The 229803-nt window shown below is 35.7% G+C and overlaps 5 protein-coding genes and 1 long non-coding RNA gene across 17 annotated transcripts; 3 read left to right on the top strand and 3 right to left on the bottom strand.

Annotated features, from left to right (window-relative positions):
- Nucleotides 1-4229: 4229 nt before the first annotated feature.
- Nucleotides 4230-5929, bottom strand: LOC127964837 (uncharacterized). The gene is made up of 3 exons (XR_008155143.1): nucleotides 5630-5929; nucleotides 4719-4863; nucleotides 4230-4560 (listed from the first exon to the last, which is right to left on the bottom strand). It is a non-coding gene; the product is annotated as an uncharacterized LOC127964837 (long non-coding RNA).
- Nucleotides 5930-7393: 1464 nt separating this feature from the next.
- On the top strand, nucleotides 7394-35661 carry LOC127964826 (collagen alpha-2(V) chain). The gene is made up of 54 exons (XM_052565211.1): nucleotides 7394-7614; nucleotides 21857-22078; nucleotides 22188-22204; nucleotides 22326-22358; nucleotides 22458-22490; nucleotides 22878-22931; nucleotides 23037-23123; nucleotides 23290-23367; nucleotides 23623-23667; nucleotides 23760-23813; nucleotides 24687-24740; nucleotides 24831-24884; nucleotides 24975-25028; nucleotides 25763-25816; nucleotides 26002-26046; nucleotides 26200-26253; nucleotides 26358-26402; nucleotides 26497-26550; nucleotides 26712-26810; nucleotides 26930-26974; nucleotides 27066-27164; nucleotides 27330-27383; nucleotides 27593-27700; nucleotides 27804-27857; nucleotides 27955-28053; nucleotides 28164-28217; nucleotides 28311-28409; nucleotides 28490-28543; nucleotides 28795-28848; nucleotides 28943-28996; nucleotides 29094-29147; nucleotides 29251-29295; nucleotides 29387-29485; nucleotides 29706-29813; nucleotides 29900-29953; nucleotides 30249-30302; nucleotides 30387-30440; nucleotides 30535-30588; nucleotides 30722-30829; nucleotides 30922-30975; nucleotides 31052-31105; nucleotides 31190-31351; nucleotides 31424-31531; nucleotides 31633-31740; nucleotides 31838-31891; nucleotides 31981-32088; nucleotides 32179-32232; nucleotides 32310-32417; nucleotides 32581-32634; nucleotides 32719-32826; nucleotides 32904-33210; nucleotides 33894-34075; nucleotides 34329-34571; nucleotides 34900-35661. The coding sequence occupies exons 1-54, from the start codon at nucleotides 7521-7523 to the stop codon at nucleotides 35044-35046; spliced, it is 4485 nt and encodes a 1494-aa protein (XP_052421171.1). The 5' UTR covers nucleotides 7394-7520; the 3' UTR covers nucleotides 35047-35661.
- A 1539-nt stretch (nucleotides 35662-37200) lies between these two features.
- gulp1a (GULP PTB domain containing engulfment adaptor 1a) lies at nucleotides 37201-198716 on the bottom strand. 11 transcript variants are annotated; one of them, XM_052565218.1, is made up of 14 exons: nucleotides 198627-198716; nucleotides 160196-160283; nucleotides 123404-123516; nucleotides 49243-49322; nucleotides 44247-44308; nucleotides 42394-42465; nucleotides 41861-41959; nucleotides 41406-41543; nucleotides 41124-41240; nucleotides 40951-41037; nucleotides 40541-40765; nucleotides 39497-39629; nucleotides 39252-39346; nucleotides 37201-38092 (listed from the first exon to the last, which is right to left on the bottom strand). In XM_052565218.1, exons 4-14 carry the CDS (start codon nucleotides 49268-49270, stop codon nucleotides 38021-38023), a joined length of 1128 nt encoding a protein of 375 aa, XP_052421178.1. In that variant the 5' UTR covers nucleotides 49271-49322; nucleotides 123404-123516; nucleotides 160196-160283; nucleotides 198627-198716; the 3' UTR covers nucleotides 37201-38020. The 11 variants fall into 11 exon arrangements, with proteins under 11 accessions (XP_052421178.1, XP_052421177.1, XP_052421173.1 ...); XM_052565217.1 differs by lacking the exon at nucleotides 123404-123516; XM_052565213.1 differs by lacking the exons at nucleotides 123404-123516; nucleotides 160196-160283; nucleotides 198627-198716 and adding an exon at nucleotides 81351-81504.
- On the top strand, nucleotides 114402-138778 carry tfpia (tissue factor pathway inhibitor a). Its single transcript, XM_052565234.1, has 8 exons — nucleotides 114402-114580; nucleotides 127789-127992; nucleotides 132739-132909; nucleotides 134232-134318; nucleotides 134502-134570; nucleotides 137185-137268; nucleotides 137562-137741; nucleotides 137917-138778. The coding sequence occupies exons 1-8, from the start codon at nucleotides 114499-114501 to the stop codon at nucleotides 137982-137984; spliced, it is 945 nt and encodes a 314-aa protein (XP_052421194.1). The 5' UTR covers nucleotides 114402-114498; the 3' UTR covers nucleotides 137985-138778.
- Nucleotides 139368-161273, top strand: calcrla (calcitonin receptor-like a). Its single transcript, XM_052565212.1, has 13 exons — nucleotides 139368-139594; nucleotides 151031-151117; nucleotides 152337-152490; nucleotides 153154-153267; nucleotides 153869-153981; nucleotides 154080-154171; nucleotides 154255-154381; nucleotides 154951-155104; nucleotides 155188-155248; nucleotides 155470-155536; nucleotides 155835-156053; nucleotides 157792-157833; nucleotides 158854-161273. The coding sequence occupies exons 2-13, from the start codon at nucleotides 151052-151054 to the stop codon at nucleotides 159070-159072; spliced, it is 1428 nt and encodes a 475-aa protein (XP_052421172.1). The 5' UTR covers nucleotides 139368-139594; nucleotides 151031-151051; the 3' UTR covers nucleotides 159073-161273.
- A 450-nt stretch (nucleotides 198717-199166) lies between the features above and the next one.
- Nucleotides 199167-202862, bottom strand: si:dkey-10c21.1 (uncharacterized). 2 transcript variants are annotated; one of them, XM_052565236.1, is made up of 6 exons: nucleotides 202516-202862; nucleotides 202083-202142; nucleotides 199939-199980; nucleotides 199725-199838; nucleotides 199579-199620; nucleotides 199167-199485 (listed from the first exon to the last, which is right to left on the bottom strand). In XM_052565236.1, exons 1-6 carry the CDS (start codon nucleotides 202799-202801, stop codon nucleotides 199238-199240), a joined length of 792 nt encoding a protein of 263 aa, XP_052421196.1. In that variant the 5' UTR covers nucleotides 202802-202862; the 3' UTR covers nucleotides 199167-199237. The 2 variants fall into 2 exon arrangements, with proteins under 2 accessions (XP_052421196.1, XP_052421197.1); XM_052565237.1 differs by lacking the exon at nucleotides 202083-202142.
- Nucleotides 202863-229803: the final 26941 nt, after the last annotated feature.

The following is a 229803-nucleotide window of genomic DNA, read 5'->3' as shown; positions in this document are numbered from 1 at the left end:
TCAAGACATCTTGCATTGTTTCATTTTATTGTAAATCTCTTTATGGTGTAATTGTTTATTGTATTTATGTCTGTAAATGTTGTTTGGATCACCAAAGATGCATCTAATACCAGGTTAGAGGATATAGTAAGTCTTTATATACTCACAGTTGCTGTATTTTCTATAAATGCTAGACATAAAACTTCTGGTTCAAAGGAATAAACTGAAGAATACATTATGTGAAGAATTGACATTAAAGACCACTCTATGTGGAAACTCTCTCAGATGCCATGCGGAAAGTTCATGCATGGAAAATACAGACAACCATAAATAACAGGAACATCCTCCGGTACATGTGGTGGCAATATGTTTCTAGAAACAAACTGTCCCAGGAGACCTGGCAGACTGCAGATCATAGGATCAAAGTCATCCGTCTTTTAGTAATCAGCTAATCAGTAATGAGACCTATGTCATGAAATTTGCCTTCTCGTTGCCTATTCCAAAATGTCTACAAATTCATGATTTGTTTTCTCCATAAAAACATGTTTGGTAAACATTTGTACCTTTAATGGACAATCTGCATGTTTTGTGTTTCCGTTGCTTATTTGTGCTTTGGTTGGATTCAGACTTATCTAGTGAAGATGATTTTAGCAGGAAAACATGGCTCAAAGTTTTACATTGTAAGGATCCATCACAGCTTTGCCTGGGGATCTCCAGCATGTGCAGAAATAGTTAGTGCTGGCTAGCAGAGCATAGTGTGTGGGAGGTTTTAAGCAGGAAGAAGTCTTTGTTCAACTTATGTTTCAGTTGCTGAGATCCTCTGACAATAGTACATTCCCCCTGATGGGATAAAAACGATTATTACAAATCAGAAAAACATATCCGAGCTAAGAAAGGGGAAATCAGAAATGGCCCAAATGGGCATTAAGGTTAGGGCTTTTATGTCAGAAAGTACAAATAAAGTAAAACATTTATATTACAGTACACATGGCAAAATGATACAGAGCGTGTTTTCCTTTGAATGATTTATCTTTATTTACAAATGCTAACATGAGAAAACAGTTTGAAAGGAGAGGGTTGAAAATACAAAGACAATGGAGGTTTTGGGAAATGTTAATTTTTGAGTTGGGGGCAGCAGTCTAAGAAGACAACTTCATTTTACACTGGAGTATATGCACTGGCTGGAAAAATTGTTTATAGCTGTGTTTGGCAGAAGTTTCCTTGGAGATCTAAACCGTACTAATTATTTCCATTCTTTGTGAGCCTTTGCAGTGGGTCAAAAGCTACCTTGAATAAAGTTGATCAAAGAGCATTTCTCTGCATTTCATTTCATGTGCATTTACATTTTGAACACAATTAACATACTATACAAAAGTGCACTAAACATGATTTAGAAGATACTGCAAGAGATCTGAAATACAGGACAAGACAATGAGCAGACTGTAGATGTGTGGGAGTTTTAAAAAAAGCCATTCATGTGAGGTCACTGTGAGGTTAGGTGAATTTTGAAGAGGCTTGTCTTTATGTCTTTATATCTATATATATAATACAGACAGTTTATTCCACATGTAAAAATCATGAAACCTGGATATTTCAACTGTCATGGGTAATATAATATTCCTGATATCTTTCGTTTTCATTCTTTAAATTCCATTAAACTTTTCAGAGTAAATTTTATGGAAAATGTTAATTTTGTATTTGGAGTACAACAACAAACATTTGTGTATTGTGATTTTTATACTTCTATCATTACTTTGAACTACCATGCCAAGGCCTTGAGTTTTGCTTCAATGAACAAAATATATACCAATATAACATGCAGTGTTTCTATGTTTCATCTATTTACTTGGGGAAAGTGAACACACACACACAAAAAAAAAAAAAATATATATATATATATAACAAGCCGGTACAAGTCAGTATCTGGCCATTCTCCAGACGAGACATTCCTTTCAATAAATCAGTCATTGTATTTGAGTGAGTGGTGCAATAAAGAGTTCAGCATTTGTCACCATTTTCATTGCCTTTCATCACAGTCACTAAAGCATATCCCCTGCTAAGGAATGAGAGAGCAATCTGTAGTTTTAATAGATATTAATGCATTTGAGTTTTCACTTTTTCATTATTTCGCATATCAATAGAAATATAGTTAAAATATTTGAAAACACCAAGTCTGTTGCCAAAAGTGCTTATCATATTGCATGTATTACTATGCATTTAATTCAGTTTTCAAAAGCAGTTAGCACAATTTTTTTTTTTTTTTTTTTGTATATACTACAATTCAGAGGTTTGGGGATTCTTATTGAAAAGTCTCTATTGCTCACCAAAGCTGCATATATTCGAACAAAAATATGGCAAAAACAGTAAAACTTTGAAATATTATCACAAATTAAAATAAGTGTTTTCCATTTTAATGTATTTTAATAATTAATCTATTCCTGTGTTGGGAGCTATATTTTCAGAAGTCATTACTCCAGTCTTCAGTGTCACATGATCCTTCAGAAATCATTCTAATATAGTGATTTGGTGCTTAAGAAAAATTATTCATATTCTAAAATATGAAAACCAGTTGTGCAGCTTAATGTAATTTATAGTTTTTTTCAGCATTTTTTGATGAATAGAAAGCTCAAACAACATTTGTTTTAATTTTTCTTTTTCTTTGTTTTTTGTAGCAATGTAAACATGATCACTGCTACTTTTGATCATTTGAGTGCACCATTTCTGAATTAAAATATTAGTTTTTAATAAAAAAAATAATCATGCTGACCCAAAACATTTGAACAGTAGTGTATATACATATATATACATATATATATATACATATATATATATATATATATATATATATATATATATATATATATACATACATACATACATATATACACATATATATATACACACATATACATACACATATACATATATATATATATATATATATATATATATATATATATATATATATATATATATATATACACACATACACATATACACATATATATACATACATATATATACATACATATATATATATATATATATATATACATGTGTGTGTGTGTGTGATGACTTGTTGACACCGCGTTTAAAGAAATCACAGACCCAACAGAAGATAACCACACTTGCTGTACATTTTACAGACACACATCCCAAAGCAGCAGACGTCTGGCATGGTTAAATATACTGAACAGATTTCTTCCATGCCAGTGGATCCAAAGAAGCCAGATATGAGCACAAGCAAGCAAGGAAAGCACTATAACTCATAGACTGCAATGTCCTACAGCTTTTACCTTCCTCTGGGTTACGTTCTCTTATGACCCAATACTTGGCAGCCTATTGTAACAGTGTGGAAATAAAGCCTCCCATTCCAGTTTTTGGCTTGAGAGAACTGTTTCTTGCAAACGATGTTACAGTGGTTTGGAACGGCTATTGGCCACTCCACTGGGCTGGGCTACATGAGAAGAGCTGCCTTGTGACTCAACCCACCCCCTCCTCACCTCTGCTCCTCTGTGCCGTGCAAGCCTTGGAGATGGAGAGTAAATCAAGTGCATGAAGAACATGGCTCACAGCTGTTTCCTCTCCTTTCCCTCAGAAGTTTTTAAAAGACTGAAGAGGATTCAAGTACAACATTAGTCAAGCATTATTTTGAATAGCTTAAGTCCTCTGGTTCACCTTGTGCAAAATATTCTCATATTTAGATAATCATAGCTGGTTTTACTCCCAAAAGGTGGAACATATTTCCAGTACACATGAACAGCATTTGTTTTAAATGTAGAAAACCTTTTGAGTTGGATTTTCATTACATACCACTTGGGATTTAGAATCAGTTTCCTCATGAATGCTAGTTAACTAGAAGCATAGTTTGGCAAAGAGTTCAAATTAGTCATAACATGACTAATTCAAATACAACTTCAGTGTCTGCCAAACTGGCTCAGATGAGATGAGGGAGTGAAAATAAGAAGCTAATCAGTAGTTAAAACAGTTAGTTTTCTATAAAATGTACTCAGCAAATTACTACCTGCTTTTCTGACAACTTGAAATAATAGTTAATACTAGCATATTCATCTCTAGGCATCATCCATATATACCAGGTATCAGTGGCGGTTCTACATTGAAATACACCCTGGGCGAGACCTCTTTCGAGCGCCCCCGACCCCCCCCCCCCCCCACAAACACACACACAAAAAACTTAGCAAACAAAGTTCTGCACAAACAGCAATATTTTATTATAACAACTGTTTTCATATGATGTCAGATTATTGCATGCACGTTTCCAATTTGCCATTCCTGCACTTGTTAAATTGATGTTCCTCTTGGAAAACAAATTTGCAGCAGAAGCAAAAGAGGCTGTTGTTCTTAATTAAATAAATCAGCCAACTTCTTGCCATCTTTTCACCACTTACTAATGTCTTCTTAAAATATTAGTGGTGGCAACTTCTCCCATTACTCTCATTCCTACGGTAAACAAAGCCAGGTGGCACTTTACTTGGTCCTCTGTGAACCAGCTCAGTCCGAATCCTGTCAGTCAGATGTGAGGGCCAGTGGGGCTCAGTGGGAGTTCAGCTCCAGGCATTTCTATCAGACAGCATATTGGCATATTACTCAAAACACATCGCAGTGAAAAAACACAGTCCTACTCATAAATTATCAGAAATATTAAAATTACATTAAATTGCAGTTGTCTTGTAGCCCACACACACACACACACATACACACACACACAATATGCACACCTGAAAGCTCATGCTGGGTAGAAGTAGAGGCAAAGAGGTCTTCATCCACAATATCAGATATTTGTGGAGACATGTGTAGCGGAGGAGGTGGTTGGCTCATCCTGACCAGTGGCAGAGGATGCTCCAAAATATTTTAGAAGTGCCCCTGAAATTGCAATTTAACTGCATTTGAAATCAAAAGACCATAGGATAATGTTTTATAAAGCTAAAACAGCCTAGGGTCAAATTGACTCAAAACATAATAGAAGGGTTACATAAACATGCTCTTACACACTAAATGTCTGTCATTACACGCTATATCCTCCTAGACCCGGAAAAAAACAAAAACATTTATTTATTTCATTTTTTCCCCCATGTCATCACATTGTTTAGAGTATAGAAACAAATAGTAAAAAAAAAATACGTTGAAAAATTATATTTTATTCACGTTATGCTATGGTCACTGGGACTCAGTTGTTTAAAAAAATAAAATGACTTTAAATTATATGTATAGGCAAAAAAAAAAACTTTTTGGGTTTCAGGATATTTTTCAACCAAAATTTGTATATCAATCTAACTTTCATGGAGGTGCCATTAGGTTACTGACTACTGATTTAGTTATGACTTGTAAAACTATACTTAGGAAACTATACTTAGCATACTGTGTAGCAAATAAAATGCCGTTAGTTATTTACAGGGCCTAATGTTAAACCAACTGATGGAAATGATAACTGAACTTTTAACAGTTTAATTGCAAAGCACAATATTATAAATTAGATCTCGTGATTGAGTTGAAACCAAATTATTGTTGTATAAGCATAGCAAGCATCATAGCAGAAAGGCTAACAAAGAGTTATACCCACCACCAATTAACATTAGCCCTTCATTCATGAAATGGATACTGTAATCATACAGAGACAATAGTTGCATACCTTTATCTTTTGCTCGTTTCTCCTCTTCTTCTTTTCTTTTTTTTCGAAATTGGGCACCTGGCTTTGACCTTTTCTTCTCCATCTCTGTTTATTTGGCACTCGACAATCAACAGATTTCCCATCCCCCCACCTGTCACTCACGACCAGAAGTCAAGACTAAACCAATTCACCTTGATGACCGCATAATCGTTTTGTATTGCCTAGTATCATTTGCAGGAACTATAGGCCTGTATTATAACATTATGAATGAAATGTGCGTTATTTGGAAGAAAGTCGAGGTGTGTGACTGACTTTAGCCTATTATTAATTATATTACTAGTGGATCCCCCGTCCCCGTCCACCCCCGCCCTGTCCGTTCCATTTGAGAGAGACCCAGAGGTGAAATGTCGCACGCGCCTCTCGCCCCACCCCCTTACACTTCTCACAACACAAAGCTTCAGTGGATATTTTCAGCAAGCAGGGGCGCCGGCAGCTGCAGGGAGCGCCAATTTGCCAATTCCACACACAGTGAAATGATATAAATGACGAAAAACCGCTTCGCGACACAGAGGATTTTTTGTTTATCTGCTCGTGCTGCCGCCCCCAATGTGTCACGAAAAAATGACGCCCCGGGCGGCTGCCCGGTTCGCCCGTGCCTAAAACCGCTACTGCCAGGTATAACTGAATATTTGTATATATTGGGAACTTGCTATCATTATAGTTGTAAGCAATTTCAGCTATTTTGCTAACTTCCTCTAGAATTAGACCACCCTACACCAATCCAACACGCCCCCTTTACTAAAACCCTGCCCTCTGAAGATATGTCAGCCAACATGAAATCAGACCAGTAAAAAGCAGGGTGAATTTTCTGATTGGCTAAAATGCATGGGCCACTTACCTGACCCCTATTTATGTCTAAAGGATCACTGCTACAGGTGAGATTCTTCAGAACATCTAAATCAGTGATATCTTTCAGGTAGTAGAGAACTTAAAACATGTTCAGAACATAAAGTAGAATACATTATACTAAAAATGGCAGTTTGCTTCTACTTTATAGCACTATATACAATTTTATTGAATTGAAAAGAAAATAATATTTTTTTTTTCTTGCAATAATTACAGAACAGAGCAAAGCCTGACACTATACAGACAAGTAAAGGATTCAGCCAAACCAAAAGCAAAATCTCGGTCATCTTTTACATAAATGTTCATGATGTTCATGATGACCCATGTGTGGAGCTTAATAAAATGTGAAACTGGACAAGTCATTAGAACTGTAGGAGATTCTGACCAGCAAATGGAATGTTTAGCTTGTCCCATCGTCTAGTATTTACCACTGAGACAATAAAGATCCCTTTCTTCTTGTTCTCATAGTAGGGGTTTCAATCTGTCAACTGCAACCTAAGAAAAATGGCATATAAACTATTTTCTTGTTCCCTTGTAAAACAAAAACAAAAACAAAAAACGCCTATGAGCAACAGCAGTAAAGTCTGTGCTGTTCAGATGGTCACAACGCCAATTTTTACTGTCCCTCTTAGCAATTACACCAAGCCAAACAGACTTCATCATTATGAGTGAATGATAACCAAAAACAAATAATTACTGTGACAATATGCAATAATGGCAAAGAACAAACTATCATTAAAAATAGTAATGAAGAACATGCAGTGTAATTCAACAGAGCCAGAATGGATGCTTATGAGAGAGCACTGACAAAAGGGGGAGGAAAATTAGGGTTGGCAGCATTTTTCTTACTTAAGGCTGTTAAAAAAAAGAGGCAGCAGAGAATGGGGCTGGGTCTGATTGCTGCTCTGAGCAGGAAAAGCCTCAGTCTGTCTTCATGGTGAAGCGATAACCTGGACTCTTTTCCCTTCTCTTCCCTTTGCACACAAGAACAGCTCATGTCTTTGATATGGGCATGATGATCTTTCAGCCTTATAGGACTGTCCTTTTTCTGGCTTTATCTGTGGCTTTTTTACAATTTGTGAAATGCCAAGACGAAGGTGGTAAGTTGCTGTTTATTCATGAAGCTAATTGTGCTGATGCTAAAACTGATGCTTTTGATTTTGATGTAAAGACTTTTTATTTATTAATTTTTTAAGAGGTTTACTTAGGTTTACTAAAGATCACTTGAAAGGCTTGAATATAAAGCTGCTTAAATGTAAAGTTAACTGTTGGAACTTAATTTTGAAGGATGTTGCATGATTCTGTATGAGAATTGATTGTACTTTCAACCATGAAGTACATCTAATTATGCCATATGTTTTGGACTTTGCCTGTACTTTTGACCAGCAAGTTTTACTAGTTATGCCATGTGGTCACCACACTGTAACGTGATTTACAGGGATGTCACTTGGAGGTTTGTGGCATATGAGTATGGTCAAAGGGCACAGTTTACTCTTAATTCTTCAACATGCACCATTAGATTTGTTGTCTACCCACATCAGTATCCTCCTCTCACATCTGTTGAATTGTTTTCAACTCTAACACTGCACTCACATTTCTCTAAAGAGAGAACACATCTTGCATCTTAATGCATAGCAGATGTGTGAGGATATTATGAGGAAGGAACTGACTCTGAACATGCAGGGAAAGGGGGAAAAAACAACAACCAGAAAACACCTGAGTGCTATTACCTCAGTCATGCCCAGGTTTAGATCATTTCAAACATGTGACGTCAATTTTTCCCTAAGTGATGTCACCAGACAAAACAATCCTGGGGAGTGTTCTCTCAGTTCTGTTGATCTTAATGTTTAGCAGATTTTTATAATGCGTATGTGAACAACATGTTTTATGTGTGCCATTTGGATTCAAAGCCTTTTGTTGAGGTTTTACAGACAGTGCGCCACCTTGCGGTAAATGATCATTACAACTGAAAAAAAAAAAAATGGTAGTATCTTCCTTCATAATAGAGCAAAAATATGCTATTATAATTTTTTTCCATTGTAAAGATAGATTTCTTTCTTATTGTTCACATCAGTCTGTGCACTGTTGGGCTAAGGAGTAATAATGTTATTTAGGTGAAAATTACTTTACCACTTTATTCTGAATTGGTAGTATTTCTCTTAAATTATGTATTTTGGGAGGCATTTACCACATTACCATTAAATTGCCTTCTAAACTGCATGTTCGCATTTGAATAGGTCCTATAAACAAGCCATAACTTATCTCATTAATATGATAATCAGTACATTGAAAGTATGATTAATACATGTTTTGCAGAAGAAAATCAGAAGCGTGATTGTGTGCTATTTCTCACTTAAGCATGGCTGATGTTAAATTGGTTTGATTGAAGTCGATAATTGAATGCAGCTGCTTTTTTCTAAATAGTTTAGTTACAATGGTAATATTTGTGCAACGTAAAGAGAAGAAAATTACTCTAGAAAAACAAAACAACAAAAATAGTTAAATGTGCTTTTGGGCAAAAGTGGTTAGGTTGGTAGTATTTAATACATAATGCAAAAAAAGTAATAAAAAAAAAATTTCCCTGTCCTTTTACACAAAAATATGCCAGTAATGACCACATAAAGTCCAAATTAAGTTGTTCTGTTCTTTGTCCGCTCCATGTGACGCATCCTTTCGTCTGAGCATTGTCACATGGAACAGTTCAAATACCCTTAAATATTTTGGATGATGTGTAATTTTACGTAAACTTGATTAAACAAGTAATCGCAAATTACTTCTCACAGTAACGTGAGATACACTGTAATTTTCGTCTCTCTAACATTAAACTGTTAGTTGTATTTTTGTATTATTGTGTTGACTTAACTTTATTTTTTTGTCCCAAACCTGGTTCCAGTCTTGTTGCCACAAAAATTATATTGCAACAAATAGGGTGTGCATTCGACAAAGTCCACAGCTTATGTGCTGATGGAAAACATGTGCTGCATTTTTAAGTTATGACTTGATTACATGCCTCTTTGGTCCTGAAAGAGGGAAGGAAAGAGAGCAAGAAAGGGGGACAAGAAGAAAGAGAGAATCCTACTCTCTCTTTGACACCGATCTGTGACTCTGTAACCCTTACTGTACAATCCATAGCATCTGGGGGTCTCTAAGGAATAAACAATTTAGAGGATGTATTTTTAACGATGAGCGCACTCTCGAGCCTGCACCATGGGAACTACTTACTTATAAAGTAAATTATGGCAGTCAGCAAATGCAGGCCCATGGGATGACTTCCAGATGTTTAACTGGTTGCTTTGGCAGTATTTGTAAAATATTAAAACAAATGCTGGCTAAAGCGTTGTTGTGGAGGAAGTCATGTAACTGATGTAAAGAACACTATGTTTTCGAACAGCAAATGCTGGAGGACAATTGGGGGTTGGAAAATGAGAGCAAATGCATAGTAGGCATTTTACCACTCTATAGCTAAGAGAAGTCATTTTGTCATGTGCAAACTAAAAAAAAAAAAAAAAAAAAAAACTCCTTCATGTACAGCAGATGTAGTGAAAAACATTAAAATATTTGTTTGGCAGGCTTACAGGATCAGGAAGCAAGGAGGATGAGACATATGCCAAACATGACTGTGTAGAGAATGCAGAGGTTGGCAGTAGAGAAAATGATGAGAACTCCCCTTGAGATAGTTTATTAGCTTTAGAAGTTTACACAGATGTTCAATTTGGTCTGGAGATAATCTGGATTTGGCCTGTATAAAATTTTTGTCCTATCTCTGTCTGTGCTACACTGGTCCCCAAAGCCTCATCTTGAAGAAGCTTAATTTTGCATCGATTAACCCATTTAGAGCAGTGTCAATAGGGCTAATGGATTATTCACCCAAAAATGAAAATTGTGTCATAATTTACTCACACTCTTGTCATTCCAAACCTGTCCGACATTCTTGTTTCTGTGGAACACAAATGAAGAAATGTTTCACATTTGTGAAAATTCACAAGTGGTCAACAAATCATTCAGACAGGTTTTGAGAACAGAATCAAATCATCAAAGATTTATTGAAAACAGCTCAAAAGAATAATTTATCACAAATTAGACTTTCAACTTCTCTCATAAACACTTAGGGAAACAAAAAATGTAATCATTTAAATTTCTTTAGAAATCATATCGTCATACTGACTATTTTTATTGCTCCTGTAAATGCCAGTAAGAAGGCTGATAGACAAAAAATTACATTGGAGAAAGTCAACGGCAGTTCAGAGTATGAAAATACAATGCAGAAAAGCTGATCAGATGTGGTGGAAGATGAACCTTAAAATTTAGTTTAGCATCTATAAAGACAGCCTCTATGCTTTCAATGTGAAACTAGCCACTGATAGACAGACCTTCTTAAACCTTGTAAACAGTAACTTAAACAATATTCACACTCTTTTTGCTACTGTTTAATCTTGATAACACCACATTGAGCAACTATAGACCAAAATTAAATATTCCTTTTAAAGGTAAGATTATTGAAAAGGTAAGTTTTAATCAGATGAACTACTTAAACTCAAATGGATACCTGGATAATTTTCAATTTGGTTTCTGACCGCTTCACAGCACAGAGACAGCACTTATTAAGATAATCAATAATACTCTCTTTAATTCTGATTCTGGCAAAATATCAGTGCTGGTACTACTAGATCTTAGTGCTGCGTTTGACACTTTCAATCATAACATATTCTAGAGAGACTGAAAAACTGGGTCAGGCTTTGTACTCAAATGGTTCAGGTCATACTTAGGAGGGAATGGTTATGACGTCAGTCTAGGAGAGCATAAGTCTAAGTGGATGTCTATGACATGCAGAGTCCCCACAAGGCTCAATTCTTGCACCACTCTTGTTTAGCCTGTAGTTGCTCCCACAAAATCAAATAATGAGAAGGATCATAATTTCCTATCACAGCTATACTGATGATACCCAGATTTCCCTAGCCTTATCGCACAATGAATACAGCCCCATTGATTCCCTCTGCCAATGCATTGATGAAATTAACAGTTGGATGTGCCAAAACTTTCTTCAGTTAAACAAGGAGAACTTGTAAAGAACTGAAGTCATTGCATTTGGAAACAAAAGTTTAAGGTCTTAAGGTGAATGCTTACATTGACTCTAGTAGTCAAACAACTAAAAATTTAAATAAAGAACCTTGGTGTGATTCTAGAGAATGTCAAAGCAGTAAATACATCTGCATACCATCTTCTCAAAAACATTGCAAGAATTAGATGTTTTGTTTCCAGCCAAGTTCATGCCTTTATCACAAGCAGAATGGAGTACTGTAATGGTCCCCTCACCGGCCTTCCCAAGAAGACCATTAGACAGCTGCAGCTCATCCAGAACACTGCTGCCAGGATTCTGACTAGAACCAGAAAATCTGAGCATATCACACCAGTCCTCAGGTCCTTACACTGGCTTCCAGTTACATTTAGGATTGATTTTTAAAGTACTTTTACTCCTTTATAAATCACTCAATTGTCAAGGACCTAAATACATTGCAGATATGCTCACTGAATATAAACCTAACAGATCTCCAGATCATTAGGATCGAGTCAGTTAGAAATACCAAGGGTTCCCACAAAACAAGGGGAGCCCTCTTTTAGCTATTATGCCACCCGCAGCTGGAATCAGCTTCCAGAAGAGATCAGATGTGCTAAAACATTAGCCACTTTTACATCGAGACTCAAAACAGTTGACTCTTTTCAGCTGTGCATTTAGCACTGAACTACATCCAAACTGATAACACTGTATTTTATATATAATATTTACATTTTAAATTCCATTTAAATCAATTATTCAATCATTTAAAAGGTTTTTAAATACCTGTTTTTATTTTTTTATGATAATTTTAAATCCTTTGAATTACCATTGTGTATGAAATGTTTTATATAAAAAAACTTGCCTTGCTAGGCTTTATAATGTTGTTAATTTTTTCCATACTAAAAAATTTGGAGCTTGTCATTTCCACTTCTCATTCACTTTCCTTAATCTATATTGTTAGAATAAACTTTAAACTTAAACTTTGTGCGAGTAAATGGGGCGTCTAACCGGTCTCCTTTTTATTAGCTCACCTATCAGGTAAAACCCTGTCAAATGCCTCTTAAAACAAAATCAGAGACAGGTATCTGGAAAAAGGCAACCTAATTTTCCACCACTGTAGTAGGTCTCTGAAATACTAAAACAGTGACTAAATATTAACAAAACTTGATTTCTCGACTAGTTAACTATAACATATAGGTATACCATTGACAAGCTTCTCATGTTCTACATCAAATATAACAGTATCATCATGGTGCTGTTAATACCGATACTTTTACTGATACATTTGTACATAAAGTCCTCTGTGGCTACCCAGCTTGAAAAATATTTTGAGCAATTTTGGATTTCATGAAGAAAATGTGGTTTTCTGGTCTATTAGAGCTCTTTGTGTCCAGCATTCAGACAGGATAGTTACTGTTTTCAAGAAACTATACCCTATAAGGAGAATGTGATGACATGTAGACTTCAATATAATGAAAAGATACAGTTTTTGGATTCAGTCCATAAGATCAATGCAAAGTAGAACAAACTATTCAGTATAAATATTGCACATTACTTTTGACTTCTGCCAGTGACTAATAGAAAACAGTCCTATAATCATAACTACAGTGCATTGAAAATGAAACAGATGTCACAAAGTCTAGAAAAGGGATTGAGGGCAAAGCAGAGAAGTCCGTTTCCAGTTTGAATTTAAACCAACATATTTGTGGGATATGAGAATCTTTTTTTTTTTCTCTCTGAATAGTTTTTTTGTTTGAGAGATCCCTAACGAATCCACATTTACTGATATTTTTATTACAGTATTTGTTATTCAGCCTCAGTTGTGTAAAACTGTAACTTGATATAAATGATCCCACTCAAATGAGAACTCACTGTGCTTTTTAACAAAAAGCACTATCCTGCACTTCATACACTCATAACTAGGACATCTGGGTCAACCCGGTTTATATGGAAACATCTGGAGAGTTTATTGAGTCATGGACACAGCAAGATTAGATTCTAACAGCATGTGAGAAAGACACTGGGATCCTGGGATGCCATGTGGCAGTCACATTTCAGTTCATAAATGCCAAGGATCTATTAGAAAATTGTGTTTCTTTATTTGTTTGGAATATCCGTTGGTTACCATAGAATAAGTGGAGTTTGAAGTAGGCTAGTTCTAAAAAATGAGAATCCAGGGCTGCTGTACCAAATTACCATTCTGGAGTTTCGACTGTACTTGTTGCTTTACTTGCTTAATTAATTCATTTGTATAACCGTTGTACAATAAATTATTATAAATAATTGGCCATTTAATCCTTCATGCTCTCTTTAAATTCAAGATTTAAACTTTTTACATTAAAAAGACGTCAAACATTAACATGCTGTAGTAACCTTTGAATAAACTATAGCAATCATTTTTATTGAACCAACAGATCAATACTGCTGAAACATTTCAAATATCAAACTAATGAAAATGTGATCCAGGCACAAAATTCACTCTGGCAGTGAAGAGCTTTCAAAATAAATTCACGAGAGAGACATGTTTCCACCTTGTAAGTAAGTTCATTTTCATATCTTCACAGCAAGAAGTCTCTAACACTGACATTTTTTGCTCTGGAGAGAATGCTGAGTAATGTCTAGGTTTGAGTAATGATATCATTCCCTGCTGTCTCACAATGATTAGAGGTAATTACTTCTCCTTATTGACATTTTAGTAAGGAGACTGTTATTGTTATTACAAATATAGTGGATGCTAATTAAGAATTAAAGGTGACTTATGAAAATCAGAAATTTTCCATATTTAATTGCTATAATTTGGTCCCTGGTGCATCTACCAAGCCAGAAAACATGAAAGAAGAACGACCCAGTATTTGTTTTTATTTTTAAAATTTGGTTAGTCTTTCGCAAGCTTGTGAAAAACGAGCGTCTAAGATTGTACTCCCACGTGATGTAGAAGGGGATCTTATTACTGCTCCCGAATCATCAAGTTTCAACCCACGGCTCCGCCAGTTGTGTTTTCACAAGTGACAACGGTGTACCAGTTCTTACGCCATGCCAAAAGTTCAAGCAAAGCATGCTAACTGTTATGTCTTTGGCTGCACTGTTGAGCAAAGAACACTATTTAGAGTACCAGCCTCAGTGGAGACAAGAAAGCAGTATTGAATTATTTACTGTATATTACACTACTGCCACACATATCTAATATAAATATGAAACCTTTTTCCCAGATGCTTACATTCACAAACAACTTTGTACCTCTGTTACAACTGTTTTTGTAAAACGTGTGTTTTTAACATAAACTTGTGTGTATTTGACAGTTAAAGTGTAATAAGACATGCATGCCATGAGACATCCGTTTTCTGTACATGTGCATCTGACGTGTGCACTCAGAAAATGGATATCATAAGTTTAAACTAATATGGTTTAAAACACATGATTTTAGTGTGATAGATAGGATAATCAAAACCAAACAGATGTTTTTGGCAGAATATCTGAGGTACAAGCAGAGGCGTCATGCACATTCAAAGGCACTGGTAATATTAATTTAATAATTTATTATGTCCAGGAATCTAATTAATTTCTAATTAATATTTACGGATAATATATATAAATATATTTAATATTTGATTAAATCACAATGTTGGGATTAGATTATTTAGTGCGGCACATCATCAGCTGCTAAATTCAAATCTGCGTTCGCTGGCTCCACTGTTTGTACAGCACTGCATTAGAACCAATCACACACGATTTTGTTGAGCTTATGAATCCAATGGCCAATCAGAGACATTCAGATGAGTCATAGCAGCAGCTAATTTGCATTTAAAGAAACATGCATTTCAAAATGGGCATTTTCAAAATGAAATAATAGACAATCTGTGGGGTATTTTGAGCTAAAACTTCACAGACACATTCTGGATATACCTGAGACTTATTACATTTTGTAAAAATGGCATAATAGGTCCCTTTTAAATATAATTATTTATTTATTTTTTACAGTGCGTTTCATTTCTAGGTACAATAAATTACCAGTCAAATGATTAGGAGCACTGAATAATAATAACTTAGATTTAGACCAGTGTTCTCACAAAACACTGCAGTCAAACCAGCTGCTGATGACTAATTAGACATATTCGAAACCTCAAAAGGAGAAGAACCGTATAAACCTGGAACTCAGCCAAATCATGCAAAAGAGATACAGTATTGACTCACTCATCTATTTCTTATCTAATCAACGATGAGTCTGTTGTTTGCCATTTGATAATTTGAATTTGGAAACAGTTTTGTTTCTCTGTTTGTTTTCTTTAATTTATAAAACCAGACAAGCAAAATCTATTTTCATAATGGAGTATGTTACAGAACACTAGTCGGGAACTCTGTATCACTATTATTTGTTTGATATTATTGCACATGCTGGATGAGTTTGCAATACATTATCAAGTACATAAGTTCTATAATACACAACCGAGAGTCAGTAAGATCCATCACCTTTGGAAGAAGTGACCTTTATGCTGGCCTTTTGACCATTCTAGATGTCATGCATCAAGAAGATATAAGGCTCTATAAACTTAAAAGGTTTTCTCAGTTTTCTCAGGATTTCTAGGGAAGCAGGCTGATGTCATCTCAATTACAAAACAGACATATGTGGATTTATTCATCACATCTGGTTCTTAATTTTATACCCCAAAATAGTTAAAATAATTATTTCCAGTCTATTTAAAGTTGCTTCAATGACAAAACGTGCAGAGGATGGTTGACAGTGTAAGTTAATGAAGGATAGAAAAAGAGAAAACGGTTACAGGATGATCTGAAATGTATAACATGAAATAAGTGTTCAGATAAATCCTCTCCACTGATGCCTCAAGGTTCTCCATCCAAAACAGTTTTATATAAGCTAGAATCATGACAGACCAGCTGTGGAAGTTCTGCAAGCTCTCACAATATCCAAACAAAGCAAAGAGGAAGAAACACGCAACAAAGAGAAACATCAGGGAGGGGTGTTTCCAATCTCTGGAAAGAGTTAGTGGGGTTGTTCCTCACAGGATGCAGAGAGAGGGAAAAAAAGAAAAGAAAAAAGGAGAATATATATATATATATATATATATATATATATATATATATATATATATATATATATATATATATATATATATATATATATGTTATCTCTTAGGAACGCTGAATCATTAATGTCTTCCATTTACTTTTTGTTACAAGTTAACATTTCATTTAAGTTTTAGCTGAAGATGTTTCCCTCCTGATTATCCATGAAAGGAGGTCAGGAATGCAAAGAGTAGACCTATGTCAGGTCATGAGATTCTGTTGATCTTAACCAAGAATGTAACTGTAATGATCTGCATCTCTTGCCTTACACTCACAGAGATAAACATTTACACTTCAACATCTAAACGTGTACTACGCTTGTATACAAGTGCAGGATTTCAAGTTGTGTAAATATTAACAAGCAAGCTAATGAATTGTGGAACATCACTTTGTTATGGATAGACAGCTGTCTAGGCCGCTGGCATGATAAACAGAATTATAAAAATAACATTTAGAGTTGAAAAAAATCAAATTAAAAAAGTATTAAGAATGCCTTTGAAGTTCTTGTTTTAATTCTACACAACCACTTATAAAGACATAGATGTGGTAGACACCAGTTGTGCCTTATAACATCTGTCTGAACTTATATCTAAATGCAAACACAGAACTGTTACAGATAGCTTTTTCTTCCTTTTTTATTTTTATCTAAACAAAATATGGCATTTTGATATTACGGCCCGCCATACGAACAAGTGTATTATAAAACTGATAATTGAATGCTTTCTCAGATGTGGTGAAAGATTTCAAAAAAAATGTATAAGATTTGTAGATAATGTGCACATTCAAGATGATAGTGGAAGTATTTCTTTTTGTAATTTATATGGGAAAACTTTTTTTAAGATGGCTACCAATTGTCTAATGTCTAATTTGAAATGGTGTTAATCAAACCTGATCAAGCATTCAACTATAGATTAATCAGGTTAAGTATTAAAATAAGTTTATTAAGAACTGATGGAAAGAGATTTAGAGCAGTGTGATGTGGCAATAAAATTATGCAGTCTAAAAAAAATAAAAATAAAAATAAAAAAACTTCTGGTCCAAGTCCTCACCACACATCATCGAAAGCAGAAAAGAAAAAAAAAGGATTGAAAAAAGGGACATAACCAAACCAGAAGAAAACATGTTTCCTTGTTCTCCCTAAACCAAAATCGGTTTGAAGATCCTCATTTGTGTCTCAGCAAAGGTTACCCACAAGGACATCGAAGAGAGTCAAGGTTTGAATAATCATAGGTTTTAGAGTCACTTTGAGGTCTATCTGTCTGGAGTGACAGTCTGAATTACAGTGTGGACATCCCATCTTCACACAGATTCTTCTTCAAAAAGAGGGAGCTGTGTGTGAACTGTGGAGAACGCTATCAGTTAATTACAAGAGAGGTCAGAGGTCTGTGAGACACATGATTTATTTGTGTCCTTGGCTTTTAAAAAGCAAGACTGGAGCCCCTTTGAAAGTTTCCCTGCAGTGTGAAACTCATCTTGTTTAACTGTAAAACCAGATGCTTCATTTATGGACCCCCCCCCCCCCCCATACAGTGTATACTGTATACAATCTAGTGTGTTTCCTGGACATCAACATTCAGCAGTGAAGTTCTCAAAATGAGTATTTCACATTTTTCGGTGTTCAGATGAAAAGACTACTCTCTCTCACACACAAACACATGTACTTGGTGTTGAAAAGACAGACACAGATGAGTCACTGTTTCCATAAGGTCATTTTCTAACCCATACAGCCTTGCTCCAACAACAAAGTCCGTGAACACAGCAAGTTCTGAGTATTTCCACATAAACCAAAGGAAAATACATGTGATTTATATTAGAGTTAATCTCCCACAATGCAGCATCTTAGTGGAGATGTGAATTGTAAAAAAGAAGCTGCCTATTGTTATCCTACGGTTTCTGCGGAAGAGCATTTGGGAGGGAACCACAGAGTTTAGCTGACATGGAGTAATGCTGAGCATGTTCAGTGCGGTCTGGTCAAGCCAGACTGTAAGACTGGTGGAAAATGTACGTCAGAAGTCCACAAAGGACCATGCTTTTGCTATCATCATAACTAGAGGATTTTAACCGTTGCTGTAGAAAGTGCAGAGTCTGCAATGAATTAGCAAACTGAAGGAAAGAGTGAGCTTTCTCTTCACCTTTAATGGAAAGGTTTCATGGGTGGCTTGTGAACGATAGTCCCCCTCCCATAAATTTATAGCGGCTCATACATTCTCTAATCACAAGCGAACAGACAGTTCCAGCTGTATTGCCTAAAACTCTGAACACTATTTGTTTTCTGTAAATTGCACTGAATCCTATGGACTGTGGAAAATGAAAGTGTCTTTTTTTATTTTTTTTATTGTTAGCAAATGCTACTGTAACTATTCACACCAACATCAGAAATGCCAGTATAGCATTGCTTTTAAGCAACAAATCAATGAATAAGATATGCACGTTGACATGCATTTCAAATAAAAATTGGCCAGCTGGGGGGAAAAAAAAGCAAAAGCAGGAAAGCTTGCATCATGCATGATTTAAATTGGAACATAACTGCAAAATCAATTCCCTTTCCACGTTCAATGCATTCAATGGAAAATGATTTCACTTCAGCTCCACTCTGGATTTCCATGGATCTCATTTGTTCATCATTAGCTAGTAAAATAAACCCCATTCAGAAGAAACCTAAAGAAAAAAAAACATTTGTCCAACTTTCAGAAATCCTGAAAAATAAATAAAGAGTGAAATGTAGGCTACTAAATATCAACAATCCTGAAAAACGGTATAAAGCTATTAGACTTGCATGTTTGCTGGTGTTCTCTGAGGCCATCAGCAGCCAGCCATGTGTTCATTAAAAGATCTCTCTTTTCTTTGGAATCCTTTCCTGACACATTCAATCCCTCAGGTCAAAAAGCTAAACAACTCCCAAATCAACACCCTCCTAATGCATCCGTTTCATTCATTTATTCTGAACTTATTCATTAGCTTGAATGCTCAGAATTTTATGGTTGTATCTCCCTGTCAGCTATAAAGTGCAGCCACATTTGATCTGCATCCCAGAATCAATACGTGATGAACATTCCTTATGAGCACAGTGCAAAAAAAAAAAAAAACTGTTATGAGGGGCCAAAGTTTAGACTTCCTACTGTGTTTGCTTTTTACCTGCTTTGTTGCTAGTGCTGCCTAATGTTAAACCTTCTCAAATATACGGGTACAAAAACATCCTTTTCAGTGTGAAAATTTCAGGTGACCACAAAACCCAAAAAGTTTCATTGAAGGCAGCTCAAGGGTGCCATCTGGTGTACTGGTAATACAGGAGCAAACCGCTTTGTTGAACGTGAACATTTGAATGTTTGCCACAGCTGTTCATTACTCTACAAGTTCTTGTACTTCATAGCTTGAAAATATTATTAGGAAATAGTTTATTTTAAATAATTTAACTTTATTTTAAAGAGGCACTGAATAGCACATTGCATTAGAGGTCTGTTGGAAACAATGACTCAGACTTCCTGGAGAGCATTAGCTCATGTCTTCCCACCAGAGCCTTTCCAAAAGGCAAGGGATCACCTTTTCCAGTAATTCTCAGCCACTTTCTCAGGGTATACCAGCGCTTTTACACATCTGTCTTGCCTTCTGGTTTAGTTTCAAAGCATGAAAAGGCATGGCATCGGGTGATTCCATGAGTGCTTTTTCCATTTTTAAAAGTAAATATTCTTTTTAAAAAGTAAGATTTAAAAAATTTATCAAATAAAGAAAATGGGTAAACAATAGTTACTGGCTCCTATTAACTTTTGTGGTATGGAAAAAACCATTGTTAACACTTTAGAATAATGGTCCATTAGTTAATGTTAGTTAATTTATTAATTAACATGAACAAACAATGAACAATACATTTATTACTGCATGTATTCATCTTTGTTAATGTTAGTTAATGAAAATACAGTTATTTGTTGTTAGTTCATGCTAATTCACAGTGTATTAACTAATGCTAACATGCACAATTTTTGCTTTGAATAATGCATTTGAAATAGGTGAAATTAACATCAACTAAGATTAATAATTGCTATAGAAGTATTGTTTTTGCTTGGATCAAATGTACCATTATTCTAAAGTGTTACCAAAAATGTATTATGGAAGTCAATGGGGACCAGAAACTTAATACAATTTGAAATACAGTTACTGTGTTTTGTTTCAGTACACAAAGTTTCAGTATTTTAATATTTTGTTAATGCGTTTAGAAAAATACATATAATGACATGTTACATTTAATCTTAATTTGAATTAAAGGGTAACTTCTCCGCAAAATGTTAATTTTAATGTGGTTATTAAAATCTTATTTTAACATTAACATTAATCACTTACTTCTATGTCGTTCCAAACCCATAGAAGCTTTGTTCGTCTTCGAAACACAAATTAAGATAATTTTGATGCATTTAGACAGCTCTCTGACCCTTCAATAATGACAGTTAACCAATTAACACATTCATAGTCCAGAAACGTAGTAAGGATATCAGTAAAATAATCCATGGGACATCAGGTGTTCAACTGTAAAAAGCTATGCCAATATTTTTTGTACACAAAGAAAAAAAAAAAACGACTTTATTCAACAATTTGTCTCCGTGTTAGCTAAGCGCCGTTTTGGAGAGTATCCACTGAACGCAAACAGCATATGATGTTCTGAGAGCTAGTCAGAATGCATCAAAAACATTCTGTTCTGAAGACGAATAAAGCTTTTATGGGTTTGGAACGAAATGGAGATTAGTGATTACTGACAAAATGTACATTTTAGGGTGGAGTAACCCTTTAATTGTTTACCCATATGTGACCCTGTCTGTGAAGTCTCAAAATCTAATTATAAGATAACAAGCATCAAAGTTTGATTTTAACAGTTAATCTCGCCATGATCTCAATCTTTAACATGGCCTCACTCAGTCAATTTAAAGATATAAAGGTATTTTCACAGAATGTTCTTTAAATCTTTATGAAGGACGATTTTAAGTAGAAAACAGTAAATCACAAAAAAGAAAGAAAAAGAAAAAAAAAAGACTTTAGCTGGGTTTTCACAGGGATATGAGTACCTTTTTCATGCAGTGGTCTAATCATGACAAACACACCCAAACCCACAGTACAACTATATAGGAAAGGATTTGATTAACAAAAAAAAAAAAAAAAAAAAAGTGTATGTGTGCATAAACACTATTTATATAGCATTTACCTTTTTTTGTCTACAGAGGATGAGTTGAGCTGTACAGAGAATGGACAGGTGTACACAAACAGAGACATCTGGAAACCGGAACCATGCAGGATCTGTGTTTGTGACAGCGGGGCAATCCTGTGCGACGAGGTGCAATGTGATGAAGTGTCTAACTGTGCAAAGGTAGTGATCCCAGAAGGAGAGTGCTGTCCTGTTTGCCAGAGTGACACAACACACAGCAGTGGCAATGGCAGACCAGGTGACCTTCAAAATCAATTCATATTCATTTAGCATCTTCATGCAAATCTGTAGGTTTTTTTTAATTCTAGATGCAGCTAATATTTTGTCTATTTCTTTTTTCTTCTCAGCAGAGAGGATTGCCAAGGTAAGTTATATTAATACACTCAGCACTCTCAACATGTAGTTACTTAATAAAAATGTGAATAAATAAATACATTTGTCAGTTCAGTGACTTCTGCTCTGAGTTTTACTATTCTTGCTTCCAGGGTCAGAAAGGAGAACCTGGAGATGTCCCAACTGTATGTTTGAATGAACATTTATCTTAGTTAGATAAGGATGGATACATAATAATATTTGTACAGTTTGAAAATGATTCAAAAGTTCCATCTTAATTTTAGGTTATTGGAATAAGAGGTCGTCCTGGACCAATGGTGAGATTGCTTTCATTTACTTTCATATAGGAACCAGTCCAATATAAATAAATAGATTTATCCTGTGATTCGATTTATACAACGGAACATATACTAAAATAAGTTGTTTTCCATGTTATGCTCTCTGCTGTTTATCATTTCTATCACATATACAGTATGTAGTAGATTCTGATGTCCGGACACTAGATGGGGACAGAGCAAAAATTCAAATTCAAATAACAATATTTTGAAACTTTCTACACTGGCAATAAATCATAAATCATTCAGTCTTCTTGGAATCAGCCCTTTGTGTGAAAACTATGGCAATAACTTGAACAGACTAATGCCATATTGCTAATGCTTTCAAGTTTTTGTTTACCTTAATCATGTTTTATGTGTATTATACAGGGGCCTCCAGGAGCTCCGGGGTACAGAGGAGACAGTGGAGCCAAAGGTCGACCTGTAAGATACAGCAAATTCATTTCAAAATGTGATTAAAGATGTGAATAATGGTGTAATATTATTGTTGTTGTATTATATTTCTGCCGATTTGAATGTCTCTTGTAGGGTCTCAGGGGTCCCCCAGGATATGATGGAGAGCCCGGTATTCCTGGACAGCCAGGAGAGCCAGGGCCCCCCGGACATACCCCTGGAGTGAGTTTAGAGTTTATAGTTTTTTTTTTAAACATAACAGGCCCTTTGGAAGTACTGTAGGACTACAAGACAGAATATAAAAAACAGAGGGTCGAAGAAAAAACACCACAACAGTTATAATAAATATAGTTCCAATTAATAAGGCCCTATGTCCTCTCTTACTTAGGGTGAGTTGTCTTCACATATGGCTGGAGGATTTGCTGACAAAACAGGAGCCCAGCATGCCATGATGCCTGGAGTTCGGGTGAGTGGAGATCCTGTCATTTAAACAAAACTATACATTATATAAGCCACACATTTATGAGGAACATTACAAAAATGTATCATACTCACATCACTGCAATGCTGTGTTAAAAGAATGAGTTGGAGTAGTACAAAATGAGACAATTTCATAATTTAATTTAGTTGCTGTGTATGCCAGTGTTTTTTTTTTTTTAAAGAAAGTGTTGTTTCATAAGCCCTCTGTGATTATTCCAGTAACAAAGCTATTTTTCAATAGGGAGAGGCAGGAACAAGAGGACCGCCTGGGCCAAATGGAGCACCAGTGAGTATTTATTTGATATGAAATCTTTGTTACACATATCAGGTCAAAAGAATATTGTTTCTAGCAGAAGCATGTTTTTCAATTTCCTTTAGGGGGCGCCAGGACCACAAGGACCTCCTGGTGATGTCGGAGATCCAGGGCCAATGGTGAGGGAACATGATTCATTTTCTACTGTCTCTGAAGACTTTATAATTTACTGGGGAAGTCTGCACCCAGCTCTTTATTTCAAAGCAAACATCAGCCAGGATGAACTCAAAAATTGCTTGCTGTTTGCATATCGCAGGCTATTTTCATGGCTCATTTATTAAAGGCAACCACAACTTTGGCTATTCACATTCTCAAAGAAAAGCAATTGTCGCAGTGGCTTTATACATGTACTTAACATTCTTTTCCCACCATTCACTGGTGAAATATAGTTGGTTATCATATACAACTTGAAACTGTAACCTTTAGGAATACTGGCACATTTTACGATGAGGTTTTTGACTCTTTACTCTTTTAACTTTACTGTTTTTAACTACAGTAATTAACATGAAAACAATTTACAACACTACTACAGCATTTATTAATCTAAGGTATTGTTGATCTCAACATTCTTAACATTAGTTAATGCACTGTGAAATAGCATGTTAACAAATTACACTTTATTGTAAAGTGTTGCCAGAAAACATTTATTTTGATCACAAAACCAGTTTTTTGCGAATGATCTGATGCTACATATGCTCGTGAGGCACAGAATATGGCAGGATCTTTTAACTCAAGTGACTTATTAGACAGGTTTTATAGTTTAAGAATTAAATATACAACTTACTTTAAGAGTGTGAGACCGACTAATAGCTGAATTGCCCCTTTCAATGCTGCAGAATCAGCCTGTCTAATAAATTCCATGATCATGCTACTTAAGTCACAGAAGTTATTCTGGTTGTAACGCATTGCTTTTTTTTTTTTTTTTACAAAATGAGCACTCCATGTGTACATTGTAAAAAATGTTGTTTAATCAACTGTTCTGCATATCATAGGGTGGTGCTGGCCAGAGAGGACCAGAGGGTCCTGCGGGGAAGCCTGGTGAAGATGTGAGTACTCTATGCTGTTATCATGGGCATCCTCACAGCAATGTAGTAAAATTAAACAGGATCTGAAATGGAATTCTTTTGCTGTCATAGGGAGAATCAGGGACTTCAGGAAGTGCAGGAGAAATGGGATTTCCAGGATCTCCGGTAATAATTGCCTTTTATTATTTGTAGCGTTTATCATTGGATGGTGTTTGCTTGCAATTCGATTTATGTTTGAATAACTTTTATTCTTAGGGAGCGAGAGGATTTCCAGGGACACCAGGGCCACCAGGCTTAAAGGGCCACAGAGTGAGTAAACTCTAAATCTCTAGGCCTCATTTAAGATTTATGCATACGACATGCATACAGTGCTTTCTAAAAGTCTGAGACTATAATGAAAAACCTTCAAATACCGTAAGACTAAGAAATATTGAATAAGATATATTTATGATTCGGCAGGTCACTGATCAAATAAGTTTTGTGACACTGACCATGTGAACTAATTTTGCAATTATACAAGGTAGAAGCATTGTCAGTAGACTTGGATTTTTTAACCTCACTGTTTTATATACTCTCTCAGTGTTACCTTCCACATTTGTCAAGTGTGAGAATTTCATTCTCTTGGTCTGGGAATCTTTCAAATGTGCTATTTTCCTAGTATTGAGTGCTCTTCAATTTTCAAAAGCATCATTGTTTTGGAATTACTTACAGATCATCCAGCAGGCCACCAGTTTCGTCTTGAATGCATCACAATGCATCAAATAAAATACCTGTAAGCCAGACAAGAAGCCAAGTCAGACTTCACACAAAGAAAGAAAGAACAGAATACACAATCATCATGTTTGACAATAAGTAATTGCAGCCTATTGCACCAACCGGCTATTCAGCAAGAAGTTGGTTGAAAATACAATTTATATGAATACTAGAATAGAATGTATAATGTACACAAATTATTTTCAAGTTACCAGTGTAAAACTGTATGTTTAGGTTTCTAGATGGAGTCTAACAAAATAATAATCCTGTTATGTCTTGTCATAATTCAGGGTCACGAAGGTCCAGCTGGTCTTAAAGGAGAACGTGGAGCTTTGGGATCAAAGGTTCGGCTTTTGCTAATTTACTTCATTATTAAACCCTACTCACTATAAACCCTGATTATTAATATTGACAAAGCTTTAAAAGAGTAGAGCTGTAAGATTTCATTTTTGTCCGTTTTATATACACACACAGATGTATTAATAATTTTATTTGTCTAAGTATATTTTCATCATATTTATTATTTTAGGGTGAATCTGGTGGACCTGGTGCAATGGGTGCCCCTGGTCCAATGGTAAGAAGACCACATCCTAAGTCACTGCAAACCTCAGCAGTATTAATGCTGTGAATCTAGTAAATAAAAGCAAATGTTTGTCATGCTTACAATGCCACAAATGCTTCTAGACTTATTTCCAATGAAATTAAATTGGCCTGTTGCTAAATGTAGGGTCCCAGGGGAATGCCAGGAGAAAGAGGACGTCCAGGCCCAAGTGGCACAACGGTAAGATCAAAAATAAATAAGAGTGATAGTATTGTCCTGATAACTTTAATATTTTTTGAAATATAATAAGATGCATTTATTTATTTATTTATTTTCTATTTCAGGGCATGCGTGGTGCTCAAGGAAATGTTGGAAAACCAGGTCCAGTGGTAAGGAATCTTAATAAATCAAAGGATAATAAGTAACATACGAAGCAACTACAAATGTCATGATACCAATCTCTAATGGATTCATTGCTTTAAGGGTCCTTTGGGAATTAATGGTGCTCCAGGGTATCCAGGAGCCCCAGGCATGAAGGTGGGTAATGATATGAATTTATACATACTTTTTTTTTTTTTTTTGCTTTATATATATATATATATATATATATATATATATATATATATATATATCTTAATAGTTCAGCTGAACCTACACTACCTTAAATCATTATAATAAAAATGAATTTTACTTTACAGGGTCAACCAGGACCTACAGGTGTGAGGGGTCCAGAGGGACCACAGGGACAAAGAGGTGAGACAGGACATCAAGGCAGACCTGGACCACAAGGACAACAAGTATGTTTGTGATTGTCATTTTGAAGATTAGAACACGATTGCAAATATTAAGTCAATTTATTAATTAATTTGCAATGCAAACTGATTGTGATTTTTTTTTTTTTTTTTTTTTTTTTTAGGGGCCTATGGGCACTGACGGTGGTCCAGGTTCCAAAGGCCCAGTGGTATGTTAAAGAACAAAATAATTACATAATTCAGATTTTGCTGTTTTCATAATGCAGATATTGGCAACTTACACAACATAACGTCCTCTAGGGAGCTGCTGGTCCTCAGGGTCCTGTTGGTCTGCTTGGCCCAAATGGCCCACCAGGACCTCAGGGAAGCACTGGACCACCTGGGATCAAAGGTCAAGGGGTAAGGCATTCGTTGCTCACGCTGTGGTGTATGCATTTATGGACTGAAGATTTGTTGTGTTCATATAATGTTAAATATCCTACAAAATCTGTACTATTTGTGTCTGAAAATGTGTATAATGAAGAACAGTTAAAAACACTGAATCTTGTGTTTTGTGTTGTTTAGGGAGATTTAGGTGTTCCTGGATTTAAAGGAGAGGCTGGACCTAAAGGAGAACCTGTAAGTTTTGTCTAAGTCTGTAGACCTATATATATATATATATATATATATATATATATATATATTTGTCAAAGATGGAGCATGCAGATTCTGTGCTGCATCATCAGATAAATTTACATAATTAGTAACTGTTTTCTAACAGGTACAAACTAGAAGACGACAAAGAACATACAAATTACCTTTAGGTGTAATGTATTTCTTTGTCACAGGGTCCACCCGGATCACAGGGAGTAATTGGACCTCAGGGAGAAGAGGGAAAACGTGGTCCCAGAGGAGATCCAGGCTCTGTTGGCCCACCCGGACCTGTTGGTGAGAGGGTGAGTCTAGTTTTCCTTTTATTGCCTTTACAAAAGCAGACTTGCATGAATGTAATCACATAAACCAACTAAATTTTCACTGTTTTTTTATTGTCTGATATAGGGGGCACCTGGAAACCGAGGCTTCCCTGGTCAAGATGGCTTACCGGGTCCAAAGGTAATTAAAGAGTTCTGTTAAATCCAAAGTATTAACAAGCTGAATATAATTACACTAGCTGAATACTGAAATAATACTTTGTTCATAATTATCTAAGGGTGCACAAGGTGACCGTGGAATTACAGGAACTTCTGGTCCTAAAGGCTCAACTGGAGATCCAGGGAGAACAGGGGAACCTGGTCTACCAGGAGCAAGGGTAAGTGAAAATTTTCATGTGATGTGTCTTAACAACAGAAAAGTCAGAAGACAATGCACCAACTCCTTCAGATACATCACTTATTCTTTTTTGCATCCTCTTTTCCTCAGGGTTTGACAGGTACACCTGGAGTTCAGGGTGCTGAAGGAAAGCCAGGACCACTGGTATATCCATCTGACATTTCCATTCATGACTGGAATAAAATATCCACATTTTTCAACAAAAAATAAAGAAATGTTACTATTCACATTCTACAGGGTGCTCCAGGTGAGGATGGGCGCCCAGGGCCTGCAGGGTCACCTGGAACAAAAGGACCTCCTGGAACTATGGGATCAATAGGCCCAAAGGGTTTTAGTGTGAGTCTAATTGTTTTTTTCTTTTTTTTTTTAATTCTTTTTCTGTAAATACATGACTTATCATTTAAATTATAATTTAGGGGGATCCAGGAAAGGCAGGTGAGCAGGGATCTGCAGGAGTTTCTGGGCAAAGGGTGAGTAACAGCAGTTAAATTTATTAACTACTTTTGACCCCACAACACCTGAGCATACATAACTGCACAGCGACACGCAAAAATAAATAAATAAAAATGTGAACATACGACCAACCACATTATGATGCCCTGATTGCAACATTGTGGCACTTCGTTTTTATGTTCAAGCTCAATTAACGTTTTCTTCTGAGAAGATATATCTTGTTCTAAATGAAAATGAGCTGTACCCTTCAATTTTGACTTCCTCATAGGGCCCACCAGGAAAAGATGGAGAAGTAGGCCCAGCTGGTCCACCAGGTCCACATGTAAGCGTACACAACCATTTGATTTTGCTATTGTTGTTTAGCTATTAAAAGTGTAATCTGAGTACAATCTATTATTTGATTTCTTGATTTTTAGGGTACAGCAGGTGAGAGAGGTGAACAGGGACCTCCTGGAATGCATGGCTTCCAGGTACTTGATTTATGACTTTTTAATCAGTCAGAATGATTTCTTTTCTCTGTTGTCATCTGACTCTTTAATAAGATCAATCTTCTTACCCATTTCTCAGGGTTTGCCAGGACCAGCAGGTGCTCCTGGAGAGGGAGGAAAACCTGGTGATCAGGTACAGTTAGTTAACTTCAACATACAGTAAATCACTAATTCCTGAAACAAAATGTATGAAAAAGAAGGGACAAATGCTAAACAGGCATCGTCTTTCTCTCAAGGGTATTCATGGTGAAGGCGGTCCAATAGGCCAAACTGGACCAAGGGTGAGTTCTAGTTTTACCTTAAAATGCTTCTGTAAACACACGTCATTGAGGTCAAGACATGTCCTGATTGGTCAGATATTTCATTGAACAGGGTGAACGTGGAATCCCAGGAGAAAGAGGAGAGCTGGGATCTCCTGGTTTGCCTGGAGCCAAAGGTATCCCAGGGGCACCTGGTCCTGATGGCCCAAAGGTAAAATTAAGTATCTATTATTAGTACTGAGACACAGGAATAACGTTTTAAATGATATTGGATTAAGATATTATTGTACTGTAGATTGACCACAGAATACACCAGAATACACTGCCACAATTTCATTATGCAGCTACTTCATAATCCTGACATATTTAGTAAAATGTTGTAATTAATTCATTTAAAATGTTAATTTATCATTCTACTGAATTATTTGTAGGGAAGCCCTGGGCCTTCTGGTACGGTAGGTGATTTAGGCCCTCCCGGTCTGCAGGGAATGCCAGGGGAAAGAGGGATCTCTGGCCCACCTGGTCCAAAAGGAGAGAGAGTAAGTAGTAATGCAATTAGATTTACAGTGAGCACAAAGATATTTGTATATTTGTAGTTCTCTAATCAACCTTTTTCCACATTTAGGGAGCTATTGGAGAGAAGGGGTCAGAGGGCACTCCTGGAAGTGACGGTGCAAGGGTAGTTATTTGTATTTTTTTAAACTAAGTGGTTATCAGCTGGTATGAACACTAACACTATTTTCCTGTTTTGAATTGAACTTAGATTTGAAAGAAACATTTCAAACTGGTAAAAGTTGAAAGAAAGCAATCTCAATATCAAGCATGAACAAATGTAACAGACATGTTAGTAATCGAACAGAAGGTGAACTATACAAGACTTGTTCAAGCATGCCCGATCATGGCTGTGCACAAATTTCTCTGTAGATGATGCTTAAAGAATAAACTAATGCTGACATGTTGTCTTTCACATGCAGGGTTTGACAGGTCCAATTGGCCCTGCAGGACCTGGTGGTCCAAGTGGTGAAAAAGTACACCCACATAACATATTATTATCTATTTTACTTTAATATTGTTTTCTTTTACAACATACTTCTAACATAGTGTTTTAACAGGGAGAGCCGGGCCCTAAAGGACCACCTGGGCCCCCAGGATCAAGAGCGATGCCAGTGAGTTGATATTTCACACTCAATTACAAAAGGCAACAGTTTCAAATTAGTTAAACATTTTGAATTAATATCAAATATTTGTGCTAAAACCAAGGGATCCCGTGGTGAACCTGGGCCAATAGGTGCTGTAGGCTTTGTTGGACCGGCTGTAAGTATACATTTTGAAATCTGACAGAAAACTCATGGTTGTTTGATATTATGTACATTAAATATGCAAAAATTATTTTTGTCAGATCATTGAGTAAACCGGTTCTGAATCTGGTACACTTTCAAAATCACAGGGTGTTGATGGTCAGCCTGGTGTGAAAGGACCACCAGGGGAGCCTGGACAAAAGGGTGATGCTGGATCTCCTGGCCCTCAAGGGTTGGCTGGTCCTCCAGGGCCACAGGTGATAAAACATTTGCATAAAAATGGTTTTCAGAAGGTTCTGTGAACATACTAGTTAATTAGTTATCCCCTTCTTAATATGTGTGATTACAGGGTAATATTGGTGTGGCTGGACCAAAGGGTGGTAGAGGAACACAGGGGGCACCTGTAAGTATAGATGTGATAGCAAATACTGTATAATGCCATTTGAATGGCTTGTCACTTAACATACCTCAATGTTTAGGGCCCAACAGGTTTCCCTGGATCTGCTGGAAGAGTTGGTCCACCTGGTCCAACGGTATGTTGCATGGAGAAACAGAGGTTCAAAATTATGACAACTCAAAACATTTTTTTTCAAACCTGTAGGAATTTATGTTCTTAGGGTCCTATTGGTGAGTCAGGTCCAATTGGTCTTCCTGGGAAAGAGGGTCCTCCTGGTCTCCGAGGAGATCATGGACAGCCAGGGCGCCAGGGAGAGAGAGGTCCCCCTGGGCCAGCTGGAAGTCCTGGAGACAAAGGAGATTCTGGAGAAGATGGACCACCAGTAAGTGCAACAGATGTCTCTCAGGTCAAACACTAAGTGTAAAAACAGAATCTTAATGGTTATTTCCATTAGGGACCAGATGGTCCACCAGGTCCTGCTGGAACCACAGGGCAAAGAGGAATTGTAGGCCTTCCTGGTCAAAGAGGAGAACGTGGAATGCCGGGACTCCCTGGGCCAGCTGTTAGTATTGTTATATGCTGAAATATTAAATATAAAGTCTAAGACCAATTCTTTTTTAGAAGACCTCCACTAATCTACTTCTTCATGATTGTCTCATTTAGGGTCCTCCAGGAAAACAGGGTACATCAGGAGCCCCAGGAGACAAAGGACCGCCTGGCCCAGTTGGGATGCCTGGTGCTAATGGACCTCGGGGGGATCCTGGACCTGATGTACAATATATTTCATATAATTGTTACCTTAAATTTGTAATGACTAGAGTTACTTGAAACAATAAATAAATATATAATTGTTGGTTTTGATTATTAGGGACCTGCTGGATCTGATGGTCCACCAGGAAAGGAAGGTGTCATAGGAGCCCAGGTGAGACCCAAAAACATTAAATGACCCATGTCCAAATCATAATTTCAAGCTGTTGGTGCCAATCTTACAAAGCGGTTTAATTTTTAAAGGGTGATCGAGGAGATCCAGGCCCAGAGGGTGCGACTGGATCTACAGGACCACCTGGTTCCCCCGGTCCTGTCGGTGCAACTGGAGGAATTGGAAAGAGAGGAGAGCCTGTAAGTCTCACATTTTCTTATAATTAATATATACTAGAATGCCACCTCTAAAGCATTTTAACTGACTTTTCCCTCACACTGTCTTGGCAGGGTTCAAAAGGACCCTCTGGCCCTCCAGGTCCTGCTGGAAAACGAGGACTCATAGTAGGAAACTTTTAACACATTATGGCATTATTGGAATTACTCTACAAAACCGCTCCATTTCTAACTATCTATTTAAGGGACCACAAGGACCAAGAGGAGATAAGGGAGATGTGGGTGACCATGGAGAGAGAGGACAGAAGGGTCATAGAGGATTTGCAGGCTTACAAGGTCTTCCAGGACCTCCTGTAAGTTATAACAAAGATCCTCTCTTGATTCAAAGAGAAAGGTTACTCCAAAGCCTAGATAATTCACGCGAGTCGCATAATGAATTAAATACAGAAAACAAAACAATATATTATCAGTGAAGCATTTTTCCATCATAATATTTTACATTCACTTCATTTTTAGGGCACAACTGGAGAACAGGGAGCTCCAGGCATCTTTGGTCCAAGTGGACAAAGGGTATGCATTTACGACTTGTTTAATGTGAATGATTTACAACTAGTCAAATGGTGACTGACATGAAATAAATAATTTGTTTCACAGGGTCCTCCTGGGCCCATTGGACCACCAGGAAAGGAAGGGTACATTGGACAGCCTGGACCTATGGGTCCTCCTGGTTCAAGAGGAGTTAGTGGTGATATTGGACCAGAGGCAAGTTAAACTCTCCTGCCTCTTCACATAGCATTATAACTTAAGACACCCAATAATTTTTGTCTCATAATGATTAGGGACCTCCTGGAGAACCTGGCCCACCTGGCCCTCCCGGATCTCCTGGACCTCCCACTGCAGCTATGGAAGATCTGTTTGGTGGGCCACAAGATTATGATGCTGGTCCTCCTCCCCCAGAGTTCAGTGAGGATGAGGCTCTTCCCAAGAGTAACTCAACAAGCGTGTTCCAAGCTGATCCTGGAGTTCAGGCAACACTGAAAGCTCTGAGCAGCCAGATTGATAGCATGCGTAGTCCTGATGGTAGTAGAAAGCATCCTGCCAGAACTTGTGAGGACTTGAAACAATGCTACCCTCTGAAAAAGAGTGGTAAGTTAATTTTGGAGTATTCCACAAGCAGGTAAATCATTATAACCAACTGTAGTAAGTAGGCCACAGACTTGCTATATTAGTATCCTACATATACCAACTCAGGCTCATTGGAGAAATGTGCCTGTGGCGACATTTATGAAAAATTGTTACATTAATATGTTTTGTCACAATTTTAAAGTGAAATGTCCAGTGAGTGACACTAAAAGCACTTTTAAGTTTTATCCAAATCAAATGAACAGAGACTTCTGAAATGAAATCTCTATTCTAGGGAGTGGCACTAAAAGAGAAATGAAACAATATTCCACTTCTATAATCCTTACCCTAAACCTAACAAATTGTGGTGCAACGGCTTTGCAAATGCAGTGTACCTGGTGAGCTACAAAGCAAGAAAACAACTGCTGGAAACTGAAATGCATTATATGTATAGGTACTTTTTTGGAGTTTTAAAAAAAATCTAAGTAGAAGCATGTCTTTTCAGTGAGCTTAGGTTGACCGTACAATCAGACATTCTGAATTACACACACACACAATATGCTTATACAGTCATACTAATCTAACATTGTCATTGAGGCTTTGTAACTCTACAACTACTATTTTTAAACTAAACTATTTTCCATAATTACCAGAATATTAACAGCTGAAACTAATAAATAAATAAATGTTTCATCCCTACATTGTAGGCGAATACTGGGTGGATCCAAATCAGGGCAGTGCAGAGGATGCCATTAAAGTTAATTGCAATATGGACACCGGAGAGACATGTATCTCTGCAATACCCGCCAGCATCCCCAAGAAGTCATGGTGGAGTTCCCCAGGAACTAAACCTGTGTGGTTTGGAGCCAACATGAATGGAGGAACATATGTAAGCATGTTGAGCCACTCTTATGAACATGATTTGCGAGCTCAGTTAGCACTACTGCTCTTTTTGTTGTTTTTAATTGCTTCCACTGTCCTCATCTGTAAGTCGCTTTGGATAAAAGAGTCTTCTAAATGAATAAATGTAAATGTACTACTGTAGAATACAAAAATACTTAGTATGGCATTGAATAATTGACTTATCTATCATATAAAACAGCATTTGCCTATTGTTTATCTCTTTTTATGTCTTTATGAAGTTCACTTATGGGAATAAAGACCAGCCAGCAAACACTGTCACAGTTCAGATGACATTCATCCGTCTGCTCTCCAAAGAGGCATCACAAACCATCACTTACCACTGCAGGAACACTGTGGGCTACAAGGACGAATCAACTGGAAACCTCAAGAAAGCAGTCATCCTCAAAGCTTCAAATGATCTAGAGCTCAAAGCTGAGGGAAATAACCGCTTTAGATACACTGTCCTTGAGGACAGCTGCTCAGTAAGTACCCTGCAGAACATTATTTATGTAAAGGCACAAGCCTTGTTTCAGAGGCTAGTGATCCGTCTTGCTCTCTACTAAGGCCTACTTTTTATAAGGCAGCCTAACTCAGATTGGAACCTTTCAAGCGAAGATAGGATTTTGAACACTCTGCATGGAAAGCAACCTTGTGCATCAACACAAATAGCACTAGTTTATTTTAGCATGTTGCTAAGCTAACAAAACATTACTATGGATAAAAATATAGAGTTATATTACAGTATCAGTAGTACATAAGACATCACAAGTGCCCCCATACAAACCTAAAGTAATGTCTTTTTCTTTACAGCAAGCAAATGGTAAGTGGGGCAAGACGGTGTTTGAATACAGGACCCAAAAAACAGCAAGACTACCCATTGTGGATATTGCACCTGTGGACATTGGAGGTTCAGATCAGGAGTTTGGCATTGACATTGGGCCTGTGTGCTTCTTGTGAATCAAAGCATAGAGATGCCTTGAAGAGATTCCTGAGACTCTTAAAAAGTTACTGCTGACAAGATCAGCCTTGTACATACAGAGCATTGGACTTTTCTGGCCCTGTAGTGAGATATTTATTGTGCCTTCCAAGCGTTTCAAGAAAACAACCGCTTCATAAGGTTTTTAAGAGATTGTTCCCTTGAAATTAGAAATTCAAATTAACTGAATTTTTATACTACAAGACTATTCATCAACTGCTGTTTTTTTAAGATTGCCATTGAAAATAACAGTAATGATGCACCACACTGTACCAACACTAGTTGCAATTAAAATGATTTGGATTTGCCTGTTTTCATTACAGTATGTTTTTTTTTTTAATCATTTTTACAAAATAATGGTGCTATAGAGGAAGTTTGCATTCAGTTGAGTGTTTTTGACTCCTAAAACTATACTCTTGTACATTCAGCTTGTAATTACTTTCAAAACAAACTTACAATTAAAGATGAAAACGGTAATTCATTAGCGCAAGCTATCTCGTTTCTATAAACCTACAAAAGCTGAACACAGACTTACTGTACATGAATTCTGTACAACTGGTTGTATTTCTCTTATTAAAAAGGTACAATGCAGGGTACACTGTTTTTTTTTTTTTTTTTTCAATTCCAGACAAAAGATATACAACATTTTAAAACCAAGAAGGATTTTCTAGACAAGTAAAAAACAATTGTCTTACTTTCAGAAAAAAAATAAAAAAAATAAATATATATAATCAATAACATAAACAATCTGCCAGTGGGGTAAGCAAAATAATCTTGTTTTTTGTTAGATAAGATTATTTTTAGATATTTTATCTGAAAAACAAAGCTAAATTAGGAAAGCATTTTTTTTTTTTTTTTTTTTTTTTTTGGAGTTTAAGGAAATGCAAATAAAATGAAATGCATCTCTCCATCGCTAAAAGGAGCATTATTATTTCTCTTTCCCATAGCCTACTGAAAACGAAGTACTTCTATCACAAGTGCAATGCAACAGAAATTTTAACCCATTAGTTTTAGACTTTAAATGCTTTTGTAAAGGTAAAAGGCACAATGTAGTAAAATGCTAAAATTAGATACAGTATTGAAAAATGTCATTTTCTAAAGCATGCAGTTATACCTATAATTCTTCCACTTTTTCTTCTATTATTTTACTCATTTTTAGAACTTTTTAAAGCCATGTGGTATATGGATTTGAAGCTAATCTCATGTATTTGCTTTGCAAATTAAACATTTAAACATTTTATTGAATCAATCAACAATATTTTCTCCCTCTTTTTTCTTTACTTTTTAAGATGCTTGTTTCTTTTAAGCATGAAAATAAATTTTTAATTAATAAAGTTGTAAGATATTGCTTTGCTTCATTATATCCTCTGTAAGTTGCTGGAGTGATTTCTGCAATTTTGTCGCAACCTGTTAGAATGTTGTTGCTGTTGTAATTTTTTCATAAGTAATATTTTTGCTTTGAGCAAATAGTAAAGAATGGCAGAAAATACTAGTTTAACATTTTTATATAAAAAAGTTAAAATATTGTAATTTTTCTGTATTTTAAAAATATTTGACAAAAATATGTAAAATATGATCAGAACTGTAAATGCCTAGCGAGGACTACTCGTTATATTAGCAGTATTTGGGATTAACATAAATTACTGAATAGAAAATTATTGAATGTTATATTATTATGCCTTGTATACAAGTTCCTCAGACAGGCTTTCTGCAATAATTGCACTTATTGAAATATGATGCATCTTTGTGTAGCACTACTATGAACGTAAAAAACACTTTTGTCGAACATACAAATGATGGGAAAGAGCAGCTTACCAGAGCAACGATGTGAGAAGAATGAAGTAACACACCAATATGTGGTGCTCTTCAGAAAGAAAACTTATGAACAGTACACAGATTACATGATTGAGCCAAATGACATTCTGAACAATCATCATGACAAATTATAGCGTGAAAAACTAACATTTTCAGCTTTTATACTAATATTAAGAGAGTAAATTTAAGACACTTTAAATTTAAAGGTAAATGAATGGGACTCAAATACATAATGATAATTTTACTGTAATCTTACCATTTCTTTACAGTGTAAAGCATGTGGGTGAAGATTTGTTAAGCAAAAAAAAAAAAAAAAACTATTTCATACAATGTCTCTTATTTAATGCAAATAAAGATCTAAGAAAAACATGTTACATAACATAACTTACACAGAGAACAGAGAATATGTGCCATTTTCTTTTAATGACTACAACAGCAAAGGCTGAATTAACAATAATACATGAACAGAGCTCTTTCAAAGTGCTTCCTTGTGCAAGAGTATACTAAAATATATAATATAAAATTAAACTGCAATACGAGTATATGTTAATGTGGAAACAGTCCAGTCCTGCCATTCATGGCGCTGCTGCTCAGTTATAAAATATGTATTTTAATAGAGCCATTGCTATTAACAAAAACAATATTATAATTTTACATGTGATTGGATACAAAAGGAATGTGATTATTATGTATGGTAATGTACGTAAGTGTTAAAAATAAAGTAAAAAAAAATATATGTCAAGGGAACTCTACATAATTAAAACATTGTATGCGTTTATGAATTGTAATATGCCACAGATTAAAAACAGCAGCTTGTTAGCATAACACAAGCTCAAAGAATTAGGAATAGATAATAGAAATGAAACGTTGCCACAGACTGTGCAATTGGACATCTACATCCTTCATAACCAGTACAAGCAAGGGGTGTTAAAACTACATTTCTAGTTTTTTTTTCTTAGTTCTTACAAAAATAGTGATTCTACTGCTTCTGATTTCTCAATATACTTTTAGTAAACCAAATTCAAAATGCAAATACATAAAAAACGTAAGGTAAGACTTTGACATCTTGACTGTAAACCCGAGTTTGGCACTTTAATACAAATGGTTTAACATGAAAGTGACAAAACTTTCTTCTTGGCATCAGCAGCGACCTTCTAGCGGATCAAGGGAAAAGACAGTGCCCTCCACTGTTAGTCCCATTTTGAACCCCTCCTGGAGAGGGAAAAAAATAAAAAATAAAATACAAACACTATTAGAATTAACCATTTAAACAGTGAAATACATATAGGTTTATTTAAAATATGCAACTGCATTATACATTTATACAAATCTGTTAAATAAATAAAAATGCTTTTTAAAGCAGGGCATGAGCTAGAATCATATGACACATGGTTTAAAGTCTGAGCGTAAATAATTGATCTTAGAGACATTTATAGGGATAGGTTCATCTAAAAATTTAAATTTTATCATCATGTTATCCCGTATAACACAAATGGAGACATTTAACATAATGCTGACACTGCTTGTTTTTTTTTTGTTTTTTTTTTTGACCATACAATGAGTGAAAAAAAGTTAATGGTGAATGGTGAAAAGGGTCCACAAAGCTCCAGAAATTACAAAAGGTATGACAAAAGGTTTGCACATAATATTCCAAGTTTTATGAGATAACAGAAGGAAACTAAACCCATTTTGATAGTTCTAAAATCTCACTTAGGCAATTTCAACATATGCATATTTACATATAACAACTGATTCAACAATGTGGTTTGCACCTCAAATTTACAATGGTATGGCTTTAAATTACTTGAAATATTAGACATATATGTCTATGCACAGTTTAACAAAAAACAGTCACCATTTATTTTCAATGCATCGAAGTGAAAACATGAAGAAAAGGCAAAAATGAGAGACAGAATTTTCATTTTTGGATGAATTATCCCTATAAAACAGTTAAACATTACAAATAAGACCTAAGCAATATGTCAAAATTCAAACAGTCTTAAAATACAAACCATCTTTGCCGCTGCAAGCATAAAGAGAGCAAAAAGATGGAAAATTGTGGTTGTTAGTTGAGCAAATGACATAAATGTTTCATGTAACTGCTTTGTATGCAAGATGTACTCTATGTTAGTCTATTTTCTTTGGGTTCAAAGCATACTTAAAAAGCAAACTTCTCTTGAAAGTTTTCCATCTGCAAACAGAATAGCACTCCCAAGACAAATCCGAAATGAAGATAAAATCCAATATAATCATCATATTATTCCCTTCTGCACTGAGAGAGTCTTCACAGCTGCAGCAGTGCCTACCATCAGCTCCATTAGCTGCTCATTTACACAGTCCATTTGCTAATAATTCACACACATGCAGTCACCTGCATCTCATCCAGCTTGGACTGGATGTCGGGAGGAAAGTCAGCTGCCCCGCAGGTAAAAGGGTCAAATGGTTCTGCACCAAACAGGTCTCTCCCTGAAGAAGAAAGTGACTATATTTTTTCCCCTTCATTTTACAGGCCACTGAAGCTGACATCCATAATATATGAACCTATGAAACCTTATCTTTTGGCCAAATTAGTCAACATTTCTTTTGGTAAAGAAAATGGGGAAAAAGACAACTTACTAATCTCTGTAGGCCTTGCAGGGGGTGCAGGGGCCGAGCCATTGCTTGCTGGTAATGGAACCAATGGGGTCATTGGAGAAAATGGAACCATGTCAAATATGTCAGTGGGCGTCTTCGAGGACATGCTGTTTCCCTGCAAATGTTAACAATGTGTGAAGCACATAAGCAATCTGAGAAATCACTCATTTGAAAACCATTTTCATCTGTTAAAACCTAAGAATAAAGTGCATATTATTTATATTTATAACTATGAAGTCAAAATAGACCCAGTCCACAAATAGTTTTATGTGATTGTTTGATTGCGTGCTTTAAACAAATAGATAAATGTTAACCCAATTCACATTAAAAGTGTTTTGTGCATATTTTATTGTGTGCATTCCATTATATAAATTAATAATTAAATCTGTATTTCTTAATCAGTGAGTCACAAAAAAAAACAATGATATATATATATATATATATATATATATATATATATATATATAGTGTTCCTGTAGCTCAATTGGTAGAGCATTGCGCAAGATTGGAAGTTCGATTCCCCGGGAACACATGATAGGTAAAAAATGTATAGCCGGAATGCACTGTAAGTCACTTTGGGTAACAGCATCTGCTAAATGCATAAATGTGCGCATATATATATATATATATATATATATATATATATATATATATATATATATATATATATATATATATATATATATATATATATATATATATCTAAGATATATAAGAATATAAGAATCCCTGTCACTTTCTCACTCTTTTCATGATCCAATCAATTTCCAAATGATAAAAAACCCAACATTTTTCAATTTAATTTGTAAATATTTCAAAATGACAATATGGATCTTAGTAAAAAAAAATAAAACACACACACACAAAACCTGGTTCACACCTCCCCCAACAGTCGCTGGAATCTATTGGTGGCATTTGTTGGCCCGTGTGAACCAGCCTTTAAAATCTGAGAGTAAAACTTAGCAAAATAACAAACCAGCAACCAAGACCACAAAGATAGAAAGAGTAAACAGAAAGGTGCTTAACAGGAGGGCGAGGAACACTGGCTCCACTGGGAGGCTTTGCCAAAGCCGGTTTAGCAGGTGGAGGAGTCAGAAGACCAGCAGAAAGGTTAGAGTCAGGTGAGCTCATTGGCGTTAGTGTAACAGAAGAGATTTCGAGGCAAGAGAACGAGGTCACGTTGTGACACCAGAAGAGAGATGAGGGTCTCTGAAGCATATAGTCCTCATTAGAAGAGTTAATGTGAAGAAGCTGCGGAAAGATCAGATCTAGTCAGCACTAGTTTTACTGCAGTTTTTTTCTCAAAAAAGGAAAACTCATCGGTTTAGTACAGGTTTTTAGACATAGACATAGAGGTCTGTTTTGTAAGGAGCTTTAAGAGATGGCGCATGGCAATTATGTGCAATCCAATGACGCGAAGTCCTCGCAGTGCTTACAGGAGGAACTTGAGCAATCATCAGCTGTTCCTCCAAGACTTGCAACTGCTTCTTCAACTCAGAATTCTCAGCTTCAAGATCTTGAATCTATAAAGACAGAAATCGATTTGTCACAAACAAATTTTCCTATTTGAGACATTGCATTGTGGTTTCTAACTGTAAATGATGCTCACTCTTTTCTGTAAGCCACCTATCTGTTTCCTCGTCTCTACGTCTTTTCCCCCGGACTCCAAAAACTTCTTGTAAGCCAAATCAAACGCTTGGCCGATGGTCAAAGTTATCTCTTCTGCCTGGAATCGACAGATACATGACAAATCATCTTCCTAGTAACATCATCAGCAGTGTTTTGTTTGGCCATTTTTCCTCCGAACCACATTTAATTTACGTTTAAGTTCTAAGCGTGACAAATCATTTCTTTAAAAAAAACGTATGTGTCATATTATCTGTTGTCTTACACATTTTTCACTGTCAAACACATAGCAGAGATGCTTGTTGGATTCTGAATCTTTACAAATGAATGTGAATATCCTTTTGTCTGTCTTATCATCTGCACAGAAGGATATCCGGTGCAACTGACAGTTGTGCTGTACTTCCTGTGAAGAAGAAAATAAGATAAGAGACAGTACAGACAAAATATTTTAGCCTTTAGATATATATATGGGCATACAGTAGCACCAAAAAGTACTCGGACAAACTTAGACTAAACAAAATTTCCTTTGGTCATTTTTGGCAAATGGCTCACACAGGTGTAATAAATCATTAACGATGAACAGGTTCAACAACCAGAAACGATCCAAATACTTTTTATTGAGCCATTATAGTGCCTCAACTGGCTTTCACTCAAAACAACATGGCTCATGCGAGACACGGTTGGTTTCATAAACCTGTTTGTTAGGCTATATACACATACTTTTGATTTAGGATCTAATATTTTCACGCCGTAGATGGAGATCTGTAATTCCACTTTTGGGATCTTCTGTCCCTCTGACTTCTTAATGTGTTTCTGAAACTTTATAGAGAGAAAGAAAGAAAGAGTGAAAGACAACAATCAGGTTAAAAGAGATTAGATATGTTGAAGATCAGTTTAAAAAAAAAAAATCCTGTTAATTTACTCACATATTGTGTTGTTTTATCTTGAGTTGATAAAGCAGGATTCATGCAATACATCCATATGATAATAACAAAAACTATTTATTGTTGTTATTATTATTATTATTGAAATATGACCTTCTTCAAATAATCTAGCATGTCCTATTTTATCCAAACCCCTTATAAGTGATAATGTAATACTAAGAGTGGAGGGTTGATCAAATTAAATTATCTATGCATCATTAAACTTTGATCCACCACTGAAGGTCTGAAACAGCTGGAGGGTTCAGATATTACATCCTCTCAAGAGAAATACCACTTCCAGTTTCCAGATGTGTGCAGCCAGTGACTTACCTTGAGCTTTCTGACGGCATCTCTCACCACCTCTGTACCTTTGGGCTGATCGACTTCTGTGTGCCCCAGAAACTGTGGGAGAAACATGAAAATCATATGTTATGGAACAATTGAAATCTTTTGAATAATTAAACGTCTGTCAATTAATGCTATCAAAGTTTAATTTATTTAAACTGACCACAAAGCAAGCCACATCTCAGCTTCCGTTTCATGTTCAAACACTCTCAGCTACTGTAGGCTCAACCATAATGTTAATTTTATTAAAAGTCTTTGCTGATTGCTAAGAACATTCCCCACATGTAATCTGAAACGCATTAAAAGCTAGTTTGTTATGTTATGCTAGTTTGTTTCTTTTCCTAAAAAGAAAACCATAAGGAGCATGAACACTACATTTAGCATCCAACAGATGGAGCTATTAACCTTTACCCAGTCCTTGTGGTCAAGCATCTGTCTAGACGCTGTTCTGGCAGATTTAACAACGGTTCTTAAAACACCTAGCGATCACTTCTCGAGTGGAATAGCTACTCTACTGAAAATGAATAAACAAACAATAATTTGACAGTAACCACAAAGATTTCCAGACTATACTTGTGTGATTTTTTTTTGTCTGACCCATTTTCACTTGTCAAATATACATTTCTTATATTCATGTTTCTCTCTGATGAGGCTATAAACAATCTTAAAAAGGTCCTTCTACCTTACAAAACATTCATTTTTCAAACTCACTGCTGGTCTGCCTCTTTCCAAGAATGCATTGAATGAAATGGATTCATGATTAGACTTAATCATTATACAGGCAGCTTACATCATACTTTTTTAATCAGACAAACTCTTCTGGGGGATAAGAACCGCATTATCCTCCAAACTGGAGTTAAACAAATAAGACTCCATAAACGTGTCTGCAGCACGTACTGTAGTTATGATGGATGCCATCCACACTCAAGGGCAAGTGAGCACTGTAGGACAGAAAGTGAGGCAGGAGTGATAGATACACTACATTACACTGGGTGGAGAGTCTCTTGTTCCTGTCGACTGTTCCCTGCCGGTCTGTTCGAAGGTGTTTTTTTTTTATCCAGTCTTTGCTCATCTATCACCTGCTACACTGGCAGAATACATTTTTTTCCCCTCTTTAATTCACTCTCTTTGTCTATTCTCTTCTCATCTGCAAAGACAGACAACACAGCTGAAACCTCGGCAGCTCTGAGAATCCAAACGGTTTTGTTTTTGTGAAGAATTCAGTAAGACATCTTAAGAAGCACTGCTCGGCAGCAGACAGCTTCTCAGCCCTGAACAGAAGACGAGTCTCTGGTGAAACAGAGCGTAAAACAGCACTGACAGGGTATACGAGATGTTCTTGCCCACAAGATGTTTGATGAACAGCAAAAGAGACACAAACAAATTCATTGTTTTATGAAAAGACAGTGTAAAAGAAGACTGTGTAACTTGATATAGCATTTGCATTGATCCATCTATTTAAGCTGTGTCTGTTTAGACCTCTGGATATTTGCTGATGTATTTTTTTTTATTAGAAGTACAGTTGATGTATTTTTTCCAACAAGCATTAAAATCAGCATGAAATCAAAACTGGCCCAATTTTACTTCTTTATACACATTCTTGTTTTTCCCCCCTGCAAGATACACTGTTATTTTCAATAAAGTCAAGCTATTTATCATCTCATACTACAATAGTTTATTGTACTCCATTAGGCTAGTTCATTAAATAAATATAATTAAATTATGTTACAAATGACCTATAATGTCACACACACATACATACATACACAAACTCAAAATATTGGCAAAACAGTAAACTTTATGAAAAATCTGTAAAAAATTAGGTTAATAACACATACCTTGGCATTGTATGCTATAAAATGCTTGGCCAGTGCTTCTGGAGTGTGCATCCATGATTTATCTAGAAAGAGACAGAACACTATTAACCTAATAATATTCTTTATGAACTTATGAAGTTTGCAATATCTTAAAGAGATAGTTCACCCAAAAATGAAAATTTGATGTTTATCTGCTTGCGTATGTTTTTTTTTTTAACTCTCAAAGCCTTGATTTCCATCCACTTCCATTATATGACTGACAGACTGCAACAGTTTGAGTTAAAAATCTTTGCTTGTGTTCTACTGAAGAAAGAAAGTCTCCTACATCGTGGAAAGTCGATAAACATCAAATTTTCATTTTTGGGTGAACTATTCCTTTTAATGATATCTTTAACATTTAAGACAATCAGTATATAAATAAGTAGGTCTTTAAATCAGCAAAACTCAAAGTTCAATTGGGCAAAAACAACAAACCAATTATCAGAAATGAATATCCACTAATCAACTGCTGTTCAAATCTCATAGCAGTGCAACTTATGTAAATGTGTTTAAACAACAAACCATAAGATTAGAAATAATACCTGTCTTCCTCTTAAGTCCTTGTGTTAAATAAAGTATTTTTCAAAGATTATCAAAGACGTAAAGCCAAATGCCATTTCAGCTAAAGCTGCATAGATCAAACTGGCAAGTCAGAAGGTGAATTACTGAGACTGGCCTCAAAGGAGTGCAAACAGCGGGTGAGATGTAATGGACAGGAGACACTGCCGTGCCTGTGCTTGTGTGACAGCTTAGAGAAAACTGCAAGGCCTAACTGTGACAAACAAGCCGCAGGAGTCACAATATTCAGCTCACCTGCCGCTCTGCTCAGCAACAACACCCTGAGTTCATTAACAGGGTTAGTCACATCATTGCATGTCCAAAATCACTTCCTATTCCTTATATATAAAACATATGGGGGGTGTCAGGCATTTGACAATGCACAATTTCACCATTTGTAACTCTTAACACTCTTAATCCCCGACCTACCCATCAATTCTTTCTTTAAACCTTGTTTTAATGTACTACAATTGAGAGGACGTTATGCAATGGTATTCTGGACAATTGCCATGCAGCCATTTACAGGGAAACAATGACCAATTAATCTACCATTTAGCTAAGTATAACTCCGGCAGATCGAAACAAAAGATCCCTGAGGACTCAGAACCTCTCCTGGTATTTCATGAAAGCAATGATCGATTTTAGTTAGCAATTATATGTCAATATTCAGAAATTAAGGATGAAATAAGGATGACTCTTGGATAAACAGTCATTTTAGAAGTTGGCAACAAGTTTTGGGCTTTCAGAACAATAAGTGTTTAAATCTGATTAGTTTTGTTTGCCCGCTGAGATTCTTCATAGAATGGGTGTGATTCATAGGTCAAATGAAGAGCGAACACCTCAAAATGTCAGTGTTCTTCTGTAAATGTGTGTGTGAGAACGGTAGGTCTTTCACAGACATCACTGTGATGCTGAAGCTGATGACAAAGTGTCTAGAGAAATGCATTGCTTATTATAATAATAATAAAAAAAGAAACCAATATAATTGGAGAATGGGTGAAAATCTGTCAAAAGGTCAAATAATAAAGCATTGAAATGGGTCACTTTTGTGTCTGTGGTGTCTTCAAAGCATTTCTCTGCATATTTGAGCATCTCGACTACCTATTTGTCTGGCTATTAGTATTTCACATTTAATTTAATGAATTGAATAATTGGGAAAGTGGCAACATATTGATGTTTCCCAAACTAATATCTAATGATCATTGACTGAATATCAAGTCTTGTCAAATAAGAACATCTTAGCATATTCTTAGCAAGATTTCTCTGCAAGGGCTTTAGAGCATTGTAAGAGCCTTGGTAGTCTCCGCATCTAATTTTACAGTTCACTGCTTTGATTCATGGAGCCCTGAATGGCAATAAGACGAAATTATAGCAGAAGTAAGACAGGAATGATCTAATAAAGTGTTTCTCAAACCTCTCCATTAAGTACCCCGGCACTGCACATTTTGTATGTCTCCTTATATCTGACAAACCCACTTCAGGTCTTGCAGTCACCTCTAATGAGCTGATGAATTGATAGATGAGAGGGACATACATACACAATGTGCAGAGCTGGGGGTAGTCCAGGACACGTCTGAGAAACACTGGTATAATACAATAGTAATGTTTCTATATGCCACTCCAACAAATACTAAAGAAATGCCCTGGGCACTAAGCCTTTGTATTGTATTTCAACTGAAACAGATTAAGTGTTGAATATGCATTTTAATCCATGGTCTGGGCCACAAGTTCCTGTAAGCACATGGGAAATTTTTAATTAAAGAAAGATTATGTTTTATCCATAATCGCAGGGTATTTCTGTCATCTCCCACTATGCTCTATGAAAGCCTGGAGGTGTTAGCAATGCGATGATGACATATTCAGAAATCTTTTAAAGCATTTAAGTAAGGGGAAAAATTAAGAAAAAGAAAAGATGGCAGAACAACTACTGTAATGCAAGTAATTAGGAAGTAGAACCGTGCATAATTTATCTAAGGTTATTTATGGGATACTGGGAATACTAGATTGTCATTAATTAACCAACCGCACTCACCAAACGCAATCATTTCTGAGCTTAAAAGCATGAAAAGAAAAAAAATACATGCACAAATCACATTAGTGTTATATCATGATCTAAAGTTTCACGACTGAGAAATCTTTTGTGCTGTTGAGGCTATTCAAGCTGATCATGTGTGGGTTCAGACTTGATTTTATTATGCTCTAAATAACAGACACTATTGCTATTTCATGTTCTGTGTCTGGTAATTGGATGCATAAGTCTGGAAAGAATCTGGGCCCAATTATTTCTTTGTCATCACGCAAACAGTGTTTCTGCCTTTGGCTTTGTGGATTACCAACCATTTAATTTAGAAACTAACAGTCTATACCTGTTGAGTATGTGAACAGTAATTTAACTTGTCGTTTTACATTGAATTCCTCTATATTTCAGCAGTTAATCCTTAAGAATCATACAATTATTTGGACAGATTGACATAGCCAACATATATTATTTTATAAACTTACAGTTTATATAACAGCCTAGATGCATTGTGGTTTTTGTCCTATAGATGACCATCCATCAATCCAGTCTTAAAACTATACAGATAAGGCCTATTACATCTTGATAAACTTTCTGTTCATACTTCGTAGTTCAATTTAATAGGCACAGTCTTCTGAGATAAATGATCACCCATTAACTCTGAAAAAGAATAATAATTTATGTCCATATATAAAACAAAGAGAACATATTTATGCTACCTTACTCACCAATGACGAATCACCCATTTAATTTCAACGCAAGACCGCATTAGTCAGACTTCATTAGACAGAAACCTCTCAGTGAATCTTCTGTAACGTCACATCATCCCTGACCGACACTGCTGCTAATGAATGCATGGCCATAAAATGATTACTGTCTCTCTCTGGTAAATGTCACTATTGTTCATAAGTGGCTTGGATAGACCTTTTTGTGTTAGTTGGAGAATTTAAAGCTGTCCTTCAGACAGATGGGCTATTGGTGTTCTCCACGGTCCAATAGCACTGTCCTATGCGCCAAAAAGGAGGCAATTGTGACAGCGGGAACATCCGTGCAAGGCAGTGGAGGGAAATGTGTTGTGGCTGCAAGAGCTTTGCTCTTTTCAGTGCCAAAATAATTGTTATGCCTAACCTCTTTATGAAATCAGATTACAACTTTTTCTGGGTAAATGAGCAAATTGTAAGTGAATTTGCAATGCAGTACACCAGAGATGCTGCCATATGCAATGATGCAATACAAAGATAAACTGTTTTGTTTGCATATTGAAATAACAAATTGAAATTCAATGGCCTTGGTTATCAGCTATTGTGTTCTGGTACTTTATGCTTTTGATATTAAAGATGACAGTTCATGAAAACATTAGACAAGCTACCCTTGAATCATAATGTACTTATAAAAATGCAGTTAAAGGTAAATGGCACAGACTACTTGTATTTGAAAAATGGAATTATAATCTCTCATTCATACAATAAACATATGTGTTACTTTTACCAGAGAACATATTTCTAAACATCATCACATTATTTGCCATCCTGAGGGATTCAGCACTGGTCACTACTTGCGATTATAATCTATATCTTCAAAGCAAGCCAGACAGGCCAACAGGAGCTCCTAACACAGAAATATTAATATTGCATTCGCTGCCATCTGGGATCTAAGACTGGCCAGTAGGGTTTATCACATCAAAGATCCATTAATTCATTTTGGAAAGATGGGTGGGACAGGTGGTTGTAAATACATAGAGGAAAAAAAACAGACCTCTGGAGGCAGACAGGTTGTCTGCTCCAAGCCACTGAGAAATGACAGAAAGGGAGGAGAGACTAGGTGAGGAACAAAAAGAGCTAGAGATCCACACAGATAACAGGCAGACAGATAGGAGTACGGAAAGGGATAGTGTTTTATAAGGGTTTCTGTTAGGACTGTCAATTTCAACATGGTAATTAAATGTGAATAACTATAACAAAAATAATGCAAGTAAAATGTAATGTACAAAATAATGTAAAATAAAGTATATAAAGTAACTAATCTCTGATCTAAACTCAATTCTGCAGTAAGACATTTCTAACCATCAGAGCAATACAAGCTTATAGTAGCACCTTCACATTTTTATTTTCAATGATATGAAAATAAAATCAACAATACATAATATTTGACTCTTAAAGACACATTTTGTCTGTTCTATGTTTTCATACACACAAAAAAGTCTTTGAATGGCTATAATTCTTTTATTGTTTTCAGAAAATATTGATGTTTGCAAAAAAGAATGGCTATTAATTAAACAATGCAATGCTATTCATATGCTTACATGATATTCAAATAGTTTGACAGCCCTCTAGGTTCTGAGGTGAATGTATAGACAGAGAAAAGATAGGAAAGCAAGACAAAAACTGGTAGAAAAACACATACCTTTTTTTCTGTTAAATGCCCGGTTCATGCTTGAAAACGCTGCGTCTCAGCTGCGATTTCCTGGAATGTGCCACCTCTACCTGGCGGGATGAGAGCACATATGGAGATTTACTTCACGGAGTCCAAGAAATAGGACTACATGTTTCAAAAACAAAATCCTGTGAATTTGCCTCTAAGGTTAAGTCTCCTACGGTGAGTTATTGCACAAAATGTTACTGGGTTAAAAGTTATTGGGTTCACAAGAAATAACCCCTTTTAAAAGCAAATATCTCTGCACAATTTGTTGTTGTTTTTTTGGCGGGGTTGGGTGTTGGGGGGGGGGGGTAAACCAAAAGTATTACAGCAGGAGGAAGTTAATAGTCAAAACATTAAACATTATACAGGTAAATTATGGCATTCATGCATGGTTAAAATATTTGAATGTGTATTTGTGGAGAATGGTAGATGCGGTGTGTTTTCTAAAACTCAGATAGTGACAGATAAATTAAAGGTGCTGCAATACTTTACTTTTTTTTTTAAAACATGCTAAACACAACTGAAATTGTTTAAGATTGAATGAAAATAAAACTGGGCATATGTGGCTTTTAGTCCCTGTCATTGTGGTCATCTATATCATGCATTCCTAAACATTAAAATAAACTTGGAAAAAGTGAAATTTTCTCTCGAACAAAAAGCTCCCTTCCTCCAATGCCATCAGGTGAAAATGAAGCATACCGGCTATTGCACAAATGGGGACAGAGCTGTAAATAGTATTCAAAACACAATGTTTTAATGGGAAAAACAATGTGACAAGACAGAAAACCGCACTCATTTCAATGCGTCTTTAAGCCTGGCACTACAGAGAAAAAATGAAAATAAAAAGAGAAAGATGTCCTGTAGAATTTTGTTTCGCTGCATGATAGTCCCCAAGCTTCTCCCTCTCAGCCATAGTCAAACATCAGGAGATAAGCTTACCCAATGACTTATAGAGGCTATGAAACAAAATAATCAAATGTTCCGCCCAATGGGCAGACATGTTACAATAGTACTGTCAGATCGCAAGAACTCCCCAAGGGGTCCATGCGCACATTACTGAGTTCCCTGATGCAGGGAAGACAGAAGCTTTTCATAGAGGCTCTTCAGAAAAATATGTCTTTTACTTCACAGTGACTTAAATATAAGTTAATCACTAGTGCTGCCTGTTTGTGAATTATCAGTCTTGTTAACATTAACCAGATACAGAACAACTTTACTGGGCAAGTGGGCGTATTTATAATTGCATGTTTTCTCTGAATTTATTATGTAAACTTAATCAAGTTCACGGTAAAATGCAATGAGATCATGGGAACACTGGAGTTTTAATGCTGTACATGACAAATTTTATATTCTTGTTATGAATAACTCAGCAAAGTTGATCTGCAAGATTGTTGTTAAACAGTCAAGGTGAATACTGTATAAGTTGCACTCCCTTCTTTTTTGCTATACTGCAAAATTGTAGTGTAGCAAAAATGTTCTCAATTCTTAAAGGGGGGGGGGGGTACAATGGTGTTTCATGTATTCAGAGTTGTTCACAGTGTTAAAGGGACAATAAGTAACTTTTTAGGTATTTTATTATCTAAAATCAATATTTTTATTCATAAATATGCCCTCAATGGTGTACAAATACCTATGCCAATGTTTAAACTAATCCTTGTAAATGAAGAATTTATTATCTTTATATACATGGGACGGGTAGGTTGACGGAGGCTTCCATGTAGTTCCGCCATCTTGCAAAACTATAATAGCAGAGAGGGACAAAAAGTACTAAGCCAACGCGTTTACACAGCGCGTTTTCGGTCAGAGCCAGAAACGCAGGTGCAGAGCAGTGAGAGGCGCTTGAAACTGCACCGGCAAGTTTAAAAGTCTGGATTGCATTCTTATTATGGACCATACATATGCCGCGCCACAGGAGAAGAAAACATAGTCGCCAAAACAGTCAAAAATAGAACGTAAAAGGAAACGTGACCGTAGATTACAGAAAACAAGAGTTAATGTCGGGGAAGCTTTTTCTAGGTGGAAAGAGCTAATGCTGGATAAAGATTTCAAAAGAGACGCTGAAGTGGCCAGTTTTCTTCTCGACAGGTAAGTCAGTGTTACAATCTATATTATAATATTTTTTTTATATCTAACAATGCATATAATTCAGAAAATATAACGAATAAATTAGACATAACTACTAATTACAATATTTCATGTTTTCCACAGTCAGTAATTCATACTGTAACATTCGTTTGTTAGTTGTCATGTTGCAGTTTGTTTGAAATAACACACCTGTTCACCTGAAGGAAAACTCGACGAAGTGCTATTAGAAGACATCCCGTCAAAGCTTTTTGGTACATATCGCCTACCGTAGATGCAACGCGCATTTGAAAAAGCGAGGCGCTGGAGAGCAAAATTAGTTTGAATGCAAAATACAATTTCACCACTAGATGGGAGTAATTCCTACTTAGTGTCCCTTTAAAGAGATGGATTATCATGCTAAACATGGCCAAAGTTGTAAAAAATATGTTAGAATGACTGAGAATTTCTGTGCCAAACATCTTACAAGCTGATTGAAAATCTTGTGCCGTACAAGTTTCGGCTGTTTTTTTTCCGATCATGGATCTAATAACGTAGACGAGAACGGAAGTCCTTATATGAGCATTTCTTACAGAAAAGCGCGCCCGTACACACACATTGACCAGAGGAGAGCAAGACCACGCACATCAACGCGCTTCAAAATCGTCGGCAGCGCTGCATAGGATTTGTTTGAGAATGCCTCCAAATAAGTGCATTTTTGGATGCGAGGGAAAGTTTACTGTGTTCAGCTTCCCCAAGAACCCAGCGTTACACGAACATTGGATGCAGTTTGCTTATCCGCGGCAGCCACAGAGTGTATCAAGTGCATTTGAGTTTTCTGTTCATTTGAGTGACGAATGTTTTATAAACAAGGCCCTGTTTTATAATGTTTTATAAACAAGTCGATGCTGGATTTGCACATCGTTTGCTATTATAACATCCCTGTGATAAAAGACCCCATTTGTGTAAGTACAATTGCATCAGATTTGTGTATTTTGTTGGAAATCAGCACATAAGTGAATATATGTTAATGGAAACAACACGAAACATCAGTATTATAGCTCCGCTCACAGCACGCCTCCAGGAGCTCGGCTTTTTCCAGAATTGGAAAGCTGTATTTTTCTTTTATAAATATGATAAAAACTAAAGACTTTTTGGATATATGAAGGATGCAGAACTCCTCTATAGGTACTCAAGAATAACATGAGATTAGGTGAAACTGTGTATGTTGTGTACCCTTTAAATATCATGGTCAAGATAGCAATGAAAGGTTGAAAAACTGATTATGTGCTATTCCAAGAGGAAATGCTGAGCTTCGTTTAGACCCTGTTGTATGAAATGCTATGTCAATATAACAATTAATACTTTGAACAAGTCCTTTCACGCAACGTCTTGCAAAACAAGCAATGCAAGCAGTGATGCCTATGATTTTTACAGTGTGTTTTCAGGTGAAGGGTGTGGTGCTTCACAGGAGGGAAGCAGTAAATTATACTATTTTAGGATGACATCTTGGCAAAGAAGATTGTTTCAAGGTTTCATGACATTTATGTTTTCTTTAAATCTAAACATATCATTCATGCTACTTTGTACAATGTACATGATGACGACAATATACAAGCTGCTTACGGAGGCATAAATCCGCAATAGCGTGTTTTTGTCTTAAGAATTGTTTTGTCTATGACAGATGGGCCATAACACTTCTGTATTCTTGCAAGAACCCTTTAAAAAGCACTCAAATTTTAGTCAGAAAATATGAATATACATACACATCAATATTTATATGCATACATGCTTTTTAATATATTTTTTTTTTCTAGTATATAATACAAAAGAATTGATTTACAAATTAAGAGTTTATTTAGAAAATATGATTGATAGATTAATTCATTAAATATGTATATGTTTTTTTATTATTATATTTGTATTTATTATTCAAAATGAAATATAAAAATAGATTAAAAAAAAAATCCTCCACAGCACAGTGTAGTCACAGCATCTTAATTAGTTCACATCTCATAATAAAAGCATCAAATAAATGTTAGAAGTACTGCATACAGGCACATTTAGGTTTTTTGGCTCCCATGAAAGCAACGCAAACAGGTTTCAGCATGACAGACTGCCAACTTTTAAAGCAAAGGGGCTGAACAGGAAGGTAGACATTTGTATTTTTTTATTCACGGGTAATTGAGCCGTCATAAAGAGCCATGAAGAGTCAAATGTACAAGGACAACAGACATCACTGGCTGAGCAGGTGAAGTCACCAGTTTTTGAGAACCCTTAGCAGTCTAAAGTGACGAATTGGAACATCTTTGAAAGAATTCGTGAATCATTAGGAGTTCTGTCACAGTTCAGAAAACTTGCGAAAAAGGGCTGACATATGTAAACTGAGTCATATTTACGGTCAACATTGCACAGGTTTCCTAACCTATTAACATATTTGCTCCACAGCTTCATAGGAAAACCGCCATGGCCATTCCAGTACAACATTCCACAGAGAGTGACGAAAACCTCTCTGGGTACAATGCCCACTCTTTCCCAGTTATTCCTCTAAGCAATATTATCTGCTGCCCAGCTTCACCTGGGCAAACACCTGGCTGTGCCGTCCACTTGCCTGACTGACAGCAGCTGTGTTTGTTCTCCGTTTATCACTTCCTGGCTGGTCACTCTGTCCCACAGGGGAGACCCAGAGACCTTCCTTTATGCTGAGCTGCAAAGTTCTGCTGATGATATTTAGTATCTTCAAAGTGAACTCCAGCTGAGGCATGTCTGAGAAAACCCAAAAGCAATTTATATCTTTTGGGTGGAGAAGCTATACGGTCTCTCAGATTTGAGATCTGAGACTGCCTGGGTCCTTTTTTGCTGGATTTAATTAAAAATATAGTTGCAAATAGCAGTTATTGGGATCCGATTGTTCGTATTCCAAAACAATAGCTTCTGTCAATTTAACTACACATTCCATTCAAGAATTAAGGCACTTTTAGTGAAACAGGCCATTTTGGCCCAGACCCAGTATGGACTACAGTGTTCTGAAATCTGTCCAATGCAGACTCAACTTTATTTGCAAATTGTTTTTAAAAAATGCAATATGCTAGAAAACTTGTACATTCAGAAACAAATGTGGGTATAAGAGACATCTAAAACATGAATAGATAAATCCCTGAAAATAAAACGTGTCTCCATGATGTTTCATGAAATATAAAAAAAACTTTTAGATTTATAATAGCACCAATACTCCAACTCAAACCTGAGATCTGGCAGATATTTAGGCATTCAGAGCTAATGTCACATTTCTACCATAGTTTGTTCTGCACATTCCATTTTAGGGGAGAAAACAAAGTGTGATAATTCTGACAATAACAATATCAGCACTTTCACACTTGCAGCATTAAAAATGGTTTCAGAGAACACTGAAAAACATGTTTTACTCCATGCATACTTTAACATGCACTTTACATAAAGCATGCAATTTAAGAATACAAACTAAATATTTCTCACAATCCCTGAATGCAGAAGCTACATCAGGATCATTTCTTGAAGAAGAAAAAACAGGTTTAAAAAGAAAAACACTCAAATGATTGGAAGTGGTGTTTCTTTGAATATTGTAATCTACTATCAAAACACTTTATTAAATGATTTTTAAAAGATTATAGTTATATCTAAAATGTATATTTTCAGAAATGCTTTATCAAATATTCTGAAACAAACATTCAAATGATCAGACTATTGTTCTCATTAGAATTTCTGTTATGTAAAAAAAAAAACCACAAAAAAACACCCTTTTCAAATGCTCAGAAAGCATGCAGCAGCTTAATACAAAAAGAAAAAATGTAAACACTTGCAGTAAAACAAGAAGAAAAAAAAAGTTAAGGCCGTTCGAAGCTGATGAGCATTCCACTGATATGACCCATATCGGAGTCAACACTGCCAGCATTTACAACAAAACTATGCTTCTCCACCACAACTACACAAAAAAAAAAGAAACCAGAATGAAATAAAACTGTCCCTTGTTTCCAACAGAACCCTATTCACTAAGCTCAAATAGCAACCATTCTAAAACAATGTTTATTAATTCAACCCTCGGCATTCCTTACATGGATCAGTTGTTATTCTCCGCTGAGCTCGGAGCCATACTCCAAACACTCCTGTCCTTTCAGTCAGACCTCGCACATAAAAAAGACCAACATTCTTACCAATAATGAGAGGAGATTTCCGAAGCACCAGCCAGTGCCTTTTGCCAAAGACTACCAAATAAAAAAAAAACAGTGGAGAGAGCTGAAAGCTAAAAGATGGGTGAAATGTAGAGCCGGGCGACTTATTTGCCTTCACACAAGCTGGGATACTAAGGAGGAAGTTCCAGCAGTGCTTAATAGTTTTCAGCTGTGGGCCAGATGGGGTTATGTGAAGTACTAAAGTAAGAGAGGCGGTAGGTTTGCAGGCAAAACGAGGTGTCTCATGAGTGTGAGAGAACCTCAGAAAGTACAAGAGAAAAGGAGACAGGAAAAGAGAATGACAGAAACAAGCAGTGCTGTGTAGGGGAACAATATTTAGATTTATTTCGCTGGAAAACTTGGTTCCGACTGGCCAATCACAAAGATGAACAGTCAAATATCTGTATGATAACCACTAAACTGTACATTTGACCACTGTTCATGGCAACATTTCATTTTCTTTTCATTTTTTTTATTTTTTATTTATTTACCTTTTCAATAGAAGAATACACAACTGACTTCATCTTAAATCCATACTTCATAAACAAGTATCAGTGTTAGCAAGGCTTATGTGTTAGTAACTCACGTAAGAAAATTAACTCACTGCAAACTTGCTGAACACATGAAAACAAAAGTTTCCACCGCAGAGAGAGAGAGAGAGAGAGAGAGAGAGAAAACATCAACCACAAAAATTCTGGTTTATACTTCAGCCACAGAGCAACTTGAGTGCAAGACAGTGGACTTTGGCAGCTAACGGTGTCAGGCTCACTGAAATCTGACACCTATGCCTTATTCAATGTCACAAAGGTTACAGATGACCAAGACACTAGACAGACAGCAGACATGGAAATGTACAGCTCATATAGATGGTGAAAAGTACAGCCATTCTCTCTTCTCATCTCAAAGAAGAAATAGAGTGGGGTGGGGCTCTGTTACTCTTGGCATCAGCAGGTCTGCGAATATTTGTAAGGAATCTTTTCCTTTATTATCCGAAAATTTGTTTTCCTTTCCATCATCTCGCCCCCTCCTCCTTGTGTGGACAGATGTGGGGAGGGGAAAGTTATGCGTTTAGGACTTTGGCATTTTCCATTTCGTGAGGTAAAAGTACTTATTCTGTGGTTTGGAGCATATGTTTTAAGAAGTGCAGTAGTAGTCATAATCTTACAAGCACCTGGTCGACATTAGCAAGAAATGTTGATTATTAAATGCATGTCTTTAGGAAATCTGATGACACTTTCAGATGGGCAAAGGAAAAACAACAAACATAAGCAACATCAACAAAGTGACCTGAAACTACTAATAATGAATGTAAAAACACACAAATGGTATACAAAATGGTCCACTGTTAATTTGGTGAATCAATTCCAAACTCTTACTCAACTATTAATATTCGCTACTATTATCATATATTCAAAAGATTCATTCAAAGTCACAGAGGGACAAAACAAGTGGCTGTCTTTATGAGTGAGTCAGTGAATCATTCACTCAACCAATTCTTTAAAAAAAAAACTGAATCAATAGTGTTACTTGGACATCTGAAATGCTATGCCATTGTTTGAAATGGTTTTCATGGGTAAACTGTGTCATTTGGTCTAAAATGTAATTTTAGTATAAAATATAAAAACGATACATTTTTAAATAGCCTGCCCAAACACGCTAACTCAGATGTGAAACAGTGACTGAAAGAGTTTATGTATGTAGATACATTGACTCCGTGACTTGCAGAAGATGAAAAGAAACAGAGTGGGTGAGGAGATCTTGGCTGGGAGAAAGAGGAGCACAATCTTGTTAAGGTCGGAAGTTAGGTGAAGTAAAAGTCTTTGCATTTCTATTTTTGCTTTACCCCAGTCTTCTCTTGCCAAGAATGCACTTGCATCTGTATCTGATCATGGCACAAAAAAAAGTTTTCAAAAAGCGCAACGATTCCAAAATTCCTAGTGAGCTGCCTACGTAGGGAGCATTTTAAGGCACTGACAGGTTCTCAATTTGTTTTTGAGGGGGCACCAGTGGGAATTCTGGCTCAGTTGGTTCGCACTTGTCTGCTCATATTTAATGGCAAAATAATTTGAGCAATATTTGCCTAAAGCATTTCAAATCAGCCACTTGTGACATTCAAGTGGTTTTCTTCATTAATTGGGATAAAAACATCTTGATGAGCTATAATTAGAAGAACACTTCAAGACAAACTATACCATCAACTAATAGCACAAAACCAAGGTCGAGCAACAGAACATTTTTCAATAGTTCAGCTGTTGACATCTCTCTCTGATTCAAGAAGCTGAAGCAAAAAACGCAGAGACAATTACAATAAATAGATCAGCGCTTGTTGTCATACAATATTTTAGGTGAAATGAGCTAAGTAAAGATGGTCTACACTTTTCAAAAATTTAAGGTTTAAGTTAGTTCACCAGAATATATTCAGAACAGCTTCTACTTGATTCCAGAGTCTACTTGATGTCCCTTGATATGTTTCTATAATGACTAGTGCTACCTCACATAAAAAGGAAACTAAAAATGACAAAGGAACAATGAATAAATCATTTAAGAAATTCAGAGCCATTTTGCTACAGAAACGTTTGAACGTTTGCTTCATGATTAGAGGATATCTATAGATGAATATCAAACTGCACGTGAGTAATCCCAATCTCACAAATGCAAGTTCTAAAAGTTAACATTTTGCCACAGCTAATAATGAAAAAAGAAAAAAAGAACATTTACTGTATATATATTTCTTATCTGCTATTTGGTTTTGTTTTTTGAAAAACAGTGAAGGTGTTTTGTTTTCTCTTGCAGCACTTCTTTCTCTCTGTGAAACTGCATCTCTCAAAAAAAAGTACATGTGTGGAGTTCTTACAATTCAATTTAAAAACGGTTTATTAAATTGCAGTTCCAATTTTTACTTTTATTTGGCACTTAAATGTTTTACTTTTGTATCCTGCTTCAAAAGTTTTGGCAGTGACATAAATTTTGTTTTGCTAAATTTCTGCTAGTTTTGCTGCTAGAAGTTATTATCCAGCATGCCTGAGCAAACTGCAGAGGTTATGAAGAAAAAGGGTCAACATTGTAAATATTGACTCATTTTATAAAAAAAATTGCCAGTAAAAGCCTTCAAAACTTATGATATGGTTATCATTGTTTTTCAGTATACCACAGAATCGTGGAAAAAAGAATCTACAAATACTGAAGCAGCAATGTGCAAAAGCTATGCTCAGTGCTAGATGAGCAAGAGTGTTTATGTTTACACAGAAGTATTACTGTAGGGGTCATTTGGACTATTTTTTCCCCACATCCCCAAGTCACTCACCTAAACCAACAAACCATGGCTTTCTAGAGTAACCACATGATGATCTTTTAGCAAAAGCCTCATGTAAAGCAAAAGGAAATGTAGGATTCGGTCTCAATGATACACATACAAATTGTCGCAGCTGAGAGCTGAGAAAATTGAGCTGACCTAGCTGCACATTTTGACTATAGCTATTGGAAATGAAGTCCTTATCCATTCAATTCAGATAGCACACACTCAATACACTATGTATATGTTTGCTGTAAATGGCTGACACTCATGTAGACTTTTAAAGTCGCCTGTGTGTATATGCAACATGCAGACAGGAGATAGAAGGAAGAGAAAAAGTACTAAAGTTAGGGCTGTGCAAAAAAATCAAATGCGATTTTCATGCACATCTCATCAGTAAAGACGCTCCTTTAATTAGAATTATTATCTCCAGCACGTGTGTTCAGATCAGGGTTGCCAGGTTTTCACAACAAATCCTGCCCTGTTGCTTCTCAAAACTAGTCCGAAACTAATCGCGATTCCAGGAGGTTCCCAGATTAAAAAAATTGCTTCCCGGGATTAAAATATAAGTTTTTTTTTTTTGGCATGGTTGTCTTAGTAAAATTAGCATTTTAGGGAATAAATATCACGTTATTGGTATTGGGGTTGCTTCGAACGGCGGACATGAAAAACAACCGCAGACTTGGCAACACTGGTTCAGGTGGAGCGGAAGTTACTACACAGAGCCGTAGTCTACCGACAACTAACACAAAATCGCTTTCAAAATCGACAAAGAATCGCCACCGATTTTAAAATCGATTTTGTGTAGATTGTCAGTGAATTACCGCTCTGTGTAGTAAATGCCAAGCAATGTTGCCAAGTCTGTGGTTGTTTGTCATGTCCGCGGGTCGAAGCGACAATACCAATAACGTGATATTTAGCCCCTAAAATGCGAATTTTACCAAGCCAACCATGCCATAAAACTTACATTTTAACCTCCTTGTAATGCGATTGGGCTAGTTTTGGACTAGTTTTGAGAAGCAACTGAAGCAGGATTTGTTGTGAAAACCTGGCAACCATGATCTGAACACACATGCTGGAGATAAACTTCTAATTATAGGAGCGTCTTTACTGATGAGATGTGCATGAAAATCGCATTCGATTTTTTGCACAGCCCTAACTATATTTAATTGATTATACTTGAGAAATTATACAGTACTTAGATAAACTGATTAGCCTATAGTTTATAGAATACAGTTTTGAATGTTAACTTGAATTTTATTTCAAATAATCCTGAAAAATCATGGTTTTGTTTGAACCATTTCTTGAGCAGCAAATCAATGATTTCTGACACTGAAGACTTCAGCTTGGCAACCATGGGAATAAAATACTTTTTTTAAATCATATATTTAGTCATATAGTTCACAAAAAAATACTTTACTGTATTTTTAATCACAAAAATGTAGCCTTAGTAAGCATTTGAGACCTCTTTAAAATTCTTATACACATTTATATTGCACAGTTAATTATATATTAAATTTCATAAAAATATATAATTTATACATTTTTTTGGATCAGAAAAAAAAACAAAACTGAATGTTTCCTCTATCCAACATACAGCCTGACAGTCATGGTTACCTCTCTCTGCCCTGCAAGGTCACATAACCTGGTCCATCAGTGAGAGAATCAGAGGCTCCTGCTCTATATCTTTAAAAACTGAATTACAGCCAGCTCACTCTTTCATAGCCAATGTACCCATGGCTACAGAGCCGATGGATCATGATCAAGTGAACCTAGAGCACTGAAAAACCCACCAATGTCTAACCCTCTTTCTCCCTTACACACACCTCTGTCTAGACCACAGATGGGAATATGCAGCATTTCACTTTCAAACGTTTAACACTAATGAGAGGAATATAGATCTGTAAACACTGCACTGAGGACACCTAATTGCCAATTAGAGTTAGTTTGCAGTGGAACTAACTGATGTTACTCTGCAAACATGAGAAGGACCTTTGAACAAATGAAATGCCATTTTTGATTTTCTCTGTGGGCATCTGATTTATTATAGACCATTGCCTTTCTTAAATCGGTGTTACTTTTATGCATATTTATAGGTGAAACTGACATGTGTAATGACAATACCAGTGTCAAAATTGGAATTCTTCAGTGTCACTGACAGTGGAGTTGGCAGATATAGGTCAAAACTTTTGTTATTTTGAAGAAGAGAAGAATGACTCACATTGCCTATGGGACAAATATGTAGAACATGATGAACTTCAGATTCCATGTCTCTGAAACAACCCAAAAAACATAAAATCAAACAATTCTACAACAAGTTCTACTGCTACTGTCCTAACCACCACGGACAAGACCTAGTAAAATTGTGAAACTTTGCATCACTTCAGCAAAGTAATGAAAAATAACTTAATGCAACAAAGTAGCTCTAAAACAACACCACTTGAGACACATGTAAAAGAAAAACAAATTTTGCGGCCGTTGTGCAGACAAACACTCCCAACTACAAACTAGCTCAGAGTTCATCCCAAAGGGACCCGAAAAAGAAAAAGAAAAAAAATCACAGGCAAAGAGGATCAGAAGAATCTGGTTCCAAGTGGTCATAAGAAACACAGAATAAGATGGACTCTACACTTTTTCAGTTCCGTAAAGAAAATTTACAATTGTAGTGCTTGACTAAGACAATAAAACAATATTCTAAAGAAATCCAACCAGATCGAACTGAAAATGTTCAATCCTTCACCAAGCAATGTGAAGCCAAATAGTTCTGGGCCTAAACGGGTCTCATCTAAGCAAGATCATAATCATCTGTAAGTCAACAAATAATTTCTTTGATAGAAAGCAGCATGATTGGAAACCATAGGAGGTAAAGATGCTGTGTGTGATGCAGTCAAAAAATACATTACCGCAAAGAACTCAAAAGATTTCATCAACTAATAAAGCGTGAGATGGGATTTTGTGGCCTTGAGAGCAAAGCAGGCTTCTTGCACCCCTTCAGAGAAAAACATTTCCATAGATTTTTCCCATTAATGATTCACAACTCTCCGTAGAACTTAGTCAGCAACAAATGCCACAGTACTGAAAAGCACCACATTGCTTTATGCAAACAGGAAATTAGATCTGGTGCTGATGATTCTGTTAAAACACTTGAAGGTAGTCAACATTCCGATTTAGAATGCATTTGAATAGAAGAAGCTAGAACCCTTTTTTTGCTTCCACACATTTAAATACTCGGAACATTCTCCTCAGGAATTGCACCAATACAAAATTATTTTTTTTGTAAACATTTTCCCTAGACAGACTGTACTGCCAATTACAGCAAACCTAGTCTTAAATTTAGCATTCACCCTAAATATTAAGGAAAAAACACTGTGTACCTGCTGTGAGAACCCAGAGGAATATGAAAAGGCCATTTTGACTTCCTACCCACAGAAACCCAACATTCTCCCCACATCTGGTGAAACCATACACATTCACCTCAAATGCAGAAAAACCTCCAGGCAGGGGGCAGAAAGTTTTATAGACAGAAAACCGGATGGCCTTGAGCATTGGTCAACATCAGATACAGCCATTAATAGAAGTTAGCTGAGATGTGATCTTAAAGGAACAGTCCACTATTTTATTTATTTATTTATTTTTAATAGGCTCAATTTCCAACTCTATAAAGTTAAACAGTTGAGTTTTACAGTTTTCTAATCCATTCAGCAGATCTCCGGGTCTGGCGGTAGGACTTTTAGCTGCAGCTTAGCATAGATAATTGAATCAGATTATAACATTAGCATCTCGCTCAAAAATGACCAAAAAGTTTTGATATTTTTCCTATTTAAAACTTAACTCTTCTGTAGTTACATTGTGAAAGTTACTTGATTATTATGCCAGAATAAGAGTATCGTTCATTGCCTTATCAGCCTAGAAAATTGCAACTTCTCATTTTCCGTCAGTCTTAGCACACAATGTAACTACAGAAAAGTCAATTTTAAATAGGAAAAATGGAAACTCTTTGGCCATTTTTGAGTGAGATGCTAATGGTCTAATCAGATTCAATGATCTATGCTAAGCTAAGCTAAAAGTGCTACCGGCAGACCGGATATCAGCTGAATGGGTTCGAAAACGGTTAGAGACGGCAGAAGATAATCATTGTTTTGATTTGTGAAGATTACTGTTAAGGTCAACCAAAGTTCTAAATATAAAATATGTGCATGTAATTTATTTAAAAGATGATTAGGTCAGGTCAGTATAAATGCAAGGCCACTGGGATAAAAACGAGTAAGTAAATTGTCAGCAAAATGAAAAGGAGTTTCTGTGTAAATCATTTACAAGTCCTTCTTAAATGGACACTGTTTTGCACAAAAACAATTGTTTTGCTAAGGCCTGTATGAAAAATGTATGAAAAAGCTTGTTCAGATAAGCCCAAAAGGTGCAAAAACCACCGAAAGGAGTGAAGGCTGAGAGTATTAATCAGACACAAGCCCTCACTATGACACAGGTGCCATCCTGAGGACTGTTTCTGATAGATTGATCTTTCTGCTGTCATCAGCAAAAAAGGCCCACAGGATATGACAGACATTTTGTCTTCATTTGCTTCCCATGAAGTAGTTTGAGGACTTCACAAACACACCAGTAGAATTTTCAAGAGCTTTTAATACTACTTTAAGATGTCAGCACATCAAATTTCTATACTTAAGGAGGAGAGGGAAATGTGAATGACATTTAGGACAGAGGGAAATTGTCCCACAGTCCTTTTCAATGGACAAGGCTTCTTGCAAACACTGAAAGGAAACTAATGTATTCAGTGAATGATGGACTAGCAACATGCTTCTTTTAAAACCAGTGATGTGAAGAGGTTCCAAACTTGCACCATGCTTGGAAAACGAGTTAAAAAAAAAATGGGCAAAGGGCTGTCAGCATCCTCCATAATTTTACAAGGTTTTAAATGGAGAACATGTCCTTATTCTAACAGCGTTCTGAGTCTAAAGGGATGCTGGATGAAGTAAAGCCCTTTAACCCTACTAAGTGCTCCAAGCCACATTTCCGCCCAGCCTCAATGCCAATGTTCTGCCATGGGCAGATAAGAGCCTCAAAACCAACCACAGAAACTGCAACAGAATGAATTTTGGGAGCTGTTGGAGACAAGCTTCCAAGAACCAGACACAACCTTTCCATCTATTAAACCAGTTACAAATGCTCATTAAAACTGAGCTCAGCAAAGCCAAACAATCATCCCCCACTGGGCTACCTTAAGGAGCACAATAGGGATGATTCTGACTGTAGAAGGAAACAAATCAGCCTGAACCTTAATATTCCAAGAGGCCCTACTCCATTATTGTTCTTTTTAGGCCAAAGCTAATAAGTCTAGAGTGCTGAGAAACAGGGAGGATAGAAACAGAGGTAGGGGCTACATTACTGCCTGACCCAGTTAGAATAATTGATTTCATGTGTCAACTGAGTCAAGTTAAGTTGAGCAGTATTTCCAAGGAAGCAGAATGGAATTATTCAGGTTACAACACTGAACTGCAGACAGGGAGTCCTCTGGATGAAAATTCCACAGGCACACAGACAGAGGGCATTCACGTTATCGATTATACCTTAAGTAAATTTCAGTATTTCAACTACATGACTTTACCACAACCAAGATAAAAAGGGAATTATTTCAGTAAATACATTGCATTACATAATGAACACCAAAACTGAATTTAAAATTAATGGCCACATAAATAAATAAATAATAGTAATTTTAGTTGATTTATCCATTTTAAAGCAAAGTATCTACAAGACAAGTTGTATCCCTAAAGGTACCATTTTAGTATTTTTTTTTTTTCCAGACATTTTATTTTTAATCTAGAATTTATATGGTTGTTTTGCTGCACCCTTGATGAAAGTGGCATTCATAAATTACCTGGCTTAGAGAGAAAAGAAAAAAAAAACAGTTTGAATGCCCATGATGCTCCTGTAAAACAAATTCCACAGTGTACAAAACAGGAAATAACTCAATATGAGGTCTATATTGGTTCCAGAGTATATTTGAATAGCACAAAAAAAGGAAATAATTTAGTATGAGGTCTCTACTGATGAGCCTAAATGGACTCCAGCAGTATGTCTGTCTGCTTGTTCACAGTAGGGCATTCAGTGAAAAACAAGAAAGAAATATTCAGCTTCATTTTGCAATGATTTCAAAACTACACCCACCTCTATAAATAGAAAGCATGCTAAGTTAACAGCAAACACTAAGCAAGAACAGGCTATATTCTCAAAAACTATTGGTGATTGAGCCATTCAAACTGAGAAGCCATTTAAATGCATCGATCAATCACTGTCTGCAGTCCTGCCTCCATTCCTTTTGATGTGAGCAGAACATTATCCAACTAGAAAATAGGTCTATTAATAATCATAGGCTTATAAAGTTTAAATTAAAGTGATTTCTCACATATAGTGGACTGGCGACCCAATATATTAACTGGTGTAAATTGATCACACAGACGTGTACCGCTATAATATTTATTTTTTCTATTTTGCATGCTCACCAGCCACGTATACATTTTCTTAGCTTAGATGTTTGTGTTTTCAATGGGAGCTGGTGATAAGAATCAGACAAAAGGTGCTACCCTTCAAGACTGTAGCCATGGGTCCTTTATCCTGTGTGTACAGCGTGTAACAAAATATATATGGAGAAAAACAATCACTGCAATTTTCGGTGGCAGTAACACTAACCCTTAATATCAGTCTTGTGATTGGTGGATTAAAATGACCATATTAAGAAAGACAGTCTTGACACAAACTCATAACTATATCCATAGATGAAAGTAATCCTATTGTCAAAGAAAAAACCTGGAATATATTGCATTATAAAAGCCCTTTGATGTATTTTCTGCTAGGGGCTCTTTTATAAAACCGATTTTCTAAGGTGATGAATTGCACAAATAGCATGTGATATCTCACAAATTGAAAACCAATTTAGTTAGAAAAGCTTTATTTCCTTGAGGAAATTAATTGGTCTGATTAAATTTAGATTAATTAGAGTAGTAATTAGATTAATTATTGACTATGCCTAGTGGAAAATAATTACATACTTGATAAACTTCTGTAGGAGGCTTTATGCATGTATATACTGTGCACATACAATGGACGTCCAAGCTGGTAACTGAAAGACTGCAGATTCAAACCCCAAAAGGGATGATCAATAAACTATCTCCACTGTGCCCTTGAGAAAGACACTTAACCCAAGGCTGCTGTCTATGTACTGCAAGACACTTTGGATAAAAGTGCCAACTAAATGACAAAGTAGTAAACAACAGTAACAGCAGTCAGAAAGAGCAGAACTGACAACACATCCCATATATCTCTGATTTGTATAGATACAATTACTGCTTACAAGCAAACACTTGACAGTGATGCTTCAATACCCCAGAGAAAAAACGGTTTTAGATTAGCACTTCATTTAAATTGAGCTGAAAATGAACAAAACGTGGTGGTGGGGCGCTGAAACACCATTTCCAAAAGATTACTGGGGATTTGAGCTTCTTTAGATTACGATCACAATCGATGGCTTAGAATCCAAGACTGGTGTGAAACATTTTCAGACCTGAACTGAAAATGACTTTTTAATAATCCAATTGATATAATATGACATTACGATAATTTCATCTATGCGGAGCCTCTCACTTTTTCTCCAAACGGTCTACATTTGGGCTGAGAAACAGGATTAAGGCTTAACAACAAAACATAGAAGACAGGCACTTTCATTATAATGTATTCTTCAAAATGTTCAGGCATAAACTACAAAGACAAGCAAGGACAGGCTAAAATCAATACATAAAATGAGACTGAGGTATGAAAGACAAAGAGACTGAGACAGACAGAAATAATGGAAACCCTCTGAGCGTTGAAGATTTGATTGCACAATACCTGCTTGTGTATACTGAATTAGCCCTTAAGTAGATTTCCACGCATGTAATAAAGTGGTGTAGTAAATGCTTTGAGCCTTTCTAAGCAATTATTAAAAAAGATCTAAAACAAATATTTCTGATTCTAAAGTCTGATGGAATATAATTCCAAGCTGGATCGTTTGACTTGACTTTGAAAATAACACTGAAGTCACACAGACTACTCTTATGGTGCTTTTATATACTTACTTTGTAACTCCATAGATTATTTTTATATTATATTTTTATATATATATATATATATATATATATATATATATATATATATATATATATATATATATATATATATATATATATATATATATATATATATATATATATATATATATATATATATATAGTCTTATATATTAGTCTTATATAGTCTTATTAAAAAAAAAAAAAAAACTAGTTTCATTTAAAAAACATGACTCTCCAACATATCTATCCAGAAATGTACCTGTACCTTACATACAATTTACTGCAGTTTCCAGATGAAATGATCATTAGCTGCAGTAAAACACAACTTTTATTGCTTTTCACACAAATTATGATTACAAGACAGATTATTGTTTTATAAACTCTTACATTAATGTGATTTCATGCACTATACCATGTTCTGACCTCAAAATTCTGACATTTTAAATTAATACATTTTGACATTTGCATTACATGACCAGCACCAACTATGTCTTTGCGTGGTTGCTTCAGCAGCTGCATTTTTATCTCAGGTTTGTTTTAGTGCAGTTCACTGGACATTTCACTTTGAAAGAGTTGCGAAGCAATAAGCAATGTAATATCATTTTGCAGAAATGTCATTGCAGGCAGATTTTTACAATGAGTCTGGATTGCAATACACCAAAACAAAACAAAACAAAAACAAAAACGTGGAATGAACACATGCCATGTTGCTAGACTAGCAAGGTCACATGAACAGAATGATTATCATCAATCATAGTCTTTTATCCCAAACAGCGGTAGAGCTCTGACAGATGAAGAGGATAGTAATGAGGCACATAGCCCTGGCTGGCAATAAGGGAAGAGAAGACCACAGCTTATAAAGTACAGGATAAAACCTGACTGCCAAGATGTCTTACAGCTGCTCACAGCTCATAGTCTCCACAGGAGCTGTAGAAAACAACCAAGGTCAATACATTACCGTGCAAAAAGACCAACAACTGAGGAGTCATGAGAGATTTGATGCATTAGACACATTACATGCATTAGACATGGTTTAAACATAAGCACACACAACATGCAAAAACATAGAATGTATGCCTGTGATTTCAAATGATTTGTTTTTTGCTGCCCAAATCAAGGGAGAACAACAACTTCCTAAATGAAAGCTGTTCAAAAAGGTAGGCAGAATACTCTATAATGCTTTCCAAGATTATTTATTTTAGGCCAATAGCTCATATCCTTGGTAGATAAGGCAATCTCATAATGCACTGCAACTAGCCAAGATAGTTATAACTTATATATATATATAAATTATGATGATTGTAAATATAATTCAGATTCCATATGATACAATAAACTTAAATTCCATATGAAAAAAGTATCAAAAAAAAAAAAAGTTCCTACTAATTAAAATAGTTTATTCAATATTTGTGCGTGCCAGTTTTGCTTTATTAGTTTAGCAACATGGTAGAAATGTGAAATCAATTGTGAGTGCTATTACTAGATAAACGATTCTGAGCTTTCAAAAGCAATCACTAATAAGGTTCACTTTCTGTTAGTATTCTGTCAGTTGCCCAAGTAGCAAGCCAACTCACTAGGTTTTGGAATGGAGTCAAAGTGTACACAATAAATAACAGAAAATAGTGCTCAGCGAGAGTGAAAAACATATTGGATATCTTTTACTTCCTTTAATTTGCTGTAAGTCAGACATTCATTAATGTTAGGCAGCTAACAAGAAGCAGTTTCTCTCTGAAACCGTTTTAAAAGCACATAATACGTACCCACAAATGCGCACATTGATATGCTTACCTTGTGCATACATTTTTCATGCAAATGTAAACAGGTTATTACACAAACTAGAGAAACTAAATTTTGGAAAAACGAAATCCACAAGAAAAAAAAATCTATCACAGTATTAGGTTGAATAACAGGGTTTATCTGAGAATGGCATTGACTGAACTGCATTTGGATTTATTGCGCACCTCTGAGAATACAGAGGCATTTATCACATAATCATATCATGGCATAACTCAGATCTATTGACTGAAACATGATGAATCTCTCAAGATTCAAGCTTTGACTTTATCAGAACATGACTGTAAGATAAAGGAAAAACTGAACTGTACTAAATAAGAAATAACTAAAATATCATTCTTGAAATTACATCAAACCTTTACAGGATCACATGAGGAAAATTAATGCTGAGAAAATTCTGTTTCTGTGATTGTGGATGTTTCTACATGAAAAAATAACATTAACATGCAGCACCTTTTTTCAGTTTCCTGAGACCACACTAATATCTTTCCCCACTTCCTGTGGCTAGTGTCATATGCTAACACTAATTAAACACTCCTTATCCAGCATAAAATTACAGTCCCTAAACGCAAACTGCCTCCTAGAAACCTAGCTGATTCTGCCAGCAACATATGCTTGTTCAAACTTAAATCACAAAGGTTCACATGGTCAATCCAGTACAACTGCTAATTGTGACTTCATTTTTAAATCTATTCACAGTCCCAATAAAATATGTGATGCATATAAATTTAAACAGCCTTTCAGAGTTCATCTTCATATGATATTATACCTAGAAAAACAAGATAGATTTATATAAAAAATATTATGCTATTCATCTCCACCCAAATATATATTTTATTTTTGATAACTGATAGTTTTAGATAATTGAGGTAAACTGAATAACTAGGGGCAAAAGGCTTCATTGTTGTAAAATGGTATCGAGAATGTTGGAAAGAGACAGAAAAACAGGACGTAAAAAAAGATTACAACCATAAAGTACATTTTCAAGCACCCTCAACACAATCCTAAAATGGAATAGAAAAGAAATCCCTTTCTGTGGTTATAAAATTAATCATGTATGATCCAAGAGTACATGCAGTATACATGTGTCAAATCAAATTACCGGATTTTAAATCCAAACGCACAGCAATGTATGTACACCCTGCCCGGCTGTCTTCACAAAGGGCAAAAAAAGGTAAAACAAAATGTTCTGGCTCACAGAACAAAAGAAGAAAGAGCAAGCCACGCCAGCTAGAGGGAGAATGGGGCCAGAAGTGAGATGAAAGGCAGCAGTGGGTGGTGATGGCTTTCTTTATCTTGACTCTGCCATAAAGAAACAGCAATGCCATAAGTGATCTACTTTTCTGACAGAATACTTGTGGTGTCAATGGCGGTAAAAGGCCACGCTGTACTAAACACCTTAGCTTTGAGAAAACGGCCCAGTAACAGGGCTGATTACTGTGGGATGGCAGGTGTCAAATGCACAGGTCTCTTGTGGTTCAACTCTATTCTGCTGGAGGACAAGTGCATAGAACATTCCAGCAGACAAATCGTGTTTGTAAGGTCTTTCTGAACGGCTTCTCTTTCTCTGTATGTGTTGTACTTTCATGAAAAGGTGAAGTCTGTAATTTCTGTGTCACCTATGTCATCAAACTAAACTGAAAATGTCTAAATTGCTATTGGTCTGACAAACAGATTCCACCCTAAACCAAACCATTGCTGTCAGGCTAGTCAGAATGTAAAAAAAAATGGACAAGAAAAAAGCCAAGGTTAGCTTAATTATAATTTTTTGTTTTTGTACAAACATGTCTGCACAGACGAGTAAGGAGAAAGCACTGTAACATCAAGTATTGTAAATTACACCCATCACCTTGACAGATTAAGGACCCCCTGAAGGTGAAATATGGCACATCTGATAAAACTCTTTATGGTAGCTACAGGATTCTTGTCCAATTTCTCAAAGGCCAAAGCCTTAGTGAAACAGAAGGTAGTCACACAGTGCATAAACATTGTGATTATGCATTACGCAGCTTTTTCCTCACTGTGCGTATCCTTAATTATACCATAGTTCAGAAAAGCAAACGCAAAAAGCCATCAAACTGAGATACTAGGTTAACAAAACAAGGATTGTCTTGATCACTCTTAAATTAACTTGACAGAAATTCCATGAATGCCATGCCATTGAAAACGTCTAAAAAGATTTATTTAAAAATAATATTCACACTACCCTTTAGTATCTGTTTAGTATCTGTAAGATCTTTAAACCTCACCAAGACTAGATTTTTTTTTTCAAAAATACTGCAGATACAAAACTGTTGAGTGTAATGTAATTTTTAAAAATGTAATTTTTATTCCTTTTATCCTATTAGTTGTGCATCAAATTAGGCAACATTTAGTTCTTGTACCATTTTGTAATTCACATAAAAGCACCTCTTCAAAGCAATAGCTCAGCCACACACAAAAAAAAAAAAAAAGTCCTTGGGCTGAAATCTCATTTAAGTTTATATACAATTAATCTATCAATACAGTCAGTGCCTCAGGTAAGCATCATGGATATCCTAAAACGATTACATTTCAGAAACAGCACCATGGTCCAACTCACTCCACATCAACTGAATCATGTGGCAGGCATGACTTAAAGCCTCTTGGGAGAGACTTTGAAGGTAAATACAGCTCAAGTTCATGGCTGAATGATTCTAATAACTTTCTGAGTGTCTAGTGCTGTGAGACTCTCTTGCCTTGAGTAAAGATATGAACCTGAAAAGACATTACAGCTGCAGTTTAGACTGCTAATCCTCGGTACACACAAAGTACATTAGTGGCTTGTCAGCTAAGTTTGGGCCTGACAGACTTAAAAGTTTTCGGCTACTTAATAAGGGTAAAATGTGAGCTCATCAAAAATTCCCATAAACTTTGCAAAATGCAAAGACATGGTTTGTGATGTAAAGCTTTAATCTTTAGATTTTTGCACAATTTAGCATAAGAAAAGCATTTTAGTTGAAAAACTTGAGTGTTTTAGATCAGCCAACATCATATTTGTTATGCTAGATATTTTAGATTAGATATTGATTTTTTCCCCCTCATTTCTTGGGGAACAATGCACAAACACACACAACAACATTTATTTTGATGACATTCGCCTGTAGCCATTATTATGATTTCATTTTTTGGTATACTTCAGGTGTTTTCTGTTTTGGTAGACTCCTTTTCAACCTCCATGGGTCTGGTTTAAAGGAATACTTCACACAGAAAATTTAAAATTTGTTATTCCTTACTCACTTTCATGTTATTCCAGACTTGTATATGCTATTATTCTTTCTGTGGAACACAAAAGGGGAACTTGCATGCTTCCATTTCCCATACAACAACAGTTCTTATTGACAGTGTCTGTCGATATATATCAAAATCTAAAAATTAGATGTAGTCCTTTCCATTTTAACTAAAGTATGTGTGGAAAAACTGAAATTCTGTCATGATTTTGCTGATAATCTTGCCTCCAGTGTCAAAAGATAGAATCAATGAGTCGAACTCACAAACTGGATCATCTCGATTTGTGATGGACCAATTAATTTATCCAGTCTCAGCAGTTCTTAAAGTTAACAGCTCATGGGAGTGGAAAGTTATCAGTGAATAATGGCTTAAATTGCAGTCTGTTCCTCACACAAAGCCAACCAAAACTCATTGGAAAATTGTGCCTGTGGCGACAATTACACTGTTTCTTGCACATTTCACAACACTTTCAATTGAAATGTCCAGTGAATTGTGCTAAATTTGTTTCATCCGAAAAATATGATTTGTGAATCTGCCAATGTTTTATTATGGTGGATATTAACAGTAGTTTGGAAATTAAATGTCTGGTAAGTGGTGCTAAAAGGTTAATGCTCTATTGCAAAAACAACGCACCGCCTACACTAAATGGATAGTGTTTATAAAAGCAAACAGGGGAAAAAAAATATTCGATGAAGCAACAATGCTGTTTTAGTCTGCTTTGATCTGTTATTGAGATTTATTTCACAGGATTCATACTGTATCGCAAATGCAATGTTGTACCAGGTGAGCTACAAAGCAAGTTTACCATGTCTGAAAAGTCATATGGAACTGGTTTTGTGATGCAAACATATTAGTTTACAGTGCATGTTACAAGTTCATGACAAAAATGTTGAGCAAGGAACTGAGCATCTTCATTAACCAATAATTTGACCTGTCATTATTCACCTTTTTTTTTCACGTAAAAATAGGCGTGGCCATTTGAATATTCTATGGGTCTTACTTCTGGGCTTATCCGTGTCCAGCTATTTTTAGTTGTACAGAACAGTTTGTTTTACTGCTTGATAAAAAAAAAACATATTATTTTAATGTATTATCTTAATTATGAACACACTGGTATGTAGTTCAAACAGTTTTACTGTTTACTGCACATTGTTATTCTTCTCGCTATTTCCCTAGCAGCTAATTAACCAGAAGTCTTGCCCATAGGCTTACTTGCGCGTTAAAGAAAACCATGGTTAACTTGTGTGAAAATACTTTAAAATGTTTTTTTTATATATATATGCCTCCATTACCATTTCAGCTGAAAAGTGCAGCGAATTGTAAAATGTTGGAGTTTCACAGAAATGCAGAGGTATGTTTTTTCCAATGCTGCAAAAAGCTATTGTAATGCAGTATAGCACACAAGTTGTATGAACTACTTTTCATGCTTTTTTTTCTGTAAGGTAGCTATGACTATCATTGTATGGAAAAGAGCAATGTGAAGACACATCAAAAACTTTCCTTTCATGTTCAACAGAAAATACCAAAAGCTTTGAACAACACGAGGGTGAGTAAACAATGGCAGATGTTTTATTTGTAGGGTCCTTTAAGGTGTTCATTCTATTATATATATATATATATATATATATATATATATATATATATATATATATATATATATATATATATATATATATATATATATATATATACTGTTTTTGTTCATTCCTTCATTCTAACTTGCCATTCCAGGCTTAAGTAAAGAATACCTTAATCACTGGATGAAACACACTTGCTGACTGGCATACACTAAGTCTAAGCTATACTTGTCACTGAATAATAGTGTCCTGCGGGAGAGGAAAGATTTTCAATAATCCATCACCTGAGGTCACACATTCTCCTCACACACCAGCCCTCCCTTTTTCTTTTCTCATGAGTCAATCTTACCTGCATACACTTCCCATGTTGCAGAACCTTGCAAAATTCATACATCCTTTGCAGATTTTATTTCGCAGATTTCATTTGTTCTCTCTTCAACTTAACCTAAATCAACTCTGCACTAAAACAGTGTGCCTGCTCATGCGAAAGACTGGATTTAAAAGGGCATTTTAGAAAAAATGTAAATTAGAAACTACGTGGCAACAAGTGTGCATATCATCAGTGTGAGCCATTTGAAAACAACAGAACTGTAAGTGCAATTTAGTTTGCAAATAACTCAGCAATGCTTTTATGGAACCTGGGCTTTTATTGCAAAAGCGTGACATTAGACATGATAATGGCTTCAGTGGTTGGGAAATTATGTGGCACCGAACAGGCACTCAGATGAAATCACAGGGGCATGTGAATTATCTACAGTCAGGTTAAGAGTGGTGAAAAATGACTGGAAATCGCATGTTCATCACAGGTGCTAAGATTGCAATTTGTGACATTTTAAGAAGCTTTGACAAACACTTGCCTTGTGAAGAATATGACTGGACACACTAAAAGATGCTGTAAAATTAAATCGTCCAGACTTCGGCTAATGCCTTGAAGCAATCACAATCAATAAAGAACATAAAAATTGGATGGACTAAGCTGTCCAGCAGCACAACAACTGTTTCTGTAGGTGTGCCTATCATCTCTTTAACGTATAAGGATAGGGAAGGTAAATTGCTTTGTGTTGACATCTTAAGACTGGGCATCAACAGCTGCATAAAATCAGGGCACATCGCCTTCCAGCACAATGGTCAATGGAGACAAGCCTTGTAATGAAGAAAAATAAATCTCATTGGGTTTCATGAGAATGATTTTTATGGGTCTAGCTGGGGAAGAACTTGGCACATACTGATTAGGGCACACACATAAATAACTTCCAATCAAGTTATGTAGGCCTAGCAGAATATCTAAGACACAAACTGTTTGTTCTTTTTAAACAACTTCGCTTCAGCTGGCTGATGGATTTAAACTCTAATGGAAGCTCAAGTAATGAGATGGTATGAGATGGCAAAAACCATGATGCAAAAGTATTTCTTAAAACATGCTTCAAGATACTTTTTAATTCAACACGAAGACTGGAATTAATGAACATGATTTTAAACAACTAAAACAGACAGAGCAGGGACATTATACAGTGCTTAAAAACACATCTTAACATCTTTAAAACAAGAAGCAAATTGCATAACAGTATTCAAGAGGATATAGTTTGTTTTAAAGTTGCATAAAATTTCAAGCATAAATCTGTGAACCTAACCCAATTTAGAGAGGCAAGCAATTTGCTAAAATCTGAAAAAAAAAAAAAAAGCTAATTGAGAAAATTATGTTTTAGGTACAAGAACCTGTCTTTTTAATCACTGCTATAAGGACACTGACAAATTGTTGATGAATGCTTTGGAAAATGTCAGCAAACATGTCACTTGCCATTTCAAGTGGAAAATGCAAATGAGAAAGGTTTCCAAACTAATTGATAAACTAATAGAAAATAACATTATTTTTTTAAAACTTAAGCTTTTGTTCACACAAACTGCACATGAATTTGTATCATCAAACTAATTTAAGAGTCAGTGTAGACACAGTAAAGGCCTATTTCGAGGGACAATAATGGGCTACAGAATAAACTTCCCCATGTAGTCAGCAATCTCAAAGATGTATAAATCCTGAAATTCCAAATAGTGGCTGTGCCTAGGAGCAACCAATGTAATAAGATTTATCTCCCAAGAGCTATGTCTTATGCCCTCTCAAAGTTGGGCTTGAGAGTCAGAAGTACAACCAAGTACTGGGGGGCATAAACTTCAAACCTCCACAGTCATTTGGTAAAAGCCATAACTATAAGAATAGATTAGAACACTTCAGTGACCATAACGTGCGCCAGAGTATAAATATATCCTATTATTCCCCAGGGGACCGCTTCCTCTGGGGTCAACAACAGTAACAACCCAATTAAGATATGACAGATATATAGGAAAAATATTATGTAAACAAATGTTTGTCACTGGACATGAGAAATGCCATAAAAGACTACAGGGTCTGTGAAAAAAAGAAAGAAAGATCAAATGCAGGTAAAATCCTTTTCATGGTATTTAGTGGGAAATCATAAATGAATAATTAATTTAAAAATAATATGTTATCATAAAATCTTTTTTTTTTTCCATAGACCACAAAAAGTTAATTTCTGAAGAACATCCTGGTTTTCCATTTTGGAAGTTGACAGTAGAAAACATCTTTTGTCCACTTCCAAAATGAGACTCATCGCACCTTCAAAACAATCCAATCAAGGTGCTTAGATCAAAAATGTCACCCAAATAGTAAAATAGTTGAAAAAAGTATGAACAAAAAAAAACGTCGTCATGTGATTTCTTAAATCAAGATGGCTCTTAGTTCCAACATTGTTAGCTTGGCATTGAAAACGGTGAACATGTGACCAAAACGTTTGCCTTGTCTTTTTTTCTGTAAATTGCTTACAACTGCTTACATCTTGCTTGTGACTTTTTCAACTTCCAAAATGACAATGAAAAGCACCATAATGATAATGATTGTTGTCAAACAGGTAAAAAAAAAAAAAAAAAACAGATAGGCCCACTATGCATGCTTCAGATTGAGCCAATGCTACAGTAAAATAAAAGAGGGAAAAAAATCTTTGAAAAATTATAAATCAAAAAAGTTAATTAGAATTATTTCGATCAATCCTTCTAAATTGCACTTCTAAATTCTAATGGTTTTCCTCTAATCTGGACTTTAACTACAGAAGAAGCAATTTTAGCCATAATAAAAAAACAAAAAAAAACAATGATGAAGTAATGAAGTAAAAAATTCATGCTGTTCAAGACAGAGCCATTATATTCAGACAATTCACTGTCTGTACCAGTAATGAGGTCACTGGATGTTTGCCTCATCCTTTTCTATGTATGCCCTCATTTGCAATTTGGTGCTTTCAAAAATACATCTGGCAGATGAAAGATGCTGATCGTTTTTTTTCTTCACATTTAGTAATCCCCAAAACTGGAGCTGATTGTACTGTTACTGCTCTCTGACAAGAAGTTCACTGTACATGAGTACAAAGAGAAAAAAAGTTTAAATTGAGAAATCAAGAATAGAGTCGTGTCATGAATACCACAGTGCATAAAATGCAAAATACTTTATTCTTTATTCAAGTATGATATTTATGCTAAAAGGACAGCAGAATAGGAGAGCTGAACACCACTGAAATAATCAATGTGTAATGCAATTACGGTTAAGCATTGTAAGATGTGCTAGGCCTATTAACAGATTGCAAATTAGATTTTTCCTTTCTTCAAGGTGTCCAAAGGACTAATGTACACCAAAGAATGCACATCTACTATATGTTTATGTGGATTTACTTAGCTACACTTTGGGGATGCATTTGTCCTCAGAAGTGAGCTCAATCTGACAAAACCTTCCTTTGGGATATGCAGGGATGCCCTCAATTTTAAATATTAGTCATGCATAAATAATATATATATTTCATTTTAAAACTGCAAACGTTTCCATTTAGGTGTTAAGGTTAGTCATAGTATTTATAATTAGCTTTATGTAAAAACAGTACAGTCTCTGGCTTGTCCTCATTTAAATAAGTTAACGTCTACATAGTACCACTGAACCTTCACTTCTTTGAAAACTGCAAATCAGCATATCACCGAAAATGAACATCTTGCACATTTATTAACTTCCCAGTTCGGAAGGCAATTTAAAAACAGTGTTTTCAAACATTTAAAAAACTCCCCACTTCTTTCATAAATTGTATATCAAAAGGAAATTTGCTCTTGAATAAGAGTTTCGGGTTTGATAAAAATAGAAAAATATGCTTTTAGATCAGTAATGCACCTATGCAATCTATGAAAACATTTTATATACTTTAGACATAAAGGAATCTTGGGATTAAGCGGGGACAGCTGACCTTGAAAAGTTTTTGGATACAGTCAAAATGTTCTCCATCAGACAAACAAAGGCCTACATACAGTAGTAGACTTACACACAAAAACCTAGAAAGCCAGCGAGAACTGAGAAAATCAAAATGTTCATATGGTGTGATATTTTTCTTTAAGGTTCTTTAAAGAACCTCTTACTGAATGGTTATATTTGTGTAACCAAAAATGGTTCCTCTATGGCAGTGGTTCTGGTGGTCCTGGAGAACCCCCAACACTGCACACTTTTGGTGTCTCTCTTATCAGACACGCACATTTGAGGTCTTGGAGTCTTCACTAATGAGCTGATGAGTTGAATCAGGTGTGTTTGAATAGGGAGACATCTAAAATGTGCAGTGTTAGGGGTTCTCCAGGACCAGGATTGGGAACCACTGCTCTATGGCATCGATGTGAAGAAGCTTTTGAAGCAGCTTCATTTTTAAGATTGTCTCGACTGCAAATCTTCCCCTCGGCTCTTAACATCATGCCATTCCACATATTTGAACTTTGTTTAAAACATGCAAAAACTAAGAGTTAATTTATTCTAAATTTCAAATGGGCATTTTTGAAAAGTCATGACTTGTGTTTTGTGTTTTTGTAACTTTATTAACACAATTGTAATCTTGTTTAAAAGTTACATAAGTTATACAAGTTATATATATATATCACTCATCCAGTGTATATTTTGTCATTTATTTTACTAACAAAAGGTATGCATTAAGTTTTTATTAGCCATTTTCATAATAAATAGTCCCATTTTCTGCACTGTAAAACAAATATGGAATTTCCAGTAAAAAAAAAAAATCAAAATAAAAAAATCAAAAAAAAAAAAAACAGCTGTGGTTGCCAGAAAAATTTGGTAGCAAGTAACATTTTAGGTTTTACGAATTTAACTTAAATTTACATTTAAATACCGTTATTTCATTAACTGATATAATGCTAAAATACCAACCTATTGAAATTTGTTTTGCACCTTTGTACTACACTGATAACCACCAAAAGCAGGTGATGATGAGAAAGTCAAATGATGAAACAAAGCCCATCCCAAGCAGCTTTTAAATATTAACATATATTAGAAGATGCACAGTGTCATTCACACAAACAAACACCGTCACGATAACACACATGGAACTGAAATAATGCAATAAACAACAATTTAACAACATTAGATGCAACATGCAACTCTAATGTACACAACTGACAAGAAAATGAAGAAGAATCAGTTATTTCAACAGCAAAAAAACAACAATTTTGAAAATGTAAAAAGGGATGTCAATAATGGATATTCACTGTAAATTATACGTTATTTTTCGACTTCTAAAAATGCCATACTACCGTAAAATTAAATGTAATGTCTAATACAGTTTTCCACTGTATATAGTAAGTACAGGAACTTACCATTAACCATTTAACAGGTGTAAAATTTTTACAGCCATTTACCGCTAAATTCACTGCCATTTTTTACAGTGTAAAAAGAAACTGAATAAGCCTAATTTGCATTTATTGCTCACAAAAATATACATCATATGGATTTTAAAACTATTGGAGAAAAAAAAAAAACTAGTAGTTCCAAAGCCTTGCAGACTTTTTTTTTTTTTTCAATAAACACATTGACCGAAAACATATATTACAAAGTCATGCACTATTATGTGCAAATGACTAAATGGCCAGAGAATGCATGGCAAGAACAATTCATTCATGTCTCATTACTGCCAGAATATTTGCTATAGCAGAATGGTGGACTTGAGATTCAGCAATCAGTTTGCCTTTCTCAAGCCCCTTTCACACTGCCATTCCGGCAAATACAGGGGTAAAGTGTTCCTGTAATTGTTCCCTGGTCGCTAGATTTGGCACTTTCACACTGCCAGTGATGACCCGGTATATGTGCGCGCTTTCACACACAGCCCTTGAAGATCCCGTAACGACACGTGACATCAGCGCGTGACGTGTAATGTACGAGTCGACAACGCTTGGCACGTTATACTTTCACTGAAGCAAGCAAACGATCTCGGCGTCAGCGCGGAAAGTGAGGAACTAACTGATCTCTGCTTCATTACAGTTTGCACATATGTTTTCGTCGCGAATGTTGATCTTCCTTCAAAACAGCCAGTAAAAGAGTCGCGCGATAACGCACGTCATCACTTCGATACGGAATTAGATCTGGCTTTTGTTCACACAGCGCTCGTTCCGGATCGATTACCGCAATGTTACTAGGTCCCCGACCCGGGTTCGATTCGGTAATCAATTCCGGGACGTGGTTGCTTTCACACAGAAGGCGACCAGGCAATGTTACGGGAATATTGCGGGTCCGACGTGCAGTGTGAAAGGGGCTTCAGAGAGGGACTGTAAATTCAGTAAATCTGACTGGCACGCACTGAAGGAAAAGGTATTGTCATGCAGATTACAGCCTGGAAATGGCCTCTAGAGGTATCCATGGACAGACCTCGCCAGTCTTTTCCAGGGGCAATACACTGCCAAAAAGGAGTTTTAACAACTGAGAGAAAAAAAAAAAAAAAACTGTGCAAGCTATAGAAAATGCAACTTAATATGATCATATGTCTATTCATAAAATATAGAACATGATATACAAATAGACAGCCAAAGAAAAAAAAATATTATTTTGAAGATGACAGATAAGCAAATAAACAGATAGAAAGACTGAAAGGCAGCTACACAAAATGCAGATTGACAGACAGCTACAGTAGAAAGACAAATAAACAGAAAGACAAGTAGACAGTATTTACAGTATCAGATGATAAACAAACAGCTAGACAGCAAGACAGACAAATTAGCAGATATATAGACAGATAGACAAATAAAAAGACAAACAGCCAGACTAATAAACATACAGACTTTGACAAGTACAGTGTATACAGGTGAAGTGGAAAATAGTATGATAGACTGTCTGCTAAATATATTTTCCATCGCACAATAGCCTACAGAGAGAAACTCATTCTTACGTGCAACATATTAAATGGCAAACCGATTTTAATTTAGGCTACTATAAATATATAGCATAAATCTGAAAACAAACAGTGAACAGCTTTCAGGCGCATCAATAACCTGCACTTTTCTGCTCATTAAAAACCAAAGCAAAGCTCAAGGAGATGCAACATCTATGCCCAGCAACAAACACCCAACTCCATAAAATCCACTTGTCAATTTGAAGATCACAGTTAAGAGCCGAAAGATCCCGCCTGCTGGCACTCGTGCATCCGTTTTAGAAGGAACCTGCTCGAGCGCATTCCATCCTTACAAATTCCGTCAGTAACATTACCCTGAGATACAGATTTAAACAAACCAATGTTTACATCATGGCTGAAATTACTTCATCTGACGAACAGAATGTAAAAGAAAGTTTTACACACGTTCTCTACAAGCGCTGACTTACTTTCCAGGACTTCAAGTTTCTTTTGTTATTAGATGCAACGTACAAACACAATCCACGTTCTCGAAACGCTTACTTTCCAAAGGAAAAGTAAGATCCACTCACCGAAATACACGAATCCTTCGCGCGTCCTGAGCAGAGCTGTGCACGCACACGCTGCCTACACACACACACTCCCTCATCTTCCCATACCACAAACACACACACACACACACACACACACACACACACACACACACACACACACACACAGAGCGCTGGAAAGTTTAGTGACGTCACCCACTCAGTTAAATGCCACCGCAGGAGTCTCGCCAACCAGCCAGTATCCAGCTGGAGGTTTAAAGGGCCAGAAGAGAGAGACGAGTGCTGCTTGGATGCAAACAAACACTCCATGTCTTATTACCGTTTTACATTTTAAATATAGTAACTTACTTTATAAATAAATGTCGAAACATCTTTTAAGCTCAAAATTCTCATTTTTTCTATGTTTTGTAGGAAGAGCATATATTTTGAGAGAAGAAACTGTAGTGCTACAATTTATTTACTGTACATAGAGTAAGTTGATTACTGTATGTAGATTTTTAAAACAATTCGTTGCACTCTTATAATGCAAGTGGATTGGAATTGTGGCTAAAACATACAATAAAACTAAAAAACACACACAAACAAAACCAAATTTAACCATGTGGCTCGTGACGATACATTGATGTGTAAAGACACAAAACGATCATTCTGTGCAACAAACTGAAAATTATTTTTTTGTTTTGTTTTTTCCTCTGATGCACTGCAATGCCTGAACTGTCTGAACTGTATGAGTGCCTTCTCAAAACACAGGCTGCATCCGAAGACTTAGGCAGCTGACTTATTGCTTCGCTGCTGAATGAGGCAAAGATTTTGCTGGCACGTTTTTTTTTTATTCTTATTATTTATTTATTTATTTATTTTGCACAAAGGCACCTCATGAAACTGATTTTGGAAAGACTTCTGAGGCAGTGTAACAGTTTAATGATCTACAACTTAATAGAATGAGTTTTTGTGATAACTAAAGGAATATTTAATTACTGATTTCTCGCTAGAACTAACCTCTAAAATGCAAATAGTTAGTCAGAAATATACATTTACACACAAACTGGCCACCAAAAGTAACTTTCAGATGCCATCTTTATTTTTTAGTTCAACAGTCATGGAATGGTACGCACAGGATTGTGGGATATCAAAGGCAGCTAAGGATACATCTATGCTGCCTTCAAAATGAAGAAGGTACTTCTGGAGATGGGAAGTAAAGCAGAATTTGGATTCAAACGTGCCTTGATGTCTTCCTGCCTTGGAATGCTGCCTCCGAAGATCGCAGACTTATAAGTGCATTCCTGGCATCTATTGCTCAAATTGACCATCTCAATTAGGTGCTTCAATGGTCCACTTGAGAGATAGGTGGCTCTAATGCACTTATAAGTCTGTGGTCCACTATAAAGCAAGAAGAAGAAGATGCCACCTCCCACCAGGGGGGCAGGGTTTCATATTATATTGAAGCACCCTTGGGCGCCGCCATTGGCTAGCTGACCCCCACCTGCTGTTAGCATTCCATTGACTCCCATTCATTTTGGCGTCACTTTGACAGTAAATAACTTTACATCTGAGGCATTTAAAGACTCCATTTGTCCATTCATTATTTCTAAAGAAACACGAAAATGTATAAAAGGCTCCATTACCTTGCATCTTACGTTGTGGCCCCGTAGAAGCAGTTTTTGTAAAAATAGGCTAACGATTGCATCATAACCTGCGACTCTCTGTCGCACAGGAGGAAAAGCTCGCAGGCAATCTTCTACTGTCTATGAGGCAATTGGGGGGACGTGGAGGCATGAAGTCAAGGGAGAATCCCATAGAGAGTCCATAAAAGCAACTGGAAAAAATTATTCAACAACGTCTGCAAGATTCTGTGGGTGATTTAGATTTCTATTGGCACAGCGATAAGAAGACTTACAATTGTCAGACAGGTTGCTCACATGACATCTACGTCATCAAGCTCAGTTTGAGTCTGCGCAGTACGCTTGACCCCCCAGGAAGTGCGTGCTTCTAAATGGCTTCACTTGTCTCCATTGAATCCAGTGGGGTCGCTGTGTCCATTTCTTTTACTGTTTATGCCTCACACGTAGGCTGTGTTTTGAAGAGGTGATCATACAGTGCAGACATTGCAGTGCATCAAAAAAAAAAAACATATAAATACGGTTCAGTTTCTTGCACAGATTGATCGTTTTGTGTCTTTACACATCAGTGTATCGTCACGAGCCGCAGGGTTTAATTCGGTTTTGTTTGTGTATATTTTTTTTTTTGTATGTTTTAGCCATGATTCCCATCCACTGGCATTATATGACTAAGAGTGCTTTCACATCTCTAGTTCGATTCATTTGGTCCGAACCAAGGGCAAACAATTATACATTGTAGCATTTTTCAGCTTTTTTGGTTCCTTTTCACACCACACTGATTGCTTTGGTCCGTACCAGTTGAAACGAAACAAAATGCAGTCACGTGACAACATCTACATCACTCATTGGCCATGACGTATTACCTAAACTGCTTTTAGATTTTTTTGAATTTACATCCAACATAAGAGGAAAAGCCAGAAAACAACACGGAGACAACACAACTATGGAGAGACGTCTGCGTGGGCTGGTTTTGTCCCTGGCCATAATCTATTACAATGTTCTAATGCACTGCAAACGGCGAGCGGGCATCGCTCATAACTTCAAGCGGAGGCGGGCATTAATTCTTCTGAACTCTGACATGCTCATGGTCATCTGACCAAATTTCTATGAGGCTCCGCACCTCCTCACTACTCCAAGTTTGTTCTCGAGCTGCCATGCTAAAGTGCAAACTGTCAACAAACACTTCCTCATCCCATAATGCACAGCGCAGCTGACTACAGCAGCTGGTTTAGTCCAAAAATGATCAGTACTTTTTGCAGTTGGGTCTGTTCGAGGTCGGATCACATTCTCACCACAAACGAACCGCTCCAAAGTTCGTTTGAAAGCGTACCGAGACCACCTCTTCAAGCAGGTCTCGGTACGCTTGTTTGGTCCACTTTTTGTGCGCACCTGAGTGCGATTTATGCTTTCTCACCTGCCCAAACGAACCGCACCGAAGGGGAAAACGAACTCTGGTACCATTCAAACGAACTAAATGAGGCAGGTGTGAAAGCACCCTAAAAGACTGCAGCGGTTTGAGTTAAAAAAAAGCTTTTTTTGTGTGTGTCTTACCTAAGAAACAAAGCCACCTACATCTTGGATGCCCTGGGGGTAAGCAGATGAACATAAACTATCCCTTTAAAGACAACATTAAGGGGAATGTTCTGTTTTATTATTTTGCAAATATTATGGGAAAGCTAATGCTCTCTAACCCCTCTTTAGATTAATTTTATATTTGTGCTAACGTTTTAAGAACATTATTAAACACCTGATGTTAATGGAACATCTGTTAATGGACATTCTATCAACATTACTGAAAATTATTTGTTCATAAGTTTGAGAGAACCTTTCCAGAATTTTCTGAGAATGTTGACCACTGAACTTTGAACATTGAAAGTTCTGATCCACCATGACTTAGCAAAATGACGTGTTTTATATACTGTATTGTGGTTGTTTAAACTCTGATTAACAGTATCATAAGGAAGGGCATTAAGAACCTAAATAGCCTCAGTTTTTGTTGACAAAGTGTTTTGATCAATGTGCCTTACATTTTAAAATTCGACTGTTCATTTTTTTCATTCTATCAGTGTATGCAATGATTTGGATTATTACTATAGAAAGACCATCAGTGCTATAAAAAGGCCTGTCATCAACTGTCAATGAAAACCCAATGTGTGGCATGCTCAGGTTTGTGATGAGGAATCCAGGGAAAATGAGAATGGCAGCCTGAGCCTTAGTATAACGAAAGGAGTTCTCACAAAGAGATCACACTGATTTTTTTGAGCACAGTGCCAGCCAAGTGGTGCAGGGACAAAGTGCAAGGGAGGTTTTAGACATTAGCTTTGGCTAGCTATGACTGAACAAAAAATGCTGGAACTGTAGATTTATTACTATCATTGTTAAATTTTCAAGAGAAACACTCTGCTTTAATCGCACTGATTACAACATTCAGTGACCGACCATGGAAATATGAAGTAAAGAGACCGAGATGACTTTCATGTAATCACTGGCTTTTCAAGTACAATTTACAATATTGTTCATGAAAACACGAAAATTACTGGATTCATGAAATGGAAAAGCTACAGAATTAATAAATAAATTCCAAAGGATTTACTTACTTAATTTGAAACTCTTTCAGTGTGTGTATTTTATTTTATTTTTTACTGAGATCCCAGAGGACAATCAAGATGAAGGATAATTGGGATGAAAATGCAGCATTTCTTAATCGAAAGAAAGACCTCACTTGCATGTATTATCATTACATAAATAGCAAAACCATTCTAAGTAATGAAAAAAATGTTGGCCCGACTGACAGTGAGGTGTTACAAAATTTAAACCTGAAAAGTACATTTAAAAAAAAATGACTACATTTGGCCTTTAGAAGTATAGCCTGGGTGCCTTATGTCACACAATTATAAAAAAAAAATATTTATAAATAAATTAAATTCCATTTGTTGATGTGGCAATAAACAAAAACACTGAATTTGAGGACGTCAGTAGACACTTTAATGATGAGTATTTATAGTGCATTAAAGTATTTATCAAAGCCATGAATTTGGTATTGCACTGCCATGCTGTTTTATATTTTTTTCATTTGTGAGCATGTCTGTATTTCCTTGTTCAGTATCTCTCTCTAATATAGGAGGTATTTCATATAAGGAATGAATTTGAATGAATTGTATCCAGTTGATGATGATGACTTCTCCCTCAAGAATGCTTATGTACAAAGAGCACAGCTAAGAATCTGAATCAGACAAGAGGCTGTGGTTCCATCTCAATTTACACAACAAGCGTTTTAAAGGTAATTGACTGTCTCTAATGAAAAAGCTCATACATAGCCTGTTTATCAGATAGCTTTAAGCCATGGAATCCTTTACTACAGAGCAGAGACTCATATGACATTAGATAATCCAAGGAACAAAGGCTTTACTGAGGAAAAAAATGAAAATGGGCTAAAATTATAGCATTGTGTTCATGTGACTATGAGGATTTTAATGTAAAGAATGTGTCGGCTAAGAGGTCAGTCATACAGAATGTGTTTTTGCTCTGAAGATGCAGCAGTGAAATGGGAGAAAAAGTAAGGTCTTGAGACATGTTTTTTAAAGGCTGAACGTCTTTTAACTTGAGCACCACAGACTGGCCCTAAAAATTGTGTTTTGTTGAATTTGGTGTAAAAAAAAAATAATGGATAGAATTGCTAAAACAAAAGGATGAGAAAAAATGTGTTATTATTGCATTGGATATTATTTCTCAGGATTCATAAAGGCATTAATATTTTCATAATACACTATATTACTTCCACTTATTATGGGCTGGTCATGGCATTTGAAATGACAGTGTATTTTATAAGGCTCATTGAACAGTATGATTTACATTTATATCGCACTGCAACTCAAACCACAGTATATAAAAAACTTGTATGTTTAGATTTACTAGGAAATCTAAATCTAAATACAGGCCAGTGGTCCTAACTGCACATGCAGTGCAAGAATAATAATAATTTTCAGTCTCACTGTATTTTTTCATGAACTCATGAGATCTGATGAACACAAATTCAGAAGGACAGGTACTCATGGCAATACAAGCTAAAAATGCACATCAAACAACCCCGTTTTAAATAAGTGAAGCTCTTTTGATGTATTGTTGGGGGGGGGGTGTTGTTTGATCAGTCTTTAAACATATATTCTGAATATAAGCACACAAAGCAACTAAATGAGTTATCTTTGAACTAACCGTTTCCAATTCTGTGAGTAAAACAGATGCAAAAAAGAAATGACATTGATACTGATTATTTGAGCAGAACCTGGTGAACTGCATTTCAGATACGAGTTCAACATATGAATTTTGAAGTTATATCAGATAAATTATACAGAATAAAGTGAGAATAAAATAACAACATGATAATCTCCATGATGGTGAGCTAAAAAACCCACAATTTTACATTGTTCTAAACGGAACTTTAATCTTTATTTATTTATTTATCTATTTAACTTAAATTAATTTAAATATAAATGATGAATGACAATTTGTAAATAACTGAAAAGATAAGCATACTTTTTTAAGGCAGTCTAATCCATACAATATGATATACATATATATATGTCACATTTGGTTGCCGCACATGTGTGATGCTGTGTTTCACTTTGAATGCGAAGCACTTTCGGTTTCTTGATGAAACCAGGGTTCCCTGAGATAAGGGAACGAGCGTTATGTGTATGGGAAAAACTATTTTTTCCATTCTGCTGAAGCCTGATTTGTTCACATTTGTGTAGCTGCCCAAACCAATGGCGCTTCGACCCGCCAGAAGGGGCAGGGCTGGTCGCTGTATAAGTCAGCCCGTAGTGCCATTCATCTGATCATTTGACTGAAGCAGTCATCGATTCATGCAGCTTTTAGTGCAGCTAGTGACATAAAAGTCATTCTCTTATCTCAGGGAACCCCGATTACGTCAAGTAACCAAAAGCATACCCTTTCAAACGTTCATTCTTGTTATGTGGGAACAAATCCAATCATGCCGCACTATGAGAAACAATCACATGCTGCTCTGCAAGCCCAGTGTTAGAGCACTAATAAGGGCCCTAACACGGACATTATCTTGCCCCAAATCTTAGCTAAGGGCTTGAGAAACTAGCAAAAGTGGACTGTGCCCATGAGGAGTCCATTCCCCTTGTGGAGGGGGCTCTCACACCAAAAGGGCATTCGAATCCTTCAGATGCGTAACACAAAGCTATAGCATAAACAATCCAGTGAGACAGTCTTTGCTTTGTAACCAGTAGACCCTTCTGGTGGCCTACAAAGCAAACAAACAATTGTTCAGACTGCCTGAACATTTTAGAACGTTCTACATAGACCCTCAAAACCCTAACAGGGTAGAGCATGTTCAATCCCTGCTCGCCGTCTGCAGCAGGGAGCGCCAATAAGGATATTACTTATACTCTAAAAGCACTTGGGTAGCGAGCACTTAGGAACATAGCCATGTCTCGGTTTCAAAATGACCTTACAGTCATTAAGCCTAAAATCAAGCCACAAAGCACTGACTGACAGCGCTTGCAAGTCACCCACTCGCTTAACCAACGCCAAAGTAAGGAGAAGGGCCTTTTAAGCGATAAGGGCTGCCAGGTAACCGAATAGAGCGGCTCAAACAGGGGCCTTTTCGGGGCCCTCAGGACCATGGATAAGTCCCAATATGGCACTGTCTGGGGGTGAGGAGGATTCAGTCTCCTCTTGCCTTTCAGAAATTAAATGACAAAGTTGTTCTTGCCCATTGAGTGGCCGACCTCAAGAGAATGATTCACCATGATGGCTGCCACATATACTTTGAGCGCGGATGGGGCGCGCCCCTTATTCAGCAGCTCTTGCAGAAAAGTCAGCATGTTGTAACGGATATGCAGATCATCGATTCATGTGTTTAATTCAGATTTTCCAAATGAAACCCATTTTGCACTAATTGCCTGGCTTGGCGCCAGCCTGGCTGGACTTAAATTAATTTACGATACCCGTGCAAATCTCAAAGGAGAAATGAAAACCCCCAACCAAATTTCTGAAGACGAAGGAAACCTTTCTTAGAAGTTCCTTACTTTCATAATTTTATTAATAATATGTATTTTAAATATGTTTATGGATTGCATAAAATGGTTAATCCTTGTTATGTGAAGAGTATAAGTTGCTAGCTTATACTTTAGGAAATGTCTCTCCTCACTTTAACTTTCTCAAAGAGAGCCATGTTTCTGCAACCCCCACCCCTGCAGGTCGTAAAACTTTACGACCTCCCTGGACAACAGGAGAGGAGAGAAGCCAAATCTTCTCCCCAATGCATTCTATGGAATGAATTCATTACCTTTTTGTTTTTATGTTTTATAAATGTATTACGTATTCCCTTTTGGTACATTTAGATGTTTCCCATATAAATTGGGACTATCTGCAGTGTTATCATGTGTTAAGCAAATCTTTAAATATGTGTTATTCTGCATTTGAATGTAACTTCATGTTTTGATCACATATATATATTATGTTTAGTATTGTTCTAATCGTCATGCTCTGACAGACCCATTTATCTAGAGCAAAGTAATGAAAAATGTATGTAATCTGAATTACAAACTTGCTAGAAATATCCCTGATGGAATCAGACAGGCCCTAGATCATCGGGGGGTTGTCTCCACAGAGACAAAGGAACTTTTCCCTCCGCTTCAGATCGCGGACTTTCATTGGCTGTTAACGCGAAAAGAGGCGGGGACCATCTCAAGCCATAAGAACGACCGAACAAGGTCCGCCTTCTCTCTTCTTCTCCTTCTCCGTTCTCGGACACGCTGCTCTCCTGTGCGACCAACGTTGCTTCCGCGCGTCCTTAGGCCGCGCTCATAGCGCAAGCCCCCTCAGCACAGGGGCTGAGAGAAAAAGCCATTTTAATGGCTCCTTTGGAAGCTTTCGTTTTTGTTGTTTCTTTTCTTTTCTTTACAAAGTTTATTCAACTATTCGCCTCTCCACGCAAGGAAAACGAATTATGGAACATTGTTTGTTGAACCTTTCAAATACCGCACGAGGACAGAACAAAAGACCACGTGCTCCAGCGTGCGCCGGTCTCCAGCACGCGCACGCCGGTTTCAAAAGATCCAGCGCGCCCCGATGTCCAGCTCATGCACATTGGACACTTTGCAAGTATCACTTTCTCTATGGAGATTTAAATGCTGCTTTAAAGTGTTGTTATGATCTGATCGTTGTTGGCTTCCAAAAGTTACTGACTATGATTTCCATACCTGAGCTCCTTATGTGATCTCATTCTATTTTCTCTCTCTCTCTCTCTCTCTCTTTCTCTCTCTCTCTCTCTCTTTTATTTGGATTCCGTTATGTCTTGTATAAAGCTTATTGTTTGTATTGTCGTACGCATATTTACTCTGTGTGATTTGTAGTTTAATGTATTACTAGTTGATGTTATTAAAAACCCATATACTAACGATTGGCTTGGACTCCACCCCACTTACATTACGAGTCACTGAGATGTCTGATCTATAGCTACAAGCTCTAAATTTAGAAACTAAATTTATCATAAGGATAGGATAATGTTTTCATGGCCAGAGAATATTTTTCCTTGAATTATAAGGCGTGATAACTTTATTGAAAATTGATAGGTCAACAGTGGTTTGCTGGACAGTAATTTACAGTAAGAGCTATCACAACAATTGATATGAAGAATGGAATATTGACATATTAATGAGTAAATTACAATGCCCTGTGATTATTTATTGGTATAGGCAATTGAGCTATTTTTCATAATCAATCAAATTTAATGTAACTGTCATCTGAGATATAAATTAATCATATTTCTGATTAATTATTCAAATTCCCTATATATCATTTGAGTTAATTATTCTTTAAAACTAAATGTTGTTACAATGTAGAACACATAATATGAAAACGGGTCCGATTTCCTTGCAGAGCACCAATTGAAGAATACTGACCATTTCTGGCCATAGTGCCATCTCGTAGATGGCGCTCTTGCCTCAAGAATGGTGTTACTTACTCTTGCTGGGAGCCTATCAGACTCCCGTTGAGGCACCAGACATGAAGGCTCCACAGCTCTGGACAGGGATGCCAAATCATGTCTTTCGTCTGTGAGAAAAGGTCCCTCCTCAACGGGATGGGCCACTGGGCCATCGTTATGAGCTGTGTCAGCTCTGGAAACCAAGCCTGGTTCCTCCAGAGCTGAGCTACTAAGAGGAGGGAGCATTTGGTTTCCCTGACTCGCCTGATGACTTGTTGAATCGGGGTGATAAGAGGAAACACACACAGGCAACATACAACACCAAAAATGTTGAGCAATGAAAGTTGTCTTCTGAGGCGAAGAGGTCAACCTCGTGCCTTCCCAAAGACTGCCCAAATTCACAGTACTGTCTGAGGATGTAGCGCCCAATCATCCGGGGCTACTTTGCCTCTGGACAGCATGTCCGCTCCCAGGTTCAGCTTGCTTGGCATATGAACCGCCCTTAGTGAGAGGAGTTCCTTCTGTGCCCAAAGCAGGAGGTGACAAACCAACCTGTATAAGGCATGAGACCTGAGGCTACCTCTGTGGTTGATATAATACACCACTGTCATGCTGTCCGAACGTAACAGAACATGGTGACCCTTGATGGCCAGAAGGAAGTTCTTCAGGGCTAAGGAGACCACCACCATTTCCAGGCATTTGATATGCAGGCATCGCTACTGCGCTGCCCATGAGCCAAATGCTGGATTGCCCTCCAACAGTGTCCCCCACCCGGAGTTGGACGTGTCTATTGTGATCACCTTCCTTTTGGAGGCCACGCCCATCCTCAATCCTGTTTGGAACAGGTGAGTGGTCTTCTGGGGGCCACAGCTTCGATACAGCGGTGAGATCCATGCCCGCATTAGGGCGGAGTCTAGAACCATTCCCAGAAAGACAGTTCATTGCCTGGGCAACAACTTGCTCTTGCGTGGGTAGACGTCCAACCACATTTTTCATTCCACTGCTGTACTTTCCCATTGTATTTTAATGTAAATGCGCTACCCGATGTCTTGAATGCTGCGCTTTTGTCTCAGGTCTTTAGCAGCTTCTCGGGCAAAATTCTCGTGCATAATAGCCTACATCATTCTAAAATATGGTGCTCAAGTTCAAAGAAATTCAGCTTTTAAAAAGCGACCTTGCACTTAAAAAAAAACAACAACAAAAAAAAAACACTTCCACTGACCTGCCTCACAACCAAATCTCTATCTGTGGGAACCCTGTATTCTAATAGCTGTAGTAATATTGGTCCGACAAATATGTGATTTTTTATTTATTTTTTTACTTTTACTCTGTGCTATGTCATTTCCCCCTTTTGTCACCTCAGCTGCCCCCTCATCAGTGCTGTGCTGGCGCCGGCTCTGGTCCACTCGCAGCTGAAGGGGGCGCTGGTCTTCACTTGTGAACCACACCGGCAAGAAAAGACGCGGTGAGGGCAGGGCACGCTGAGCTCTAATACAGCTTGGTGTACAAAGGAAAACTTTAACCTAATTCATTAATTACTTGGGACCATATGCGGCCAGTTGGATGGCAACAGTATAAATTCATTATGCAACACATGATTCAGTTCAGAAACAATATTATTGTCCTACGTTCCAATATTTTTATGATAGGATAATTTGTATACTTTTTTGTATAAAAAAGGGGTTGACCCACTATTTTGGAACACATTTCAATTTCAACTTCATTTTATTTGTATAGCACTTTTACATCAGCCGCTAGGCTGACCAAAGTGCTTTACAGAAGAAAAAATGATAAATAAATAAAAAATGCACACAAAGTAAACCAGATAAACAAAAGAACAACCTGTTTAAAAATCACTGTATAATAGTAATCACTAAACTAATGAAAACAATGTTTTTAGTAGGGACTTAAGACAGAAGGGGCCATTCTAATTTCTAAAGGCTGAAATCGGTTAAGAACGGTAGCTTTTAGACCCAACCAGGACTGGATAATAGTGTGTAGTGGTCTACAGTATCAAAAGCGGCTGTTAAAAACAAAATAATAATAATAACCACTGAGTCTCCAGTCTCCAGAGATAAATATTGTTTAACACTCTCAAGAGGGCAGACAAAGTACTGCGAGCAAAATTAAAACCAGATTGAAAAACATCATAAGTACAATTACTTGTCAGAAAATGTTGAAGCTGATCCAGCACAATTTTTCTCCAACACCTTAGAAATTAATGGTAAGACAGAGATTGGCTTAAAATGTTTTAGAGTAGGAGAATCCAGTGAAGGATTCTTGAGCAGGGAGTGAGAGTGACTGTAGCCACTTTAAAATTGGCATGGACATAGCCAGTCTGGAGACACTTACTGAGATGAGACACCAAACCAGGTCCTATTGAATTGATGATTCATTTTAAGAATCTCGGGTGAATAATATCGTTAGAACAAAATAAGGTTTTAAGCTTGTCAATCACCTTGTTCGATGCCTGGAAATGAACAGATTCGAAACCATCCCAAGAGACAGAGGCAAATGACAGGGTTGTTGAAGAGACAGTTAAAGTGGGGCAGACACTAGTTAGTAATTTTGCTACTGAAATTTTACACACTTTATCACATGGAAAACATTTATCAAATATTGCATTATTACATTGCATATCTAATTTTAGAAATGTATTTTAATTCAAACAGGAAAAAGTTTTTAGACTAACTATTTAGTCAGTAATTAATTGAAATGAGCTTACTGTCATGAGACGTTAACAATGCTCTACATTATCTTGTGGCAAGCGCTCTGTGTGCTCATTAAACCTCCTCTTTTTTTATAACAATAAATTAAATTGCACACTCACAAAAACCTGTAAATGAAGAATAATTAAACTTCGAGTATTATTTCTTTATCAGCTGCAACATAATTAATGGAACCACTTCATATGCTGATATAGAGAATGGGAGATTTCTAAACATATTGCTGGCCACCTTATATCGCCTTTAACATATTGTGTGTCTGTTTATGCTCAGAGATAAGGAGATGACCAAGACCCCATCTGAACTATGTGCTGTTTGCTTGAATCTTCTCTCTCTCAAGGAACAAACTTTGCATGTTAGCAGGAGTTGAGACACCCAGACAACAAGCAGCAAAACAGCACTGGCGGGCAGAGCAGAAAATCCCATTAAAAAGAGTCCACTGATAAGGCGATCACAGTTTGCTCAAAGTGGCTCAGAGTTTCACACCTCACTATTACTTCTACTCACAGCAAACCATAGCAAGACCACTGCAGCATGGACAAATGTGAGGCTAGTTAGAAGGAAGGAATGGTACTGTCATACTCCTAACGATCAACATAAGGGGTCTGAGATGTAGGAGTCCACATGGATCTGTACTTTGTTGGACTGTTGCCTGTGTTTGAAGTTTTGCAGGTGGGGTTCCTTTCCTTATTAAGACTGAAATAAAAAACACCCTTTTAAATGAGGCAATGTTGTACTGAGGGTGCTAGTATAAGTAAAATATCCCTATAGCTATAATAAAAGTTAAAAGGGTTTCAAAACATGCAGTGTAATATAATTCAGTTGGTACTTTGTGATATAATATCTGACCCAAAACAACCCCTGTTATAAATGAACATACTGGGACTTTGAGTAAAGATATATCACTCATTCTGCAGTGGGAAGTAGTAAAAGAGCTCAAGCTAGGTGGAGCAAAACTGAAATATGAATATCAAAACAACTAGGTCAGATTTTTTACATAAAGAAATACAGGAAACTATTTTAATGAACAGCCAAGATATAAAACTAATGAGTAAATATTTCTTATTATTGTACTGCTTTCTGGGACAATTGATTCTGATTGGACACTAAACTGAGAGCTTCAAATGGAAAAAGGCTGTAGGGCACCAAAAAAATAAATAAAATAAAAATAAAATAACGTTCCTTGCACTATAAAGGTGCAAAGGTTCTATGTTGGCAGCAATTGTTCTATAAAACCATTCCACTGCACAAAAAGTTATTTATAGCGGTACAAGATTCTTTAAAGAACCTTAAAAATGTTCTTCACACTGGAAGTGTTTATAGCGGTTTACTGACAGATTCTTTGGTGAGTGACGTGATATATTCAAAATTCATACTCTGCATTTAAACCATCCAAAGTGCACACATACAGCAGTGAACACACACACACACACACACACACACACACACACACAGCAGTTTTGGTATTGAAGTTGGAGAGAGCACTGTACATTCACATTCACATTCACATTCAACCCCACCTACAATTCCCGAGACTCGAACTCACAACCTTTGGATTACAAGTCTGAATCTCTAACCACTGGGCCACAACGTCCCCACAGCATTTACCAACCTGGACTCGAACCCACAACCTTAGAGCTAGTGGCTTAGTAGAGTGCACCACTCAGTTGACCCCAAATAGGTTCTCGAATAGGTGCAGTTTGTCATCTTCAGTTAAGGAGGTATTGTTTGCAGCATCAATTACAGGAGCGAAGTCTCCATCAGTTCATTCCAAAGTGCCCTTAAAAATGGCCAGTTTTAAGTACTTTGGTTTGTAACAAGCAGTCAATATGGAGGACAAGACTTCAAAGTCATCTTTCAGAGACGGATTTATCCTGTTTGGAATGTGATAGTCTTATGCCAGTTTTAGTCTAAACAAATGCAACTTACATCATCTTACATCTTATTGACTGAAGAAAATGCACTACATTACATCAGTGTTAATATTACTGTAATATTGTTTTTATATATTGGCAACTTTAATATAATGCATAGGTATAAATTATAAAATACATTCAAGCATTTATTTATTTATTTGCTCAATAAGCATGAAAGCGGGATAATTACCCAGAATAATGTCTGATAATGACAATGATAACCTAAAACATTGCAGTGAAATATAATATAATGTAAACCTTTTGAAGGCTGTTTTACTTTGTCCCATTCAGAAAATTGTCAGTAATATCCCAGCTGGCCTATATGTACTGTATGTCAAAAGCAAATTTTTCACAGAAAGAATTCTACTGTCTATTTTCTCACATATAACACTGAAAACAAGTGCCGTTCATCTACTGGTTATCACAATTTGATTCATGGCCTCTTTACCTGAACATTATTTTTGCAATGTAAATATTCCATATATTCCTTCTTTAAAAGAAATTCTGTATGATGCTTGAAGCCCACTGAGAGTATGCTATATCTGCGGGGGCTTTGGTCAACTGCTAAGCAGAAGTCATTGTGATAGCTTTCATGATATCATTTCAGCAATCTAATTTTCCAAGGCTCACTTAGGGGACCAACAGGGTCGATATTCTGTTGATGACTACAGATAAGTTTCATCACCTTTGTGTTTCTTTTAGCATGCTGTAAGAAACCAGCACCGACATGTGCCAGAATGTGATCTTCTCAGGGAAAAACATTTAACAGTTCATGTGCACATGGCATGTTTTCTCAGGGACAGACGCAGAAAATGCACAAAGGCAGCCCACTCACTTTTCCTATGGAACATGGCAGTTATAGAGGTCCAAGAGTTCCCTTGGGCTAGAGGTTTGTTTATACTAGAAATAGATAATTACATGCCTGTTTTAAAACACTAGTGCTATAATCTCTCCAGCTGCTGGCAAATGGCAGAACAATGCAATCGACTCGGGATGGATTGTTGTGAACAAGCTCCCAGCTCAAACAAACTAATCATATAATTCTTGAAAATAAATGTCATATAAATAGGTGGAAAGGAATTAAAGAATTGTGCAAAATTATTCACTGTTATCAAAGTGCACACCTCAATGAGCTTTCTACCTTAATCCTTTAAGAAAAATGCTTTGCATTTCAGCGGTCTATAGATCCAAGAGCCTGTAAATTGCTGGAAAATGTATAGAAATGTTTGCACAAAATAGTATTTTTATATCAAATACATTTAATTCCATAATAATGAACTAATTTTTATTTTCATTTTCATAAGACAACTTGCATAGCCAATAAAGCCTATTGATCACAGAATATATTAATTAAAAGTAATTATAATAATAGAATACAACTAATAAAAACTTTACTTAAAAATGATTTAAAATTAATGTAGAAAATAAAAGAACAGTAAAACAACAAAAAACAGAATATTTAGTTTGGCCTTCCATGTACAATGATCTACATATTATCAAGATAAAACACCTCCTTTCACTGAACATTTGTTGGTTGAAGATTTATAATTAAGATAGTGTTTATGCTCTTTTTAAAGAGTTTCAGGCCCTATTCATGGAGAGCATAGCATAGCCCTATACTGTCTTCCTAAGAAAACGTATCATTTTAATCAAAATGTTTATAGCAGTAAGATTGATAATTTTCTGGCGTCTGGAGTGTCAAAAGATAGAGGGAGATACTGTATGATAGTCCCTGACTCAAGAATTTCAATTTTGAGAAATCATGTTTCAGCAAGCCCAATATCATATCACACATAATGCTGAAAGTATATTATCTTGCGCAAACCACCGTGATGATATTAAGTGGTGTTCAAAGAGCAGAAAAATATGTCCCTGCTCTCATTTAAGTAGATTAGTCATATGTATATGCTGGTGCACACATTTTCCCTGCTCCTGTGAGTGTTTGTACATCCAACTACACACCCTCAAAATGACTGCTACCGTGATACCCTCCTTTGAGACACGGATTTGAACTCTCCAGAGACATTTATTAAAATAGAACCTGTCCTTGACTTCACTATAAAGATGAAGTCTGTGTCGTACCCCTCAGAGATGTGGATGCTTTAAAGACGATATGAAATAAATAAATAATAAAGCCCACATATAGAGAGTGTCTGATGCCTGTGCTGTGAAATCGCCCACAATCGCTGACATCTAACAATGTTCATCTCAGTTTTTGTATGGCTGTTTTACGTTTAAAATTATATAAATTGTACAGCATATTCTGTAATATGACTCCACCCGACCTATGACCTGCCAAATCCCAATTTGTTCAACGACAATAGTTTGGAGAAGAAGCTAATGGATTATGGGAAACAAAACCTCTGCAAGTAAGCTTTAGCTGTATACTGCATACTAACTTTTAACCAAGGGTTAATTTGTATACGAAAATGCAACCTATGAGTAAATAAACTGCTTTATGCATTCATATCAATATATTTCCTAGTCAGCAGTATTCTGCATTTATTAATTTATTTATTTTTGCATTTTCAGAAATTACATTTTAATAAATTGCAAACAGACAGGCACCATGCTTTGATGAATGTCCAAGGCGAAAACTTGTTTTAACATGTTTCTGATAAAGTCGTCAGATAATTTTATTAGACCATATAAAAAACTCCATGCTATTCTGTTCATGTTGTTCTTAATAGGTTTTTCTTCAGGACCCAAATTTGAAATCAGAGATTTTATAGCACAAAAGTAAACAAAAATCTAAAGTGAAAATGATGCAATGATATGCACGATTACTAACAAAACACAAAATTTGACAAGCCTTGCTGTCCTAAATGTCCAATGGTTGGTTGCATTTTATTTTTGCATTTCTTCCTTCCTGTCTGAAGGAACAAGGAGACCTATGTCTCCTACACTTTTTGCTATAAAATAAATTATTGCTGAATCTGACAGTATACCCTTCTTGTGTATCCCCTGCAGCCCAACTGTCCATTTTGTCTAATCTTGCTACAGGTCAGTGCAGAAGTCCCGCAGAGTGAATTGTGGGAAGTGCATACTCAGAGGCAGAAGAACAACTTCAACCACTTCTAAAAAAGAAAACCTTTTTTTTCATTCTAAGTGACTTGTATCTAACTTAAATAAATGTAATGACAAACTGAGTCTTTGTTTCAAATTGGAAAATAATAAAAGGACATGCTGCAGTGGCATTTGTATGGACAGAGAAGATTATGTACTGTATATCCATCAGGTCTTGGCTCTCTCTAGAGGGCAATTCAAAGGCAATTTATCCAATTGGGTATTGCTGAAAACATTAAGAGTATTTTTCACATCGGGACTTAAAAAATCTGGTGTCTTTAAATAACGTTCTGACAATTTTTAATTGCTTAATGGTGTAGTAACTGATGCTAGCTATTTTACTCGACCTCTCAGTGGGAATGCTAACAGCTTACTCCAGGTATATTACAACTCCTTGGTTTACAGAGTCTGTAGATGAGTGTAATATCTCATCAGCATCAATGTTAATGATATTTGTCAGGTAGTAGGATTACATCACCTTTAATTCCCATAAATTGCTTATTGGATTCTCTCGTTTTGTCTCTTACAGTCTTTTTATCAAGGTCTTGTGTACTGTTTATCTACCACGCTTGAACCCTGCAAAAGATTTAAGACTTCCATTTACCATGTCAAATGAGCCTCTTTGCAATAAATTATGAATTTGGCACAGAAAGTTCTTACCCTTGCAAAACTCATTGACCAAAACATTGAGGACCGCTTCAAACTGCCAGCAAGCTGTGGAGTCTGCCAGATTTCATAATGGCTCCTTTCAGTCACTGAACACAGATGAGAGCAGATGATCGTTTTATTTGTTTTTAGAAAGTATGTTTTGAATGTTTGGGACTCTTTGATTTCACCGAATCCCAAACATGGTACAGGATACAGCGAGAGTTTTTATTGGCGCACAGGCCTAATACAGTATACTTAGCTCTTTCTCACTAGAGAAATTCATTCATCATGCAGCAAGTATAAGGTGTTCATTTGATTTAAAAAATCTTTAGTGATTAATAACTCTATGCTGCTGAAAAAAATAGTTATTTACTTGAAAAGACACAAGCCAGGAAGAACAACCCTGCAATTATAACTCTTATAATCTGTAATGTAATCAGAGCCTCTGTATACAGACAATATATGCCAGTCCTCAGTGCAAAAGGTCAACAGAAACATGGCATGACCAATGCAATTTAAATGTGCACTTAGTAATTATTTCCTCATTAAAAAAGTTTTACACATAAATGTTTTACTTTTGAAAAGTATGTTTAAAACCATGGTGACTCAAGTGAGACAAAGACTCCAGTCATATCAGTAGAGGAGTAAAATATATTAATACATAATATAAATATGATTTATTTGAAATAATATGGTTCTCCTCAAAGGGTCAGACATGTTGAGATCACATGATCAGAATTAGGGTTTCTGGGTTTGTGGCCCTCCCACAAATGAAGGCTTAAAACATCTTAAGTATATATAATTAAAGGGTTAGTTCGCCGAAAAATGAAAATTATGTCTTTAATGACTCACCCTCATATCGTTCCAAACCCATAAGACCTCCGTTCATCTTTGGAAGACAGTTTAAGATATTAGATTTAGTCCAAGAGCTTTCTGTCCCTCCATTGAAAATCTATGTACAGTATACTGTCCATGGTTAGAAAGGTAATAAAAACATCATCAAAGTAGTCCATGTGACATCAGAGGGTCAGTAAGAATTTGTTGAAGCATTGAAAATACATTTTGGTCCAAATAAAACACACCTTTATTAAACATTGTCTTCTCTTCTGGGTCTGTTGTGAGTGCGTTCACAACGCTGCAGTGTAGTGATGTCCAGATCGCGAATGAATCATTCTTCTTAGTTAACCAGTTCAACAAATCTAACTGAATTGTTTGAAACAGTTCACGTCTCCCATAAGCATTAATCCACAAATGACTTAAGCTGTTAACTTTTTTAATGTGGTTGCATCTGTTTTCGGAACACCTGTATGTACTTACTATATGGTTAGGGTTAGGATTATGGTTTGGTTTAGAGTTACTTGAATGTAATAATGCATGATTGTTATTATTATATTAAGTACCTGTAACAAGGACACCTTAAAATAAAGTGTTACAAAAATATATTTAGCTTAGTACCAAGAACAACAGAAATCATTGTAAAGAGTCAACCATTACTGACAAAATGTGGACTCTGTTAGCATAGCACAGTCCATATTTCATGTTTCTCACTGAAAACAAGCTCATATATACTCCAAGTAGTTCACGTTCAACATATTGTCATGCATTAATCACGCTCTTAACTGTCAGTGCTTTAGCTCCCACACAGTGGGTCGTATTTTTTTAATACTGCATGTGGTACACCAATGAAAGGAGGAAATCTATCAGCAGTAAAATGTTACAGCAACAGAACTTTTGAACTGGCTATCATATGTGTATAACAGGCCCATATGGCCACGAGTCTGGAGCATTACAGTATATTATATGCTGCATCAGCTGGGGAGCATCCAAACGTTAATGAGTACTTAATCAATAACCTGTTTGAGGAAGTCATTGTAATGCCATTAACCTTTCGCTATTTAAATGCTATGCCACGCTTGAGATAAAATGAACGAGAATATGCCAATAGGTCATCTTGATGTTTATTTTAGTATTCCTATACAACAACTTTATGAGTGTATGGGAATGGGAATATTAAGGGTTGTACATAAAACATAGATGTTAATGCTGTTCCATGTTGACTTTAAGACATCAAAATATGTTTTTATCAAGCATAACTGTCCAGTAGTACACTGCGAAAATAAACAAGATAATTTAAGTATGAAAGTCGAGGAGGACAGATGCAAAATGAAAGTGAGCAGCTTATCTGAGGCCCCTGATATAGTCTGCAAAGACAGAGAGGTCTGTCTGATACTTGTCGAATTATTCACTTTATCTTCAGTTTTATAAATCGGGTGACTGTCAACAAAATGATAGAAAAGATGAGAACAGTGACGTTAATAAGTTGACTAGTAAACACAATTTTTTAACCTTGACAGAATGTCACCGATGATGGAGGGATCCAGCCACAATGCATCAGGTTCAAGTTAAAAATGCCATTTTTCAACCAAAATTGAGTTCAGTCTTCATTTATTACCCAGACCCAACTCTCCACAGTTTGATGCAGCAGCAGTAGCATAAGCTGGGCTACTAACTCAAATGCCTTCAATGCAGTTCCCCAAAGCACACATTCATTTTTTTTAATAGTCATCCCCGTTATAGTCAAAGCTTTTGACAAACTTCATCTCAGAAATGACATTTGTCTTAGTGTCTGATGGGAGTGATATTCTCATAAAGGTGAGCCTGGTACGTGTTGAGACTAAAAATAAGAGAGAGGCCAAAGACAAATTTTCGATAAGGAGCCATTTAAAAGGAAAGAGCACCTTACAACACTGTAAAACCAAAAGGAAGATCTTAAACTTCAAGTCCAACTTCAAATAAATAGATAGGTTTAGCACCAAGATAAAAAATAATCCCCCTTCTGGAAGTATTTAGATAAAATATCTTTCTGGTTTTCGATTCAATAGTTTACCGTAATTGTAAACAAAAAAAAACATTTTTTTTTTTTTTTTGCAACAGCAACAATTGCATATCAAAACACTATTGAGCAGACTAAAATATTTCATACCACTGTTTAATATATTTATTTATTTTACAATGTAACACCAATAATACATGCAAAATTGAAAAATTCTGATAAATTCAAATGATTAAAATGTACAAAACAAGTATAGAGTCAAAGCATTTCATATGGATGTGGCTTATGCTTAATAGCCTATTTGAAAAGGCATGAATAATGACTTCAATAATGAATTCAAGCGAATAACAACATGCTAGACTGATTTGTTAGGATGTCAGAGAAACACACAATAATCAACATACTTAAAATTACCACACAAACATATGTATGTAGCCAGTATGAAAATAATTAACTTATGCATGGTGGGATCTGAAGCTGAAATCCGACAGATGCATTGCAAATTTTCTCCTTTTACTGTGCCGAATGTGTGCATCTAAAAAAAAAAAACGAGTAGCTTTAAACAAAGATTATGAAGACCATTTGTTTGTTTGTTTGCATAATATTTCACTTGGAAGAAACCTCAACAACTCAATACAGTTTCAGTATAGTTTACAAAAGACACAATCCAGCAATAAAGGAAATCACATAAGACTGCTCCCCCTAAAATTTCCCTTGCCCTGTATTTTGCTTTCTCATTGCCTGTAGGTCATCGACGATGTCTTTTCCAGTCAAAACGCATTTCACACTGCAAGAGGAAGTGTCACAGACTCAAAATATTTCTCACGCATCAATGCTTTGAGGTCGCATCTTTGATCATTCAGATTATGTGATCTTCACTTATGACCAAACACTGATTTGCGCCACCTACTGGGGTTAAATGTAACCCTGCAGAAAAGGTCAGCAACTGAATCTAAATGATATTTTACTTGGTATCTGAATGATACATCTGAATGATACATCAGAATTAATTTTTTAAAATTATGACATACAGTTTAATGAATATTCTGGTTTCTTGTGTTTTTCATAACTGAAAAATTAAAGGTAAATTTTTGTCCCTATAATTAGCAAATTACAATTTCAATACAACAAAGGAGCACTGGGGGTCATTCAATTAAAAATATATTTTTAAATTCAGGTCTATAATGTTAGTGAGAGTGACACTGCTTCAACAAGCCAATTGCAAAAAGTCATGGGGCATCAAGAGCATCCATTTATTCTGAACCAACGTAATCACATTTTTCTTGATCCATTTACATGCTTTTATTCTAGAGCGTTACTCAGCAGCCTCCTGCATGCGCTGTTTAGTATGAGACTGCAAAAGCACTGAGTGAGAATCTCATTACAGGGCCTGTCAGTTTCCTCAGGTGAATTGAATAATGAGGATTCTCTAGTCTGACAGCTCGCAATGTCTTTGCGCAAGATTAATAAACTGAATTAGAAAATGATTCTTGAGGAAAAAAATCTTTAGACTGTGTCTCCTCTAATTAAGTTATAGGACACCGCATCACTCATCATAGAAGTCCACATCGCAGAAACAGTTAAGTTATAAGATACTAAAGTAGTTCTGATTATGGCTGTGGATGAACAAGCCTTTAAAGCCTACTACTAGAATTAAAAAGGAAATCTGTTCTCAGTCATCAGCTGTAGTAGATTGTTACAGTTGGATATTTATATACTGTATACTATACTATTAAAGTATTATAGAAACATAATTTTCTGTAAAGTTGCTTTGCAATGATTTGCATCATAAAAGGCGCTATACAAATAAACTCGAATTTTTCAGATAATATTTTGCTATGAGATTTAACATCTGAAAACAATTAGTGACAGTTAGTACCAAATTAGATGATTAGTAGTGGTCTTCATCCTACTATTAATATCAAAATGATATAATTTTTCAGTTAATACAGTATGTCACTTTCTATATTTAGCTTAATTGCTGACTTTAAATTATTGTATATAATGGCATTGTTGTTCTCAATGTTGTTTTTGTTTTCAATTTAATATTGGGTAAACTAAGTAATTTAGATTTTTAATTCGTTTTTATATTTTTATTAAAAAACATCTAAAATGAAAAATATTTTATTCAATTATTAGTTTGTTATTTTAGTTCTAAAGAAATGTTGCCACAGCAACTACAGAAATAATATAAATGTACTGTATGTATAAGCTTTCATTTAATTTAAAATGCTCTCAGGTTAATATCAGTCATAACAGTGTAGTTTCCTAATTATATTAATATTAGGCAACATTTAGTGTTTCTTGTCCATTGGAAGACCAAAAATTTCAAAACATACTCTGCTATAAGGAAAATGTGGTGTTTTCGTATCAATCTACTGTCTCCAGGCCTACTCACCTCTCTCCTTGCAACTGTCCAGAGGAGTTTGACAGGTTTTTTTTATTTTTTTGATGATAAAGGTTTGAACTGAATGTTCCAGAACACTGGATTGCTTAACCTACGGAATTCTTGGGCTTTTCTCCAACAACTGAAATAAGAGATGGCAGTGTCATAGAAACTGTAAATTTGTCCAAGGGAAATCTTCTCTGCAATACCCCCCCCCCCCCACCCCCCACAATGATGATTTTGTTCTGGTCTGCTGGCACTGTTCCCAAGCGCTGACTTTTCAGTCAGGAGTTTGTGACCTTCCTGGACTTTCCCTTAAAATCCCAGCACATAGCAAGAAGAGATGTCTGGTTTATGGGAAAAGCTCTACTTTGATTGATAAAGAGTTCCAGTTAAAATGTGGTAATGGGCTTTTTTTGTGTATTGCAGTGTCAGTGAGATCTCTATTCAACACCGTAATGCTAAACCATCAAGAACTAACCATAGCCTAAATTCACTCATTCTAAACAATAAACTGTGACAATGATGAAAAATAATAACGCTGTAATCCATAATCCATTCATAGAAAAACATCATATTTTCTCTTAAGTTTATGGAGATTTTCTTTAACCCTAAACCACTACACAATACAAGCGTAATTCAAAATACAGGTTAAACACCTGAAAGAAAAAATCTATATGCAAAATTACTTAAAACGTTGGGCAGGATTTTATGAAAAAATGATATATAAGGATTTTATTTTATTATTGTCCATGAAAATATGTGTGTGTGTGTGTGCTGCACTCACAATACGGCAGTAAAGTTCCTTGATTATTACACCGGAATGGGAGTATAATTCCTAGTAATATTGGCGTAGAAAATCACAACTTTTCATTTTCTGTTGGTCTTATTACACGATGTACCCACAGAAGAATCAAGTTTTAAATAGGAAAAATATAGAAACTCTTTGGTCATTTTTGAGTGAGATGCTAATGATCTAATATCATTCAATGATCTATGCTAAGCTAAGTGCTACCGCCAGACCAGAGATCAGCTGAATGCATTCAAAAACAGTAAAACTTGACTGTTTATATTTAGGGGAGTTGGAAAATGAGCCTATTTTCAAAAATATTGGCGTCTTCCTTTAAATGGAGAGCACAAATTTCTAATTATGAGTCAACATACCACACATCATTTCACTTTCATTTACTGACCCTTGTCAAACTGCTATTTACTGAAATATGGGAGACCATGGGTTTATGAGAAAAGCAGTGATATCTGAAGATCTTTGGAGCTTTATCATCAATGAATAATTTGAGCCAGTTCACAAAGCTGGTCTGAATGACCTAATCAGGTTCTTGAGTTTAACTCATTGAGCCAGCATTTAACAGCCCCCTAGTGGTGAAGATAATGAGTAAATATTAACTTAGATTTCACACAGAGCTATTTCATGACTAGTTTACTAATTCACAAATGAATTTCTGTTCCATGAAAGAAAGAAAAAACAGGCCATGCAGGTTCAGAACATGGGGGTGATTCAATAATGGCAGAATGTTCATTTTGGGTGATGTAATCTGTTACATTTAATTAGCACTTCTCTTACTCTGTAAGTGAACTTCATTAGACTTGCTAAACTAGTATTCCTGATTTGCGTTGGGCATGGCAGGCATGCCTTTGTCTTTGCTTCCTCTTCCTCAAAGCAAAAGTTGAGCTCTGAGAGTTTTCTGTGATTGTTCCAAGCAAATGTAGAAAAGCACTTTTGGCACCGTCTCCAGTAAGACATCTAAATGAGAGTCGACAGCTCTGTCTTGTGGGTTCCAGCGTCAGCATCGGTATGTTTTTCCTCCCACCTGCCTCTTCAAAACCAACCCTGAATCAGTTTTTTGCCTCATTAGACATCTTATGGGAGTCTCACTTCAACAGTATCTGAATTTAAGGAGCGAAATACTGAGATCATATAATCCTCTGCGGAATGCAGTTTCTGAGTTGTGCTCATCTGGGTGGGCACTGTTGAGGTGGCAGCCTGCTAAACAGAAGGAATTTAATGAAAAAAAAAACAAAAAAAAAACCTTCCATTTTTTAAAAAATGTTTAACCATTATGCAGACATATTGCATGCAGGTAGAACCATTTAGATATTAACATACTTCGATACTGTGATGAGCACAACGAGGTGTAGTGACATGTGGGCCTTAGAGTACTAAAACATTCAATGCATTGCTGCCAAATGGCCACAGTGAGCCTCTTCCTCATGGAGAGACAATTAACAAAGGAAAACTTCTCAGAAAGTAGCTTTGGAATGCTAACTAAAGATGCAGACAGCCTGCTTTTCTGTGAAGAAGTTATAGAATTACTTCATCAATTAGGCAAAACTAAACCAGGCCAGCCTTGTGAGACTTTAAGCAATGCAAACCTGTCAGTAAATAAAATGATTATCACATTTTGCATCCTTGTGCATGATTTTGCACTTCCATATTTAAACAAAGAAATAAGGATTTCACATTTAATGTGTCTGTGTTAAACAATATTCAATGCACAATATTCAAATGTGCAATCTGTTTGTTTAAAAAGATCATCTTCAATGCCTCAATATTTGTTTTAATGTAAGAAGAAATGAGACACAAAGGTGCCATTTAATATATTTGGCTCGAGTTAGTGTGTTTATTTGTTTTCATCCCCCATGAGGTCCAAACTCCAGCTGTTCTTTGTGACCATATGCTGGAATGGTTTTTTTGTTTTTCTCCATGATTCATTTGTTTTCTAAAATCTTAATCCGGTAATTATGAGAATGGTACTTAATGTTCATCTGTGCATAAGAATAAGAGCATTAGCCATAATAAAGTGAAAATTGCACAGTCATTATTGGTCTGATACATCACCTTCCACTCAAAACGTAGCAGTCTCAACTTGGTAAACAAATTAAAGTATTCGTAAATAAAAAATCTGAATTAGTGGTGATTTAAAGTCTAGCCTACTCTTCATATTGAAGAAAGAAGAATGAACAAGCCTCAAAATATAAAATATGTTTTGTTTAATTTGTGCTATATACATGAATGATACAGTACCTCTTTTTATAGCTTATTTCGGAAAGGTGTACTATTACTTTTCTCCACAAGACATCACTGACTCAGGAGTTACCTTAGCCATAGTTACTAAAATATCAAAATACTGGGACTTTTTATTTGGGTATAGTATAACCACCTAACACAACAGTGCGCTAAAAAGCGCTATGGGAACCTAACTTATTCATTATGCAAATCTTCCCACATAGTGACTTAGATATGTGGGGGCGTGTTAGAACCAGCTGTTTACTTTTATAAAGAATATCTCTTTGGATTTGAGACTTTAGTCTTTGCAACTTCACAGATCTTCTTTCCAAGAGCTTGTACTCCAAAGAGAAAGGAAAACCTAAAATTGCATCATATGACATCTTTAAACAAAAATCTTACATATTTGCATTTAATGGTGTCCTCTACAGTGTACATGTACGAAATCAATGTCCTGTTTTATAACAGAAGGTCATATTTTGATTTGAAACCCCAGAACATTTTTATGAGATGTTGATTTATGACAAACAATTTGAAAATGAGTCAGATTTAAATGATAATTATAAAATATTATAGATCACATTTGATCACTAAACGAATGTAAGACATTTTTAAAGACCAAGGAGAGGGAGTTGTTATAGTCAAACCTCCAATCATTTCGGCTCTCTGAAAAGCCCTGAATGTGCTCTGTACAACTGTGTAAGGTTTCAGAGAAATCACAAAAAAATGAATGTCCTCTACAGAGGACAAAACTTCATAACTGGTAGTCAGGAGGATATATATATATATATATATATATATATATATATATATATATATATATATATATATATATATATATATATATATATATATATATATATATATATATATATACACACACACACACACACACACACACACATATATATATATATATATATATATATATATATATATATATATATATATATACACATATACATATATATATACATCTCTACTGTTTTACATAAAAATATTCCTCACTACAGTGTATAGCTGATTTGATCTGTTCTGCAACCCCTCTGAAATGGCATTGCATAAAAAAAATGCCTGCCTTTTTATATACAAAATGATTCCACGTTATGAGTGATTTAACTGCTGATTACATCCTCAAATGATGCTGCTGAAAATGGAATAGCCTTGTAAAATGCAGTTATATGGCTTCTTGTGCTCAACACAGCAGCCGAGTGGATGGGATGCCTCAGTCTGGTTCAAGCTCCAAAATATTATCAACATATTTTAATTGAAAATGTGCTTTTCCAAATGGGTAAAACAGATAAAAACATTACATATCAAAACATATTATTCAGAATACATTTACCCTTACATTATTGTCTAAATGGACCATGATTTGCTGATACAGATGACATATTATTATGGAGACTTCAGCAAGGTCCATCTGTTCTTAACTCTTTTTTTCGGTGTTCTAGTGTAGCAGTAAATGAATACAATCCCACACATCCCGCTCTGCCAGTAAATTTCACAAACACAGCTCAGTGAAAAGAATTAGGGTTAAAGTTACAGTCTAAAGGTTTCTGGCAACTTTCCACAGTATCAGTCACTTTTTCAAATTTAACTTTAAATTTTAAGATTTTACTGAGAAAAAAAAAATATGTGAACCAAATCAGGAAGCTGACTTCTTTATAAATGTATTTAAAGATTAAATATAATACATAAAAGGTCTAAACAACACCCTACAATATTCCGCATACGATGTTTTCAAACTCATAAAGAGATTAACAACCTTTACTATCGGACACAATTCCTATGATCTTTTTGTTTAACATACCCCAATAATAAATGTTTTATTTACAGCTTCAAACATATAAATGTTTACATTTAGAAAATTACATTTTTTTTACATTTAATATTTTTTTTGTTTTTTATTAAACTCTAAAATATAATTATGTTTGTTTATTAATGTAAAAAACAAACAAATGTGAAGACTTTAACAGGTGCTGGTTAGGTTCAGCCCATGATAAGTGTGGCCTCCAATATGTCTTCAAGCATCATCTCAGATTCATCACTGATTATGAATTTTATGCTAGAATCACTACGATGGCGGCAAGCCTTTGTTCTCAACTTCCTGTAAAGGGTAATTGGCAATGAATTAAACCCTACAGGCTTTTTTACATAACATGAACACAAGACCCAAATACATATTAATCAGTTAACTCTCTTGTTCAAATTTTGCTTTAAGGAAATCACAGAAAAGTGGATCCAAGAGCCAAATAGAAAAACGATCCTTTGCTTTAGGCAAACCATTGCTCAAGGTGACCTGAAGCAGTTTGTTTTCCATAAGATGGATAAGTGGTTAACTTGATCTGACACTTTATCCTCTATCTTTCCTCTATCTCAGCGTACCGAGCTGTAGTTGAGTCTGATTGCATGGCATCTTGATACTGTTAGCTGCACTATTTTGCATTAAGAGAGACAACACTTCAGAGATAGTGAGTTCTCACTTTTTTCCACTGGCTCTCTTTTGTCATCGGATTTAATGGAGAGTTCAGCAAGAAAAGAAAAGAAAATTCTGTCACTGTGTATGAGTCTCGAAGTTCTGTTGAGCACAATGTTTTGAAGAATGTTGGTAGCCATAATTGATGGTAGCCATTGAGAGGGTTTATCATGAGTAACATTCGCACTGAATATTTAAATAATATATTTAAATTCTGTCATCATTTACTTTTGATTTTATTTTATTTTTTAAGTTTTGAATGAGATCTCAAGAAGTTGTTCTACTTTCATGAGGTCCAGGTTTTTTTTTTTTTTTTTGGAAATAGGGTGCTTTTATGCTTTTTTTATGCATCTTCCGTCTCCACTGAATATTTTTTTTTTACAATTAAATTTTTATTTTGGGGTAAACTATTCCTTTATATTAGAAAGGTCAAACATACATTGTGATATTTCTAAGATTAAGCTGGCAAATAAATTATCATACAAATGTTTGAAAACATTGCGGTCTTAGTGCTCTGACTTAGTTTTTATTTTATTTTATTATTTTGTAAATGTCAGTGTATTGCATACTGAGATGTAAACTAAGTTGCCCACAGGTGACAATAAATAATTGCAGAGGAAGCTTATTATAACCAGCACAAATAATATAATGACCTTCAGACACTGAAAGGTGATTCTCTCATTCAATTTCAAATAGCAACCCTGTATTATAGATATTTAAAATAACATTATAGATATTTAAAAAAACAACAGTCTTCCACTGTTAAATACATATTAGCATTTACATGTGTGCTAAATTAGCTGCTTTTCTATATCTTGACATAGGTGATGTAATTACTTCTAAAGAATTTCAGTGTGGTTTGCAGGTTGGGAAATAATAAGAATTAAAAAATCTCTGTCTTTCAAGTGTATTATCTCCTCTTTTGACAGTATTCTTAAGTAAAAATGAAACTTTCAATTTTTTATGAGTGAAAGGTATGTTGTAACACTGAAGGGCTTTTAAGAATTTGGGAGGCTGTCTTTAGCTTCAACATGAAGAATATGACGTGAAAGGAAGTACAGGTGGAAAATTAAATGCGAGTCATCTGTAGACTCATTTCAATGGGGCAATTTCAGACTGTTTCCTTAAAATGCCTACTTTTTCTAACTGACTTAACGAAAGCAATTTTTAACAGGATGTCTACAAGTTTCACTTGACTTGGTACAATTCTTGGGAGTAAACTGTTCAAGCCATTGTGGCTGCAGACTAACTGTATAACCACCACAAATGCATGATGGACTGTGATTCTCCATCTGTTTCCAGGCAACATCGGCCAGCACAGCACAAGGGAAAGAGAGCTCGTCTGCCCCAATCATACCCGGTCTAAACGGTAAACACCAATCTGTGGGATCCATCTGAGATGAACGAGGATGCATTCCCGAATACATTATCCAGACTACACACACCACCCATAATGTTTCAAGCCTCTCAGAACAGTAACTGTACAGTATATCAGTAACAGAGAGTGAAGTCACTTCCACTACAAACATAGTGATTTTCATCTATATATCTATCTATCTATCTATCTATCTATCTATCTATCTATCTATCTATCTATCTATCTATCTATCTAAGTTGTGTTGTTCTGTAATAGACTGAGAGAGGTTCCTGTAAAACATAAATCAAGCTCACGTCTGTAAATTTGTCATCTCTGCACTGAGATGTTATGAGAACCGCATTCAGTCTCATGAGGGATAAGGGTCTGAACTGAGATACTGTAGCAGATTACACTCTGGCGCATGGAATATTTTGATATGCAATTTTTGAGGGTGATGAAAAAATGCAGGGTTTGTGGTATTCTGGGAAACAAGGCCAAAGGAAATTTTCCACTTCTTCAGTTTAGAATCAACCTTCAAAATGAATATGAAACATTAAGGGGTTACTTATACTTAATCTGAACAACAGAAATAGCCTTTGTATCCAAATATATTGTATTTAAACACACACACACAGATATTACTGTTAAACATAAAAATCCATTTAGAGTGCTCTAGGAAGACCACTGGACATCACGGCAAGTGCAACATTTGCACCTATCCCCTGTAGATTTATGTGTCTTAGTTTCATTAATACTTCCTCTAAAGGTGAATCATCATTCCTCTAAAGTCAGATACAGACCATCTATTCAAAAGGGCAGGCAAAAGCAGTGAGTCACTAAAGAATCCAAATCTAGTTCCAGTAATCTGAGTGTTATGGCCGGATTTCAGGATTTTAACATGTCAAATCAGGAATAAAGAGGAAATTGATCAGTAAAATTAGGAAATATCCCTTTTTTTCATGCAATAAAGACTAAATTGTAAACCAGTAGGCCTACTCTTTCTGAATAAATTGATTGATTAGACTAGCTGCACGATTCTGGATAAATTGAGAATCACGATTTTTTTGGTCTCAAATAGAGATCACGATTCTCCCACGTTTCTAACTAAACAAAATATTGTGTGGCAAAATATTTTTTCTGCAGTTTATTTAAAAGTGTTTAATTAATATGAATTAATTAATAAACATTTTAATATCCACTACCAGCCAAAAGATTTTGAACAGTAAGTTTTTTTTAATGTTTTTAAAGAATGTTCTTCTGCTCAACAAACCCGCATTTATTTGATACAAAATACAGCAAAAGCAGTAATGTTGTGAAACTTTTTTACTATTTAAAATAACTGTTGTCTGTGTGAGTATCTGTTAAACAGTAATTTATTTCTGTGATGCACAGCTGTATTTTCACTTACTGTTCAAGAAACATTTTGTTATTATTATTATTATTAATATTTAAAACACTTGAGTATTTTTTCAGGATTCTTTGATGAATAGAAATATGAACATTCATCTGAAATAAAAAGCTTTTGTAACATAATACTCTACCATTCAAAAGCTTGGAATCATTTATTTTTCTTTTTTTTGGGGGGGGGGGGGGGGTGTAGGGGTTGGGGGTACATGAATTAATACTTTTACTTAGCAAGGATCCTTTAAATTGATCAAAATGGATGAAAAAGACATGTATAATATTACATTACATTTCTATTTGAGATAAATGTTACTTTAAAATAACAAGCTAAATTTAATTTTAAAATATAGCCTATTCATATAGAATAGTACAAATATTTAAAAATGTTACGGTTTTTGCCGAACTTTGGATCAAATAAATGCAGGCTTGATGAGCAGAGAGTTCTTTAAAAAAACATTGCAAATCTTACAGTTAAAAAAAAACTTCACTGGTAGTGTATGTATTTAAAATAATATATTTAATAAACCAATTTAATATTAAAGTTATTGAAAAGTTGTTTGGATCAATGATTCAATGACTCAGTCACATGCCTACTGGATGAATCAGTGTTTTTGAACGATTCCCTTAGATAAATGATTCTTTCAATTACATATTTTTAAGGCACTAATCGACACAAACGTTATGTGGCAGTTACTTTATTTCTGTGATAATATGAATGCCTGTACGACGGAAATAATATGGTGTTGTAAAAACTGTTTGTGAAGCTGTTTCTTAACCAAACATGGTGAGTGCTCTCTCAGCAGTGCGAACATAGATTTGATCCGGTAAAACTTTGTTGATTCGTTGACAAATGTTGCCAAGTCAGCCTTAATCTGTTTTTTTTAAACATTCAGACTGGTTTTGTTATGAAAAATGGTTTGCTAAAAACCTTGAATGACTCTTATGAGCCGGTTAATTTTAGACAATCAATACTTACAGTGCGACCAAAGTACAGGATTACCAAATGAATGACTCTTCTGAGTCGGTTCTTTATATAAGTGAATCGAAACATACACGGCGACAGACGGCGACCAGCTTATCTTGATTCCCGAACGAATGACTCTCATGAGTCGGATCTTTCTGGAAATAAATTGCATATTATTTTCTTGTCTGCCTCGAAATAAATAAAAGAATGAACCGATCGTGACACCTAAATATGTTACTGACTATTATAAGAAAAATGACTTTGAGATACACATGCGTTTTGCTGTAATCAGTGTTTTTTAATTAGCATAAGGAAGTGAATAAATGAATTATTACCACTTATTTAGTGATAGCGTGTATAGGATCAATTTGACTGCATTATGCTGCCTAATTAAAAGTAGGCTAGCTACTATTACCTTTTTTATTTGTTATATATTCTGGACTCTTGAAATGATATTAGCAATTGATAGGCTACTGCGTACATTTGATTTGCTTTTATTTAAGCCGAATACAGGCGACAATAGGGAATTTCATTTCTTTCTTTAAAGTGTTTTTTGTTTTTTACCTCAAACGTAGTAAAAGAATCGTACCGTAATATTTAAAGTGAATCAGTATCACAAAATTCTTTAGAACACTTCATGAACGAGCGATCCCTCACCCGGAAGTGCGTACTGACTAGTCCCACGCAGTCAATGAATACTTGGAGAAGTTGACTATTTGGAGGCACAAACTAAACAACAGCGTACTACTCCACAAACCTCTGGAAGCGCGTGATTGATCGTCTGCTGGAATGGCTCCATTACTGAGCTGGTCATGTAGACCGCTGCTTCTACTGCCTCTTATTGGAATATGTTTCACAAAATTCGCAAGAGGTAAGTTAAGTTCTTATTCTTTTTTTCCCCTAACGATTAGCCTATTATTTCATTACATAAGTTCATTTCATTTCACAGAGGGAATATGGGCTTTTGAAGCACTTCTGAAAGTTCAGCTGTGATAATTATACTTGTTGATTTAAATACAGTAATGAAAGTATGAAAATATACTTATAATATTTACGGTCAGAAGTTAAAGCTGATCCTAACACGACTACTGTGAGGAAATAAGACAATATTGGCATGTTTTAAATGTTTAGGTGAGCTAAAGCTACTTTGAGGGTAACGTGACAGATTAAGTTTATATTTAAAATCACGGGTTATTTGTAAAGATTGTAGAATTGCATATGAAATACTAGGTTGATAACAGCGTCCCACCAGTGGGAGTTCGAGAGCTCTGGTGGCTCAAAAGTTTCAGCTCAACTTTGATGATAAAATCCAAAACAAACTTCAGATTTTTGTCAACAAGGGCTGTGTGCTTTACAGCCACAATTTCTAAACGAGATTAAACTCAAGGATTGAAAGGATTTAGGGTCATTAAAATGGGCATTTTGTGCCTGGATTTTGTACCGTTCTGTCTGTAATAAATCTGGGAAGATGACTTTTTAAACTTTTGGGAACTGGAATTTAATATTTAACTTGCTAAGTGTATTTAATCCCTGTAATGCAAACAAACGTGTTGTAGATCGTTTGGCTCTAGTTTTTGTTTTGCTTCAACAATGTTATGTATTTTCTATGCTTTAATTTTATTAAAGGATGAAAATGTACCTAAATGCCATTTTTATTTTTAGTTGAGGAAATCTGATCAAATTAGAAGAGCCAAATAAGTGATTTATTTTAAAAAAAGTGGTTTTGCTTGACCTAATGCTTATTGCCAAAAATTAGTTCAGTTTATAGTTAATTTTTATTAACTATAAACTTATTCGTTCAGACTACAATCAGTGTCAGAACTTTTGTTATTGTTATTATAATAATAACAATTATTATTATAATTATTATTACAAATATTGCCTGTTAATAAAAACAAAGTATTTATAAAACCTCATATGGTGTTTTGTGGTTAAAAGGCATTTATTTCTTATTTTCAAACCATATATAAAAACTCATTTATGTCAAGCATTTCATTTAAATCGGTTTATTAGTTCTAAGTCTGAACAATTATGGCTGTTACCTGTAATATTAAATCAATGTTAAATAAAAAAGTATCTGTAAATAATATATAAAATATATTTTTACTTCCCACTTCCGGTAGCATTTTTGCACCAAGCCCTTGTTAATTCTTGACCCTGACTACAACAATTGCAGAATATACAATTTTAATATTTAAGTTACAGAGACCATTATAGATCTCATTATGGTTGGGATATAACATCATGTGATTGCTTAGTTGTTAATTAATGTAATATTTTTTCAACACCCACCCCTTGGAGCCATAGCTCTTTAATAAGTTACACATGGAAACCGCTTACGCTGAAGAAATGTTTTTGTTCCTTTTTGGCCGCAGTCCAAGCGTTGTGAACTTTTAGACCTGCTTAACTGCTCCAATCAATATGCTGGCTCTCTATCCTCCATAAATCTCTTCAGCGTCTCTGCATGTGTGGAGGTCACAATCTCAACTCAACACTGTTGCTGTTATGATAAAAGGATTTGTTTTAATTAAATGATCTTTAAAAATGGATTGGTGTACATATGGGTGCGATGAAATATAAATACTGCAGAACTCTGCCTCGTGCATATGGTAATGTTCTGAGATCTTCCTCCTTTTGACACTACTTGCTTGATGTTCTTTAGACCGATTTTCCTTTGACTTCTTGTTTACTTTGGCTTCTTCTGAAGACTACATTGCGATTCCCATAAATATGGTTTATAAAACCCTTATATGAACTTGATTGACTTCCATATACTTAGATAAATTGTACATACAGCTCTGACATTGTATTTTTTATTAGCCTAATCCAAAATATGATGGCTAATAGCTTATTTGTATTTTTTTATTTTTTTGAGAATTATTGGAAATTTAGTATAATTTAATTTAGCTCATATGATATATTTGACAAAATGCAAAATAAAATAAAATAAAAAATGACCACATAATTTTTGCCTTTTTACTTTGCTGTTGTCATCTGGCAAAATGCATAGAAATAGTAGTTAAATTTATTTCCAAAAATTCTGTCAAATATGCACTTTAGTCTGGAAAAATATAGAGAAAAAGATGTTCCTTTCTGTGAGTAATGGGTCTGCACTCTAATATCGGATAAAGAGACATCCACTCTCACCAGATGCGACCTCCATTCTCAAGATGCTGCAATGCAGAGATCAGGCTTCTGATACGGCGTGACAGTTCGTGAACAAGTGATTTATTAGTAACCTTTTCGATGGACAAACGTGTAATGAATTCTCATTATTCTAATGACATAACTGAAAGTATTATGAATATTATATGACAAAGGTTACGCTAATTAACACATTCTGCAGGATTTTATATTTGTTTATATTTAAGAAACACTCTCTCAGCCTCACAGTCACAAAGTTATTGGCTCGGTACATTTGTTTGGACATTATGGCTACTTCACATTAATTTTCATCAAGAAATATTACTAAACCCTGCAAAGCCACCCTAAGCTGTAAGACCCATAATCCTCACTAATTTTTTCTTTCAGGGTTAAATATACCACTATTAGTCATGCCTCTTTGAATGAGTCATTAGAGGAAGGCTTGTCTGAGCTGATAGCTCTATCTTTTTCCTGAGGTCTGACCCTTTTTCAACGCGAATGGCTTATTTCAGTGTTTGTTGAGACACTTCGCAGAATAGCACAAAGCTCCTCCCTTAAAGAGGTCTTTTGAATGGTCTGTAAAGGTCAAAGTGCCCTATCTAAAGTTCCACTGAAACACCAGGAGAGGTCAGAGAGAAGTGTGCTCTCTTGATTAAACTATGAAAGAGACTGTAATTACGTCTGTCATTCCATACACATTTACTCTGAAGAGGAATCCATGCAAGACTGATAGGCTACTGTTAAATATAGACTTGGTTAAACATGCAATGGATTCTGAAATGTGCTCATATGGCAGCTGTATTGCTCAAATACAGTGTAAAAGGACAAAGATATATAGAGTAACTACCCAGGGTCCTTGTGTGGGCTGTGTAAAGCTGGGTGAGATTAAGGACACCTACACTCTTTTATACCACATCAGTGATGTGAATACATTGATTTCAGAAGCGTGTCATGAAAGCATATAAACACAAGGGCTTTAGGAAAGTGACAAAACAATTAGACAAGGAGAATGTCAGGGAAGCACGTACAGTTTTGTATTCCCACTTGATTTCAACTTGACAAGACTTTTCCTTGCCCTTTAACAGAAGTGTAAAAGTAATGGTCGACTGCCATTAAATTGTACTTAAGTTAAAGTACAAATGCTAAGTCAAGAATGTTCCTATGTATCTTAAGCCCAAAAAATAAAAAAGTATGCAAATATATAGTAAGGAAACCTGTCAAAATTTTAAAAACATTTTTCTGACTATGTGAAATGTTAAACTAAAACCAATATTCTGAAACCTTAAATTAACAGCAGAAAATTATACAGTGGTTTGACATTTGAATAAAATGATTCTTTTAATAATCAAGACTGATCATGAACCGACAGTGTTCACACTTGATTAAAGTTCATCTAGTGAAGTGAAGTGAAAGTGACATACAGCCATCTATCAGCAGTGATGGTTATAAAAAAGAAAAGAAAAGAAAAACATTAATTATAGTTAAACCTCAAAATGGATAGTTTCTGAAATGGATAGTTCAACAAAAACAGAACATTATCATTTATTTACCTTTGTGCAAATCCTTGTAACACAAAATAAGTTATTTATAGCAGAATTTCCAAACTGATAATAACAATAATAATAATTCCTTACATTTATATGCCGCTTTTCTTAGCGCTTTACATAGTCAGGGGGTATCTCCTCGTCCACCACCAGTGTGCAGCATCCACCTGGATGATGCGACGGCAGCCATATTGCGCCAGAACGCCCATCACACACCAGCTTACTGGTGGAGAGGAGACAGAGTAATGAAGCCAGTCAGTGTATGGGGATTGTTAGGAGGCCATGATGATCAGAGACCAATGGGCAAATTTTTAGTGAGCACAGAGAGTCAGGACCTCGGTTTAATGTCTCATCCGAAGGACGGTGCTTGTTGACAGTATAGTGTCCCCATCACTACACTGGGGCGATAGGACCCACACAGACCACAGAGTGAGCACCCCCTGCTGGCCTCACTAGCACCTCTTCCAGCAGCAACCTAGTTTTCCCAGGAGGTGTCCCATCCAGGTACTGACCAGGCCCTGCTTAGCTTCAGTGGGCAACCGGTCTTGGGCTCCAGGGTGAAATGGCTGCCGGTAAATCTTGTGTTTACTACAAAAGCGAATGAGGACCTTGGTTCTCAAACTATATTTTAAAAGCAAGTGAATAACAACATACCTTTTTATCTTTACATTGCATGTATAAACTACGTTCTTGATGCTATCATGCTCAGATGATATGATAATTTATTTTGGGTCATTGGAATATTTCTGGAACTTTTGGAATTTGTATAAACTTGGTACCCATAGACCTGATACCCATCCACTTTCATGATGTTCGGGAAAAGCATAAACTTTCTCTAGAATTTATACTTTTGTGATCCTGAAGAAAGTCAGAAAGGTTTAAAATGACAATGGTGATGGGAAAATGATGACTTTATTTATTTATATTTGTTTGTTTGTTTTTGTCAACTAGTCTTCTAAAAACTGACACCTTATCAGTATTTACACTAACTGCCATTGGCTGTTTATATAGAAGGCTATTGACTGAAGTGAAGAAAAATACAGTTTTTATTATCAAATCATTTGGGAGAGATTTAAGGCAATGATGTATTATGTGATTTAGTAATTTTAAAGAATAAATGACATTGTAGTAGCTTAACAGTAAAATGTTTTTTTTTTTGTTTTGTTTTTTTTTGTCCTTGTAACTGAGTAAAAGTACAATTATTCAGCTTTAACAGAACTCAAGTAAAGTACAGATTCCCCAAAATAATGTACTTGGGTAGTACTGAAGTACTATTACTCAAATACTTTAGACATCACCCTATAAAGCATATTTTATCGATCCTGTTCATCAGTTGAAGCCCTCATGTGTAGGCGTCCTAAGACAGCTGTTCAGTGAGAATTATCATCAGGCCCACATTGAATTTGCCCACAGAGCTCCACAAAAAGCTTAATAGATTTCAAGAGAAATGGAAAATACGCAACAAGCCCACACTTTCAACATTGGGCTAATTTGATAAAGAATTCTAATTTTTTTCTTTTATTAGCACATAAAATGAACAAAAAAAGGACTGCTGATTCTGTCTGGGCTTGCTGGGCCATATACTGTATCAAATGTTCCACAATGACTCTTCATTGAGATGACATCATTGCTTTGCTTTCATTACAAACTAGCTAAGCAGTAGGGTTGAGTCGAGGCACGTTCTGACAATGTTCTTTGTCTCCTTTTTAAAGGATCATAAAGAACTGTATTAAGATCACATATCAAGACTGCAGTCTTAAGAAATAACCTTCCCGGCTGTTTGTTACTTATAGAAATACAGCACGCTTGAGGATCTTTAAAGGTCCCCTTCTTCGTGATTCCATGTTTTAAACTTTAGTTAGTGTGTAATGTTGTTGTTAGAGTATAAATAATATCTGTAAAATTCTAAAGCTCAAAGTTCAATGCCAAGCGTGATATTTGATTTAACAGAATTAGCCTACAAAAAACGACCCGTTTGGACTACAGCCCTCTAGTTCCTGTAGTAATGACGTCACTAAAACAGTTTTTTTGACTAACCACCACCCACATGAATTCACAAACAGGGGGCGTGGCCTTGTTGCGCTCCGATGGAGTAGAAGGAAGAGCTGTTTGTTTTTATCGCCATGTCGTTGAAACGCTGTTTTTTTCATCTCTGAGTCCAATCACCTTTGTTTGGGCTTCCCATGAACGCTGTACTTTGAGATTAATGGTTACAATTTATGTTTAACTCAGTTGCCGAGTTAAATATGCACATGTAAAACTATGTGCAGCTCAATTTGCTGAGGACAGCTTGCTGAGGACAACTTTCTCAATCTTAATCAGTTTAATGCCGGATTTGCACAAAGATTATTCTTGAAAGATGGAGCAGTTCCCTCTTTGTCTGGACCACAACTGGTAAGTGTATTTTATTATTTAAGTTGGTGCGTTTAACAGTTTCTGTAACTTATTACACAAAGGGCAATGCTGTTTAGCTTTGTTAACTAGATGGTAGGGCTGTGCAAAAAAACAAATGCGGTTTTCATGCGCATCTCGTCAGTAAAAATGCTCCTGTGACTATAAATACATCTCCAGCACGTGCGTTCTAGCCCAATCACGTTACCAGGAGGGCCGCGTGCGCTCAGCTGGTGTCGAATCACAGCACAGGAACCGCTGGCCCAATCAGAACTCGTTACGTATTTCTGAAGGAGAGGAAGTCATCAGCCCGTTTTTATGACAGTGAAAACAGCAGTATACAGATAGGTGAATTGTGTGAAAAATACTGTGTTTTTTTACACGCAAAACAAGAACACATGTTATATTGCACATTGTAAACACAATCAAAGCTTCAAAAAAGCGCGTAAAACGGGACCTTTAACACTGGTTGGGCTTTGCATCCAAAATACACTAGATTAACATCAAAAGTACTCACACTGACTATATTATCAACAAAACTTTCCTTGTTTTTTTTTTCATATTTTTCTTCAATGCCAATGCACTTATGCAGGGATCAAATAAGTTATAGAAGGATGCTGTTTTAGTGCTTGAAGGCTTCTCATTTACATGCTTTTAAAAGCATGTGTGCTTTGTATTTATGTGTATGTCTGCCTTCATCCATCTGTATTAAATCAAAATATATAAAAAAAATAACCAAAGTTCCTTTAAGGCAAGTCAGTGCACTTGGCAACCTTGTTAGCAACACCCCCAGCAGCTCTATTTTCTATTGCAGTAGGCATGCAAGTGCAGGTCCTATTTACTTGAATGTGGAAACTGTCATATTGTGATTTCTTCCATTAAAGGAATGGTTTACTCAAAGATGTGCTTAGCCTCAGGCCATCCAAGATGTAGATGAGTTTGTTTGTTGCATAGTTAAAGTACAGTATATATTTCAGATTAAATAATAGAGATATTAAAAGAGGAAAGGTGAATTAAAGGAATAGTTCACCCCAAATGTAAAATTTAAAAACCCTCAGGCCATCCAGTAGATGAGTTTGTTTCTTCGTCTGAACATATCTGGAGAAGTTTAGCATTACATCACTTACCCACCAGTGGATCTTCTGCAGTGAATGGGTGCCGTTAGACAAAAGCATTACTCCAGTCAATTCACAACTTGTTATATATATATTATACAAGTACACAGCTTTCTGCTTCATAATATGTTAACTGGTGGACTGGAGTTCTGTGGATTACTTGTGGATTATTGTGATGTTTTTATCAGCTGTTAGGATTCTGATGGCACCCATTCACTGCAAAGGATCCACTGGTAAGATAGTGATGTAATGCTAAATTTCTCAGGATCTGTTCTGTTGAAGAAACAAACTTATCTACAGTACATCTTGGATGGCCTGAGGGTAAGTGAATTTTCAGTTTTGGGTTAACTCCTTCTTTAATTTATCACAATATTTAATTTATCCCTTGCAATATCTTCAATATCAGTTATGAATCTAAACTATGCTTTTACCATGCAGCATCTTACCCTTGCACATAAAAGTGCCAAAGGCATGTCTTAATTCTTGCTTTGACTTAGTTGAACAATGTCGCCAAGAGTGTTAACTCGTTTCATGACAGTTCCCATAGTATAAATTATTGTGAAACATCAGTCAGATGGTCTCCCGGTTTGATCCCAAGACCATGTCTGATCTGTTGCATTAACTCATCAGATCATGATACCTAACCTAGAACTACACGGAGGTTTCTGTCTAAAAACTGTACTGCACTGACATTTCAAGCACTAGAATGCATGCATAGACAAATATTGGGTCTCATCTTCCCTCTGACCTTGAAAGCTTTTGCACCATGATTGATGACATTTCAAGACTACATTGTGTTTTTCAAGGATAATCAGTGTCATTCAGGGAATAGTCTACCCTCCCCAATAGTATGCGGTGGGAAATATTTTTATTACGGGTTTTTGTGCCTTTTGTAGTCTAGCAAAGGTTATCAGAACATTTTTCTACTGCCTGTACTTGTAAAAAATTTGATATGAGGCCTTTAAACCATCCTGATTTATTTGCCCTATATATATTCCTGCCTGTACATGTTTACGTCAACCGCCTCATGGTGCTTAATGCGAGATCAGTGCTCTCAATTTCCCATTTTCTGTATTGTGTACAGACTTACTGCTGAAAGAGCTAGAGATCAACCAGTTATGCCTTTCACCTTTGGCGGTTAACTTGCTCTACTACAGCATAGCATGCAATGCTGTGGGATATTTTTCCCCTCTAAGCCTTATGTTTAATGTATGTCCACATCAGGTGTCCCATATGGTCGAACAGACCGGTGACCACAAACTCATTTAAAGAGCCAGAAACCTCTCATGCAGACAGTTGCAGACCTGACAATAATTAATTGGGGTGTACAGGATGATTTGCTTCAGTGAGCCTTGCATTGCATACCTCAGATAATTGCGCCAGGTGACAACGAGAGGATTTTCTGTCCCACATGAGTTTCATGAGATCAGACACGACAAGATTTACTTGGTCACCCATTGTTATTATCTGTGAACGGTAGTAGAATAAACAAGTTCTGACCTCTCTGGGATTTGAAGGTGTTGCAGTCATTGCTGAAGTGAAGGATTTTGTAGACAAAAACGATGTGCAATGCCACTGGTAAACAGGCCTAGACATGGATCAAGCCTGGACGCCTGACAATAGTAAAGCAAAATAAGTCAGTGCACAGCATAAACAAAACAAAACACCCGTATACATTTTTCTGTTTTTTTTATTTTTTTTTATTTTATCTGTTAACATACTTTCTCCTACCCCAGCCAGGGCTCAGAATTAACTTTTTTACATGGTAGCACTGGTGCTCGCAACTTCAAAAAATTAGGAGAACCTGTAACATTTTAGGATTATTCATTCCCAATAACAAGTTGCATTCTGTTCAGTGTTTGGTTGTCCGGTCTCTTCGATGTATACGAGTGTTTATTGACGCCTTGTAATGGATTACCTCTTTGTGGATTATTAAAGACTGTATATCGTTATCTTCATCTTTGTGTGTTCCCTCCATAGACTGTAAAAAAATATGGACGTAGTGTCCGTGACGTCACCCATAGACTCCTCAATAGCGGTTTTGAAGCCTAAAGTGTGCAGAGCGAGCCGTAGCCATCTTTGCGACTCTCCCGGACAATCGAAAATGGGCAAAAAGGCGGGAGCTGATTGCTGAAGCCACGCCCACTTAGCGTGACGACATTGTCAGCAGCAGCAATCCACCTGTCACTCAAGTGGCTACGCCCTTAATTATGCAGAACTTTAAGGCTTAATATAATTTAAACGGATGAGTTATAAAAAAATTCACCCCCCTCACAGTTGTCATGAAGGGCAAAATTAGCAATATAGACCAAAATCATTTTTTGAACCAGGCTGTAAACATGTTTTTTTTTTCTGCTGTAAAGTTGGGCATTTTAACATAGGGAGTCTATGGGACTGACTCTCTTCTGCAGCCAGCCTCAAGCGGCAAGTCGATGAATTGCAGTTTTAGTCACTTCCTTATTGGCTTCACGAGAGAGAGCGCGAGGTTGCCGCTCGGTTCCCTCATGCACCACACCATGACATTAGGAGAAATAACCGAAATGAACATCCCTGAACTAATCTATTTTTCGATAAGACCCATTCAGTTTATATAAAGGTGTTTTGTTTAAAAGAAAACATAAGAATGTTTTCAAATATTGTTACAATTTTAAAAAACTTTTCAATTTTTATAATTTTTTTAAATCGAATTTATTCTTGCGATGGCAAAGCTCATTTCTGCAGCCATTACTCCAGTCTTCAGTGTCACATGATCCTTCTAAAAAAATGTTATTTGTATATACTGAGTCAAGGCTCTAGATAAATGTATTATTATTAACAATGTGGATTGGTGTTTAGTAACACAAGTGTCAGAAAAATTTACCAAAAGCTGGAATACATTACATGACTTAAAATCAAAAACTACACATACACTTACAGACTTTGTAAATAGTAACAAAGGAAAACTGACCACACAACTGAGGATCATACACTACCAGACTAACAAACTCATGCAACAGCGTGAGCTAAAATCGACTGAAAATATCAAACATGTTTGATAGCCTCAGATTGAATAGAAGAGTCTGTGACCACTGTACACTATGCGATTTTCTATGGAATCTGTCAACTCAAATCTGCAGACTGGCTCTGACTTTTGCCATCTAACATCAATTCTCCTGACTGTAAATTGGCAGAAAATTGGGGCAAAAATCCTGTGGTGTATTCCAGGCTTACATTGACCTTTAAGGAACATTAGTTTGATTATTGTGTAAGGCCATGTTGGCATAGTCATCAAGATAACCAGGCTGCCTTGCCCTTCCTTTTCCTTACAGTTTGACCTTACATCAAATCATCAACCCTCACGATTCAGTTCATTTTTTGTCACATGATGGTATATATCTACAGTATTAACTTTATGTGTAATGTACCCATGGACTTTAGACTGTATCTGCTGACTGAATCAGATAATCCAAAATATGAACTAATCAGACAAGTAGAATCATACCCTCATTCTATAAAACCTCTGTGATTACTCTCTATCACACATTTGTATTTCTTTATTATCAGTGATATTACATCTGACAAATGAACAGTTCTTAATATGCCATAATAAAAAAGGGGCTTGTTATAAAATTGACTCACTGGTTACTAATTTACAAAATGACAAATACTTTGCCACTCATCCGTATAGTGTCATTGTACTGACGGTGTTATTAATCATTGAGTTGTTGCTTCGGTAACAAACAGCAAACCTTGAGCAAACATGACATGTCGACACCTGTAAACAGATATTTACATGCATCGTGCTTTCCATCAGCCTGAGAGTTCATGAATGTTGTACTCTTTTCAGATACTGACCGATGTGCTAAATTCCACCTTGTGATAAAATCAACACCCCTCTTTCAGGATGGGTGTAAAACAAGCAAAGGCTAAGTCTCAACATGGGGCAACATGCCCGAGCTCAGCATCGCCAGAGTCTGGCAAAGCACCAGTTTTTGGGTTGTTCTGACCACTATCTAAATGGAGGTGAATCAAAGCAGAACATACAATTCATGCTGGGCTTAAAAAGCAGCTGGCAGTTGAAATTTTAACAGCCAGATCTATCTGTTTTTTCCATTATAGACGTTTTTTGAGGGAAGTCTGCAGGTCCAGGTATTGTCTGTGTTATAATAGACAGAAATAGCTTGTTTAAATCATACATTTAAAAATAGTTTAATTGTAAAGGAAGTACACAATACTCATTATCTTAAAAGAGCTGCTGTGTCCATGGAAATGGAGAACAAAACCTCTCTCAAAAAGTCCTCTCTGCAATTTTGGCTCACATAATTAATGTAATTATCTTGTTCAGATTTTTTTTATCTTCATAATGGTTGATGATTAGATAGAAAATATAAAGAAGGTTCTAGTTTCTCAAGCTACATATGACAATGCAGGAATTTTTGATATTTTTATGGTAATGTGCATGTATTTATATATATATATATATATATATATATATATATATATATATATATATATATATATATATATATATATATATATATATATATATATATATCTCTCAACAGTGTCAACTCAGATTGACCAAATCACCAAAATCTGTGAAAAATCTTCAGAGGTCAAATTACATTACTGTTCACAAGTTTAAAGATTTCTTTAAAAAATGTGAACTTTTATTCATCAGTGACACATTACATTGGTCAAATGTTACAGGAAAGACTATCTTGAAATTTGCCACAAATTTCAAACAAATACTGTTCCTATTCCTCAAAAAATCCTGTTAAAATGTATCAAGGTTTTCACAAAGATATTAAGCCATTTTCAATATTGATAATTATACAAAATGTTTTTTTTTTTTTTTTTTTTTTTTTTGGAAGACCAAATCAGTATATGAGAATGCTTTTTGAAGGATCACAAGACACTGAAGACTGAAGAGTAATAATGCTAACATATTTGGGTTTGCATCACTGGAATAAATTATTGTATAAAATAAACAATAATAACTGCGTCTATTAGTAAATTATATTAAATAAAATATATTAAAATAGAACACAGTAATTATACTTTGTATTGTATTGTAAAATTCACAATATTTTTATCAAATTAATGTAGCCTCTGAGCATTCTTCTCTGTCTGCATTAAATAATGATGCAGATAAGAATATTGATGTTACAATGGCAAACCCATCGAGGCGTTTGCTAGGGGGTGTGTGTTTCCTGCTTTTGTGCAGGCAAGGATTTTATCCAGAGCTTGTGGAATACCTTTCTCCAATCCGAGGGCAGTGTGGAGAGAGTATTTTAGAGTGGAGAGGTTTGGGGAGATGAACATCAGGATGTGACAGGATAAGTGATCCAACAGCCCACAGGATGCTGTCACTCAAGTCCAAGACCATCTGTTACAGTACTTTAGTCTGTGGCACATTGGATTCAGTCCTTGTTGTGTGGACAGGAAGGAATGCAGAGTTCACTTCACCCTACATGCTATTAGAACAAACTAATAGGGTTGGTTCTTGGTACGGATTAAGAACCTATTCCTTGGGAAAAGAAAAAACTATTTGATTTAAACCATCCAAATTTACATTTAAGAAAGTGTGCTTTATCTTCCTCGTTGGCTTGAGAGTGGAAAAGTGTAGAAGGTTCATCTCGATTTAACCAAGCGTTAAACACCAAGGGCAACGCTGTCAGATCCTTCAAATCTTCAGATTGTCATGTCAATGAGACAACTTTGAGCAAACGCTCTAGCTCTATTAAAAGTAGGTACACTGTATAATAACTTTCCAGTGCCAGAAAGCTCTTTCACCCCCTACAAAGCCTTAGGTGAGAGCTTATAGTTGGCTTAAATTTACCACGCAGAGTTTTGTGAATTATGTCCGAAGCAAATTATAACTTCTGGCTTCCTTCCACTCTCAGCAGATGGAGTGAGGTCTGAACTCCACATATTCCATCAGTCATGTGCCCTGAAGAAAGACGAAGGGCCATGCAAGGCAATAAAGGATAGGTTCTACTTTGACACTGAAGCAGGTCGCTGTGAACCCTTTGAATATGGAGGCTGCCAAGGCAATGAGAACAATTTTGAGACCCTGCAGGAGTGTGAGGAAATGTGTCTTGTAAAAGGTAAGGCAATATTTACCAGACTTGTGTTCTTCTATGACAAAAAGTATATATATATATATATATGTGTGTGTGTGTGTGTGTGTGTGTGTGTGTGTGTGTGTTTCTGAAAATATCAGAACTTGTGTAAAATAACCTTTAGATTCAGTGCATCTTTCGGAATGAGGAGGAGGTCTTTTGTGTTCCATTTTCGCTCAGTATATTGGATGACCTGACCCAGACTCATGTGTCATGACGTTATTCCACACACCCATGCTACAAACAGCAATCCAGATAAGCATATCTTGGGCAAAGTAAAAGCAAAGATTACTAACATACTGTAGTATTAGACAATAAGTTATGAGAGACTGTGCTATACTGTGAATGAGTCAGAGCTAAGGAGTGTTTTTAGGCTCAGTGCACTGAAGTGTATTTACTCACAATATTGCAAGGTTTTGAGGGGTTTACTGCTTTTATGAAATGCCCAATACATAACTAAAATATTAGGGAATTGGATTATTTGAATAAACAAATGCATTACGTACAACATGTTACAAGTCTGAAAGTACTAGTGAAGTGCTTGTGTTTTGTATTGTTCTAACAGTGAATGTTACAGTTTACTAACACTGAAACTATAAAAAATATTTTTTGACCTAAAATAAAATCTAAATATTAGTGAAGAACCTAGAAAATTACTAAATGTCAAATAAAACTGTATTACAACTACGTAGTCATATTAAAAATAATTAAATTGACAAAAGCACACAACAAAATTACATAAAACGTTAACTAAAATTAAAAGCTAAAGTTAATAAATGCTAACTCAAAATATTTTATTATATACTGTTATTGAATATAAATGATAACATATAAACTATAGTAAAATAAATATAATAAAATCTTTTTTGTTATCAGCAAAACAACTTATTATATAAAATGATGACATATTTTTTCTTTATTTTGCTTTTTAATTTTACAAATAAATTGTTCTTATGTTTTTTTTAGTTGTTATATCAAAGATTTTGACCCCAGTGATGTCACTGACATGTAAACAATAGCAGCACATCAGTCTATGGGTGCAGCACAGTAATGTGGGTGGTGTACTTCATATCTGTACTTTACAATGACTGTACTGTCCAATCAGCATAAAAAACTACTTCTTGTTTTATAACCATAAAAATACCACACATTCCACCATATACTTTTATGGGAAGAGTGAAGAGTTCACCATGAGGGAGTAGTTCCCAACGACTCATTAATGGCCCATAAAAAACAATAATGTAATGCATTGTTTAGTTTAGACTCAGCAAGTTTTATAATTATAACCTACACCATATTACTTTGTAGAGGGTATGAGAGATACTATAAAAAACACGGGGCCAAGTTAAGAGAAGAACAGTTGTTTTGCTCAGAAAACCTTCATGCTTTTAAACAAAGACATTATTATGTATGTTATACATGGAATAATGCATGTATTGTAGCCTTTCAAAGGAAAGCTTCGATGACTACAAAGCATTCTAATGCAATTGTTTCATCTTTAGTATTGACATTAAATTAGTATATAAAGGAAGAAATGGAAATTACTTGAGGTCGCAGAGGCAAATTCAAGGCAACAAGCCAAAGCTGGGATTAGAGAGATGAAAGATACCATTTAGACAGTCTGATTATTTCAGAAAGAACAATAAAGAACTCTTGGCCCTTTTCCTAATAAAACGAGGACAAATGTGCAGTTCACTGCAAAAGTCAGGCCACATTGGATTATTTATAGCACTTTGGTTGGTTGGGTGAGTCATATCTCATTACGCTTTCCAGTGGGGGTCATTATGTTTTGGACGGGGCCCTGCAACGTCGCCTCCTGTGAGAGGTCATCATCATAATCAGCACAAAACAGATTGTGTCATGTGACTGCTAGACAAGCCTCAGTCCCATCACAGCCACAGAGTGGAGAAAACAGAAACTTTGCGGCTCATTTGGACAAACACCTCCAAGGACATGAGCTCTCGTAAATGCCTGCAAAGTATTGCCAAAGATCCCCCATTGAGGCAGAAGAGGAAATTGACTGCTGTGTTTGGATTCATTTCTTCTGCACTCTTCACCACATGCCCCTGATTATTTGCAGCTCTGCCAAGTCAGTTTCTAATTTCTGTGGCCACCAAACTTGCTTTTTCTAGTAATAGATGGAGCATTTAACCCTTTAAACATATCAACCCTTCTAACACGCTATCTGGTCTTCAATGAACCATAGAGGGTTTATGTCACACTCCTCTTGGTCAATGCCCTGATGTTGCTGCCTGCTACATTCTTAAAAAAAAAAAAAAAAAAAGAAATCCAAAGGTTTTTTTTTTTTCATTCTGTCTTTTTTTTTTTTTTTTCTAGCCACAATGCAAGTGCCACAATGCTATGGAAGAAGCATTCTGGGTTCCCCAAAGAAACTTTCAGTGATCAATCAGTTTTTAAAAGAACCATTTTATTTTTTAAAGAGCACATTTTCCTCTAAAAATAACCTTTTGTGTAAAGGAAAGGTTCGGTAGTCTTAAAAATAAAGGTTCCAAAAGGAGGTTTTCACAGCTATGCCATAATAGCTTACAATAACCCTTTTTTGTCTTTGAGTGAGGAACATTTTAATAATCTAAAGAACCTTTTCTGCTATGGAAATGTTCCATAGATATTAAAGTTTCTTAATAGAACCATCAATGTCAATAACAACCTTCATGAAAATGACTCAAGACAGACCTCTTTATGTGCATATCTCAAGCATAACCCCCTTTTTTTATACATTTATTTATTTTTAAAACCTTCCTCTCTGTTGTCTCTGCAATGTAACTGAATTGCGGTACTGTGAGTATTTTTGGCTCTTGATAGTCATGTCCCTAATTTTTTAGTCACTTTGGATAAAAGCATTTTCTAAATGAAAAAGCAACACTTAAACAAGCTGTCACTTTTTGCATTTATGCACTTAAAATTCAGATTCAAAGGGAATCATTGAGTGTATGGAACAAACAAACCACTGCGAGAAATGGCAAATGTCTCCATCTAGTGAATCAAATCATCAGTGCACTTTAAAGTTTTTGTATGTAAAGTATGAAACCGAGAAAGTGATAGATCAACTGGGAGAGAAAGATCATTTTCTAAATCTGTTTTTTTTCTTCTCTTGTTTAAAAATGTTATATGCGTATGTGTACTTTTGTGCCTCTGCTGGCAATAGATGGAATTGCAATTTATTTGTTTGAGTCAATGATGTATTTTATGTGTTATGAGAGCTATCCATAAAGTATTTACATTTATATCAATGGGAGTTGCTCAGCTGGTGCAGAACCTGAAAGTAGCTGTCGTGCTGCCATCTTTTTTAAAGAGCACTCAGTTAAACATACTGCACTTAAGACCTGTCCTAGTGAGTTATTGATACATGGAATGAGAGACACTAGCCTGGCATCAAGACAATCTCCTTTCCTAAAAAGCACCAAGAGACTGTTCAGGAGAAAAGCAGTTCTGAATTATTCATTTTGGTTAGTGTGCTAGAAGTCCAATTATACCGACTACGACCGTTTAAAACTGCATAATTCATTTGCATCATTTGAATTCAGTTAATTTAATTCCGTTTATTAAGTGTCCTTGTGAATGTGAACTTTCGATCAATGCTGTATGTGAGTGGTCATTTGCTAAGCTTAATTAGCATTCGTCTACCTCTCTCGGTCAGGACGACTGTCTGGGACATAGAGTATCAGAACACAGTATCTAATGCAGTGAGTTTAGCTGCAGCCTGATGAATTATTCCATTTTATTATGTACAACAAAGTGTGGAAATTGTGTAAGGGCTTGAAGTATGATATCTGGCATTTTGTATTCTAGTTTGATCAAATTCAGCCGTTTTTGAATGACTGGGATAAAATCTGATGAAAATGTTGTTACAGTGCATTGCATTTTAGAGTGAACTATGCCTTTATGTCATTATTTATTTTGAGATATTTTGAAGAAGAAAAAATGTATGTTGTTATGTTGAACTTCAGTGTTGTTTTTGCCATTGTTGACTTTTCGCTTACTTAGAATTATTGTCCTGACCATAATCGCATTTTAATCACTTTCAAGCAGTAAGTGAGACTGCAATTAAAATTGACTTATATCCAAAAGCAGCAACCTGCTTTAATCTGTATGGTCACTTTGTGACATTTATGATCAGGTTAGTGCGACTCACCATTCCTCCTAAATCCGATTTATCCGAAAGAAGAGAGAAAAACAATATACCCAGCTGATTGGATTAAATCTGCCTTACTCCATGATGAATGACCACTTAAGTGAAATATTTTAATTAGCAATGGCCATAAATAAATTCTGCATTACAGGGCAAAAACGTGGCAGGAAATTAAGTGATTTTTTTTAATCTCTGGAATTTTGGAATCCAGCCATTAATTTATCAACAGGGTTTGTGCTATAGATGGAGCTGGGATATATCAATCACTCCAGCCTGTCTGTGGTTTGTGGCCAGGGTGTTTGTTAAGGGCAGGGTAGAGCTGGTTCTGCTGAAAGCCACTGCTTTAGAATTCAATTCCAATATTTGTCTAGTTGTAATACTTGCATAAAAATTGTATACAAATAAAGTGCTGTATATCCTTACCCCCCCCCCCCCCACTACCCTATATTTCAAAGCATGACAAAAAAAATCACTACTGACACTTTTAATTTATGTTCATGTTTACAGTGGATGAAAAATAAGCTTTGAATAAAGAATTACATGATTTATGATCTGCCCCATCTTTCTCCTTGTTTTTGTAGCGGAAAAGAGTCCATGCCATCTGGAGGATGAGCCGGGGCCGTGTCGAGGAATGGTGCCTCGTTATTATTTTGATTACAAGAGCCAGGAATGCAAGCGATTCTTTTATGGAGGCTGCTTTGGGAATGGCAACAACTTCAGGACTATAAAAGAATGCCATGAGAGATGTCTACGTATGTACCAGCAACATAACATTTCTCTTCTCTGCAATTTTCAATAATGACATATTGTTTTTGTACAAGCCCTGTGATTTAAGTCATCTGCATGACAAAGGCTGCAGCCCTTTTGTATTCTGATCTCAATAACCTTCATTCCATAGTGCAATTAGCACTTTTAATTCCGCCTATTGTAATTCAGTCCACATTCTGTTTTTTAGCAGTAATTTGAACTGCCAGAGTCAGTGCTGAACAGCAAATGTAGAAAAATTTCTGAGTGAATTAAGTGCTAAAGGGGTCATATCATTAGGAATCAAATTATCCTTGAAGGATAAGGCGGTTAAAACTATACTGGTCACAACAGCAAACAGACAGCTTGAATGTGTTAGAGCATTACTGTATCCAATTTCACATGTGAAGAAGGCATTTAGACTGATGTCTTAAAGGGACAGCAGCCTGTTAAGGGTCAGAGAGAAGGTGAAAACAACAACAGCAAAAAATCTGGCAATCAAAAAACCCTTGACTAAAACTATATTTATAGATGACTATTCAACATACAGTACCATAGATGCTACAGAAATATATAGGCCTTTTAAAAATAGTAAAAAGATGATTGTAAAATTATATAATTAAAGATTATCTAAGTAGTTTTTCTTAAGAATTTCACATTTAATTGAGTGTGTTACTTGCTGTTTCTTTGTAACTGTTTGTGAGATTTATTTGCGGTTTCTGAGTGAAAACACTTTTTTTAAGTGAATTTAATGACTTAAAATTAAAGATAAAGATTTAAGAAATTAAAGGAAGAGTCAATTTGGTGTCAAGTGCTAAATAGTTACTTGTTTATAAGCATATGCTTGAATACATTAGTACTCAGGGTGACCATATGTCCTCTTTTTCATGGACATATCTTGGCTAGTATTTCTAGATTGCCTAGGTTTTGGCTTTGTTTTTGTATTGATGTGTTCTCTACTATTTTTATAGATTGTATGTACACAAATTTGCATAGCTTTGACCGTTCCCTGCAGATCCCACCTTATCACAAATTCTGTTGTTCTGTTGTTTTCAGTCATTATTTTCAGCTATTATGAAGATAATAGGAAAACAAAGGCCAAAAAAAAAACAAAAAAAAAAACACACATTTTAGGCAATTTAGAAATCCCAGCCAGAACATGACTGGGGAAAAAGGAGGTTATTCCAAGTATTAAACTTGGAAAAACAGTCAGACAGGAAACATGTTAATAGTTCTGATAGTGCTACCTGAGAGAAAAGGACTCTCTTGTAACAACAGGACAACAAAGATGATCTCATTTTTCATTTTTCATTTTCTCTTCTCTTTTTAGCTGCCTTAAACCACATGAAAAAAAATGTTCCATTAAAGCCAGAGAAAGAAGAAGCCAAACCCAAAACAGAACCCGATATCAAACATGGTGAGATGAGTCACACATCCTGTGTGTTGATATTTTTGCAGTGATCTGTAGGTGTGATCTAAGGTGTGCTAAGCTATTTTGTTTGTTTTGGATTTGTGTTGGACCTTTAAACGTGCAGCATCACACAAAAACAAAATAACTTTATGAATCTTATTTGTTGTTTGTGCATTTGGTAATTTTTAGTTGAAGCTCCATTGAATGCATCACATATGCCACTGCAGAAAATGTCCCAACCATCTGCAGAGGAAGCAGGTGAGAGTCACACCTCTCACACACGTGTACAAACACACACACAAACACACACACACACACACACACACACACACACACAGGCAGAGGGTTCTAGACAGCTGTGCCTTCGTGTCAGACAGTCTGTTTGTCTGAGTCCAGAGGGCAGCGTAGCAGCCATTTTTTTCAGCCTCCTCCTGCTTATTTTGACAGTTAAGAGCTGCTCTCTGCTCCACAGCCTCAGGGCACATGACATCCTTGTCTGGCACACAGATTGCACAAGAAATCTGCATAAAATATGTGATTTTGTAATAATACTCAGATATATTTTGTGTGTTAAATTAACTAAATTTCATTCTAATTGGATTTTATCTGTTTTTACTGTTTTATGGTTTGTCCTGCTTGTTTAATGTTAACCTTTTGATTTTGTTCAGCACTTTGGCCAGCTTTTCTGAGATAAATGTGCTATATAAATAAACTTTACTTATACTTAACAGAATTATAAACGCAACACTTTTGTTTTTGTCCCCATTTTTCATGAGCTGAACTTAAATATCTAAGACTTTTTCTATGTACATAAAAGGCCTATTTCTCTCAAATATTGTTCACAAATCTGTCTAAATCTGTGTTAGTGAGCACTTCTCCTTTGCCGAGATAATCTATCCACCTCACAGGTGTTGTCACATCAAGATGCTGATTAGACAGCATGATTATTGAACAGATGTGCCAATTGCACGCTCCCTCAAAACTTGTGACATCTGTGGCATTGTGCTGTGTGATAAAACTGCACATTTAAGAGTGGCCTTTTATTGTGGCCAGCCTAAGGCACACCTGTGCAATAATCATGCTGTCTAATCAGCATCTTGATATGTCACACCTGTAATGCAGAGTCAGAGATGTTCTGATCCAATTGTAGTATATTTATTGGAGAAAGATCAGACAGACAATAATCAGATAACAGCGTCAAGAATGTCAAAGGATATCCAGAAACCGAAACAATACCAGGCAGAAGTCGGGGCAGGTGGCAGATAATCACAGGCGATATAAACAATCCAAGATGAGACACGGAAGGAACAAACACAAGAGAAAAGCTCGGAGATGTCAGACTGGGCTAAACAAGACTTCGCCCTCACTGAGAGCCTAAACACAGTATATATAGGGGAGGGGTAATGGGGAACACCTGGGTGTGATTAGCCCTAGGCACGGGATTATGGGAAATGGAGTTTCAGACACCAAATGCAATAGTCCTGAGTCGAGTGCCCTCTATTGGAGTTCATGGGCACTCCAGCTGATGATCGTGACAACACCTGGGAGGTGGAAAAGGAGAAGGGCTCACTAACACAGATTTAGACCGATTTGTGAACAATATTTGAGAGAAATAGGCCTTTTGTGTACATAGAAAAAGTCTTAGAACTTTGACTTCGCCTCATGAAAAATGGGGGCAAAAACAAAAGTGTTGCATTTATTATTTTGTTCAGTGTACTTACTTGGGACTTGGGCTCTTGAGGGGAATTGCAAACAATCTATTAAACACTTGCATTTAAGCTAGATGGTTATCATGTGTAAATGGGAGCTACATACACTGTATTACTCCAAATTTGCCTCTTTTTGCCGTAATTACTGATGTTCACCATGATGTCAGAGTTCTGTTTTACTAATTTTATCCTTGGCAATTTACTTTCTGGGTAACTGCAAATTAATTACAATAGTTGCTTTTGGGTTAAAATGGTGACTTGAATGCACAGAAGCGCTCTGGTTCCACTGAAGGACAATGTTTAGATTTTACTGCCATCTAGTGGTTAAAGGATTTAAAGTCTAGTTGAGTTTACTAGAATGAATGAGTGCTGCAATGATGATATATTTTTACAGGCCAACCTAGCCTGGTTTCTAAACATAAGCTATAAATAAACCACAGTCACTTAGTGACCACAGTGACTTCAATGCAAGCACCACTACTCTTCTAGCAAAAAACCCTGAAAGTTTGGGTTAGAAAAGTTTGGAACAGCATGATTATAAACACAATGAGGCTGTAAAAGTAGATGGGTGATGAACCAGAAGTCATTTCTAAGCTTGGCTATCAAAAATATGATCTCTCTGCAGCAGTCTAATGTTATTCCAGCTAGAACAGTATAAAATCAATCTTTAACTAATATAAAATGATGATGGTAGACATTTGGATCATATTTTAAACAACAACAAAGAAAAAAAGTATCAAAAAGTGTAACACTTTACCTGTTCACATCCTATTAGGTGGAATAAAATATGCAGGATAATTATGTATAAATATAATATGTACATACTGTATATTGCAATACAATTACAGTTATTGGTACTTGGTCACAAAGAGACATGAAAAGTGGTTAGTTAATTGTGTAGCAGAAATGCAGGGCAAAAATAAAAAAAAAGAAATATAAAAATACATTTTAAATTATATTATAGCTACTTGTGATCACATTTTAGGCAGTTAAGAAATCCTAGCCAGGACATGACTGGGAAAAAATGAGGTTATTCCAAGTATTAAACTAAGTTAAAACGAACAGACAGGAAACATCCTAAAAGTGCTACCTGAGAGAAAAAGACTCTGTAACAAGAAGACATCAAATATGATCATATTTTTCATTTCTTCCCCTTTTTTTAGCTGCCTCAAACAACACGGAACAAAATGCTCCAATAAAACCAGAGGAAGAAGCCAAACCCAAGACAGAACCTCTCACCAAACATGGTGAGATGAGTCACACATCCTGCTTGTTAATATATATATATATATATATATATATATATATATATATATATATATATGTGTGTGTGTGTGTGTGTGTGTGTGTAATGTATCTTACATAGTTTTTTTTTTTTTGTATGCTACTAATATTGTCAACATATTATTGCATTTATAAAACAATCTTACACTCTATATTGTTTTATGGGGAAGAAAAGACAAATGTATGCACTGAAATACTCACAAATTACTTTTATAATGGCTACTGATATTGCCGACCTATTGTTATTGCATTTCAGAGTTCAATCTCCCAGAATTATGCTTGAGTCCAATTGATAGGGGCGATTGTGATGGCTCTATAAGGAGATACGTTTACAACACCAGGACTGAGAGATGCCAGGTGTTTCGTTACAGTGGCTGCGGAGGCAACAAAAACAACTTTATGCACAAGAGACACTGCATGAAAATGTGCATGAAAGGTGTGTTTTCTGCAGAGGGTTGATATTATAATTGAGGAGAACTGCTCAGTTTAGTGTCAATAATGATGATGCATTCTTAAACATACAACTTCCATTAGGCTTCACCGCAAGATAAGTGAAGCAGGGAAAACTGTGTCTGTTGTTGATTCTGTATGTTCAATGTTCTCTCTTTCAGGTCACAGTCGGATGAAGCAAATACGGATAAAGACGAAGAACACAAATATCTTGTTCCGATCTGTCTAGGAGGACATAGACAGTATTATTGATGATACCAAATCCTAAACCACTCTTTAGAGAGGAGAAAAGAGAAAATTAGAAACAGCAGCATATAGTACCTCTCTGACCCACAAACTGTTCTTATGTATATAATTATCACAGTTTATGGATTTTAATCTGGGCTTCATATATAAAGTATTTTTAATGTAAAACATAATCTTACACTTTATATTGTTTTATGGGGACGAAATGACAAGTATATTTACTAAATACTCATTATATTTCATAAAAAAATTATTCTAATTCTTAATCTTTCATGTTCATGTTAAATCTTTTAATATGTTTACACTCTAACATGTTTTTTATGCCCTCGCACTGTGACCTTGACTCTTACCATTGTTTGTATGTAATGACTAGAGGCAAATAATGTTGTTGTTTTTTTTTAAATCCAGGACACAGTGATTGAAAGTTGAGTTTAACATAGATTTTATATATATATATATATATATATATATATATATATATATATATATACTGTATAAAATGTGACCAACAGATCATCACTTAGAGAACCACTTACCCTTATGTAACTACATAATTTACTAACATCTTAAATTACCAATAGAGTACACCAGCGATTCTGTTGTGAAAGGTATTGTAGGACTTGATGTTTTGAAAAAAGAAAGTGCATAAAACTGCTTACAACACAAGATGGAGCTGTTACTCTTAAAAGACATTTTGAAATCCACTTCTGGTGGCTAAAATGATTTATATGCACTCTTATTAAACAATTGTATTTAAATAAACTTTCTATGGTTTCATTGTGATTGTAATTAATTATGTTATTAAAATTACAAATCTGCTGGCGTTATTCTGCCCCACTTTACATCAGGTGGCTTTAAAATTTACGTTTTTAATATTTATGCACTTAAAATGTATAGCGTTTGATTATAGTGTTTTTATTGTGTGCGTGTACTGTTTTGTTAAATTGACATGAAATGGGGGTCATCCTAACTTTTCACTTCAAAACAAGAATGCTGTTTATACCCCACAAATCTAAAGTTATTATTACTGTGTAATTACAAATGTCCACATAAAATGTACAATAATAAGAAAAAACATCATATAGGCTATATATATATATATATATATATATATATATATATATATATATATATATATATATATGTATATATATATGTGTGTGTATATATATATATATATATATATATATATATATATATATATATATTACATATACAGGCATATGTAATCTATATAACCCTATAGTAAGTACACGTTAATAAATATTACTCAATACTGGCAACAAGGACAACCCTTATCATTTTAAATAACAAAGCAAACAGTATAATGAAAGCTCCAGTGTGCCATTGAGGCGGGGAAAACTGATGATGTAACAGGAAGCTACTACACTGAATATCTTCCAGCCTGACAGCCGTCGTCATTCACACTCTGAGCGTCTCGTGCGCTGTTTCATCTCGCGCGCTGATACTGCTACATTGTTTCATGCCATCGTGACGTCGCGAAGGAAAGTAATGACTGTTTGTGTTTTTAAATAAGAAGACGCGTTCGTTTCTATCTGAAAATCTCCAGAACACCTTGGATTTAATCTGCAGGTAAGGATATGCTTGATACTGATGAATGACTGGTGAATAATAAATATGGTCAGACAGAGAATTAATTTACCAAGTGCAGCTGGAGCCTCTCTTTTTGTCAAACAGGGTTCATGTCATGAAATAACAACTGCTGACTGAACGGACTCCAAGAATTCCAATGAATTAATGACAGCTTTAGACTAAAAAAAAGAATAATTAAATAAACGGCGGTTTTGTATGTTTGACTGTCGACGCTATTAAAGCGAAATAAAAAAAAATGTAATAACGGGTAGTTTGGCTCTTGTCTTAGTAATTTCATAACTCCGCTGAGATGCGATGTGTGAGTGACTATAATCAGTATTAGAATGATCACAACTGGATTGCATTTACAAATTGATCATAATTTTAATTTACAAACCGCTATATTTAAATCGTTCTTCCAATAAATTAATACATATTTGGTTTTTGATTTGAAATGTATGAGCAAGCAAAATCAACTTAAAGGTAATCAAAAAATGTTTGTTTGATTAGTTTAATATTTTCTGTAAAGAAAGTGTCTGCCTTGATATAAAATTAGTCAAACTTAAACTGAATTCGCTAGGAATTATTTTGAGGACCTCTAAATATTTTTATTTTCCATTCAGTCTTTGAACTGTAGCTCTTATTGTTGTACTTCATCATTATTCCAAAACCTTCCAGCCTACATCAGTGCCAGGAACTGAGAAGATAAAATACCAGTATCATGAAGTAACTATAGAGATACCAAGGTCTGTTGACACCTAACCTGACAGAAGGGGTCTGACAGTCTCTCCAAGGGGGAAGAACTGTGATAATTAGCCAACAGATAGTCTTGGTATTTGTGCTTTTTACACAACAGCTGCTTGTACATGATGAAATACTGTCAAGCAGATGAAGGAAAGAATGCTAAAATAATTTTGCTCATATGATGCAATGACACCATCTCTGATGCTCAATATCTTCAGAAGATCTTTCATGTGAAATTCTATCCCATTCCTGTTGCTTGACTCTTTAATCCCAAATGCAAGCATCAGTCATTTTTGCTGATATTCATGGTTACAGATCTTAAACTTTCAAATGTAAACCTTCAATTATGGTGTATAATTAATGCACAGTTTGTGCTATTGGCATGAATAATACCTTAAATCATGAGCAACTTGAGCAGACCTACTGTACAGAAGCAATTTAACCACCCAGAAATCTCCAGTAATGGCACAGAAGCATGGTAAAAACCACCCAGAATACCTTAGCAAAGGCATAGAGAAGCTCCGTCAACCAACCATAACATCCTAGAATCATGACAGTGAATTTTGCACAAACAAGCAGTCTCCAATATTGCTTATTTTCATAATCAGACCTATACATAGTTCTGAGGTATGAACAACTTGTGCTATGGATTCAGCTCCATCAGTTGCAAAATTAAAAGTTTAGTGACCGTCTTTAGGGAATGCTAGCTGGCAAGAGACCTAAAGAAAGAGGATTTGTTACTTAGAGCACGAAACGCTAATTAATCCTCACACAGAATATGTTAAAGAGCATAGATTATGTTTTTAAAAGGGAATCAATTATTTAGCTTCGCCGTTTGAGAGCCTTTTATGCGGATCTCAATGCAGAGCCCCAAAGCATGCATGTGTTTGTCAGGGTTGAGTGCAGCTTTCAAGGAGGATTTAATTTCAGTGGAACAAAGCTGTGTTCCTGGCCTGGCGACATTGCATTCAGTTACTGTGCCATTACCATGGTTCACCCCTTACCTCCGTCACGGAAACGTGGAGAGCAGACAGTAAACCATGCCAGAATGTTTTACTGCAAATATAGCTATCTCAATCCAGTCCTCAGTGTGAAAGCCTGCTCTAGAGCAATATACTTTACAGTCCCACTGGTTGGATTAATAGGATTTGTGCACACTGGTCATAATTAGATGCATGAGCTCAAAATACCCCTGAGCAATTGCAAAGTAAATGTTTTCTCTATCTCCACCGCAAGACAGGCCATGATATGTCTTGCATTTTTCATTAGCAGCAATGTCAGAGTACATCATTTCAATGTTTTGAATTGGTGAAAAAAAAAAAAATATTTACAATCAGGGGATTCAGTTTTTTTTCCATGAATTAAAAAGTCGGGTTAATAGGACCATTTCATTTCCTTTCTCCAGATTCATTAGGTTTTATGTGGGTTGAAGTGCGATATTATCACTTTGCATTAAACACAAAATCACAATTGATTCATTTGTAATGGGTAGAGCTGAAACAACGAATCGATTTAATCGATTAAAATCGATTATTAAAATAGTTGTCAACTAATTTAGTAATCGATTCGTCGCTAAATAAATTTTATTTGCCATAAGCGGCTCATTTCGTGCATATTTCAAATCTGCGGTGACCAAAGTGTGGCAGTAATGAGCCACCGGAGGTTTTACTCAGCCAGTACAGCAGGTGAAGTAGCGAATAGCCAATAGCTGGACTCGTTTTATGTCACGTGATCCCGAACAGCGTCTCTGCAGCATTCAGCGGGAAGTGGGAGTACTTTACTTTGAGCCTTCAAAATGAAGAGTAACCTGTAAACTCTGCACTACTGAACTGTTTAAGGGACCGTTCACATATCGTGTCTTTTGCGTGCTCAAGTTCGTTATTTCCTATGTAGGCGCGCAGTATGCACTCTCATAATGGAAGCGACGCGGTCGCGACACGCACGCGGTGCGATGCGCCCGTTTTTCCAGGCGCGTCCACACCGCATCCATTTATCCTTTGCTGAAATTTCCGGGTCTTCATGGAGAGGGCACGTAATGGAGAGAGCACGTCATGGTTGCTTAGCAAAGGCAGACGCCTCAGGGGCGCTTCTGCCCGAGCGCTTTGGAAAGAAGGAGAAAGCGGCGCGACTAGCGTTTTCCACGCGTTTTTAGGTGCGATATGTGAACGGCCCCTAAGAATTTTATTTGTGCAGATTCTCCAGTACAAGGTTGTTTGCAAATGTTTAATCGTAAAAGCTGATAACATTGCTTTTTAACAGTTAACATTTAAAGCTTTACAAACATGTTATGTGATCAGTTTGTCGTTTACCAGTTCATAATTCAGACTTGCAGCCTAATTATAACTGAATGAGAGAGGTAAATGTTTGAGTATATTTAAAATGCACTTCTTTTCTAAGTATTCACTGCTCTTTTTCACACAGCAGGTTTTTTGTGTGTGTCCCAATTTTTTTTTTTCTGGACAACCTTCTGATGGATTTTACTTTAAATTGTGAGTTCCATTCAGGTTTCATACCATTGGCACTTTTTTTCGAAGGATTGTTTACAATTGGTTAAAATCTCTTAAAAATCTATGCTGAATGATAAAGACCCTTTATTAATAATTTACTTGGGGAAAAAATGGAAAAAACTAAAATATAAGTACATAAACCGATTAATCGATTAATCGTAAAAATAATCGACAGATTAATCGATTATCAAAATAATCGTTAGTTGCAGCCCTAGTAATGGGCATTGAAATACTTGGTAAAAAATTATTGCTCGAAGTATAACCTTATGAAATGGCTTTGTCTGCTGTATTCACATGTAGTTTGACCTATATGCTGCTTCACATTTTTGTGGAAACCATGATACAAGAGATCCAGTTTCCTGCAGAGTTTAGCTCCAACGCTGATCAAACTAACCTACCTGTGATTTTCAAGTGGTCCTGAAGACACTGATGAGCATGATTAGGTGTGTTTGATTAGGGTTAGAGCTAACCTCTGCAGGAAAGTGAATCTCGCGAGCCAGATTTGAGGATCCCTGGGTTAATAAAAAATATTAAAGCTGCAATAGGTAACTTTTGTAAAAAATATATTTTTACATATTTGTTAAATCTGTCATTATGTCCTGACAGTAGAATATGAGACAGATAATCTGTGAAAAAAATCAAGCTCCTCTGGCTCCTCCCAATGGTCCTATTGCCATTTGCAGAAATGCATCGCTCCCGGTAAGAAACAACCAATCAGAGCTGCGGTCCGTAACTTTGTTTGTGTTCAAAATGTAGAAAAATGTATATAATAAGCGAGTACACCATGAATCCATTTTCCAAACCGTGTTTTTAGCTTGTCCTGAATCACTATGGTGCACATATAATAAGTGTTTATATTCTGACTATTTTAGATTGCTTCGGGGTTACCGCGGCGGAGTAACCCAGTACCTTTGTGATTCTTCAGACATAAACAGAGAGAAGTAGCTCCGGCTACGATGTTCTTCTGCAAGATGCAAGCAATTCTGTTTATTAACCTCTAGAGCGTCAAAAGTTACCGACTGCAGCTTTAAGCAGCTAAAACTGTATTTAATATTGATAATAATAAGAACCGTTATTAATAATTAATTAAGCACCAAATTTGTATATTAGAGTGAGTTCAAAAGGATCATGTGAAACTGAAGTCTAAAGTAATAGCTTCCGAAAGTTTTGTTCATCATAAGAATAGATATTTTAATATATATTAAAATCAAAGATCATATTTTACAGTATTACTGCTTTTACTGTATTTTTGATCAATTAATGTACCCTTCGTGAGCAGACACCTTAAAAAAATCCTTATTATTAACCTTTGATCAGTGTCTATATATTGACATACTGACAAAAAAAAAAAAAGTATTCGTTTGCGATTTTGAGTCAATAAATGTCCATTTTGTAAAATTGTATTTGGTATCATAAAATATTTGAAGTGAGGTCCACTGGGAAACTACACTGAAAATATTCTTATTTATAATCCTATAAGGAGGGAATATATATATATATATATACACACACAAAATATTTTACAAATATTTATATTTTTCCAATTCTAATCTTCACATAATATAATTTGTGTTAAAAATATTAACGGGGTTTTATATGAATTTTCCTATAGACACTGGCAGCCAGATTTGTCCTGCAGTATGATTAATCATGGCCAAACATGTCACTGATGACACTGAGTGAATGGGACTGTAGTATTGTTAAAATTGGACCCTGGAGATGATGGGATTGTGTGGGTTGCTGGACAGTGTAAATAATACACTAAACAAACTGCTGTTGGTGGATAGCGGCCTTAAGATTTACTGGCCTCCGCCACCACTCGCAGTGCGGGGGCTCCGGGCAACATATGTGGATGAATCAGAGCCCACCCACTTCCAAGTGGGTCAGTCTTGGGTCATCATGTGTCTGCCAAACACTTCCTCTAAAGTGGGATTACATTTTTCACCAAATGATTTAGGAGCACCAAGTGGAACAAGATCTTCCTCTTCTAATTTTAACATTTTCCTCTTTTCTTTGTCCCTTAATCTCTTGCTTTTGTTTGCTTCTCACGGAGCGTGGTAAAGGTGTCACCTGAGTTGCATAACTTATTGGACCGCAGCCTTTCGTGCTAAACCTGCAATGCCGCTCTCTCCTGTAAGCAGCAAAGTCAACTTTTATTTTCATAGCTCAGAGGAAACCTGGCCTGTTGGCCTGTAGAGGCAGAACTCTTCTGGTCCTGGGTTACGTTCTGAAGAGGAAGTGGTTTTAAATGTTAGACATAGAACTAGCTGTCTATACACAGCAGGATGTCTTTGGGGATCCTCTATAAACACATATTTTTGGAATATATTTGCATGTGTTTGGTCAGATTTCCTAGCAGTGAAGTAGAGGGAATTAGTTCATTTTGGTTACTGACCTCAGAATCCCAAAAGGGTCAAGGTTCTGTGAATGTGGTTTGAGAAAGTCCTAATTGTCTCTTCAGTTTGTTTATACATCCTAAAAATGCCATGTGAAATAAAAGGAGACCTAGTCCTTCTTTTTGATTCAGCGTAACAAGTCTGTTCATGCAGAATATGCAAAATAGGTCGTTTTGGATGCTTCATTAAATAAAAAAAAAACTTTCTTCTTTGCCAATCCTTCTACATAATTGTCTTTGATTTGGGTATCTATGCTACATGCTTAGTTGCAATATGCTGTCAGCTAAACATTGGAATATCTGAATCATGCCAGCTGATACCACTTTTTATATGCATTTTATCTAGTTGTTTAGCATCCAACTCACCAAAGTAAGTCTGAAAATCAAGTAACAACACAAACTAAATAAAAAATTTGATATTTATAATTTTGTAAACAGTGACAAATTTAGTGAACAGCTCAACCAGATGCCAAATGTCCTAAAATGCACCGGGGGTATATTTGTGTGAATTTCATTTTAATTTGTGCCGTCACTTGATCTGCCAATTTTCTTTGGTGAATGCTTCATTAAAGGAATATTTTACACCAAAAATGTATATTTGATGCAGATTTACTCCCCCTCAGGTCTTCTAAGATGTTGATGAGTTTGTTTCATCGTTAGGACAGTTTTTGAGAAAAATAGCATTATATCACTTGCTCAACAATGGATCCTATGCAATGAATGGGTGCCGTCAGAATGATATTCCAATCAGCTGATAAAAACATCACAATCTACACAACTGATGTATTGTGAAGAAAAAAATCATCATTAAGATGTTTGTTACTCCAAAGCATTGCTGTTCTGTTTAAAATATGAGCCCTATTGCTTGCAGTGAAAGCCATACTGTATGAATCAGGAGAGAAATATGCACGGGCGAAAACAATCCAGAACAACAAACAAATATGTTGGTGGATTCTGATGTGCAAAACAAATTTTAATTTTTGGGTGAACTAGCACTTTAAGCATCTGGTTGACCTGTTTAGTAAATTCGCCTATGCATAAAGATCATTTTCAAATTTTCCATCATGACATGTATCTGAATCCAGACACTCAAGACCAAGTTATGACAAACAGTGGAAACAGTTTAGGGGATTAATTATGGTTAGCTATGAATATGTATTTCATCTGCAGGTGTTATTCTGGAGCAGCTTGTGATGGCTTTATTTTTAAATGTGTATTTCTGTAACTATATATGCCACCCTGTTTTATTTCTGTTCTCCTTGGGGTGTTTGTATCAGTAGCCACACTGGAGGATAATGGTCGCCCCTGGGGTTCTGCATATTCAGCTGTACTAGGCAGGAAAGGGTGGTTCAACTTCACATTACCAAGCATCAACATTAGTAGATTTGTCCAGGTAGTTAGCTGCTGTATTTCAGAACAGCAATTTGCTTACCTGATTTGGCAGATGCTGGTGTAGCTTTCGGTCTGAATGAAACATTTATACTTTTTTTTGCTTAATCCTCAACTTTTTATATGCTGCTTTTCATACTCTCTGGCTCTATTTTAAGTTGGTATATTCATCAGGTTGTGTTACAGTGTATGGGTGTTTCACACCCTCTTTTGTAATATCCTGCAGCTATCTAGACGAACCTGACCCTCAGGATTACATAATCCCTCAAATTTGCACTGCATTAGCTGCTTTTGTTGAAACCATCATAACCTGACATTAAAATAACCTTATTACGTTTATTTCATAGAAAACAAATATGACAAGCTTGAATCTACTGTGGTTCTCAACTGTTTCTCAAAAATGGATCTCAGGTCTAAAATAAAAATAGGTAGATAGATAGATAGACAGACAGACAGAAATGTATGCATTTATATATATATATATATAAAATTCAGCTTTGTCGTCACAGGAATAAATTACATTTGAAATTATATTAATAGATAACAGTTGTTTTAAATTGATATAATATTTCACAATATAATTTTTTTACTGTATTTTTGATCAAATAAATGCAACTTTTGTGAGAAAAAAAAGTGTCATTTAACAACAAACACAACAAAAATACTCAGATTGGATTATATATGAGTTTACTTACAACATATATAAAAAACGGTATTTGGTAATAACTGTGATAAAAAAAAATTGTGCACATTACATTTTGAAATTGATTACATTTTTTTTTTTTTTTATAAAAAATACTTAAATCAACAAGAAAAGGCAGCTACTAACCATTGCATTACAGTACTGTTAGAGGATGTTAATGCACATGAATCTGATGATTCAGTTAATTTTTAAAAACAAAGACATACAAAAAAATTCTGAAGCTATTTACGGGCATCATAGCCATTCCTTCCTATAAAGCAGAACTAAAACCATTATATACATCATTACACATGTGATGGATGGTTGTGTAGGGGTGTGGAAGGGCACATGGATCAGACAAAGTAAGAGTTTGGCATTTTCTAATGGTCTGTTCTACAATCCACCCTCCTACTTAGGCCTTCTAAGACAATTCAGAGCAGCATTGCCAGTCGTGTTCCCCAGTATCTGCATGACTTCATTATGCTTCGCTTTGTAAAGCTCAACATCTGGTTGTGCCCAAGGCTAGCTGTGAGCCAATGTTGGCTTCATTTTCATGTACAGCTAATACACATCAGCTGCAACCAACAAAATGATAAAAAAAATCCACAAGAGTGGAATCACATGAAAGGATGGTTTGAGGGTTTGAGGTGCCCTGACAAAACAAAGGGGTGGAGTGAACGGGTGTAAAGGAGTGAACTTTGGGCTTTGGGCTGTTATGAGCAAATCAGATGGCAGGTTACAGCTGAGAATATTTGGTGCGAAGACAGCTGTTGCCCTTTAGTTTTTTTCTATGTATGTATGCATGACTCATATGGGCTACTTTTATGGTGTCCTTTTCAGAGCTTGGCAGCAGTGTATGGAGCTGTGTGGAATTTATCAAACACAGCAGCAATTTTTTGGGAACAAAATTAGGAGTAAATATTGACAGAATTTTCTTGGATTTCAATTCAATATATTTTAAGGTTCTTTATCTTGAGTGCACAGTTGCAGTGTTTACATATGCATCTATAAGGGAAAGGAGATTGAAATGACAAATTGTATGCAGGGCATATTTACATCTGTATGTGCCACTGGGTCGAGTATGTGGCTGAGCGATAAGTTTAATCGCTGCAGATCACATTGTGGAAATTCTGAGCAAGCTGGGGTTATTCTTAAAATAGAAAAAGGTAATTATGAATGCTCATGAGAAACTTGAACAGAAAGCAAACATCCTTTGGTCACTGTAGGATGTTTACAAGCTACAACTGCATGCCAAACAATAGCACTGATAAAGCACATAAATCTTACAAGTCCTGTGCCACTTTAGATTTGAGTGTTTTGTATAAATACAAGACTTCACGCGTGATCAATAAAAGTATGATACTGTACATGGTCTGGATTGAGTACCACAATGTCAAAATCTTAAATATTACTTGAGGAATAAAAGGAGATTGCCTTACCAACAAAGTGACCTTTTTGTACATCGATTGCAACTGTATTAAGGTAACACACCAGTGAAATAGTCTGGAACGCTCCGACATTTATCAGATTGCATGTTTGCAAGAAAATGTGTCATTTTCGCTTATATGAATAATGGCCCCAACAAGTGTTATTAAATTTTGTTATTGGATTTCCGTTTGTTGGATAAGTAAGGATGGAGATGACTGGTCATTACTCAGAGGAGTGTGCGTGCACTTACCCTAGATTATTTCCTGCTCATTCTGAATTGTTCTCCACGAGACATGAATGATTTAATGTCTGCAGTGACCACAATACAAATGAATTAGATCTAGGCACATTTTTAAGAATCTTAACATGTTCACCAGTACTGGTATGTACAGATCCTCTCATGACATACAGGGAAAATATTAGGAATAAAAATAAAGAAAATAGGTGTTTATTAAAACAAGGGCGTATGGAAGATGGGAGCAAGTATGATAATTGTAACCGAAAATGCTTTTAATTATTCTAACATCGAAAGCCAAAAAAGTTATCTTTATCTTATAACATAATTACAATGCACGCTTAGAACTGCTTAACTTTATCTGCCACTGTTGTGGACACTAATATATTTTTCATTGTAGTTTACTTAAAACTAGTGACAAATCAGTATAATGTGGCAAAGGTTATCCTAAAACGAGGAAACGAAGTAATAAAACAGTTATGGGAAAGAATTCTTCAAGTTCACAAGATTTTATTAATTATACACATGCAAAACAATCGGAGGACTATAAAACTACATGATGGTAATGCAAGCACACAAATATGAAAAATTCTGATTATTGACTATATTCTCCCCCAAACCAGTTTTGCACACTTTTACTGACAGAAAAAAAAAAAAAAAACGAATTAGAAATAGAATTAGGAATGCATCGGTACATATATTCTTCAATCCACTTTAATGTATGATAGGAAGTGGAAGTGCTGTTTCCTAATCCATTTAAACAGTCTAATAGTGGTGCAAGTATATGTAAGCATGTGTGTACCCAAAATATTTTTTTTATGAATTTCAGATTATATAGGCTACACTTCATTATATTTTACAGTGTGTTATTGCATTCAGAAAGTTAACACAACCTCTTGAAAACAGCTATAATGCAAAACAAAGGCTATTTTTTATTTATTTTAAAGTACAAAGTACAAACTGAACTTGCTCCATCTCGCCACATCCGAATTTATCTGTGTCAAATTCAAGTCGTTAAAATGACCATAACACGCATCCAGTTTCATGTGCTTGCACTCAAAGGTTTCATCGGCAAGGGAAAACACTGCTGTTTGCTCAAGCACCATGATCAACAGAAGATAAAAGAGTGTGGATATCAGTAGAGGACAGATATCAGCACGACCAGCCAGCCTTCAGAGTGGCTCACAAAGGCTCTATCCTACATGTTTATTCCCTCAAATGGAAAAATAAACACCATTACTTCAGCTGCAGCCAATGACGCAGCTACGAGCAGTGGTCCTTGAGATCCGCTGGTGCTGTTTCATGATATGCTGCATTGTGGGCAACATTACAACTCGCTCTTACCATCTGTTTCTAATTTGCAATACCCCCCTTTGCTTTCCCTCTACACTCCTGAAAGAGTGTGACCCAATATGAGCAGTGTAAGTCCAAACAGACCTGAAGACATGCCATAACTTCCATGTGAGCACTCAAGGGACATTGTTTGGTAATATCAGGCAACGTTTCTTCACATCAGCTACTCTTTGTTACGCAATATTTTCTATTGCATATGAGGGTCCCTCATTGACTAAACTGTTCTTTGTGAACTGGGAGTTGAAGAAACTGCACAATCTAGGTTAAAGGGTTTGCTCGACCTGGCTAGAATCACAAAATATCCATTCTACGCAGGACTGAGCAGTGAATATTCAAGCTGTATTTACAATGGCTTGATATAATTGAGCAAAAATGTGAATTATTTGAATAATTTCATTTTCACCATTAAACTAAGGATTTGTCATAGGGTTCATTTACCCATTAGACACAGGGCATTTGATGTGTATTGGTTCAAACTATCTATTTAAGTGAACTGATTCCAGCTTGATAAGTGTTAGAAGAACTGAAGTAACCATCAGATAATACAAATTTGTATTCTGTGCATGTGTGTCTGTATGTTTCAGTGTAGGTGTATGTTTGCAATAAGCTAGAAATGAAGACAAGTACTTCTGTTTTTGTCAATAGCATCATAAGAGCCCTTAGAACTGTGCACAGTGTTTTATTGACATTGCCTTCCTTGCAGGTTGAGAGTGGGTCATTGCAAATGCCAAAGATGATGACAGCTAGCTGCTGGACGATCTGTCTGTTTCTGCTGGGATCTGTCACTAAGGTAAAAGATTATATGCAACATCTTTTTTTATTAAAATGTTTCAGATGCTGTAGTTTTTACATATAGAGTGGTGCAGTAATAATTATTTTTGAAGGCCAGCCCCTTGCATGTTCCAGCAACATAAAAACAATAGGATTTCATTGGCTTTCAGATTATTGCAGGAAATCCGTTCTGTGACCAATAAAAGTGTATCATTCTTATGCGTTTTGTTCAACATGATAATCTTCACTAATAAATGTCACCATCATTAAGCTTCAGACAACTCTTTCAGTCTTTATAAAAAAAAAAAAACGTTACTAATGAGTCAATGAGATTACCTGTTTGGTTTATAGTTAACTAATTAAAAGTAAAACTAAAATTAAACTCATATTAAGAATTAAATTACCCAAAGTAAACATTAACTGAATATTTGGACCCACTTTATATTAAGTGGCCTTAACTACTATGTACTTACAATTTAATTAATAATTTAGTACAATGTACTTATTGTGTACATACATGTTTTTAAATTGTACTTATATTTAAAAAAACTACTACATGTAATTACATCTGTATTTAATTTCTGTAATTACATTTATAATTACACTGCTGACCCATACTTTACACCTTAACCCACCCTTAAACTTACCCATACCTCCAACCCTCTCCCTAACCTTACCCCTATCCCACCTCAATAGCAGCAAAAGTGTTTTACAATACAATATGAACACAATTTTTTAATTTAAGTACATAGTAGTTAAGGCCACCTAATATAAAGTTGGCTCGATTATTTAATATATAATAAATAATAATTGCTTTGGTTGATGATATAACCGTTCCCGACTGTCAAAATTCAAAAGTTCCGAAATTTTTTCTCGCAGCTAGAATTGTCTGAATTGTGAGATTCTTGATATTATATATATATATATATATATATATATATATAATCAAGAATCTCACAATTCAGACAATTCTAGCTGCGAGAAAAAATTTCGGAACTTTTGAATTTTGACAGTCGGGAACGGTTATATCATCAACCAAATTCTATATATATATATATATATATATATATATATATATATATATATATATATATATATATATATATATATATAGAATAACTACATGTGGTATTTATTTTTCATTTAGCTGATTAAGATGATTGTTTGTGAAAATCAAATTGTTTGTGAAATCAGTCTGTTCTCAGGCAGGACTTTCCTAATGTGCCTGTTGTTTGTAGTTCATTGTTCTAGCCAGTCCTGAGGTAAACGAAAGCCAGCAACAACATCCTCAAAATGTGTACCACGACATTGGTGTTACCAGAAACAAGATTGTGACGGCACAGTTCGAGTGCTATCAGAAGATCATGAAGGACAGCGGTCAAGACAGAAGAGGTAGATACTTTACATATTGGAGTTGTTACAAGACAGAGATCAAGTTATATTATTCTGAATCCTGACAATGTGCAGTTTTCATGTTACTTTACAGATATTCATTCTGCAGTTATAGATTTGATGCTACTGGTGACACAGAAATGACACACAGCAGTTTCAAGCCAGTTCCTTCTAGCCAAATAGCCATAACAATTTTCTACTCATATTTTACAGCAAGCACGCACATGTGTCATGCTAAAATAACAATAACAATTCAATCTGATTTTCAATAAGCCTCCCGTAGACTATGTATTGCCAGCGTTGACAGTAGTTTTTGTCATCCTGTCTAATTAGTACAGCAAGAACACACAAAGCCTCAGGTGGCTCATATTCATTCTGTTAGGAAGAGTGCATTTGGCCCCACTGAGTGGCAGGACAGCTGTGAAATATTAGCTCTGTTCCAAAACCTAGTAGACTTCCTTCTAAGCATTCTAAACAAGACACAACAATAACTGATTTGGAGTGCTTTTCGTAGGGTACAGCTCACCTATAGCTGACAGGGTACTGGTTCTGGAACAGGCTGGCAGGACTAAGAATAGTGATCATGAAAACAGGAAGTTGCAGTTTCCCATTCTCCACAGAAACCATTTTTTGGGGCATTTATTTTTATTTTTTTATATCTAGTTGGCCCGGCATGCAACATGACCTGGGATGGATGGTTGTGTTGGGAGGACACAGAGGCCGGCATAACATCTGAGCAACACTGCCCTGACTATTTCCATGATTTTGACCCTACAGGTAAATATATTCAATTTATAAGGTTTAGTGTAAGTGCTTTCTACTCATCTGCCAAATACACATACATTATTGTTAATTCTTTCACTCCATTATCCCTCACTATCAAATCATGCTAAATCCATACGCTAAATGGCTGTTAAAACTTTGATATGACTTATTTTCTGCCCTGAAGTAATGTGAATGGATGAGCATGTTTTACATTTTCAAAATGTAATACATTTGGCAGTAAAGCTATTAATTACTTTAATAGTTTTTAACTTTAAATATTAAGGGCTTAGAAACATAGCAGAAAATAATCTAATTCTATTTCTTTTTTTTCCAATACATTTTGTAAATTTCACTTTCTAAAATTAATCGTAAAAAATTGCTTGGGAAAATATCTATATTACACTAGCTATTATTTTTTTTTTTTTTTTTTTTTTTTTTTACAATTTTAACATATAAAACCAATAAATACAAGACAGGAGTATTATGACATACAGTACCATATCTCAAGATGTTGCTAAAAGTTGACAAACTAATGAATCTTTCCACCATCTCTACACTCCATATTGATGCTTCTCTTAGTAGCACGTTTAGGTTTACTTCTGTTTCTTTGCAGAAATGGTCACCAAAATATGTACAGAAAGCGGGCACTGGTTCTTGCATCCTGAGAGTAATCGCACATGGACAAATTTCACCAGATGTAATTTGCACACTACTGAAGGACGCAGGGTATGATCACGAACACTATAAACACTTGCGAATATAAACACACATTTGAATTGGCTTGCAGAATAAACACTTCATGACTATTGTTTGTGTGACTGCAGACTGCAATGAATTTGTTCTACTTGGCGCTAATTGGTCATGGGCTCTCTTTAACATCTTTGTTCATCTCGCTAAGCATATTCTTTCATTTCAAGTAAGTGCAAATGTCTCTTTCACTATGTATTCAAGTTTTAATGGTTTATAACAATTATTTTGCTGTCGTTTTTGTGCCTATAGGAGTTTGAGCTGCCAGAGAATTACCCTGCACAAAAACCTCTTCTTTTCCTTTGTATTAAACTCCATCAACACTATCATTTGGTTAACAGGAGTGGCAAACAACCAAGAACTAGTTCAGGAAAATCCAGTAAGTGGCGTTTATTGACAGTAACTTATAATTTTTTACTCACCTGTATATTACTCGCTTTTTCTTTGCAAAAGCGAGTTCATAATTTAGACTTTTTTTTCACGGAACTGTGAGTTTATATCTTGCAATTGCTAGTTATGAACTGGTAATTGCGAGTTTACAATTCCTCTTTTTACAAAAAAAGAAAAAAAAGAAAAGTATTTGGTTTAATGTTTTTTGTTTCCATCATGGAAATTATGAGTTTATGAATCAAGAATCTCACAATTCAGACAATTCTAGTATTGAGAAAAATTTTGAAGGGAGAACTCAGAACCGTTATAAAGTTGCACATACATTACTGTTTAATCTTGCAGCAATAAAAAGCCTACATACATTTTTTTTTTAATTAAAGGGGGACATATTTGAATACAAATTTTGCAAGTATTGCCATACAATGCAGATTAACCTGTTGGAACAAAAGGGTGAATAAATAAATGACAGTATTTTCATTTTTCTTTGATCATTTAAACGCATTACAGCATGTCACCAATCTGCCGTGCAAATCATTTTTAAATGTCGCTTCTCTTCAGATCAGCTGCAAAGTATCCCAGTTTATCCATCTCTACATCTTTGGATGCAACTACTTCTGGATGCTTTGTGAAGGGATTTACTTACACACACTCATTGTTGTGGCAGTTTTTGCTGAAAAACAGCATTTAATGTGGTATTACCTTCTTGGATGGGGTGAGTTTTTGAATAAACAGTTATTTACAGCATTAATTGCATAAACTAAATCTAAAATCTTTCAATCTCTATCGGTTTTACAGGTTTCCCTCTTATACCCGCTACAATACATGCCGTAGCCAGAAGTTATTACTACAATGATAAGTGAGTATTCTTGGTATGCAGTTTTAAATTACATTTATCATTATTTTGGTTAATGTAGGATATCACAGTGAGATTAGTTTTTGTCATTTGTACTCTTATAAGCAACACTCAAGATTCTTACCTAAATCCATGTGAAGTAAAATAATTATTGTACAAAATAATACTCCTGTTTAAGCATCCATATCAATGGCTTGGCTAATCCTTTTCTTCCCAATCCGCAGTTGTTGGATCAGCTCAAGTACTTCTCTGCTATACATTATTCATGGCCCTATCTGTGCAGCACTGCTGGTAAGACATCTGGATGTTTTTGTCCTTTTTCGTTTTCTAAACACATCTTTTTGTGCAAGATTAATTATAATCTTTTCGTATTATTTGCACAAATTACATCCATAAGTTTGTACTTGCCAATCTGAGTTTGGCCGAGCACAATGTTTATATGTATCAGGACATTAAAAAGAACACTAGGATCCTAAACTAGTTTGAGGTTACTGTACCTACATCTCACAGAAACTCTCTTCTGACATCTGCCAGCCAGCTGGGATCTTTTTGGGATTGTGTTTGCCATTCATCTTGCCTGTCCTTCCAGGTGAACTTGTTTTTTCTGCTGAACATCGTACGAGTTCTCATCACCAAACTGAAAGTAACGCATCAAGCAGAGTCTAGTCTGTATATGAAAGCTGTCCGAGCCACGCTCATTCTGGTTCCACTGCTGGGCATCCAGTACGTTCTCCTCCCGTACAAACCTGGGGGACGCGTGTCTTCTGAAATCTATGACTACATCATGCATATCCTAATGCATTATCAGGTAAGCAGTCAAATCAGTCTCCATGTAATCTTACGGATACGTTCATCATTACGGATACTCATCAAGGCTGCATTTATTTGACTAAATATACAGTAAAAACATTAATATTATGAAATATTATTAGAACTGAAGATATCTGCTTTCTATTCAAATATATTATCAAATGTTGTTTCTTTTTCCCTGTGATGACTTTCAGCATCATTACTTCAGTCTTCAGTGTAACATACTCCTTCAGAATTCATTTAATGTGCTGAATTAAAGCTCAAGAAACATTTCTCATTATTATAGATTTCCAAAACAGTTGTGCTGCTAAATATTTTTGTAATACTTTCTTTGCAGGATTGATGAATAGAGGTTTAAAAGAAGAGCATTTAACTGACATAGAAGTCTTTTGTAAATGTATTCACCGTCTCTTGATAAATTTAATTAATCTTTGCTGAATAAAGGTATTATTTTCTTTAAAAGAAAAAGATTATGATAAAACCACAGAAAGGTCTAAAAATTTAGTTAGCAAAGAGAAAAACCTTATTCTGAAGAAAAGAAAACTTAAAAATTAATAAAATAAAAACTAGATAAAAAAAAATGTATCACCTAAATTGTTATACAGTATACATAATGGAACAAATATATAAAATGGGGGGGGGGGGGGTAATCTGTTATTTCCTCTAGTGATCTTTTGTAAAGTGTTATGTTTTGCCACTGGAGTTCTGAAACTTTAAGCTGATTAGATAAAAATCTGAAATTAGCTAAATTTTCCACTAAAGCAAAAAAATCAGTAGAACAAGATGTTTTCTTTAGCTGATGGTTTATGTTTCATGTCACTTATATCAGAAAGTGTCTGAATATCATTCTCAACATTGGAAACCAATATTTTTTAATTGCAAACTTGAAATATTTGCCAATGCCAAACGTTTACTTGTACTTTCCACTTGTTGGGTGTTTGATTTTAACCAAATTGATTTTCTATTTATTATTACTACAAGATATGATTTCCCAATCTCTTTGTCTTTTTGCCTGGCAAAAGATTAACAGCCTATAATTAAGTTTACTTTGCCATTAGTGACTTAAAAAGCTTGTAAAACAAATGACATCAATGTCCTGCGGCTCTGTAGATTAGCCACAGAGGAAAACTCGTCACTTTAGAAATCCTGCTGTTAATTATTCTCCCTCATTGTGTTCCTAAACGGTTCTGTGTTTGTTTGTTTTTTGGCTTGTGGTAAACAAAAGAACAGTTTTCACCCAAGCCTTTTCAAGTGCAAGTCGTTATTCACGGATATTTCTAATCTTAATTGTGCTGTACTGAAAAAATAACAGCAAATAACAAAAGAAACAACCTTTTTTGGGGGTGAACTATTTATTTGCAGAAGTAGCTGTTAGGATCAGTTCACTTGCCTCATAAAAGCCTGACTCCTGAACATTTATATTGAGATGGGTAGGTGTTCAGCAGCAAGAAAAGAATCATTTGTAGTCTGCTGTGAGAAGCCTTGGACAGCTGGTACTGCTAGACCTAGCTGAGTCGGCACAATGAATAATGCAACAAAACAGGCTTGTCATCCCAAATGACTCTCTGTGCACATCAAGAGCACTCGCTCTGGCAAAATGTGTCAAAACACAAGAGAGAACCGTCCTCAACATCATCCAGGAAATGATTAGTCGAGAGCTTGCGATATAGCAGATTATAGTTTAGCAGTGCAAGATAGCAGTTTATTGCTCACATGCATTTCTGATTTATTTTTAGGGACTGTTGGTAGCCACAATCTTCTGCTTTTTCAACGGAGAGGTAAGTGTTTACCCAGCTGAAATGAAACATTTCCTGTTTATCTGCAAGGAATTATGGCTTGTGCAACATCCTTTTCCTTGAAAGCAAAGCTCAGATATGGAGATTTTGTACTGGCTGTTTAAATCTTAAAAACATTGGCAGATGTCCACATGTACCGATACGAATGCCTGACTCAGAGGGAACCTGTCCAAATAATTTTCTTTTTGCATTGAGCTGTTTTAGAGGCACTGTGGTATAAGGCATGCAGAAGCTATTACGGATAATATTACCAGTCCAGCAGTTAATACAGCCTACATGCTTTAATGGATAGCTGGTCAGTATGACGATATACTATATGTGTCAGCTGAAAGACAGTTTGCTATTTGTTTTCAAACTGTATAAGGAAAATCTAAATCGAATATATAAGAAAGTACATGTGACAATACATTTTTTGCTATATATTTTGAATTTTGGTGACTTAATTTGTCATCAATTTGTCACTAATTAAGTAAAGTATCGCTTGGTTTGTGTACAAGAGAAAACAAATAAAATAGAAATAGTATAGTAATTATTTTAATTTAAAAAAATGCAAAAAATATGCATGACCATATGGTTATTTAAGCAACAGCCAGTGTTATTTTTACAGTGTCACTGAAATACAATTATAGATGTTTGAATCATTTTTTATTTTATACATTCTAATTTTGGTTAAGGTTTTATTAATTTTGTAGCGTTTGTAATTCATATTCTTGTAATAATATTTTATTTTAGTTTTAGACAATTTTAGTAAAAAGTTAAACTAAATGAGAAATGTTACCTTGGCCTACCTAGCTACCTATGATAATCAACTATTACTATGAAATAAATCTTATGATTTATGATCATTACAGCCTCTCCAAAAGGGAGATGTTTTGTTTTTGTTTAGTTTTTTGGAAAGAGTGAATTGTTAATGGCTCAGACCGAGAAGATAATGGATTATTCATGCTCCATGATGAGTGATTTCTGTTGACTCAGCAGATCATCTGTCCGTATCTTCCTCAGGTCCAAGCAGTTTTGAGAAGGCACTGGAATCAGTACCGCATACAGTTTGGAAGCGCCATCACACAATCTGATGCTCTGAGATCTGCGTCGTACACAGCGTCCTCCATTACAGAGGTCCAGGGCTGTTACAGCATCGATGGCCACACAGAACACTTGAATGGCAAAAACTGCCATGACATTGACAACAGCACCTTAAAACCAGAGAATCCCTTTGCCTGATGCCGCTGAACATGGCAGTATGCCGCAAAACAAAAACAACAACAAAAAACTGTTGACTACAGCGACGGCTGTCACACGGCTGAATTGGACCATTTTACTCATAATTCACTGCTCATTCTATCTGAAGGGTGGAGAAAAGGCATTTCTCCTCAAATTTACACTGAAAAACATTTTGCTACCTTCATTTAATGTTAAATGGACAAATATAAACATTACTGGCCCTGTCTTTGTACTTTGCAGTATTTTAGTTTGCTCGATGGCTGTGCGCAGTTGAATCAATATTCAGCTCTTTTCTCAGATTTCACCTGTAATGCATTTCTTTGTCTTATATTTGACCCGTAATATAAAAATGAATAATATATCTATAATCCAAATCATGACCACACTAATGAGAAACGTATATTTTTTACTAAAAGACAAAACTATATGTATGTTGAAAGATTTTTTTTTTTTAAATATATATATATATTTGTTAATCTGGACAAAAACTAAATGGAATATTAAAGATTTTGTATTTTTTCTTATGCTCAATTTTGGTCGAAATTAAATCTGTTATTTGACTCAAGTCACAGGTATAATAAATCATAAACATGTACTTTAGGGAACCCTAAAAATGACACTGGAGATTTGACCATAATTTATGTAACATTAAGGTTTAATAAGAACTCATCGTATATGAAAACAAGCCTACCACTTTATTTAAGTTGTATTTCTCTAATTTTATACTTCGTTTTTCACAGTTAAATTTATACTGCACTTGCCACATTTTCAGTGTATTATTTGATTTCATTTTTCTTGTAGTGTTTAGTCATGTACATTTCTTTTAATACATGGCTTTTGTTAAATAATAAGATACAATAACCCACTACCTAGAGTGTTACTCTGCAACTTTTCCTAACATGGTTGGAGTGTTTGAGATATTGCTCTTGTGTCAAAGGCAGGGGTTCCTTTCAGCCACTCTATCTAAATTCAGTTACATTCCATATTATTTGAATAATGTGCCCAGTGTTTGTCACAGCATTACCTAAACTCACCCCATTTTTGATTTTTTTTAAGTCTATATTAGAGGTTTTCATAATGTCTAAAGGGATAGTTCACCCAAAAATGAACTTTACTTACTTACCTTCATGATGATCCAGACTAGTACTGTATGTAGAATCAAGGAGAATTTTCAATGCCCCTCTTTCAATAATAGCTCAATGTGGCCACATCTGTCAAAAAAAAAAAAAAAAATGTATCCATATTTGACTCATGCACTATATTCTAAGTTCTCAAAAGTCATACAATATTTAATTTGCAATGCGAGTCAGAAGTGCAATGCATTATTAACTGTGAGTTAAATTATTATTTTGGATCAGTTTTGTTCAGGAAGCCAATTTATGTGGCTCACAAATACATATGTGAAAAACCTTGCATATTTTTGGGCGAACTATTCAATTAATTCCTACTTTTGTCCATATGCATATTTTAACCGTGCAAAAAGAATTGTTGGCAATGCTACACATGCGGGAAAGTGCTTATATTAATTATGTAAATATTATATTCTTAGCTGTAATCACATTTGAATATTTTATAGGGGTGTGCATAATATCGCTTTGTACTGCAGACATAATGTGTGTGCATTTCTTCCACCCTAAACAGGAACATAACTCATTCTGGGTTCAGAACAAATCAGTATTAATATTGCAAATCATGGCACTTCACAGCATGCAAACAGATGCCAATCATACAGACACTGTATCATTTCATCAGGTTTTCATCATCAGACTCCGCTAAATATTCTTTTCCTTGAATGTCATTTATTTTTGAATGTGTGCCAATTACTGTTGCTTATAATGCTTCCTAATGTTTTTCTGTCGTGTTGTTTGTGATCATTTGTGTGTTTTAGTGAAAACAAAACACTCACTGCAGGACGGTTTCATACGTTTCATGCACACATTTGCTGCTTGTTTTTTGACCTGGTATTTAAGGTTGTACTTTGTGTGAAAGTAAATTTTGCTTTCAAACTTGTTATCAGAATAGTTGTATTGTGCATATGCCTCGCCTAAATTCAACCACTTCAGATGCTCTTTTTCTGTATGAATATGATTCGTCTTTTGTTCTCTTGAGGTGTATCTGTGCAACATTTATTTCATAAATTGCGGGGAGTGTTGCAATCATGTATATCGTATTATTCTGTAATTATAGATGATTATTTCAAATGTCCTGTTTGCATATGAATGTGTGTTTCATTAAAAGCACTGGGGTGGGGATGAGACATTGGTCGAAACTTAAAAGCACATCAAAGGTTCCACTATTCTCCTTGAAGGGGATTGAAGTCAGTTTACTTAAATTCCTAGGGCAATCTAACGACGTCCTCTCACAAATTCATGTTCAAAATCAAACATGCCCTTTAACTGTCTTCAGTCAAGTGCATTTTTGAAAAGGTGGCTTAAGTACAAGGACACACAAATACTAAAGCCAATACTTCTAGATGACCACTGCTCTGTAAAATAGGGTAAGAGAAAATCTAACAACTGTAATGTTACATATCAATCAATAAAATATATTTTTGCCTATTACATTTTTTTAAACACATTTTAGATTTATATTAAAGGATCTTAGCCAAGTTACTAAAAAAAAGGACATTTTGCTCAAACTCTGGCCATCCAAGACATAGATGGGTTTCTTTATCAAAACAGAATTAGAGCAATTTAGCATTACATCAGTGGATCCTCTGCAGTGAATGGGTGCTGTCAAAATGTCATTAATTAATTACAATAATCCATGCAACTCCATGTTCATCAAATAACATCTTGGGAAGTGAAAAACTTTGTGTTTCTAGGCTGTTTAAGCGGTCACTTTTGTTTCAAAACACCAGCCCATAATTCATAATAATGCTTCCTTTAGTGAAAAAGACCATACACCCTGTTTTCTCACATCAAAATTCACCAACATATTTGTTCAGAACAGTTTTGGGATGTTGTTTGCTTGTAAATGGTGCTTGATCTGTGCATATTTCTCTCCTGATTCAGAATTGACGAAAGCCATATTATGGATAGAGGACTTAGCCAGAAGGAATGGTTTGAGGTTGAAAAAGTCTTGCTTTTCGCTTCACAATACATTAACTGCCGGATTGGAGTCATGTGGGTTGTGGATTATTGCGATGATTTTATCAGCTTTTTGGTCTCTCATTCTGACGGCACCCATTCACTGCAGAGGATCCAATGGTGAGCAAGCAAAGAAATTCCAAATCTGTTCTGACATATATATATATATATATATATATATATATATATATATGTGTGTGTGTGTGTGTGTGTGTGTGTGTGTGTGTGTGTGTGTGTGTGTGTGTGTGTGTGTGTGTGTGTATATATATATATATATATATATATGTGTGTGTGTTTGTGTGTTTGTGTGTGTGTATATATATATATATATATATATATATATATATATATATATATATATATACACACACACACACACACACACACACACACACACACACACACACACACACACACACACACACACATATATATATATATATATATATATATATATATATATATATATATATATATATATATAAAACATGATATACCTGCTTCATTGTGGAATTCCTACCTGCTAGTGTAAATTGACAAAAGTAAATGTCTGGACTGCATGTCATCTGATATTTATGAGAAGTAAAGGGTATCATACTGTGAGTAAAGACTACAAAAAAGTTCTACCAAGGAAGTATTGGCCCACCAGATGTTTCCTCTGACATGCCGCAGTACAGGATCAAATTGAGAACATATGTTGTCCACCATCTTGGAAAGCATTAAGTAAACAGGGCAATCCCAGAGAGTCTTTACAAGACTTGAATGGAAAACAAACTGTGAAACAGTTGTATGACAGACTGAAACAGAAAAAAACTGCCTTTGGGACATGGGGCCATCATGTATAATTCAGTCTGAAATGTTGTATTTTGACGCCAGTTTTCCTTTAGCTTGAACACTGAAGAGAATGTGTTCACGTGAAGGAGGGGTTTCATTTATTCTGTTCTAACTCAAAAGAACATGGTCAGCTTTCTGGCTTAAAGATGAAATCTCCCTCAACACATATCATTGTGTGTAACCAGAGGGAAAGTCCACTGAAACTGAGGGCTGGTGAAACAGGTGGGCTAACATGCAAAAGCACTTGACAAACAGGAGATAAGCATTCATTCCTCTGCCCACATGAATGTGTGTTGACCGTATGTTCTGCTTTATCCAAGATTTTCAACAGTGCCCTGCGTCATTGCCTTGAATAAATAGCACACATCTGTATTCAGGGAGATACGGCAGGCGAGATGAGGCAGTTCTGCCAGGTGAGGAATGCAGTTATGATGAGACTGGAACATTTTTCCAAAAACCTTCATAGTTTTTAGGTTAAAAACAAAGTTAGCGTATTAAAAATGTCAATTAGTAATCTTAAAGAAAATAAAATGGTATGAAGAGTAAGTCACCATAATTTGTCTTTGTACTGAACCCGAAGCTCAAAACCTCTGCCTAAGATCACATTTTCTATTTCTAGGAAGAAAAAAAATAAAATGGTAAATTATCATTTTTATTTTTTGAAAATTGGTTTCACACAAGCAGGAATCATAATATTTCATAAAGGTCAATTAGCTGTAACAAATAATTTCCATGTGCTTAATATGCTTTGTACTATGCTCAATCAGAGTCTATTCCAAATGTATTTTGTGGGCATCTTATGCAGTTTCTGAAATCAATGCCAAAGACAAGGATATACAGAAAATGTCGGATGGAAAGGGCTAAATTATAAAAGACTAAATCCAGCTCCAGCTCTCTGGGGAGACTTTGCATATCACACACACAGACCTCAAATGATGTTGCTTTAGTACATGAGGGATGGAATAGGAGCGGCTTTATTAAACAATATATTTCAATATCTATACAAAAACAACAGTATTATACAACACCATTTTTTTTAAAGGCTAACTAAATACAATAAACAGTTTAGGTTTACAGAACCAGTAAAACGTGCTGGTAATATTTCACTACAAAATCCTAAGAAAAACTAATTGCAAATAGACATTGCTTACAGTAAAGGCATTTTCCATTTTCAGGCCAAAATCAAATGAATGGAAATTAATGTTCAAATAGTAACCAAACACATTACAGTAAACCACATTCACACAAGCAAAAAAAAAAAAGTGTTTGTAAAAACCTTCATACTTCACCTGATCTAGTAGCAACCCGTGAGAATATATTCCAATTTATCTCTAAATGGTTTAATCTATATTTGCCCTAATTAATCAACCAACTGTCTGTATATTAACATCTTGACTCTCTGATAATGGAGATGCAACAACATTAGAATTTGTGTTTGAAGAATACAGTTAGCCCTAAATGACCTAAAAAACAGGCAAGCCAGACTAATGGAATATAACACAGGGTGGAGGCCGCCCGAGGCCAATGTCACCTGCATTTAGCTTCAAAATCTGAAGAAAACATGCTTTACACCAATTCCAACACCAGTTCACAAATGGGTGAGTAACACTCCCTCTCATCCTTTCATCCTCACACATTCATGTGCCTGGGGAAAATCATGAGCGAAGCACAGCGAATGGAACACGTACATAGAAAAGCCTATTCTTCCAGTTGTTTATTTCACTCATTCCACATAAATCTTACATCGCCAAAAATAATTGTATTGCTGAAATGATTGCACATTTACTTGATCATAATCATGACAAAAACAACATTCACGGTTAAATGAAACGCACATGGGACAAGCATTACGTAAAAATCTGCTTTAGTTATATTCACTAGCGTGGATATTTGCCATCTAAATATCCAATAAGAGCATTCAGATCATTTCTATGGGCAATATTCTGATTGATGGCATAACTTTCATTACAGCGTAACATTATTCAGAGAATGACAATTAAAGAGACTCCAAAAAAGACCCTAAAGGGACATCTATGAGAACATCCTGGGTAGGAAATTGCAGTTTAGATGCACTGTTAAACTTTGAACTAGCATTAACCTGCTGACATATGGCCAAGCTAAATACATGACTTCATGAGAAACTTGGATGATAGAGGACCACTACATCCAAGAAAAAAAGAGGAAAAATAAGAATAAATAATAATAAATAATTCAGGATCACTGAATTCAGACAAATTGTTTGACTTCATGGTACATATACTGGGGTCCTGAACCCCACCACAGCCTGTGACACAGTGACCTGGGCAGCACAGATTTGTTTTTTCTGGAAACAAAGGAGCCAAACTTGTGTTTGTTCTATCTAATCAAGCCTTTTCTTTGATAGCACAGGAAATGGGCAGACGGCAGAGTCTTTACTCAAAGAAAACAATCACTACAACCATCCAGACTGCACTGGTTCCTCCTCAGGAATGCTACCAGGATTTTATGGGAGTCGACTGTTTACTCGTACAATTTCCAGTTATCTGTAAAGTAAACAAGGCATATCTGAGTAAAAGCTTCTTTCATGGGAATAGGGTACTGTGGTGCTTTTGATGTGATAATGTAGAGTTATATCACTTGTTCTACTTCGAAAAACACACTGTTTTCAAGCAGGGCTAATCTGATACGCTCCTGGGGCCCTAAACAAAAAGTCTTTGGGATTTTGAATTGTTCTTTGCACTTCATTGTGGAGTTTGGGACATCCAGACTTTTTTTTTAATTTTTTTTTAAGCGTTTTAAATACCTTAAAATGTGTTATTTCACAGTCTCTTTTTGTGAGTGAGTGAAGTGACATTCAGCCAAATATGGTGACCCATACTCAGAATTTGTGCTCTGCATTTAACCCATCCGAAATGCACACACACAGAGCAGTGAACACACACACACACACACTGTGAGCACACACCCGGAGCAGTGGGCAGCCATTTATGCTGCGGCGCCCGGGGAGCAGTTGGGGGTTCGATGCCTTGCTCAAGGGCACCTAAGTCGTGGTGGAGAGAGAGCTGTTCATGCACTCCCCCCACCCACAATTCCGTTCGGCCCGAGACTAGAACTCACAACCCTTCGATTGGGAGTCCAACCCTCTAAGCATTAGGCCACGACTCCCCCCTTTTCCCCTTCCCCTTTTCAGCAGGACAAACTCCTCTTAAATCATTCAGAACTGGAAAAAGCCATGATTTTTTCCATTTCTCTTAAAGGGATTACGGTAATTTTATTTGCTCTACTCTTATGTTTTAATTTAAGATTCTCTGAAACTGTTGTGGGAATTGGGTCTCTTTCAGGCTGAGGTGGTCTTCACCCCATATTCCCAGTTATCATGTGGATATCCCAATTGTTGGTTTTCTTTCTTTTGGAGAAATTATTTATATTTATATATATATATATATATATATATATATATATATATATATATATATATATATATATATATATTTTTTTTTTTTTTTTTTTTTTTTTTTTTATTTAGACCAATCCTGGAGACTTTAGAAACCTCTTCATTCATTTTACAGAAACTCTGCTTGTTTCAAGAAGACAATATTCCGTTTTCTTCTTCTCCTTTTTTATGACGTTTTTCCTCTTCCTTATTATGTTATGTTTGTGAACTATTTATACCGTAACAGATATATTATTAATGTAGATATTCTTTTCAATCCTCTGTGTTTTTTTGTCCGTTTGTTCATTTATGTGTTTGGTCCAGTATATTTGAAAATCAATAAAAATCGTGGAACAAGAAAAAAAATAATTATACATTTATTTGTTCAATTAGACAATATATACTAATATTTATTGTAAATACATGTACATATACAGTATTTATTAAATAATCTTTATTATTTAAAATTGCTAAATTATTATTATTATATTTTTTTCAAAATGCACTGTCCTGATGACCCTTACAAAAAACTTTCTTTCCTGAGAAACATTTTCAAAAACCAAGTTATTATTACGGCAAACCCTTGAAGAAATTGAGAAAAAAAGACATGTCCACTACCGAGGAAAAACACTGAAGGGCTCCCAGGAGGATATGGGATGTCAATTAGTTTTAACCTTGCAATGCCTGTTGGGTGATCTGCTTGGTTTTAACAATTTTCACATGGTACAACAAGGAAGCTTGAGTCAGCGAACGCAGAAGTGAGTTTATGCAGAGATTCCCATAAATGTTTGAAAAGCAATACAGTGTACACATTACTGAAAGAGAGTACTAAATGCAGCACGAGTACAAGAATGACAGTCTGGAGTGTCCCATTTTCTGAACCACCACAAATGATCCTATTTGTCCGGATGAACGGATGAAATATAAGAGGTGCTGCGCTGCAATTTCACAGTTGACGTCAAGAGACGTGAAAATGCGTCACACATGGACAGTGCACATAATTAAACCTCAGCCATTTTCAAAGTGACTGAAGCTGGGTCCCACAGCAACAGAGCTTGAGGGGTCATTAATCCACAACCCCACCGTGTTTGCACCCTCAGTTTAGTCCGAAAGTAATAAACAGAGTTCATGATGTTGTCAGATGTTTGATATGTGCATTCAGAGAAATCATGCCTCTCTCTCGGACTTCCCAGGAGAGTCCATAGTGGACACAACAAGGACAGGTGCTGTTATTTGAGAGCCTGGGGTGTATAGGCCACAGCTGTGAGGGAAAGAGCCCAGTGAGCATGCCATGCCTCTAGGAACATCCTGTCGTAGTTGTCTGGGCGCAGCGGGAGCCAAATTAAACTCAGCCAGAATGTTAGCTATATTACAGATCCATTGCATCACAAATCCAGATTCAACCAAAAACCATTGCACACTGTCAGAAAAACTACTTTTGCCATGCAAATGTGTTTGATACTTATGTGAACAGAATAAATCAATCATATAAATACATTTGGAATAAATTAACCAATTGAGAATACATTTTAAATAAGTTAGAATAAACAGATTTAAAATAAATAAGCTTCAAAGAATGTTCGGAATAAATACATTTAGGATAAAAAAAACATTTAGGATCAATAATTTTTATAATAAATAAAATAAATATCAATTTAGAATTAATGCAAATTAATAAATACATGTAGGATTAATAAATAAATAAACATCTAGGATAAAAACAACCTTATGATGTTCCTGTAGCTCAACTGGTAGAGCGTGGCATTAGCAAGCAAACTAGCGCAAGGTTGGGTGTTCGATTCCCTGGGAACACATGATAGGTAAAAAAATTGATACCCTGAATGCACTGTAAGTCACTTTGGATAAAAGCGTCTGCTAAATGCATAAATTTAATTTTAATTTTAATTTATATAATACACAAACAAATAAATAAATACAACAGAACATACAAAAAATTACTATAACAATAAAATACTATAATAAAATACTATAATATATATACTGTAACATTTTCAAACATTTATGGGAATCTCTGCATATATATATATATATTTATATATATATATATATATATATGTGTGTGTGTGTGTGTGTGTGTGTGTGTGTACACACACACACACACAGTACATATAGTTGCTTTGGATAAAAGTGCCTGCTAAATGACTAATGTAATTTAAAATCTCACAAAAAAATACAAATTTAATAGTGATTATCAAAATAGTAACAGACCAATCATAGTTCTACATTAATGGTAAAGCAGAAATGGGGTCATTCAGCTGTCAGATTTACATGGAAAGTCGTTCCATCACTGGTGCCAACATGCGTCAGCCAGCAAGCCTGGTGACGATTGCTGGGGTTAGACCCCACATGGAGACAGGTGTATCGTATCTGACACTCTCTAACGGGAAGTGAGAATCCCTGGATAAAGCCAGGACATGTAATCAGAGCTTCTCTCATATGTGTGTTTCAGTATGGCTGCTGAAGCCTTTGTGCAGGAGGTGCATTAATATGCTCTCATGCATTTTAAAAGGCTGATGGGAATCAGACACAGGAAGTCAGGCAGTCTTCTGTAAAGTCCTTGAGAGAAGCCTGAGCTACATTAATGTGTCCTCAATGACTCTAAAATAAACCTGTCAACCACCCAGGGAGAGGAACTCAAGCTAATGCTTCCTGCATTTAAATCCAATAAAATGGACATTGCATGCACAGACAGTCTATTCAAAAGCACCTTGAAATAATCTGTTATTGTTTGTTCACAATGCATGTAAATCTGATCAGATCTTTAGGACTGACTGCCCACACTGTCATTATGCAAGTGATAAAATCAAATGGATTTCTACAGATAGTGTGGTCAAGATCCCATTTATCAAGACTGGTTGCCATAGTAATGAAGTGACTGCAAGAGACATGAGAGAAGCTGCCATTGAGAGGACTGAAAACTGAAACGTTATCTCTGCTCATCATCCTTCAGACAACAAACAGCAAAAGCGTTACTTCACAATGTACACATTTATATGCTTTGTTGATCACTATGTGGTTTACAGATCAAAGAACTGGTAAAACCATACCACAACAAATCACAGATTAATCTGAATTATTAAAAATTCTAGTAACTCTAGTAGCCTCAGCTCAGCATTTTACATACATTTTTAATAAACTGTATATTTTTAATTAGATTATAAAACTTACAAACTGTTATATGATGTTTCCAAACGTATCAAAATACAGTGTTTGTGTGTATGCATATTTATACATGCTAGGGGTGTAACGGTACGTGTATTCATACCGGACTGTTTCGGTACAGGGCTTTCGGTACGGTGCACGTGTGGTACCGAATGGCCGAATGCAATATTTTGTGTGCAGAACATAGGTACATTTTCATGTTTCCAAACGACATATTAAGTGGCGGAAGTCTCCGCGTTCAGCGCAAATCCCGCCCTGCAGCTGAATCTAAGGCCGGTGACACGTGGCGTGAGCGTGGCGTTTCTGCTGCGTGTCAGTTGCGTGACGGCTGCTTCACATTTTCTGTGTCTTTACACATCAGAATCATGCCTGACGCGGTGCTGGCGCGCTGCTGCTACTGTAGGTGACATAGAGCGAGGCCGCCGACAGACCAGGATCTTGTCTTCATGACACCAATATCTATATTTCATGGTGAGCATAAAGATAAAGCCTACTGATAAAAGGACACCTTCAACAGTATTGACGGCAAAATAGACTATGTTTGACAGGTGCAATATGCCAGTGTGTCACCAGCCTAAGGTTTTCAAAAGGCATCACGCGGGTGTGAACATCACTAAAACTAGGAAAAAAAACGATTGTAATTCAAACGCAGCTCCCGTCGGTATTTAAACAGACCTTTGCTCTTAATTCCAATCGGTCCAACGCAATAACGAAATGTGAGCAGGTCTAAAAACTGAAACTGTTGTTGCTGCACTTTACACTTTGGAAAAGTTATATATATTTTTTTTAAATATGAGCAGGCCTACAGGCTGGGATTGGTAATGCTGCACTGTAATCATAGCTATTAATTTATATTTTTCATTATATTTTATTATATGATATTGGTTTGAGACAGAGTATTTTATTTAGTGGAGAACTTTGCAGCAGTATTTTATTTTATTTTTTTTATTTTTTTTATACATACTTTATTATAAAGTATTCAAAAAAAAAAGTGTAAACAAATAGTTAAAAGAAGTTTATAGTAATAAACAACCTGCAGTTTAATGTTTGCATTTATTTCCCTTACTGTACCGAAAATGAACCGAACCATGACTTTAGAACTGAACCGTGACTTTAAAACCGAGGTAGGTACCGAACCGTGATTTTTGCATACCGTTACAGCCCTAAAATATACGTATTTATCTACGAACCGTGATTTTTGCGTACCGTTACACCCCTAATATATATGTATATATATACACACAAACACACACACACACACACACAAAAAGTATGACACCTACCCGCACACTTTGTGAATCAGTTCATATGAATCATTCAAAATAGAAGGTTCAAAATAAACATACCCCAGATTCATGTAAATTATCATTCAAAAGTGTATCCATAGACTCTCTAGTAGTTCATTCAAGTTATCCTCCTTGTAAAAATGTCCATAGTCATTAATTTCAACCAAAAAACTAAATGATAATAATAATAATACATAAATAGTGAAGCTTATTACACCACCGTTTTACTACAACAATAACTGGACTCACTTTGGTGGAAAATATGGTTATTGTGACATTATTTTCTATATATGATTTTCAAATGTTTTGCGAATAATCTCATGTGAGTCATTCAGAAGAACTGGTTCAGAAATCGACTTATTCACAAATCACTAGACTAGGAACAACGAAATGGATGTGAGTCGGATCAACCAAAGCAATCAGATTTTTTGCCGCTTGTCTGATCTAAGCTGTAGTCTCCAGTTGCTCAGACCCTAATGCACATCAGTGTCTGAATGCTGAGGCGAGAAATGGGATGCCTGTGGGGATCCTTGCATAACCGAGAGCCAGAGAGCTGTCAAGCACATTTGAGTGCTCTCTCTCTTTCTCTCTCTCCTCTTCCACTGTGAATGAAACAGAAGTCTAAAATGTGCTATAGAAATCCTGCAATCCTATTCTTTTTAATGACTTGTGCTCTGTGACCTGATCTACATTTCATTAGTATCAGCTGGGCCTCTAGTAGGGTCAAGGCTGGAAAATCCAGGGGGACTCAAAACAATGTCTACATTTTATTTTTAAAACCGAAAAGAGGACCAAAATGTGACCTACAGTCCCTGAATTCCCAGTTTTGGTTCAGCAGTACCACGTTTACATTAGCTCATGCTTTGGTCAACTTCAGATATGACTTCAAAACTACCTCTTTTCTGTATAATCATTTTATTTTTAATAAAGATCCAGATAACGTCAGTTATAACTTGGTCATTTGTTCACTTCATTTTACCACAGATTCGTTTACAAACGAGGCACAATTTAACAGGGGATTTTCAGAAAGACTCAAACTAAGAGACAGCACTGTGCCTACTTTATTAGATCTGACAATAATGCCACACCACACCACACACGTGTGAGTAACTGTTTTATTGCATGGTTACTATTGCTTTGTCTTTGGTCTGAGTATTTATGCCTTGTTAACCTAAATCACAGCAGTGTGAAGGATGTAGGCTGTCAAACATACATGTACCCAACTGTTAGCCAATCACAGCAGAGGGCATTTACTTCAGAGTCTACAATCCGCCACCCCTATTCAAACAGAGCGTTCCAATCAGGGTCAAAAACAAGACATAAAATAGCATATTGCTTCTAAATTATGTTTTTTTTTTATGTAAAAATCTTGATTAAATTACAAGGGGACTTCAGAAAGCAGTACAAAATAATAAAAAAAGGCAGTTCATGAACCACAGAGCAACTGAATTGCACAGAGCAACTGATTTGAAGAAATGTACTACTCTACTTCATATAAAATATTTTACAATAAAAGGTAAAATATTTAGCTCATTATACTTATGTTAGATATTCATTATTGAGCTTCTGTTTATGAAACAATTACAATGCTTAATAGAATGAATATTTTACTCCCCCATAAAAAGATTTAAATATACAGTTTTTAACCTGAGATTTTGAAACACTCATTTGCTTCAAATGAATGTTTGGTTGAATTGTTTATGGCTTTTATACATCAATGTAGAAAATAAATGGGGGAAAATACTGACTATCGCACTCTACGGTTTTCTTGGAAAGTAAGCATCTGCTGAGATACTGTTAAATGTAATGCACAAAAAGTATCGACAGACGATTTACTTTTTTGAGTGACATGTTTCCAACCTTGCATTGTATCGGACGTTTCACTTCCTTAAATAGAAGGATTGTTATTTCAGTGGTTACATTTACATTTATGGTTAAAAAACACATAAGCAAGCCCTACTAATGAAACGGTACCGACATTGTGAAAGTATTTGCCATGCTATTGTATGGAGGGATCATTTGTTTTCTTACCAAGAGTCTTAAGAGTCTTTCATACTAAGGACGGCCAAAAAAAAAAAAAAAAAAGAGTCTAAAGGAAAATGCATTGTAGGTTTCCTGTGATTGTGTAAAATTCAACAGCAAGGATATTTCCTACTCACTTGTGAGGATTGAGGTTTTCAGAAATCTAAAACCCAACTGAAGTTATGAAGATGCAGTTTGTTTGCTCAAAAAACTATGTAGAACATCAATGCATTTATTTATCCATTTAGCCTGTAGCAAGATATTCTTGCAACAAGCAAATTCAATTAATGCAAATCCATGGGGACTCATTGCCCGGTCATATTTTGATAAACTATCTTGAAAGCAGAATGCGAACATTTATAATGACGTTTAATTAAAAGGGTTTTGAGGATGGATTATGCATGACAGCACCATCAAATTCCCCAGAGTCTAGCAATGAGCAATGTACACAGCTGTCTAATCATTTATACCAGAGGGAGGTAGAGTAAATTTAGTAAATGCCCTATGCCCTAATGAAAATCATTCCTTTAAAAGGTTGTTTCTCCTCATATTGCTGTGGTTTCCTGATCATCATCATCTTATTCATTGTCTCTGTGGTGGGAATGTATGTCTGTCTGAATTATTTCCAAAAATCATAAATGGAAAAAAGACCATTAAAACACAAGGGGGCTTGTTTAAAAGTAAGTACAATTTTCCCAAAACAGAACTACCTAACAACTAATAACTAAAAGTTTCCCAGAATTGTTGCTGGAAATTCCTGTTTTGGCCAGTTGAATTTCCAAGGCTACGTGTAGGATAACAACCAGTTCAAAAATAGGGGTCGTCGAGAGGGAATAGGGTCAATTAACTTAAACTGAAAAAAATAAAATAAAATAAAAATCATGTACTCGCCTTCATTTCATTCCAGAATTGTATGACTGTCTTTTTTCTGTTGAAGATAAAAATATAGTTTTTATTACTATTACTCAAAACAAATTATTTTCTCATCATGGTTTAGCTGTAGGGTTATTTCAGGTCCAAAAAGTCTGATATCTCTAGTAAATATGCAGATTTTATTCATTTTTAATGGGCACTAACTCTATTTGATTACCAGCACACTTGAAAATACTTTCTATTTTCTTTTTAAATTATCCTCTTAAGAATACAGAAAACATGAAAATAAAAATAAAAATATGGACTTTTTCAAAATTTTCACCGATGCATCTGTGAAATTATAGAAAACTCTTTAAAGTCTGCTGTATATAGGGAGTGAACACAGTTTGCCCCACTATCCCCAGTAGGTCCCAGGCCTATCTTGGAGACAACCAATCTCTCAGAACACAGAGTTTAAAATATTGTTAATTGATGCACATATTTAAACAGATCTGTACAGCAAACGTGAAAAAAACAACAACAACAAGTTTCCCAAAATTAAAGAATACATAGAAATAAATATAGCTGCAAGCAGCAATTACGGGGCCAAACACTACAGAAGCAAGCTTCAGACCAACTCTGGAATGAGTAATTAAAACCATTTTAAGATTATTTTAGTCAAAATGGCTGAAAAATCATAAATACAACCACTAGTAATATGATTTCTTGGCTTATCACTTTTGACCAATAGGTGGCGGTGTTATCAAATGAATGTGGCATGGTCAGGGTAAGGTGATAATGGCACATACAAAGTTTGGTATCAATATGACAAATATTTTTCAGAGATACAGACTCAGTTTCGCTTATCGACATGAAATCCATAACGTTTTGTCACCATTTTGGTGAAAATTAGACCAACGGTCGAGGGGAGGTTTGAAAAAGTATGTTTCATTATGGTAGGTTAAGGCAATCAAAAGTTATTATCATTTTTATACATTTCATTATAACTCAAACTTTTTGAGTACGATCAGGGCATGGTGTCAAAGATGCTTACGGAGTTTTTTAACGATACGTCAATGTGTTCGGAAATTATAGCATTTTATGTCAAAATTTAAAATGGCCAATGCCCAAAATGGCTGACATGGGAAAATTGGATATCATTCGACTTGGCATGATGCATCTAAAGAGACCAACCATTCAGAAGTTATTAAAAAATAATAATTTTTCATATCTCCTGACCTCTAGGTGGCACAGTATCGAAATGCTTCAGGTAGTCTCAGATCATGCTTGTTATAACACACAAAAAGATTGGTCTCAATACGTCTGACCGTTGCGGCGATATAGTCTCACATGCATTTTTATGTGCTTTTCGTAGAATTCTTTTACGTGTTATTCAAGAACAGTTTAGACTAATCAACTTGAATTCCATAATATTTTGCCAGCATGGTCTGAAGATAATATGGTTAAATTTTCGTAACAATCTGTGCAATGTCCTAAGATGAGTTTGAAAAAAGTATGTTTTAAGAACAATTAAAAATAGAATTTTCATTTTCAGGCTTACGGTTCAAAAGTTATTAGCATAAACATGAGTGGAAATTTGGACAAGTGGTGTAACTGGAGAGTTTGAGTTAGAGACTCCAAATTTGCTATGGTGACTCTTCTCACTGTCCTCTACCAGTTTGCCAAATTTCACAACTTTGCCGCAAGCGGTTCTATGGGCTTCTATAGACTTGCGGCGGAGGATGAAGGAGAAGAAAAGCACGTTCATGGATACAATAGGTGCCTAAGCACCTTCAGTGCTTGGCCCCTAAATATATTGATTTGGCACTGAACCTGTGAAATTTCCCTCAGTGGGTGTTCAAGCCCATTTGGGAATGAATTAATGCTGCTGTTCAGCCTTGGTCTTATTATGCATCAGGAGGGTTAGAACATGTGATGCATTGTGAAGAGGATGAATCACAGCAGCAATGACTAACCTGGCCTCTAAAAACACTTGAAGCCTCACGGCGGGACACCCGTGGGTTTAGTTTAAAGTGTCTAGAAAAAAAATGTTGCACTGCCTACATGAACAATTGCTCTATACAGTTATGTATAGTGGGGTCCAAAGTCTAAGGGCATTTTTTCAGCATCTACTCCTGGGAATAAAAGTTTACAAGAAAAGTTACAACAATAAATTTGTAAAGATAAAATAAACTCAGATAGTTCATACAAACATACACAGGCATCTTCGAGACACCCGACAGAATGGAGATGCAGAAAACACCTCTCTCACATATGTTATCAGTTCCTTCTCATCCCCTTCCTTATCCATCCTCCCTCCACTCAGAATGGTCAATAGTATAATGTTCTACATGAATGCAAGTAATATTTACAGTCATGTTTGGTATCATTTGAATAGTCTCAGGGCGAGTTGTACAATGGTCTCAATTTTACAAAAGTAGACGGTTATTTTAACTATTGGGGGCTAGATAAAAATCCTATTGAAATATTTACATATTTTATAGTACTAACATAACCGCTGATTATTGTCTCAGCTTTAGTTAAAGCTGCAGTAGGTAACTTTTGTAAAAATATTATGTCCTGACAGTAGAATATGAGACCGATAATCTGTGAAAAAAATCAAGCTCCTCTGGCTTCTCCCAGTGGTCCATTTGCAGAAATGCATCGCTCCCGGTAAGAAACAACCAATCAGAGCTGCGGTCCGTAACTTTGTTTGTGTTCAAAATGTAGAAAAATGTATATAATAAGCGAGTACACCATGAATCCATTTTCCAAACCGTGTTTTTAGCTTGTCCTGAATCACTAGGTTGCACCTATAATAAGTGTTTATATTCGGACCATTTTAGATTGCTTCAGGGATACCGCGGCGGAGTAACCCAGTACCTTTGTGATTCTTCATAGACATAAACAGAGAGAAGTAGTTCCGGCTACGATGTTCTTCTGCAAGACGCAAGCAGTTCTGTTTATTAACCGCTAGAGCATCAAAAATTACCAACTGCAGTTTTAAGTTGTACGTAGTTAAACAACTGTCGGGGGCTAGAAAAAAACACTAATAACATAATAATATGCTTCTATATCCAAATCTGTTAAATAATTTTTAGGCTGCATTAATTAGGTAAACCAGAACCGGGAACACTTCCCATAACACCCGATGTACTTGCTACATCATTAGAAGAATGGCATCTACGCTAATATTAGTCTGTTTCTCTCTTATTCTGACGTCACCATAGCCACCAGATCCAGTCTGTATCCAGATCAGAGGGTCACTGCAGTCACCCGGATCCAGTACGTATCCAGACCAGATGGTGGATCAGCACCTAAAAGGGACCTCTACAGCCCTGAAAAACAGCTGAGACCAGGACAATTAGATGAGCCCCAGATACAGATCACCTGTAAAGACCTTGTCTCAGATGACCACCGGGACAAGACCACAAAAAAACTCATGATTCTTCTGCACAATCTGAATTTGCTGTAGCCTGAAATTGAACTGCTGGTTTAGTCTGGTCAGAGAAGAACTGGCCCCCCAACTGAGCCTGGTTTCTCCCAAGGTTTTTTTCTCCATTCTGTCACCGATGGAGTTTTGGTTCCTTGCCGCTGTCGCCTCTGCTTATTTGGGGACACTTCATTTGCAGCGATATCGCTGACTAGATTGCAAAAGATTGCACAGATACTATTTAAACTGAACTGAGCTGCATGATGACATCACTGAATTCAACTAGTTTAATTGTCATTTTGCATTATTGACACACTGTTTTCCTAATTCATGTTTTTCAGTTGCTTTGACACAATCTGTTTTAATGCTTATGATGGGTCGGCTGCCTCCCCCTTATTATCATCGTCACCCCATCCCTTAATCGGCACCCTTCACCAGGCTCCCGACAGGAGTGGGTGTGTGAGGGGTGCTGGAAGAGCCAGGGCTCACAGCATGTGATGAGGCACACCTAATGTAATTAGATCCTCATCACCCCCGCTGTTTAAATGCCAAGTGCGCCTCTCCTTGAGAGACCGGTTTCTTCCCTGTGCAGGCACGGTGGTGTCCTCCGTGCGGCCAGAGATGCGAGCTGCCGGACCTGCGGTCTGAATAAGAACCGCACCCATTACACGGCCATTGGGCCTGGATGACAGGCCGTCTAGTCTCTTCAAGCACCGCGGCCAGCGAGATGGATGCAGCCACTGGAAGAAGCTGCCACCCCTTGCACCCCAGACCGAAGAGGGGAGCGCTTGCGACTGCCGGACTCCACCCCTTATCTGGACAATACCTGCCCTTCAGATACCCCGCAGCATGACAAGGACACCAGATTCCCTTTTTATTTTGGACACTTTTCCCCTTTGGACACTTATTTCCTGTTCTGGTTATTTTTTTTGTTAATAAAAACCTCTCTGAGGCCTGACGCCACCCACACTGTGTCTGTCGTTTGCTCATCCCGCCATACGCTATATAAATAAAGGTGACTTGACTTGACTTGTATGTGTCACTGCTGTCTGAAATCCTTGGAGAGCTTTGTAACTTGCCTTGGTTTTCCAAAGTGACGACATCTGAAACTTTTAATAAATGGTGACTAAAATCAGAATAAGATTAATTTTGCGGGTTAAGTGAATCATTACAAAATTAGCAATTTTAGTTATAGTGGCACGTTGTTAGTATCATGCAGCGGCACTCTTAGTGTGAAAGTCTGTGCATGTTCTGTTTTATTGTTGTAGCATGTGCAGCTGAACAGTGTAATTCTTGGCTGAGGTTAGATATTGTGCTTTCAATGCTGGAATCGCAACAGTGACATTTACAGAGATTAATCTAATTGGACTGGATATGATGAGCAGAATTAAAATAAAGGTCAGCGTGTTGCATTGACAAAACAGTGGGATTTACAGTCAAGTGGCCTCTCTTCTTTGTCAAAACTGAAGCTTTGTCATCAAAATGACATAACTAAAAGCTTACTCGAGACAAAGGTCATGTTTACATAATTTGCATGATTCAGCTGTTACATAAATTGTTTGCCATGCTGTGATGTAAGGTAAAGACAATAAAAAATTTAAACAGGAAAACAATTTGACAGATGAAACTAAATTAAGATACTGTTGTCTGCAAAAATGTATGAGATCACTAGTAAAATCCTTATTTTTACACACACACATATATATATATATATATATGTATTATGTATTATGATATACTGTCAGGCATAACATCTTGTGATTGAGTTGGATAATTAAATAAAGCAGAATATTTAAATTTGTAAGGTCCGTGCACTCGGTCCAAGGAAGGTATCCAGTGCTGGCTGAAGGTTTCTTGCATGTTTGTTCTTTTCAACATGCAAAGTTATTCAATTCCAATCTGACTTCATTTTATTATTTAAAGGGGGGGTGAAATGCTCGTTTTCACTCAATATCCTGTTAATCTTGAGTACATTTAGAGTAGTACTGCATCCTTAATAAATCCAAAAAGTCTTTAGTTTTATTATATTCATAAGAGAAAGATAGTCTGTACCGATTTTTCCTGGAAAAACACGACCGGCTGGAGGCGTGACGTGTGGGCGGAGCTAAAGAATCACGAGGGCGAATAGGCTTTTGCGTTGAGAGTATGTGGAAGCTGTGACATTACCCAGAGCCGTTGAAAAACATATTAAAGGCTCTGACATTACCGTGAGGGAAAACCCATCATCCAAAACAAACAATGGCTTACAGTCAGATTCAGCCGTTTATTTATGATCCAGAATCAGATCCAGAGGCTGAAACTTAACGAAAAAAGCAGCAGCAACGACTCGCTCCGAGCGGGGCTCGAACCCGGGTCTCTGGCATGGGAGGGGACGCACTAACAAGGAGGCAGAGATATTTGAAGCAGTTTTACTCACCGCCTGCGGTTCCAACACATGATCGTGACCCTTTTTCGTTGGGATTGCATCATCCTTAAGAAATAAACGATACGCAAATCCGTCGTCAAACTGGGCCTTGTGAACAAGCATCTTCGAAATGCAGGGAACAAACAAAAACACTTGCACAACTCCGTTGATGCTCTGTAAAAATAAACTCCATCCACTGGTCCCTTAATGCGTTTTTTTTTGGTAATCTGTGCAGGGTTGTCTTGCCCTGGCAACCAAAAACACACTTCTTTTGTGACTTTTCGCGACGCTCTCGCTCTGATCAGTGAATCGCTCTGATCAGTGAATGTCTCTGCTCTCAATGCTCTGCTATACAGGAGTGCGCGCTCTTCCGGGAGAAGTGCCCTCAGGACCCATATAAGGAAATTCCGCTCCATCTAACGTCACACAGAGCCATACTCGAAAAAAACTTTCCGAAACTTGTGACAAACCGGAAGGAGTATTTTGGGAACAAAAATACTCCTTCAAACGTACAACTTAATTTTTGAAACTTTGTCCATGTTTAGCCTGGGAATCCAACTCTTTAACAGTGTAAAAAACTCAGTATGCATGAAATAGCATTTCACCCCCCCTTTAATCTATTTTAGTATGACCTCGAATTTAGGTTGAAAGACAAATTGGTCTTTTGCCTGTCTCGAATTCTTCTTCTGACATTTGATTATTCTAATTTAACTCTTTAATGACGACTTGACATTCAGCCAAGGATGGTGACCCATACTCAGAATTTGTGCTCTGCATTTAACCTATCCAAAGTGACACACAAAGCAGTGAACACACACACCGTGAACACACACCCGGAGCAGTGGGCAGCCATGTATGCTGCGGCGTCCAGGGAGCAGTTGGGGGTTCAGTGCCTTGCTCAAGGGCACCTCAGTCGTGGTATTGACAGCCCGAGATTCGAACCCACAACCCTAGGGTTAGGAGTCAAACTCTCTAACCATTAGGCCACGACTTCCCCAAAAATATATTTACTCGTTCATTAGGAAGCCGTCTACATGGGCCCCACAATCAGAAACTTGCCAGAGGATATGACTAATACTATTTAAAGGGATTGGTCTTTAATCTAGATTTAAACTGCAAGACTGTGTCTGCCTCCCGAACAATGTTACTGTAGGTAAGTTATTCCAGAGTTTGGGAGCTAAATAGGAAAAGGATCCACAGTTGATTTTGATATTCTAGCTATTTTCAAATTGCCAGAGTTTTGCGAACAAGAGCTCGTACTGAGGTGCTAAACCATTCAGGGCTTTATACTGTAAGGAATAAACAAGATTTTAAAATCTAAACGATGTTTGATAGGGAGCCAGTGCATTGTTAACAGAACTGGGCTAATATGGTCATACTTCCTGGTTCTAGTAAGAACTAGCTGCTATATTTTGGGCTAGCTGGAGTTTGTTTATTAAGCATGCAGAACAACCAACCAATAAAGTATTACAATAATCTAACCTTGAGGTCATAAACACATGGATTAACATTTCTGTAATTGACATTGAGACCATAGGTCGTCAATCTTTATATATTTTTTAGATGGAAAAATGCCGTTTTACAAATGCTAGAAACATGGCTTTCTAAGGAAAGACTGCTATCAAGTAGCACATCTAGGTTCCTAACTGATGACAAAGAATTGACAGAGCAGCCATCTTAGACAGCGTCTTAGATGTCTTAGACAGCGTTCTAGGTTATTACATGCTGAGTTTTTCGGTCCTATAATTAACAGTAACCTACAGTAGCCAAATAATGAGATCCACATGACAGGGCTGGATCATGCCTTACAATCTTTTTTGATTCATCTGCTGTAAGGAGACAATCAGTCACTGTCAAACACTCGCGATCTGATGACAAACTAGAATTACACCACATCTCATGAGCCATGGACACACTGCAAAGATTCAAAAGTGACAACTACATTTCAAATGGGAGCCCCATTTATGCAAATTATTTAACAGATAAATGTTAAAATTCTATATTATTTGGTTTTTAAGATCTTTTTATTATTATTTAGACATGATATAATGTGCACTACACACAAAAAAAGTATATTCCTTTTGAGATTTGCTAAAGATAACAGTGAGATTAAACTAGTGTTTTTAAAGTTTAACTTTAGGTATTATAATGCAGAAGTAAAACGTTTAAAACAAATAAACAAAAAAAATCATATATAAAATGTTATTATTATAATGGTGAGAGTCCATATTTAAGTTAATTTTAAGTCCACACTTATACTTATACTTTATTATTATTATTTATCAGTCAATATTTCTATACCTATACATAGATTAAGCCATCTGGAATTAGCTATTATTGATGACAGAAATACTAGCTACCTGAAACTGGCATGTCCACCAATTGTTTTGAAAAACAAATATTCTGGATCTTTGGATGAGCTTATATATATATATATATATATGTAATACAATGTCAGTGGCCAGGCTGACAAAGTCAAGAACAAAATGAATAATAAAAGCAACACAATTAAATAATAATAAAAAAACTTTTTCAAAAAGACATTTAAGACTATTACAAAACATATCTCTGAATATACATTGTCTATTTACAATAAAAACAGTGGAGTACAGTAAAAAGAGTTTTTGGAGAAAAAAACTTTGGTAACACTTTCTATGAAGCCGTATTCATAATCCATTAAAAGGGTATTCTTAGGGCATTATAATGAATGCATAATGCATTATACAAAAATAAAAAAGCATAATATCTCAAATCATGAATAATCCAACGCTATCTCATGACCAATTCATATTTTTAATAGAATTTATGTCATTCTATCTGCCACTTGTTCTTAGTACTGCATAAGAGTTTGCAAATTTAAAGTAAAATCATTGTTGAAAAGTAAGTTGGGTTAGAATACAACTGTCACTCATGAACTACTGTACAGCAAACTCTGTGTGGACACAACAGAACTCAGGGCTCATATAGTGACAACTGTATTTGGTTGCAGTGTGCTTGTAGCTATGGTGACTTGATGACTTGATGACAGTGAGGCATGCTATGATGAGCTTGCTCAAGTATTACATACTTCCCTCCCAGTCGGACGCAGATAATGTGAACTAATGCCACTACAGCTCTGTGAAAGAGCAATGAGACCAACCATTCGCCCAAACACAGATCGTATGAAAAACAGCACTCCTGATGAGCATGCTCATTAGTCCGGTCAGGTCTGAATGTTTAACACCGTGGAAAACAACAGAAGAACTCCATGGCCTGGGGGAAGGGGTGTCAGGCAGTGGAGATCTGCAGTTGGGTGGTGCTGAATGAAGTGTGGCGTGTCGGAATAATGCCACAGAGGCAATTCATTCAGCTATAAATGTCAGTCCTCCCATTTCAACATGACGTCAGTGACCCTCGTCTTGGCAGCAGCGTTCTGAAGAGGCAATGCTTAGTTAAGAAAGATGATGAAGTGACATCCACCATTACAGGTTAAACCCAAAGAGCTACTCTAGAGAGCTATGAAATTTGCTATAAGGAATGACCATTTAATGGCTATAATAGATCATAAAATTCAGTGTGTGTTGAGTGATTATTGCAGCTTTCTGAAACCTTTTTTCTGGAAATCAACCACTTTAGGCGGTGACTTGCAGATATGTCGCTATGCTTTACACATCACATTTATTGTAAGTCTTAAAGTTCCTATTTCACCAAGGGCCTAAACACAGCTTAACTTTTGACAACTCCCACCCCACAGCAAAGCGTAATACCACTTTATAGACAACAAAACAGAAAAGTAGGAAAGTTTGATATTATACTAAGAGTAACTTAGTATAAAACTATAAAATAAATTATGTTTTCATTTTATTTTGAGCCAGCATAGCTTGTAGTAAAGCTTTTGTTTAAAGCTTTGTCTTTAAATACAACATTCTAAAAAAGAGACAATTCCTCTTTTGCAGAGTTTATATTACAGTGAGTAATTTTTTATATGACATTATAACCTATAAGTAAATGTAGTAAAATAACTTGCTATATTTGGATACCTCTGCCCAAAGTATTTTATCAAGTGTAAAACTAAAACATAAAACTTTGGTTGGGAATAATTAGGTAATACTAGGACGATGTATCCTCTAACAGCTGGAGGATCTCCAATCTCTTAGAGTAACAAAGAGGTCAATGCAGTCAATTAAAGGTCACTGACTGTTAACTGGTCTCCCCTATTCAATGCATTGACTTTTTTTGCATTTTTTAGTAGTCATTCTTGTAATAGAAAGGAGAGCTCTATGAACCAAATTTCGTCTGCCTTGTTTCCTGTCATTGTTCTGATGAATGCCAAGTTAAACATGAGAGGGGGTAGAATTAGCACCAACTTCCTGTCTGCCCAGAGACCCTCTGGCAAGAAAAACTCAAGATCTGGACTCATCAGACCTGGCCCTGGAGCGCTGCTGTCCTGCAGAGTTTAACATAAACCCTGGTCAAGCTCACCTACCTGTGATTTCCTGATGATCCTGAAGACTTTGACTAGCTTGCTCAGTGATCAACTCACCGATAAATGTTTTCATATTAAACCAATACTAATCAAACACATACTGTAATACAACATACTTTAGAAATGTTGGGCATTCAGTTTAATGGCATCTTAAATTCCCATTATTTTGTGAATTTTGTTTTCTGACTGCAAAATTTAATTTTGTCCTCTGATGTGTATTTAAAATGATATTATCTCCTTAAAACAAATAGCAAGTTTAGTTTAGCTTACACTTGAAGTGAAAAATCAACAGTGATAAAATAGTGTTATGAGAAGCTTGTAGCTTCATATAAAATATCTTAACACCGGATACTTAGAAATTAAGCATTAAACATCTAAACTATAGGAAAATAATAAAAAACACACATGTTTTGGACTTTAAGAGGAATGCAATTACAAAACTTGTCAGCTATTTTACATTCTAGGTTTCACTTGGTCATTTACACCAAACCCATTTTAATTATACAGCCAAAAGTACAACAGGAAAGTTGATATCTTCAGTCATTCCGCCCTTTTGAACATCTTATTTCTCAATCACAACATATACGCTGGCTTTAGACTTTCACACGAGCCACAAAAAGTCCATTGCAGGTTCAACAACTCTGACAGAAAATAAATAAATACATAAATAATAATAATAATAATAATAATAATATAATCTCTCTATCTATCCCCAGTTCACTAAATATATCAGCTCTTGTTCTGGAAATTAGAAGCATACAAGTCAAATATTGCATTGAAAAAGTTTCCTGTCATGATTCATGCATTACATTTACACACACACACATACCTCCTACAAAGGCTGGAGGTCAGTATGACAATTGATTTTACTTTTTTAAACTACTATTACTTTCAGCAATGACAAATTAAATTGTTCAAACATGACTGTTATATTGGTACAAAAATCTATACATGCATTCAGATGTTATTCTTATGAACTTTCTATTCATGAAAGAATTTTGAAATAAAATGAAGTTAAACTGATAACTCTCCAATCACTGGAGAGTAAGAGAGGTGGGCGCCATTACTCAACTCAGTTTACTTATGCAATGCATTTCACAATAAATATTCTTTCAAAAGCGTTTCAGAAAATCAGTCCCACTGTCAATCAATTGACCATAAACAACTGCTGTATAAAAGCCTTTAGAATAGGCTGTCAGTTTCACAAACTACCAAGGAATGGGAGGGTCAGGAGTTAAAGGATAAATAATACTAGATGGTGTTAGTGATGGTCTGATTGAGTCTTGGCAAGACACATGTCTTGGACATAACCAAATAAAACACAGACTTCCAACTGCAAACTCATTTGCCAGGATAACTACAGTGAATGTGTTTTGCTGGTAGAAGAGAGGGGCCAATGTGAGAGTAAGGGAACTTATGAATTTTGAGCTGTCCAACCCATAAATTACAAGCCCCAAAATTTGTTGAAAAACACATAATAACATGTACAAGCAGGCCACTGGAGATTTAGACTATTACTCCCTTGTCCACAGTTTAGGAGTAATACATGATTGTAGAGTTTTCTTCTCCCAGTCCCACAACAGTCCGTTTTTCCAAGTCAAATAATATTTATTAACTAATGAAAACAAAATTAGAAGAGCAACAACAAGAGGAGAGGGAATGGCTAACGTTACAAGCATAACATCATCCACCTAAAGGGGAGAGGAAAAACTAACCAATCTGATTTTAAAGCAAATGCAAGCAAACAGAAATCTGCCCTGACTCAGTTTCTAAACTTAAACAGGAAAAAATAAAGACACATTTGAATAGAAAATGACACCCAGCCTTTCTATAGCTTTCTTGGTCTAACAAAACTGAGGGTTTTAAAGGAAATGAGACGTTTGAGAATTGATACGGAGTATATCTACCAAATTCTATTCCAAACCATTCTATTTTGGTGGGAGGCTAAACAATTTTGACAAAAATGTGTGATTATCAATGTGGATTATCCTACTACTACTACTAATAAAATAAGAATGTATTCTTGAAATATTTCAATCTATATTTATATCTATATCTATTTTGTTTTTACATTTTATCTACAAAATTACAACACTAAAATGACTGTCTTTGTTTCATTTCCAGGCATTAAACCAACACAAATAAATGTTCACATTAAAAAAGCACATTAAATCTTCTCTTTTGTTGATGCATGCTTCTCGTTAGCATAGGAAGACCGTTGGCGCATGCTGCATTCCCAAATGTTTGTTAAAGCACCCCCAAGATGATGCAAACACCTATGAAAAATAAGCCTCTCGTAAGAACACACAGCATAGATGTATATTTAATTAAATCTCAGCGACTAATTCATTGAATCATGCAGCTGTAACACTAATAATCCCTAATGTAATTTGAGATTAATAATAATAAAGAAAAAAAAAATGATATTGTACTTGTTCCCGGTGTTCTTTGCACAACTCTTTGGGCTGAGCTTATACATTTCCTATGATCTGGAATCCAATATATCAGTGTAAATATAAGTTTTTCTTTAGAGAGCAACTGGAACATACATCATGACAACTGACAAAGCAGTACATGCCTGAATTTTTCGAAAGCAAATAAACTCAAAGCAATCAAACAAACAGAGGGAGCAGAAGAATGGAGTGGGGTGCCTTCCTCCACCTCCTCCTCTGGAACCCTGTTGGTTTGCCTTATATGTTGGTAGCATTTTCTACAACATGGTCTCTCTTTGATACTCCCCTTTGCTTGAGAAAGGAGGTGTGTTTTTCCAACAGATAAGAATCCAGGGGAAATATAAGCATTTTTTGAATACCCACACAATCTGTCAGCATCCCCCACCAAAGAGGATTTTCAACCCTAAACAAACAGCATTGTTAATAGGATGAGGCGGCTGCTGTCAAACGAGAAGAACTGAACAGAGAATATACATCAAGACCAAGTATTGCAGGCTCTTAGCTGTCTGGCTTGTGCACTCAAGAAGACCTGCATTCTTGCACATCATAAATAGATACACATAACAGCAATTATCTGGTTAAGTAACACTTGTGATGATATCTGTGTGTGCAATTATGAATAACATTACATCATTCTGTGTAAAGAGATGAAAATGTATTTATAAGTACATAACAAAAATTGAGTGAGCTGCAACTGTTTTCCATCTGCTATGTAACATGGTTATATAACCAAACAACAGAGCAAATCAATACAGAACTATAAAAGATGACTTGTATAGAACATATGGAACGTTTCAGAAAAAAATCTGTGCTTGAAGAACACTTTTTCTTTCTAAACTGGGGTGAATGTGCCGTTAACAAAAACTTTGAAGTCAAAATTTTAGTTAACCGCATCGTACAAGAAACGCATGGTTTAAAATAATATGCTGTTGTATGCTCACTGTAACATGTTCATACAGAATAATAATAATAAAAATAAAATCAAAATCATTTGATAGAGAAAAACCAAAATCAGTCCCTGCCATCAGAGCAAGAAAGTTTGTAGTGCTACAAATGCAAAACATGCTTCTACAAATCTGCAGTAAATCCAGCCACAGACATGGAGCAGGAAGCACAAAATGAGAGCTGTTCACACAGGATACGTTCTTGCATTCAAAAACAATTACACGGTGCAGTGAAAAGGAACAGAATGCAGGGTTCTCAAACCTTTTTCAAAACGGCAGCTTTAAAAATGCAGAAATCATCATGTAATACCTGACAACATCCAAAGAGATTAAACAGATAAATCTAATAAATTCTACTAGAAAATACTACAGAACGAACGGGTACTACATCTTCTGTGGACTCACTGTTGTGTGCAAATATTAATGTATTCCATTATTTGCAATTGAGTGTTTAATTTAATTTGTGTATCTACTGTAAGTTAACATTAGACAAAAACATAATTTTTCCTCTTAAAAAAAAAAAAGATTTCCCTATTAATGTTGTCTAACTAATGAAAAATTAACTGAAAAATTAACTGATGCTTGTCTCGAAGCTAAAAATGTTAGTTCTTCTTTTAGACTTTAATTGCAGTATCTCAAGGGAAAAATATTAATAATTTGAATCTTTCAGCAACTGTGACTTAGCTGTTCATAAAGTACATCTTCACTAAGCTCCCCTGAGTAGGTTCAGCTTCGATTAGTACACAACATTTTGGGTTTTGTGTCTCTGCATGTTTATGTAGAAAGAGCATGAAAATTCATCAAAATAAGCTGTTATTTGTTACAGACTTGTAAATGTATTTAAATCCACTAACATCCTGCCAAAAGTTTGCCCCATGACAGGGAGCTTACGGTAATTTTGACCTTTCACTGTGTGTTTTTTAAACTTATGCTAGGGTTTTCCTGTAGGATGCACTACACTGCAACCAAAAGGAAACAGAAACAATAAAACCAGTAAAAAGATGCCACTGAGGTCAACCAAAAGAGAAAAATGCAGCCGTTGCTGAACATCCCTGTTGTGGGGATGTCTAAAAAACATTTTCACGATTTGAAATCTGTGAAGTGAAGTACATCTACTTTCTTTAAAATACAGGTTTCATCAGGGGGATTTTGAAACCAATGCTAATAAAGAACCTTTTTATTTTTCATTGCAGTATTCTGATATCACTAAACCAGTTTCAACCCATAAAATTCTTTCCATACTTGCTTTACTTTGTGTTCTTCAAAATATTGCTATGTGTCTGCTAGAAAAGATTTCAGTCCCAAATATTTTCATATATGTCCCTCCTTCAGTGCAAGTCTGGACTTTCTACCATCTACTAGGTTATAATGGTAGGTCTGATCACTTCAAAAAAATAATAGCACACCACTCTTCAACAAGCCACATCGAGCACAAGTCATGCAGAAACTTGGTCTCCTACTGGTTTACTAGAAAATTCAATCCCACAAGAAAGAGAGGAAATGGTTTGTGATGTAATCCTGTGCATGCACATGTGTCATCTCTATGGGATAAAACCAAACAGACTTATTCCCATGCTATATCATTAGTCATAACTGCTTGTAGAAACACTGAGATAAATGAGCCCTCAGTACCTCTCATTTACAGAATTTTTTTATCCAATGTGTAATGCAAACGACAGAGAGGAATATTAGGACTTGCAAGAAAGATGACTTTTTCCTTTTGCCTGGAAGATACATGCATTCTCTGGGGTCAGTGTCTACAGGGAGTCATGCAAATCATTCAGTACTGCTGACGAGGAAGCATGCAAATTTATGCCTGGGAAAATTGTACTGCAAGAACACAGAATAAATGTACTGTAATCTCAAATAACAGAGCACAGAAAAACTACATGTTAGACAATGGGATTTCTGAGTATTACTAAAGTTATACAGACACGATAATACAACATTAGATTTTATAGTTCATACTTGATGTGAGATTTTTGCTGCTGCTATCAATACTGAAATAATTGCAAACATAAACATATTACAGATCTACATGCACTTTTTAAGCAAGTTTCCCACAAATAGCTTATTCCAGGGTGAACTATTCCTTTAAAAGGGGGTGAAATGCTCGTTTTCACTTAATATCCTGTTAATCTTGAGTACCTATAGTACTGCATCCTTCATAACTTTTTTTTATTTAGATTTATAAGAGAAAGATAGTCTGTACCGTTTTTTCCCGGAAAAACACGAGTTTGTAAAACAAGCATCTTCGAAATGCAGGGAACAAACAAAAACACTTGCACAGCTCTGTTGATGCTCTGTAAAAATAAACTCCATCCACTGGTCCCTTAATGCTGTTTTTTTTTTGGTAATCTGTGCAGGGTTGTCTTGCCCTGGCAACCAAAAACACACTTCTTTTGTGACATTTTGCGACGCTCTCGCTCTGATCACTGAATGTCTCTGCTCTGCTCTATGGGAGCGTCCCTTAGGACCCATATAAGGAAATTCCGATCCATCTAAAGTCACACAGACCCATACTCAAAAAAAAACTTTCCGAAACTAGTGACAAACCGGAAGACGTACAAACGTACAACTTAATTTTTGAAACTTTGTCCATGTTTAGCATGGGAATTCAACTCTTTAACAGTGTAAAAAACTCAGTATGCATGAAATAACATTCACCCCTGCATACTCCAAGCAGTGGAGCAGTTTCAAATATGTCAGAAACTACAATAACCTTCATTTTTGCTTAGAACCTGATTTTGATAACTACTATAACAACCCTTGTGGTAATAATGGCTTTGCTGATTACAATAATGATTTGTTTTGTGCTGATAAAGTGAATAAATCTAGATGATTAAACTGACGTTTCATTTTGCTTTAAGGAGCATCATTAATCAAACACCACCTTTTTTCTCGGTCTGCTGATTAGAATCCTGTTTCCAGAGCATGTTTCATGGAGCACCAGTGATGCTTATGAAACACAAATACTGTATGCTGCTTAAATCCTTATTGTGCAAGCTGCCTACAAAGGGCTCTGACAGTTGCACAAACACCTTATGACACTGAACTCACACTGGAAAACTACACCTACACACCAGTCAATTGTTTCACAGAAACAATGCTGGAGATTCAGGATGCAAGGATGCCATTGAAAACCAACAGCACACAATGCAAAATAGTGTGACATCACTGTATAGAATGTTGTAAAGCTCTACTAAACAAAAACAGCATTAAGAAAGATATCCCAAATGCTTTACATATAGCCTTGAAGCCTGTTTCCACCTCAGTCTACAAAATAAAACAGGTTCATGCGAGATAAAAAAAAAAACCACATAGTGAGATGTGAAATGACAAGATAAATATATGACAATTAGCAAATGTAAGAAAAAAAGCAATAACTGGCAGATATGTAAAGGTCACACTATAAATGAAAGTCAAAAATCCAGTATATCAATATTACAGTACATCATAAGATCAATAAAAAAAAAATAAAAAAAAAAAGCATTTGCAAAACAGAAAAGTTCAAGTTCTTTCAATTATGTTCATTTATGCACTCAATACTTGGTCAGGGCTCCTTTGGAGTCCTAGGCAGTTGTGGCCTAATGGATAAAGAGTCAGACAGGAATATGCTTTGATACAGCACTCTGTCAACAGCCACCCCTTTCAGTAATGACCTTCTGTGACATAACTTCTTTATGGAGGGTGTCAATTATTGTCTTCTGGACCATTGCCAAGTCAGCAGTCTTCCCCATTATTGTGGTTTCAAAGAACAAGAGATACCTGGGATCATTTAATAAAACTCAAATATAAATATTCTAATACTGTGTGTGTGTGTGTGTGTGTGTGTGTGTGTGTGTGTGTGTGTGTGTGTGTGTGTGTGTGTGAGTAAAAGTAATAATGAGATAAAGCATTTTTAGGAAATGTGTAAGAGAAATTAATAGTAGATTTGCAAGATAAATTAATATCATACTGCAGGATATTAAGAATACAAATAAAAAAAAGACAAATTTACAAAATAAATGAAGTAAATAAAATGTAAAACTATATAGTCATATGAGACCTCCAAGGTGGAAATAGAAACCAGTATTATCTAGAATTAGTGTAATAGCACTGCAGAGGATGATCAGAAGAACATTACTAAAAAGCTAAAATTAGTCCCTTTAGGATGAAAAAAAAAAGCATTTCAACATAGGTTTTTTAAATGTGTTGCTTATCAGAAACTCGGGTAAACACTCTTTTACACTATGCTGTTTGATATTTCTCATGCATTAGAAAAAATTAAATAAAAACTTTCACTTCTGATGTTAAACTATGTTAATTGTCATGGCTGGATTATTTAAGCAAGCACAATTGTGTGGAATGCAAGCAAGTTGGTAAGTTTAGGGTTTCCAAAGTCTTGAGTCAGTAATACTTTTTTAATGATAATAATATAAGATTTCACAGTAATATTATATATATTTTATTTTTTTGGGCTCAAATAAATGCAGCTTTGGTAAAATAAAATAAAAAACAAAAAAACTGCTCATATATATATATATATATATATATATATATATATATATATATTTGTGTGAAAGGTGTAATAGCTGTAATCTATCAGTGTTTACATTTCACAGGACCAACACATCCAATGCTAACCAAGAACACTGAAGCACTACCAAATTAAAGTAATAGGGATTTTAAGATGAGGGTCAAGGAGATGTTGACAGTGAAGAAAGGCCTTAAAGGCTTCAGAAAAAAACAAAAAACAAAACAAAACAAAAACCCAATGAGATGCACGTCTGACTCATGTACTGCATCCTTCTCCCAGCATGATCACCACTGACCTCCTGTGGGCATGCCTACTAGAAACAAAACCATCACCCAGCGCTCTCCAAACACCAGCACTTATGCTTTCACTGCAACAAAATTAATATTGCGTTAACATGACTATGCTTAGGAAAGCAATAGAATCCAAGAATAAAAAAAAAAAAAAAAAACATTTGGCAAAAATAATTTAATTTATTTTTGTTTTACAGCCTACATGTAATAAGTGGTGTGGAGAATGGAAAAGTTTACTGTTTAGCACTCTATAGTAGTAACATTCCCGCCTAGATGAAAAACGGATTACATTCTCTATTTTATCCATCTCTTTACCTGTTCATAGCTCAGAGTGATCTCTAAACCCCTTAGTATAAAAATAAAAGATGACTCATCCTCACCTCTTGTGCTGGTGTTAAAAATAGCAAGTCAACATTGGTAGATAAATTGGACTTTTAAAGAGGCCTTCATATAAGCAGAAAGACTGGAATAGATGTAGGGTCATAGATAGGTCTATGGAAAGAACGGATCAGTCAATGAATTTTTTCAAAAGCGGCATCAGAATAACCCTCAAAAATGAGATTCAGTCTCAATCAATCAATGTTTACAGTCTTGTACAACATTACATTGATTGTATTTATTCACTATTTGCCATCAAATGCCACAAAACAGCTTTGGCACATTTGCTCAGACTGACAAAGCATCTGCTGCAGCTAGATTGAAGCATAACATCTTACTAGTATTCTCATGATGACGTGCAGCTAGTGACTAAGTGAGAGAGGACGAGGAGAACGCATGTATGATTTCACAAGGAAAGTAAAATAATGAGAGAGACCATTAAATTTTTTTTAAATTAAAATAAAATAAAATAACACTTCTCCTCCCTTTTGTTATTGATGTTTATTACAAGAATGGCAGAGCTCCAAAAATAAAGTATTATATCTTTAAAACTTTTCAATTCATCCATTAAATTAATTGATTTATTTTTATGACTTTTTGAGGTTGGAAATCACCAGCCTGCTTTTCATTTTTGTGTATTTGTTGATTTTGTATTCTATCAATTTGATTTTACTCAGCTAAAAACAAAAATTAGTTGTTTAGAATTATAGTTGGTAAAAAGACCCTTTCATATGATTATTTTTCTTTGCCTCTTTAAAACAAAGCTAAACAAATAATTAATCATAAGAAAACATCTACATATGGATGATAATTTTGAATGATTCATACACTGATACATACCTTTCCAGCAAGCCATCTAAATTGAGGGGGTGTTTTTTTTTTTTTCAGGGGAGCTAATTAGCAAACTAAACTAAAGTTTCCACAGTTCTTTGCATGAGGTTAGTGCACACGTTTTCCATAAAAGGAATTTCAGGTCTTATTTCTTTTTTAAAGGTAAACAAAAAAAAATGTATTTCATAACACAAACAACATGTAACATTTTCAAATGTAAAATTAGTAACTTTCTCTGGATTGAAAACGCATGAACTTGCTAATAGGGGTTATATGAAGTATTTTATTTTCAGATGCTCAGGTCTGGTGACAAACTGTTCCATATGCATAATAATCTTTATCAAAATTAAAACATTATATGCAACACAGAGGAATATGGATAAAGGATGATGGTCTCATTTCATATTTTCAGTTAAAAAATGACTACTATATTCGATGAGTTAGAAATTTACATTTAGCTGAAATCTACACATTGGAATAATGTAAATGAAGCAATTTTTTTTTTTTTTTTTACACTATTATGATCATTGATCACGTTGAAAACACGTCAGCAGCTTTGTGCTAACATTGATCTGGAAAATAAATTGCTAAGCGATGGCCCATTTGTATGATGGATTTACCTTCATACAGTCCCCATGTGTCAGCAAATAAACAGAAAGTGCTGGATTATAGACAATCCAGCTCTAAAAGCAATACAAAATCTTTGGGCTGATGCAGATATCACCATTCGGCACTACCACAAAATTCATCAAAACTAGCAATCATTTACTAATCAAACATACATATTTATACAAGGAATAACGTCTATAGCTGATTCCATTGAGATAAAATATTCTCACTAGATATTACGTAATAGTTTAATATTCAGTAAAAGCTTCAGAAATGAAAATGGAATACAAAGCTCTTACTTATTCAAAGTCATAATTGCAGTTGAACAGATAATGCTGTCAGACAGTACTAATAACCGTTAGGCAGCAGAGGGGACTATGTACTGTACTACTGTAAATGATCTGGCTTTCTTGTAACAGTGAGCTCAAAGGAAAGAAACATCCGAAGAAAGCATAATTCCAATTTCAAGATACACCAGATTATAATGATTTTAATCTTATGAACTGTAAAAAGCTGCTAAGCCTTTTCACAAAGGGTGAAAAGTTCAAATTCTGTCCAGATCGCAAACTGAGAGGGACTTTACTTAACAAAATGACATAATTAGACTTGGCCTAATCAAACTGCCATTTAAAAGCAATCCTGCTTCTGTTAGCTCTGACGCCTTGATGTGAGATGGATGCATCTCATTACTGTGCTTTTTAAAAGCCATAACCGGCCAATAAAATACACTTATAAAAATTACACTAAAATACACTATAATTTTATTAAGCTGTGTGGTAAACAGAACAGAATGAGAAATAATCTTATGTTAAACATACTTCTAATAACCTCTTATGAATACAGCATAAACATGAATCTTAGCAAACCTACAACCAAAACACACAATCTCAATATTTGTATAGATTTTTTTTTTTTGACTTGCTATGTTGATCTAGCTCAGCTCTGTTCCCCTCAAAATTTCCCAGAGTGATGGTACATGCAGTACCGAACGCCATTTCCCATGACCAAATGTCTCTAAAAGGTCTCATAAATCAACTTTAATGGTATATTATGGCTCTGAATGACACATTATTAATCAAGCTAAACAAGTTTCTGATGGATTTAAAAAAAGTTGTTCCTTTCTAACACACAGCAGCTGTTAAACACCAGGTCATTGAGTTTTAAAGAGAGGAAAGTATGATTTCCTCCTTTCCGTCCATACAGTATTCGTCTAATTTGCATCTGCCACTTTCCATTGTGTAGTCAAAGAACAAGATAATGTGTTTGAGTCCTTAATGGTCTCAAAGGTTAGTCAAAATGTTTAGGGTTTAAACGAGATTTAAAAAATTTAATCTTAGCCGTAATATAACACTTTTCCTCTATATATATTAGTGGGAAATTTATATTACTTTAGTTGTCAGTGCCACACGAACCTTCAGAAATCATTGTAATATGCTAACTTGGTACATATGAAAAATTTCTTATTGTTGAAAACAGCTTTTCTATGCTCTTCAGACTTCAATTTTTTAATTGTAGTGTATTTTCAACAATATAGCACATTCTTGAATAGTATGTGTATCTATTTTTCGGTCTGGGAGGATTGTTCACCCTGCATTTCTCTGTGACTACCAAACTACTTCCAAGTTAAAAGTCATTCATCTTTGAAAAACATATGTTGTGTTCCGTTAAGCGGTTAAAAAAAAAAAAAAAAACAGTACCTGCGTGAATGGCCTCTAACATCCAGTTCCAAGTTCTTCTTCTTATTATAGTTTTAATCATAATAATAAATAAGTATATATAATAATAAGTATATATGAATATACTATAAATGAAATGCTAATTGACAAACCCTTTATCAACGCTTAGAATACAATGAAATATTGTGTGCCTTACATATTCTCTTTAAGAAGCCACATCTCACAGAAGGTTTTATTTTAAACCCTTGACTGATGTTATGGAGCAGCATTTACTACACAGAGCCGTATTTCACCGAGAAGATACGCAAACAGCTGTCATTATCGCGAACGGTTATTATCCTACAATTATATTGTCTGCGAATATCACTGCGATTTTGCATAGCTTGTCAGAGAACTACGGCTCTGTGTAGTAAATGCTGTTCCACCTGAAAGCAGGTGATGGAGATTTACTGCTAATCACAGAACCGGCTTTACTGACTCAATGCGCATGACAATTGCGATTGATCGCATTTGAATCACAAACACTAGTGTAGTTATTTAAAATCTATTTTTAAAAGCTTCAGGGTAACCCACATTGAAAGGCGCTCAAAGCTACTTAATAACGTGCCCAGGGGGAGCAACAGTCTAAGGAAGCTCAGTCAGAGGAAAAGAAAAGTAGTATCGACATTTGACACTGTGATCCCCCATGTCTATACTACAAAGAAAGCTAAAAATATTTCAGAATGCTTCTAATCCCAATGTGGCTATTTAGAGGACCGCAGAGTTCTGGGAAGCATTGTGGACATACTGCAACTGACATGTGCTAGGCCTTTAAATAAGCCTGGGATATCCAATACACACACACACCAATGTATGTAGTTGGAAAGGACTAACTCATACTCTTCACTGAATGAAAGATCTGTGTTTGAGCCAGTTTACCCCCTCATGTTGTTCTAAACCTGACTTTTCTGTGGAACACACACACACACACACACACACACAAGACATTTTGAACAACACGGAGGTCCAATACAACACTGGAACCTATACACACATTGCATGGGCAATGAATGTGTTCCATAGAAGATGGGATTGAGAAAATATTGATTACATTTTAATGTCTGGGTGAAGTATCCTTTTCAATTAAAAAAAAAAAAAAATCAACACAAAACCATGATGACTAACTCTTCCCTGTTCTAGTTCTCATTCTTGCAATGTCAAATTCCATGTTTCATGTATAGTCCTCAAATGACAGAATGTTAAAAATGCTATTAAGTATAATTAGCATTTAACATAGGGTATCTTGTCTAGTAGTCACTCATTCTCTTACAGTCTATCGGAAGGTGTTCATGTCTTTCCCCTTTCTACTTATTAAGACAGAGGACACTAAAGAACAGTCAAATAATGAATGAACAAAAGAACTTGCGTCTTTACTGCTCACATTGCACTTGTATTCTCTCAGAGCAAATCACTTTGTCATCGCTATGTGACTCAATCCATTACTTACGTATTAAAGTAATAATTATTTTATTCATACATAACAGTTCATATAAGCTTTCCAGACAGCTTTCATCAGTTCCAATGTAGTCTTGACTAGCAGAAACTCCTAATGAGCAGAAGCAACCCAGACCATATTGCATGCTGGTGTGAGCTGTTTAAGGGTAATAGTCGACTCACATCAGTCGTTTAGGAAGGAGAAATCTCTGACCCGGTTTACTACTACACTGTCTGCTGCGAGATGTGTGAGCTGCCGGCAGTGATCTGCTTATGGCTGTGGCATCAGACTGGCCCAAGAACATCAGACAGGCAGGAGAGAGGAGGAATAACAATTAGCCTACTGCAGTGAGGACACTTCAGGTTGAAGGGGAAAAAGCTGTAGCATTTGAAACAGCCAAAAAGACAAGATAGCTATATATGTATATATGTATATGTGTGTGTGTGTGTGTGTGTGTGTGTATATATATACAAAGAAATGTTATGATTTCAATAGGCCAGGCAGTTCACTAGGTTTTTAGAAGAGAGACAATGAGTGCAATGTTGAATGGTTTTTGTTTTTGTGCAATCAGTGAAAGACTATGACATATTCTATTACAGCCATTAAACTGTAATATAAGTCTTTCTCAATTTGAGCAATAGCATTAGTCTTTACCAAGAATTACACTGCAGAGGATTTGCAAATAAACATAAATAAACGAATGATCCATAAAGCAACCGAATGTCGGCTTTGACTGAATCCATCTTCATCAAATAAATAATTAAATACATACATACATGCATATTAGCTTGCAACAAGAGACATTTACTTTAAATGATTTATGTCGACATTGTCTTCCACCTCAACATTTAAGGTAAAATACTGCCATTTTCTGTTTTCATTTAGATCATTTTAACATGCTTTTGTTTTAAATTGTGCCACAGATGTTTGACATCAGATTTGTTATGTTTAAATAAATATTCAAAAAGTTGTCCAGCATACATGGAGCAAATGTATTTACTGTACAATACAATGTAAACTAAAATACAAAATAGTAATGTTGGCTTACAATAAAGACACAGACCCAGCACCTGGTTCTCATCTAGAGCTCCGATTGCTGCAACCACTGTGGTTAAAATTTTTACTTTTTATGTGCCCTCTATACTGCACGTAATGCCTGACAAGGAACTCTGGGTGCCCTTCTGGTCGCTTATAATTTCCCACAGTCTAATAGAAGAGAATGAAACAATCCTTACAAACTGTTTACAAAAACCAACCTCAAACCACCAAAGCAGCATGAATGCATCCCCAAACTCAATATGCTAGGTGCTGTGGCCATAAATGTAACTGTAACTTACTCACCTGAGTGTAATAACGCTCTACAGACTGAACAATGATTTACAATTCATATTTCTTATTACCTGTGCCATGCTGGACGTCAACAGGTGCTCTTAGACACGGTTCAGTTCCTTCCTTCCTTCTCTTCACTCGTTGTACTGAACCACCATCCCCACCTAGTGACGGAGTTCTGTTACTGCACCTCCAGTTGCCTTTCTACTGTTGCCTTTCTATCATCTCTAACCAGTCTGCCCATTCTCCTCTGACCTCTGACATCAACAAGGCATTTTTATCCAAACAACTGCCGCTCACAGGACATTTTCTCTTTTTCTGACCATTCTCTGCAAACCCTAGAGATGGTTGTCTGTGAAAATTCCAGTAGATCAGCAGTTTTTGAAATACCCAGACCAGCCCGTCTGACAGCAACAACCATTAAACATTCAAAGTCTCTTAAATCCCCTTTTGTCCCCATTCTGACGCTCGGTTTGAACTCCAGCAAGTCATCTTCACCACATCTAGATGCCTAAATGCATTGAGTTGTTGCCATGTGATTGGCTGATTAGCAATTTGTATTACCAACTTGGTTATCAATTTATATAAAAAAAGGAAAACTCCACGAACAATCACTTTAAAAAAAAACTTTATAAAAATGTATTATTGGCATTGACAGTAATCTGGTGGGTAAACAATACAACTAGTAGCTGTTCAGTAGTTCATTCATTAGATGTTTTTCATGCTTGCACAGAGCGTTGAACAGGTCCTTAGCAATGCTTTCACAATTCACATAGGTGAGCAGTTCCCGCATCTTGTTTTGATCTGTTGGCTTCGCTCTCACATTTGCAACTGATTCAACATTTAGGTCAAGATCATCAATAACTGGATCAATGTTCTTCACTCTTTGAACCAGCAGACTGGTGTTTTCTTTTAGAAACTTCTGATAATCTGGGAAATACAAAAATATAATAAAAAATCATAAGATACTTTCTGGAAAGAAAAATAAGTATATAGAATAGAAAGAAATAAACTCACTCTAACCTTGTATTGTCCTGTGTTCACACTCTCTACCAGGTTTCTGGTCTGTAATAATGGATATAATGGATGTAAGAATCAATATTTTCTGAAGGTTAAGCAACTTCATTTAATTAATTTTTTAATAGTTTCAGGTAGTGTTTTTTACTAACCACTTCTGGTCAGGGATAAGGGTGCAAGAGTCATATTCATTTCAATGGAGCCTAGACTTGCACCAGTTATTATTGGAGAATATACAACGCTGCCATCAGATGCAGAGATGTTGCCTTTTTACATAAAAAAGAGAAAAAAATCAGTCAGTTCATACAATTGCTAATTATACATCTGATAATGTTTCCAATATAAATATATATAAATCACACTTACTGTTTACTTTGATGCCTGGTTGTCTTGTCGTGGTGGCAGTCTCTGGAAAGAGAGAGAGAGAGAGAGAGAGAGAGAGAAACGTTTTTTTGGATTGCAAAAATCACGCAAGCATCCTATGGAATGTACTGCAATGCATTACATTGATCTACCCAGTTTACCACAATACATATTTAAGTATTCATAGCAACTTTACAGTTATTTTTTATACAGGGCAGTTCAATGTCACTAAGTTTGAACAATGAATAAAGACACTTGACAAAACTCAACTCCAAACTGAAAATCCATAGTTTTCCATTAAAATATCGGCACCCTTGGTAAATATGAGAAAAGGCAGCTGTGAAAATAAATCTGCATAGTTTATACTTTTTATCTTTCATTCAAAAAATTTACTAAGTTCTAACCTATCATTTACAGTAAGAAGTGGGGGGAAATCTCATTTTTAAAATAAATGCTTTCTCTAGTTCATGTTGGCCACAATTATTAATTATATGAATATATTAATTAAATATATTAATTATTTTCTCCCATAAAGCCTGAAGAGTTTGGAGAACTCCTGATATGAGATCAGAGACCATTCCTTCATGCAGAATCTCTCCAGATACTTCAGATGACCAGCTTCATTCTTCTCTTCAGTTCATCTCACTCATTTTCTATAATGTTAAGGTCAGAGAACTGGGACGGCCCATTTTTGTTTTGGATTACTGTCCTGACGGAAGATTTAACCACGGCCAATTATATGGTTTCTAACAGAGACAGCCAGGTTTCGATTTTTTATCCCTTGGTATTTGATAGAATCGATGATGCCATGCATCTGAACAAGATGTCCAGGACCTCCAGCAGAAAAAGGCCCACAACATTAAAGATCCAGCAGTATATTTAACTTTGGGCATGGGGTACCTTCATCTGTTTGTACTAAACCCATCTGTTGCCAAAAAGATCTTTCTTCAGTTTCATCTGACCATAGAAGCCAGTGCCATTTGAGGTTCCAGTCGTGTCTAACTGAATATGCTGAAGTTTGTTTTTGGATGAGCAAGGAGAATTGACCTATCAGTATGCCCCTCCCCTCAAACACAGATGAGCCAATGGCAGTCGAGTATCAGTTGCATGAGGAGTGGATCTCGACATCTTTAGCTTTCAGCGCCGTAGAGAACCATTGGAAGATCCGACACTCGCATCTGTTTCATGGTGTTTATGCTACAAAAATGGAAAAACTATGTGTCTAGGGTACTTGTAACACTAATTCCAGTTATCCTGAGAGGATAGGCAATGTCATTTATTTTATTCCATTTCCTACATCCAACCAAAACAGAGCAAAATGTCCCCAAGCATTCAATGAACTCCAATCAAAATGTTCATCTTCTGGTTGTCATACTCTTTTCATCTGCTCAAGCAGAATGTTTATGTCATCTTTGTTCTTTAGAAAGGTATCTCTGGCTAAAAGCTAATGTTAGCGTTAAAGTTAGTGAGCCCATGCTAACATAAAAACCTAAATAACGAACTGTTCTCACATCATATATTGTGCAGTGAAAGTCAAAAGCACATAAACAAAGGTCTATATGAGAGTGCCTCTCCATATTAATCTGGTTAAATGTAAATTGAATTAATCTAACTCTGCAGTATATGATTGGTGCTGATCCAGGATGTTGTCATTGTGATCGTAACGACCATAACATAATTCTCCTGTTTTCATTGTGATCTGTATTTTTACATATTTGTTTTAATATCTTATATATAATATGTATCCCTCCATGGCATTTTTAAGTCCCACTCGAAGGTCAATCTGTGTCCCAAATTTATCAGAAACAACTCGGAAGAAAGTTTTCACTGACAGCTGTCATTGTAAAACAGTGAGCATGATGTTTGTTTGTCTGAGTGAGCAACAGTAACTATGGGCCAGGGTCTACTGACAGGTCAATTCTTCTTTGAACCCTCCCAAAAAACATGTGGTGATGTAGGGGCTCTTTGATTTTTTTTAGGCTCTCTGACCTCAGGATTAAACTAATCTCTGCAATTCTCTCTGCAAGATTTATTTTCACAGCCACATTTGCTCATATTTATTAAGGTGCAAATATCACTGGAGGGTACTGTACATGCATGCATACTGTATATACAGAAAATGACTGAATCAAGATCTAAAATCTAACCTTGTATTGACCTGTTACTACTTTCTCCACGTTCTTTGCAGTCTTTTTCTGCTTTTAGGTCTGTAACATTATAAAAAAAAAAATCATTATCATTAAACTAAAGTTGAACTATCTTAATAAAGACATTAAGGCGCCCATTTACAACTCTGAAAAATCATTGTTTTCCATTCAATCACATTATATTTGAACTAAATTATTGTTAATGTAGAGTGATTTCACACTAGGCTGGAAGACGTTTTTCAGCAGGTCGAATATGTTTATATGTTCTGGCGTAAATACATTTTTTAAACAAACCCCATTATCAAAATAAACAAATAAAAAAGATTGACTGCCCATTTATCTACCCAATTAAGCTAAAATGTCGCTGAATGCAATATGGTATGAATGAATGTTATATAACTTGGGCCTCTCTATTAATGCACAATGCGCTTACCTTCAGTGTCCACTGTTTTGATCCATTCTCTGAGCTCAGGATACAATTCATTCACATCATCATTTTTTAACAAATTCAAAAAATTTCGACACACATTTTCACCATTTCCAATGATAATGTCCAGAAGTTTGATAACGACTCTGTCTTTACCGGTCATGTCCATCAGTTCTCTGTAATGAAGCGATGTTATAAGTTGATTAGCTTGAACATGTTGCAAAATAAATACATGATCCAAACTGAGCCATTTGATCAGGTTAAGTTTGTTTTTCACGATGATTTCCTCCATTTTCTACGAGCCGTTAACAGCCTATGAAAATACGAGAGAGACAGAGTTTACTTTCGTTTTCGATTTGAGCGTTGCGTTTATTCCACGCTAGATGGCGATCTTCTAGCAGCCTACAATACCTTATCTCACCGACTATTATGTAAAATAGTTTCCAAACCTAGTCTCTGATGACACAGTTTTCTAGTATGAGATAAAATTAATTTGTAAAAGCATTGACCACGATGCTTGTCTTCTGTATAAAGAGTAGTTTTTCTGTATTATTTATTCTGTAGCACTGACCTGGTGGAAATTATATATATATATATATATATATATATATATATATATATATATATATATATATATATATATATATATATATATATATTCTTTCTAAATTCGATTGTCGATTGTATTTAAATTTCTGAGCTTGTCAGATTTATATATATATTTATATATATATACAATAAAAAACTCTGACAAGCTCAGAAATGAAAATACAATCGACAATTGAATTTAGAGAGACTCTCTAAATTAACCTACTTTTGTTCTTCATTCATGCAGCTCTACTCAACAATAGGTGCAGCAATATATCTTTATATATATTAAAGATGGTTTCAAGTCTTGTAGTTCAAATATATGTGAAGATTCTGATTTTCATTTATCTATGATTGAGAAAACAGAAAGTGACAGCAGGAACTGACAGCTGACTCAGCAGATCTAAATCTGAGAGGTTAGACAAGCGCTCTGCTGACTGGGCATAAGGCAGTTAGGAAGCAGGAAGGCAATGTCACCTTCATTAAAAATGAATTCCTTGTTAACATCCAGTTATTTAGAAAATATAATCTCACTTGTAGACATTAAAGCAAAGACTGGATAACATTCAGTGTGCTATTTACAGTATGAGGACTCATTGCCCTAGCCAATAACAAGGTAAAGTCAGAGAAAAATTAAACTAATTGGTATATCATCAACACATCATTTTCCTAATGAACCCTGCAAGCCTAAATATTATGCCCTGCAGATGTCTATAAGATGTTGACCAACTGATGTTTAATTCATGCATGGCTGAAACATCACCATCTGCAAACCATCTGTGATGTCTTCAGTTATCATTTACTGTATCACACACATTTTATGTGCAACTTAAAGCATATATTCATATTTGCAAATTAAAGCAACTGATTAGCTGTATCAACAATTTCTGAGATTGAATCTATCTATCTATCTATCTATCTATCTATCTATCTATCTATCTATCTATCTATCTATCTATCATATCTATATCTAAACCTTCTGCAAATGGAGACACTGTAGCCACATTTGCAGAAAAACAAAATAATTTTTCTAAAGTCAAACATGCTTGAAGCAAAAGCAGATGACATAGGTCAGTATGAATCATATTTGTTTTCTCACTAACCCTGCTTACACCAGCAAAAGAAAACAAAATCTATGTCAAGTGATGCCCCAGGTATCAAAACATGATCCAATCACATCTTAAACATTAAATAAACTAGAGATACTTGGTTTAAAAAAAGGAAGTCAGACAAACTCTATACTGAAGGAGACTACATTTATGGGATATGTTTTATTTCTTGGATATTTTTCTCAAAATGTATTTTGTGCAGAAACAGCTTCTGTATTGGTATATTGGATAAAATCTTGTATAAACTGTACTTTGCAAATACATGTCTAAACAAATATGTATTTTTACATTATAGCAGTGACATCTTGGAAAGCTCTCCAGCTTGATTTGAATTTATTAATATATATATAATCTGTTCCTTTAAAGAAACAAACTCATCTGCATCTTGGAAATACCTGAAGGTGAATACATTTTCAGCAATTTTGAATTTTTTGAGGTTAGCTATTCCTTTAACCAAACACACGCAGAAAGAGATCGTCAGTGTTGGAATTATTTTTATACTTTATTAAAATCATTTGGAATTTAAACCTGGACGGTCTTTGAAGCTGGCACCTCCTGAACAGTAAACATCTAAACAGTACCATAGGTGTCTGTGGCAGAGCAGCCCTTTCCTTCAACTCTTTCCAGAATCCCACTACCTCATTGCCTTGTTTGGTGAAAAACAGCAGATGGAAAGAGCAGGAGGGAATCGTTTACCTGGGAAGATCACAGCATGTTCAGAAAAAATATCACTGAGCTATTGCCTTCAACGGGATACATCCTGTTAAATGATCCGCTGGGACCTCCTGACAAGCTACACAAAAAAAATAAATAAAAAAAATAAAGAGCAAATTACTCATCTCAAATATTGTGTGTGTTTTTATTCACTTCACAATATGACTATGGCTTATAAAGTGTAGGTTATTTCGGTAAGGTAGTAGTCACCATATTATATAAAAAAGAAAAATATAGATAGATAGGAAGGCGGGTCCCTCCAATCAAGTGCAGGTAGTAAATAGTATATTTGCTTTAAACTTCCTGAGGACACCAAGTAAGAAAATACCTTCTCAGAAAAGACATGGTACCCCTGAGAAAAGAAACAAACATGTAGGCCATTATGCTGGTTGTAGCATGAAAACAACTTTTGACCAAGCTACAAAGATACTTTCAAATGATAAGAAATGCACATTTTGAGAACATTTTGTTATGGACATTCATTCATGAAGAATATGCTTCTAATTTTGAAACTGGTGCATTATCAAAACATTTTTTGCAGACGAAGAGAGGAGACGGGATTCGTGACCAGATCTGCCTGATCTCCTGATGGGGTTTTGATAGAGTGGCACTTGATTCAAAGAGTCTTCTTTCATAATGAAGTGGACTCACTCCTGCGACTTTAGGCCAACCACTGTGTGCATCATCAGCAGTGTAAAAATGGAACATGGCAATATCAGCACTCTTCTACTGTTTTTCAGATCAAATTACTGATTAAGATAAGAGATTAAAGGTTAAACTGCTCTACCAGTTGTTTCAGGTAAAATTTTAAATAAAGAAAGAAATTTGTCGACATGAAGTCAATCATTCAGAATGTGCATTTAAACATCTTCACAACTATTTTCCCGCTAGATGGCAGTAATTCCCCATTCATCCATGAGAGAAGTGTAATAATGGAGCTCGATAGGAAACAGTAAACCCAATTATTAAGTGATTTATTACAAAGGACTATTCGCAGGCTCTGTCAGCGTTACATAGTTCAAGTATACAGGTGTTTCATGTTTCGCAACAAAAAAGATGAACCAGCAGAAAGAGAAAATGGCACACGGGCTCCGCGAGACCTTGCCCACTGACGTTTCTGAAGTATTTTGTGTTTGCTGCAGCTGCAAAAACATAAGTGGTAATCTATCTTTTCTGCCAAAGAAAGAAAAGGTGTAGGCTAGGACAAAAGAGCAAATAATCATCGTGAAACGTGGCTATAGAAAACTCTGTGAGATATATATAGCAAATAAATATTTAATAAGAGATCCGAGACATACGTCTGTCATTTTTAGCATACCTTTTCAGAGCGCAATAAAGCCTATTTCATTTCTGACAGGAATGAAATTGAGCCTGTGAGGAAGAAAAGTAGTGTGCAATCGTATTGTTGTCTTAACAACATAATTGTTTAGCTCGCATAACATCTTTTTCCGTGTTATGTGTGTGCTTGCTTTGTTTTGTTTTTATAATAAATAAAAAGAAAACAATTAGATAGAATAGATACAACAGAGTATTGGCCGAGTCTGGCCTACATTCGGCACTTCTGGGTTAATTCTGCCGCGGCGGGTTTTTTTTCACAGTCTGGTGTGAAACAGCATTTGGCTGAGGTCTGGCAGGAATCTGGCCAACCAAAATAAATTAAAAGCAAGTTGTATCTGTTTGGCTGAGCAGTGGTTAGAGTTTGGTACACCAGAAAAAAATATTCAGCTGCCATCTGGGTGAGTTTTCGTTAGATGAAGAGTAAATAAAATATCTCTGGTATTAATATGATTTACAGTAAAACAGACTTGTGTAAGATATGTCCTCCTAATTTTATACATCCTTTATGATATTTATTCAAATAGCAGATACTTTGGATATTGTAATTGATTAAAGCAACATTTATGTACTGAAATCGATTGAGAAATAAAACACCGTATTTTTATTTAAAAAAAAAAAAAAAAATGCTCGGTCTAATATGGAGGATGGGCCAATGTGATGTCAGAAACTGGCAATGTTACTAGGTCCCCAACCTGGGATCGATCCCGGAATCACACAGAAGGCAATCTAGCAATGTTCCCGCAATTTTCCGGGACCAATGTGCAGTGTGAAAGGGGCTCTAGTAAACACGTAAATTGTATCTGTTTTGATTAAAATGGTGCATATGTGTCAACAATACCCAGGATGTTGAAATAAGTTTGTGACAAGTGTTTCATTTAGCTTTCTCCTCTGTGCATCTGCGTTCATCACTCTCTCCCCAGATCTTACGTTACACCTTTCGTTACGCCTGTCATTCACTCGACTGACTTGTGGTGAACGCGCCTGCTTAAGTGACCAGAAGGTGGACATTACAGTTTATAAAGTTTTTAGCATCTCTATTTTTCTTCGGCCTTTACTAACACCCCAGAGCCGTGTGGAGTAGTTTTATGATGGATGGATACTTTTTTTTTCGGATTCAGAAATGGGGCACCAATTACTTCAGCTATACAAGAACAGACAGGACAATGTTGAATATAACTCTGAATGTGTTCGTCTGAAAGAGGGAATGTCCGACATGCCTACGATGCCCTGAGGGTGAGTAAATCTTAGCCAAATTTTCATTTTTGGGTGAACTATCCCTTTAAGGTCTGTTGGTTGTCAGTAAAATGCAGTGTTTCCGCGAGCAACTACAATGATGACATTTAAATTCCCATAAATAACTGAACTCTGTGTGTTTAAAACAAGATTAAGCACTCAAAAGAGGAGTGAAAACTGCATTGCAGCCTGTCCAGTGGGAAGGAAATTTAACCCTTTAAGTTATCATGTGGTCAGTCACTCCCAGATGTAATACAGGAAATGACTATTATATAGATAACCAACCGGGAACTCTCTGTTTACAATTTGTAGGCCATGAAATCCACTGTCTGCTGTCAACACCATTGATGTGTTTTCTCTGACCTGAAGCGTTATCCTGCTGGGAATTTCAATTTAAAACGGACAAATGTTTCTGGCCATAAAACGAGTCAGAAAGAACACATTTATGCGAATTAGCATTTAAATGATGCTCATTTGACACTAAGGGGCTTAGTTTTTGCCAAGAAAACATTTTGAGTATCATTACACTGCCAACAGCCAACTCTAAACACAGGAAGCATCCGTAGATTCATGCTGTTTACACCTAATTTTGACCCCAGCATCTGTATAACATGGCGAAAATTGAGATTAAACAGACAAGGCTGTGTTTTCCTGTCCTCACTCATCTGTTTTTGCTCATGTGGCTGCTATGGCTTTATCTTCCAATCCTTAGCTGGCAATCCTTAACTGGCAGAAGTGGAGCCTGGCATGTTATTTCGCTGCCGTAGCCCATCCAACCCTTGATGTGTTCATGTTCGAAGATGCCCATCTGCTGTGGTAAATAGTGGCTCTTTGAGTAATTGTTGCATTTTGTCAGCTTGAACATGGATTGCTATTCAACAACTTCTTTTTTTTTCTTAGCAATGGTGCTTATTTGGAGTAGCTTTTCCATTTTGGTGCTTGGTCAAAGATCAGTCATCAGGTCTGCATGTTTACATACTGAAATAGAGCCACATTTGCTCTTTACCTGGATGTTTACATTCTTTTAAAGCCTATTGATTATTGAGATAAAATCTATATGCAGTATTGATGCACAGTCTCATGTGTCAATGTCCCAGGAGGCAGAATATCAGTTATCTGCGGGTCTGGAAATTGAATGAAAAGATAAGCAGCACAGGAAGTCATTCAGATGATGGGAAGACCGAGCAAACAACTCAATAGTATGAGACAAAATACTTGATAGCCTAGATTTTTTCCAGAGATAATTGCATAATTAATTCTGAAATATGCCAATAATGATCTTCAAGCAAAAGCACACTTTTTTTAAAAATACACAATTCTCTTGGTCATTAAAATACATTCCCTCTTCTGAACTCTAAGCTTTTTTCTGATGCAATGAGAACTTTAACTTTGCTTCCAGGCTCAAATTGAGTGCAATATTAGCTATATTATGCTCATATAAACCACTCATCTTTTTAAAGTCTAACAAAACTTTGAAAACATTGAAGACTGGTTTCAACAAAAGTTCAGCCTTAATTCATTGGTGTGCCGAGTACATTTTAAAAGTAAATGAAGATATCAAGGTTGAAGTTGTCCTGCAGAGATGTCTCATTTCCATTCTTTATGTTTCTTCAGTGATATGAGCCTCTCTCCTCTCTGTCTCTCAGCAGCTTTATATCCCCTGCCTGACAGACACTATGAATGGTTGGTTTGAGTCTAAACATCACAGCAGCTGTGGGTGGATGATGGAGCGTGATACCAGAATCGATTCTCCACAAATTAGATACAGTAATGGGTCATTTCTCCCCATAAATACCCATCACCGCTGGGGCCACTGTGTGTTCTTAGCCTTGTGTACACATATTGTTAGACTTGTATCTATCTTGTTCTAGCCCAGATACTGTAGGTCTTTTTATATCAAATTATCAGAGTTAATAGAATAACAAGAAAAGGGATTGGTCTGTTGAACTGATCCTTGGCACAATCTGAAAAATACATACGTATTACTGGACTGTAGTACAATGATGCTTTTGTAATCTTTAAAAATAAAATAAAATAATAATGTAATAAAGAATATAATATAATACAATAATCTAAATTAAATTAAAATGTAAGAAATGTCAGAGGTTTTTAAAATACCTGTCATGATTCATGTTAAGAGCAAAGCCCTGCTTCCCCTGTCTTAATGCATTTTGGGCAACAGTGAAGGACCGCCCCCTCATCTGTCAATCAGTCAATCAGTCGATTTGAAGTGTTTTAAACATTATGTTTTATGATATGTTGGGCAGGTCAAACTTTGCAAGGACAGTCTGGAACTTTATATATAAATATTTTATAATATACATAGTATGTTCAGGGACATAACATTTCTGTCACATGCTTGAGGTATTCGGCTAATCACAACACACTGGATAGCTCAGTGAGAGCACATCTCGCTTTTTCAGACTGACGAGCCTTGTAATATCGACGCATTTCAGAAGGCGGGGCATAGAGGAGAAACAATAATGTACATTATATGAAAAATAATGTGTTTTTTGAAACTTTAACCGCAAACACATTTCATTACACCAAATACAAGAAATAATGTTCTTTTTAGCAGCATCATATGACCCCTTTAAAGGCAAAGCATAGCATATAGATAATAAAATGTATTACGGTTTTCAACATTGGTAAGAATAAGAAATCTATCTTGAACACCAAATCAGGCTTATTAGAATGATTTCTGTTGGATCATGTGCCACAAAAAGCAACTAACAGTGCATTCAGGCTATACATTTTTTTATCAGTATGTGTGTTTCCTGGGAATTGAACCCATGACTTTTTGTGCTGCTAACACAATGCTCTACCACTGAGCCACAGGAAAATTTACTGTACTTAATTTACTGTATACAAATTGATCAAATCAATCAATCAATCAATCTATATATTATGTGTGTGTGTATATATATTGTAGGTTTATATATACAGGTACATATATACAGGTATATATATATATATATATATATATATATATATATATATATATATATATATATATATATATATATATATATATATATATATATATATATATATTCTTAAAGATAACCAGATTTTCAAGGCCGTGCAACCAGTTCAGACATTTGATGAATCTATGCATACGCTTTTCAAATGATATTATTTGTTGTTTTAAACAGCAATGTTCTTTCCTATATATCTGGGGAAAACCTTTTATTTTAACAGAATACAGATGTATTAAAAAAAAACAGCATTTTAACACTGTCCTAACAAAAATAGAAATCAGGCAATCAATAAAAGATCCTGTTGCTTCTAATTATTACAGTCACTGGTGGATATGACAAAATGTTTGCACTTACAAAATGAACATAGAAGAGATTTGCATTTATTTAGGACTATGTAAGAATGTGGGTGGGGACTGAACCATGACCCTACTTTAATAGGAGTTAAAAAGGAGACAATATTGTTGTTTTAGGGTGCTTCCACGCATGTAGATCAATTGCTTTGTTCCGAAACAGAGATTAAAATTATTACAATGTTTCTTTTTATTCTTTGTGCGGTTCCCTTTCACATGGCAAAGTTTCTAAACTGACAATTTTTTTAAATATTTAACTTATTTAATATAAGAACTATTCTCATTGGTCAAAGTTCCATGGTTTATTTTCCAGAATTCCGCTCATAGCTGTCATCCGTCAGATGGAGCAGCAACAGCTTCGAAGACTTATTTTTGTTGTTTTTTTTTGTTGTTGTTTTTTGCAGCTGTCATTATATATTGCATCCCAATGTGCATACTATCCATTAGGGTTGGGCCAATAGATGAAGCCATTGTCCATTGCCGATGGCTGATAGACATCACAATGTCTAATTAGAGGCGTGGCCACTTGAGTGACAGGTGGATTGACACTGCTGAGACTGCTGTCGAGCTAGGTGGGCATGGCTTCAGCAACCAGCTCCTGCCTTTTTTCCCATTTTCGATGATCCGGGACGTCCTGCTCTGCCCACTTTAAACTTCAAAAACGCTCTTCAGAAAACTACGTTTGACGTCACGGACACTACATTCATGTTTTTATCCAGTCTATTCACTTGTCTGCCAGCAAAACCGCTACCTTTGGAAACAGACAAAAGCTTCTCTTCATGGAGAGGTTTATTTCCCACTCAGTGGGAGACTGGGAGAGTGAATGTGGGCAGCATTTATGGGATGTCTGTCCCATTCAGGCTCCTGACATCTTGGTCAGCTCAGCAGCTCAATTGAACCTTAATAAAAGTGCCAAACCAGCAGTTTTCTGCATGGGAAATGGAGTTCTGCCATCAAAACTGTCATATTATCATTCTCCACCAGATAGACTTGACAGCAACACATGATTTTATGACCCTTCAAGCATAAAGCCAGCTGCATTTCACACTCGGGCGAAATATATATTCTCAAGAGAGTTTTTCATACCGTTTCAACTGATCTCGGGTATATTGCTTCCAAGTACCTTATTATTCTTATCACCAACTAAGCTGATGCTGCACATGTTACTGTTTGGGGCAAGTCTTCTAATATTAAGTATCAGAAATGTATACTATTGGCAATTAATGCAAGAGCTTCTTGCTTTTTTAACTCAGTAAGCCATCATGTAGAGTTTTAGTGTGTTGTTTTGCCATTGTTGATTTGTTTTGCTCTCAATACTGTGTACAAAATGCGTAAATCTTCATTTCATTTTCAAGATACTCTGATTACCACTCTTCAAGTTTTCACACTGCAACCTCACAGGCCCTTTATGAAGCCTGAAGCATTTGTTTAGAGATGCGGAAACACCTTTAAACAGGCTCATACATTCTTGTTCATCATTGTCAAAAAAAGATAAACATACCATGCTGTCTTTGTGCTCTGGCTGTCACTAATCCAAAAAACCCATTTCAGTCACATGATTTAAAGACCTGGCAGCAGAATTCAGAAATGGACTTGGTCCAAAGAACAAAGGTGAAGACTTTTTATCACTAAATGTGGGTGTTTTTTTTCCAACCATGGGCACTCCATTATATTTGTATATATGCCATATGCATTGCATATGAGTACAACAGTAGCTTATATTTTAAATATACATAATTACAGTAACATAATTATAATACAGTATCATTTTCACCCTTTTCCACTGTTTATGCATGTATATATTTGTTTATTCCCTAAATAAAAAAAATAAAAATCCTCTTTGATTTCTTTCATCTGTGTAATACAAATGGACAATTCAGTGCATAAATCATGTACTTTGATGGTACTTTTGTGTCCTTTTTGAAGTACAAAGTCTCCAGTCCTCAGTCCACATTCAGATGCTCCCCTCTTGTGTTATGCAGAGGAGAAAAGGTCAGATGAGGATGTGTGGATGAGTCAATAATTACTTTTTTGGGTAAACTATTAATTTAATAAAAATCTACCTTGGGACAAAACTCATGAGTCCATACACATTTGAAGACACATCCTGAAATATTGCAGAAAACTGTGCCTTGCTAAGAATCATATCGTCTCTCACATACATACTTATTTTAATGACATTTAAAGCTTAAATGCCACACACTTAGGATATTTAAAGACCTCTGCTGTAACATTAAAAAAAATATATGAATAAAGACATATAAGTATTAAAGGTCAGTAGTGATAACTCATGACTGAATACAAAGGCAGGCATTCATAGCTATACGATTCCTCTGCGTTGCTAACCTGACAATGAATCAGATAAAAGACTGATGTAGCAGAGTTTGGGGAGAAAAGATTGTCACCCTCAGAGAAACATCATTTTGATGCCACCATATCAGTCAGGTTGATACTGCTACTTTCAAATGGCCTGCATATCTCTAGGTAATGGCTGTGAACAGCTGCTGGGAAAGTGTTTTTCACTTACAACATACTAGACTTAATGCATTTCTAAAGACGGGGGAATTCACTAAACTGTTGTAACACTCCTGCATGCAATATTTTAGTAAAGCATGCTGGTATTCACTCAGAACAGGTCTGCAAGATGGGAAATTGCACCACACAAATTACACTCATGACAGACTTTTGGCTGTTTGCCCCTTTACCAGATTAGCATAATTACTTTAATGAATCGAATGTGTTAAAATGCACAGCACATAAAATTTAATGATGATATCAGCCGGTGAAAATATATCTGGAAAGAAATTAAGAATGAGATTTCATCTAAATGTCACCACATTAAACAGTTACAGTAGTTGAAGAGTCACACACTGGCATCAACAGCAAATCCAATATATCATGCCATTAAGATTTAACCACAAAATATAAATGTACTTAAATGCAAGCATAATGTTAATTATATAACTTTCTAATTGGTCTCTTTTTTATTTAAACCATCATTTCTGGCCAGTACCAAGTCATATGATCAATAATAAAGCTTTCTCCAGTGACAAACTCCATCCCCTATTGTTTTGTTTTTGTTTGTTTTTTTAGAGCAGAATCCATCAACATATTTATATAACTGCTTTAGACTGTTTTAATTCATAAACAGTGTTAAATCTTAATTTTTTTCTCTACTGGTTCAGATTACTTTTTCAGTGAAAGCAATATTATGGATAGAGAAATATTTTTTTTTCTTTTTTTTTTCTTTTTTTTAGTGGGTTGCGAAACAAATTTTAGTAAGCATGTTTTCAAATCCACCCTTTTTTAACCTGTTTGAAGACACACACGTCCATCTTTTTATAATCCGTGTTCCCTTATGACAGCAAGGACAGTGACATCTGTGAAATAGTGACAAGAGTTGCTGGATGAATCACATTTGCAATGGATGTCTGTCTAAAGGAATTTAGAGAGTGTGTTCCACACTGGCACATTTACATTCCGCAGGTCGAATATCCTGGGAGACATCATCAATTAAGTCAAATTGCATCATCAAAGGACTGACAGGTTATTCACATTAATGGCTTTTGTTAATTACAAGCATAACTAATGAACATGAATTGGGGTCACTAATTAGCTTTTTTGTGTTGTTATATTTGGCTCACTAAGGATGATATGTGTGGTTCAGTTTGGAGGGCCACACTGAAACAAGCAGTGCATTGTAAGCATGGTTGAGATATTACAAATGCTGGAGTTAAATGACAATGTAAACTCTAATGAACCAGAGATCTATACAATATATACAATTATCGCATTGCATATGTGCGTTTAATTGCTGATCATTTTCTCCTCCGCTGAAGCTCTGAAATCGCATTGGCAATGAAAAAAAAAGGCACATAGATACATCTAGTTTAGTCTTCAAGGGATAATTCACTCCACAATGAAAATTACCCAATAATTTACCCTCAAGCCATCCATTTGGGAACCTGAAATTGCTATTTTTTGGAAACGGGTCCAGGAGTGGATACATCTTAAAATGACACCTTTGCGTTTTCGTGTATACAGTCAATCCGTAGATTTTGTGAAACGATGATGTCATAACCCCACGTCTGGACCCTACACTGCTACATCACATAACAGCAACAACAACAACGGCAGATTACATGCTTGTGTTGCAGACGCTACTGAGCCTGTTAGCTTTTTTAACTTTACAAGATTTTCTTGTAGTTGTGGTTGGTTTGTATACAGTGCACAAGGTTTACGTGCATGCTCCAACTCGTCTCCTCCGTTCATAATGTATCTCTGTGTATAATTCTGTGGCAGAATTACAGCACCACATACTGGTCTGGCATGTATACTACACCACTTTGAGTCGGTTTCAGCGGTGTCCTTAATGCAGATTTTTCCTGAGATGACATTGTTTTTATGCAAGTGGAATAAAAAAGATCGTATAGGGAAAGAACTTACTTCGTGTGGAGGAGCCCTACATCATCCGCTGGTATGCAATCTCCCATAAATGCATGGTATGTCTCTAGTAAATGCACATATGACAGTTAGAGGAAGTTAGAGATTACAGTTAATACATTTTTTAATATAGATATTTTTCCTACACAAATGCATCGCTTCACCCTGTGGAGTACCTTTTATGATGAATGGATGCACTATTTGGGCTTCGAAATCTCAAACCCCCATTCACTGATTCATTATAAAGCTTGGAAGAGCTAGGACATTTTTTTATATATATAACTCAGATTGTACTTGTCTCAAAGAACAAAGTCATATACACCTAAGAGTGAGTAAATCATGGGGCAATTTTCATTTTTAGGTAAACTATCCCCTTAAGGGATAAAATTGTAAAAAATCTGTAAGACATTCTTTTTTCTGTGGAAGAAAATAGAAGACATTTAAACCTTTCAAAGTTCCAAGAACTTTGGTGACCAAGATATTTTGGCGACCATTGACTTCAATTGTATCCACATCTCTCAAAATATTATCTTTTATGTGCCACCAAAAATCAAAGTAATACAGAACTGAAATAACATCAGGAAGATTTTTTTTTATTTTTATTTTATGAAATACATATCACCTTTAAGATTGCCATAACAAGTTTAAGCATGTGAAATAGAGAGAAACTGAAGAGTTTCAGTGAACATCAACCTAGCTTTCATAAGGCAGAAGTCTTAGGAACGTATTTTATGGTGTTTTCAATGCCTTTTTTTTAGCTGAAATAGAAAAGAGCTGCTAAAGGATGAAAAACAGCATACAAGGACAGGAAACAGTATTGGAACAATGTCTCAGAATAATGACCGAATTGTCATGTTTGGGTTTCACTGATGGGCATTCCAACAGTGTTTCTGCTGAAAAATTAGAGACTGATGAAACGTCAACGAGATGTCGACAATACCTGCTATTTACACATCCTGCCTCCTCAGAAGCGGTGGAAGGGCCCTGCTAGGAACATTTGCATGTGTGGAAGCAGCTAATGGGACAATTTGCCGCCAGCTATTCTCTCTCTCTTTTAGTTACCGTAGACATCTCTCCTTCCCTACCTATGGGCACTGGGAACTCAGATCGCTTTGATTAATGCCTCTCAGCATGAGGCATGGCCCACTCTGCCCATATGAGCCAGTCCTGCAGTGTCTGAAGCAGTTCACATCCTTCTTCCAGCTGGGCCTGTATAGTGTCTATGTACGGTGTCACACAGCCCCTTGGGATTTAACTGCAACATCTGTGCACTGAAGGAATACAGGGAACTAGAGCAACAAATGCTTTAGCACCGCCTCAACCTCTTTTAGCTGCTACTCCACGCATCCAGACAGATCTTGGTTATAACAGGCTTTGCAAAGATTTATGGCAGAATATTCTACTTGCGCTTGACCTACCCAGCAATAAATCATTTTTGCCAGCTTGTAAAGTCTGCTAGTTTGCTGATCTGGTACACAGAGATAAACAATACAGTCCAGCACACAATGTATACTAAAAATACTTGTAAAGACCAATATAGTTTTTAAAATAAATGTACTTCATTCAATCATCCTCCCACCTCCCAGCTTTTTTTATTCTGCTGCAGTGACTTCAGACAATTGTACAATCACCTGGAAATTGAGGCTAATGAATGGGCACACAAAGACATTCAATTCATGAATGATTTTCATGATTGGTGTGTAATTAGGTTATCTAGAGGGATCACAGTCTGGAAACCTGAAAATGCTTATGAGCCTAAGGTGCCTTTGGCATTGATTTTTCCTAAATTATCATGGAGCCAGAAATGTGTTTGAAGAGTAGACAAACAAATTTACATCTTTACAACTTAATCAGATCTAGTCGAACTGAAATGGCAAGCTGAATACCGGAAAAGTGGCTGCTTTTTCTTTTTTAGCTAATGTTGTACCTGTAGCCCTGTCAAATTAGCTTAATTATATTTATTTTCAAATCATCACAAATATAAATAACCTGAGGAACAGACTAAAATATTTTTTTTTACTGCCAATAAATAAATTAATAAAAATGACCATTTAATTTTTTAAAAACATTTATAATAAAAATAAATATTTACTGGGCACCAAATCATATAAAAAATAATATATAAAACAAATAATATTTTAAAATAGAAAACATCTTTTTGGGGGGGCAGCTAAAAATTCAGCTTTGACTTCACAGGAATACATTTTATTTTAATATATATATATATATATATATATATATATATATATATATATATATATATATATATATATATATATATATATATATATATATAGTATATAAAAAGTAAATTTAAATTGCAATAATATTTCACGGAATTACAATTTATTTTTCTGTATTTTAAATCAAATAAATGCAGCCTTCTTCTGTATTAGATTGCTTGATGCATATCTCAAAATGTGACTTTATTTCTTCTACTTTAAATATCTTCATATTTTTCTTTTTTGGAGGAACTAATCCTTTAATAAAAAAGGATAATTGTTCAAAATCTGCCGTATACAGTTGCATGCTAAATAAAAGGTGAAAGAAGTGTAACTACAACTGCAATGTACTGACAGTGACAGAGAGAGGAAAGCTTTAATTGAGGTGACTGACAGACGACCGGAAGGTAGCAGAAGCTTTGACAAACACCTAAACTGAACAGAGATGAGATGTGGACAGTGATAAAGCTCTGCTGAAACCTGCTTATCCTCTTGATCCCTCTATAGGAAGAAAGGAGCACTCAAGAAAGCAATCGTCCAGTGGTACAGAGGGAACCTTGAATGAGTTTATGGAATCATGAACCTCTCTGAAAATTATCCTCCTTTCTTGAGTTTCAACTACAAAGCTTATATGGAAATGAAAATCTTGTTTGTAGTCATAGAACCTTTTAAGCCATTTAAAATGTCCTTTGAGTCTAGACTGCAGAGTACAGGGAAGGAAGTGATGTTGTGCTTGTGAAAGTTATGAGTGGATAGATGATGATGATGATGATGACATACATATGTTGCGCAGGGCTTTCCATAAGAGCACTTGTGAAGAACCAGCTCAGCTCATTTATTGGCAGAGATGAAAGCAAAGAGCGCTAAAAATAGCATCAGTGCTGTAGTGATGCTACTCAAGTGAATCAATATGTTTAGCAGGGTTTGTCCACGGAGGCGATCGGATGTTAAATACAGGTCCAATCAAGACAAGTGTCGAAGCAACACTTTAGTATAATCACTACAATCTGGGAAAAGCAGGAAAGTCTGCAGTAACCTCCTCTGTAACTCCCACCTTTCTCTTTCTCTTTACATTGCAGTTCTATGTGACATGCATTGTACCAAGCTAGGGCTTTAATCTTTTTTCGATCAATATTTTCGATCAATATAACAGAATGACACACTTCTTTATCTGCCAATTTGGCAAAGTACACAATTATAGTGCTGTTTAGCAGTGAACAATGTTTATATGGACAGTTTTTCAATTGTAAATATCACAAGCATGAATATTCAGATTAATTAAAGTCTGAATAACTGTTAGATTGTATTTTTCTATGCTACTGAGGAGGAAGGAATACAAGTAATTTGAATCCATATTCATTTCACTTACACCTGATTGAGGATGTGAGCAAACCAATTAAATATGTGCATTCTGCTTGTGAGCGTTACCTCAAAGCATGGCTTGTTGAGGAGAAGTGCGGACTTACAGTTTCCCCTTGCCAGACGACAAAAATGGACTAAAATAAATTCCACTGAGTATCTAGGAAAAAGAAGGTCACAGACACTTGGATTCATATTACTCAGCAACTACTCAGAACACCCTAGCAACCTGCTAGAAAACTGAAAAGGAATCAAAAACACATTAAAAGCTATTTAAACTGTATATCATATGCATTTCAATGCATATCACTATATCACATATTAACATCCTGGTAACCATCTATAACATGTTTGACGAATTAGAGGTTATTCTGCAATGTTATCCTCAAAGACACATTGTACACCCCCCCCCACCCTCATAAAAAATACATGGCATTCACTTTTTTATTAACCTTATCAAACTTACATCTATCCATTTGGATGATAAATTTATACAAAGCGACTTGCAGTGCATTCAAGCTATACATGTTATTAGAACATGCATTTCTTTGGGAATTGAAACAGTGACCTTGGCTATGCTCTAACAGTCGAGTTACAGCTCAACTTATCAGTTATCAGCAAATTTACATAAAGCAAATGAAGTGGGAATGGATATATGCCTCATGGCCCTTGAAATTACAAGTCACCTTTCCAACCTCTATTACGAGTATTCTCATTTATGCCTGATTACAAATAAACCTCCTCAGCCAGTACAGTGTGTGTGACTATCTCAGCCAGTGTACTAAAGCACAATGCTTGAATTATAATGATGTTTAGCTCAAAGGATAATGGAGAATGACGAAAAGACAGTGTTTTGATTAGGCAAATTCTTCAACCCACAAACCAGTCTTTAAAAAACAAATAAATGTCTGTGCTAAGGAGAAATTGCCATAAAGGACACTAGGGTATATCTAAGCAGTTTTAAGAGCATAAGGTATCAATGCATTTTCTGAGTTCTTCAGTATGAATTTAATGGAACTTTAAGTGCTACACTTTCACCATCTGCTTAGATATCTAATGATGAAATGTATATTAATTTTGATTGATTGACTAATTGATTGATTTATTGCTGTATGGGTTCCTGCTAAATAATTCTGGATAATGATATTGGGTTCATGGATTGACCTAGAGAAGAGCTTTGGCTAATGACAATGACAAAAGTTGAACAAGTGCTAAACGTGCACATTGACTTTGTTTTTTATAGACATTTGTCTATCTTAGAAAAATAAAAGTAAGTTATTTGTCAAATAAAAAAGTAATCAAAATCAGGCTCTTTTAGGTTCCTATTCCACATAACTTAAGTCGGTAAAATGTACCACAAAACTCTCAAAGAAACTATGTATATATAAATAAATAAATAAATAAATATATATATATATATATATATATATATATATATATATATATATATATATATATATATAAACATTATTATTAAAGTGCCTAAAAATGACTTCCATTATGATAATAGCACATGTTTTTGGACATGATGGACATATTCAGCACATGTCAAATAGCTCAAGGAGCAGAGAATCATGTGGTTATTTCTAGATTGAGATTATTAAAGTGTCTCTGATTCTATGTACTTCCAGCCAGCTGACCGCCAAGATTCGCTGTTCCAATTACATCCGCTCTCTGAGAATAGGCTCACTTAAATCTATTTTGCAGCTCTCTCAATCGGGGTCATCATGAAGGGTAGAACCATCAAAAAGATGCATAAGGTTGTTGTTCACTACATTGCACAGCAGGGAAGGAAAAAGGCTATGAACTCTGATCAGAAGAAAAATAATAAAGCTGTGCCTTAAAAAGGTTTGACTGTCCATTAGCCTATTAGAATAGTTTCAAATGTCATAATTTACTCATTGTAATGTGTCTATATGCTGTTTCTTCAGTGGTTCATTGTCTGAAATATATACTCATATATATATTTATATATATATATATATATATATATATATATATATATATATATATATATATATATATATATATACAATATGGTTTAACAATATGGTTTAAGTGATGGCATTTGAGTTTTTCCACTGTAATTTATATATTTAAAAAAATCTAAATTATTAAGTATATAGATTAAGATATGCTAGTAATCCAATTAAAATATTTCACAATGAGTTTCTAATCAGAATGTATCTTTATGCATTCTCCACATTTCAGAAATAGAACTGCTGAAAATGTGACATTTTAGATTTCAAAAACCTTTGTATTAGTTCATTTTATTACTAAAATGTTTCTGGACTTTAAATTACTGATTTATTCTTTGTCTAAGGCCCATATGAGCAGTTCAAACTCTTCCAGACTTTTATAGACTACATGTACGTTAGCTTGTAAAAGACACTACTTAATGAAAGACCAATTCTCCAAAGACACAATAAAGCTCACTCCATTCATTATAATGAGACAGTTTACTAAGCAGCTGCCAGCAACGTGGAATCCTGCATCTGCTGTACAGTGCTCTGAAACGTGACCAGGGCTTTAAAGAGTGCATACTAAAGGTCAAATACCATCATCCTATTTCTCTCCTTATATAACTAGCGTTATGACATATTTGTACATCTGCCATAGCTCAAAGATGATAATTAAAGGCTGAGGTCACTGCAAATCATGTAGGAGAGCACCTATACACAGTACATACATATTTTTCACATATATAATTTTTTACCATAGTGTGTTCCATGTTAAATAACCTAATTTCTAAAAAAATTTTTACTAAATATATTTGAGCGCATTAGTAACATTTCAGTTCCCATGAGAATTCCCTCAGATACTCCTCAAATGCCTTTTCACTTTTTACTGTTTTGCTAGCTTAAAATCTGTTGCTCTCCACATGCAATACGTGAGTACAGCAATCACAGTCCAATTCAAAGCGAAGAGCACTGATCTAATGCACCCTGAACAGAGCACGTGAAACCACAGGGAGTGTATTGCTCCACAGAGCACTTCACTTGCAAGTCAATCCCAGGAGCAGATGCAATTAGATTTGTAATCTACATTTGTCAAAACGAACAACACCTCTGAGACTCCATCAAGACAACCAAAAATTGAACACGGCAGATGGACCAAAATTAATACACTTTTTTGAAGGCTCTTAAAAACAACACTACAAAGCTCAAGAAACAACGGATCAAGAATGAATGAATTCACTATGCATTTTGAGGTGAAACATTCAAACATACAAGAGTGATAACAGCATGTTGTTTTCTGCACTCTGCCACCTTACTGAAAAAAAAATATTTTTTTTTGCTATCTTGAAATAAATGTAACATTTAAAGACAGAGCATTACAAAGATTTGAATTCCAATACTTGGGATTAGGGATTAAGAGAAAGTAACAAAGGGTCGAGAGAACTTTGGCATTGATTATTTTAGACGAACAAACTCACAGCTTCAAGGCATTCACAGCTTCATTCATTGATAATTTACAGTTTGCATATTTATGTGTTCTCACAATAAACTTGTGCAGTACCCACGACAGTTACATCCACATACATTTGTTATCTTCTTTAGTTGATGCATCCCACTTAATGAGTGAGCACCTTCCTGTAGCTAGTAATTTCCATAAAGCTTGACAAACCATGTTTGGGTTTTCTACATACCCTCAGTTATTTTATGATTATTGAGAAAGTGTGCCACTTAAAAACAGTTATTTCAACAAATATTTCTTTCTTAGACCACAATACATGGCAAGGAAATGTTTGCATGCAGAATTTACATTCAAATATGGCATATTCACAGTTATTCAAAGAATAAACTAGTTTCAAACAAAATCAGGCAAAAAATACGTTTGTTTGGAGTTTGTTTCCGGAGTTTAAAACAACTTAAAGCAAAAAGACAGTCGTTTGACAGACAAGACAGAGCAGGTTAATTTTGGTATGAAACAAAGTTTCAAACAATAGATATCATCTTGAGACTCTTTATAGTGCAAAGTCACATTAACTTTTTATGCGCTTGGAGGAATTTATTCACAAAATGCATTTCAATCTCCCATTATTCGCATTAAACCTTTCCGGCAAAAGTCCAAAAACACCTTTAGCAAGCATAAATTCTTTTTTACGAATTAAGGCATTTTTATTTTAAATTTAGCATTTCCATCACTCGATTCTCATGCGATACTTGAAAATGCGCATAAAAGCAGGGTGATGGAAACCCAGCTATTCACTGTATGTTTATTTTGTTACTGAGAGGAAAAAGAGAAGCAAATTTACCCATTTAAAAATATCTACATTTATCTACATATAGTTTAAACATATAAAAACTGTTTGTGTATTGAGTTTCTTTTTACGTCTAAATTAAGAACAGCACTTCACCATGAGTATTTTGCAGACTATAATGAATAAATAAAAATAAAAAAGCATTGCTCCATTGGGATTTCGGATCATAAACATGGAATTTTCAGGGAAATCAAATGGTTAGCTTCATCGTAACTTCACTTCTGGCTGAAAGAAAAGAAAGAAAAATTCTCCAATTTTTATTTTAAAGCTGCCAAATATTCAAGTAGCAAAATATATATATTTATAAGCAACCTAAAAATCTTAATTATTTAATTGTATTTTGTATATGATGGCTCTTGAGAGTGTATGAAAGACATTTTTCACTGTATGCTGCCTTCTGTGTTTCTTTCCATTAAAAAACAAAACAAAACATGCATTTCCCCTATAATAGTGTAGTTATGCCATCTACCAGCAAGGAATAACTGCAGAAATACCCAGTCAAACCCTGAGCCTTCCTTTAATTAAGTAATTTGTCTTCTATATACTGTAACCAACATGCTGTTATTGAAATGAAGGGAAATAAGCAATAGGAGACTGTCATAATCAGATGGGACTTGACAACAGGAGATTTCACTTTCATTATCAAAAAATGCAAATAAGATCATGCAGCTAAGTTTTATACTGTAATCACATTCGGCTAAGAGCAGAGGCCTGTGACACACAGTTCTCAGAGTGACAAGGCACTGTAAAGCTGATTTTATCGCTAATATGATGGTACTACACCAAAGAAAGTCCTTCTTTACAAAGTGCATTAGTCTTGTTATTGGACGGAAGGCTCCTTTACCCAGTAGGCAGAGCATTAGATGAGCCCAGTCTGACAGAGGGCATTTTCAAACTGAGTGTTTTGGGTGGACTGTATTGATTTATTCCTGTGCTTCTGAAATCTACAGCCAAAGAGGTGCAACACATTCACAATGCTTACAGCATGTCATTAATCTCCCTAGAAGAAGCTCTTCCTGCCAAGTTAGGCACAAAATGGATTTACTGCTGAATCTCAGGCTTGTTAATTAATAACATATTTTAATGATGACTTTTTTTGGTCCCTCGGATCTAAACAAACAGATCCTCCCATCAAATCCCAAAATACAAATGGTTTAAATCCTCTTTACATGCATGAGAGTTTAGGGCTGAAATGCACGTATCAAACCACGTACACAACCCTTAAAGAATAACCAGTATGTTTTTTATTACTAAAAACAAATCGATAAAACCTGTACAGAGTAGACTGAATTGAAAATGTTTCTCTGTACGTTCCTGGGGTAGTGAGATGAATGTTTAAGGTACCTTAAGTTGCATATAGTGTTCTTTTGAAATAAGGTGGCAAAGTGCTCTCTCTGTGTTTCAGTGAAAGGTGAAGGTGAAACTATATTCCAAATACAATGTATACAGGTACAATTATTATTTATCATCTATATACAGTATGCAATAATTATATATACACATCTACTCAAATACAATTAATTAAAAATCTATCTATCAAAAGTACGTGTAGATATTTATTTTTACTTAACAGTTGACAGAGACAATTGACGTTTTAACAAAATTACACACACACACACACACACACACACACATATATATATATATATATATATATAAACAGTACAACTCAGTGGCGGTTCTATATTAAAATACACCTAGGGCGAGACCCTCTTCGAGACACCAATATAATAAAAAACAAAAATAAAATAAATTCTGCACAAACAGTTATATTTTATTATAACAAAATAATTGAAAGAGAAATTATATTTCTCAGTTGCACAAATCCTTCATTAGAAAATCTGAAAAACACACTTAAGAGAATCCAGTTAACTATTGCAGTTACAATAGGAAACACACTTTCTAAGGTGCACAATCTCCACCTCCAAAATTGCCAAAAGACAAAGAACACAATTCTGCACAAAATATGGCAGTATAAGTTATCAGAACTTAAATATAGTGTTTACAATATATACATAAATATGCCAAAAATATATACGATCAGATATAGAACTATAGGCCTGTATTTATAATATTATTAATTAAATGTGCGTTATATGGAAGAAAGTTGAAGTGCTCTGACCACTTGTCCATTCCATTTGGGAGAGACCCAGAGGTGAACTGTCCCTGGCACCGTGCCTCACTCCCCTTTCCCCTTCTCACACAGCTTCTGTGCATGGCACCTTCTCAGCAAGCAGGGGCGCCAATTTGCCAATTCCCCACACAGTGAAATGATAAATAGAAAACCACTTTGCGAATGTATCATGAAAAAATCCATGCCAGAAACCTATGCTGCTTCAACTAGAGAGCCAATGCAGTGATCACAGTACGGGCCCTGGAGAACTCTGCATTAAAATGATAAGGGTTTATAATAATACTAATACACATATTTTTCATAGAGCATTAAAAACAAACAAAAAATATTCACTGTACACAGCAATCATATTTTGCTACAAAGGCTGTTCTCATAACACAAGGGACTTGAGGGAGGCAAAAAAGACGCTGTGACCCTCTGAACCTGCATCCGCTGTTGCTGTTGCTGTTGGACAGTGTTACTTATAAAAATGTTTGACAGATTATTTCATTTCATGTTATATAATAATTGTTTTGTCTTATTTTTATACTGTCGATTATCTTGTCTTACAAATTTCTTTGAGGTGGCTGTGCCTCCTCTGAGAAAATGCCCCTGAGGTACAGAGGTAGATTCAAGAACATAATACTCCGTGGACACCTTGAATAGCAGTCCCACTCTCCCCTCACGCACACTGTGAATGTGAAGACAGACTGACCGCCTGTTTGAGGAGGAGGTGGTGGGAGAGGGTGAGAGTTGGCGTGACATGCTGAATCACACAGATAGTCTAAATTTACTCATGTCGTCAATGGATGAGCCTTTCATCAGTGCAAGGATGCACTTCCTCATTTAACAGGATAGATCATTTACTCAGCCTGAAGTCCTTCCAAAACACATGACTTTCTTCTCCACCAGATGCACAGACAATTTTTTTCTTCCATGCAACTAGTACAAAGAATCTGGAGTTTCCTATTTTCAAAGTCTTCTGAAGTCAAACAGATTAGATTTATCAGAATTGATGAAATTGCACTGAAAATAATTAGGAATTACTAGTGAATTTCACAAATGATAATTACAAAGAAATTGCAATTTAAAACATTTAATTAAACATTTCATTTTTAAGTAGAACGTTTAAAATAATATTTTCTATTAAAACGTAAAACTTGTAAAACTTGAGAACCGAATCAGTCAGATTCGTGAATGAATCATTTATAGTGTTTTTGTGAACTGAATAAAGTGATTTATTGATCAGATTCATTCCTTACACAAAGATAATGTATGTACAGTATGTAGTAGTAGAAAACTAAAGAAATGTAACATTTCTGGGTGTATATCATGTAATTTATTATCTGTACACATATTCCACTCTTCTTGCCATTTATTTAATATATAACGATTAATAAGAGGTCTGATCTCTGAGGGAGGAATTTGACATTTGTTTACTTCCTGGTTAAAAGCCTCCTTTGCAGCTGCAAGCTACTGCATGACTTTTGGAGAACTGGAATATAGAGAATGACAACTTTTATCATACTTTAATGGTCCTTTCAGTTCTCGTTCACTGAAAATGCATTAGGAAAACAAACAAGCAAACAAAAATGACCAGCAGTAGGTCCAGATAGAATTCCTTGAAATTTTTCATTGTGTTTTAATTTCTCTATGGTTCTCACAGTGTTCTATGATAGAAATTCATACAGATTTGGAATGACTAATTATTTTTACTCCCTTTAGTGCTTGCACTGCTACTTAAAATAACTCTGATGGGCACTCACACTTTGTCTTAAATTCTAGAATATTAAAGCTCCTCACCCTCTGCAGGAAATCAACAAAGGAAGCTCTCAATGCACTGAGAAAAAATTGCAGTGAATGGGAAAGCACATGAAAGAAACTACATTAATGAAACAAGAGCTTGAGAAAACAAAAAGCGTGCACATGCATCCTCCATTAGGGTCTTTTTGATCTTACACATGTTCTCTAAGCCAGTGAGGGTTCATTTTATGCAGAATAGCGTATGCATAAAACCACAAAATTAGGTCTGCCAGATGCTTAATCAACCAAGGTAAATGTAAACACAATGGCACACTTATGCAAAAAAGATAGAATTTGAATGTCTCCCCAGCAAAAATGGGTAATTAAGAAAATAAACATGACAAAGGGGTTATTTAAATCACCATCGCCAGAATTAATGCTATAAACAAGTTATGATAGATAACAATCTCCTGCAATTGTCACAGACAAAAAGTAATGATTTTCCAACATAATAAGGCTTTGTGCAAGTTGAGAAATAGATGCATTTGTTTTTCATCAGATGTCGGCTGAAAACTAAAATTGTCAACCTCATTTCCTATAGAAATAGAAGGAATGATAAACTATGTTCTTGCACATATGTTCTTAGTGTTGTCTGCTCTCAGAAAGAAAAATAAAACACTGAACCTCTGGTAGTTTTAGATCCAGATTTCCAGATCTTATTAAACCAGGCTAAGGATTTGAATGGAAGTCAATTACTGGTATCATGTGTCTTTTAAATAGATTATACAAATATTACAATAAAGAAACCTTGACCACTGTCCAAGAATTTCAGACGAGGATGTATACTTTAAAAGAAAGGAGTGGTTATGAGGTATTTCAGATTTAATTCATTATGAAGGTAACCAATTCACATGAAAAAATATGGGTAATAATGCATAGGTTTATAATGTAAATTAAAAATCAATTATGTTATATCATATTATATTATAAAGTGAACGTGGCTCAAGTCTAGTGTATCTGGAACTTATCAGGCACAAAAGTCAGAGGGGACACAGCATGGGTGCTGTCTCACTGTGTCTCCATTACACCTGAATGCCGATAGGGGGGAAATCATGGCAGTAAAGGTAGTGCAAGCCAACAAGAACAAATGGCTGTGTGGTGCAGTAAGGAAAAGCAGGGGGTTTCATCTAGAAGTGTTTATGTTGTTATGAACAGATGGCACATGTAGCTGACGGCCAGAAAGAACAGGCAAACACAGGCTAAAGCGGAGGGTCACATTCCCTCAAATAAATTAGTATATGTAATGACAGGATGCCTTGGCGGTGTGATGGTAATAATAGATAATGAGTGAAGAGACTGTGACATTAGTGCTCCCATCATTGGAATGGAGGCAAATGCCATTTTTTGCAAAAAAAACATTTATTTGCACCATTGGTTGTGCATGTGGCAAGGCAACAGCAGACCAGCCAAAAATAAAGCATGCAGTCCAGATGATGGAGACCACACTGAAAACAAGAACACAGTTTATGAATTTTTAAAATTTCTAATGGTTCCAAAAGGAGGTTTTCACAAGTGATGTCATTGAAAGAACCATTTTGTAAAGGAATTTACAAGTGTAAAGGAATAATCTCAAGAATCATTTTCCACTAAAAAGTACCTTTATGCAATGGAAAGATTTCATGCACATTAAAGGTTCTTCATGAAACAATACATGTCAATAAAGAACTAATCAGATTTGTAACACTGATCTTGTAAACTTCTTTGATGAAAAGGTCAGAGGCATCACAAGATGCTTTGGATGATTGTCAAATCATGATGGAAACATGATCATCAGATTCCACACACGTTGCATTAATAATTAATGATTAAATGCAGTTATAAATAAAGTAATATTAAACGTAGGGGTGAAAAATTAACAGTGATTAAAAAAAAACACTTTATGCCAACCAATATATATTTGGATTTAAATAACCAAATTCTGACGATTTTAGAACTGAATCATTATTGCAATGAGTAATATGTTTCTGGCATGTTGTATGTTTTGCAACTATTCTTTTTAACCCTTAATGATGCAGTGTATAGCTTTTTAAACAACCATGGTGGAAGACGTGCACATATTCCATGATGACAATACCAAGATTCCCAGTGCTTTGATTCTGAAACACTGGTTCAATGAGGAATCTTTGTTATGTATGAATTGGTCAACATCTTACATTACTGAACCTGATGAATCTTGGTATTGGCATCCTGGAATATGGACATAGTAGGTGCACAGTAGGTGCATCTTCTGGTTCAATTTTCCGGTTGTTTGAGAAACAAAATGGGTTAAAAGAAATGTTGCCAAACATACAACATGGCAGAAATATATTAATCACAGCCATAATGATTCAGTTTTAAAATCCTATTTGTTAATTTAAATTGTGGCCAACAAATTATACAGGAAAAAGTATAGAGGAAAATTTAATAAATAATAATTTAAACTGAAAACAAGGTGTGATGTGTCATACTTCTGGACATCTTGAAAGGATGCTCCGAAAAGTTAAATAAATGTAAATGCATAAACTAATATGAGTCAAAGGAGTGGGTATATACTTGTCTGAACAGAAGAGTCTGTGTGTTTGGATAGATTATCATTTTATAATCCTCATACTAAAAAGTGGTAAATATTTAGAAAGAACAAGCAGATGTGTCCAGACTTTTGACTGCTACAGTAACTGAAACTGTAAATAGAAACAAATAGCCACAGGAGCTTATAAATTATTACTAAGACGTGTCAGAGAAATGCTAGAGGCTCAATACACAAATCTAGAAGGAAAGCAGTGTTTGGATGGCACAGA

This window comes from Carassius gibelio, chromosome B9 (assembly GCF_023724105.1).
Source record: "Carassius gibelio isolate Cgi1373 ecotype wild population from Czech Republic chromosome B9, carGib1.2-hapl.c, whole genome shotgun sequence".
Taxonomy (NCBI): Eukaryota; Metazoa; Chordata; class Actinopteri; order Cypriniformes; family Cyprinidae; genus Carassius; species Carassius gibelio.
The sequence above is the reverse complement of the archived record's forward strand: the minus strand, read 5'-3'. Positions and strand labels throughout refer to the sequence as shown.

What these genes read in the sequence shown, in the direction of transcription:
- LOC127964826 (XM_052565211.1), top strand. Translation starts at nt 7,521, where the DNA reads ATGGGCATGATGATCTTTCAGCCTTATAGGACTGTCCTTTTTCTGGCT. An exon ending in AACCTGGAGATGTCCCAACT is followed by an intron (nt 22,359 to 22,457) that starts GTATGTTTGAAT and finishes TCTTAATTTTAG; the next exon opens with GTTATTGGAATAAGAGGTCG. An exon ending in GAGGAACACAGGGGGCACCT is followed by an intron (nt 30,976 to 31,051) that starts GTAAGTATAGAT and finishes CTCAATGTTTAG; the next exon opens with GGCCCAACAGGTTTCCCTGG.
- gulp1a (XM_052565218.1), bottom strand. Translation starts at nt 49,270, where the DNA reads ATGAACCGGGCATTTAACAGAAAAAAAG. An exon ending in TAGGTGGCTTACAGAAAAGA is followed by an intron (nt 41,038 to 41,123) that starts GTGAGCATCATT and finishes CTGTCTTTATAG; the next exon opens with ATTCAAGATCTTGAAGCTGA. An exon ending in CCAGTGTTCCTCGCCCTCCT is followed by an intron (nt 39,630 to 40,540) that starts GTTAAGCACCTT and finishes TAACATTTGCAG; the next exon opens with GGAAACAGCATGTCCTCGAA.
- tfpia (XM_052565234.1), top strand. Translation starts at nt 114,499, where the DNA reads ATGGCTCCATTACTGAGCTGGTCATGTAGACCGCTGCTTCTACTGCCT. An exon ending in ATGCCATGAGAGATGTCTAC is followed by an intron (nt 132,910 to 134,231) that starts GTATGTACCAGC and finishes TTCTCTTTTTAG; the next exon opens with CTGCCTTAAACCACATGAAA. An exon ending in AGAACCTCTCACCAAACATG is followed by an intron (nt 137,269 to 137,561) that starts GTGAGATGAGTC and finishes ATTGCATTTCAG; the next exon opens with AGTTCAATCTCCCAGAATTA.
- calcrla (XM_052565212.1), top strand. Translation starts at nt 151,052, where the DNA reads ATGCCAAAGATGATGACAGCTAGCTGCTGGACGATCTGTCTGTTTCTG. An exon ending in CCATGATTTTGACCCTACAG is followed by an intron (nt 153,268 to 153,868) that starts GTAAATATATTC and finishes GTTTCTTTGCAG; the next exon opens with AAATGGTCACCAAAATATGT. An exon ending in AACTAGTTCAGGAAAATCCA is followed by an intron (nt 154,382 to 154,950) that starts GTAAGTGGCGTT and finishes GCTTCTCTTCAG; the next exon opens with ATCAGCTGCAAAGTATCCCA.
- si:dkey-10c21.1 (XM_052565236.1), bottom strand. Translation starts at nt 202,801, where the DNA reads ATGGAGGAAATCATCGTGAAAAACAAACTTAACCTGATCAAATGGCTC. An exon ending in CAAAACAGTGGACACTGAAG is followed by an intron (nt 202,143 to 202,515) that starts GTAAGCGCATTG and finishes ATAATGTTACAG; the next exon opens with ACCTAAAAGCAGAAAAAGAC. An exon ending in ACCAGGCATCAAAGTAAACA is followed by an intron (nt 199,839 to 199,938) that starts GTAAGTGTGATT and finishes TTATGTAAAAAG; the next exon opens with GCAACATCTCTGCATCTGAT.